This window comes from Nyctereutes procyonoides, unplaced genomic scaffold (genome assembly GCF_905146905.1).
Source record: "Nyctereutes procyonoides isolate TBG_1078 unplaced genomic scaffold, NYPRO_anot_genome, whole genome shotgun sequence".
Lineage (NCBI taxonomy): Eukaryota > Metazoa > Chordata > Mammalia > Carnivora > Canidae > Nyctereutes > Nyctereutes procyonoides.
In genome coordinates, this window is record NW_026575035.1 from 1,571,526 (window position 1) to 1,824,891 (window position 253,366).

The following is a 253,366-nucleotide window of genomic DNA, read 5'->3' on the forward strand; positions in this document are numbered from 1 at the left end:
CCAACTAAAACCAAAAACAAAAGCACAACAATCCCGTAGTGTACCAAGTGTGTATTTCAATTTACTGTATGCAATCTAACAAAAATTTGGTCATAATTTACCAGATATACATAAATGATTTAAGTAGTAAAAGAAAATTCAGTTTAAAGAGAGTTAAGTTCATATCTTGAGGAAAAGTAAAAGTACATTAAGAATGTAAAGCCAAGTCCAGTTTCTATGCAATAAGTGAACTGTAGTCTAATAAAGCAGATTTAGGTGATTTTCAGATATATATCTTTTCTCTTTAATATATATTTATATATAGACAGATCTACCAATTGTAAACTATGGTTTATTTTAAAGGAGGGGGATAAATGGGACGAAAGAAATCTTTATACTATACTTACATATTCACAAAGCAGAACATTTTACGTTTAAAATACTTTTTCATTCATAGTATCTTTGCCCAACTAACGTCTACTTTGGACCCCACCAGAATTACATTATACTCATTTGTCTAGAACACTGAGAATAAGATGTACTCTTCAGTCTTAAACAAAAATCAAACCAAACTATTCATGTCAGTTTTACAGTTATGTAGAAACTACAATAAAGTTTAGATGACAAAAGATGTATCTAACCATTGTAACTGTACTTTATATCTTTGATTTATCCAAGCAGAAACAATGTCTAACATTAAACCATTATACTACCGAAATTGGAGACGAGAAAACTTGTCTCTTAAAAAAAAAAAATAAATCAACCTTCAACTTTGATCAGATGGAGCACCAAAAGGATTATGTCTGTCAAAGTGTACTTCGCAATTTTTCCACACAAATAGCACAATTTAGTGACCTGATATAAAATAGGAAAATATACTAAATTTCTTTTTAAAAGAAAGCTGAAAATATGATATCCCTCAATCTTATATAATATACAATGTTCCTGATAAATGTCATGCATGTTAATTTTAATTGTGAATGCTGCTGTGAGTTCAACAATCAGCTAATTCATCTGTCAGGAGACTAAATAAATATAACTTCAATTTTATATCACCCCTTGTACCCTGAAGGATTTTAGTCAACAGAACAATCATAAAGCCTGTTTTATTTTGTAAGATTTTTTGCAGACTGTTGAATCATAGTGACTACCAGAAAGACTATATATGAAGATGTAGTAACTTTGAGGAATTGAAAAAATAGTTATCTATCATAATTTCAAAACACTCAATATCCCGGTAAGTATCAAACAAAAGAGAATTCACTTTTTGTGTTATTTTTAATGGTAAAAAGGGCACAGGAGTAAAAACCTGATATTTCACTTATATTGCATAACAAGCTAACCAAACTGGACATGGAGGTCAAATTACGAAACAAATCATTTTACTTATTGTTTCTATGACTTTTCTTTTGATTAGATTTCTCTTTTCAAATAGGACTGAGGTATAGTACACTGGCAAAAATAAAAAGAGGCAAACAAGAATAGTGCCAAAGTAGCAGATACTCAAAACCGAATACCATGTCAGAAGACGTCATATAATAACCATTTCAGATTAGAGCAGCAGGAGAAAGTTACTTCTAAATCATAATCATTTTAGTGGTATTTGTCAACTTCGCCACGTTAACTTTGTAACATCATTTCTTCATTTGTGAAGTAGTAAAATTCATGTCAAAAAGGAAAGGGGGAATGGAGGAAGTCAGTTAGTTCATTCCAATAAATTACCTCTCCAGTTCTTATAAACATGCCCATCAGCACAAAATTGAGAAATAATACCTAAGACTAGAGGATACTTGGTTTAAGTTATGAAGCAAATTAAAATGGAAAAATACAGAAAAGTAGAACCAATGGGGTTGAAAAGGCCCCTCACTGAAAATCTGTATTAAAAAAAATAAAATTAATAAAAATAAAAATAGAAACAAAACTCTACTAGTACAAACTAGCCTGAGTGGTTTGATGGACAGAGTAATTGGGTCAGCTGTCACTGTAGTCTTATAAATGGATTTTCTTCATTCATGTTAAAGTGGCACATGAATGTAAGCTCTTTAAGGATAGGTACTATATATTCGTAGGACCCAAATAGTTATTGTATATCCTATAAATAAAAAATATTTTTACTTTGATAACTGACTGAAGATGTGGGGACTCCATGTAATCCAACCACAAGGTTGTTTGCTGTACAGTCCTGTGCAAATATAAAAAAAAATTTTTTTGCTATAAGGCTTTTTGACCCTACAGTTTTCACAGCAACATAACTACCATCCAGCATGTACCATATTTTGCAAGCCTTCAAGTTCAACAATTCAAATTGTCGATTCATATTATGTCCAAATGCAGCATCCTTGAGGAGTATAGGTCAGTTAATCATCTAGAGACATACAAACATCTCCTGATTCATCCCATCGAGATGGATCATTCTGATCTTCTCCATCATCAACCAGCTCTTCGTCAGCTTCTCCCACTTCATTCTCCTCATATTCTTCATCCCGAGGGAAATCTGTGTCCTGTCCCTGATCTACACCTTCTTGCCCTCCTGGTTGTGATTTATCTGCACAGTCTACACAAACACCATAGCGTCGAGATCCATGTCTTATTCCAACACTGGCTGCTAACATGAAGATCTTCTTACACACCATACATTTGTATTTTTTATCCTTTTTATGCACCTAATTGAAGGGGGAGAAATCCAATATAAGGACAGTATAGACAATAATGCATTTGAACCATTCAAATTAAACCACCTGTTTAACAATGGTTGAATGTATACCCTTGGTTTTCTATATGAAGCTCAGTTCATAAATCATATTCTTTGTTTAAAACAATTTGCTTAATAATCCAAGTTCTCTAAATTTTAGGTTAACAATGTTAAAATACCTTAAACTTCACTAACATACAGTTTATCTTAAAGATCAGTTATATTTAAAGTTACTTACCAGGGAATGTCTTTTCACATGTTCTCTGCGAGTAAACAGTTTTCCACAAATATCACAGCTAAATGATCTGACTCCCGTATGAATGAGCAAATGCCTTTTTAGTGTTCGTCTGTATTTGGCTACATAGCTACAATGAGGGCATTTTAACTTGTTCATGATTAGAGATGATTCACCTTTGAAAATAAAAACACACACACACACAAAAGCAATTATATATTAAACAGAAAACTTGCTATCAAAAGTTTGTCCCTGAGAATAGGGATTGTAGGGCTACCAGTATTTTAATTTTTTTTTAAGACCCAGAACATGGAAGCTTTTAATTGTGAAAAATCATTTTAAAATTCTGCAGATGTTTAGTTGACTAATACTTGCCATTTTCCCAAGTTTCTTGTTTTGGCCAAGATTCGGGCAATAATCCATACTTGAAATCGTTTGAAGCACCTGGTATCAATCCATACTTGAAATCATTTGAAGTACCTGGTAGCAGTCCATACTTGAAATCACTTGAAGGGCCAGGCATCAAGCTATACTTGAAATCATGTGAAGTACCTAATAGAAAAGTGATTTTAATGTAATTATGGTAATAAAGATATTTCTTATTAGAATAAAACAACATAGGACATAAAATTTATTATATCTATGCAATATTATGATAGAACAGCTTACTATAAATAGCTGGCTAAAAATCTCTACATTGTAATCTAAAGCCGAGATGTCTTCATACTTTATTATCCTAATTGTAATACTCTAATTGCAGGCATCTTAAACAGAAAAACTAAAATTTAAAATACTACCAGAGGAGAGAAAAATTTGGTAAAATAAATGTCAATATTTAATAGTGCATGGAGGCCACATGACACTTTTTTTTAAGATTTTATTTATTTTGAGAGAGGACAGCACAAGCAGAGGAAAAGGGAGAAGCAGGCTGCCCACTGAGCAGAAAAGCCCGATGTGGATTTCTATCCCAGGATCCCGGGATCTTGCGACCTGAGCCAAAGGCAGACACTTAAACTGAGCCACTCAGGTGTCCCAAAACTTCTTTTTTATACTATATTTCAAATATATTCAAAACAGAACTCTCTTAATAGTTACTTTTAATTATTCTATCACTTGAGACTACCACCCTGAAGCCCAGCTTTGGAACAGGAGAGGCTCTGCACTGCCCCGAAAACAATCACATAATCTTGTCTTAAGACTAATCAGTATGGGGCACCTGGGTGGCTCAGTCGGTTAAGCAACTGCCTTCAGTTCAGGTCATGATCTTGGGGTCCTGGGATTGAGCCCCACATCTGGCTCCCTGCTGCTCAGTTGCCTGCTTCTCCCTCTGCCCCGCCACTGCTTGTTAGCTTTCTTGCTCTTAAGTAATTGAGTTTTCAATAAAAATATTAAATCTCTACCCCTACTTCATTGTTCTCATTCTTTACAGCTGATACAAAAATTCTTATGGTAAAAATAATCTATTGTACAACTCACAAAGACCACTCTTCAACCATATTTCTAAACCAAATATAAAATACTTATACCATTAGCAATTTTTTGTACAAGGAAAAAGTCTTCAAAATTCAACCCCTCTGTTAACTGCTCATTTCAAAACTTTTTGTAAATTCTTTTCAACAGTTGGGAGAAACCACCTTAAGGCAATTTCTTTTCTTCATAATTAGGGCTTAATTTTGGTCAGTGCATACATATTATATTCAGAAGCTTCTGAAAGCTTGAGTACTTCTAGCCACCCCCTGCCCATTAATTTAAGGAATTCCAATGCTATGGAGAAGTTGAATCAATGAACATCCATATTCCTTTTGTGTGCCTTTGACAAATGTTAATTTTGACACATGTACTTTCTCTGTGAACACACACTTTTTTATGTATTATTTACTCATCACTTTACCTCTCAATATAGCATTTATTTTCTAGAACCTTCTCCTACATAACCATAGTACTTTATCATATCCACGAAATTTAAAACTGTCAAACTATTATTTAACCCATACTACACAAATTCCAAACTGTTCTTCAAATGTCCCCCTCTCCCTTTTTAAAGATTTTATTTATTCATGAGTGACAGAGAGACAGAGAAAGGCAGAGAGAGAAGCAGGGTCCCTGAAGGAAGCCTGATTGGGAATTCGATCCTGGGACTCCAGGATCATGCCCTAAGCCAAAAGCAGACGCTTAACCGTGGAGCCACCCGGGTGTCCCTCATATGCCCCTTTAGTCATTTTAGAACTCAGTCATCAAGATTGACCATGCATTTTGGCAAGTATACTATGTAGGTGATATTTTGTGCTGGCTAGTGCATTACATGCAGAGGCATGGTATCTCTGCTGCTTTCATTACAAAGAAATCTTTTCCTCTTTGTTTAACTGAAGTTATCTGGGATGATAGGGAAACCATGTGAATATATTAAAACAGCCTTTTGCATTGTGGGATAGCCGATCAACAGTGGCTTAATATCCATGGATGATTTTTTAGAAGATTTTTTATTTATTCATGAGACAGACAGAGAGACAGGCAGAGAAGCAGGCTCCCTGCAGGAAGCCCAATGTGGGACTCGACCCTGGAACTCCAGGATCACTCCCTGAGCTGAAGGCAGATGCTCTGAGCCACGCAGGTGTCCCTCCATGGATGATATTGAATTACTTCCTGTGGGGTATTTTTTATTTCTGTCATTATGTATTTATTAGCTTGGCATTTTTCTCTAAAGCAAGTTTTCCCCCTTCTTTATACTTACTTTGTTCTCTGGAATATTTATGGATTCTCTGTCTCTATGGGAAGGATACTTCTCCCGAAGTACAACTGACAGAAACATCACTACTATAGAATTAACGTTTTCTTTAGATTACCATACTATTATTTTACATCAAAGTCAATTAAAATACGTTAATCAGCCAACTGGATAATTACCATTTTCATCCTACGTATATACTAGCAGGAAGCCACCAACCCTATTAACTTAATTACTTTTGGTACTTAAGAATTTGAAAAGCTCTAAATAAATGGCTCTCCTAAACAGTAAGAAACACCCATCCATTTGTATTTACCAGGTTTCCAAAGTCTTATCATAAACATAGCTACCATGGATCCAAAGTATTTTCATATAATACTCTCCCTTAAGGGAGAGAAACTGCAATAGGTCCTTAAACATGTACACAATCACTTCCCAATCTTCAAATCCTCTCAAACATACTCTTACTGTACTTTTGTAAATCCTACTATACCTACCAGCATCACCTCCATCCTGACTGGAGCCGGCTTCTGCCAATAAATTTGTATTCACATTCCTATCACAATCTGGCCCTGAGAGTAGAGCACCATCCAGATCTGAAAAGGAGATGTACAATAATCTGTTACTTGCAACCACACTATAACCATCACCAACCACTCCCTGCTTGGTAGTTTCTTATGCGGACTAAATAGAAAATTATCTATCTGCAAGTTATAATACCTACTACATGCTTAACGCGATTAAGGCACAAAATCAGACATGGTTTTCAGCCACAAGAACAAGCACACACTCGAGTAAGAACAGTGTACTGAATAGGAATAAGCTTTAAGAGGCAGGGTGAATTAGGTTACTGGCTATGTGAGCATGTGCCTCAATTTCCTCATATGCTTCCAAATAGTTCAGATTTGGTTTAAAAAAATCAAGTCAGATAATCCAAGTCAAGTGTTACAAATTACAGTGTTTAGCTCCCAATGACAGCTGCTACTGTTACTAAGCACATGTATAAAACGTTACTGTTTCTGTATTGATTCAGAAGTGAAAAAGACCAATTAAAGCTAGAATAGTAAAGGAAGATTTCAGAGAAGATTAATTCCTTAATCTTAAAATATGGAAAGGATGTAGAGGCAGCTTAAAACAAAATACATACTAATGAGATGAATGCTTTTGGTTCCATCTGTTAATTTCTTTTAAATCTGTTCCATCCCTTCTATTTCATTATCACTGCCTTAATTCAGAGGTACCCATCATTGTTCCCTTGGATTAGTGAATTACTAAAATAGTTTCTTGGTATCCTTGCTTCAAAACATAATGCTCATACTTCTGAAACATGAATCCTAAATCTTCAACAGTTCAACAGAGCTTTTAGGCTTGCCCTCAAATTCCTTAGTTTAGAATACAAGGTCCAAATATTTGGGTTTCTACTAGTGAATCTAGCATCATCTCATTGGTACTATCTACTCTCTCAAATATATGTGAAAAACATTTTTAAAATGCCACTTTCTATGGACAATCTGTCATCTCCCTGTCACTTAAGACTCATGTTTGATATTACCACCTCCACCACTCTGGCTTCCCAACACCAAGATTAAAATAATAAAGGAAAATTTTCAAAAAATTCTGTTTACATAAGCAGGTATTGAATTCAAAAAATTGGTGGGCAAATGAAATAGAATGCCACTCAGTAATGGTTCTAGTGCATAGTTTTAAGACCCCAAATCACTTAATAGACCTAGCACTTATGTTCTAAGAGACCAGATGGATTACATCATAATGGCACAATAGGAGATCCTCAAGCAGGCATAGACAGGTCATAGAGTGCTACAGATTATGGTGAGGATTTTGGCCTTTACTCTTAAAAGTAGTAAAATGATTTTTAAAATGGCGTTAAAAAAACTATTCCTGGTATCATATGAATGAATTGAAGGAGGAAAAGGAGATAGGGAGACTAGTTAGAAAGCTCTTATAGAAATTCAGTTGAGAACTGATGGTGTCCTTGACTTGGTTGATTGTAGTGGCAAATGGGAGGAAAGTAGGTTGTTTGAAGCAGAACTAATAAGTGCTTGGTAAGACTGAAAATGGGAGAGGTAGTGTTTGAAGGCAGGAGCGAAGTTTCCATCTTATACCAATGGCAGTCAGGGAACTCTGAAAGAGGACCAATTTTAGGTAGTTAAGATATTTAGTCTGACAGACCTTAAGAGGTAGTTTGGATAAGCTCTAGATACTGCCTGAGACCTGGTCTCAGCTCTGTCACATCCCAGGTGTGTGAGTCGTGAAGCACGTTATTTTGCTTCTCTAACATAGTGGTTCTCAAAGTATAGCTCCTAAATCAGCAGCATCAGCATTATCTGGCAACTTGCTAGAAACAGAAATAGTTTCAGGTCCCATCCCAACCTACTGGATCAGATACTTTGGAGGCGGGGCGCAGAAATCTGCATTTTATAACACTCTAGGTGATTCTGATGCCTACTAAATAAAGACTGAGAACTGTTTTATTGTAAAGGCAGGGAAATTATCAGGAAAAGAGCTACGCTGCTTTTAATTTATTATTATTATCCAAGAACCAAATGAGATAATAAAAGTGCTTAGCTCCTTGCTTGGTATGTAACAAGGTCTCAAAATTTTAACCTTTTTTTTTTTTTCACTTAAGCTCTGAAGTGGAGAAATCAGTACCAAAGGCTATATACATACAATGCTTAAGCTGGTGATAAAAATGAGTTTTCAAGATGTTTGGTAAATAAGGTCATGTAAGTAAACAGATGGTGACCATGAAGAAAAAACTGTGACCAATATATTGAGGAATCTTAGCATTTAATAAACTGTAAAATGATGCAGAATTTAGGAAAAAAGTATTTCAAGGAAAATTCCACCCCAACAATGCTGCCAAAAATTTAAGGTAAGGATTGAAACATGCATTACTTTCACTCAATAAATGCTGAGCACCCAGGAGGCCAATGATGAGGACAGTGCAACTGACTCTGGTAGATCAGTGGGGCAAGGAGGAAAAGTAAGAGTGGCCTGTGTTGTGAGCAGAAATGATGAATTATGATATATAATACAATCTGAGAAATTTGGTTGCAAAAGGGAAGAGTAAGAGCTTTTTTTTTTTTAAAGGTGAAAGTAAAACATTTAAACGCTGAAATGAAGAAGTCACTAAGAAAAGGAGAAGTTAAAAATACTAAAGAAATTCAATGATAATGAGTCTGGAATCCAGAAGCAAATGTTTAAGTACTTAGGAAAGACAGCAAAGACAATCAACATATAGGGAGAAGTTAAAGACAGGTACTTAATCAATGTCCTTCATCTGCCAGCATTTATTTTCTCTGTAAGGTGTAATATTAATAGACGAGGTTATTGCCTAGAATAAATGTGCTGAAAGTCAGTAAAATGAACAAATATTTCACGTGAAGAAGAGGAACAGTAAATAAACTCCTTTACCTGTTTCCTGAGAGGTGGGAGGGATACTGGTTAGGTTTTATTTTCCCAGCATTCATCCCAATGTATGACAAAACACTTTTCAAACAAGGGTTGTTAAATGTTGGTTTGAATACTCTGCCCTCTGCAACCTCTATTACTAGTTCAGTTTTAGTTAATGGTTAAAGAAGAATAACTTGTTTTCTGATATATAGTAAACACAAAAACATACCCTTAAACTGAAAATAGTTAATTGAAATTTAGTGGCTTTTTTTTTTCCTATGAAAAGCTGAATATATTTCAATAAATAATTTAAATCATTCAAACAACTGTGCTAGGTTTCCAGCTTTTTAAAAAATGTCATTATTCTGGAGTGTACAGTCTGCTCAGAGGGCACTTCTTAAAATTCTGCCAAGTGGGTTTGTAAATACAGGCAGGGTGTTTCTATTTATGTAACATTCTATAGTGATTTGTTGAGGCTTCCTCAGCTGGTTCTTAAAATAGACATTTCCTGTCTTCTACCCTACCTCTTTAAGTATTAGAATTTGTGATCTTTAATCCTACACCAAGCACAGAATACCTCAACCTGAAAGCTTAATAGATGACAAATATATTTTTCCTGTGTACAAGGTTTCTTCTGGAAAATAAAATCATAACTATGCTACAGATATCAAATCTCTTTTGAAAGATACTACGTGGTTCTTGATTTCAAAAACAAATCTCAGAATAGGTGAGCTTTTCCAGGTTGACAATAAACTTTCAGAAATAGCACACTTAACTCATGAATCAATACAGACTTGGTATCATTGTTGTACCTTATTAGAAACCAGCCAAACTGCCTAGCAACTCATTTCTTATCAGTTGATCTAAGTGGGATAGAAATGAGGCAACCAACCATTCACTTGAAAACAGAAATTAATTTTGCTTTAGTAGGAAGCGAAAGCAGTAATTCTTGGTCATCTTTTTTCCAAAATTACAGGATTAAAAAATAAACTCAACTATACTTAGTTTTTGACATTTGTGACCTTCCCATGAAAATCTGTCACTTGATTTAAACTTAGCAAAATAGAAGACCTTTTTGAAGAGCTATTAAAACAGTTTCAGGAGGTAACTATCTACACTAAAGGTATGGACCTGGCACACACAAATCAAAAACAAAAAACAAAAACAATCTGCCATACTAGAAATGAGAGTGAAGAAGTTAAAGTACATCCACCTTTAATTAACCTTCCTAGTGATAGGAAGGCTATACTTTTTTGCTAATGAACAAAAATAAACCTTACACTCTATGATAAATCAACATTCACTTTACTAATTCCTTTATTTAATAAAACCATTTCCAAAACCTCAAGTCTACCTAGATATCAGCTCTTGTTCTTTATAGTTAGTACATTGTCTATCCTTGAAAGCAATCTTCTCTTCCGGTTCATTTAAAAATATTCTGATTAACCATGTTTTGCATGTTTTAAAAAGATCTCTTTTTCATAGATTTAAAAAAAAATCAAATGAACAGTAATGAAAAGAGAATGAGGCTAAAAAAAACAGTAAAGTAAATCTCTCCTCAAAATTTATATCAACTTTTCCTCACATAAAAAAAGAATAGCAATGTTTGCCCACATCACAAAGTTGCTATGAAAAGTGACATCAGTAAATGAAAACACTAAGTAAAATGTAAAGTACAACATAAATCTAGGTGTCATCATGCTAGGTTAATCTTGGTGCTGATGGTTATATGTTTCTCTTGGACCACAGCAGGTTTGCAATGCTTCCAAGTCATCTGGTAAGATAATATAGTACAGCACCTGCTTGTTAAGTGCTAAACAAAACTAAGCTGGGAATAAAGAAGGTTTCCCTGACCATTTTATTTTGGTTCTCAAAATTGCAGAACAGAGGCAAGTGCAAGTGCAGACTGACTTAGATTTTCTTAAATGATAAATATTTTTGAGAAGAATGGAATAAAGATGACCTCAGAAATCAAGGTTTTAGAAATAACTCCACTGTACAAAAAAAAAAAAAACTCAAAGAGATTCAGTCTATCCCCACTTTCATTTTCACATAAATATATGTCAACATCAAGTTTCTTTTCTCTGAAGGCAGTTTCAGAACTTTTTCTTTTTTTATAAACAGATAATTTTTCCTCTTCATTCACTGTGATCAGGTTTTTCCATTTTTCATTGGAGTAAATTCACTTACAAATTTGTTATATAAAGCACCCTTGACAGTTCCTGTAGCACCCCAGAGACTAAACATATAGTTTCCATTCACACCCCACTGACTCAAGTGACTGCTCCATCTTAGACTACACTGTTTCTTCTTTGCACTACTCAAACAAGGGTGTTATTTCTGTTCTCGCTAGTCCTTAAAAGGTCCACCCAGATCACTCCCCACCCCAATCCATTTGTTTTTTCCCAGAGGCATATTTTAAGGGACCAAAGTTCTAGTTAAAAACCTCCCATTGCCTCAGTCTGTACAATACAATCCACAAATTTGCCATGTAAAACAAGGAGAATCACTATCTAGCCTAACCTATCTGCCAACCTCATTTCCCACCACACTTTCTATTCGTTTACCTACTTACCCTGACTTTCTTGCTACCTCAGTGAATGCCCTTCTCCCTCTCCTGGCTAACACCTACACATGATCCAATTCTTATTACTGCTTTTTCTATGTAGCTTTCTCCAACTCTTCTGAGCAGCTGGGAACCTCACGCTGCACACCCTGCCATATGTACTATTTTAACATTTGTCACTACATTGGGTATGTTTCTACCCCACAGCAATCTTATGAACAAGTTCCAGGTAAGGGACTCCTCAATCTTGACATCAATATCATCTGGCAAGATGCTTATTTTTGGGAGGACTTAAAATTTTAATTGCCAAATTCCCTATTATGATGTGGAAAGCTATTCTGGTATCCCAGAAAGTACTATTTTGTTAGAATATAACTTTACACTTTTGAGTGAAGTTAAATTTAAGACCAGCTTCCCATCCCAGAATATTAAGACTATGTCAGAAATCAAAATTTCAGTTTTGTAGATGTCTCAGGCATTGACACTGAAAGGATTTAGACAACTTGATACTCTCAGGCAGGACTCACAAAAAAGCTCTTATAACTCATCCACAAGGCTTCTTTAACACTCATCTGGCCACACAGATTCTATTTCTTCAGGGTTTTTATCTAGTAGGTCAATAAAAAATATAGTCATCTCGGGATGAATACGGCAGACAGGGGACGAAAGAACACTAAGCAGAGGAAAAGAAGGAAATAAAGATGGCAGAAAATTCCTACTACCGTCTAGTTACCTACTATCATCTTCCTAAGATTAAACATTGGAAGATTCTTAGAGATTAGTATTAACTACTAGCCCATTAACTACTGGTGTACCTTTATTTTTTAAAATGAACATCAGGCCTTCAAACTACCATTTATCATCCAATTTTACTATTTTCTAAGAAAAATGACTTAGCATTATCACTTGTAGCTCATCGTTCCTAACATTAAACCAAAAGGATGTCTGAAAGGCAGAGCAGAACAGCTGGAACACCCTAAGATTTAAAAACTCAACTAATCCAGATCCATAAATCTATCTGAAATGCTTAGAGGAAGATGTAGAATGCAGCAATTTTCAGATTTTAGAAAAGTAGTTAACTACAATACTCCCAGTGGGGTCTAGGGTAGCATCCTATAATCAGAACAGTATTTCTGCAACAAAACATGAATACTCACATTTAAAGGAATGAGTAAAAGATAAAAATAGCTGGGTTTGCTGCCAACTGAGTATCAGGTTTTGTTGCCAAAATGATTAAGAAAAAGCTCTGGGTAGTTTTTACTGGATTTCAAGATGTCAGAATTATGAAATTTTTCCCTTTTCCCATTAGAGACATTATGTGGGATACACTCAAGGCTAGTTATAGCTACAAAACTGAGTAGTAACAACACTGAGTCCAATGGCCACATCTCTTTAAACAAAGCCAAGTTCCATGGTTTTTAATCATATTTAAAATAGTTTTTTAAAGATTTTATTTTTTCATGAGAGACACATAGACAGACAGGCTGAGACAGAGGCAGAAGGGGAAGCAGGCTTCATGCAGGGAGCCTGAAGTGGGACTCGATCCTGGGACTGCAGGGTCACTCCCTGAGCTGAAGGCAGATGCTGAACCGCTGAGACACTCAGGCATCCCTTTAAAATAGCTTAGATGGTAGATTTACATGGCATGGTCAAAAATATCACTCTCAAGTGTGATAGCCAGTTTTAGCCAGTTTTCAGAACTGTAAAAACTTAATCTTTCAGAAAACATTTTAAGATTCTGCAACATCTGAAAATAATGCCAAATATCAATCCAAAACACAGAAGTGCTGGTTAGTAGATAACTCAGGAGTTCACTATAAATAGAATAATTCATTACTTCAAATATGACTTAGAATATCTTAGAGGTATTTGGCTTGTGCATTCTGTTCTCAAGGTTGTCTTCTAAATACTCAAATTATGTGCTTTCTAACCAAAGCTAAATATGTGAAGCTGAAACCTGATTTCAACTCTACTTTTATAAGAATTTGTAAGAACTAATAAAAATTTACAAATGTTATTAAAAACTGCTTTCCCCAGAAGTACATATGAAAGAAAGGAACCTTTAGATTTAAAAGAACACTAGGGCAGACTGGGTGGCTCAGTGGTTTAGTGCTGCCTTCAGCCCAGGGTGTGATCCTGGGGACCAGGGATAGCGTCCCGCATTCAGGCTCCCTGCATGGAGCCTGCTTCTCCCTCTGCCTCTCTCACTCTCGGTCTCTCATGAATAAATGAATAAAACCTGAAAAAAAAATTAAAAGAACTCTAAATTCTTTGCTAACATAAAATCACCTTGCATCTGAATGTTTGTATGACATTGAGAAAAAGTTAAATCATCTATATAGAATTATATCAGCTTTTATTAAAGATACAAAACTCAATTATATAATATACTGCTTCATTTCCTAGAAAATGTTTTTGAAGGATCCCTGGGTGGCGCAGCGGTTTGGCGCCTGCCTTGTGGCCCAGGGCGCGATCCTGGAGACCCGGGATCGAATCCCACGTCAGGCTCCCGGTGCATGGAGCCTGCTTCTCCCTCTGCCTGTGTCTCTGCCTCTCTCTCTCTCTCTCTCTGTGTGTGTGCCTATCATAAATAAATAAAAAAATTTAAAAAAAATGTTTTTGAGGAGACTGTTTACTATATTACATAGTATCAACTATATAAAACCCCACTGGAGAAATCCCTTTCAAAATTCAGTACTGGAGAAGTTTGTCATCCTCCAGAATTGGCAAATGTTTCCTCCTTTTGAGAGGCTGCTTAGTATTTTAGAGCCAATTAAAAGCTTAATTAGGGCAACCATATTAATACTCTTCAGTAGCACACTTAACTTCTTTACTGCTGTATTTTGTTTTGCTGATGTTCAGTCACTTCAAAAATGTTTGTTCAAAATGATGTACGTGTGCATAAATTAAATGTGTACACATCATGAGCAATTATTTACAATAGGTGCAACCTCCTGGTGTAAATGAAATAACAGAAAAATCTAGATTCAGAAAACCATGTTCCTTAGGATCACAGGGCATCAAAAGATCAACAATGAGATTAACGTGACTTGCTCTGATTAAAACAACAGCATGGGGCAGCCCCAGTGGCTGCAGCGGTTTAGTGCTGCCTGCAGCCCAGGGCGTGATCCTGGAGACCCTGGATCAAGTCCCATGTCAGGCTCCCTGCATGGAGCCTGCTTCTCCCTCTGCCTCTCTGTGTGTCTCTACGAGTAAATAAAGTCTTTAAAAAATAAAAAAATAAAACAACAGCATGTGTGAACACACTATAAAAATGACTTTGGTGTTATATTTACTCCTACAACTTAATTTCTAATCTCATATTTTTATATGCTTTACTTGCCTGAAATTTGTTTTCTGGTTGTGAATCAGCAAGACAAGGATTTGAAATCTTTATATTACCAGAGTAACTTCATTAATGACACCTTTTTTCCTGTTTTATTACCTAGAATTCTTTCCTGACAGTTTTAATTATTCCAGAAGCTTCAATAAAACAGTAAAAAGAACAGAAGTTTATATCTAACCTTTCCTAAATTCTACTTTCAAGTATCCTCATATATCAAAAATGATTTGAAGCAAATTACAGTAGTGAGTCAAGTAACAGCTATGCAAGTTTCTTTAAGATAAAATCCACCTAAATAAAATCCCTGATATTTGTGGGTACACCTTAACTCAATATCTTAGATCTTATCTCAACATATTACAACAATAATTCCCTACATCAGAACACGAGCTTCAACATTATGTGGCAAGAAAATATTTAGAGTCTGTGGTTTACAGACTTTAGGCTTAAGAATCTGGGGAAGTCATAGTTCTTAAAGGGATTCACAAATCTGAATATGCCAAGCATCGCTCATAAATCATATCAATAACTTTCTATGATTTAAGATATTTATAGAGTTTTAAATTCATTTAAAAGCATCTATTTCACAGTGCTTTTTCAGTATTTTCTCAATAAATGGAAACAAAGTATAACCTAATGATGGTGCAGTTCATAAAAATGGTTGAGGTTTTAAAAGGACCCATTTTTTAAAAGACTGAGGCTACCAGTTCATTATTTGCAACATTTTAACATGAGACAGTCTTAAACATGAAACCTGCTCTATTTTTACTAGCTCAATGACCTTGAGACAGGCCTTAACCTTGATAAACACAGACCCACTGTGTTCTATATTGGTCAGAATTTGCCTGCAGAGTTCCACTTAATTCTGTACACCAAAATTTCTGGGTGAAAAACATAAGTTTGACTGTGAGAAAAAAATGGTAGGGGCTTGGAATTCACTTAGCCCAGAAGAAAAAGGGACCTCGGGGCAATATTTATTATCTGTAATATCTGAATGGTTGGTTATCAGGTAGATTAGAGGTTAGGCTCAGATTATACTACTCAAAAATGGCAGAATCATGAAGGTAAAAGAATGAATTTTGGCTCGATATAAAATAACTTCCTAATAAGTATCATTCTACACTGGAATGGGCTGCTTAAAAGAGTATTTTTTAAATTATTCAAACAAAAAGGCCAACCTGAGGCTATTAAGACTACCTTTCCCAGAATTTAGTAAAAAGCACCCTGCTGGAAAACCAATTTTAAATAATCTCAATAGTCTAATTTTGAAGGGATCTATAATGACAATAGTTGTACTTTTGTACAACTATTCATAATTATTCTATAAAATAAATACTACACTCTAAAGATGAAATTGAAGACAGGACCTTAATTTTTAGATCATGGTCACATAAGTAGGTAAGTACGAGATCATTTTCAAATCATGACTCAATTTGGGTTGTCAGTGGATCTCAACCTTCACTTTCAGTGTAATCACCTACAGAGCTTATAAAAATTCCAACAATCAGGCAGTTTCTCAGAACCAATTAATTCCATCTCTACTAGAAAGACCCAAGCAGGGACGCCTGGGTGGCTCAGCAGTTGGGCATCTGTCTTTGGCTCAGGGCACGATTCTGGAATTCCCCCGGGGGTCGAGTCCCGCATCGGGCTCCCTGCAGAAGTCTGCTTCTCCCTCTGCCTGTGTCTCTGCCTCTCTGAGACATGTCTCTCTCATGAATAAATAAATAAAATCGAAAGAAAGAAAGAAAGAAAGAAAGAAAGAAAGAAAGAAAGAAAGAAAGAAAGAAAGAAAGAAAGAAAGAAAGAAAGAAAAGAAAAAGAAAAAAGAAAGAAGGGAAGGAAAGGAAGGAAAGGAAAGAAAGAAAAGAAAGAAAGACCCACCAAGCATCATGGTCTGCAATGTTCCCAAGTGATGTCAATATGCATCCAAGAAAAATTAAGACCCACTGCTCTATTCCAAGGTTTGGCAATGAAGGTTCACTAAAGCATATTCATGTTCATTTGTGTTTACTTTATGTCTGGGACGACTTTCATGCTACAATGGCAGGCAGAGTTAAGTAATTGACCGAATGACCAGCAAAGCCAAAAATATTTACTGTTTGGTCCTTTACAGTACAATTTGCTACCTCCTGGCTCTGTATTATATCCTAAACATAATATTCTTATAAGATCCCCATTTCCTGTCATTCAGTGAGGTCCGATTTAGAGGCACTGAAAAGTTGCAAAAAGTTCAACAACTGGAATACAGCACATTACTGATAAAATCAAATGTCAGTTAAGCAAGGTTCAGACACCAAAGTGATACCCATAACATAATAGAATTCTTTTATAAGATATAAGAGATAAATTGAAAGCATATAAGACTAGAAATTTATGATCTAACTAATCCTTCAATACAAACTCAGCTGAACGGGTGCTTGCTGAGTTAATAGCTAGTAATGTTATTTTTAAGGTATGCATTGGTTCAACAGTAATGCTTCTCTGAATCACTCCAATTATATGTGGCATTAAGAACTGGGCTATAAGCTGATTAGTTTTACCAATTACTACCCCCAAAACCTGCTTATGCCTTAAAATCATGTATGTGTTTATGTATTTAAAAAACCCCACAGGGTTCCCATTACACTGTTAAAAGATTAATCTCTGTAGCAGAAAAACAATGTAGCTTATTTTTGAGAATTGCTTCAAAGTCTTCTATATGAAAAGTTAAGCCAAAATAAAGTGATGCTAAGAAAACCTACCCTTAATACTTTAAAGAAACTGCCTCTGGGATTTTATTATTAAACAACAGTCAATAAGTATGAGGGAAAAGATCAGTAAATAGTATTCATCATGCAGGCATGTTGATTTCCACCTAAGTAAATCTGAAAACCAATGAACACTAAATTCAAACCTAGAAAACCAAAACATTTCACAGTACTAAGGCATTCTGCTTTTTTTGAGAACCAAAAACAATGATTCTTTTTAACGAAGTACTCCACCCCCAGATAATCATCATCATGTAAATCACTGAATAGTTAACAAGGCTTTGAGAGAGCAAAACAAATATTAAATCATAAATGACAGTGGTAGACATATACCTCAAGTATGGGGTCTGCATAGGAAAACCTCAAATCCACAGCGCTACTTCTTCAAATAAAATTTAGGAAAGGACAAGTTTCAAATCTTTCTATTTATACTCTGTAACAATGGTCCCCTACCCCGTTTTAAAAAAAAAGTCAGTCCACAGTAGAAATGTGATATGCTAAGATTTTGTACATATGCTTTTAGTTGTATTAGTGAAGGGAAAGGTCTGAGTCCCCTCTCTTAACAAATGAGAATGAAAATGAGGCAACAACAAAAAAATGAGGCAACAGTGGGACAAATTCAAAACATTTCAGCTTCTGTAATATGTATAGCAAGAATAGAGCAGTAGCTTTAAACAAATAATCCCACCATCATTTTCAAAATTCTATAAAAACACTTAAATGTTTAATTACAAAAAAAATGGAAATAAGAAATGTTAATCAGATCTCAAAAATATTCTGAAATGACAAACTGATTATGTTCCAATTAAGATTACATAATTTTATCTTTGCCAGCACTGGGCACAAAAAAAGGGATCACAGCGCCAAAGATCAGAGAAATCAAAGAATTATAAATGAAGAAGAGCCCACAGGGCCACTTAATAATGTAGGTGAAAACCTGATTAACAACACAAACTTTGAGAAACACATGCTGAGAGGAAAAAAAAAAGATATATCAAAATTATACCAGTAATTTTCTTTTTATTATGAACACTCAAATTTAATATTTGTGTATTACTTTTATGGTTTAAAAAATACTTTGAAAATATACTTCAAGATTATATGCAACCGTAATTCATAAGAATGAAAACGGAGATATATCTTTGTATATAAACCATTTACCTGGTTCTTCCTTGATGAATGATAAATCTTCTTCTGGATAGGCAACAGGTGGCTGCATCACTGAGCAATCTTCTAAATTTGTTTCATTAGGTGGTATATTATAAATAAATCTCTTTGTAGTTTGGTTTTTCCTCCTTGTTTTGCCAGTCTCTTGAATTCCCTGGGAGCCCATATTATTCCAAATAAACACTTTTGTTTGACCTTGAGATTCATTTTCAGCCAAATCAGGTGAACCATCCTGGACCCAACTACTGTCATTCATTTGGTAGTTTTCTATTTGGCCCTCGTCGACGTTACAACCATCATTTTCAATTTTTACGTTACTTGCCAAATTGGTAAGATTCCGTGTTGCCCAAAAGCTGGCAATTTTTTGATCCCGTGATGAAGATAGACCATCTCTATTAACTGGTTTTCTATTGTTATAGTCCACAACTACAGACTCTGGAGCTTCTGATTTAATGCTTATATTTAAGGCATCTTTAATGAAATTTCGGCAAGTTTGAACAACTTCACTCATCTGAAGATAGCTGGCCACTGTCATCACTTCAATGGCATTTTGGCTTGTGAGCACCAGGTTACCAGAATACAAGAAGTCCAAGATGACTGAAAAACCTTGAACTGCAGCAATATCTAAATGGGTAGTATTGTTTTGGTTAGGGCTTTCTTTGTTTGAAAAGCAATATAAAGTCTTAAAGAAACGGCTGCCTGCAACCAGGATGTTCTTATGAGCTTTAAAGATTTTCCCGCTCACCACGATGCTGACATCACAAAGAATACCTTTCTTTCTTTGTTCATTTAGTTGTCGAAGAAGTTGATAGCAATAAGAGTTCTCATTTGGCCTACTATTAAAGTCACAGTACCCCTCCTCTGATGGTATTTCTGACTCCTGTAATTGGATGGAAAACATTAATATTAAATTTTATTTTTTTAAATCCCCAAATGAAAGAAAATATCAATATAACTTTTTAAAAAGCGCTAATCAAATACACTAATTCATTAGCAATCATGTATTGAGTCTGTAGCATTCACAATCCCAAATATTGAGAAGAAAAGTGTGAAGAGCTTGGCATAAGCCACTATTATATGGAAAGTCAAGCACATCTGAATGAGGATCAGCAGGATTTCATTCCAATAACATGTTATGTATAATCCAAGGACACAAATTAAGAATTATTTAAAATTAAAATAGCAATTACTTTTTTATGAAAATAAAGTTTCAGAGGTAGAAATCAAATTAGTTTGCCTCTTTAACTGCTAGGAGATGCAGTGTTTTTTTTGTTTGTTTGTTTTTTTTGTTTTTGTTTTTGTTTTTGTTTTTTTGCAGTGGCCTTTCTGACTGAACTTAAACATGTCCAAGTTAAAATGCTGGGTATTAAAAAATAAAAAAAAAGCTGGGTATTCTTATCCTATTTAACACTACTAAAAAGGTAAATTTTAGGCACTGGCAAACATCCAATCAAGTAGTTCAGGTCAATGAAGTTAATTAAATCTAACTAAAGATAAAGTTAAGACCCTGATAGGCAGGGGGAAAAAAATACCCTGATAGGAAAATATATTTCAACTATAGGAATATCCAGCTATATAATTTCCCAATCAATTTTCAAAATGACTCATCTTTTTAGGGGCATAAATAAATATAAGGTAAAATTCTTGAGCTCAATTCCTTTCTGTGTTCTTTTTTAAAGACTATTTTTTTTTAAGATTTTATTTTTTAAAGTAATCTCTATACCCAAAGCAGGGCTTGAACTTACAACCCTGAGAACAAGAGTTACATGCTCTACCAACTGAGCCAGCTAGGCACCCTGGCACTCAAAATTCTCAGTTTATTATTTTCTTTCCTATCCATCTGACATGTATTCATCACAGTTCTGTTTAGCATCACTAAAGTTACGGTAATTCCTATAAAATAATAGCACATTTTAATAATAGCCATTAGATAATTTTTTCCAATCAAATGTGCTTAGATATTTCCAATAGAAATGACTGAAAATGCCGATCTTAAGTGTTAAAAAAATCCATATTTTCTTTGTATAAAATATTAAATGCAGGCCATTTCTGTAAAATAAAGACACACACTTCTATGACTATATGGCATGGGGAAAAACATGGAAAGGTGCATACTCGATTGTAAACATGCTGAGAGGACTGATACTCTTGGAGAGGAAAAGAGAGGAAGGGGGACTCCAAGAAAAAAAATTGAAAGGTGTTGGGAACACAGTTAAGACTGCAAAAGAATTTTCATGGAAATAATATTTTAATTGGTGGTGAGGTTCCTAAGCAATCACAAGTCCATTTAACCCCACATGGGTATGGCTAAATTACAAAAATATTAGGTTTAAGTCTGAGTACTAAACACAGGAGACCATACATACAATTTCAATTCCCTTGAAACTAAACCAAGTCACATGGTTCATTTAAGAAGGAAAATATCAGAATTCCACGTCCCTTCAGTATTCCACAGGGGTAATGGAATAGTACACAGATAACCCTGCAAACCTGGGGTATATGATCACTATTGAAGAATGCATGGTAAGTCGAGATTTTCCTTTTCGTTTCCAGCTGACCCTTGGCAATCTATTACCTTCTGAGTGCTTCAGGCCCCTAATGCCCTTACACTGTAACACTCTATTCCCTCACATTCTTGATCATACCAAAAAGCCTCATGCTCTAAATTAGCTATTTTTACATCCTACGAAATACCCCGTCTTCAAAAACTGGTAACAGCCAAGATCTGAGTCAAATAAGCAAAACAAATAATTCACATGTAAGTTCCAAATTTTTGCTTTTGAAGGTGTGAAGGAAGTGCGATTAAAAAAGACTGTTTTAACCTTAGAGCTCACATAAGCCAGTATGTTGTGAAATATCAAATGCTTTACCAATAGGGAATGAAAAATCTGTGACTATATAAAGAGCAAAAAAACAATACTAAAAACACCTACAATTAACGCTACAATATAATTTTCTATAGAAGTATCATACTGTTTACTTGATGTCCCTTTTGAGACTATTTGAATAAAACTTTTTACTAATTTGCTTATACTTGCCCCTCACTAAAGAAATATCCCAAGTTGAAGAATCTTCCATTCATGCCGGCCTGAAACTAAGCTCTGCTATGCATGCCATACCTGCTCAGCAAAAGCTCACTCGGTTCAAAGTTCCAATGTTGCAATAACAGTATAAATACTTGGAAGAAACAACAATTTTAAGCACTGATCAAAATTTGGCAGTACATCATGAAGTATTTGTGGAAGCAGTGAAATTAGCATTTATACTAATCAAGAATCCACCTGGAGTTTATACATCTGGCAGTTCAAACCTTTCAGAAGGAGACTATGTCTAACTGTAGCAGTCATTTTTAGGCTATGGTCACTGTGTTCTGCATTTTCTGGGCCCGTCCCAATTTCTGAAGTTCTCAGCCATTATCAGACCAAATGTCCTAATTCTTAAAAATAACTCAGACAAAAGCCTACCCACCAAAATATTTGCCCATTCTATTTTAACACAAACTATACAAATCAAACAAAACTATTCAACCACTATTTTTTCTATTACTGTTTTACAAGAATAATGTTCTTTGCTTTTATGAGCAACACCACCAATTTCTTTTTCACTACTGATTACAGCACTGTGCCTTGTTTCTGTAGCACCTACTAAATCCGCTCTTCACAGTGAAGGGATTCCAAGTCAAGAGTATGTGTACTCTCAGAGGGGAGTATTATTTGGGCATTTGGGTAAAACAGAGCTTAAATAAGCACACTGCATTAAAACAAACTGCTGGTATTTGCTGAACTAAATAAATTAAAATCTTATCTAAACAAAAATCTTTAAGTAGTTCCTTAAGAACTCATACCATCTCTGTCTCTGGTTCCTTCTTTAACATTCTGAATGTGCACTCTGAATATATGGATAACATGAGTTCGCTGATATGTAAAAATATACTGATGAAAATATTCAAGTGTTTCTAGAACTGGTATTTTCAGATATTGGGAAACTTTTCCATTCCTTTTCCCAAAATGGAAAACACAACTTAGCCCTGACATTAGTCTAAAGATTTTAGGAAAATGGACATTCAGACTTCAAAAATCAGACTATGTTACATCAAAGATTCTATAAATGTGAAAAGTCTTCAAGCTTTTTATTTGTGAAGATGCCCACAAGTAAAATTATAATTTTAGATCTGGAACAGACCTTAGAATGAGCTCTTCTAAAATTATTAGAATTTAAAGATATTAAATTCTTTTAATTTTAATTTTACTTCCAGAGTAAAGTATCTTTACTTTAAATTTACTTCCAGAGAAGTATCTTTAAATCCAGAGTAAAGTATCTTTACTTTAAATTTACTTCCAGAGAAGCTAAAAAAAAATAGTATTTTATTCAGAGGAAAAAGCTGCTAAGGGCTCCAATATCCTGACTTCACTCAATTATTAATAAGCATTAAGTGAATGCCTACTTTAGATAAATTCTACAACTGGGGACCCAAAATAAGTATAGTTCACAACTTGAAAATCACTAGTGGGCAAGACTCTTAAGGTACTACAGAGTGTAACAAAGTTATTAGGAGAGCAGAGAGGTTTATCTAGGAAGGCAGTGGTGGTGGGGTGCTTTTTGGAAGCAAGATCTGAGCAGAGCAGAAGGTGAAAAGTGAGAAGGGAGGATGAGCATTCTAAGTAGATAAAGCAGTATAAAAGGAAACAAGACAATCTTAGGGCATCCTCACAATTCCAGATTTATGAAAGAACTTCAAGGTGGTCCCCCCACCAAAAGCCCAAGAAATTCAAGTATACACTTAAGGAACATTTTTGGAGGCAAAGGTCTATAGCTTCCATCAGTTACCAAGAAATTCAAATTCCCCCACAAGATTAAAAACCACTATGACAGGTGCCTTACAGAGCTTTTAAAGCAGTGATCTGATTGGCTTGGAAGATGTAAGAGGTGGCTATATGACAGTAAAGTAGGGGATTAATATCAGGGAACTAAAACTAAAGATACTGTGACCAGGGGGAGGTAGTGTTAACAGTGCAACAAATTTACAAGAAACCAGGACCTTAACTAACCTAAGATGGATAACGTTAAGGGAAGGGGAGGGGGTGATGAGTCAGAACCTGGAAAAGTATCTGGAAGATAAAAATCAACAGAACTTGAACGATCTGGGACGCCTGGTGGCCCAGCAGTTGAGCATCTGTCTTTGGCTCAGGGCGTGATCCCAGGACCCAGGACCCAGGACCGAGTCCCACATTGGGCTCCTTGCAGGAGGCCTGCTTCTCCCTCTGCCTATGTCTCTGCCTCTGTCTCATGAATAAATAAATAAATAAATCTTAAAAAAAAAAAAAAAAGAACTTGAACGATCAACTAGATGTGGAGGTTGGGGAACCATAAAGTCAACCTTCAGCACCTCTAGTTTGGGAGGCCAGAAAATGCCACCAACTGGCAGAGAACCCAAGACCACCAACCAATCTTCTCCTACCCTTATGAGAAAAAGAGTTGGAGAGAGAACTTCAGTTGCAAACAGTGAGTTCATGTGTCGTCAATCCACAAAGGATAAGAAAATACTATTTAGCTAAAAAATCAACAAGTAATTAGTATTTACTTTCCCTACCCAGGATTATAGTCCTTTCAATAAAGGGATTAGCAGAAAAAAAAAAGCCATTTCCAATGCAAAACATCCAAGTGTAAACGGAAAGCATTAAAAACAATCTTTATTACTTTTGTTGCAGCAGCCCACTGGAATGCTATATTGAAAAAGTAAAAACATTCCACCTCCAAATCCAAATTTTAGGGAAAAAATGGGAAATTCTAATTCTATAGGTCCAGTGGTGGAAATCTTCAGGTGTTTTTAACCTCCAGGCTATTTTAGATTATCAAAGCTATACTTTATTACCAGCTCTCTTCTCAAAACATAACTACACAGGTATCTCTGAACAGCAACATATTTCTTCATGATCCTCCCATTTAAAACTGCTAGTTTGCCCATTTGTTTACAGAATAAAATATCATTTTAGCATGACAAAAGACCCTCCATAGTTCATTACCTATTCAAACCTGATTTTTCATCCTGCTCAACAACCAAATTAACCACTTCTCAGACATCAGTTTTTGTTTTGTTAATGCTGCTTCCAATTGAAGTGCCAGGAATGCCCTTCCTTCCCTGTTGAACACCTATTCATGTAACACAATGAAGTTCAAGAGCCAGTTATATAAGCTTCTCCCAAACTTTACAAGTAGAATTGATGACATCCTTTAGTGTTTTCACTGTAACCTGAAGATACTTCTAAAATGGTACATGTCATTTTATTGTATTTGTCTCTTCTTACCCAGACAGTCATAAGTTCTTTGAGAGCAGAAAAAATGTCTCACTTACAGGTTTCATCTCCAGTGCTTTGGATCTACCTAATGTAAGTAAATTTAAGAGGAAGAAAGAAGCCAATCCTAGATTGGCTTTGACTATAATGGATAGTCAAAGACACTACTAAGAGGTCAGAAACACGAGGGAAATGAACCAGCTCAATCAAACATAATGAAAGTTAGAACCTATATAAATATTATTACACAAAAGGCTTATTTCCTGGGCCAGAGGTTCTTTATTTGAAGTAGCCTACAACCCAGTGTGGAGTCCTAACTCGCAGGGCTTTGAACTCGACCATGAGATCTAGAGCCCAACACTTTAACTGAGCCACGAGGTGCATCTTATCTTTAATATTTTCAGACTTTCTTCCTAAATTGTTAAAAACAAAAAAAGCCCTTAAGCCTTATTTTTGTCAAATAGAAAGCTGGTAAACCACCTCACTTTTGCTTTAGTTGCTGACCAACATATTTTCACTAGTAACGTCAATCAGATCACTGATTTAAATTCAGTATTTACTTTCTAGAAAGATTAATGAAATTTATTAACAATACGTTTCAGACTTGGTAAACTGGCAAGAGGCGACAAAATGTGTGATTTACACTATGAAAATTTCACAATTGGGTAGAAAGTGATCCAAACCAAGAGACAGTGGTAACCACTGTTATTAAAGCAATTTTAAAAGTCCTGTGGGCCAAATGGCCAAATCCTCTATGAGCTAATCATTGAACTCCCCTCAATAAAGACAGTTATTACTCAAATAAAAACTCTGCATCACCCCTTACAACCTTATAAAGAACATAGGGATCTCTCTGAAATAGAATACTCAGAAAACATTCTGAGAGCATATTTTAACTCTTCCATGAGCAGTCTTGACAAGCAACACCCAATTAACAGAAGAACAATCTTTTAAGGAATGTGCTATTAATTCTTTGGTCCGATTTAATGAAAAAGAATTTTTCTTACTTTCAGAAAGCCTAAGAAAAGTAACACTTAATGATATTCTAAGATTTAGCCAGTCTCCTCTCAAAAATCATCCCTCTGAAAAAACAAAAAAACAACAAAACAAAAACTGGGGAGGAGTTGAGGGGAATAAAGGGTGTGAACTACCCTTAGCCTCAAACTGAGTTCTTGCCTGAAGAACTCCAGAACTCTCATTTTCAGGACAGGAGAAAGCTATTGTAAGGTATTCTTACAAGTGGTGAAAGAATTTGAATGGATGAGAAAGTCTCAGAATGTTCAAAAAACTAGATGGCCAAAGTCTCTGAAGGTATGAAAAGGAGAACTGGTTTATTCTCCTGAATTAGGATTGATGCCATGAGATAAAGTGGTTTCTGAACTGTCAAAATTTGTTAACGCTGAGACATATGATACCAGGCTACCAAAAATACTTGTTATCAGTAATTAATATACATAATGATAATAAACAATGGCTAGCATTTACTAAGCGCTGGCAGATATACTTCGCACATACAGGGGAAGTACAAGTTAACTCATTTGCCTGCCAAGAAAGATGATTAGGATTCAGGTCCCCCTAACCTTAAGCCCAAGAATGCTCTTACAGATTGTGTTATACTGCCTCCTGCAGGTAGTCAAAGGCTACAGGGCAAGGGGGGAAAAAAAGGCGAACTGAACTCTGCCCATATGAGTAAGTCAATTCTTGAACAGGTCACTCATATTAACAAGACAAAGAGATATGTTGGTGGTACCTGCGATAACACTAATAAGGTCAACACCCAAACTAACGTTACAAAGAATAATAGAAAAATTAGGATCAATTCAGAGTGGAAACATCCAAAATCCAATGGAGGAAACCAATATATATCCTTAGATATACAATTTCCTAAATTTACTAATTGTCCTCAGCCTAATGAAAAGAATGTCCTAAGATGGTGTGCAGATTGTACCTATAAAAAGATATTTTATCTTTTGAGGAGTCAAAGGGAAAAGGAAGGATAATTCAAAGATCAAATTTAGAAAAGATTTTACCTAGGGAATGAATCCCCTGATCCAGATGATACCGCCTAGGGGAGAAGGATACACCACACGAAATCTATCGTAAGGTTATCCAACTAATTCCCCTTCCTCTGATTTCAGGTTCACTAAGCAGCTAATTATATTTTGCATTCCCATTCAGATTGGTCTACAGGGACAGACTATGCTGATAAGAGTAACTGGCCCACTGTATATTAAGAACATTCCTTCTAATTGTCTTTTTAAAATTTTCCGAATAACCGACCTACCATTATTTAGAAAAGTACGCTTTCATTTTCACAAGTCCCCCATCTCCATCATCTCACAACATAACTTATTAACTCTTTAAAGCCTCTGACTCTGCATCCATATAATAATAATAATAATAATAAAATAAGAGAGCGGAGTAAAGAAGGTAATGTGTACTTGGCATACAGGACACAAAGCAATGTTATATTTCACTCCACGGCCCAAGCTCACAAAGCTAGTAATTGTACAAAGCTGAGATCTGAACCCGGATTTATTCCAAAACCCACTCTTTTTCCATTACAACATTCCCTATAGGCTCTAGTCTCTGTTATCATCAAGGACTCTGAGACTTAGGACAATTTACTTAACTTTTTGGGACTGTACATCTTTGAGTGACCTTCCTTGTAGGCCTTAGGCAACTAAAATTTGTGCAAAAAACTATTGCCATTCTCCACTGGGAAAAATAACCCAATGCTTTAAAGTTAACTTCAGAAAAGCTACCGTGCTTTGAGGGTTATGGGATAGTACCTAATTAACTCCAGTGTAAGTGTTCTGAACAGCAAGATTACTCCAATAAACACATAGCAGGACTAATACCTAAAAGCTGACTTTCTCAAATCAATGACTGGCTAACCAATACAAAAGAATGAATTCCATCTGCCACACAGGTTGTCTGAAAGTATTAAAATGAGAACTGCCTGACATCTATTTTGGCTTGAAAAAGAATCACCAAATTGGCAAGCCTACTATCTTTAAACTGGAAATATTAAAACAAGAAATAACAACTAGAGTACAGCTTATCTGTTTTGTAACTGAGGATTTATGCTTTTCAAGGAGTTCAGTGAACACATCCTACACCAGCCTACTACCTGATAGAACTAATAACCTCACAAACATCTGCAAAGTCTAAAATAAACTGCATGTACAGGGAACGTTTTTAAAAAAGGGATTTCAGAAAAATCTCAGCGCAAAAGATCTGGGTAGTAGAAGAAACAAGTAAAAACTCCAGTAGTTTACCAAAAGCATGCCTCTGGTAAGAAAGTTCAACAGAAAGTTCAAGGGAGAGGAATTTAGTAAAATTATTCACAAGGAGTGTTATCCAAATAGCTTCCTCTACATTTACATGCTGCTCTCATATTTCACATTATCCCGACCTGATGTAAAGAGTTTTCTGAGTTGAATGTTTTCCTGAAAGGGTTAGCGTCAAAGGTTAAGGAAATTGTTTAATTCATTCTTCAAAGAGTTGCCATATTTTGACTTCCATCAGCACGCTGAACGACTAATGAAACGTTAAGGCAGCTTTTCTAAAAATCACAGCTAATAAACATTTTTGACCGCAAAGTCAACCTTTTAGGGTTAAAGCCTTCATTCAACCTTGCTTTCTTAAACTTTTTTAAGAACGCAAATCTGATGGACAAAGAATGGAGCCAAATAAATAAATAAATAAATAAATAAAATCAGCGCTACGGCTGGAAAATTGTCATTCCATCCCCCACCCCCCAACGCAGAGGAAACTTCTGAAAACTTGTTCCCAGGCTCCCTAAACCCCCCTCCCGCCCCCCGCCCCCCGCCCCCCACGCATCAGCTCTCCGCAGTGCCACGACGGGAACGATGCCTTCACCCAAGAAAGTGGTGGGGTTTTCTAGCCGACAAACCTCTTCCCTAAAAAGATCTGGAAAAAAAAAAAGTAAGGAGCGGGATATACTGTACCTGGGCGTTGGCTTCGTGGAGTTTGTGCTCGGTAGAGACGTGGTGTCTCAGAAGCAGGGTTTTCTTGTAGTTTCGGGTCCCTCGAGAAAGCTCGTCGTGCCCCACCGGCGGAAGGTCCCCGCTGCCCCCGTCCTCCGGGGTCTTCTGGCACCAGCCGCAGGACATAAGGCCAGTATCCTTGGAATACCGCAGCCAGGGGAAATCTTTGAGCCAGGAGGTCTGGAAGGAGCACTGTAGCTTCTGCATCAGGGACTTGGGCCGCGCGAGCGGGAAGTGCTGGACAGTCTCTCCTTCGCCAGCGCCCACGCCGCTGCCCTCCGCTTCGTCCCCGCCATCGCCGCCCGACCGCCTGCTGCTGCTGCAGCTGCCGCCTTCCGCCCCGCTGCCGTCGCCCAGGCTCGCCCCCTCCTCCTCGTCCTCGGTGCTGTCGCTCAGGGACGCGCCGTCCTGCATCAGCTCCTTCCCCTCCAGCGCGTCCAGCTCCAGCTCCACGGCCGCGGGCCCTCGCCCATTGAAATGCCTCAGGGGCCACGCCGAGGTCTCGGGCCGGCCGCGGCTGCTGCCATTGTTGCCGAGACCCCCGCCGCCGCCGCCGCCTCGGAAGGCCAGAGTCCGACGGTTCCTCTCCGCTAGCAGGGGGCCCCCGGCGCCACCGCCGCCCAGCGAGGTGGGGCCGCCCGCGTCCTGGGGGAGCAGCGACTCCTTGGCTTCCTCGGCGGCGGCGGCGGCGGCGGCGGCGGCGGCGGCGGAGGCCTCCGGGTCCTGGGGCTCCAGGCCCTCCAATTCCGCTTCCTCGTCGGCCCCCCGCCCATTGAGCTGCGGAGGCGCTAGCGGCTGGGGCTGTCTCGGCTGCGGCGGCTGAGGCCAAGCCGAGGCCTCCCCGCCCGCGTTATTGTTCGTGGAGGAGCCGCCGCCGCCGCCGCCGCCGCCGCCGCTGGCGGTGACCAACCCGCCTCCTCGGAACGCCAGCGTCCTGCGGTTCATTTCACTGAACGACATGGCGCGCGCCGCCGCCGCCGCCGCCGCCGCCGCCGCCCGGTGCCCCGGCTCGCGCCCGGCCTCGGGCCGCGTCCCGCGCGCTCCCCGCCGCTCCCCCTCGGCGTCGCCCCCGCCCCCGCCCCCGGCGTTCCGGTCTCGCGCGGCCGGGCCTCGCCCTCGCCCTCGCCCTCCCGCCCGGCCGCCCGGCTCGCGCTCGCTCCCGGGGCTGCCTCACGCGTCCGCCGCCGCCGCCGCCGCCGCCGCCGCCGCCTCGTCCTCCACCCCCGCCCCCGCGGAGAGCCCCGGGCAGCGTCCCGCGCGGAGAAGGGGGCGGGCGGCGGAGAGGGCAGCCGCGAGCCGGGGGGCGCGCGGGGCCTTGGAAGTTGAGAGGCGGAGTGCGGGGGGACCCTCCGCTGCCCCCTCTCTCGAGCCGCGCGCACACACACCGACCCTGCCCCCGGCGCGCCGAGGCGTCCCGCCGCCGCCGCCGCCGGCTCCCCAGGCGCCGAGCGCGGGAGGCACGTTAGGCTGCCGGGCTCCGCCACATACCGAGCCGACAATAAAGCCGGCGGAGCGTTTCCGTCCGACCAGGCCCCGGCGGAGGTCGAATGGCAAATGAACAACGGACCGTGCGCCCACAATGCACCGGGGTAGCAGTAACCGCTGGAGGGGGAAAGGGTGGGGGCCGGGCTGGGGGAGGGGGGCTGGGCTTGGGGCTGGGCCGGGGTGGGGTGGGGGCGCCAGGGGACCGGGAAAGGGGCCGGGCCGCGCCTCCGGCCTGGGGGCGGGGGTGCGGCCGGGGCGGGGGGGAAGGAAGTCGGCCGAGGGGCGGGGGGCGGGGGGGGGGACAAAAGGCCGGGCGGGCGGCCGGGGGTCTCGGGGCGGGCGTGTGCGGCCGGGGCCGGGGCGGGCTACGCGGAGGACAAACAGCTGGCGAGTGTCAGGGTCTGGCCGCCTCCCCGCCGCCCGCACGCACCTACCCGCGCCCGGGACGCACATTTTTTCCTTCTCTCGCCACGAGTTCACCTGGGACTTTGGCACCACCCGTGCGGTGGGGAGCCGCGCTTCCAGCCTTGTCATTTGCTATAAGGGGGGGGGGCGGGGGGGCGGGGGGGGGGCGGGTGGCGGTGCCCGAGGAAGTGAACTTAATTTTGTTCCTTCACAAAGACCGGCCCGGGCGGTGCGTCTCACGCGAGGAGGTTGCGGCCCCCGACACCTCCCGGCCCGCAGCCCGGTGCGCGCGAGGCGGCACCTCCGGCCCGAGGCGATCCTCATTTCAACAGAAAATGCGCCGCCCCGAGTGTCTTATTGCTGTGATGAAATGGAAATTTAAATAAAAGGTCGAACACGTGCGTTCGCTGGGAAGTATTGACATGGGTGTTACATCACCACCAGCCAATCAGACACCCGCAGTCGTGTTTATACTTTCTACAACCACCTTGTGAGTATTACAGTATGTCATAACGTTATAAATATTAGGCCGGGTTTTCCCCGAGAGCGGGGAGGAGTCTGCCTAAGACCGACGCCGTGCGCGGCTCCCGGGGATCGTGAAGCTGAAGGCAAGGATTCGTTATTAAGCTTTTTTTGTTTTTTTTGTTTTTTTTTTATTTTTCTATTTTTTCGAACTGTTTACGTTGCATCCGGCATTTGGAATGGTTAGAAGAACAGCTGGAGCTAGGAATGAAAACTCAAAACCTCGGTCGAGTCTTCTCCCCGCCCCCCCCCGCCCCCCCCCCCCAAAATTAGGTTTTCCAGCCTAGAGCCCTTTCTCCCTCTATATTCTTGACATTTTAGTGTGCTCGATTTCGAAAATTCTAAAGGGTCTGGACTCGTTCTACTGTTTTTTTAACACGTGAAACTGAATCTTCAGTTACTTCTATTCAAGCCTATTTCAGGCTCAAAAAAAAAAAAAAAGGACGTTCTCAAACTATGGCGAGGCTCTTTGACTTTTTGAAGGAATATAGTGACGCTGAGAGTTCAATCGCAAACTAATAGGAAACATGTTCAAGATTACTCTTGAAAAAGGAAGGAAGGGAAAAAAAGAAAAAGGAAGAAAGGACATTTATATGGCAGGGTACACTTTTTACCTTAGTATATGTTAGGATGTGCATAGAAAAACTTGAAAATATGCACAGACTCTTAAACTTACAAATTGTTTATTAGAGGCTTTAATCCTCTTCATTATGTATTGATAGGAAATTATATGTTTAATAAAGAGCCTGTGTTAAACGATTTTTAGGCCCTCTAGTTTTATGATTCTGTTTCCTTGAAATTTCTGTTTTTAAAATAAAGACATTTAAAGATCTGAATATATAATGTGGAGTATGGAATATGGTATGTGTCTCAAGATTAACTTTAAATAACAGATTTCCTCAGACACATTATAAAATACCAGTAGTATTAACGTTTTTCAATGGGTGAACACATGCATTCATATTGAGACTCATACTGTCGATCCTATAGATTTATTCAATCAACTTCCTGTTAATTCACTATGATCGTAGTGTCTGTATAAGTGAACAATATTATATATCAAAAAATGTTAGTTCTATCTTAAGATGAGATGTGATTTTAATGTGAAGCACAATACTATTAACCTGCCACAAAAAGATTTTGGCTTTGAGTTATTTTTCCAGTAGTAATCATATTGTCACCTGCCTACCAGTGATCAACAGCTTGAAATTCTGATAGAGATCCTCAGATTGGTACTGTTTGTGGTTTATTGTTTTTGTGGGGTTTTTTTTTTTTAAATTTTTTTTCCTTTTTATTTTGGATTTTTAAATTTTATTTATTATATTTTATTTTTATTTTTTATTTTTATTTCTTATTTTTATTTCTTTTAGCTGTTGGAAAGTCTGAGGGAGTAGAATTGTGACACTGACTTAATTTGTACCTTGGAGAAGAAAGGATTCTGCCCGCTTGGAGGCATATAATATGTCCCTTCCATGGATATATGGAAGAATGTTGTAATAATAACTGTACTTTGTCCTTAATGCATTTTTTCAATTCCAGGCACTTTGCAAATAAATGCATTATTTATTGTATTTTAACCACTGCTGCCTCCCCCATGAAAAGAATTATTGAAGTTAATTGCTACCTAGGATTAAAGTAATGGTAAGTGAAAGTGGACTTAAGAATTTTTATTTCAACTTTACAAATTGTTTTCACTCCCAAACTATTAAATTCATAGCTTTGCTTCTTTTCATTTATATGTCTGGTACACAATAAGCACTATGTAAGTTTATGCTAGTATTATTATTTTCGCTTTCTGGTAGCAACAGAGTCTCCAGAAGTGTTTGAATCCCTCTCTAATGGTGTGAATTGTGTCCGGACTGTATTTTTCTCAGGCATACATCTTACCTCCTATTTTGTAAAATCCACCTTTGTTTTCTGTCTGGAATTATAATTTAAACTTGGACCAACTATGAATGAACACTAGATTCTAACGGTACAAATAAATGACTTAAGTTCTAGGACTGCTGAACTTCTCACAGCCAAATAGCGCTGACTGTGTGTGGGGGGGGTATGTTTATATTTTTATCATTTTTCCTGTATAGATATGTATTCAGTTGTCTTTCTCTAAACCTTAAGGAAGATGGAATCAGAAGCAAAGTAGAAGAGCAGAGAACACACAAATGTCTCAAAACAGCCCTACAAGGGAACTTTGAGTAACAGAAGGGGATCTCCTGTTCTGTAAATGGAGTTTTTAAGAATTCCCCCACCCCTTCCAGTCTCCTGCTAGCAAGCAGGGATCTGTTCTCCGCTTAGCCCCTACATTTGCTGTTGGGGCTTCTACCATATTTAAGGGGATTCCCCTTTATGCTTACCAGGGGAACCCCTCAAGAATGGGGCATTCCCCAGCCAATTTATCCCCTAATTTCACTTTAGGCTATGTAAAAGTGCTGTAGGCTACCTTGATCCTGTCCCACTATAACTGCTGTGAGGCTGAGATCCTATGCCTTGGTCAGCGGATCTTTGATAGCCAAACTTGACTGTCATTTGCTGCCTTGGTAGAGGCACGTTGCCTCTTTAAGGTTCTAGGGACAATGACCTATGATTCTGTCTGTGGGTTTGATATGTGTCATCCACCAGAATGAAGTATCTGAAAATGGTAACTGTTACTCACTCCTATAACCCCCTACCCCAATCTCAGTTGGGTAATAGTAGACAATTAGCAAATGTTTGTTGAATAATTTATCTTTCCTTGCAATTTGTTTTGGTAGGCAACTTCTTCTGTTTCTTCTTTTTTCTTTCCTTACTAAGTAAAAAGCATATTTTTAAAGGTATTGAACTAATGTTTCCATTGCATTTACATTAAAAACAATCATATATATGCAATGGAATAGTCTATCTTAAAAAAAAAAAAAAAGGAAATCTTGCCATTTGCAACAGTATGGATAAAACTTACGCAAGTCTGGTAAGTGAAATAACCCAGACACAGAAGGAAAAATACTACATGATACTAATTTTATGAGGTGTTTAGTCAAACTCCTAAAAGCAGAAAGTGGAGTAATGGTTGCCAATGGTTCAGATGGGGAGAGGGAAATGAGAGATACTAAGTCAAAGGGTACAAAGTTTCAGTTGTGCAAGGTGAATAGTGTTGGACATCTACTGTATAACATAGTGCCTATATTTAATAATACTGTACTGTAGAGAATTTTGCTAAGAAGGTAGGTCTTAAGTGTCCTTATCACAAAAAAGTAATAAAGTGAGCAGTAGGAAACTTCGGAAGGTGATGGATATGTTTATGGCATAGATTGTGGTGATGGTTTCACAAGTGTATACTTATTTCCATACTTATCAATATGTATACATTAAATGAGCAAGGTGCCTGGCTGGCTCAGTCAGAATAGCATGCCACTCTTGATCTCAGGGTTGTGAGTTCAAGCCCCACATTGGGTCTAGAGATTACTAAAAAAAATAATAATAATTAAACTTTGAAAAATAATAGAAGAAACAAAAGGTTTAAGAAATATATACGTATAGCTTTTTGTAGGTTAGTCATGCCTCAAGAAAGGGGTTTAAGCCAAAAAAGCAATGATAATCCTGTAGTTGAATATAAATAATATTATTAACACCATTTCTGTGTACCTTACAGTAAATTACAGTCTACACAACTGCCTTGTAAGTTAAATTAAGGCAAGTATTATTATCCTCATTTAACAGAAGAGGAAACTCAAGAACAAAAGTTAAGCAACTTGCTCAAGATTACGGAATGAGGCAAAAGTTGTACTTTATGTTTGAAGACAGCCTCTAGTCTAGGGCACCCTTCACTACTAAAATACACATGATACACCATATCTGCATTATTATAGGCTTACACTGAATTTTAAGCTTTTTTTCATACTTTAAACATGCTCACAGGAGAAAAAATAAGAAAAAAGATCACTCATTTCCAAAACTATCCGCTATTAGGTAAATACAGTCTTCTTTTCCTGTGCCTGGCTAAAATTGTTTTTTGGTGTTTATGAATTGGGCTTTAGCATATTTGTGCTTGTATTATTAATATGTTTTACTATGATTAAATATTTTTAGTGTAATTTTAATGGCTATGGATATACCATAATTGATTTAACCAGCCTGCTATTTTTGAACTTTCCATTTACAGGATTTTTGCCCATTATAAACAGTTTTTTATTGACTGTCCTTAAAACTAAAACTTTGTGTCTATTAGAGGATAAATCCTAAGGGAATTTCTTGCAAAAGGGAATTTCTTGTAAAATAAACATTTTAATAAAGTCATTAGTATCATTTGATTGTCCTCCAGAAATGCTCTCAAAAGTGTTAAAAAGTACCAAAAGAAAATAAAACTAGGCAAGTATTTTTATAATATTGGGCAGTGAAAGACCTAGTTCTAAGTAGAACACATAAACAGGAGCTTTAAAGAACAAGACGGACAGAATTAACTATATAAAATTATAAAACTTTTGTTTTTCAAAGACATAATAAAAAAATTTTTAGGTGTACTGGGAAAAAGAAATCTGGGCTAATATATGACAGTCAAAGGCTTAATATCCGGCAGCCTGGGTGGCTCAGTGGTTTAGCACTGCCTTCGGCCCAGGGCGTGATCCTGGAGATCTGGGATCGAGTCCCGCATCAGGCTCCCTGCATGGAGCCTGCTTCTCCCTCTGCCTGTATCTCTACCCCTCTCTATCTCTCTCTCTGTGACTCTCATGAATAAATAAATAAAATCTTAAAAAACAAAGGCTTAATATCACTAATATACAAAGTGCTCTTACAAGTCAATAGGTCAAACATATCTAGTAGAAGAAGAAAAGGTGCAAAAGATATAGAAATTTATATAAGAAGAAATACAAATGATTAGAAAGTATGGGAAGATATGCAGACTTGGTCAGTAATCAGAGGAGTGCACATAAAAATACCAGTGAATATGTAATTTTCTAATTCATTAAAGGTATAGTAAAATAAATGGGAATATAGAATAACTTATCTGGTAGGCTGTTTGGCTATATATGTACCAAAATAGAAAAAAAAAATATGTATCTTTTCACCCAGCATTTTCCTTTCTAGAAATGTATCATAGATAGGCATATTAAAATGTCTGTGCTGGGATCCCTGGGTGGCGCAGCGGTTTAGCGCCTGCCTTTGGCCCAGGGCGCGATCCTGGAGACCCGGGATCGAATCCCACGTCAGGCTCCCGGTGCATGGAGCCTGCTTCTCCCTCTGCCTGTGTCTCTGCCTCTGTCTCTCTCTCTATTATAAATAAATAAAAATTTAAAAAAATAAAAATAAAAAATAAAATGTCTGTGCAAGGATGTTCGTTATAGCACTGTTTATAAGCCTAAATAACTTGAGTTTCCATCAGTGTGGGGCACATGCTTATAATGAATTATTGACCAACCATTAAAAAGGTTAATGTGGTGTTTTATGAGCCCAAGGCTTATTGTTGAGTGAAAAAAGCTATATATTAACACATATAATAGGAATAATTAACTCATCCAATTAATATTTATTGATACTACGGTCCCTAGAATATATGCATAAGTTCATATGTGAATACTAGCAAGGAAAGTAGTTTAAAAGGATAAGTAAGGATGATCACCAGAATGGAAACAATAATTATCTCAGTAGCTGAATTTCAGTTTCTAAAAAAATTTCTTGACACACTTTCTGTACTGCTGTATATTGAGAATATAATTTATATTGGGTATGCAATCCAAAAAAAATCAATAAAGCTATTTTCATTTTGGGAGAAAAAGTTAACTTTTATAATTGATGACACGCTTTTTCCCAGGACTTCTGGGAAGGAGTATTATTCATTCCTCCCCCACCCCACCCCCCACTCTCTGTGAACCCATTTTGCCTTGCCCCTAAAAGATAAACAAAAGATTGAAGAGATAAAAACCAGTGTTTCTTTTCTTAGAAAATCCCAATCCCTTTAAAACCTGATTTTTGAAAGTCTGAAGTTTACATGCATATGTTCAGAGAAGCACCTATCTCAGTAAACCATACATTCTCACCCTGCCCTCTAATCCATTCCTACAGTGAAGCCAGTAATCTTTTCAAAATGCAAATCTGATCCTATCACCCCACCCACACTCATGCTTAAAACCCTACAAAGGTCTCAGTTATTTTCTGTTGGTCTACGTATCAAAATGCTTTCTAAATGCCTGTAATGTCGAGTAGGCCTTTCATACTCCAGCCCCATCTCATGCCTGTTTCCCCCGACCTCTTAACATTTTCCTCCCAAAGCTAGCCTTTTTCTTTCCTTCATGTTTGCTCTGATACCTGCCTGGCCTTTGTACAAACTGTTCCCTGTCAGTAATGTTTTCCCCTCCTTTCTCCTAATTAACTCACATTCATCCTTAGATCACTTCCTCAGGGCAGCTTTTCTTAATCACCCACACCCACCAATATTCAAATATCCTGTTGCAGATTCTCTCAGGCTTTTCTAATTCTCCTTTACAGCATTTGTCATAATTGCAATTTTTAAACGTGTAATTATTTGATTATTGCATGTTCCCTCAATAAACCAAAACTACAAGAGAGCAAGGACTATTTCTGGTTTTGCTCAATATTGTATTTCCATATCTAGAAACAGTGACTGTGAACATCGCAGACAATCAGTAAGGATTTGTCAAATGAATCAATATATGAATGTGTAAATTTGCAAACACTAGGTATACACAATCTTGAACTTACAGAATAAACTGATCAGAATAAACTAGTAGAAATACCGTAGATATTAAGTGTTGATAATATTTGCGTGCTGTGCAATGTAAGGCATTTCTAAAAGTATACAGTTGTAGGAAGATTGAAGTCTTTAAGAACTAAAGCTAGTAAATAAAAGTAATTCTCATTACAACTACTACACCAGGTCATTAAAAATATACACAAATGAAATGTTGCTTTATCTGTGAAGTTATGGTTTTAATAAAAAATATTTGAAACTTCAGGGGTGCTTGGCTGGCTTAGTTGGTAGAGTGTGTTACTTGATCTCATGGTTGTGAGTTCAAGCCCCACATTGAGTGTGGAGCCTACTTAAAAAAAAATTAAAAAAATAAAAAAATAATAAAAAATAAAAATTTTTTTAATTTAAAAATTAGGTGAGTAGCATTTAAAAAAAATACTTGAAAATCGGAATTTAATGGTAGCTGACCATTTTGATTGCAGTTTATGTTTTAATCACAAATAAGGGTTAGTTCACCATTCTCTGAGAAGGATGAGGTAAAAAATAAAACACCTTCTTTGTATATGTGAGTTGTACAAAAATATATGATGTTTACCATGTGAATTTTTGTATCAGCTATAAAGAATGAGAACAATGAAGTAGGGGTAGAGATTTAATATTTATCTTTATTGAAAACTCAATTACTTAAAACAACGTATACATTATCAATTTTTTTTCAAAGATTTTATTTATTCATGAGAGACACCGAGAGACAGGCAGAAACACAGGCAGAGGGAGAAGCAGACCTGCGAGGAGCCTGATGTGGGACTCCATTCCAGGACCCCAGGATCATGCCCTGAGCCAAAGGCAGACGCTCAACTACTGAGCCACCCAGAGGTCCCTATGTTATCAATTTTTATAGGAGATCCATCCCAAATAATTAGTTTATAAATACTGTTTGGTTTACAAACTCATTTCCCTGATAGGTTGATTAACTAGACTCTGATCAGTAGCCGCAGATTTTACACTAATCCACCTCTCATAAGTTTACAGATACAAACCAGCTACCTTCAGAAGGATCAGGTGAGAAAACATGGAAGGGAGAAAGATGCCAGGGCCATAAAGGTACAGTATTATGAAGAAATGTCCTATAGCAGGACATTCTACACAACTTCATGCAATAATTTCACAGGGGGCTTGAATTTCCAATAAGTTAACTTCCTCCCCCCCAGAATTTGGAGGTAATGAGGTAATGACAAGGTCAGAAAATACCACACTTTGAAGTTAATAGGCCTGGTCTGTGCTCTTCAAACTGAGGTGTGCTCAGCTCTGGAGGTCTACAAGGAATTTCTAAGAGATGTGTGAGCAGTACATAGATGTTTTTTAAAAGAATTAGTAGTCAGGCTTCCAACTTCCATATGCACTGTTTTTCCAAAACTGAGCTGCTAAAGAACCCGTCTTCCCCTGTGCAATCATCCTTTTCCCCTTTCACCAAAAAAAGGCACACCTTTCCCCCACCTCTAATCTTACTGTGTTAACATTGCCCCAGGACGGAAAAGGGGCATCAGAGACAAGTAAAATGTCCCTAATTACTTGGTAGCTACACTTTTGCAAATGGTTTTCAGCTTTAGCTTTCAACAAAACTGAAGGAGGACTTAAACCAAAGTGTCAGTTAATCATTAAAAGTAGTTTTCAACAATAGATCACTAAAGGTTTTTTACACATAACTTGGAGGGAGTTTAAAGAATTTTGTGAAGTAGCAAAAACAAAACCCCTTCTATTCCCGTCATAATTTTTTGTGAACAAATATTCTCAGCACTTCTTCAGAAGAAGAAAAAAAGGAATAGAATGACAAACCCTTTCTCAGCACAGCAAACATATTCTTACCACATTAATTAGTTGAAGAAACTTGGCTAATTAAAAAATGTATTTTCAAAAATGTTTATATCATGTTTAATATTAATATGTTTATGTTGCTTTGTTCAAATGTGCACTAGTAATTATAATGGTAACTCATTTCAGGGTATAACATTTAGGATTACAGAAATTTTTTAAATTGAATTTCAATTGATAATAGACTTCTGAGTTTAAATGTCATAAAACTGGAAATAGAATGGAAATAAAGAAATAATGTAAATTTTTCGAATGTTAATATATTTTTAAATGAATGATGGTGGGTATTAAATAAATATGGAATAAGATTCCATTGGATGGATTTTCTAAGATATTTTATTTTGTAGTGTCAATATTTATAACACGTCAGAAATGACATTCATTACAACAATTTGAACTTATAATGAAAATATTTCAGGTGCTACCTTAAAAATGTATAAAAGGGTACATAGTATTTCAGAACTATTTTGGGGAGGACACTGGCCTATTTTTCACCAGCTGATAGTGAAATGGAAAAAAAAAAACGAGAAAAATTTTCATAAAGTTAACTTTGTTCAATTTAAAAGATTATCTTAAATTATATACTTTCTCATTGTTTAGACTTAATATATGTTTTGAAATTTTGATGTTAATGGATGGTAACCTTATTTTTAATGTTCTTTTCTTTGTTTTTTCCTTAAAATGCTTTTTAAAAGTTATTTTTACTAACTCAACAAAATTCAAAACCCTGAGGGAACCACTGGTCTAATAGAATGTAAAGAGGAATGTTTATTTTATAAAACAATATTCTGGAATTACTGAGGAATGGAGATAACCAGTTTACTCCCTAGTTTAGTGAACATAGCCAACAAGCACTTTAGAGACTTTTTTTTTTTTTTTTTAGTTTTTACTGTGTACTAAATATTTATTTATTTGAGAGAGAGAGGAAGAGGGAAAGGGAGAAGCAAACAACCCACTGAGCAGGGAGCCCAACATGGGGCTCAATCCTAGGACCCTGGGGTCATGACCTGAGCTGAAGGCAGACGCTTAACCAACTGAGCCACCCAGGTGCCCCCCAAGTTGGTTTGAGATAGTGTCCAAAAATCTAATATATCTCAATTATAGTGAATGAACCCAGTTTTGGGATGCCCCAACCTGAGTTATAGATCTGAGACCATATTATTTGAGTTCAACAAATTATTTCTATTTCTCAAAATCCTAAGCTAGTGGATCTTCTGAAGACTTTATCATAAACTACAGATTACGTACCCACCAGCCTCCCAGGTCTACTGAGAACTCAGTAGTCATGATGAAAATAATTTCATAAAAGATGTAATGATAATCTAAAAACCCTTAACACAACTTACAGAAATGAAGACGAAGCCCTTGCAAGCATTCGTGATCAACCAACATAAAATTTGCCTCAAACTTGAGATATTACTCCTGCAACAAGAGCCATAAAGAATGGCCGCACCATTATGCCTCTGTTCTCAGAAGGAGTGGACCAGACAGTGTGGGTGTAGAAGGAAAATTCCATAAGCACCTTTGGATCAACTGCTCAAAGTTGTTGCACTACTTACTACTTGCAAGGGGTTAGTGGAGTCTTCTGCATGAACAAGGATAGTTGGCATGAGTGAGGTAAGTTGTTTTCCTTTTGGTGAAATGAGAATCAGTTCATTAATTTTGGCTTGATAAGTTTTTTGACTGCTCTGAGATATATTCCCCCAGGCCAGTCACAGTCAGTGTTGTACTGTGCAAAGTTACTATGCCTCACTGGTCAGTGGAACAATTAGGCTCACTGAACAAGTACAATTCAGGTCCAGGCTACTTTTTTTCTTCTGTTCAAGGAACCTAACCTAACAACCGTGGGATTCTGTTGTTGACTCTTTAAATATTTCAGGATTTTCAGGTTTGCTCAAGAGACACAAATTATCAATTTGAGATTCAGAGACTTCTTCCTGCTTATGTGCTTGATACCACATTCATTAATATATTTATGCCTACAAAGATATCCACAAATGATGGGCTTATGGTTTTACCGTAGAGGACTTCAGTTTTCATCTTGCAAAGACTTGAGAAAATTACTTTGTATCTCTAGACCCTAGTTTTCTCATGTCTAAAATGGAGCTAATAAGGACACCTGGGTGGCTCAGGGGTTGAGCATCTGTTTTTGGACCAGGGCGTGATCTTGGAGCCCTAGGATCGAGTCCCACATTGGGTTCCCTGCATGGAGCCTGCTTCTCCCTCTGCCTGTGTCTCTGCCTCTCTCTGTCTCTGTATCTCTCATGAATGAATAAATAAAATCTTAAAAAAAAATAAAAATAAAATGGAGCTAATAATAGAAAGGCAGTAACCTTATAAATGTGTTGTGAACATTTAATGAAATTCTATATGTAAAGCACTCAGCTCATTGCCTAGCAAATACAAGCCAACAAATTAATTTATGCAATTCTTCGAACACTACATGCCAGGTAGTAGAGATAGGTACCAGAGATAAAATAGTGAGCAAGAATGGACACTTCTGGGATCCCTGGGTGGCTCAGCGGTTTAGCGCCTGCCTTTGGCCCAGGGCATGATCCTGGAGTCCTGGGATTGAGTCCTGCATTGGGCTCCCTGCATGGAGCCTGCTTCTCCCTCTGCCTGTGTCTCTGCCTGCCTCTCTCTCTCTCTCTCATGAATAAATAAAATATTTTTTTTAAAAAAAGAGTAGACAGTTCTTGCTCTCATGATGCAAGAGGAAGAGGAAGTTGACCATCAATAATCACGAAAACAAATGTAAAGAAGAAAGGAGGAGAGATGAAGGAGAAAAATGTGGTTTTGGAGCTTATAATAACACTTGGCATTTTGAGAGTGATCAGAGATTTCTCTGGGAAAGTGGTATCTGAAAGATAAGTAAGAGTTAACTCAGAGAAATGGAAAAGAGAGATAGCCTTCCAGCCTGTTTAGAGGCCTGGAGAAGAATGAGGCTTGGAGGATAGAAAGCAAGCACCAGTGGATGGAGCAGTTGAGGAGAGAGCAGGAGTAAAGGTAGGCTTGTGATGAAGTGGATGTGATCCATTGAAGAGCAGTTTTAAGTTTGTTTTTTTGATAAGAACAATGGGAAACTGCTAAAGGACTTTTGAATGCGGTAGGAAAAAGGGACAGCATGAAGCACCACGATCAGATATGGATTTTCAGATCATCTTGGCTGTAGATAACGGATAAGATGAGGACTAAAGGAAATAGAGGCTATTGTAAGAGATGATGAAAACTTGGACTAGATTCATAATGGTAAAAGTGGAGAGAACTGCACAAATTTAAGAGATATTTTGAAGGGAAAGTTTATATAAGTTGGTGATGGATTGGATATGGGGATTAAAGAAGAGTAAAGTGTGGAGGATGACTCTTAAGTGTCTGACACCAATCACTAAAACAGATAACATCGAAGAGCAAAGTCTGGGGGTAAAGTTATGAATTCATGTTTGGAAATTTCATTTTGAGTCTCCTTTGAGATATTTATGAGAACATGTTAAGTACACTAGAGCTTATAGGATATATATGTATCATAAATATACATATATGCATACACACATTCACATACATTTATGTCATCTGTGGATAAGTGGTGACTTTTGCACCTGTAAAATGGACACACTAATCCTGCCTCACAGGAGTGTTGTAGGAAATTAGTTGGAGAAGATGCACATAAAGTGCCTAAGTATATGTGTCAATAATTGTGCCAGGCCAAAAGATGGAGGAAAAGGCACTAGGTCCAGTAGTAGCAAAGTGATATGGAAATGCCTAAGGAAATTATGCAGGGAGTGTCAAATGAATGGCAGCCAGAATCTAGTATGATAAACCCAAGAGTTTGCTATATACCACTCTTGAAGGTTGATCACTAGATTCTATCAGCAAGCTACCTAGGTGTTTTCTAAATGAGCAATTACTGAATCTGAAGTCTGGGAAGGCTCTTAGACTAGCTACGACATTAAAGTATTCAAAGCAAGTTTTCACGGAAATTCATGAGCATTTATTGAGGGTCACTAGTCCAATGTGGTAAGGTCAATGAAAAATTCCTGGCGCTGTAGAGAAGTTGAATACAGAAAAAAGGGAGGTGGTATGTTCTAGGAGGAGTGAAGAGTACTGAGACTTAACAAAGCACAGATCTGTAAAAGCACAGCAGGATGAAAGGAGTGAAATTCTCTTAGAATTAATAACATTTGGGGAGTGATTATAACAGGGTATGATAATGGATAGGTTAAGGGGCCAAATGATGGAAACCAAGTAAATAATGGGATCTATCAGAAAATTGTAAGCAGGGAAATGCTTGGACTTGCTTTTAGATAGAAAGGTTCACACCAAGATATAGACCAAGCATGGAATTGAAGATTGGAAGAGATAGGGTTATCAGTTATGATGCTATTGCAGTAGAACAGGTAAAAGACAGAAGCCTGATGTCCAGGGGGCATTTGGAAAGTAGTCTGGACTGGAGATACATACAGTGTATAGACTATACTATACTATATAAATATTGTGGTATACCGTAGTATATGCTATATATACTGTAGTATAATCTGTATATACTATATACACTGTAATATCTATTATACATATAATATATAGATTATATATATTATATGTATACCCCCAAACATACTTATGTTATGATTATCAGCTTATAATAGGTAATTTAAATCAATGTAAATAAAATTAATTAAGGACAAAGTGAAAAGAGAAAGAGTTTAAGAAGGACCCTCTGAAACAGCATCATTTAAGGAATAGGTGTAATAAGAGGATCCTGAGGTCTCTGATCCAATAATCCTCATTCTTAAAAGTTCTTTATGTCTAACTTAGATATTTCATGCTGTAGCCAAAGTCTGTTTCTTCTCTCCACTCTCCAGTTAAGATAGAAAGCAACTGTTCATCATCTTGTATATAACAACCCTTCCTATGCTTGAATACTGTTATTAAGAAACCTGGTAGTCTTCTCTAACTTAGGCTAAATAATTTCTAGCTCCCATATTCCCAACCCTTTAATCATCTCTGTGACTCTCTGTTGAATCCCTTCCACTTTCTCCATATCCCTCTTCGGCTTGTGTAGTCCGTTGCTGGACGTTGTGCTTTTGAGATTCACTTTGAGGATCATGGAAAAACTTTCTTAAATTTTTTATATGGTAAATTCGTGCATTCCAGTGCTATGCTTGGATTTGCTCCATGTCAAATACAGGATTTGTAGTAAGCCTGTTATTTTGGCTATTTGTGCCTAACTGGCTAAATTTTTGTATCTGTTGTTAACATTAAATCCTTGTTTATTGTAACATTTCGAAGAGATCATTCTCCATACTGTGATTGAATGAAATATGTTTATGTGCCTGGTCTCAGTTTGGGTAGGAGGTAAAAGCTTTGTACTCCCACATACTTGCATAGGATGACATAGATGAAGCACATGTTCTTTTCCATCTTCCCTTTCTTGTTTAAACTGTAGAATCAGATTAAAGTGTGAATGTGAAGGAACCTCACTTGTTCCACATATCTGTCCCCAATACTCCATTGTGAGCCCCCTCAAGGAGGAACTGAATTCTGGTTATCTTTATATTCTCACTTCACTTTTTTATCTCCAGGAAAATCACATTTGATGCCTGCCTTAAATCAAGTGTGAAAAGGGAAGGTCTTGACCAGCAATGGCAGTCAAGTTCCATCTTGCTTGTCAGCTTCAATTGACTGATAGCAATTTAATTATTGCTGATTAGAAGGATTCTGCAGCAGAGTCCTAGATCATCAAAAAATATTATGGCAAATTAGAATTGTCGAAGATTAGAAATATAAATTGTCATAGCAATTGTTTACCTTGATTGGACATGGGACATAGGAGAGGAGGCACAAGTAGCCCATATTTGCTGTTAAAAACAATATGCCTTCATTCCTATGCAATGCCTTGGTCCCAGACAAGTAATGGCCTACTTCTATGAAAAAGAAAATAGCACTTTGTTCAGTTTATAGATCATAGTGAAAACAACAGAAGATCTCAGAGGTCATGGCCCCACTTAAAAAAAAAAAAATCCACCCACTCATTTGGCCCAATTGCATAAGATCTATCTTTAGTAGCTCTTGGAAATTGTGTCAGTGCTAATCTGCATGGTTGCCACACATGATTCTAAAATGTCATTATAAGAGTTTTATTCATGGTTCTTTTCTTGAAGCTGCTCAGAAAATAGTTTTGATTTAGCTTAAAAGTAAACAAAAATTGGAGTTTTAAAGACAAATCAAGGAATTCAGCTGCTACTTTAAAAGTTCCGTAAGAAATCTTGTGGTACTATTGCTAATTGTTACTTTGATAGCATATTGTCAAAAGATATATTAATAGACAACTGAATCACTAAAAATTTGGTGATATCTCTGCTAGGCAGGCAGAGTTTGATATAAAAACTGAACTAAGAAGTAGAACAAACCTGAAGAATTATTATGTTAGAGGGTATTGTTGTGCCCCTGGAATGTAAGAGACAGTCCTGATGAGCTGTCAATATATTTAATTTTAGATATTTTGTTTGTTTGTCTTTGTTGTTTTGTGCTTCTTCACTTAATATGAGCCTCCATCTCTAAGACTCAGAAGATAACCTCAAAGATACAGAAATTAATGATGAATCAAGTAGATTGATCCAGTCATGGGGGGTATTGGATCTAAAGTCCTCAGTTAATGGTGAAGATAAACACTCTAAAAGTATAACTTCACAGTGGGTTGAGAGGGAAAAATTCTCTCTACAATCTTTCTGAGTTGCTTGACCCATTGACATGGTTTTAACTATCACTTGATAATGTCACTAAGTCTATAGCTGTACCTCAAAACTTTCTGCAGAGCTGCTGATTGGCTGCTACATCTATGCTTCAGTTACATCTCAGACTCAACAAATCTAAAATTTTTGAAGTCATTACTTCCTGTGAAGCCTACTCCTTCTCCTATGTTCTCTTTTTTACTTGGTATGGTGCTACGCTTCACAACTGTCTTTATCTCTCCCGTTTTCTGTGTGTCCCATATTCAATCAATCACCAACTTTTATGCATTTTACCTCCTAATTAGTTCTTGAAGTCTTTTGTCTTTAACTCTTCCATTTTCTGTGTGTCCCGCATTCAATTAATCACCAACTCTTAGGCATTTTACCTCCTGATTAGTTCTTGAAGCCTTTTCCTACTCCGCACCTCTGCTATCACTGTCCTAATTTTAGGCTCTCATCTCTCATTCTGAATACTACAGTATCCTTTAACTAGTCTTCTAGTCTCTGGTTTGGCCCTGTCATTATCTTACCATTTTTCTCTCCCTATTTAAACATTTCAGTGAATCATCATTGCTTGTGAGATAAAGTTCAAGCTCCTTAACATGGAATTCAATAATTCTATGATCTGGCCTCCATCTGACTTTCTGTTTTAATCTCTTATCATTTCTCTCCACTTCTTATCTTACTTTGCTCTCTAACAGTGGTGCTATTTCTATCTGGAACACCCTCCTTTCTACCATCTTTCTCATCATTTGATTAATTACTAATTATTCTTTAATAAAGCCTACCTCAGTTATCATCTCTTCCTAGAAAGTCTTTTCTACCTACCTACCTACCTACAGATAGACACACACACACACACACACACACACACACACACACCTTTTTGCCTTCATAAATACTCAGGACCCCTACCTATCATTACCCTTACCACATTATATTAACATGCAGAGGTATGAATTTCTCTTCACCACCACGCTGCTACAAAGTCTCTAAAGGAACAGCATCTCTCATATTTAGTTTTGGACTATCCATAACAGACTAACATAGTGTCTTTCACTGGCAATCTTTCTGTAGATGTTGATTGAAAAAAGTGACAGTGTATCATTATTAGTGCATGCAGTAGAACACAATTACAAGCAATAATATCAACTTGAATTTGCAACAGATTATATTGATATAAATAATATAAAATATAGTGACTAAGCAAGGATAATAACTCTTGTTTGTACTTTTAAATCCCCTGGAAATCACTGAAACCTACAATTCAAGGGATTATAGCAAATATGAATAAGTATAATTATATAAGCCAAATTATCATAAATGACTAAGTAATATATTTAAAGGTTGCTAACCAAATTAGAACTATTAAATAGGGATCCCTGGGTGGCGCAGCAGTTTGGCGCCTGCCTTTGGCTCAGGGCGCGATCCTGGAGACCCGGGATCGAATCCCATATCGGGCTCCTGGTGCATGGAGCCTGCTTCTCCCTCTGCCTGTGTCTCTGCCTCTCTCTCTCTCTCTCTCTCTGTGACTATCATAAATAAATAAATTTAAAAAAAAGAACTATTAAATAACACACTTCTAAATAAAAGTATTTTGACCAAAAAAACACTTTCCTGGAGAAGTACAAGCCCCTCCAGAAGAAGGGAAAATCTGCAAAAATGTATTACTGTTATTCAAAGCACAGGACAATTAGAATCATCAGTATTACAAAAATAAAAAGAATGACTAGTTATGCCCTATTCTTTCCTTCCTTGCTAGTCTTCAATAAAATACATCATTTGAGTTCTAAAAGTATATATTTTTCTCTCAATAATACAATTTCCATTTTGAATGAAAAATTTTAAGTTAATTATAATATTTTTATTTTCCCTAAATTATCTCCTGGGCCTCCTCCCACCCACAAAAAGGAACCAAGATTCTAAAATAAAATGAACTGGATAACAATTTGTTGTTTGTGGGAGTCTTGGAATCTAGGCCTTCCCTTGCCTGGTAACTTTCCCTGTTTATTCCCCCAGGTTAATTATTTTTCCTGCCAGCATGTTTTATGGTTGTGCATGTTTGTTAAATTGTCTACAAACTTGTGCAACAAGCTTATTGAAAAACCTTAAATCTTACAAGACAACTACGATTTTTTTTTTTAAAGACAACTATAATTTGAAGGTCAGTTAAGTTTCAGTTTTGAAACCTTTACTAATATTTTTGTTTTTAGAAAGAAAATCATGAAAATACTTCTTTGCTTATTTTGGAATACCTGGTGAATTTTAACGATTCATTCTTTGAATGTTTTGGTTATTGTGCATTCTGTTTTTACTAGACTATAAGTTATTCATATTTTGCTCACAGAAAATTATGCAAGCATATGACCGAGACTGAAATACCCATCTGCCTAATCTTCAGTTGATTAGTAGGGATGTTGGATGAACGTTAGTGCCCTCAGAGACTTCAGTAAGAGGATACTAAGAAGTCGGAGGGGCCGCAGTTTTCTGTTAGAGGTCTTTGTTGTCTCACTTAATTTTTGCTGTAGATAAATTTAGAATGAGATCATTTAATGTAAAATTTAGTTTTCATGTCTAAGGGACAATCTGAGTAAAAGGTGCCACTTTCTTGAACTCATATGAAACAAAAAGATGCTCTGTCTTAAATATGTGCAATTATGCCTCTGTGCTTCTTTCTAAAGGACCTGTGCCTACTTTCAAAAGCGTTATTATTTTTTTAATAATAAATTTATTTTTTATTGGTGTTCAATTTGCCAACATACAGAATAACACCCAGTGCTCATCCCGTCAAGTGCCCCCCTCAGTGCTCGTCACCCATTCATGCCCTCTCCCCGCCCTCCTCCCCTTCCACTACCCCTAGTTCGTTTCCCAGAGTTAGGAGTCTTTATGTTCTGTCTCCCTTTCTGATATTTCCTACCCATTTCTTCTCCCTTCCCTTCTATTCCCTTTCACTATTATTTATATTCCCCAAATGAATGAGAACATATAATGTTTGTCCTTCTCCGATTGACTCATTTCACTCAGCATAATACCCTCCAGTTCCATCCACGTTGAAGCAAATGGTGGGTATTTGTCATTTCTAATGGCTGAGTAATATTCCATTGTATACATAGACCACATCTTCTTTATCCATTCATCTTTCGATGGACACCGAGGCTCCTTCCACAGTGTGGCTATTGTGGACATTGCTGCTATAAACATTGGGGTGCAGATGTCCCAGCGTTATTTTTAACACTCATTCTCTTTCAGTTCAATAAAGTAAAAAATCTTTAGAGATTCAAGAATTTCATATAGGTTTATTTTTTAAAAATTAACTTTTACAGTCAGAATAAGAGTTCATGACTGTCAAAGGTTCTTAATAGATACGTGTTGAATGAGTAAACAAAGCAACCAGTCAATGACATGAAAAAGATGATATGCTTTAAAATTTTCAGTGTAATCTTTTAAATATGTTATTCTGGACATCTGTTGTTTTGTCAACCAAGTAATTGTTCTTCTCGGGTAGCCCCTCCCTTGATTCCTAACAGAACTGCCAGGTTCCCGTGTGACTCTGCTGGACATAGTGGTAGACACTTGAAACAAGCTGGTTCTATAAATCCCAGGATTTTTGAACTTTTGATCTAGAAAATAAGGTCAGTCGCTTTCTAATGGTTGAAATTATGAGGCATAAAGTCTGGCTGGTGTTAGTGGTAGCTTAGCAGTCTGAAATGTGGGCTCCAAATTAAAAGCTTGCTGTGGTCAAAGGTGGGACAATATGGACATCAATAAAAATAGTAAATGCAATGGATTGAAACAGTCAAATATGTTAGAATCGATGAGTTTATAACGCTACCAAGAAATACTAATTGGGTACGTTAGCTAGGGAATCAACTCATTATTTTGAATACTAGTTAATAAAGGAAAAAATTAAGGATTTACGTTGCCTTCCTTAAATTTACTGTACATTAATTAAGATAAATAGTTAATGAAGAAAATTTAAATCTATAGAACTATTCCAGCTAATAAACAGAGAAGGAATAATAGAACAGATTGTCCTCAACTGCAGGCCCCGTGATGGGCTATTTGCTATATAAAATCTATTAGCCATCCGTGGTTATTGAGCACTTGAAATGGGGCTGGTCCAAAGCAAGATGTGTTATAAGCAGTGATGTGCTGGTAAATGTTTAATTACTGGCTCTCTGAGATGGAAAAAACATGCTTTGTGATATTTGTTGTGGTGTAAATACTACCACCATAGCCAATGTTTAGCTATCAATGGGATGTCGTGAATGTAGAGTTCAGATGACAGCTTTCATGGGCCAGTGCAAGCAGGTTCTAACACATACCAGCTATGAATGGAAAAAACATAGGACTTTGAAAAATTATATGAAAGTAAGAATATAAAATATCTCAATCATTTTTAATAAGTGTTGAAATGATAATATTTTAGATATATTGAGTTAAATAAACTCTATTATTAAAATTATTTTCACTTTTTAAAAATAGGGGTACTAGAACACTTAAAATTACATCTGTGGCTCATTATATTTATCTTGGCAGTGCTACTATGGACAGTAATCATCACTAACTGCCGACATACCAGGTAGATAGGTAGATAGACAACCAGTTATTATGTGACTCCTGATGGAAGTATATAACACCACCTATGAAGCAATCTTTTCAAAGAACCAACCCTGTTACAAGATCAATTTTTTTAAATAATTACTAGGTTAATAGGAAATACTGAAGTCAGAAGAACATGTTAAATGACATCATAAGGCTGTAGTCAGTAAAGTCTATGATGTAGGATATACCGTAGGACCAAATTTCGTCAACAGATATGTACATTACAAGGGAGAGAAAGAGAAATGAAGGAGGATCTATACAATAAAAGAGACTTGAGAAACTGTCAACTGATTATAATTTGTAGACCTTACTGGAGTCTTAACTTAAACAAACATATTGTATGAAAGAAGTCCTATTATGAAATTTATGGGACAGCTGGAAATTTGAACACTGACTGGATAGTTGATGATATGAAGGTTTTGTTGTTAATAGTTTAGATGTGATGATGGCATTTTTATTATTAATTTTTTAAATCCTTATTTTTTAAGGATAAATACTATTTATAGATCAAATGTTACCATGTCTGGAATCGCTTCAAAATAATATGGGAGAAGATAAATGAGTGGGGTTATATATGAAACAAGGTTAGTCATGATTATTGTTGAAGCTTATCAGGGGTAGTATGTTTACTATTAACATGTTTAAATTTTACCATAATAGAGTTTTTTTGAATTTGTAAAATAGGTATAAATGTATTTCCATCTTTTGTATATGTTTGAGCATTGGATCTCCTACGTACAGGAAAGTGTTTGAGTACTTAGAGGTATATGAATCCTTTGTCATTTACAAGGGATGTAATAGGTATCATGTATTATTCCGCTATATATGTATTTTTAGAGCAATAATAATATTCTTGGTGACTGTCACCAAAGGTTATTTCTAAATTCCCATTTTACTTTTGTTCTTATGTTTTATGCCATATTGTCAGTTTCTATTTCAAATATAACTATTTAGGCCTTATCTAACCTAATAAAGTGTAGGCTCTTAGAGAGAGAGAGAGAGAGAGACTTAAGAGATATGGTGATCAAATGTAATGTTTGGATACCATTTGGAACTCAATGCAAATTAATCACCTGTAGGAAAAAAAAGTTATGAAACAACTAGATATTTTAATATATTAAATATATTTAATATCGACTGGACATTTGATGACTTTTATAAACGATTTTATTTATTCACGAGGAACAGAGAGGCAGAGACATAGGCAAAGGGAGAAGCAGGCTCCTCCCAGGGAGCCCAATGTGGGACTCGATCCTGGAGCTCTGGGATCATGCCCTGAGCCAAAGGCAGATGCTCGACTGCTGAGCCATCCAGGCGTCCCTGGATATTTGATGATGTTAAGAAAATGTTAATTGTTAAGTCTAGGGACACCTAGAACCAAAGTGAACATAAGTTGATGATTGTTACAGCTTGTGTGTGTCCTAGATTGTCATAGCTAGATTAGTCCATTCACAGGATTCATTGTACTAGTCTTTCTACTTTTGTGTATTTATTTAAAAAATATCCCGTAATAATAAGTTAATGGGCTCTGGCAATAGACTGCTTGGATTTGAATCCCAGCTGGGCCCTTGTTACGCTTATGACCGTGAACAACTTACTCAGAGTCATCATCCTCATCCATAAGATAGAAATGTTATTTGTATCTACCTCATAGTATGAAAATTAAAGTAATTAACATAGAAGTAGGGAAGGAGGTAGATGTGAAAAGGCACAGAGATTTGAGACAGTCCCCCACTGTCTCACTGACTTGATGTGATTGAAGTCCCGGTGTCCAATTCCCCAAGCCCATATTACTCTCTTTAGGTCCCATAAAACACTCCAGAATCCTCCTAATCAGTTCCCCTTTTTACTCAAATAGGTTTAAATTTATGTCTCTTCTCTTGCAGCTTAAACAGTGCCAGCTAATAGATAAACATATACTTTCACTCTAATACCCTATGAATTTGAAGTTTGCTGTGTGTGGGCTGGAAGCAGCCTGTCTTTGACTGGTTACTTGTTTGGAGTTGCTACTTGGGCTCCAGGATGGTAGCCTCTCAGCTTGGGTAAGGGTATTTTATATTTAGATGAGAACTTCTTTTGTTATCTGATTTGTTTGATTGAGTCTTAAGATTAACTTGACTGCTCTAAAATATTATCTATCTAGATGTTTGTCTGTTTATATATCTGTCTATATAACTGTCACCTATTTTTAAATATTTCCTTCATTCAACAAATGTTTGTTGAGGGTTTTCTGGTGCTGGGTACTCTGGTAGAAACTGGGGGAGATGGCAGAGAAGAAATCAGAAGGTCTGTACTCCACGCATCTTATACTTCAGGGAGGGTATGATTTAAGAGTACATCTGACTGCACTAGCAGAAAATCTTCCTGAGCATGGAGATAACTCTGGGTCTCACATAAAGTGAAGTTCACAGGGGCAGGCAGAGCAGGGCCAGAATTAGGTTGAAGTGAATAGAGGCACTTACTGCAGGTGTGAAATTTGAGGAACTGCCAAAGGACTTGGTAATTAAGATGAGTAATGGTTTACTGTTATTTGGGGGGAGGGGAGTGCCCTAAGGTTATTTATTGATAGAATAAGTTCAGAGAAAAATTTCAGAGCTTAATATTCAAACTTCACGGCATGTCATGATCTACAATTTCATTTAAATTAAAAGATTTAAGGTGGCTTTGACTCTTCCAGGAGTTGTATGTCTGAAATAATAATACTTTGTTTTTCAAAATTCTCTAGAGCCAGTTAACTTCCAGAGTATCATGATTTATTGGGGGACATGAAATTGAGACCATTTTTATCTCTATTTATTTTATCTACACAATAAATTACTGTAGAGATTAGCAGTATTTTATGATTGATAAATGAATATAATTTATGGGACTACTCACTAAAAATTTATTTTTACTCATTGGCATGACAAATTTTTAAAAGTTTAGATCAGGGATTTGTAACTAGGAGCAATCTGGCCCCCACCCCACTCTTCCCAAGAGGGGCAGGGTCACATACCTCCAGGATCCTCTCAAAAAAAAAAAAAAATTAACAGAGATCACTATTACTATTCTCAGCCAGTGAGTTTCAAATCTTCCTTACTCACAATGGGCTTATACAGCACATCCCCTACCTCATTCTTCAACTGCTTACTTCTGCAAATTGAATTTATGATATTCATTCCGCATACAATTCTCCTTCCAGCTGGGGTCTCAATACCACTAATTAATCCCAGTTTCTTACTCACTTTGGAAATACGGCCATTCTAGAAACCTTCATAGCTCTCATAAGCTAATACAATTAGTCATCAAATCCTATTTATTGTATCTCCTAAATATTTCTTGAACCCATCCCATTCTCCCTACCCAATGAGATACATTGCCAAGTCTCATCTGTACTGTTGTAATGACCTCACCCTTGACCCCTCTGCCCCTAGTAGTCCTTCTGCATTTAAATTGATTTCTCTCCAATTTGTTTTCCACCAAGCAGATGTAGTGATTTCTTTAAAATACAGGTCTGGTGTTGTCCTTTTCTGATTTAAAACCCTTAAATTCTTATTCATTGCTCTTTGGGTAAAGCCCCAAATCTTTAAGTCCCTGTGTGATCTCCTTCAATCCATCTCCCCACTCTCTTTTCCATGTTCTATCCAAAGTGGTTCTTTTCCAGTTTTCAAATACCATGCTGCTTTCTCCCTTAAGACATAATGATGTAACATTGAATGTAATGTTCTCCCTGTTTCAAGTGCTCAATACCTACTTACTTGCCTGACAAACTCCTATTTACTTTTCAGGTTCTAACTTAAGTGTCAGTTGCTAAGTACCCTCCAGAGTAGCTCAGGTCCCCAACTCTCAATGTAGCCTGTGTTTTCCTTCAAAGCACATATATATTATATCTACTGCCCCACCAGTTCATAAGGTTCCAAAGAACAGGAACAATTTCCCCAGTGCCAAACACAGCATCTGACTATTTGTTGCATTAATGAATAAACGAGTATCTTTAGCTGTGGTTCATTCCGTACCCTGCCCATTTCCCTAAATGACTACTGTAGGTATAAATTTTCCTTTCTCATGTGTTTTTTCATTCATTCTATAAATAATTGTTCTAGGTACCACTTTCTTTCAACTTATTTGTAGTTCTTGTTTATGTTTCTCAGGATATCGTTCATAACCAAACAATTCGTAGTTTTTTTTAATAATTTATTTTTTATTGGTGTTTAATTTGCCAACCTACAGAATAACACCCAGTGCTCATCCCGTCAAGTGCCCCCCTCAGTGCCCGCCACTCAGTCACCCCCACCCCCCGCCCTCCTCCCCTTCCACTACCCCTAATTTGTTTCCCAGAGTTAGGAGTCTTCCATGTTCTGTCTCCCTTTCTGATATTTCCTACCCATTTCTTCTCCCTTCCCCTCTATTCCCTTTCACTATTATTTATATTTCCCAAATGAATGAGACCATATAATGTTTGTCCTTCTCCAATTGACTTATTTCACTCAGCATGATACCCTCCAGTTCCATCCATGTCGAAGCAAATGGTGGGTATTTGTCATTTCTAATGGCTGAGTAATATTCCACAATTTGTAAAGTTTAAGGTTTCTACCCAAACTTGCGTGCTAGTCACTATACACCTACCACTTACTAGTTGTGGGGATTTAAGGCAAGTTAATTAGTTATATAATTAGATGGCTATCATGAGGCCTAAGTAATAGAAGGATAATAAAACAATTCATAACACCTAGTTGGAGTTCCATGAATTTTCTTTTCTGTCTGGCCTCCATGGTTAAGGAAAAGGGACTCAGTCCTTGTGCCTTCCAGGGTGTGATTCTGAATCCCTTTTCCCTAAACACTAATCAGATAGGTCTCTGGGCTGAAATTCAAAGAGATCTCTCCAGTTTTAATCCCTTATTAACGTAATGAGTAATTAAGTTTTTTGTTTGGTGAGTAAAAATTGGGCCTGAGTTCTGTAATTTAGGCTGTTATCTATGTGCTTAACAAAGGAGAAAATTATAATTTTCTACAGATCTTATTCCATCTTTCCCACAACAATCAAATACAAAATCAACTTAGTGGTAGGATATGGAGTTGATTCTTGAGCCTGGAAGCCCATCCATTAACCATTAAGCTGTTCTGCTAATGTAGGCATGAGGTGAGGAGGGCCTCTTGGCAGGACTAGAGAGAGGGGAGAGACAGGAGAAATATCCTAAAGGGAGGCTTTTTTCTGATGATTAACCTAAAGTAGCTACTCTCTATTTACCATTTTGTTCTAATTTTCCATGAAGCACTTAGCATTATCTGACATTTTTCTTGTTTACTTCTTTGTTTATTAACTGTCTCCTTCCACTAGAACGTAAGCTCCAAAAAGTAAGGAACCATGTGTGTTGTCTTTGCTATTAGAGACCTAGCACCCAGAGCAAGACATAGCATAAAGTAACACTTGGTATATATTTGTGGAATGAATAAATTGTTACTAGAAACAAGAGGCAACCAAATATAAGGGATCCCTGGGTGGTGCAGCGGTTTGGCGCCTGCCTTTGGCCCAGGGCGCGATCCTGGAGACCTCGGATCGAATCCCACGTCGGGCTCCCGGTGCATGGAGCCTGCTTCTCCCTCTGCCTATGTCTCTACCTCTCTCTCCCTCTCTCTGTGACTATCATAAATAAATTTAAAAAATTAAAAAAAAAAACAAAGTAATTTCAAAGTTTAAAGTGTGATCAAGGTAATAAAGTACCAATAACAAGGAGACATATTCTTATAGAAGGAGTAAGGAGGTTTTTGTTTTACTTTGTTTTCTTGTAGGGGGAGATATGAGTTTTAATAGTTTTAGACATGTTGAGTTGAAATTATGGGAAATCCTGAAAGGTGAAAATTTCCAACATATGGCTATTTACACTATGGGATTAATTTTTAAATTGAGATTTAAACAAAACAAAACCAAACCCTCTTCTGGTCCAGGCTCTGTCCTAGGCTGTAAGGACAAAAGATGAACAACAAGCTTTACTTTGGGAGCCCATAACTAACAGGAGGAAATAGATAACCAATTATGATATAAAATAAAAGTTTCAATAATATAATGATAGACAAAGTGAAATGGAAACACAGAGGAGGGAATATATTATAGAAGTCCAGGATGTCTTCCCAGGGTGAAAAGATGAGTATTAAGTTCTAGGAAAATAAAACTGGGAGGAAAGCCCTGAGTTTGATAGTAGTATTCATGTATAACACATGGTATATGCTCCACAAATCACTGCAGGTGACCAGTGGGCATGAAGTAAGGTACTAGTTCATTTAAAAAGAGAGAATCCATATCATTGTCTATTTTGCTGATATTAGCAACCATAGTTCTAAAGAATTTTTAGTAATATAAGAAAATGTTTTTACTTAGACTGTTTTTAAAAAGTAGAATATAAAATTATGCACACAATTGGATTCTAAAGATTTATTTATTTATTTATTTATTATTTATAAATGCTTATCCTTTTTTAATTTTTATTTATTTATGATAGTCATACAGAGAGAGAGAGAGAAGAGAGAGAGGCAGAGACACAGGCAGAGGGAGAAGCAGGCTCCATGCACCGGGAGCCCGACGTGGGATTCTATCCCGGGTCTCCAGGATCACGCCCTGGGCCAAAGGCAGGCGCCAAACCGCTGCGCCACCCAGGGATCCCCAAGATTTATTTTTTTCATTTAGAGTTTCCAAATGTCTCACAAAGGGAATATATTAATCACGCCTCTCCCCATTTATAACCAACACGTTTACCAAAGTAGCAGAAATAAAATAGGAAAACAAAGAAATGGAAGAAGGAGATATATAAGAATATTAGTCATAATTGTCTCAGAATGGTGAGGTTATGTGTGATTTTTGTTTCCTTTATACTCTTCTGAAATGTCAAGTTTTCTACAAGGAACTATAATTGAAACATGAGAAAAATAGATTCCATTTACTTGCTCATTAATTCATTTAACAAATAAGTATGTGTTTAGCGCTTATTACGTGCTTAGCACGGGCTAAAATTAGAAGCTTGGAGGTTATTTAACATAAGCAATTTGTTTGAGTTATTAGAAAGTCTCAGAGAGGGGCACCTGAGTGGCTCAGTTGGTTAAGCGACCAACTCTTGGTTTTGGCTCAGGTCATGATCCCAGCATCCTGGGATCAAGCCCCAAGTCAGGCTCCCTGCTCAGTGGGGAGTCTCCTTGTCTCCCTCTCCCTCCAACCCTACCCCTACTAGCATTCTCACTCTCTCTCAAATTAATTAATTAATTAAAAAAAACAGAACTCCAAGGACATATGACAACCTTAGGTAGATAGGTAGTAATCGGACTCAAACAGGGATCACTCTCCTCTGGTTCTGGACTTTCTTTTTTATCATCTTAACACTATGTGTAGGAAGGAGTGATTTGACCAACCACATAATCAAATAGCAGTACGTCCCTTACTGGATATCCTTCCATAATGTATCCCTTGTTACACTAACTTCACATTCTGCATTCAGAAGTTCTGTTTTGTAAATACCATTTCTCCATTCTGAAACTTTTACAGGCTGCTCTTTCCCTCTCAAATAAAGTTTGGACTTTTCTACCCTGACATTCAAGGCCTTCTTTAGTCTGGTTTTTGCATATTTTTAATATATTACATTTGGTCTGCTCATTGCTCATATACAGAAAATAACAAACTTATCATGTGTGATTTTCATGCTCCATGATTATTCTCAGCTTTCCAAATATTATTAAGTAATTTTCTCAACAGAGGTGTGTGGTCAAAGGGAAAGACAGCTAGTGGCTAATCAATGAACAGGACTGAACCTTAAACTATAGAACATAAAAGTTTAGCTTCTGTTGGGTCTCTACTTAACAGGTGTATGATCATTGGTAAATAATTTTGTCTTCTTTGAAAAGCCAATGCACATTATAGGATTATTGTTCATTTCTTCACTTGTAAATTCTCATGTAATGAGTTTTTTATTACATATTTCCTATTCACCAAGCTCTGTGTTGGGGTCTGGCCATTCATCAGAATCAGATGGGCATAGTCTCTGTGATCCTGGATGTTCAGGGAAAAGACAAAAGCACCAAGTAAACTAGTCACTACAAATTGTGACAAATATGAAGAAAACAGTAAGAGAGCAAGAAAGGGAAATTAGGAAAGAAATAGTATGATAATATTTTAGCAAAAAAATGAGGGGGAAGTAGCTTAGCTAATGGTAGGGAATAGGTTTTTTTAAGTAGAATATTATGTACAGAACCCTGAGATGGGAAAGGCTTTGTAATACTCGAAGAACTAAAAGAAGACTCTAGCCAAGAATGGAGAGGACAATGGCATGAGATATGCTGGAGATGGGCAGGGACCGGATCCTTAGGGCCTTACAGGCCATAATAAAACATATAAATGTTATTCTAAGGGTTAACAGATAGCAGGAGGGTTTTAAGCCAGGGAATGACATAACTGATTTAAATGGTCTTACTTTAAATGGAGAATGGAATGAAGAAAAATCCAGTAATTGTAACCCAAGGCAGCAATAATGAAGGCCCAGACAAAGGAGTGACAGTGAGTATAGGTAGAGAGAGAAAGAGAGAGTAGACATACTTAAGACATATTTTTGGAGGTAGAAATTGTGAAGACGTTATAGAATAATGAACTGGACAAATTAAGTAAACTACAAAATACTGTGAACATTTAGAGTTTTACCGCCACCCCTCTGGGCCTTGTGGAACTGAGAAGGCAATAAGGATTTCTTCTGCTGCCAGTGAGGCTTTCTTGTGTCTGCTCTTTGTATACATACTGGATCACGTGTCCTATCCAACTAAATCTGCTCTTCTAAAAAATTTACCTTTTTCTTAAACTCATTTATTCAAAAACTATTGAGCTCTTAGCATTAATCTAAAGGTAAAGGATTTGAATATAAGTTGATCCAAAATATGATTTACATATTGTTTTCATTCAAAGATATTCTTTAAATACAAAAGAAGCTCCTTTATCAAACTATGAGAATTGTGTGCTGGCATAAACAAAGTATGTTGATGGAGAATATAAAAACAAAGTCATAATTTGCACTAGAATTTAAAGTTGCAGAGACTCAGTATTTTTATATCTAACTAAGGAATAATGAGCTAACTGTGTAAAGATTATTAAAGATGACCATTGCATAGAAATAGGTCTTTGATTTTAGAATATTTATTTTACCAATAAAATGTAGTACTGTAAATTAATCTTAGTGAATTTCCCTACCTTAGTAAGCTCAAATATGCTTCTAGACAAACAAGTCCCCCTACCTACCAAAACAAAATGAAAGATGCTTTTTTTGTTCCAGTTTAACCTCATTGTTCTTTGAGGAGGTCCTGAATTTCAAATAGATCCAGTCATTCCAAAATAATGATAAAATCTAACCAATCTACCTACTTCAAGATCTAGCCTTTGTTTAAAGTAAATGGATTAACATTTTCATTGTTGGGATTTTCTCCAATCTAGGTTTGATAGGTTATCAGAAAAAAAAAAACAAAAAAAAACAAACAAACACCATGGCAGTCCTCCTTAGCTCATTCCCCTCACTTTATCCTCCCATTCCTAAACCCTTTTCTTTCTTATAAGATCATAGGATTCTTTTTTTTTTTTTTAACTGCAGGCAATGGTCTAATACCTCCCTTTAATCACAGTTGGAAAAGTTTTTCTTTGTTGAGAAGCTTTTGACAAATGTTTGCCTAATATTATTTTTAAGTGCAGATGTCTCTCTAAATTTTTTAACATGGAGAGCGTTAATGATTTCTGTTCTTTCCCTATCACTTTTTTTAGAGCACTTGTAGTACGAGACAGACCAAAATAAAATTTTCAAGAGTTCATGCTTCTAACCACCCCAAGGGGTGGTCACTGGTCTCCTTGTGCTTCATGCCTAAAGTTGTCTGTTTTCCTATGTAATCTTTTTCACTGCATTGGCCCCAAAGGAGAAAGTAACCTAAGTCCTTTTAACAAGTCTATACATGTTATTTGGGAATAGGAAGACTGTTTCAATGCCATGATCAGTCCTTGGCATCAATAGATTATACCTCCTTTTCTTTTTTTCCCACTTCTTCATGATCTGGTCAAGTATACATTCTCTCTCTCTGAATGTTTCCTAGACACTGAAATGTATAGCTTACATAATTTCATTATCTCGCCAATAATGGCAAATTGAAAAGCCATTATGGTAAATATTGATCTATGTTCTCTGATATGCAATGTAAAGTCATTTTATATATGTAGATATATAAAATATATTCCATTTATTCCTGTCTCTCTTCCTCCGTCTTTTTTTCCTCCGTCTCTTCTGACCAGATCTCAAGTTCATATCAGCTGTTAGCAACAAGACCATTCCTTGCACAAGGAAACACATCTACATTCTGACAAAAATGGTCTTCTAGGAATGGCAGTTTTAACCTATATCGTTGACTTTCTAAGCCTTTCCCCTTGGAAGGTGCCGGAAGTTTCACTGTCAGCATGGTGATAAAGGTAATTGAGAACTTTTGAAACTGGAGAGGCAGTTACAATGCAGCAGAGCTGGCCCAGAAGCAGCATTTCAGAGGGTAGGTTCTTTCCAGTCTGAACTGGAGAATCTGAGCAAGATACTTAGCTTATCTGGGCCTCGGCTTCCCTCTCTGTTAAATAAGAATAATACTTTATAGGTTCAAAAGTGTATCAGTGCACTTTATAAAATATGTTAATTGTTGCTATCACTCAGTTAAAAGTAAAGGCAACAACAAAATTTTAAAAGTAAAGGCAAAAATTATAAATAAAGAAATAAAAGTAGGAATTTGAAAAAAATCAAACTTTGGAGGCTCTGGTCCAACAATACCTTGTCCTAATCTGAATTTCCCACCTTTCTATCATTAACTTGCTTTGCATTCTTCCTCTAAACATATGTGTGAAATAATATATATTCTCAGTTGTGTTTTTAAAGAGCTCTACAAATACCTAGAACTCATTAGTCATTCACAATTAGAATGTTTTAATGGGAAGTTAAGGCAACTACACTGAGAACATAGAGGAGTTTTATTAAGGAATAACATAGCAATCATTAGGAAATACGACATTTTCAAGGAATAACAGAAGGAAGCAGTGAGGTCTTGGGACAGCACTGGGATCTTAGAGAATCACCAGCAGGAGAGAGAAACAGGGAGAGAAAGGTGGAGATAAGACAGACTTCACATCTTGTAGAATTTTCCTCTTTATGTAGAAAATGGGGGAAAGCTCTCTTTATTCCTCTATCCTCAGTAATTCTTCTAGGACTCAGAATTCAAGCAAGTAGTATATATATATATATATATAAGATTAACCAGGTTTTTGTGCACTTGCCTAGGAACTCAACCATCACAGTGTTTCTGAAAGAAAAAATGTATTCCAACTTCCAAAGAGCCAACCCTCAAATGCATTTTTGGAATGCAATCTGTTTGAAAGTGAAATAACCAGGCAGCCTGTGTAAGTTCTCTTTTGAAAGAGTTTGCAGTTAGAAACATATCAGCTTCTGTGAAAAACTGTTTTCTAATGGTGGCTAAATCTTTTGTAGCTATCTTATATACTTTCTGGAAGGAGATGGACTATAAATATATACATGAGGTGTATAGATTAAAACATTTAGGTAGATTTTAAGATTTTTCAAGACATAGCTGTAGAATACTTTCTCCATATTCAGACATCCTGGAGATCTTTTTTTTTTTTTTTTTTTTCCGTAGCCCTGAAATCAACTATTTACTTTAGGATATAACAGGCCTTTCTTAATTATACCTTAAGAATAATCTCATCTATAATAAATCATATCTATATGAAAAAAAGCTCGGTAAAACGTGTAATACTGTAGCCATGTCCATGGTTTATTAAACCCTCTCTGGAGTATATAGAATCACTTATACTTACAATTTAAAAATTAAAATGGTAGGTTTGGGTGAAATAATTTCCAAGGTTCAACAAGTATTTGAACTTTTTACGATCAGGAGAGTTATAACTTAGAATTTCTCCTATAGTAATTTTACTCAGATAAATGATATGAATAATGAATTATTCATTACTAAATTATTCCAGCCAACTTATTCTTTTTACACCCTAGCTTATGACTGCAACCCTAGTAAAATTCGTGTTCAAGAAAAGAGATAACATATTTTTCTTCCTAAGGGTAGTCACCCATAAGTAAGGTCCAAACCAGGACACTCTTCTCCAGAAAAATGCTAAACCAGACACTAAGCATAGAATAGGACTAACGTGGGAAATCCTGACTCTGGTGCCCAAGGCATAGTTGTGCTTTGGCTGCCCAAATTTCCCGCTCAGCACGGTGTGATCTGAGAGGAGGTAGCGTGAATTAGTGCAAAGAACTCACTGACCCAACTGATTCAGGTTCTCTGCTAGAGAACTGACACATCATCCACCAGCTCTTTAAAACAGGAAACTGGAGAAAGCTTTCCTTCACCTCCGTCTTCCAACCACTGATTAAATCTTGCTATTTTCACTTCTTACTTCCATCCACTTCTATTCACTCCACTATCACTACCTTAGTTCAGGTCATCATTGTCCATCACCTGCATGATCATGATCACAGCAGCTTCCTATTGGCTTTCCATTACATCCTGACCCCTCCAATCCATTCTTCACATCAATGCCTAACTAGTCTTTCTCAATTGATCATTCTCCTTCTTAAAATCCTTATTGGGTCCCCATTGTCCTCAGATCAATCTTTACCTTGTCCTGTAAGACTGTCCATAATTGGATACTTATCTCCAGCCTCCCCCTTCATCGCTCCCTGCCCACTCCACCTGCACACCATGCTTCAACATATTGAATTTTACCCAGTTCCTGGAATGCACCTCCCATTTAACAATATTTTGCTTAAACATTTCCTCCTCCATACTCCCCATTCTAGCCCCCCATCCCACTCCTGTGCCTGAAATTCCATCTTCATTACTTACATCTCATTTTAGAAAAGGCTCCCAGAAAGCCTACCTCCCTGTAGGCCCCTAGTCCTTCTTATGCACTACCATCACAATAATCTCTACTTCTCTCCTCAGAGCTCGTATTCAAACTGTGGGTTGCTTCTTTGTCTGAAATCCCACTGGACTGTGATCTCTGTGAGGGCCTGCACTTCAAGTTTTCCTATCCTTGACTTTCCAGCAACCTGTTTTACACAACACATCAAGAAAATCTGTTTGCTTCCAAAAATGCCAACCTGACTTTGTGCACATTCCTAATCCCCAGCTTTCAGTCCCAATTTTTATATTTTTTTGCAGATCACAGTAAATAGCTAATCATACCATCTTGACTCATTCATTTTCTCCCAGGCTCTAGGGCTTCTCCTTCAGTGGAAACGAATACCATGTACCTTATGAGTGCCTTAGGGCAAACAACATATGGAAAGGAAAATTGGCTTATTGCCATAAAAAACACAAACTCAGCAGATTTTTCTTTCCTCCTAAATTTAACTCAATGAAGAAAAGTGCTTACATCACCAAAGCTTCAGAGACCCCAGGGAAGTCACTGACAGCTGATTTCTCAATCTCTCCTCAAAGTACTGTAAAGGGCAAATGCCTCCAGTTTTAGGATCCATGCATTCACAAATTGGTGAAGGTGCTTTAAAAGCATAAAATACTATGTAGAGATTCATTAAGACATGTTTATGATCACTATATTCTTATTTCAAATGTAAGACTGTCCTTCAAACACAAAAAGATATAGAAGCATAGGCTCCCCCTCAAATGGAGGAATACCCTGGAAGCACAAAAATTCAGCTATGTGAAATAGACAATGAGGATAAGTTAGAGCAAACAATATATATAGTGATCTTCTGGAATTCAAGTATGAAGATGGCAACATCCATCCCTGGCTAAATGCATCCACTTCTCTATGAGCTCTATCTCAGGTCATACCGTTTTTAAAATCTCATGGCCAGACAACGACAAACTAGATAAAATGTTGTCATTTGGAACCAGTGTGCCCAGAGTTTAAAAGAAAAAATTTTGTCCCTTGGATCCTAATTTCAGTAACTCATTTCTTCTGTGGATATTTATTTAAGGCTGGTTGAGAAGGGTGCTGTGATGGTCCAAGCTACTATCAATACATAATTGACTAGAGCTGTTAGAATAATTGATCATATTTTAGGTAACTGTTTAGTATACTAGTATTCTTTCTGTATTTTGAAAAAATTCATTTTAGAAATTACTTGAGTATCTGGGAAACACAAGTGCTTACTTACATGCAGCATAGGTTAGCACTCACTGTATCTAGTAATTTAGATCATGAGTAGCCTACCCTGTCCACTTTTTTCCTACTGCAATTAAGAGGAAATCTCATAATGTCCCATCCTGAGTGATCTGGTCTTGCCTGTTTCTCCAGTTCCACCTCGTTCCTTGCCCAGTATGCTGTATCCACACTGGACTTATTTCAGGTCCTCAAACACTTGAGAGTCTTACTTGGCTGGACCTTTTGCACATGCTGATCAGTCTGGAATGCTATGCTCTTACCTCTTTCCTGGCTGGCTGCTTTATAGACCTTAGATATTAGTCTAAAAGTAACTTTCCTAGAAAAGCCTTCTTTGACTATCTGTTTCCTCTCTCCTATTTTTCTCTAACATAGCCCCAAGATTTTCCTTTCACAGGGCTCATACAATTTGTTATTATTTGTTTGTGTGTTGTCTCTTTCCTACTAGACTATAAACACCATGAGAACAGGAGCTGCATCTAACTTATTCATTATTGAATTCCTAGCACATGGCCTGGCACAATGCCAGGCTCTCAATATGTATTTATTGAATGAATGTATGAATACTGGATTGGAAAAATACACATGATGTTAGTTCTGTGAATTAGGCTTTACTTTGTATGGGTTTATATTTTATTAATCTCAACATATATTTAGAAGAAATATTCATATAGCATCAGTATTGAATCATACATACAAAGATATTCAGACTTAGAGTAGTAAAGATGATTTTAAAATAGTTTTGAAGAACACCAGTTCTCCAAGGATTTGTGGCCACTAGAATAGATGTGGAAGGTTTAGAAGATTGTGTTAAATCTTGCTTATACTGTGACATAGCCATCTTTTCATTCTTTCAGTTATTTTTTTTAAAGGCTTTTATTTAATTACTTGACAGAGAGAGAGAGAGAGCAAGTACAAGCAGGGGGTGGGGAGAGGGAGCAGCAGAATTCCCACCAAGCAGGGAGCCCAACACGGGGCTGGATCCCAGGACCCTGGGATCATGACCCGAGCCAAAGACGCTCAGCCGACTGAGCCACCAAGGCACCCCTCTTTCAGTCATTTGAAAGAGATCCTTGGTAAAAACGTTTTCTTCCTGAGACTTTTTAAAGCATAAATAGTGTAAATTTTCTCTCTTCAAAAAGTCCAGTAAATTCAAGTAGTTGGTTCTAATCATTTGAGTTTTTTTTCTGCACCTAACAATCACTGGTCTAATCTTTGCTTTTCTGTACTTATGTAAAAGCGTAATTTAACTTTCTTTAACTCTTACTAGATGCTGTAGAGACCAAAATGAGTTCCCTATAGTAGGCCATGGCCCAACAGGAAACATGCATAAACAGTTATTTATAATTCAGTGTAGTCAAGCGAGGGAGTTATGCTCTCAAGAACTACTTCAACCAACTTGAGGGCATCAGAGTCAGTTTCCTACAGGAAGTGGCACATGAACTAGAACTTCAAGGGTGCATAGAACTAAACTGGGAGAAGTGGAAATAAAGGGCACAGCATGCACAAAGACAAGAAGCATTGAAACAAGAAGTATTTCACTGTGTTCCAGGCATCATAAGCAGTTCAGTGTCCCTGGAGCATAAATTTTGGAGGAGTGGAAACTGTTGAGGCTCGAGAGGTAGTCAGGGCCAGATGCAGGAAAGGGAGCTTGTATCTTATTAGGGCGCTTGGACTTTATACTCTAGGCCATGGGGATCCACCAAAGGGTTTCATGGGAATTGTTAATAGTTAATCTCTCTGGGAATATATCCAAAGGAAGTAAAAACACTAACTTGGGAAGATATATGCACCCCCATGTTCGTAGCAGCATTATTTATAATAGCCAAGGCATAGAAACAGTCTAAGTATCTATCAATAGATGAATGGATACAGATGTTGTCATGTATGTATATATATCTATATAGATAAATATACGGACACACAATGGAATATTACTTAGCCATTAAAAAAAGAGAAAATCCTACCATTTGTGACAACATAGACCTTGAAGGCACTATGCTAAGTGAAGTAAGACAGAAAGACAAATACTATATACACACTTGTATGTAGAATAGAAAAAAACAAAACCCATATGAAGAGGTTAGACTTGTGGTTACAGAGGAGGAGGATGGGAGAGGAAGAAGGAATTGGAGGAAGGTGGTCAAAAGGTACAGACTTCCAGTTATAAGATAAATAGATGCAAAGGATATGATGTATAACATGATGACCACAGCCAGCACTGCTGTGTGATAGATAAGGAAGTTGTTAAAAGAATAAAACCTAAGAGTTTTCTTTTTTCTTTTTTTATACTGTATTTATATGGAAGATGGATGTTATCTGAACATATCATGGTAATCATTTCACAATGTATGTAAATCCAACCATCGTGCTTTATGCCTTAAATTTATGCAGTTATGTATATCAATTATTTCTCAATAAGACTGGGGAAAAAATAGTTAATCTCCAAGAACATGTGAATTGAAAAATTTTATGTAAATTACTTTCCATTTTTACACTACTAGCAGTTGGAAGAGACATATCATGAACAAAAACTTCAAAAGATTTACAATTGGGCACTCTTAATTGTGTTTATTCCAAACACTTTCCACATCAAAACGGATGTTTAAAATGAATAAATTTGATATTGTGAAGTAGTCCATCTTTAGTCCTGATGTTTATTAAATAGAAAGATTCAAAAATCATCCAATTATTCTTGGAAAATGTGCATGAATGTGTGGTATTTGGAACTCTATTTTAGAACCCAAATGTCATAGACATCTGGACACAAAAATTATGCAAGAGAGACCTTTAGAAATGTGTTACTAATTATTGACTCTTCCCTGCAACAACATAACTGAGCCTTTGTTATACGCACTATGTGCAGTACTGCTATAGACTGTGGCTTTTTCACATTATGGTTTATTTTCATAAGATATTCCTCATAACTAGCATCACAAAACACTCCATGGAGTTAATAATAAAGCTAGTAAGCCTCACAAACAAATGAATTATGTTAGCAGTGATGAACAGACTAAACAATAGCTTAGGAAAAATTGTATAAGGGAAGTAGAAGAAATATGATCAAGCTAGCTGAAAATATAGGCAACTAGGAAAATTCAGGGTGACTAGCTATAATGGAGAGGCCATGTGCAGTTGCAGAATCAGTAGAACTGGACTTATGACTTACCAAATATGTCTATTCATCTCTCTGTGCCCTAATTTATTATCCATAACAAAATGATAGTGCTTCGTAGTATTAAGGTCTTCTTCTATTGTAAAATATAGATTATAAGAGTTTAAAATACCATGAGTTCAGCTACTATTAAGTACCTACTATATGCACTAGGAACAGTTCTCAGTGATAGTGTCTAAGAACCAGGCAAGATCTCGGTTCTTATAGAGCTTAAATTCTAGTAAGGAGGAAAGACAAGCTCTTTTTCCTCTAGTTGGGAAAGAGCTATAAATAAAATAATTGTAGCTAGTAGCAGGAAAATAAGACAGGATCATATTCTAAAGAGGAACTGGGTGGTCTGGGGCAACATTACAGAGACAAGTAGGGAATGGCTAAGACCTAAAGAAAGAAAAGCATCCAGATTTGTGAAATCCAAGAGCCAAGACATTCCTGCTGGAAGTTCCAGTGCCAAAGACCTGGGTAGGAAACAGACTAGACTTTCTTGAGAAACACAGAGAAGCCAGTGGGGTTAGAATATAGAAATGAGTGGAAGGAGGACAAGAAAAAAGGTAAACTAAGTCATGTAGATCCTGACAGGCTATGGTAGGAAGTTTGAATTTTATTTTAAGTGCAATGGGCAGCACCAAGAGTAATTTAAGCTGGAAAGTATCATGATCTAATTTATTTAAAAATATCACGTTGGCCGCCGTGTTGGGGCTTCATTGCAGATGGCACAGTGAAAGCAAAGAAACCAATTTCAGAGGCTATTGTAAAATGCCGGGTAAGAGACAATGATGACTTAGACTAGATGAAGAGAGAGAGGCCTGAAATATATTGAGTGGTGATATATTGTTCTAAATCTTTGTATTTAAATGTCTTCAGTGTTAATGTGATATTTTAGAAGCTGGATCAGATTAACTCATACATTTTGTAACCTTGATTTAAACTCAATGAAAAATGAAGGAGGTTAGCTAGGATAAGAGTAATACCAAATAAATGTCATTTGCTCTGAAAATTTCTATACTGAATTTGGTGCCATATGTATTTGGGGACTTTCACCCAGGTTTGCAAATAAAGAAAAATGGGGAATTTAGAAAAATAAATCATATATCTTTATAATAATTTGACCAGCATGGATTCCAGTAGAATTATATATTTTTAAATATATGAATTTATTATTTTATGAAGCATTAAAGTAGATATTTTCAAAGGATGGTCTCCTTACTTTGAATAATTCCCTCTAAGCCAGTTTGGCACAATTAAACAACTGGGACTATCCTTTAAAAATATATAAAATGTACCATTTCTGTTGCAGTTTCATTACATTTGTAAAGTAATACAGAAAAATAAACTGGCCAATAACAGTAGAAAATCAAGATGTGGGGTTCCCTGGGTGGCTCAGTGGTTTGGTGCCTGCCTTTGACCCGGGGCGCTTTCCTGGAGTCCTGGGATCGAGTCCCACATCAGGCTCCCGGCATGGAGCCTGCTTCTCCCTCCTCCTGTGTCTCTGCCTCTCTCTCTCTCTCTCTCTCTCTCTCTCTCTCTCTCATAAATAAATAAATAAATAAATAAATAAATAAATAAATAAATCTTTAAAAGAAAAAGAAAAAGAAAATCAAGATGCGTTCTCAATTCTAAGAGAGCTAAGGAATAAAGGATGTTAAAATTACCTGCTTCTTATTTAAAGATATTAGCATGCTGTATCAAAATGTATAATATAAACATAGATACTTCTTAGGTTTACAAAATGTCATTTGTAGGCTGCTTACTTAAAACTTGGGAATAATTTTCCCATAGAAATAATATAACCTCCCAGGCCAGTCCAAAAAAATATGTTTAACCATTATATCACTATATAGTCAAATATTAGTGAGTGGTACCATACGTTAAGGTTACAGGAAGCATAAGGGCCTCCTTATGTAAGAGGAATATTAAGAAGAATAAAAATATTCCCATGCTTTCTCTGGATATAGGCATAACTCTGGAAAATTACCTTGCCATATAATAATTTTGGCAACTCTGCTCTGAAAATACTGGCTCTGGGCAGCCCAGGTGGCTCAGTGGTTTAGCACCGCCTTCAGCCCAGGGCCTGATCCTGGGGACAGGGGATCAAGTCGAGTACCATGTCGGACTCCCTGCATAGAGCCTGCTTCTCCCTCTGCCTGTGTTTCTGCCTCTTTCTCTCTGTCTCTCATGAATAAATAAATAAAATCTTTAAAAAAGTCCTGGCTCTTATATTACTTGCACACCTACTAGTTAGTTGAACCCTATTTTGTATACTCCTCAAATTGCTCTTTTCCCTCAAATTATCTGCCTCCTCTACTTGCCAAATTATTCTGGTTTTTCTTCAGTGTCATTTAAAAGTTAGGAAAGCAATCTGACTAAACAACATATTAATCTATAAATGACTGGTCAATAATTAAACTTCAGAACTATGTGTACCTCAAAAATGGATGCCTATTAGCCTGACTGAATTCCTAACATAAATTCAGGCATTCTGGTAAAGTAAAAGGATTTTACACAATATGGGATAGCATATATTAAAGAGAAAAAGAATGGAGCTGCATAATTTTTCCTACTTTCTTTACTTCTAGAGTCTCAGCAACATGTACAAATTCCTTGATGTATTTTTAACCAAGTTGGTCTTTATTACAGTTCTTTGAGTGGGTAATGCTAATGCCCTGTTTACAGAAGAAATTGATATATCTCTACTTTTCTCAGCCATATATCAATAATCCATCCCATTAGAACATAGCCCTGTTGAGCTTTTTCCCCCAACCAGGGCTAAGTACCAATCCTTCACTCATCTAAGAGCTTTACCCCTCCACTGAAATGGTTCTTGAAGTCTTTCACATTTTCTATAAAGTTTTCCTAGGCAGGTCAGAGAACAGAGAACAGTAATTGCATATATGGTGTCACTCCGTCTGGAGCTGAAGACACCTACATCTTTGCCTCCTGTTTGGTGAGACATAGTAGAAAGACCAGTTTTTGTGTTGGTGCTGTTACTAAGCTTAAGCAAATCATTTCCATTTTGTGTGTCTGTTTCCTTATCCAACTGGAAGACGGACATGTGTGTATAGGGAGTTGTATGGGGTATGTAATACCTGGTCATCTTCTCTACCTAATTGATGTCCAGATCAAATAAGAGGATTTATGTGAAAACTCTGAATAGATAGAAAGCACTGTATTTTAAAACACAGCTATTTGTTGAGCTCTCACTATGTCCAGGCAGTGTTCAGTACTTCTCTATGCTTTATATCATTTAATCCACAAACAAGAAGATATTAGTAACTCCATTTTACAGAGGAGGAAACGGAGGCTTAGATCAGTTAAATGCCAAAAGTCCAAAGGATGTGGTCAGATCACTATAGTCATATGGCATGTCAGTGGTAGAGCTGGGCTGTGAACCCAGGCCTGTCAGGCTCCAGTGCCTGTCTCTTCACACTGGATTATACTGCAACCCATTCTACACATGTTAAGTCAGTATGAGCTGCCTCATTTATTTTTATGAACCCTACATGCACTTATCCCTAAAACATACACTCTAAATCCGATTTATTAATTTTATGGTGACTTATTCTACCAATTTTGCTGTTCATGTGTTACATGTTAATGACTCTGTAAAATCATAGACTTCTTTAAGGTCCATTTTCTCTAGCGTTCTTTATGTAGTTCTTAACACAGATATATAAGCAATCTTTCTAAGTATTTTATGATGAGGAGGAGGAAGAATCAAGAATCTAGGTTGGGGGAGGGTGAATGAATCTATTGAAAAGGGTTCACAAAACAAATACTCCTCACAGGAACAGCTGAAAGTTTTAATATTTCTAAGTGGCCAGCTATAGTATAGTTAAGCACCAAAATATGCTAATATTGTATAAAGATAATTTTAAAAATTGTGTGTGGGTAGTGAGTTGTGAGTCACATACTGAAAGAGGCTTAGCTTTTTTTTTTTGTATTATATAAATAATTGGAATCACATTTCAGAAAAGCGTCCAAAATAGAGCAACTAGGATTAAAACTTAAAAAAAATACACTAAATAATTTCTTTTTTCTTAGAAGCTGGCATTGATTTATATCTATATAGTAGATCAAAACCAAGTATATTTTATCTCTGTTATACAGGTGTGAAACATAATGCAGATAATACACAAATTATGCCCCTCAAGGCCATGAATAATTGTGGCCAACCTTGGACAAGAAGTCAGGCATCCCAAGAGTGGAATTAAAAAAAAAAAGTGAAGTCAAGTCCTGAACTACACAGAGAATACCTGTACACACACTCTCTTCTGAGCCTCTGTGACCACGGAAAACCACGGGGGAGATGATGTGAACAGAGAGCCTCTCTTTCTAGCCTCTGGCAGTGAGTAATTCTACCCAATATAACTTTATGAAGGTCACCTCCCATCTTCTGCTTTTGAGTAGAGGCAGACAGAGAAATGTTTTGAAGGGTCAGTATGAGAAAGATTCAGCTCTTCATGTTTAATTTTGACTCTTCTTTAAAACGTCATCTTGGGACTGTAGTTGTCAAGACTATCATGTGTCAGGTATAGTCAATATCGAGGGAACTACCGTTAGGTACTTCAAGAATGCTATTGCCTAGGAACGAAAATCAAAAAGTATAAAAATACTTTATAGACAGATAAAACCTGTCTTCTATAGATGAAACAGATCGTAATTGAATCCCTGAGAAAACTGCAACCAGCCAAGTCTTAATAAGGGTGTTCGCCTTACTCCTCAATCTACCTGTAAGGTGACTGAGAGGAAGTGAAAATCATAACTTGGCCAGGACAAAAGGCCAAGTAGCGAACGTCAAGAGTAAGAGGGGTGAGTTCTGAGGTCACTGTTTACTATGCACTGTCTAAACAAAACAAAATAAAACAAGTCAAAATTGTTAGCAGACTGCAAGAATCTAGGCAGTGGGAAAGACCAAACCATCTCCCCAAACAGACAGTAGGTAGTGTTTCTCCTACACTGGTCAGGAAAAAGTCATTTACCCTACCAGACACAGGGTGTCCAGGTCCTGGAGAATAATTGTACTCTGTTACAGTGAAGTCAGGGATATTTCATCTGACTTTTTTTTTTTTCTTTTGGTCTGGAAGAAATGTCTTATAAGACTGGCCAGTTTCCCTTTGCTGTGAGTCCACACTCAACAAGTGGCACTCTGATTTCTAATTTTACCTCCTGTTTAAGGCAGGAGTACATAGGAATAGCAGGGTATCTAAACATGTCTATATCTTTTATTGTTAATACATTTGCATTTTGTTTTACATCTCAAGCTTTTATGGCCATTGAGAGTCATAGCTATACCTAATAATTTAGTCAATTCACGTTCATTTTCAAAGTCAAATTTCTTAGACACAGCTAGACGTATCTGGATTAAAATCTAAAACACGTGATCAGAGCAGAATAAGGCAAGTAAGTTGGTCAGCTAGCTTTTCTCTATGATTACTTTATGCTATAACTCCAACAATAGGAAGATTTTTGTGGTAAATGAAACAATCTTTTGTACTTCATCACTGAAGACAAAGAATGAGCAAATGCTATAGGTGACAGAGGCAATAAAGCTGTTTCAACTCCAGGCATCCATCTGGCTTTTGAAAACATTTGCATGTGGGGTGCCTGGGTGGCTCAGACAGTTAAGTGTCTGCCTTCAGCTCAGGTCATGATCCCAGGATCCTGGGATGGAACCCTGCATTGCGGGGGAGGGTCTCTGCTCATCAGGGAGCTTGCTTCTCCCTCTTCCTCTGCTTGCCACTCTGCCTACTTGGGCTTTGTCTCTCTGTCAAATAAATAAAGTCTTTTTTTAAAAAATTGCATGAGAGTTAAAAAATCTTCAAGTTATCTGCATTCCCAATATCATTTAACATAGCTAAAGACTATTATACAATACTGAAGGATTCAATCAATCTTTAAATTATGTGTCCTATTTCATGTTAGACATTTTGTACACTGTCTGGAAATCCAAACTGAACAAGGCATACAAAAAATAAAATGATCAGTGATAAATTGTGAAACCATGTACAAGGTGTAGTGATGGCAAGAGAAAGAGAAGTCCCTGCTCTTGGGGCTAAGAAAGCTCCCCTTGAGCTAGGTTTTGAAAGAAATGCAATGTACTGCTCTCTTAGCCTAGGAGGAGAAAGGGAATTCCAGGTAGAGGAAATAGCTGGGAACCAAAGCCTGGAAATTATGAAACAGATTGGTTTGCACAGCACATTGCTGGAATATTGTTTAAGCAATGGGAAGAGGTAGAAGGCATGCCTGTTAATGACTTGTCCAAGAGGGGGTTGGAGGGGTTGTTTGTTGATACTGAAAATAGGGAAACAGCATGACATTAAGAAAAGTATAGTTGTCATGACAAAAAGGCAAAGGTGAGCAGGAGAGAAGGAGAGCAACAAAAAGAGTGTAGGTCCTGAATTGAGGCAGTTGTAATGAGACTAAAAAAGAAAAGGCAGGTTTGAGAATGGTTTGGCAGCTAGAATCGGTAGGGCTTGGTGACAGATTGTATTTGGGGGCGAGAGAGGGAGGAACTAGCATAACTCCCAAATTACTGGCTTTGGAACATAGGGATCTTTTATTATATCTTTCTCTAAACCATTATACATTATTCATTGTGAGATTGAAGATGTGCCTTAGTCGGAAACATCATTCATTTCCGACTAAGGGAATCCCTAGATTAGAAATCAACCCCACCTACTCCCATCTATGCTTTCCCTGTCCATTTTGTGCTTTTCTCAGGAAACTATGAGATCTGGCTCCAGGGGAATAAAACAAAAACAAAAACAATATGTATAACTAAAACAGCCCTATTGTCCTAGAGAAAGAAATACGAAAGCCAGAAGATACAATTAAACACATTTGGAATGCTTAGAACTAAGTGTCCATGGCTTTATCACAGACTGTAGCTGTACTCTGTGTGTACAGCTCTGCCTGGGTTTCATTAAGCATAGAAACTGGCTTTCAATAGCAAAAATGTAAAACCTTGTTCAAGTTACAGGATAACCAGAGACTTGTGCTTGAAAATTTAGATATATATTAACAAAATTCCATCTTGACTTTTTCTATTGTATAAAAATAATAAAGCAAATATATAATATTCTAAATATGTATTGCATTCTCATATTAAGGATGTTTGAGGGTTAAAAGGTTTACAGGGATATCATTTCTCAGATTTTGCTCAGAGTGTCATATTGCTTCATATCTTGTCTCTGTGTGGCCATTAGGGAGGCATTCTAGTGTCATGGTTGGTAAACTAAGCCCTGGAGTTAGATTGCCCCAATTCAAACACTGGGTCTGTCACTTATGCCTTTGCGCACTTCATCAGTTGCCTCTATTATCTTCTCTCTCTCTCTCTCTCTCTCTCTCTCACACACACACACACACACACACACACACACACACACACACACACACACAAAACTAATAATATCAACATGATCCCTGGGTAGAGCCCAGTTCCAATAGAAATACTAGACTGGATTTGACTTCAAGAAATATATGATCTAATTCAGTAGTTCTCAAGCTTTATTGGGCATTTGAATTACCTGGAGGGCTTGTTAAGACAGATTGCTGGACTCATCCCCAACATTTTCTAATTTAGTAGATCTGGGATGGGGATCAAAAGTTTGCATTTCTAGCAAATTCCAGGTGATGGTCTGGGGCCCATATTTTGAGAAATACTGATCTAATTGAAAAGAGAATTCTTTAGAAAAAAAGAAGAAAGTCATAATAGTACTTAGAAAACATGAATATACAGTTTGTCATGATACTGTTTAGGAAGCTAGACTATAGATACTGGGAAATCCAATGGCTGATGAACCATTCGTTTAAGTGAGAATCACTAACTTTGTTTTAGTAGTAGGATGACCTTGAGTTTCGACCACTGTAGGAATTCATTCACATAATTAGAGTGTGCATTAGCCCCCAACTCAGAGAAACCAATTAATTCAACTCACCTTTTCCAGTATTTCAGGGTTTTATGCTTGAACCTGAACCAGACCAAAGTATGAACCACTAACTGGATATACCAGACTAATTTGTTGAACTTCATAAATTAAATCCCAGATACCCTTAAACCTTTCCCTCAATTCTGAACCAAATGAAAGAGATTTGTTTGTTTAACAAAAAAAAAAAAAAAAAAAAAGTAAGCTGGTTCAAATTAGAAACAAAACTTTTAGTTTTTTAAAAACAATTGAAATCAAAGAGTATATTTCCTAACACACCAATTCATTAAAAGTGAAATGAAACAAAACAAAATGTTGTTTAAGGTACTCCTATACTACATAATAGGTAGTTGCCTGAAATGCTAAAATAGTAAATCCTGCTAAGAGTCTGGGTCCCAGCAAGAAAGAGCATTCCACTCACAGGGTTCAAATCAAAACACTTTAATGAAAGACTCCTTACAGTGATGTGGGAAGGGATTTAAGGAAACAAAAGAGGGATGGAGTATCAGAAGCCTGGCAACAGCAGAAAATCATGACCAAGGGGTCTAAGAGGCTGAAGAAGAACATGGCCTTTACTCAGCCCAGTGAAAAGAGGAGGCATAGAAAAGAAGCTGTCAGGCTGGAGATTTAGGCCTGGAGAATGCCTCCCCTCCCACCTCTGTGTACCCCAACATACACAAAATAGAGTTGCTAAATCAAGAAGGAAATGGAGAAGAAATACCTCAGCCTTTCCCTCTTCCCAGTCTCTGATCACTTCCTGATGCCTCCCCCTGTCTGAACTGAAAATCTGGTGTCAGTGGAGTCCAGTGGAGCCCCGGTGACTGATCTGCAGGGGTCTGCTTTCTGACAGGGCAGGGCAAGTGGTGGAGGGCAAATGGAGATTGACCAGCACAATCTCTCTTTTTACTAAGTTAATGCTAGACGTTAGATGAAGTATTAGTAACTGAGTTAATGTATGTAAAATTCTTAGAAAAGTCCCTGGCAATAAAGAAGCACCATACTCTCAAAGTTAGCTATTATTGTTGCTACAGGCTGCCACTGTTTTGTGGATAAGGAAACGAAGGCTCATGGTCTTTAAGCAACTTCTCGTTGGTTAGCACTAGGGACAGAGCCCATGCTCAAATCCAGGTTTTCAGATTCTAATTTTGTATAAATTCTGCTATGAAAAATGACTACCGTAACATACAAGGTAATGTGTTGCATGCATAATTAATTGTATAATTTCTTGCAGAAAAAAAAGCATCTTTACTCTCTGGACCTGACTAAAGAAATCTGAAACCAGATTAACACCTTATATAAGAAAATAAAATAAAATGAACTTTATTTCAAAGATATTTCTGCACATATACTAATAGTTGAAGTAATAGTAATGATGATATTAGTAGTAATAGTAATAGCTGTTAAAATTTTTGAATGTTTATTTTATGTCTGGTACTATTTCATGTCTTATACTAATATAACCATGGTATAGTTTTTTTAGTTTTTTATATTGACACACAGTGTTACTCTAGTTTCAGGTGTATTATTCTATGCTCACCACAAGTAGAGCTATCATCTGTCACCATACAATGCTATTACAATACTACGGACTATATTCCCTATTCTGTACCTTTTATCCTTGTGACCTATTCATTCCATAACTGGAAGCCTGTATATCTCACTTCCTTTTACCCATTTTGCCCATTCCCCTCCCCCCATGTCACCCATTTTTGATTTCCTGTTTTTCTTTCTTTATTTTTTTTTCAACTTGGAAATCATCCACTTGGAGGATTTTGCAATTGGTGAGTTAAATATGTTTTATCTGAGTCTGCTGGCCCTTGACTGACCATTTAAGGTTTTATAAAATCATTTTAAATGTAAAAAAAAAAAACAAAACCCTCCCAGATAACAATATATTTTTTTCCCTATAACGGTTGGGAAACTTGTTTATCCCATTATCTTGCCATGATACAACATTAGCCCTAAGGTCAGAGGCATGAGTTGGCCATGCATTCAGTATTTGATTACATGAAATAAGACATCTTGAAAATAAACATGGCTAGCTTATTTGTGTCAAGTCAGCTCTTTTGGCAACAGATTTTAAACAATGAGATAACCATTTACCCTTAGGTCTTTGCATTTTAGATTTTTGGAGTTTCAATTCATAGAAGGTATAATCAGCAAGCTGAAAAGTAATATGTACATTTTCAGTCAGCTAAAGAAACAAACAATTTTTTTTTCCCCTGTGGGGATGTTTTCTACCCTGTCACACTATCTGTCAATTTTTCTCTGATGATGGAGCAGTTATCAGACAAGGGCACTCTAACCAGTGCCTCATCATGAAATTTCAGTTCTTTCTTGGCAGTCAAGTTTCAGAGTTGTCACTAAGAGTCTGTGTAGCAGTAGCATTAGAGAGATGGCTCTATTTTGAAAATCAACCGCATGAAAGAAAACAATCTTAGATGTATGCCCTGTGCTTCACTTCCTGTTTTGTCATCTACTTACAGCACGGGTTGGCCCAAAAGAAATTACTTAGTTATAGTATAAGCCGAACCATATGAAAATCCAATATTTGGCCAATAAATGATTGCTAAATGCCAATTTGATATCAGATGGCAGTGTCTTATGTTTGTCCTAATAGTTCTGATACTGATTGAAGCAGTCCATGCCCATGGAACAGTGACATTTCATTTGCAGCCTCTTATAAAATTCACACTGTTGGTAAACATATTGTCTTTGCACATTCAACAAATGAGGGTCACTTTTAATTTGTTCCCCTGAAATCTTTTGTTGAGGATTTCAGGCAAATATGAACATCCAAGAAATCTGTGCAATGGAGATTTTAAGGTGTCTCTAAAGGGTTTATATGTGTAAAGTGTCTGACCAAATTCCTGGCATATGATAGGTGCTCAGAATAATTGAGTCATTAGGTCTATCTAATGGTAATATAGTAGCATACTGTGTGATGTGGTCTTTACTTGTGACACGATGCTGTTACACGCATGATTTTACTTAGGGTCAATTTTCCCTAAAAACCTATTACTAAGACAGTCAACTGACACATCAGATCATGTTCCAAGTTTAAAGGGTAGTATTCCATTATTATATAAATACTCTTCCAGTTAGCAGAGAAGATGAAAAGAAAAAAGATTTTTTTTAAGCATTTGTATAAACTGGATATTAGAAAATGTTATAGTTTATTTTTTCTGGTGAGATTGGTAGGTGATTTCTTACCAGTGTCTGTCTTTTAGTGAACTTGGGGAAATGAAATATGTGATTAACAAAACATCAGTATTTATAAGGAGTTTTGGAGAGCAAGATACTGATTAAATAATTAAAGCGTTAGGGATCCCTGGGTGGCGCAGCGGTTTGGCGCCTGCCTTTGGCCCAGGGCGCGATCCTGGAGACCTGGAGACCCGGGATCCCACGTCCCGGTCATGGAGCCTGCTTCTCCCTCTGCCTGTGTCTCTGCCTCTCTCTCTCTCTCTCTCTCTCTCTCTCTCTGACTATCATAAATAAATAAAAATTAAAAAAAATAATAATTATAGCATTATACTCCAATTCTCACTTATTGTTTGTACCCAAATTCTTATAATATGACAGGTTTACTCAAACTTACCCTGTAAGTTATTTTCTCTTTGATGTTACTATCACTGCTTTTAAATACAGAGGAAAATGTGTGATGCAACAGGCGGATGGGTAGATGAGTCAGCTGGCCGTGACAGCTGTACACATGGTCCACAGGTGTGTGTTTGGTTTTGGTATACTTTATAGGCAGAAGTTTTTAAAGGGTCCCACACCACTTTACAAATCTATTTTTTTCTGCAGTTCTTTTGTACCAACCACATCTAGAGAACAGGCCCTAAATTTTAGAAGTTTTAACCTCCAGAGGAGAGGAAGTTGGTTGATTTCCTCAGCAGTTTGGAGCCAAGTCAGATCCCAGGATTTTGCAGGTGCAGATTTACAATGCAGATTAAATTTCAGCAGGTCTGCGGCCTGCAGCACTGCTTATTTAATAAATTCATAGGACGTCCTGATGCTGTTGCTCAATGGACCACACTTTACTTTGAGTAGCAAAGACATTTCTACTTTTTTAACCTGCTGGTATCTTAGAAGTAATGAAACCAAGCTCAAGCTCACCACCTTCCTCCCAAAACCAGACAGTCTTCCTCTTGAGCTCTTATTAATTTGTACCACTATTGATTCTCCACCAAACCTCAGAGTAATGTGAGGCTCCTTATTATGCCTCCCACTATCACATCCAAGTCAGTTTGGAAGTTCTGATTCTCCCCCCATGTGTATGAACCCCTTTCCTTACTTTTCATCCTGCTGCTGCTACCTGGACCAGACTCTAGGACATCTCATTCCTAACTGCTCTGTCAGCGCCTCCCATCTCTACTCCATCAACCCAGCTCCATGCACAACTGCCATTCTAAAAGCAGTGCTTATTTATAATAATATTCTGCTGATAACACACCTGGAATAAAGTCTAGAATACCTTTTTTGGAACATCAAGGCCCATGCTCCTGCCCTTCTTTTTCCATGCTGATCTCTATGTACATTCTTTTACATCAACCTTAGGGCTTACCTGAATACCTTTGGTGCTTTCAGCTCTCCTGACTGTCCCAAGTTTCTGTGTGACTCTGAGAGTCATATAAATGCTACAAAATGTCATAAGTATCTAAAATAGCCTAGAGTGAACAGCTTTGTGACACAGGTGGCATTTCATTGGGCCTTGAGGGTAATAAGGATTTCTACAGAGATTATTAACTGTTTCTTCCTACATTTCTTTATTATTGGACTTATGTAATGGACACTCATCATTTAAGAAAAGAAATTCACTAAGTTTAAATTTTCAATGAATAATAACAACAAAAGAGCATCCCTTGGGCCTCTGTTCCCATTGCACAATTCACAACCAAGCAGGTATCCCATTGCAACTATTTTTCTTGTTTCTGTTTTACACCAAGCTTCTCCCCAGGAGGGAGTGTGCCTTGTTCATCTCTGTATCTCCACCATTGAGTGTAGTGTGTGGTACAAGGTAGGCATTTAATCAGGAGGATCAAGGTTTAGAGCCTGAAGTTTAAACAATATAAGAGCCCCTCTTTAAGAAATAAAATTGAAATTTTTCTCTAAATTTTCAAAAACATAAGATCTTGAGAAATATATTGCTAGGGCCCCTTATAGAATCTCAGAAGGGTGGCATGCAAATGTCGGGTTGGGGGGGGGGGTAGATTCCAAAGCTTAAACTACTTTAGCTCCATAGTATAGCCACCTCTGCTGCATTATTTTTTTTCTGTTGTCATTGTTAGGTTAGTATTATTATTTTAATGAAAGAAAGATTGAGTGTTAATTCTAAAATAGAATATGAAAGGATTCATGGGTGCCAGGCAAAGATCATGGTCAGGAGTACAGAATCTGCCTCCACGATGGGACCTCTTCAGTGGTACTTGCCTAGCCATTCATGTCTGAGTTCCCTGTAGCAATGACAGTAGTTGAAAAGCACTTAAGCTGCCAGACCATAAAAGTCCCAGCGACACCCCATTTCTTCACATTGACATACTTGATGTAACACCAGTAGTAACCTCTTTGAAACACTCCAGCAGTGCCTTTGGGGTAAAATCCCACATCAGAATCCAGGTTGGCCGTTCTCCTAGTTTGACCTCCATGTGCTTCTTCTCCTTCACTGATGTGAATGACACCATCTTGGAGTCCTGGGTGTCCACTATCAGACTGAGTGAATCTTGTTGATTCATTTGTCATTTTCACATACGTGATCCTCTCTGAACATGGGGCATCTGACATACATCTGAGGGTGTTCCACTTTTAGGAAACTAACTTCCTTTAGGTTACATGCTGCAAGGGCACTTGCATTTCTTGTACTTAGTAGGAATTTCAGAGACCTCCTGGGATCATCTTTAACAGCACAGACTTTACTAACAAATGTTGCAGTGAAACCAGCAGTTTTCAAACTCTGTTTGTATTTTGAAATGAAAACATTGCCTTTATAACACCACCATTCTCTAAGTCTTTCAAAATGTGTTCCAAATATTTCCTTCTAATTGGAAACTTCCCTATGAAATCATAGAGTTTGAATTCAGTTTATATTCTTTTTGATGCTTTTCAAGGGCACATTCCTTATAGCTAGTTTTACAAGAGGGAACACTTCTTGTAAAAATATGAGAGAACTTTGTAGTTTCGTGTAATTAAAAATATATATGTGTGTGTGTGTGTGTGTATACATGAAGTACATTTTGTATATATGTATTTTATTTTTAAGTATTTCAGAAAAAGTTACTGAGATTCATTAATATTTGCTATTTGTGTGAACAGGAGTGGCTGAAAGGTACATTGGCCAGCATCTCCTTATCTAAAGTTGGTTCCCCTACCCCAGCTACGCTGTTGTCACCCTGTTTGTTGCATTCATAGCACTTACACCAAACTGTTACTCTCTGGCTAATATCTTTGTTTATTGTTTATCTAGGCACCTCTTAGATAATGTGTAAATACTCTTCAATGTCGACTGTTCTTTAATGACACTACTGGTGCAAAGACTGTCCCATTTCCCACCAGGTTTTTAGATTCCAGGTCTGCAAAATTCTGTTTGAGAAAAGAACTGCTCCCCCTGGTTGATTTGTGTATGCTTCTTGCATCAGCTCCAAAGGGTAAATTTACGAGAACCTTTCAGCCCCCTCTTCCTCTCAGCTGCCAGCTGACTCCTTCCCTTGCCCTTCTACTACCTCCTACTTAACACTTTAGTTCTGCCCTCCAAATAAATCAGCCTGATAGTCCTTGAGTGCCTTTGTTCACTTCCTTTCCCCTGGATTGCTTTTCCCCCCAATCCTTGCCCAGCCCATGTGGAGGAAAAATTTTCCTTTTTAGTAGCCAATTATCTTGGACAGACCTCTCTGAACCTCAGTTTATTCATCTGTAAAATGTAGATATTAAGAGTACCACCATAGGTGGTATCTCATAGTAGGACTTCAGTAAATGACAGCCATCATCATCGCTGTTGTTTTTATTATTAATTTCTTTCAGGCTTCATTTCTTTGGGTTATCTTCAGTAATTGTTTATAATTACTGATAATTTGAAAATAACTTTAGAATCATTTGTATGTTTTCCTTTTTTTTTTTTTTTTTTAAGATTTTATTTGCTTATTTGAGAGAGAGAGAGCACAAGCCAGGGGAGCAGCAGGGAAAGGGAGAAACAGGCTACCTGCTGAGCAAGGAACCTGATGCAGAACTTCCATTTTATGAACCTGGGATCATAACCTGAGCTGAAGGCAGATGTTTAACTGACTGAACCACCTAGATGTCCCTGTATGTTTTACTCTTTAGTTACATTTAAACTCTTTGAAAGGACATCTACTGTTACTGCTTTATGTACACTGCTATGTGCATTTGTGCTGTGTATCTAAAAGCAGTGGTTGTCTGCAGTGGGATTAATCCATAGCACTTGAGGAGTGTCCTAAAAAAAGTACAAAATGTATCTTCTGCTTATTTGTGGGTATTCTGCTCTTGCTGTCTGTATAATATAAGTGCCTCTTCTAGATTTGAGGCCTTCTAGAAGCTTTCCCCAGTAAAGATAATAAGGGGAGAAACTTTTTACATCTCTATCTTCTATAAGAATTTCCCTCAATTTTTAAGTTATTTAACATTTTTTAATTTCATATTGTGCCTAGAGTTTCAAGATTTAATGCAAGATTTAATGACCCTACAAGATGGCCTTCAGAGAACTAAACTGGAAACAGCAAATCTGTAGAGTGGGTGATAGGATTAACCCACCCTAGGAGATGATATATGAAGTGGAAAGGATTAGGAATAGTCAGATTTTTATCAAGGAGGGAGCAGGGTAGAGGAGTCATGAAAGCTGTTACCTAATCCATTATACTACACCCTAACAAAGAATATGTTAATTGAGAACTGGCAGGAGGTGATATTACGAAATCCTAAAGAAAGGAAAAGCCATTAAGTAAGATTTGGGGCAAAATTAATCAAATATTCTTTTGGAAGAAGCTAGTCAAGAGATACTGAACTGACTACACAGGAATCATCTTTCTTTTTTTTTCTTTTCTTTCCTTTCTTTTCTGTTCTGTTCTGTTCTTTCTGGGGTGGAGCCTGATACAGGGTTCTATCTCAGCACCCTGAGATCATAACCTGAACCAAAATCAAGCATCTGATGCTTAACCCACTGAGCCACCCAGGCACCCCGACCACACAGGAATTATGGACATACTCTGTAGGTGGGTGAGGATGGGTTTGAAATTTGCATGGTCTGCATAAACTAACTCCTGAGACCACTCATCTCTCTTGGCTTCCTAAGCAACCTTCTGAAGATTTATTCAGCCTCCTAACACCTCTACCCACTGATAACTGGAATGCTCTCTAGAAAATTTCCTTCCTTCATTGGAAATTTGCACTCTTAATTTAACCATAAGTTCCTTGCAGGGACAGATCCAGAATTTGTGAGGGACAGATCCAGAATTGTAAACATTTCTGGAAATAGGAGGGGCTCTCTTTGAGAAAAATAATACAAAATGTCAAATAATGAAACTGCTTCCAGGGTGTTGAAAGGGACGAGCACAGGCAAGTGGGCCTGAAGCTTTACCTTCATCAGCATCACAGTGAAGCCACTGGAGTTGGATCAGTGCGGGTTCTGAGAGACCATCTGCTCTGGGTGCACCATCCTGCAAAGCTGAGGGCCAGACCCAGGGAGCCCCTCAGCAGCAGCCTCTCTTTCCCATAGACTTTATCATTTTAATAATAAAAATTACAACAAAGGAATCAAACTCCCACTGTTTCTTAAAAGGATTTTGGCACTTTAACTTTTTATGACCCCTTCTACCTATATTATCATCCTGTTTGAAGATACAGAAATTCTCATTTCTTTTTTTTTTTTTTAAGATTTTATTTATTCATGAGAGACACAGAGAGAGAGAGAGGCAGAGACACAGGCAGAGAGAGAAGCAGGCTCCATGGAGGGAGCCCGACGTGGGACTCGATCCCAGGTCTCTAGGATCAGGCCCTGGGCTGAAGGCGGCACTAAACCACTGAGCCACCCTGGGCTGCCCAAAATTCTCTTTTCTTAACTCTTCCCAGATTCTGTCCAGTTTTCTGTATTCCAAATAGACAGCAACATTACTACATAAAGTACAAAAGAGAAATCTATGCAGATATAACAGTGCCCAAAACAAGATTTAAATGTCTATGGACCAGAAAGAGGAAAACTTAGAGCAGTGGGCATGATGGGAGCCATAGTTTATATTAAGATACATGTCTAGAAAGCAGGACATCACAGACACAGCCCAACCCAGAGACTAGGAATTGAGCCATGTTCAATTTGGTCCAAAAGCTATTAGGTGGGATGGAGTAAGGTCGTGCATGGTGTGGGTGCATGAGTAGATTCATGGTGGCCCAGGTGGGGTGTCAGAGCAAGGTGAGTCCATGTGAAGCCCATGTGTAGTGTGTCCATGTGAAGGAGCTGTCTGGTATGGGGTGGTGGTGAAGAGGACATTCTCATGGATGGCGGTAGTTGTGTTAGCTACAAAGGAAACATTACATTGATTGATCAAGTAAGAAAATACTAAGGATAATGGTGTTGGGCTGGCATTGAAGATTTGGATGTGAACTCATGGTTTTCAATGGACAGATGAGAGAGAAAGAAAGGAGAGGTATTCAAATACATATATTCCTAGTTTTGTCCAGTGAAAGGGACAAATGGCATCCCAATGGCATTGAGAATATCTAGCATTCAGATCTTAGTTGACTTCAGTACTGAGGGAAAGAAACTACAAGTTGAGCTCAGAACCTCTTCTAAAACCTGAAATAAAAAGTGCTCAAAGAATGATGGGGACAAAAAAAAAAAAAAAAAAAAAAAAAGAATGATGGGGACACAGAGACCATCTTGAAGGGGCTCCTACTGGAAAAATGTGGGGTAATTTCAGCAAGAAAATGAATAATAGTACCAGACTATAATGTATTCAATAAAATAGGAAACCATGAGTTCAAACAGATATAAAAAGATAGTAAATAAGTTAATAGTTTGATTAGTGATACATAATCTCAAAACCTCCTCACAAAATATTTATTAAAAGTAATTTCACAGTGCAGAAGCCAGCCAGACAGGAACTTTTTTTTTTTTTAAGATTTCACTCATTCATTCATTCATTCATTCGAGACACAGAGAGAGAGGCAGATACAAAGGTAGAGGGAGAAGCAGGTTCCCTGCAGAGTGTCTGATGTGGGACTTGATTCCAGGACCCCAGAAACATGACCTGAGCCAAAGGCAGACCGTCAGCCACTGAGCCACTCAGAAGTCCCAACCAGACAGGAACTTAAACAAGTGATTGAAGTTAATGTCACCAGTAGTGGTACAAATACAAATCTGATGGCACTTGGATAGGATAAAATGAGAATGCATCACTGCTTCTGTGATATTCCTGCCTGAGATGTATAACAGGAACCTAATCATGACGAAGCATCAGACAAATCCAAACTGAAGAACGTTATGCAAAATAAATGGCCTATGAATATTGCAAGTGTCATACTTACATAGTCAAGGAAAGACCAAGAACTGTTCCTGATCGAACAAAACTAAGGAGACATGATAACTAAAGGCGTTACCTGTTTTGCAATATCTGGATTTAGGACTGCCTCTTTTTCTTACAAAATGCATGCTCTAGGATAATTGGAGGAACTTGAATAGAACCTAAGAATCATATTAAAGTATCAATATTAATTTCCTGATTTAAATGGTTATATCTCCTATATATAGGAGAATGTTTTTGTTAATAGGAAATACACACAAAAGTGTGGGAGAATAATGGAGCATAATGTCAGCCAGTTACTCTCAAACAGGTAAGCAAAAATAGTTTTTTATATTGAAGGTATACATTTTCTCTGAGTTTGAGATTGTATGTATATTTATGTACTTCTTTGCTTTCGTGTGTCTAGTGTTTTGAATATCCATGTCCAGCCAAGTCCCCCCCAAATAGATTTCAGTAGGAACTATCAGCTGTGAGCAGTGACCTTGGGAAAAGTGATTATTTTTGCCATGCTACAATGAGAAGAACTTGTTTTTCTTTTTAATGACAATGCGTAAAATGCTCAAGATGCTTAATGAGATGGATATCTTTGACAGGTCACCATGCCCCAGCCATACAGACTCAGCACTGCTACCCTAGGTAAAGGCCATTCTGCAGTATTTTCCAGAAGCAGGCATGCAAATGATGGTAGGATGAGGGACACCAGTGATGCCTTCTTCCTCTGTAACTTTGTCACTTTGCATATCATGTGATCAGAAGAGCTAATGATTTTAATGATTTAATATCAATCCTAGCAGGTCCTCTTTTGTTTGATTCTGCTTTTATTCAACATATTTTTATTGTGCACCACCCCACTATGTTACAGGTCCTATAGTAATCTTAGAAATACAAAAGTGAAAAAAACGCCCTCAACAGTTTCCACTGGGAACAAAGGAGGGAGTAAGATGAGGAAGCAAATATTTACTATCTAAAGAAGGAGTGGGACACATGGGGGGAAACTGATGGTCTCTGAGGAAGGCTTCACAAAGGAAAGTATTATGAGTTTGGAGTTAAGGAGTAAGGTTACTTCAAATTTTACCAAATGTTTAGAAATTTCAGTTATATTTAGATGACTTTTTTGTATTTGGACAAAAAAAAAACTAGAAGGAAAAATGGGGGAAGGAAGGGAATAGGAAAGAAACAGCAGTTTTAAGGAAAATACCTAAAGAGTGAAAATATTGTCTACATAGCTTCAACTACACGATGCTACTAAATAAATCCTTTTATTTATTTATTTTTTTTTTAAATAAATCCTTTTAAAACTACATTTGGTGGGGGGACAGCTACATGGCTCAGTCGGTTGGACATCCAACTCTTGTTTCAGCTCAGGATGTGATCTCAGGGTCATGAGACTGAGCCCCCTGCATTGGGCTCTGCCCTGACCTCTTCACTGCAGGGTGCTCTTTAAAATAAAATAAAATTTATAAGTCCATTTTTCAAGAGGTAAAGAAGTAGATAAAATAGTGAGTTGTCATGAAACAAATAGATATATATTTTTAGAGCTTTATCTTGTGTTCTCAGGTACCTGTTATGATCTTTGTGTTTTAGTTTTATTTCATTTTACTTTTTTTTTTCTTTAGCTCAAATCATTCTCCACAGGGTTCTCATTCCCGATTGCTCTGTAACTGCCCACTCCATCTCAGAGGTAATATTCAATGCCACTCTGAAGACTCCCGGCACTTGACTCATTTCTAAAGTTTCTTTTTAGTTTTAAATCTCCCAAAGCTGTAACTCAGTTGCCAGCCTGTGGAAATGGATCATTTGACACTTTTGAAACTTTCTCAGTGATTTCCTAGGGACTTAGCTGTCCTACAGCTGATGTCTTCTGTGTCTGATCCCTTTGGGAATGCAGTGGACTTAGGGGGCTCTTGGACTCTCCAGTAGTTGAACTATCCTTTTTAGTTTCACCAGAAACATTCTGGACTTTATCACTTCCTTTCCTTCTGGCCTGATATTTGAAAGCCACATTGGAGTTAACTAAGGGCCAGATGTCTAATGCTTTTCTAACAATCAAGTCACTGTGAACCAATGATGTAAAAACAGTCCTAAGCTATAATAATTCCCAGCTACACAGCTTGGTACTCCTCATTTTTAGTATTGTGACTATAATAAATGTAGGTAAGTATTGTATCTTCCTTATGTTATCATCATTTTTTCTTTTCTTTTTTTACTTTTTTACATTTGCTTTAGAATTGTACTTCACTTTCTTTGAATTGTTTCCTATCTTTGGGGGCCAGGATCTTGTTTAGATCTTAAATTATTATTCATGGCTCTGAAGACTTTTCTGGATAAAAGTCATTTTATCTCACCAGAGAAAAACACTGTCCCCTCCACATGAAATGGAGTAAGCCCTCGGTATTCAGAAATTTAACATTTTTTGTAAAAATGCCTCAGAGGACTGTGCAGAAAGCATATAATTTTGCAGGAATGGAGTTTAATCTCAGGCACAGGGTAGGAAGAAGACACGTGTAGTGAGAAAAAAGATATGGCATGTGTGAGATGGTGCACTTCTGGGATGCCTGGGGAAATAGTAAGCAAACCTGACCTTGCTATCTTCCTTATTCCTTTCTCATTCTAGGTAAAGATGGAGAGGGGGTGGAGTCCCCAGCACAGCGCCAAGTTTGTAGATGTTTGGGGTGGTGAGGATAGGCTAGCATGAAGGCTTAGCACCAGATTCCACTCACAAGGAGATAGGGAGAATGCAGTGCCCAGGCTCCACTCATAATTTGGCATTGTTCTTGTTTTTGTATCATTGTGGCCAAGAGAAGTAAAGAATATTAATAAATTTTTAAGTGTGCATTATTCAGATTGACATCATTATTACACATAGTATAATGGTTCTTACAAATTTGGGGATTTGGGAAGCTCTCTGGGAAAATCCTTCCAAAAGTCAAAAGTCTAGATTCTAGAGTCCACATCAAACCCAGTTATCTTCCTGTCCATTGGCACTGCCCCCAGTAACCCAATGACCCAAGTTATCATGGCAGTCACCTCATAACCAGTCTCCCTGCATCCACTTTAACTGCTCCTGCCCTCAATTCCAGTCCATTCTCTTCAGAGATACTTGTTTTTTAATTGAAATTTTTATTGAGATAATTGTAGACTCACATGCAGTTGTAAGAAATAATACAGAGATCCTTTTGCCCAGTTTCATGCAATGGTAACATCTTGCAAAATTATAGTACAATATTACAACGAGGATATTGACATGATATAATCCTCTAACCTTATTCAGATTTCCCCAGTTTTACTTGTATTCACTTGTGTGTGTGATGTGTGTATATCTGTAATTCTATATAATTTTATCTTACATATGTCCACCATCACAGTCAAGATAGGGAAGAGTTCCATCATGCGGATCCTTCTTGTTGCCCTTTTATTAACCACACCCGCCTCCCTTCTTCCCTCTATCCTTCTTCCCTAACTCTGGGCAACCACTAATCTACTCTTTATTCCTAAAATTTTTTCATTTCAAGAATATTAACTCAAGGAGAATCATATGACATGTAACATTTGGCCTTTTTTACACAGTATAATTCTCTGGAGATTCATCCAAGTTTTTGTGTGTGTCAGTCACTTATTCTTCTTCACTGTTGAGTAGTATTCCATGGTATGATGGATGTACCCCAGTTTGTTTAACCAACGAACCATCCATTGAAAGACATCGGAACTGTTTCTGGTTTGGAACTATTAGAGATGAAGCTGCTATGAACATTCATGCATAGGTTTTGTGTCAGCATAAGTTTTCATTTCTCTAAAATAAATGCCCAAGACTAAAATTGCTGTCTTGTGATTGCAAGTATTATTCTTTAAGAAGCTGCCAAACTGTTTCCCAGAGTGGCTATACCATTTTACATACCCTTCAACAGTGTATGAGTGATCCAGTTTCTCCATATCCTCATCAGCATTTAGTGTTGTCACTATTTTTTATTTTAGCCTTTGTGACAGATGTGTAGTAACACCCACTTGTGGTTTTAATTTACATCTCCCTGATGGATAATGATTTTGAACATCTTCTAAGTTCTTATGTGAAGTCATCAGCTTCTGCGCAGTGTCCCAGCCTCTCTTCCTACAATTCAACCTGTACTTTCTAGGTGACAAAACATCAGGACATGAGGCTGCAGGCTCTGGATTATGTGGGCTTTGTGTGTCAAGTGCTAAAGGAGCTTTGAAGGGTCTGGAGAACCTCATGACCATATCTGTACTTTGATTGTCGCACTGAGGAGGACAGTCAGGAAGACTGTGAGCCAGGAAGCTATTACAGGGAGAGGCATGAACTCAGGCAATGGCAAGGGAGAGAGGAAGAGGAGGTAGTTTTGACTGATAAAGGATAACTTGTTTCAATAGAACTCAATGACCAAGTGTAGAGGGACAAGGACAGGATGGGCAGGGAGACCGGAGTGCAGGAAAGGGCAGGAAAGACATCTGGCTTGGCTCCCTCGACTCTCTGGTGCTACTGCTCACCAAAACAGACCATTGAGGAAGAGGTGCCATTTTATGTGGAAAGATGTTAGGTGTGAGGTGCCTTACAGGGCAGCCAATGGAGAATTCTGATAAGTAGGTACATGTCTAAGTCTGGGTCTCAGATTGCACATAATTTAAAAAACAGTTTTTGGGGTGGGGTGGGGGTGGTGCCTGGCTGGTACAGCATGTGACTCTTGATCTCAGGGTCATGAGTTCAAACTCCACTTTGGGTGTGGCGCCTTCTTACAATAAAAATTTAAGTAAGTAAATGAATAATAAAATATAATTTACCATACACAAATCACTTTTAGAAGTGATTGTTTCACCTTGGAAAATTGAAAATGTTGAGACACCCAAGCTACTTTTGCTGTAGGCTTATGTTGGAAATTATGACCATCACAGATCACTTTGCTTCCTTTGTTCAGGGCTATGGAAGAACAGTAAAGCTGGAAAATACTGATACTATAATCCCATAAGATCTAGGGAGACCAGAATACAGGACTAATTTTTTCAATGGAAACAGAACTAAAATGAACTGTAGAATTCTCCTAGAGCAAGTGGGGTAATTTCAATTTAACCCTAGTGCACAGGACTTGGTAACTGATATTGTAACCTGGAGCATGAGAGTTCATTGGCATTGACATGACCCACAGTTTTACTGAGCAAACAATATGTGAAAAGTGGCCCACCACAGAACACACATGGGCTACTATTTGGTATGTGTAAGGAGGAGAACCAGGAGAGGATTCATGGAAGCCTAGACCACCACAGAAAACCTGAAGCTAACTGGGAGTTTGCATCTGCTCCTAGGCCACCAGGGCAAAGAGCTGTGAGGAATAAAGCTGTCCTTTTTGGCAAAGAATACACTGTATCTTGTAAAGTCTCAGTGACAGGGATGCAAACAGCAGCTGGACTTGCCGGTAGTGCCATTCAGCCAGGAAATACACAAAATCCAAAATGATTTCCATAGGTTGATCAGTTACACTTAACATTAGAATTGATTAATTTTTAAAAACCACACCACGAATAACAACAGCAAAACAAACAAAACCCTGCAAGTACAGATGAGAAAGATGTGGTCAAGTAGAAGCACATGTAAAAAAGACTGAAGAGTTTTGATAATCTCAGTATGAGTCAGCCGTGTACAGTGAGGGTGCTGAAAAAGTTAACATGGATTTGAGCTACATTCAGAGTATTGAGGATTCGGGGGGGGGGGCAGTTCTTTCCCACAGTATGTTGATAAAAGTGGGATTCTGTGTTTAAATTACATACATGGAACATTTAGTAAATGCTCGCTATCAATCAGGTTATGGGCTAAATGTTTCACATGATCCTCTTAATTCCACACAACAAGCCTTTGGTCATGTCCTGTTACTGTCTCCCTCCCATCCAGCGCATGTAGATAAGGGCATCATCCCTCCATGGCATTGGACCTATATGTAATCTGGCTAGGGGCAGGTCTAACTCTTAGCTGGGAGATTACCAAAAGCTTGCTATTGGAAAACAGCAGGCCAGTCTTTGGCCATACCACCCTGAATGCTTCAGATGTCATCTGAAAGACAGCAGGCCTGAAGGACACCAGGAGCTGGGTTGAGAGGATCTAGGGAATCTAGCACATGAGAAACTGCTGGAAGAACAAACATTGTTCAAAAAAAAGAGAGAAAGAAATAGTTGAAGCACGTGAGTCAGAGAAGAGGAGTGAGATCACGCAGCACAGCCCCAGGAGGCAAAATAGAAGCAGCTAGGTAAAAGAACACGGAGGTGAATCGGTCTACTTAAAGATAATTTTTCTGTATAAAATAACCATGGATATCTAAAAATGGAACTGAGTGCCCACCTCTTCAGGGACTCTAGCAGGAAGAAAATGACCATCTAACAGGAAGAGGCCTCTGGACCCTCAATACAAAAGTACCTAGTGGTGTGAAATTGCCCTTTTCCCACTGCTTGCACAGAGCCCAGTTTTTTAAACAGTGAAAATATGTCTACATGACAATATTCTATAATCTGGTGCTTTATCTGATGAAGAGAAAAGCCCAGGTCAGGTCTTAAACAGCAGGAAATACTAGTAGTAGTTGAGTATTGGAAAATTTAGTGATGGCAGAGAAAATGGAGAGCAAAGTATAATTTCTTTTCAGAAGAAAACAGGAAGTTAACTGATTTATAGCATCAAAATGAAGATCTTCTATCTCCTTTGTTGCTTTGATAAAAATGCTTTGATAAAGATATAATAAATGTATGACGTTGTAAAACAGTTTCTTAAAAGCAAAGTTAAGTAAGGGACTTCTACCAGCTTCTTCTAAAATAATTTAGCAGAGCCTTCACTTAATGATATATTAGGATAACATATAATGTCACACAGATTCTACAGATGGCCTTTGGCTCTCTTTGCCGTACTAATCCCAGAGCAAACAAAAACCTCATGATTAGCGGTAGTATTTCCACTTCTCAGCAAACTTTCTTGAAAGAATAGATATTGATAAGAACAGCACTTAACCATTTTACTGCCCATTGTAAATTAACAAAAGTAAATTAGCAATTAAAACTCAGAATTATTCATTGCAAGATTGGCAAGCATTCTTTTTCTAGTGGTGGGGTTCTTTTTTTCTTATCCTAGAAGTCTGATGGCAGCCAGGTAGTATTATTCTATCAATGTAAACTAATAATGAAATTAATCTTTCATATATTCTTTCATGTATATTTGTTTAGAAGTCAGAACAATTCTGTTATAAAGTTTTTTGTGATTCCAAGTTCAGGCTCAAAGCAAGGATAACCTTGCACTTAAATATGAGAAGAATGAGAATTTGGTTTGTAACTAGTCTGGTTCCATTTCTTTTTATTAGACCTCAGCAGTCTCTTCCTCACTGGCTTCTGTTATTGTGTGCTCAACACCCCACCCTCCACAAAGCAGAGAGGGATATCTGCCTAATTGACCAAGGATTGTCATTTCTCTTTGGATAAAATCCAGACTCCATCCCAAGGTTTAAGGCTGTGAATCTCAGCTCATGCCACTTTTCCTTTGATCATCATGCCCCAACCACACAGTTTTTTCAAGTCCTTGATAGTGCCTTCCTCTCTCCTACCCTACAGCCTTTAAATTTTCAGTTTCCTTTCACTCAAAGGAACCCCCGTGGCCAAAGCCACCAGCCACTGCTTCTATCCCAATTACCCGTTTATTTCCTTCACAACATTTTTTTATATAAATTTATTTATTTATTTTAGAGAGTGAGAGCTCAAGGGGAGAGGCAGAGGGAGAGGGAATCTCTAGCAGACTCTCTGTTGAGTGAGGAGCCTGACATGGGGCTCAATCCCATGACCCTGAGGTCACGACTTGAACCAAAATCAAGAGTTGGATGTCCAACAGACTGAACCACTCAGGCGCCCCTCCTTCACACCATTTAGAGCAACTTATAAATGCCTGTATTTGTTTGTTGGGTTGTTTTTATCTGACCCCAACTAGAGAGGTAAGCAGGACTCATATTGCATGAAGGTCATGTTGAGAAGAGACTTGACCCCAAAAGAAATGCAGAATCAGTGAAAAGTTTTAAACAAGAGAGAGAGAGAAGAATGAAATTATATTTGCAGTGGCTCTGGAGCAGAACAATTTGAAGAGTGAAGTTTGGAGGGTAACAAGGGAGGGAGCCCCATCAGGGTACTGTTGGGGTAGCGTAAGCTGGGAATGGTTAACATGAACTAGGGTGGAAAGAGGTACGGGTTTAAGAGATAGTTAGCATATTGCATCAACAGACTAGAGATTTTATGTAGAGAGAAAGGAAGAAGGAGAAATCCAGATGATAAAAAAAAAAAAAAAAAAGAAATCCAGATGATACCAGGTTTCTGGTTTGGGCAACTAAGTGGATGTTGCCTTTCCTGCCATGGGAACAGAGAATGAGGAGCACTCTTAGGAGTCAGTAGTCAGTAAAGTCTTCGTGGGATATACTGAGAGTGAGGAGAGAAGTGAGGGGGTAGCCCATTGAGAGTCAGAATCCCCCCGAAAATATACAGCTCAGAGATATACATATTCTATTTATATCTTTTAAAATATATAAACTAATATTTTTTATTAGTTGTAATGTCAACAAATGGCAGCCAAAAGAATATTATGCTAAGAGTATTAATACTTAGATCTAAGTTCATTGGGGATGTAAGAAAGCATAGTGGTTAAGAAGTATGCTCTGTTGTCAAAGTCAGTAAGAGTCCCAGCTCTGCACTACTTATCCATGTACCCTGTGAAAGTTGCTCTGCCTTTTGGGGTATCAGTTTCTTTATCTGTCAAAGGCTATTCTTTGACCTACTCTTGGTGTTATGCAGAATAAATGCAACAATCTCTGCAAGATGTTTAGCACATGCAAAGTGCTGCGTAATGTTAATTATCCTCAATATCACCATTACCCTTTACTTCAAAAACATCTTCCTGTACTTTATTTATAGGAGAGGAAGAAATTACTAGCCCACTCCATTATCTAAGGGTTATTATTGTCTTTCAAGGTGATTCCAGCTCAGATACATAACATGATGTCATAGAGGGCTAATTTAACTCCATTCTGGGTTGTTTTTTTTGTTTTGTTTTGTTTGTTTTTTATGATAGTCACACAGAGAGAGAGTCAGAGACATAGGCAGAGGGAGAAGCAGGCTCCATGCACCGGGAGCCCAACGTGGGATTCGATCCCAGGTCTCCAGGATCGCGTCCTGGGCCAAAGGCAGGCGCTAAACCGCTGTGCCACCCAGGGATCCCTGGGTTTTGTTGTTTTTTTTTAATAATATTTTTTGATAAAACTTGGGAGCAGAACTATAGACATTCTGACTAAATTTACACAGATGTCCACAAAAGGCTATAGTTACTTCACAAGGCAAAATCACCGGAAGATACTTGAATGATGTTCCTAGCTCTAAGTATACAAACTTGAGTCACAACTGAGACACAATCAAAATGAAAAATGTAGTAATAGAAAGATTAGACATCTGTTTGTGACCGTGTTTGAAGGCTTTTTTCTAATAGATTTGCGGTACTGCATGAATGGAGGAGATAACCTGCACTAGATGACATGACTACACAATTGGAATATTCTGCATCAAAGCGAATAAACTGTACAAACATTTATTCAGGCAACAGATGATACTGTTCTGAGAAAAGCTTCCCATTTTGTAGCTTTGCGCTATTGGAACACTATGAGTTATAATTAACTACTGATGTTCTTGTTAGTTCATTACTCACTCTATGTGGTGTTCTACCCTTCTCTCTCTCTCTTTTTTCCCCCTCTCTTTTCTTTTTTTTATATACTGTTTTAGATATAAACCATACTTTTCTTCTCCTGGGCAAGAAAATAAAAAACTACATAGCAGGAAGGAATGAGTATTTGATTAAGAAGACAAGTAACAGATTTAAAAATTAATGTTCTTATCAATTTTGTTCCTAACATTTTTCTGACACTTGGTAGAAATTTGAAGGTGCACATATATGACTGTCAGGAAATAGTTTTTTAACTATCATTTCCATTTGTTTAAGCAAGAAGAGTGGTTATCCAGTAAGTGGCAGCAAACAGCTTATAGATTCATCTCTTCTGATTTCCTAACTCTCAGATTCTTATGAATGAAGCAGAATCATTGATCGAGCAAACGGAAATAAACTTGAAAGTAGAGGATGCACATTATGACTCTCCTAAGAAGCAAATATGAATCTGTCACTGCCTCTTTTCCAAGAAGTTTTTCAGGGCAATAGAGTGTACTGATGCATGAGCCCTCCAATGACAGCATAAAGCATTTTATGCATGACTTAATTCTTTTTTCAGACATAAAGAACAGATCCTGATGATTTTCTGTGATCAATTTAAATTCATAACACTGCATCACCAACATTTAGGAACTGCAGAGTACTTGTTTAAAGGATAAGGAAAAGTGCAAAATGCTGTATGATTGTCATGGTCACTCCATGTCTCAGATTTTTTAGAATAGTCCTAATTGCAAAGATTCTCTCTTGTTATCCTTTAATTTACCCCCCCCCCCTTTTTTTTATCAGACTGTGCATTCCGGTTTGGAAAATATGTCTTTAAAAAGTCCACTGTTGTTCTTAGGTAGATTTAATATTTTTCCAGGACCAAGAACTTGTTTTTAAAATATTACATAAATTTTTTGAAATTATATAAAGCAAAGTAAATTGCATTCTTACAAATTATGGGAAAGCAGCCTGAATAGCTTGGCTCTTGGCATAGACTGATTACTTTAGCAATTTTCATGTTATTGCAGTGGTATTAATACACTGGGATTTTATGAATGCCAATTCCACAAGCACAACATGTAGGCACATGGAAGTATTTTTTTAAAGATTTTATTTATCTGAGAAAGAGAGAGAAAGATCAAGGGGAGAGGCAGAGAGAGAATCGTAAGCAGACTCTGAGCTGAGTGCAGAACCCGACACAAGGCTCAGTATCCCAACCCTAAGATCATGACCTGAGCTGAAACCAAGAGTTGGACACCCAACTGACTGAGCCACCCAGGTGCTCCAGAAGTACTTTGTAAGGACATCTAAGAAGTACCCTTTTAGTTTAATTCAATTCTTGTTGCTGTTTCTTAGAATCTGAAAGAAAATTTTAAGTTCTAGAATGTACATGATACAAAGTTGCTAATCAGAAAATATATTTAGACTACTCTTCATTCTAATGGCCACAAGATGCCCTGGAAAAATGCCTTTAAACCAGAGAGGGTCACAATTTTTATGATAATTTTAATTTAAAATTCCTATATTGCTGAAAACTGAGTTGGATTAAAAGTGAACCTCCAGATAGCCTCTGTAGAAATGCAAGCTATGAAACAATTTGAAAAGTGTATCAATTTCAAAATGCTTTTAAGTGAATTTTGAAAAGAGGTGGTTTAACATACAGAAATGCTACTTCCTTATTTACATTAAACTTACCAAAGAATTCAAAGCTTGTTAAGTATATTCTGCATAGACAGTCAATATGGTATGCTTTGCAAGTAATGTTGTTTGCGGATATTGTTTTAAGGATCATCCATTGTGTTTTTTAATTATTGTTCAAAACTAATACTTACTTGTCATTAAGTACTTTGCATCATCATTTGTCTGACACCTGCAACCTAACTCACTTTCCTACTTATTCTGTGTAAACTGGCTTACACAAAATGTCTCCATTCCATTCATCCTTTTTATGCTCTCAAGACTGAGGGCTTATTAGGATGACATGGTTTGTAAACTGAAGAGGTCGAAGCTGCCAGATGATGGGCTGGAATGTTGTTCCCTTACCAGAACTTTTCCTTCCCTTCAAGGCAAGGGGAAGATCCAGAGACATTTTCAGTGATTTTGTAAAGTTTCATCCTTATTTAGCTCAACAAAAATACAATACTCATAATGGTAAAGTGGAAAGACCAGGGATTTTATAGTCCTACAAATCAGGGTTTGAGCTCCTGTTCTGTTACTTACTGCTTATGAACTATATTCAAGGTAACTCTGAGACTCAGTAGTGACATCTATAAATGGGGACAATACTAAGCTCATGCAATTTTTCTTTTTTTCAAGATTTATTTATTTATTCATGAAGACACAGACTGAGAGAGAGAGGCAGAGACATAGGCAGAGGGAGAAGCAGGCTCCTCACAGGGAGCCTGATGCAGGACTCGATCCCAGATCCCAGGGTAGCGACCTGAGCTGAAGGCAGGCTCCCAACCACTGAGCCACCCAGGTGTCCCCAAGCTTTAGTACCTGGCTCATAGTAGGCTCTGGATAATGTTAGCTAATTTGTTTTAAAAAATTATTATAAGCAGATGAAATACAACATAAAAGGGAATATTGAAGTAAGGCATCTTTTGTGCCCACACAGTATGTTACAATTGGAAAAGTATGGGATTTAGTGGCCAACCTGTCTTCATCAGATTTCCCAATCAACTGAGCATCATTTTTCTGATCTGTGAAAATAAGGGTGATTATTACTGCCTCATAGAGTTATTGTAGTTTAGTTAGTAGTATAGTTAGCCCAAGGTGTCTATATAATAGATCTTAGTTCCCTTTTTCTTCCTTATCCTTTAATACTCTTTTTATAGCATATTTTCTGCCCACTCCTTTTTGGACAGAGACCAACATATAATTTAATATCACTCTCATAATGTTTGCAGAATAAGAGAGTGGAAATCAAACTTGAACCAATTTAGATTCTTGCTTATATTTCCAGTAGGAGAAATATATTTATATTGACAGTAACATATCTATATTACCTGTGGGTCTACACTCCTAGGCAGATGAACTGAGGACTGTAATTTGAATGAGTCAAAGATGCCCATAAGCTCCATAATTTCTGATTTGCAGCTATTCTGATTTGCTGATTGCAGCTCATTCATTCAACTTATATTTACTAACTGCCTACTATGTACAGGCATTGTACTAAGGGCTAGTTATGCAACTATGAATAGAACAGTATTTACCAAGAGAGGCATATGAGACAAATTATTATAGCAATTATTATAGCAATATATATATATATTTATATATATATTACATTTACTTATTTAAGAACCATTTGTTGAGTTCCTATGGAATATTGGGCACCCTTCTAGTGCCTTGGATACAACAGGAAAGAAGAGAGATCTAGTCCTTGAAAATCCATCAAGTTTATAATTTATTGGGGAAGACACATGATTACTCAAGTGGTAGCAATAAAGGGTTCTAATAGTGGAAGTATGGAGATCTATGAGGGAACTTAAGCTAGTGTATAATCAAGCAGACCTTCTGAAGGAAGTAATGCTTAAGCTGAGAACTGGAAGACAGATAGCAGTGAGGCAGATAAAGAAAGAGGGATGGAGAAAGAAAGTTCCAGGTAGAGGTAATAGTGCATGGGGAAGGCCCAGGGGCCATTAAGGAGTTTGGCATATCTAAGGACCTGACAAAAGTCAGATTTGACTAGACAGAGAATGTGAAAGAAGGGTTAGATACAGGTATTATGAAAGCACAGAAGATGCACTTAGCTATGCCCACAATGTTGGCGAAGGATGCCAAGAAGGGAGAGAATTAGAACTGAAGCATCCTTACCAGAAGAACAAAGGAAGGTGTGGGCATGTCTCAGAGAGGGGTATTAAATGCCCAAAGATGAGAATGAGACCATCACATTCTGGAACTGTAGCTCACAATTGTTGTTTAAATGAGCATGGATAGTGTGGAAAGTGATGGGAAAAGACAGAGAGGGGTCAAATCATTAGGGACTTTGTTTTAGGGAAGTTGGACAGGATGCTATAAACTAGGATGGGGTTCCAGAGGATAATTTTAAGGAGAGAGACAGATGTGCAGAGAATTGTGTGCCTGGGAATGTAATAAGAAGGGTGAGTTGCAGGGTAGGCCAGACCAGATATAAGACCAAATGGGAGGTTAGTGCCATCATTCAGGCAGGATATAATGATGGTATAAGAAGATGGGGAAGTGGCAGGCTGGGGGTAATATTCAGATTGTTTATGTAATGTTAGCAGATCTTGATCACTGATTGTATGAAGAGATGATAAGCAGGTGAGATCAGGCATGGCTTTAATCATGACACCAATGAAGAGATAACTGTGGAAGGAAGGTGATTTTGGAGAAAAGATAGATTTTTGCAGTTAAGGAGATAGTGAACTAAGGTGTCCATGGGACATCCAAGTGTGAACAGTCTGCAGTCAGAGGTATATGTTGGTCTGGAACTCAGAAGTCTGGATGTGGATTTGGGTGTCAGTGACAGTAAGTGACTGTCTTTTACCCTCTCTCTCTCAAATAAAATCTTTTTTAAAAAAAAATGTTCATAATTAGTAGCCCTTCTTTTTTTTCCAACTGGTTGAGGAGAGCTGCTGATCTGATCCAAAGAGAGCATGGATTGAAGAAAGCAACAGAAATGTAGAATGACTAATGCAAAGGGAAAATGGAGAGGAAATTGCCTAAAGGTCAGTTTTAAATGATTGAAATTAGATCTGTATTCTTCTTTTTTTTTTTTAAGATTTATTGATTTATTGATTTGAGAGAGAGCAAGCACAAGGAGAGGGAAGAAGGAGAGGGAGAGGGAGAAGCAGCCTCCCCACTGAGCACAGAGCCCAATGCGGAGCTCCATCTCAGGACCCCAGGATCATTCTCTCAGCTGAAAGCAGACCCTTAACAAATTGAGCCAGCCATGTGGCCTCTTGTTATTTTTAATGGTGGTACAAGCAGACAACGTTCTTAAGCAGACAGTGGGACAGAGTGGTTAGAAATCTGGGCTGCACATGATTTTTCTGGACAACAATACAAATTGGGAAGCATAGCATTATTTACAGAAGTACCATGCAACGCATCCCATAGGTTAGTAGCTGTTGTGCCACCACAGAGGATGCAGTGCTTACTGAGCTGTAGGTAGACAATAATTATATAAACTCTGCGATGTTTATTGTCAGGATGCCCTGGGAGCTCTAAAAGACTCACAGGTTTGCAAATGTAATAAGGTTAGACCCCTCCAGAGAGCCATCACACAGTAACTTGGAAGGGCACACATATTTTCAAAATTAATTTTTAGGTCAGAGCAAGAGATAATGGGCGTGACCTAAAGTGTTAATACGGCAGGAATTGCCTGTGTCTGTTTTAAGGACATCATCTAACCCATCCAACCAGGCTCCTTCAATAATTAATTCTATTCCTGGGAGAGACTTGAAAATCCTGGTGAATGTGTATGGCTACTCCAGCCTAGAGAGGTTGGTTTACTCAGTGACAGGATTTATTGGATTTTAAAATGTTTTCCTTTTTGTGATTTTTCTGACCCAGAAATATGCTTTTTATTTTAGCAGCTCTCAAAACAGCTGAATAAATGGCAGTCTCCAAACAATCACCGTTAACTGTAAATCAAAATGTTATGTTTCCTCAGTTATGCTAAGATTCTTCAGTTTGTTTTCCTTCTATCACCAATGAAGTATAATCCACCACCAGAATGATGATTAAAGGCATTCTACCAAAAATATTTACTCCTTCCTGTGGCAAACACTTGTCATCTCCAACTTAAGTTGAACAGCCCTTGCTTAAGTGTCATTATGCTTGCTTCATGAAATACAGGCATCTGGAATTTATTCTCTTATTCTCTTTCTAATTATAGCTTAATTTATTAACTACACATTTTTAAAACGGTTATTCTTAGTAGCTTTCACCATTACAAAATATAGTAGAAGTATTCATTTCAAAATAATATTGTTTTACTCTTCTGAGGGGCAGATATCACACTTATTTATATAAAATCTTTCTACATATACACAAGTGTATAATTTTTAAAGTTATGTTTTCTAAAATCACCTCCCTACCCCAGCATCCCCCCATCTCAATTAAAAAAAAAAAAATCTCACCCTCATGGCAGTCTCTGCTACATGGCAGACCTTGTGATGACCTTTAGAACTGGAAGTGACCTTGGAGATAGTTTTTTTTTTTTTTGACCTTGAAGATAATTAGTTCAATGGTCGTCAACTTTGCAGCATATGAGAATCTCCTTAGGGTGCCTGTTTGAAGAGTGGGTTTGGAGACTCCAGTCCCAGAAATTCTGATTCAGTAGCTCTAGCGGTAGAGCCTAGGAATGTATATATATTTTTTAAAAAGCACCTCAAATAGTTTTGACCCCATAGACTACACATTTAAAAACCCTAATTAGGGGATCCCTGGGTGGCACAGCGGTTTGGTGCCTGCCTTTGGCCCAGGGCGCAATCCTGGAGACCCGGGATCGAATCCCACGTTGGGCTCCCGGTGCATGGAGCCTGCTTCTCCCTCTGCCTGTGTCTCTGCCTCTCTCTCTCTCTCTCTCTCTCTCTCTCTCTGTGACTATCATAAATAAATGAAAATTTATTTAAAAAAATAAATAAAATAAATAAAAACCTTAATTGTTCTAAACTCTTCTTTTTAAAAATTTATTTATTTATTTATTTATTTATTTGTTTGTTTATTTATTTATTTGAGAGAGGCACATGCATGAGCAAGAGTGTCAGGGGAGGGACAGAGGGAGAGGAAGAAACAGGCTCCCTGCTGAGCAGGGAGCCCTGCAAGGGGCTCAATCTCAGGACCCCAGATCATGACCTGAGCCAAAGGCAAACACTTAACCAACTGAGCCACCCAGGCACCTCTCCTCCTAATTCTTCTATAGGTAAGGATGCTGAGGGTAGAAGATAAGGCTTGCCCATGATCTTTGGTGATCTGATTAATATAATTTATCATCAAAGTGTTTCCACAGCTGTTCTTGACATCCCTCTACTTATATTCTAAAAGAACAGGAATCAGAACTTAGTTGCCTTCTTATGAAGTTTCCATTCTTGCCTTAAGGGGTGAGGGTGGGGTTGGAAATTTTGAAAAAATGCTATTGCTCTACAAAGTAATCAAATGTTGGCATCATCAAAAAGCAACAACCATATGGGGCACCTAAGTGAGTTAGTTGGTTAAGCATCTGCCTTCAGTTCAATTCATGATCTCGGGATCCTGGGATCCAGCCCTACATCAGGCTCCCTGCTCAGTGGGGAGTCTGTTTCTCCCTTTCCCTTTGCCCCTCCTCCTGCTCTTGCATGAGCTCATTCTCTCTGTCTCTTTCTCTCTCAAATAAATAAATAAAATATTTTTTTTAACAAAGCAACATCTTGGGGATCCCTGGGTGGCCCAGCGGTTTGGCGCCTGCCTTTGGCCCAGGGCGCAATACTGGAGTCCCAGGATCGAGTCCCACGTCGGGCTCCCGGCATGGAGCCTGCTTCTCCCCCCTCCTTTGTCTCTGCCTCTCTCTCTCTCTCTCTCTATCATAAATAAATAAATAAATCTTTAAAAAAAATAAAAAAATTAAAAAGCAACATCTTAAATGTATAATGTATAATGCTTTTATGTGGCCCTTTAACAATATTTGTGGACAGAGGGTAGACACTGCATGAATGAATTAGTACATGTGAATAAATGAATGAGTAAGCCAATGAGTTCTGCCCAAAAACAGGATGGAAAAGGTTCAGGTAGAGGGTTGACTGTCTCAGGGTACCTGAAAAGTCCCTATTTTACTTCCTAATAGTCAAAACCTCTGTCGGGTGGCAGGAGAATTCATCTCTAGAAAAGGAAAAGCTTCCTTAGTGAGTACAATTCTATTATCTTATTAGCTTTCTCTTTTATTATTTGTAAATAGTTGAAAAGTACTTGCAGATTTCAGTAGTTAAGGTATAGTATTGGGTTATAATTTAAAGGTTTTATTTAGGTTATGTTTAGAAAAGAGTTTCTCTTCCTTTTTTTTTTTTTCTTACCTTCTGTGGGAGGTGGAGAAGGTATCACTGTGGGAGTTTTTCACTCTTTTTAACTAGTTGACTTTTGCTGATGAAGAGGTTACTTCAGTTTGTTTGGCTTTTTGATCTATCGTGTTATTCATCTTTAGTTTTGCTTCTAGTCAAAATGGAAAGCAATTGTAGTTTGTCTTCCTTTAATGCTGGGAGATGACAGGAAGCTGGGTTTTATTTGTTTTTCTCTTTGAAGTGATACAGCTGAGTGAGCAGACGTAAGTGTTTCATTTTAACCAGCAATTTTGCTTAACCTCTTAGAAATAGCTACTTCATTGAGAACTGATGGCCTGCTGGGCTTGGCTTCTGCAAAAATTATCAGAGGAGAACATGGAAAGGTAATAGGTGGTTCCAGAAAATACTGGAGGAAGCACACCAGTGACCAGAAATCCAGTTTGATTACATAGTTATAAAACAAAGCAGACCTAATCAGACCATGCTCTGTGGGCCATATGGGCACAAGGCCTCCTCCCTATGGTCTTTAATCCTAATTTACATTCTCTACAACCAAAAATGAAAGAGACGACATGAACAAAAATAAAATAACTCCTCAGAGACTTTGTGAAGACTGCTCCAGGCAACAGCATATCTATTAAAAGCTACAGCCTCTATGGCATTGAGAACCAAGAGCAGCACCAGGATTGAGTGGGGCAGAAGAGAGTACTCTCCAAATGGAGAGTCCAAGCCAGAATTGATCACAATCAGCATTTTTATGTAAAATCTTCACATTTTTTATGTTGACTCTTTCTTCCCCCACCTCCAAGGCTCCTGGACTGCAAGTCTACATTTCTAAAGCCAAAGCCTTTGCCTCCTGGAGTCTAGAGTCTATACTCCATTTTGTAAATAAATTCTGGGTCTCTCCCAGATTTCCATATCAGTCTATGGAATACACTTAAGAAAATATTTCTGATATAAGAATTGTACTTAATTTTCTATAAAACAAGATATAGAAGGGATCTCTTGGGAATAGAGTGGTGGAGGGAGGGGAAGCAAAGTCCTTGTTTGTGTATTATCCTAAGCTTAACAACAAAGGAACTCAAACATTTCCATTTACAATATTGATATTAAAAATGGGTATTAGGAAAGATACCTTCTTTCTCCACCTTAGTAAACTTTCTAAAATGCAGTCCTTAGGGCACTATCCTACTTGTTGCCTGTCAGTAGTTGTCTGTCTATAACTCCCTGTTGCTCTACAAAGCTAAATCTGACCTCTTTAGCACAGCGTTCGAGGTCCTTTTGTGTACAAGTATCTTTCCAGTCTCATCTTCGCTATTCTTGTTTGCACTTATCTAATTGAGCTAATACTTATGTATAATGAAATGCATAAGACTTAAGTGTACAAAGAGTTCTGAAAAATGTAGATACTTGTGTAACCAACCTCTCCCTGTCAAGGTAGAGAACATTCCTTTTTTTTTTTTTTTTTTGTATATTTTTTAATTGGAGTTCAATTTGCCAACATATAGTATAACACCCAGTGCTCATCCTGTCAATTGCCCCCCTCAGTGCCTGTCACCTAGTCACACCGTCCCTCCACCCACCTCCTCTTCCACTACCCCTTGTTCATTTCCCAGAGTTGGGAGTCTCTCATGTTGTGTCACCCTCTCTGATATTTCCCACTCATTTTCTCTCCTTTCCCCTATAACCCCTTTCACTATTTCTTATAGGTAGAGAACATTCCATCACCTCACAAGTTTCCTTTGTGTTGCCTTCTGGTTGATGCCCACTACTCTAATTCTCTGATTTGTATCTCCATAGATTACCTTTGCCTCTTCTTGCATTTCCTGTAAGTGCAGTCATACCCTGTATACTTAATTGTACCTGACTTCCATTTTCTTCTGTGTATCAATTGTTCATTTTTCTAAATTGGGAAGAAGTACATATCACATTGTATAAATGTATCACAAGTTGTTTATCCTTTCTTCTTTAGATGGGCCTTGGTTGTTTCCATGTTTTGGCTATCATGGATACAGCTGCTAGGGACATTCTCATGCAAGTCTTTTAGTGGGCATTTGTTTTTACTCCAATTGGGTAAACAAACACCTAGGAGTAGAATATCTAGGGTTCTTTTGTGAGGAATTACCAAGTAGTTTTTCAAAATGTTTGCACCATTTCAATGCCCATCCACAATGGGTGAGATTTCCAGTTATTCTACATCCTCACCAGTACTTGGTTTCAGTTTTTAAAATTTTACCCTACGGGATATAATGGAATCTGTTTGTGGTTTTATTTTGCCTTTCTCTGATGACTAATAATGTTGAACATCTTTTCATTTGCTTTTTGATGATTTGTAATCTTCTGTGAAGTGCCTGTTCCAGTTTTGAGTGTTTATTGGGTTGTCTTTTTATTGGTTATTATTGGTTTATAATTCTTTATATGTTCTGGATACAAGACTCTTGATAGTCTTGTGTTGGTTGCCGTTTGATTAACTAATGGTATTTTATGATGAGCAAAATTTCAAACTTTAAATTTTTTTATAAAGTTAATCCATTTCCTTTTATGTTGAGTCCTTTCTTGGCAATTTTCTTTAAAAATATGCCTACTGAAGTTTGCTAAATATTTTCCTATATTTTCTTCTGGAAACTCTCTATAGTTTGAGCTTTTAGTCCAAGACTCATCTTGAATTAATTTCAGTATATAGTGTGACATAGGGACCATACTTCAATTTTTTACAAATTTATTTTTACAAATAAATTTACAAATAAATTTTTACAAATTTATTCAGTTATCCCCAGCATAATTTGTTGAGAAGATATTATTCTCCCATTGAAAAAGTACATTTATAAAAATCTTTTGATCATGTAAGTGTGGGTCTGTTTCTGGACTCTGTTCTGTTTCACTGATCTATGAAACTATCCTTGTCTGTGCCAATACCACATTACTGCCATATATTGTAATCTTATATTAAGTATTGAAGTACAATTATGTGAGTCCTCCAACATTGTTCTTTGCTCTCAAGATTATTTTGGCTATTTTAGATCTTTGGCGTATCCATTTAAACTGTAGAACAATTTTACAATAACAACAACTGTCAATTTTACAATAAAGCCTTTTCTTTTGGGTTTGTGACTAGGAATGCATGGAGTCTAAAGATCAGTTTGGGGAGAATTGACATTTTAAACCATACTGAATCATTCAATTCAACAATAATATTTATCTTTCCATGTATTTAGTTAACTTCTCTCAGCAATGTTTTATAGTTTTCATTGTATAAGTCTTGTCCATAGTTGCTAAATTTATCCTTAAGTATTTAATATACTTTGATGCTATTATACAAGTTAATGCTACTATAAACAAAATTTTAAATATTTTCAATTTCCAATTGTCCCCATAGTACATAGAAATAAATTGATTTTTGTTTATTGACCACGTATCGTACAACCTTGCTAAATTTATTTATCCTAATACCTTTTCATAAACTCCTTAGGATTTTTTATGTGCATGATTATGTTACATATGAATAAAGACAGATTTTTTTCTTTCATTTCTATCTATATGTTTTTTATTTCTTTTTCTTGTATTATTTTACTGACTAGGATATCTTATGTAATATTGAATAAAAGTGGTAAAATTGAACATTCTTCTTTGCTTTGTTCTCCATCTTAACGGGAAAGAATTCAGTGTTTCAATAATTATAACAGCTATAGATGCCCTTTATCAGACTCAGGAAATTGCTTTCTATTAGTTTGCTAAGAATTTTTATCGAATAAATGTTAGAGTTTGTAAAACACTTTCTACATCTATTGAGATATGCATATAGTTTTTCTCCTTTATTCTGCTAACATAGTAGATTATATTGATTTTTTTAAATGCATACTCCTGGAGCAAACCCAACTGGGTCATGATATTTTTAGATGTGATTTGTTTATTTTTTCTTAAGAATAGTTGCATCTGCATTCATGGGGAATATTCACTTGTCATTTTCTTTTCTTGTGAAGTCTTTGACTTTATAGATGAATACTGGCCTCAGAAACAGAGTTGAAAGCATTCCTTCAATTCTCTATGTTGAGTTTGTGGTTTGGGATGGGTTTTTTACCAAATGTTTAATAAAATTAACCAGAAATTGGGCACCTAGGTGGCTCTGTCGGTTAAGCATCTACCTTCAGCTCAAGATCCCAAGGTCCTGGGATTGAGCCCCATGTTAGGCTCCCTGCTGAGAGAAGAATCTGCTTCTTCCTCTCCCTCTCTACAGGCCCCCTCCCCCGCCCCACCCTCCAGCTTGTGCCCTCTCTCACACTCAAATAAATAAATAACATCTTTAAGAAAAAGAACTAACCAGAGATCATTGGGACCTGGAGTAGTCTTTTGGGGGGAGAGTGTTCTTTTGACATTTTTTTTTCTTTACAAAAATTTTATTGCAATTCATGTGGGAAGGTTTTTAATAATATATTGAATATCTTAGATATATAATTGTACTGCTTTTTAAAATTTCTCCTTGTAAAAAACTAAAAAATAAAATTTCTCCTTGTATCAGTTTTTATAAATTGTGCTTTTAAATAAATTTTCCCTTTTATATAAATTGTTAATTTTTTGGAACTGCAGTGATATTCCCTCTTTTACATCTGATATTAGCAATTTGTATTTTCTTTCTTTTTTCTTGGTCAAACTTCCTATTAATTTTTTCAAAGAATCAACTTTGGCTTTGGTAATATTCTCTATTTTTGGTTACCTTTTTTAAGATTTCTGCTTTAATATCAATAGATTATTTCCTTTTTTCTGTCTTTAATTTCCTTTGGTTTCCCTTGTTTCTTAATATAGAAACTTAGATCACTGATTTAAAACTTTAATTATCTTCTTTTTTTTTCTTTTAATTTTATTTATTTATTCATCAGAGACACAGAGAGAGGCAGAGATATAGGCAGAGGGAGAAGCAGGCTCCTCACAGGGAACCAGATGTGGCACTCTGTCTCTGGACCAGAATCATGCTCTGAATCAAAGGCAGATGCTCAACTGCTGAGCCACCCAGGCGTCCCTAAAACTTTTATCTTCTAATGTAAGCATTTCAAGCTACAAATTTTGTTCTAAACGCTGTTTTAACTATATAACACATTTTGTTACTTTGTGTTTTAATCATTTAGTTTAGAATAACTTTCAACATTCTTTGTGATTTCTTTTTTGAGCCAGGTGTTATTTAGAAGTGTGCTGTTTAATTTCCACATATTTGGAACTCTCTTAGATTTCTTGTCATTACTGATTTCTAACTAGCTTTGGGGTGAGGAATGTATGTAAGATTTCAGTCTTTTGAAATTGATACTTATTTCATGGCCTAATATATGGTCTGTTTTGGTGCATATTCCATGTATGTGTATTCCCCATACAGAACACACACATGTTCTGTGGTTGTTGGAGGTAGTGGTCTATAAATGTCAGTCAGGTTAAGGTGGTTGATAGTGTTCATAAGATTTTCCATATCCTTTCAAATATTTTTGTTTATTCTATCAATTACTAAGAGGGTGGTGGTAACATCTCCAACTGTCATTGTTTGTTTCTTCTTTTAATTTATATATACTGAAGGTTTATCATTAGTTGATCCATACTTACGATTGTTATGTCTTCTTGCTAAATTGATCCTTTTATCATTTTGAAATGTCCTTCCTAATTTCTAGTGTTACTCCTTATGGTCTACTCTGTTTGGCATAATATAACCATACCAATTCTTATGCTCACAATTTTTTTTCCCCTAGCCTTTGACTTTCAACATGTCTGTGCTTTTAGACTTAAAGTGTATCTTCTATGAACAGTAGATGGTTGAGTCTTGCTTTTTAACCCAGTCTATAAATATATTCCTGTTAATTGGAAGGTTTAGTCTGCTTACAAAAATTTAATTATTGATAAGGTTGAGTTTAGGTTTTCAATTTTGCTACTTGTCTCTATCTGTCCCATCTGTTCTTTATATCCCTGTTCCACCTTTCCTGTCTTCTTTTGTGTTCATCAAATCATTTTTCAATATTTCATTTTCATTTTTCTGTTGGCTTAGCTATCTGTGCATTTTTTTCAGTTGTTGGATTACAAGACACATTTTTACCTTATTAGAATCTACTTTGAATTAACATAGTACTACTTCATGTAAAATATAAGCTTCTTGAAACAGTACAGTACCATTTACATTTATCTTTGCACTAGTTTGAATCTATATATACATTATAAATCCCACAGAATGGCATTATAATCTCTGCTTTAAAACAATAATGTCTTTTAAGGAAATTAAGAGAAGAAAATATATATGATATTTTCATTTGCCCACATAGTTCATATTTTTAGTGCTCTCAATTTTTTACTGAGATCTAGATTTTCTCCTGATAACATTTTATTCAAGCTTGAAGAATTTCCCCTAGCATTTCTTATAATGAAATCTGAATTTGAGTGGTATTTATACATGGATGTGGGGGCTTCTTTCCTCTACAGCTTCCTCATCTTTGAGATAATCTCTACAATTTCCAAATACTCTAGCACCTTGGAATTCTGTCTGCTGATATCTTAAGCCAAGTAGACTTGGGAAATATCCTAATAGAAATGCCATGTAAACTTGAGTCTCACATAAGAGGTCCCATCTTTGAATGGTTTAATCCTTTTCAGGGTCTTCCTGCTTTTCGTTGCTCTCCAAAGTCTTCAGATAGTTGGTTTTAATATTCTGTGGAGAGTTTATAAATGTTATCTGTGGGAAGGCTAGTTTAATACAAGCTACTCTGCCACGAGAGGAACTTACTATTCACTTATTACTCTATAGTGGGGATCAGCAAACCTTTTTTCTTTTTTTGTAAAAGGCAGACTAATAAATATTTTAGGCTCTGTAACCCAAGAGGCAAAATTGAAGATATTATGTATGTATTTATAGAGACATAAATGTCCACAAAATTTTATTAATGAAATTTAAAATGTAGTAATAATTAAGTATAATTTTGTCTACTAATGAGAAGAATGGAATTGGGGGGTAATAACATTTTGCTTGATTGGGGCTCAATATTAACATTCTCTATAATTAAAATTGATTGCAGTTTTTCACCTGTTGATGCTACTCTGTAATGAGATTTTATGGATTTTATCTTTGAAATGTCTTTTTACAGAGATAGATACTGCCAAATACTGTTATTAATCCATTAGCATACAATTTTAACTGAACATATTTATTGCTTAGAAGGCATTTACAGAATTCTCTTAGATTCTTTTCTTAATAGTTGCCTTTCGACATGCCGTTACATTGCAAATTAATCACTTCTAATTGAAAGTTAGGTAGAAGCTCCTCAATTGCACAGTTAAATTGATTTTGAAATATGGAAATTTCCTTTGGATCTTGCATTGAGATGCAAAGAACGCTGCTGGTTTTAGAACTTGGAAGATATACCTTATGCAAATTTCTGTAGAAATGGAGATCTTCCTTCTTGTTTCATTTTTTATAACATAGGAAGTATATAAAGCAACTTGACATTTTTCATGATTTAAGCAACATTGTCTTCAAAGTAACTCTTCCACAGTGTAAGTTTCACGTAAGAGAACGGTTTTAACTAGTAATTTTGGTTCAATTTATTAATAAATATTATCAGATTCAAAGCAAATCTATTACAAAGCCACTTGGTGTTCAATAATAGTAGTTGAGGGTGGTTCTCATTCAGAAAAAAAAATTAGTCTTGTCCCTAAGCTTTAAAAAAATCACAATAAAACTTTACTGTTAAGATGTTGAACTGTTGTGTAATTAAGTTAGGATGTTTAGCTTCTATTTCTGACAAAAATTCATGAAACTGACAACTGTTAAGTCCTTGAAAGCAAATGAAGTTCACTACTGACATTACTGTTTCAATGACACACAACAGATTCACAAACTTTCTTCAAAATAGCTGCCAATGAACAATACAATGAACAACCTTACCATTTTACAAACTTTGTCATTCTTTCCAACTAAGCCTTTTTATGCTGCACACATATTTGTATGACCGTCAGCTGTAACACATCATGGTAGATTCCACTTCAGGTTGTACTGAATTAGCATTTTCTCAACTACTATCTTGCCTCTTCTTTTCTGTGTATACTTTTCATAGAGGCTAATTCTTCAGTCACTTCAAACTTTACCTAGCTCCTTGAATAACCAATCATTAGGAATATGAGTAACATCTGTCAACTCATCAAAAGCCAAGGGAAACAATTCAAAATCATTTGCCTTATCTTTAAATTGGTTATTGACCTTCCTCTCCATGTCTTCAATTCCATAAGCAACTGCTCTCACAGAAAGGCTAATAGTCTTAAACATGGTTTGTTTGTGTTTTTTTGTATGTATATATTTCTTCAAATGCTGGAATCAAGCACAATTTAATTAACCTGTATTGGTAAATGGCTTTCTGCTTGAGTAACAAATCACTTGGGAAGTTATTTTGATTGCAGCCTCATTTTCATTTTTTGCAGATATTTTGCTGTGATGAGATATTCTGTTTTAAATTAAAATTATCAATTTTTTTCTGTTACTTTCCTATGAGTTGGAATGCTGAGAGGTTTAGCCTGGTGACATCAATGTATATTATATTCTTTTAGCACAACTATTGTGTGGTCCCATAATAGATGCAGTGTTTTGCCACATAGTAACAAAATAATCCACATTCCACTTTGCTTTAAAACATAACATTTGAAACCTACTTTTCTATTTCTTGTTTTGACATGATAGGTATGCACTGGTAATAAACTTAAATGTTTTGGTATAATGATGTGTGTGGCACTCAAAAAGCTACAGAGTCAAAATTGCATCCTTGTTATTTACTGTACACTAAGCAGCAGTGAGAAGCAGTGAGAATGCCATGTACATTCTCTGTTTGAAGTACTCAGCTCTGCGGCTGTGGTGCAAAGGCAACCATATACAATATACAAACAAATGAATGTGTCTATGTTCCAAAAACACTTTATTTTTGAATATGGAAATTTGAATCTCATATAGTTCTTATGTATCACAAACTATTCTTCTTTTAATGGTCTTTGAAACACTTCAAAGTGTTGTAAAACTCAGTTTTAGTTCACAGGCCATTTGGTATATTTGGTCTGTGGGTCATATTTTGCCAACCACTGTTCTATAATAATCCTGAATCATTTAGTCTTCCTTATCCTTTTCCGCATTATTCCCTACCTCCGTGCCTTTGCACATACTGTATCTTTCCCACTGGAATGCTCCTCATCTCTATATCTTACTTGTGTCATTTTCTAAGACACTGGTGAATTATCATCTGCTAGATTTTTTTATATTGTTCGATAGCTGTACTTTTTGTGATTTTGCTATTGCAGAGCTAAGTCCAGAAAGAATGTATAAAAGAGTAAAAATCTGTTACTTCACTCTTACCTAAATCACTTACAAACAACCAGTTGTTTTGTTTTGCTTTTAAGTAATTAACTAGAAATTGTCCTGAGAGGGTGTGTGAGGTTTTCAGGATCAGAGGAAAAGTCCAGAAAAATATAGTTTACACCAAAAGATTGTGATGAGGGTTAAATAAGATAGAGAATGAACATTCTAATCATAAAGAAGGCTGGTAATAAAACTAGGTTTCTTCTCTCTTTTTTCCTCTGAAAATGTTTGATTTTTAGAGCAAACTGGTAAAAGCATGTGTGTACTACCACACATAAAATTTAGCTTCTGGGCAGGAAATCTACATAGATTTTCTTATACCAGTATCATCTTTATCTACTAGTTAGATCTCTTTGTGATTGCGCTTCTATTTCTGTGAATAATGTATAATTTTCAAAAAAAAAATTTTTAAGATTTTATTTATTCATGAGAGAAAGAGAGAGAAAGAGAGGCAGAGACACAGGCAGAGGGAGAAGCAGGCTCTATGCAGGGTGCCCAATGTGGGACTCGATCCCGGGTCTCCAGGATCACACCCCGGGCCAAAGGCAGCGCCAAACCACTGCGCCATCGGGGCTGCCCTAATATTCAAAATTATTTATTGGAATGTTTTAAACACATGTAGAAAGAAAAGAAGGAACATTTCCTTTAAGACCCTCTTTGTGTTATAAACCAATTTTGTCACAGATTTATGGCAGGCTGTAAAATATTGAGGTTTGCAAAGAACGTTGTTCAAGTTTTTGTTGTATTGTAAGAAGCTGGCTCTTGGACTGTCAACAGATCTTACAGCTCTCATGCTGTAGGATGAAGAACCAGGAAATTAAAAGGACCATGATTATTATTATGCCATGGGGCACTAAAAGCAATCTCATAGTATCTATGAGAGGAAGGAGGATTTTTTTGGCCAAAAACATAAAACAACAAAAAAAGCACCTCACATCCTCATAAAGAGAACAAGACTGAATTCTAGCTGGAGTAATAAAATTAAATTAGGTCAAGGGGCACTTTCCTCCTAAAGCCTTCTCTGATCTCACCTCACCCATCTCCCTGCCAGAACATTGCCACCTCTCTGTGCCTCCACCATTACCATATACGTGGCTTGGGCAGACTACATTCAAAACATGACTACTCTCCTCTGCATTTCTTTTTTTACATTCCTGCCTCCCATTACTGCAGCAAGCCACAACTGGGTTTGAATCACAACTTCACCGCCTAACTCTCTAATAACTGGAGCCATGTCTTACTTCTAACTCTTTGTGTACCCAGCAACTAGTGTAGGTGTAATAAATATCCGTGGAAGAGAGAAATAAAGGACTGGATGGATGAGATGAAAAAATAGGGGAAGACAGCTAAATGGAATCTCTTATGCTGATGGGCAGACCGTGTGTCTTCCACAGCACTTCTTACTATCGCAGCTGCCACCACACACACCCAGGTTCTAAACAATGTGTATTGCCAAGTTCTCACTGGAGAAAGGAAAATTCAATGTTCAGTTATGACAACTGACAATCCATGTTAGATAAAGTGTATTGTGAGGTGCCTGGGTGGCTCAGTTGGTTAAGTGTCTGCCTTTGGCTCAGGTCATGATCCCCTCATTCAGCTCCCTGTTCAGCAGAGAGTCTGCTTCTCCCTCTGCCCCTCAACCCCTCCTCATGCTCTCTCTTTCTCTCTCGCTCAGATAAATAAAATCTTTTAAGTGTATTGTGAGGGAAGGCACCAGTCTAGACAGAGGGAGTTGTGTGTGTGTCTGTGTATGTTTTCATGACAGGTTCTCCACTGATTTTATAAACAAAGGAAAAAAAGATCAAGAACAATAGGGAGGGATAGACTGGAATCATAGTAAAAGAAGGGCACTTACAACTATTGTTAAACATTGTGTTAAAAAAGGCAAATCTCCAGGTCACCTGGGTGGCTTATTTGGTTAAATGTCCAACTCTTGATCTCAGCCCAGATCTTGATCTCAGAATTATGGGTTCAAGCCCTGTGTTGCGTCCCACGCTGGGCATGGAGCCTACTTTTAAACAATAAATACATCAAACTTCCAGTAAGCCTCAATTTCCATAGATACAGTCACCCAAAATGGTATTTGGATCGCTAGGTGGCCATAGAAATTGTTTTCCCCCTACTTAATCAGCTTGGAATTTCTTCTTCCTCCCCTTCCTGTTATCTGCAGCTACCTGCACATGGTCAAAATTATTTGCCTCACCTGAATGCCTAGACAGTCAGATCTATGATGGCAAGATCAAAGTATCAAAGGAAAAGGGAAGTTGGAAGAATGGCTTCTTGTGACACCCTCTTGCCCCTTTTGCTACCTCTCTGAATTCTGCTTTGGTGTCCTAGTCAGTATCTAGCCTTTATACCTATGCTTCTTAAAGTGTGATCTTCATTGGACCATCTACATCAGGATCACCAGGGGAAGCTTATAAAAAAGGTAGATCTTTGAGCTATGCTTGTGGAATCAGAATCTCCAAAGTTAGGGCCTTGGGAACTATGTAAGTTTTTTTAGCTGTTTGTATGGCTTCTTAATTATTTTATTTTTTGAGGAAATAGTATATTCATGTGATTCAAAACTCAAAAAATGTACAAAGATATATGGTAAAAATTATTTGTATTAATCCTGTTTCCTGCCTTCCCAGTTTTCCAATTTCTCTATTACAGACAACTACAGATTTATGTATTTCATTTATTGACATTTCTTGGGAATCTTTTTATATTAGGACAAAGGAGTCTTTACATTCTTTTTTACAATGGCCTATTTTTCCATTGAATGGACATACCGTAACATATATGGTTTTTACTGTATTTATTTGTACCAAAATTTATCATTTATCTTTTTTGTTTGTGTTATTTACATGCCATACAGACCTTAAAAATTATTTTATGAAATCAAATAATCCATCTTTTCTCTTATTTTCTCTAGAGTTTCAGTTATATTTAGCAAGATGTTAGGCATTTTCCTTGGCACTTTCACATATTATGTTATTTTCAAAGTGTTTTGCTGTATAATTCCAGATGGAAAATTCAACAGGATAAAATAACTACCTCCCCATCAAGTGTTTTAAATGTTCATAGCATTGCTGTGTCAATTTAAAGCTCTATAGGAATAGAAGTTCACCTATGTTAGTAATTTTATGGTTCTCTCTCTGTTTTTTAACACTTAAATATTTTCTTCTGTGTTTTAATAAGCCCTCTGGATGATTCTTACATACATCAAAGTTAGAAAACCACTTCTTCACCAGATCTCTTATCTATCTCCTCATCTCACCTCAGAAAGTTTCATTAAGCCTCAAAGATCCACTTTTATCACCACTGTGGTCTCTATATTTTCCTGTAAGAAGACTTAGTACGGTGTTAGGGAAAGCCCATTTCTTATGGTCTTACTGGCAGTGTCACTTAGACAGGGACATTGCTTGTCTCAGGAACTGAACTGAGATAACTGAATGTGTTCAAAACATCTTCACTACTCATGGTTTTGGTAGGTATTTTGACCTCTAAGAATTTCATTTCCTCATCTGTAAGACAGGAGACAACATTGCCTGTCTCAAGATTGCAGTGAAAGTTAAACAATACTATGATCTAAAGTGCACAGTAGAGGGCTTGATACACAGTGAGCAGTCAGTAAATGGCAGTTGGTATGAACAAGGTAGGCCAGAAGTTGTGAGGCTGTCTTGTGTCCCACACTGTACCAAGGGAGGAGATAAACACAGTTGGAAATAACAGGTGGTAACAGTGGAAAGGAAACAGGCTGGCCAATCCCTAGGGCTCAGAGAAGAAAGGAAAGAGGGCTTTTGAGAGCTGGCTAAAGACCCGGAATGTCCTCAGAGTTTTATGTTGGCAAGAGGCCTCAGCCTCCCACAGCTGCTCACCTACCAACTCTTTGGAATTTTAGATTTCGGGCACGAGATGATTTATATGGTTGCTTGAGAGCAGTGAATAAATGAAGGGAAAAAGTATCCATAAAAAGACCAATTTAGTAAAACTTCTGGTTTTTCTTTCTTTGTTGGTGGTACCCTGCCAAGACCTCCATCCAAACTTGGCTCACGGCTCCTCTGCTCTGCGACCCACAGCTCACTAGGGAGGTCACAAGCTGGTTATTATCCCATAGCCACACTGCTTATCAAGCTTTGCCCTTGTCTTCTTCAGTGTGAATGCTTGGGCTCTTCACTATGCAATGAAAATAAACAGCTATGTAAATGGTCTCCTGGCTACTTGATCCAAACCAATAAGGAAAACCTGCTTTACAAGCTTCCACTGAAACTTCTAGTAGAATAAGCAACTGATAATTCTACACCAAATGTCTGGCTTTTAGCCAGGACTAACAACTGTTCCCTTTTTGCAAGCCACATTCTGGTGACCATGGAGAGTCAAAATAGACATTTTGATTCTAGAACGTTTTTTAAAGAAGGTGAAATCACAGTGCCATTATGCAAGCTAACTATAGGTTTAGGATGAAGAAAAAGTTAGCTTAAAAACTTTAAATTGGTTGACTGCAAATCATTCACCAAAATATTACTGTTTTTCAAATTGTTGGCACTCGTTGCTATTAGAATAGGGTTGCCACATTTAGTAAATAAAAATAAAGGGTGCCCAGTTAAAGTTGAATTTCAGATAAACAACAAATAGTTTTTACATAAGTATGTCCTATGTAATATTAAATATTTATGATATTTAGAACATGAGACATACTTATGCTAAAAAACTATTTGTTGTTTATCTGAAATTCAAATTTCACTAGTTGTTTTGTATTTTATCTGGCAACTTCAATTTCGATGTATTTTCTTTATGATGCCAAGAAATATGAGAAGGGCAGGGTAACATTTTAAAATTCTGATGAGATAGTTGAACTCCTTTGCTAGGTCAAAGAATGATAATGACCTTTTCTTTTTTGCCATTTGTCTTTTATTAAAATTAATTTTATATTTTCCACCAAGCTCTGGAGTTAGAGTTTTTATTATCCTTTTAAAATATGTGTGAGGGAAAGAATTAATATGTATTGAGTCCTTGATAGATGCCAAGCATTTTTCTAGGCACTTCAGATATTATATTACTTTAAATAATTTTCCTGTATAATTTTAGTTTGAGAGTACTCCACAGAATAAAATTATTGTCATCTGGATGGATCTTTATAATATATAGAGTGGCTAAGTCCATTTAAGTCAATAAAAATTTATTGAACCCAAGATGAGTTGTATACTGTACTATACAATAGCCCTAAGAAGGATATTTATTTATTCATTTATCTTTAGGAAAAAAATAGTCTTCATCTTAAACACTAATGCCTTTTTTAGCAGCAGAACATATTAATTCTAACTTGAGAGGAAAATATAAATGAACTATTAACAAATTTGCTAATTATTCTTGCTTGTAGATATAATTATTTATTCAACTAACATTCATTGAGTGGATATAAGTGCCAGGCCAAGAAGCTGAGGCTATAGTCTCTGAACACATATCACTTACAGTCTGGTGGGGGAGACAGACAGTATGACCTTGGTTGCAGAGAGCTTCCTAGAGTGTGAACAGTACGCATTCTAAAAAAGTTCCCCACAGGCAGACAGTCAACTGTGTGAGAGCACCTCAAAGACTCTGTACACTCAGCACGTGAATTCAGATGACCCACTTGGCACCGTCTGGAAATCCTACAGAGTTACAATAGGAAGCACGTTAATAGACTTCTCTAAGAGTTAATGTAAATATAATTTACAGGAATTGCCTTAGTGACTGACGTCAGACTACGTAACACGGGTACACATTGTATTCATTGGACTGGCAATGTCCCATTGGTAGATGAGATCTACTTTAGTGTGATTTCAGTCCTGTTTTTCAAATAGTCTGGCACAGGCAGACAGAACATCCCATGGTAATAGGTAGAATGTAATAGGTTTTCTGTTTTTTTATTTTGTTTTGTTTTGTTTTGTTTTTATGAAGGAATCTCATGGGCGTTCTTGTGATAACTGTGCTAGTTTGCTATGACATGCTTGACAACAAAGTACACATTTTCTAAAGATGCAAATTTCACATATTCATTTGTGTGACTACTCACATATATACCACCTACAAATAATCACAAATCTTTTCAAAGATTAAAGAACCAGGAGCTACCTCACAACTGTAAGTGCTTGGTAAGATGCAGGGTATCTTAAACTGAGAGTTGAACTGATAACAGTGGCTGGTGTTCATGTTCTTAAGGTCTTATGTCCTATGAGTATTTGAGATACTAAGTTAGACAGGTTGATGCCAGGCATGCAAAGAAACTTGGCCACAGCAACTTCTTGCAAGATACATCTATGAAGGCAAGGGAAACAAAAGCAAAAATGAATTATTGGGACCTAATCAAGATAAAAAGCTTCTGCACAGCAAAAGAAACAGTCAACAAAACTAAAAGACAACCTACAGAATGGGAGAAGGTATTTGCAAATGACCTATCAGATAAAGGGCTAGTATTCAAGATCTATAAAGAACTTATTAAACTCAACACCCAAGAAACAAACAATCCAATCATGAAATGGGCAAAAGACATGAACGGAAATTTCACAGAGGAAGACATAGACATGGCCAAAAAGCAAATGAGAAAATGCTCCGCATCACTGGCCATCAGGAAAATACAAATCAAAACCACAATGAGATACCACTTCAAGTGAGAATGGGGAAAATTAACAAGACAGGAAACAACCAATGTTGGAGAGGATGTGGAGAAAGGGAAACCCTCTTGCCCTGTTGGTGGGAATGTGAACTGGTGCAACCACTCTGGAAACCTGTGTGGAGGTTTCTCAAAGAGTTAAAAATAGAACTGCTCTATGACCCAGCAATTGCACTGCTGGGGATATGCCCCAAAGATACAGATACAGTGAAACGGCAGGACACCTGCACCCCAGTGTTTATAGCAGCAATGTCCACAATAGCCCAACTGTGGAAGGAGCCTTGGTGCCCATCGAAAGATGAGTAGATAAAGAAGATGTGGTCTATATATACAATGGAATATTCCTCAGCCTTTAGAAATGATGAATACCCACCATTTTCTTCGACATGGGTAGAACTGGAAGGTATTATGCTGAGTGAAGTAAGTCAATCGGAGAAGCACAAACATTATATGGTCTCATTCATTTGGGGAATACAAAAAGGGAAAGGGAATAAAAGAGAAAGGAGAGAAAAGGAGTGTAAAATATCAGTGAGGGAGACAAAACATGAGAGACTCCTAACTCTGGGAAACGAACTAGGGTTGGTGGAAGGAGAGGTGGGTGAGTGGTTCGGGTGATGGGGTGACGGGCACTGAAGGGGGCACTTGACGGGATGAGCACTGGGTACTATGCTATATGTTGGGTAAATTGAACTCCAATTTAAAAAAATAAAGAAAATAAAGCATTGAGACAACCCTCCAGTTTCTTTTAAACTTAAAAAAGAAATTAACTTCAGATGATTGAGTTAAATGTTTGGAGACATCAGTTTTTTAGATTCTGTAACTACTTAAGTCTTCCTTTTGGCACACTCTTTAAAGACACAATATAAGAGTATTTGAATATATCATTGAGGATATTCAAATTTCAATCAGTCTGAGTGTTCATGTGGCTAAAGCCTCCAGTGAGTTCACTCATGATATTCAGTGCCAGTGCCTTCAGTTCTCTTTCATTTCAGTTGAGGTGTGGGTGACCTGGAACAAATTCCAGGGTTTGGGTTACCCAGGACTACCTCCAATGTGTTTAGAGAGAGGAAGCCTGGTTAACTGACAGTCTTAAGGGCAAGAAGTCATCAAAGGGCAGCATGCAGAACAAGATGTTAGTGTGTGGGAGAAGAATTCCTACTAGTTCTGCTTTGATGATAAGCAAGTGTGAGATGAGTTATAAACACAGGGCTATTCCCTTTTATCCATTGGGTGCCCTTCCATCTTTCCTGAATACATGCAGTGAATTTTGTCCTGATTTGCCATAACTCAGTGTCTAGTTAGAATAAACCTTACTATTTATTTCCTCATTCTGATTGTATTTGCAGCTCTAATTCTAATACCAGTCAACTTTTTGGAAATCATCAACTTAGGACTAATTAAAAGCAAAATAATTACCAGACATCCTGCCACAGTGGAATTTGCTTTTTTTCAGTAATCTATACAGAGTCTCAATTTAATTTTTTACAAAATAATTAATCTAGTTGACTAATCTTTTCTGTCCCTGTTTAATTTAACTCAACAAATGTTTATCAAAGGCTTGCTTTGCGATCTGACAGCAATGTTCAAATAGGTAAGGATTACAGTCTTAGAATTTTGTAGCTTGAGCCAGGAATAACTTTATAAATCACCTGGCCCATGTTCCTCAGTTTACTTACATAGAAAGTAAGTTTTAGGATCAGGCCACCTACTTTAAATTACAAGTTACCATTTATTCTCTTTCAAAGTGCTATGTGTACTTTAAATGAAAGTTTGAGTTCATTCCAATCCATCTTTCCAAGGGAATGAGAGAGGGGATTTAGGACTAGAAATCACAGTATTGTCCTTTTTCTTCCTTGCTGGGAAAGAAAGGCACAGCTCCCACCTCCTCAGAGGATGTGGAAAGGCAGTAAACCAGCTTCTCTCCTATAGTTGCAGATGAGCTCATGCATCTCTTGGCTGCCTCTGCTCTTCTACCAAACCTTGTCTTTACCAATGCCTTATGTGGCTCACCTGCCAGGATTGTAGATGTTTTCATTACTGAAAAACAGATGGAATCCAAGGGCTTTACAGGAACAGATAAGAGCAGCATTCCCAATTGCACATTTTTCTAAGACATTCAGTTCCAGGTATATATTCCAAAGCAAAATTGTTTTTGTTTTTTTTTTTTTTATCCATGATCATTCATGATCTCATCATTGGCTGCAATAGGAACAAAGGAATATTTTACCATTCAATCTTGAGAAATACATACATATAAATTATCCTTTTAAATCATATAGGTAAACAAAATTTGAAAGGGTAGAGATCCTTATGTTGTGAGTGGTTATCTGTGAATGTTAAGTTTATGGGTGACTTTTCTTTGAGATCTTGCTTATTTCTGTGATTATTTTCAATGAATAAATAACCAGGAGAAAAATTTTAAAATCATACTTCTTATGATTATGAAATTATGTTCATAATTTCTTAAAATTATGATGCTCTTGTCAAGAGCATATAGATGTGGTCGTAAGGGTAACTATATTCTCACCTGAAACTAATATACACTGTATGATAAACTAATTGGAATTTAAGTTAAAATTTGGAATAAATAAGCTCTCAAATGAATAATTTCAACACATCAACTTATATGTAAATCTGAATTTAACTTTAAATATAAATTTAAGAAATGGCATTATAATAAAAAATTAGAACAATTAAATTCTTTGTGCAGTGTTTATACTATTGCAGAGACAAAACAAGAAAACTGAATGGTTAAAAAGAATTAAAGACCTTGGAATACTATGAATCAAACAAATGTCTAGGGATGCCTGGGTGGCCCAGCGGTTAAACATCTGCCTTCCAGCTCCGGGCATGATCCTGGAGTCCTAGGATTGGGTCCCACCTTGCACCCCCTACATGGAGTCTGCTTCTCCCTCTGCTTATGTCTCTGCCTCTCTCTCTCTCTCTGTCTCTCATGAATAAATAAAATCTTTAAAAAAACAAACAAATGTCTAATGCCAGGGATTGGTTAAATTCAATGCAAGACTATAAGCCTATAAAGAAGGACGTTGTATATTTGCATATATTACATGAGAAAATGTCCATCATAAATGTTACATAAGGGGCGCCTGGGTGGCTCAGTTGGTTGAGCGGTTGCCTTCAACTTAGGTCATCATCTCAGGGTCCTGGGATGAAGCTCCAATTCATTGGGCTTCCTAATAGGCAGGGAGACTGCTTCTTCTTCTCCCTCTGCCATTTCCCCTGCTTATGCTCATGCTCATGCTCTCTCTCTGTCTCTAATAAATAAATAAAATCTTTTAAAAAATTAATGTTACAGAACTTTATATATAGTATGAACCCATTTATGTTAGGGAGCACTGAAAGGACATATTAAACTCTTAGAAGTATTTTGTTTTATTCTGAGGGTGGAATTAACAAGAAAAATTTAACTTTCCTACTTTTATACTATGTTAGTTTGCTAGCACTGCTATAACAAAATACCACAGATTGGGTGCCTTAAACAATGGAGATTTCTCACAATTCTAAAGGTTAGAAGTTCAAGGACAAAGGTGTCAGGAAGTTTGATTTCTTTTGAGTCCTCTCTCCTTGCTTTGCAGGTGACCACCTTCTCCCTGTCCTCACACAAGAATCCCTAGGTCTATGGGTTATCTCCTAATCTCTTCTTATAAAGACATCAGTCAGGTTGAATTAGGGCCTTTCCTAAAGGCCTTATTTAACTTAATAATCTCTTTAAAGACTTTATGTCCAAATGCAGTCACCTGAGGTACTAAGGTTAGGACTTCAATGTATGAATTTGGGGAGTGAGGAGTAGCAGCACAAGTCAGCCCACAGCATATACTTTAGTATTTTCTTAATTTTTCCTCCTGTAAATGTTTATTAATTTTACAACCAGTAAACAACCATAAATATTCAACTTTGGAAAACACTATTCAAGTGAATAATAAATACTGTGTATTTCTGTCTTCCAGAAGGAAATGGTACCTGCATGATATTTCTTATGTATGCTAGTATTTTCTAATGGCTGGGCTTGGGATTTCATTATTCATTTAATTTTATAATCATTACTATTTTATATTTTCTTTAAACATGGGTTGTTCAAGATTCTATTTTTTCTAAATATAAAATTCCAGTATAACTATGGACGTTAAACATAGATAAAATAGTATTAGCTAAATGATCTTATATAAAGAATATGACTTCTTACCCTTGAGTTCATAAAGTCATCATGATGATGATAAATTCACATCTACACTAGGATTATTTTGAACAAATCTGTTTCAGTGCCATTGATGAGTATGAAAAAGAGAGGTAAAATATTTAAGTTTGATTATTAGACCTGTAAATCACAGTCCTTCCTAAGTTTTATTAGTGATGCATTTTGTTGTCTAATATACATGCGTTATATTGCATTTGCTGTATTATGATATATAAATAAGAAAACTATTTTAGTAACTGGAAAAAGAAAAACATAATTTCTTTTAAAATCCTAGGAAAGTTTGTAGTAATAGAGTTTGAATATTAAATTTTTCTATATATAATCTCAATTTCCTACCTAATAAGCTAAGGATTTATGTATGTATTTATACAAATTCAGCCCTATATACTATATGAGAAAAGATCAAGCTGTAGGTTTCATTTCTAATGTGCTTGCAGTCAAGTTGATGAGGGACAGATAACAAAAATGAAAGGGTGACTAGTACAAGGTCGTAGGTAAGTAATGGTAAATTATGATTGGTGTTGTAGGTCTAAGAAAACATAAAATTATTGTGGATTTGGATAATCGAAGGAGGTACTGGAAAGGAGCTGTGACTAGATCCAGGCCTTGAAGGATTGGCAATAAAGAGACAGAAGGAAGAAGGAGGTAGGACCTTCCAGACAAGATGATAATATGGAGATGAGGGCAGGGATAACAGTAATGAGAATGATGCATTTTGAGAACAATTAGTACATTGTTGAGTGAGAGAGGATGAGAATATGATATAAAAAACAAAGCTGAATAAATAGGTTCATGCTAAGTTACAGAGACCTGTAGAAGCAAGGGAGAGAAGTTTGGAACTGACCTCATTAGACAACTAGAGCCAGTTTTTATTTCCAAGGAGGGGAAAGATGTCAAACGGAGATTAGAGAGACCCCAACCCCCACCCCACCCCACAGAAGTATGTAAAGTCATCCAGAGGAAGGAAATTTTTCAGAGAAGACAACCAGGTTGCATTTGCTTAAGGTAAGTAGAGAAGGATAGTTGTAAGAGATATTTCAAAGGGAGAAATGACCGTGATGTAATACAAAAGAAAATACTTATTTGACCCAGCTTGTTCCCCAAACTCTGTAGCACCCCAGAGATGGAGACATAAATTCCCTCCTGATCCCAGTTTCCAGAACCCATTCTAATCTCAGAAATTAAATATCTCTTAGCCTCTAGACTAACACTCAGTGGTTCAGATCAGTCTCTCATAGGACCCAAGTTTGATTACTATAGTTCTTAAAAATTGAGCTTTTGACTTGATCCCTTATTAATTTCCTTTTTTAGAATCTTTTAATTACTCTAGTTCCCTTTTGGGATTGGGTCTTGCCTTGTTCTTGTCAGTTCCCCTTCCAAGAATTAATATGTTTTCCTTGAAATTAAAATACAAAAACAAAAAAACCTGAAGGAAAAAAAAACAAAACCCAAGCCAAAATAGTAATGTGATTATCTGAATAGTAAGATTACTCCTACTTTTCATTTTGCTTTTCTCCATTATATAAGCTTGCTTGATGAAACATGCGGTTTATTTTTAATGCAAAGATAAACAAAAGAAAAACATTTACACTTAAGTATTAAAGGGAAAAATAATTGGTTAATATGAGTTATTGCTTACAATACCAAAGTTGATGGTATTGTCATGATAAGGAACACATCTTGTCATAGGAAATAAAAAAAAAGAAACTCATTTCCTGCTTATGGGTGAAGAGGGTGAGGAATTGCTTCATTCTTACAAATTCAGAGAAATCATCTGCCTTCTCAGTTCTCATTCTAACATTGAAATAGTGTTTTCTACATAAGCTTAGCCACAAGGGGCCGTGGGATAAGGCTGTGTGCCCTGAGGAGACAGGCTGGTTTCAGTCATTAACTTGCTGGCATATAATACCCAGTTCTTTTTAGGCAGTACAAAACCTCTTTGACCTGATCTGACAACTATTTCCTGATGGTTACATCTAGGCCAGACACAGAATAGAAATTTGACCTGAGAAGTCTTCCTTTTAAGAACTGATCTAAAAATACTTTTCTCTTCTGGTTTTGGAGGATGTTTCTCTCTAATGATGAGAACTCTGATGACATATCAGGGTCTTCACAGCTGAACCTTCACAGCTGAACTACCCACCGCAGGGGAGTCAACTTAGAGTATACAGGTGCCACATTAGCCCCCATCCCAACTGAACCCTACATCCTCTCAGGGAGTATGGTACCACCATTAGGCAGTGATGTGGTAACTCTTGGGTAGAGGAAGGCAGTCTCTTTTCCCCCAGAAGAGCTCCAGTCAAAAAGGGTTCCTCATCATTTAATCCAGCAAGTCTCAACCATAGCCATACCTCAAAATCACTGAGCAGGTAAAAATATATCACTATCTAAGCTCCACCCATTTTAATTAAATCAGAATCTCTGGGAGTATGGCCCAACCATCAGGGTTGGTTTTTGTTGTTGTTGTTGTTGTTGTTGTTGTTGTTGTTAAACACCGCATGGTTGAGAATCACCAGTGTAGGAAGTCAAGATCTTTCAAGGAACAAAACAGAATCAATGCAGTAACTCTTATCTGATATTGCATCTAGAAAACCCCAGTGTTCAGGAGAATCCTGGCAGAGTTACAACTCCCTGGAAGCTCACCTTGTATGCCATCAGACTTGCTTGCCCTGGCACCATAACTCTTGCTGCCTATTATATTCATGAATGACACTAGCCTATGTGACCTTGAGCCTATAGCTCTACAACTAAAATTTATGCTAACCTACTTGCCCCTGCCTGTGGCTAGATGCAAGTGCACAGACACACCCTTCCACCTGGGTTCTACAGGAAAGCATTAAATGCTACTGTGTTTGATTTTTCCCCAAATACAGACTCTTCCTTTCTACAACTTTATCTTTGGGATCTGATGTGTTTTGTATATAATTATATCCTGTCATGTCTGTTCACCCTAAAACCATTGCTCCATGGAGATCTTTGTTCTACTTTACTGGCTCCAAAATGAATCTAACCTATCTGGGCAGTTAGCCATTATCATCACTTGCTCACCTTTAAAATCACCAATACTAGTGTCACTATGACACAATATTAGAAAAGTATAAATTTTTTTAAATTTTTTTATTTATTTATGATAGTCACAGAGGGAGAGAGAGAGAGGCAGAGACACAGGCAGAGGGAGAAGCAGGCTCCATGCACCGGGAGCCCGACGTGGGATTCGATCCCGGGTCTCCAGGATCGCGCCCTGGGCCAAAGGCAGGCACCAAACCGCTGCGCCACCCAGGGATCCCGAAAAGTATAAAATTTTAAAAATCTTTGTAGAATTCATTTAAATTGTCAACTTCTTTAAAGCAAATTCTTAATTAACTCTACCCATTGAAATTTTTTGCCTTATCTCTGAAAAATGCCAACAGTTCTCTATAAAATTTCAGACAGTAAATAAAGACAGAAAATTTCTGTATTAAAAAAAAATCTCAATCTCTGTGGATTCGGTTTCCCCATTTTTAAAATGATGGGATTAGGGGCACCTAGGTGGCTCAGTCAGTCAAGCATCCAACTCTTGATTTTGGCTCAGGGCATGATGTCAGGGTCCTGGGATTAAGCCCCACGTCAGGGTCTGTGCTCAGCAGAGTTTGCCTGTCTCTTCTCTCCCTTCTTCCCCCTTTGCCCCTCCTCCTCTGCCCCTCCCTGGCCCCCCATGCATTCATGAATTCTCTCTCTCTAAAACTAATCAATCTTAAAAAAGATAAAGTAAAATTGAGGGGATTGGACAAGATAATCAAGTCCCATCTAATTCTCTGACTTTATGATCCATTTTTACAACTTATTTGTCCTCTAACCCACAGGAAACAATCCTGAACAATACATACCAGGTATTATTCTTAACAAAACATATTTACCCATAAGATATGATGTATTTTTTAATAAAGTAAAAACAAGCATTGTTTCTTTCTAATAAAATCAAAAGAGTTGTTTCAAGTCCTAGTTCTACTAAGTTATGTGACTTTGGGCATGGTGCCAAGGTGGCTTAGTTTCCACATTTGTTCTTGTTAAAACCACTACCATTTACCTCAAAAAGTGTTGTAAATATTGACGCACTTATGAATGAAATAGGGATTTATTTTCTATTAAGTGGTTGTAAGGAACAAATGAGACAAAATGACCAAAACTTCTGAAAAGCTTTTTAAAAAAAACTTTAAAATCTTTACCAATGTAAGATCTTTGTAACACATCTTAATTTACATATGTGTGACCTAATATAGGCACTTTCACATTCCATGTCTTTCTGAAATTGGAAGCTGGCTAAATAAAGTGATAATTTTTCAATGCAATCAATTCTTAAAAAACACACTTCAACTGGATTCTAACAGTATTTCACTCTGAGGAGTAATTTAGAGTGTCTGAAGTATGCTCACTCAAATTATCTAATTTTCATAAACAAATTTTCCCATTTTTTGCATGTGAAAACTGAGACCAAGTGTGGTTTTTCACTATGCCAGAATAGTTTTCTAAGTGTTCCATGTTTATGTGCTTATTACTAAGATCTCAAAAGAGATATGCAGTTTGTTTTTTGTTTTGTTTTTTGGTGTTTTTTTTTTTTTTTAGTTCTAATCTAGAAGCTCAGAATCATGCATCTGATTTTAAAGTGGATTATATTACTACATATTTTGTCCACACCCATGGCTTTTGTAAACTACATTATGATTGTGCTTAAGAAACGTGCCATAAAACCCCATAGGCTTTTCTTCCTGTTGGGGAAGTAGGCCTCGATGCATGCCAAACTGGAAAATCATGTTATAACCATCCATACCAACTTGTCTGAAATCTAACTTGAGAAAAGGCTAATTGTAAATATCTCCAAAGGAATTTGGTCCTGAAAGAATGTGAAAAAATGGGCATGAACAGCTGGCCATGCCCCTTTAGGAAGGCACTCCGTGGCTAGTATCTATGTGGAGAGACCAGGAAGAGTCATAAGGCCCCAGGGAGTTTCCAGGGGTGATGACAGACCATCTCCTCCTCTTCCCACAAGATACAAGTGGGGATTTCTTCCATTGCTGAATAGTCCTGAGGACTTCCCCAGGCTCCTTAAGAGAAGGTACCAAAATGGAACTCCCCACTGCTGGGGACTCCTGAGGTTCTCTTTACATTGGAGTTCTTAACCCACACTGCATTTGAGAAACACTGGGGGACTTTATAAACTATATCCCTGGACTCCATCCCAGATCAGTGAAATCACCCGGCTGGAGATGAGTGGTAGGGTCCAGGCTTAGGTTGTTTTAGAACCTTCTAGGTGAGGTTCATGTATAGTAGAAGTAGAGAACCACTGCTTTAGGCTGTCTGCCTGGTCACCACAAGGGCCCCTGCACCCCCACTCTCATGATCAGAAAAATTGGAGCATATGAAGATTTGGGGTTTGGCACTCGTTTTTCTTTCCTATCCTTCAATAGCCCTTCTCCATCCTCTTCTCATACCCAATGCTTTTAGGTTTCTATTTCTTTCTGCCTCTCTCCTGTATCTCCTCTCCTATAGACATCAACTCACAAGAAATTATCAGGAACCCATTTATATTAAAATATATAAAACTGATAACCTTAAGTGACCATTCTATCAGTGGCACTGTTCCATTATTCATGTATACTATAGATAGAATACAGTTAAGGGAATAAGGCTTTAATATGCCATGGACAGTTGGACAGTGGGCTTTGGTGGAGCACCCCATACCACATCCTCTACTACACCCATGCTTCGGAAAAGTAGCATCTGTTTAGTCAGAAGATGCCTGCTCCCTTTGCCCTACTGGTCAGGACTCTGAGGGCTTCATTTGACACAACTGTATCTTAGTTGGATGCTCTTGGGAGCAAACTGTACATAAAATTAAAGAAGGGGAAAAAATTAAAGAAGGGGAAACAAAAACAAAAGTATGCATTGACTTCCAGAGATATTCTATATGACTTGAAAAGTGATCAGAAAGCAGAAAAATTCTGTTGTGCCAAGGACCAGCTCTCCTTTCCCTGAAAAAGGAATATTTTTGCCCTGAGCAAACATAAGGAGATGGGATATGATTCTAATGTAAGAAATCAAATAAGTGTTTAGCTGTATCCTACTTATCTGTGTGATAAACAGTCAAAACTAAACTGTATGTATCTTGTGTGGTTTGAATTGAAGCCAATAGATCAGCGAGAGTATGAAGGATGAGTCATTTCATGCTTTCATGATGTTTCACTGGAGAATGGGCACTGCTGCCCAAATGATGCAGCTTTAAAACAAACAGCAAAAGCCCCTTGGTCATCACAACCTCTTTACATCAAAACTAGTACTGTGTTTACATCCTCTGGGAAAGTCACCACAGAACAAATAGAGACTTTCACGCATACAGCATAGCACTTATCAGAAGAAACCAAAAAGTCTGTCCTTTCAGAGTAGCTGGCTTCAAATATTTATTTATTAAATGAAGCTGTTTGAGCCCAGATTGCTTATTAAATATCAACTCCAGGATTTGAAATGTGACAAGCTAAATTAGTTATAAATGATATACGAGTAACGTGGGAGACTTAGCTATGTTGCTGACTCGCCCAAATGTTCTGAACCAAATTTCTGTTAGTAATGTGTTGTCAGAGAAAGTGAGGGGAAAAGAGATACAGCAGAGAAATCTATATTCTGTCCTAAAACCTTGTGTGTGACTGATGAATGGCTGCATGGTCAAGGATGAGAAGAGAACAAACAATTGATACAAATACATTAAATTCACAGAAACTCTTCAGGACCTGACTATGAAACAGAAGCAGCACCAGCCAAGACATTTTTAGATGGCCCTTTTGTGGTAAAAATAATTTGAGGTTATTCTATTCTTAGAAGTTTGGAAGGAATCTGTTGACATATGGCTCTAACAAATTACAAACACCCCCAAATTTTTGTTAGGAAAACATACTGCCAACTGTGAAACGTGTGGCTCATTACTATTTGGGAAATGCTTCTGTAATAATTTTATAATAATAATAGCAATACTTTTAACTTCTGACTGTTTTATTAATACTATTTACCATATCCTGTTGGCTAACTTCACATTAGAGGTTTCAAATTTATAATAATAATAATAATAATAATAATAATAATAATAATGACATCTAACATTCATTGAATGCTGTCCATGTGCCCAGAATTGGGTCAGGGGCTTTGTGTATATTATGTCATAAAATTGTCATTGTTTCCATTTTGCCTATGAGGAAAGAGACTCTGAGAAGTGACTTACCCAATCATGGCCACTATGCATAGGCTGCATATTTCAGTTCCAGCTTTGTCTATTTTGCATATCTTTGCTCTTAACCACTACACTAGATTGTTTCCTCATAGAAATTCATCAGCAAACTAAGAAAATAGGGTCTAACTAAGCTATATCTTGGAAAATATAGACATATCCAGTTGGGTATGACTGAAATATTTCTCTAGCAGTTTAGACCACTTGGTAGCATTTTTTTTTTAATTTTGTGGGAGACAGAATAAAACAAGAAAATATACAGTATGTTATGGGAGAAAATCTTTGCAACTTTGAGGCAAGCAAGGATTTCTTGAGATACAGAAAGCTCAAATAATAAAGAAAAAAAGTTGATAGTTGAACTGCACCAAAGAATTTTAAATGTTTTTTCTTCAGGAGACACCAGCATGAAAATGAAAGCAATCTGTGCACTGGGAGAAAATGTATATAGTGCAAATACCTGACAAAGGACATGTGTCCAGAATATATAGAGAATTCTTACAACTCAATAAGAAACAATAACCCAATTAAAATCATGGGCAAATGATTTGAACTGATACTTTACCAAAGAAGATATATGGATGGCTGATAAGCAAATGAAGAGACACTTAACACTATTAGTCATAGAGAAATGCAAATTTAAACCACAAGGAGATACCACTACCCACCTACTACTATAGCTAAAATTAAAAAGGCTGAAAATATCAAGTGTTACCAAGGATGTAAGAGCAACTAGAATGCTCATACGTTACTGGTGAGAATGTAAAATGGTACAATAACTTTGGAAAATGGTTTGGCAGTTTCTTACAAAGTTAAGTATATACTTACCATATGACCCAGCAATTGTAGGGTTTTACCCAAGAGAAATGTGAACATACCCATGCAAAGTTTTATAGATTTTATTTTATTTTAAAGATTTTTTATTTATTTATTCATGGCAGACACAGAGAAAGAGAGAGGCAGAGACACAGGCAGAGGGAGAAGCAGGCTCCATGCAGGGAGCCTGACGTGGGACTCGATCCCAAGTCTCCAGGATCATACCCCGGGCTGAAGGCGGCGCTGAACCACTGTGCCACCAGGGCTGCCCACCATGCAAAGTTTTATACAGAAACATTCTAGAATGTTTATTCAGCTTATAAGAGTCTCGACTTGGAAACAAATCAAATGGCCATAAACTGATGAATTAATAAATAAGTTGTGGTACATCCTTAAAATAGAATATACCAAGAAATAAAAATGAACCACTGATACATGCAATAATATGGATAAATCTCAAAAAAATATGCTGAATGAGAGATACCAGACACAAAGAGTATATACTATAACAATTCCATCTATATGAAATTCTAGGAAAGGCAAATATAATCTACAGTGATCTGCATGATCTATCTTTCTTCTCTACTGGATCTTTCCCATTAGAATAAAACATGTTGTTCTTTCTCCCACACCCAACCCAGCATTAAAGAGCACATCAGCTGTTGCCTGGAGCCAGGGTTGGGGAGATAAATTTACTGCAAAGAAAGGGGCAAAAGGAAACTTTTGACCTGATAGAAATGTTCTATATCTTCATTGTGGTAGTAGTTACATGTATATAAGTTTGTCAAACCCATCAAAAGGCACACTTAAAATGAGTGTTTTGAATTGTATGTAAACTATAGGTCTGTATGTGTGTGCGCGCTTATTAAGTTAAATGTTAGCAAATGGTAGAAACAAAGTAAGGAAGAAGGATAAGGAATGCATGGGAATGTGGTTTGATGTCATTTTTAAGTAGGTAGAAGCAGGAAGTCCAATTAGGAGGTTATTGCAATAATCTAGGAGAGAGATGATGATGTAGTTAGACCATAATGGCAGCAGTAGAGATAGTGAAAAGTGACCAAATTTGGGTAGATGTTGAAGACAGAGACATAGGAGTCACTCATGAATTGTATTTGGGGTGTGAGTAAAAGAGAGGAGTCAGGCACTAGTCCAAGTTATTAAGCCTGAGCAACTGTGAGGATAACATTGAGATGGGGCAAACCTTATGGGGGAGTTTTTAGGGAAAGACCAGGAATTCAATTAGGACATGTTAAATTTGAGATATATGTTAGACATCCAAGTAGAGATATTGAGTAGGCAGATATGAATCTAGAGTTCAGAGGAAAATTCTAGACTGAACGTACAAGTTTAGAAGTCATTGCCATACCTATGGTTTTTACAACACCAGACTGGATGAATTCACCAAGAGAGTAGAGAGAGAAAAGAAAAGAGTTCCAAGGACTGAGCGTGTAGCACTTCAATGTCCAGAAGCCAAGGAGAGGAAGAGAAATCAGCATAGAGAGAGAAGGACAATGAGCAAGGAGGAAAACCAGAGTGTGCGTTTTTTTTCCTTAGAAGACTGTTGGGGAGGAGGTGTTTTTATTTTTTTTTAAGTTTTTTATTTATTCATTTGAGAGAACACGAGCAGGGGGAGGGAGAGGGTTAGAGTTTGAAAAGGGAAAAGCAGACTCTCTACTGAGCGGGATGCCCACCTTGGGGCTCAATCCCAGGACCCGGGGATCATGACCTGAACCAAAGGCAGATACTTAACTGTCTGAGCCACCAGGCACCCCTGGGAAAAGTGTTTTTAAAAAAAGGGAGTGAATACCTGTGCTAAATCCTGCTGACAGATCAAGTAAATTGAGGACTGAGCTCACCATTGGATTTGGCAATGTGGTGGTCAACAGTAACTTTAACAAGTTTGGTGGAGTAAGGGAGGGGAAAGCCTCATTGGAGAGAATTAAACCAAGTGTGTGAGGGAAGTAATTGGAGACAGCAGTGTAGAAAACATTTTTAAAAGACTCTTGTTATAATGAGGGCAGTGAAATGGCCCAGGAACCAAAGGGAAAAGGAGGGATAAGAGAGGATTTGGGAGACAAAAAAGAAATAACAGGATTGATGCTGATGAGCATGACCCAAGAGAGAGGGAGAATTAGTGATGCGGGAAAGGGGAGGGGTAACTACCAGTACAATGTCTTTGAGTTGGCAAGAGGCGATGGGAGTGTAGCAGACAGGCCATAATTTGAGAAACATAAAACAGGAAAGGACCCTCAATCAGACTTCCAATGACACATTCGTTGTGATTCTCTGGGTGCTCCCAGTGCAGCTCTGGCTCGATATCTTCCAGATGTGGACCATAAAGGAGAAACCTCCCCTTGTTCAACTGAATGTCTGGCCTCTCACCCCACTATGACCCTGGATCTCCATGCCACAAATCCTATTGCCAAGTTTCTGAATGTTGCAAACACCCTTCTCCAATTTATGGGATGTGACTTTTCCTTAAAAGTCACAAATACACTTCTTTTTCTCCTAATTCTGACATTTTCATATTTGATGGATGTTGAATTATTCTCCCAAATAGTTTCTGGCAGGATAAAACCAAGTGAGCTTATTTTAGCTCTCCGTTGTTTTTCCTGTGGCATTTTCTCTTATGCCAACCCAGCTAAGGAATGAGGCATGGTGGTGAGTGGCTGCTGTGGAGCTAGCAGACTGTGTTCCTAATCCAGGAGGTAGGTCAGGGAGCAGTCCTGTGGAGTCCACAAGAACCACAAAGTTAAAAAAAAATACTTTGTAAACAAAGCCACTAAAAAAACAAGGGTTACATAAAGGCTCTGACCAGCCAGTTATATCATCTGAGATGGAGTACAAGAATTTTTAGCAAAAAAGCCCAAGGTATATGTTGTAGGATGCAGCCTTAATACCCTTGCCTAATCAGTTCAACCACTGTAGTAGTTATGCCTTGACTGCCAGGAGCATAAATATTTTGAAAGTCTTTGCCATTTTTATTATTTTAAGAGTGGGTTTCTAGTTTCCATGTGATAGAATTGAAGTACATGCTGCTATAATTACCTTCATATCTCTGGTTACTCTGCAGGGAAAAATATGGTTATGTGAATTCATTCAGAAACTTTAACAACAGCCTTCTATGTGTTAGGCATTGCGCTGGCCAGTAGGGATTTTAAAATGATGAAGGCGTGCTTTCTGCTTCTAGGGATCTCACTGTCTAGTTGGGTAGACAAATGAGAAGTAAGTATGTGGTAAATGCAATGAAAGTGATCAGTAGGGTAGTAGACCTATCCATAGCCCACATGGAGGGTCTGTGCAGGCTGAGAGGCTGCTAGAAGTTTCATAGATGATGGAAACACCAGAAACCAAAGAGATGACAAGGAGATGAATGGGAAACCAAAGATGTTCAACATTTCTGAACCATAGAGTAGGAAATTGGAATGAGTTGAGACTTACAGCTGGAGAGGTAGGCAAAGGTAAATAGGGGCCAGCCTTGAATGCCACATGAAGGCATCAAGTAGGTGGTGAACATCTACGGAAGCTTTAGCAGGAGAGTGGCATGATCAAATCTTTCTTAATTAATTAAGTAGGCTCTACACCCAACATGGGGCTAGCCAGGTGCCCCTCAAATCTTTATCTTAAATTTCTGGTGAAGGAATTTTAGGAGAAAGTGTAAGTTGGATTGTCCAAGAGGCAGACCTGAACCAAGGACTTGAGTTCAAATAATTTTTTTTTAAGGAAATGATCCCACAAGAAACTAGTAAGGAAATAGAAGAAACAGGATAAGGAGAGGCAAGAAGCCAAGCAGAAGAGCCGTTTCAAGTTAAGTCTCAGACAGCCTGATCCTGTGAGGAGCTCTGGAATATAAATTACACTACAGTTTGCCCCACCTTAAGGCAATGAGCTGGTTTTTGTGCACCCACGCCAGTCAGTTGTCCTCTACTGTCCACCCTGGGGGAAATGAAGATTCTTGGGTAGTTCCTGTTTTCCCTATCAGCTAGCAGTTTCATTGCCAAAGGACAGTCCTCTTTCACTTACAGTACTGGCAAAGCATGCAAAAGCTGGGGGATGTAAAAAACTTGAGCTGCTGAAAGAGATGGAAGCAATTTGAACGAAGCACCCAGAGTATCCACAGGGGAACTAAATTGGAATAATTTGTTTGTTTTAGAAATAATTTTTTTTAACAAATAAGTAATTTGTTCAATAGGTAGCTACAGCTCCTACCCCATTCCTTAATCTTACCCCATCTCCGACTGTCATTTCACTTCTAAATGAGTGATGGTATCATCAGCATCCTTGGACTAACTGAAGGGATAAAGGACAAAGTGATAAATGGGGATGAAGTAAGGGTAATGAGAGCACACATTAACAACTGGTAATGAAAAACAATTATTCTTTTTTTTAAGATTTTGTTTATTTATTTGAGAGAGAGAGAGAGAGAGCAAGAGAGAGCAGCAGAACCCTGAAATCCTGACCTGAGCTGAAGGCAGATGCTTAACCAACTGAGCCACTCAGATGCCCTGAAAAACAATGATTCTTTTAAAACATCTCCAACTTGCTTTTCCAAGTAAAAGAATATATAGAAAAATGACATTTATGTGGCTTGAGATGGGACACTAATTAAGAAGGTGCTGCCATATGAGGGTGAGGAATGAAAAGGGGCAAGAACTCCTCTTGGGCTCATCAGACCCATCCCTTGGGAAGGGCAGCCAGGTGGGCTCTCCCCTTGGAACATTATGCCTTTTATTTTACACATAATGGCTGTGTCTCCAGATTAGGGGTGCTTGGGACTGGCTGACTTCCCACAGTTAATAATTACATATTGTTAGAGCTTCTGCTCATTAAATCTTGAATCGTCTAGTCACTATCTAAAGAAACAAGGCCCTTTAAACACTGTCAACTATGTTGATTTAGCTGTGATTCATTTAGCATTTAGCCTTACATTGGTCCCAAATCATAATCTGAGATAAATATTAAGAGCAAATCTAGATCACTGGCTCTCAAAAGGGGTGAGGGAGTACAATTTTGCCCCTCAGGGAGCATTTGGAAATATTTGGAGATCCCCAATATTTGGGTTGTGCCCAGCAGGGGACTGTTCAGAGAGTGCTGTTAAGTATCTAGTGGGTAGAGGCAAGAGATGCTGGTAAGCATTGCACAATGCACATGACAGTCTCCCTCAACAAATAATTATCCGGCCTCAAACGTAAAACATAACAAGGTTATAAAACCCTGATTTAGATAGGTTTGTTGCAGTTGGGAAACAATGCAACAAGAATAAAAACCAAAGAAGGAGAGAATATTGGAGAATGTCAAACTTGGAGTCAAGTAATGGTATCTTTGCTCCTCTAACCTCTCTGCTTGGCACCTCATCCTGTGTAACCTGGGCCGTTCGTCCATCAGAGTCATCTCAGAAGCCCATCTCCTCAAACATATCCCTTCCCTCCTTTGTATCCCTTTTGCTCTGTGGTGTATCTGTTAGGACATCACCTTACTTTGCCTTATGTTAGTTTCTCCTTTGAAACTTGTCTCATTTCCCTCTCCATGATAGGAAGTCACACAGGGTCTCCAAGTTTGACATCCCCAATATTCCCTCCTTTTTTGTTGTTTTTGTTGTTGTTGCTTGTTTGAATCAAGTCAAAATGGATTAAATTTAATGACTTGCTCAGTTTATATCTAGCAATGGGATGAGTCAGAGTAGACAATGATGTTTACTCTTAGTCTTCTGGTCTGTCGTTTTCAGTCTTCTCCCTGGAGTGTTTCAGTGAACTCAGGGGAATTAGATGATCCTTATCCATTTCCCTTTAGTTCTACCGCCAGTTCCCTAATAAGAAGTGGCCCCGACTGTGAAATTCTTTGGAAAACAAGTCCAGAACTTTAGTGAGTAAATGGTCAGTTAGGCATAAATACTGAAAGAGAGAATACTCCAAGCCTTATAATATTTAGATGGATGTTTTAAGATGGTGTGGTAGGCAGAATTATGGCCTTCTAATGATGTCTGTGTCTAATTCCTGGAACATGTAAATATGTTACATTACATGGCAAAGAGGAGTGAAGTAGCACATGGATTTAAGATTGCTAATCTGCTGACTTTGCAGTGGTTGATGAGCTTGGATTATGGGGGGGTGGGGAGTAGTATAATCACAGGGGCCCTTAAATGTGAAAGGGGGAAACAGAAGAGTCAGTATCTGATGTGAGACCCACCATTGCTAACTTTGAAGATGGAAGAAGGGACCATGCATCAAAAGCAAAGAGAGGGGACACCTGGGTGGCTCAGCAGTTGAGCATCTGCCTCTGGCTCGGGGCATGATCCTGGATTCCCAGGATCGGGTCCCACATCAGGCCCCTTGCATGGAGCCTTCTTCTACTCCCTCTACCTGTGTCTCTGCCTCTCTTTCTGTGTCTCTCATGAATAAAGAAATATAAAATCTTAAAAAAAAAAAAAAAAAGCAAAGAGAGTAAGCCACTAAAAGCTGCAAAAGGAAATCTGTACCTCCCTAGAGCATCCAAATGAAATCCATTCCTGCCAATTTTTTTACTTTGGCCCATTGACACCCATTTCAGAATTCTGACCTCCAAAACCATAAGATAATAACATGTTGTTTTAGGCCACCCAATGTATGGTAATTTGTTACAGCAGCAATAGGAGACTAATACAGCTGGACACTTAAGATTGTTGTCTATACAAATTGAGTGACAATTTTACAGCAATTTATTTTTTAAAAAATTGCATCTTGGGATCCCTGGGTGGCGCAGCGGTTTGGCGCCTGCCTTTGGCCCAGGGTGCGATCCAGGAGACCCTGGATCGAATCCCACGTCAGGTTCCCGGTGCATGGAGCCTGCTTCTCCCTCTGCCTGTGTCTCTGCCTCTCTCTCTCTCTCTGTGTGACTATCATAAATAAATGTAAAAAAAAAAAAAATTAAAAAAAATTGCATCTTACCATATAATTTTCTAAAGTTTCTTCCCAATCACAAAATGTTCCTGACACAAGAGGGGAAGAAAATTAGAAAAATTTAAACTGACACAATTAAAGACAAGCCTGAATCTTGTCAAGACTTTAATGACTGAAGAAACATGCTGGCAAGATGGCCTCATTTTCCAGGCTTTGTTTCTTGAGACTTCCAGATACCTCACATTCAGAAAAAGAGTAGGAATAAAAAAGATCGAGAGCTAAAAAAGAAAAACCAACTTTAAAATACTGTGCTTCCGGAGTACCTGGGTGGTTCAGTGGTTGAGCATCTGCCTTTGGCTTGGGTCATGATCCTCATCTTGAGCCCCTTGTCGGGCTCCCTGCTCAATGGGGAGCCTGCTTCTTCCTCATGTTTGCTGCTCCCCCTACTTGTGCGCACTCATACTGTCAGATAAATAAATAAAACTTTTTTAAAAACTTAAAAAAATAAACAGTGAATAGATGTTTAAAGAGTATCCTATCTCTGTTTGGTACTGGTGTTTGTGATGTGTGTGTGATAAGATTCATCTACAAGGGGCAGCCCGGATGGCTCAGTGATTTAGCACCACTTTCGGTCCAGGGCGTGATCCTGGAGACCTAGGATCGAGTCCCACATCGGGCTCCCTGCATGGAGCCTGCTGCTCTTTCTGCCTCTCTCTCTCTCTCTCTCTCTCTGTGTGTGTGTGTGTGTGTGTGTGTGTGTGTGTGTCTTTCGTGAATAAATAAATAAAATCTTTAAAAAAAGATTAAAAAAAAGATTCATCTACAGGGATATTTAAGATCATTTATCCCTAAACTATTAGGGTTTTGGAGTAATCTCTGACTTTTAGGAGCCTAAGAATATTAACTTATCTCCTTACTTTTATTGTAACCACAGTCTTAGAAGTGAAGAGCTGTTTGGTTGCCATGCCAGAATCGAGTTGCATTTTAAATAGCCAGAACTTTTAAATGATTCTGAATCACTTAGTATTACAGTGTTGACATGTTATAGTATATGGAAAATATAAACAGACTAGCTTTCAAAAAAGAGATACCCCACACTAATTCTGGTAGTGCTCTGTTATAAAACGTGTATATTTTATGATGAGTCTGGAGTGGAGAAGTTAGAATTAGAATGCAGTATTTTAGGTCTAAGATCTTAGTTCCCCTTCTTACCATGTAGTCAAAATTAAATGAGAAGACTCTAAGTTAGTAAAAAGTGTGCTGTTCAGTTTTTCTGGTGCTTGAATAGAATTGAGAAAGGTATTATATAGGAGTTTTCAAAGAAGAACCAAAAAGAACCCAATAGAACCACTGGTGGTTCTATTCCTTTTAAAGGATTGAAAATAGTATAAAAAAGTGAAGCTAAACTTTTAAGTTTTCAACAGAAAGGTATACATCTCAGTTCTATAAAAACAATCAACAGGGTTTGAATATAGGCATTTAACTGTAGGTGAGAATAACTGACAGAGGTTCAAGCCCTCCTCCTGCTTCTCTAAGAAAAGTCAGCTACATCAGGGAAGTGAGGGAAACCAGCAGGAATACAGATGTTCAAAGAACCCTTTTCCTCCCCCGCCCCCACCTCCGTGGCAGTTCCGGGGGGTGGCTGGGGGCAGGGAGAGAAGGGAGATGGACTCTAGTTCCCTACAACCTCCCTTTCCCCAAAGTCATCTTCCAAAACAAAACAAACCTGCAAGCCCAAACTCTGTCCCATCAATGCAACTTCCGAACGAGCCGTCCAGTCCGCTTTGCTAGCTCCACCGGCGTCCCTCAGCCCTCCTGTATACTTGGAGTCCTGACTGCTTCTCACTCAAGGACACAGTGAGGGGCAATTTGGTAGGCATGGCCCCGTGTTCTTGTGACACCTCATTTACACCTTGTAATAAAGAGTCATCTCTCTGACCTTGATAGATTTTTTTTTCCAGAAAAGTGAATTATTTATATCTTCTTATAGCCACATATGCTGCCCAGAAGTCACCCATTTATCTGACATGTTTTATTAAGGATACCAGATGTTCCTGCAGTAAGTTTTAGGTATCACACCCCTGACAAACAGAGTCTAAAGGAGAACCAGACCTTCAAGTGAATGTATACAGAAACTTCGTAAGCCTCTAAGAATGGAAAATGTATTTGCTGAGACATTAGCATACGGAGGCTGAGAATTGCCCATTTCTAACTCCTCACGTGTAAATAATAATTGATTCACATACCTTCTCTTCCCTGCCCACACCTCCCCATCCTCCCTGCATCCACTCCCCGAATACTCCCCCCCCCCCAACTCAGGAGTTAATGAAAGCTATTAAAACTTGGAGTTTTACTGTCTATGTATCTGTTAAGTCAGGCTTTTTTGGACAATAGTTTACTTTGATTCTCCTGTTGTCTACACAGGCCAAGGTAATTAGTCATTAGCAATTATGTGCTGCTAATTACCGCTAGTGCGAAGTGCCTGGGAGACGCCAACACAGGGTGTTAATAGCAATTTGTTTTGTGGATTGGAGTGGTGGTTTGATTCCATTTCCTATTATATCCTCAGTACAGTGTATCTTAAGTGGCGTTGTAGATTGGAAGTGGCATTAAAGTTTCAGCAGAAGACATCCTTCCCTCTTGGACATTTTCATGCTAAAACAGCCCACTTGTCAAAACTCTTAGCTATCAGGGTGACAGATGTTACATGATACACAACTAGGTAGAAAGCTGGCATCTGACATCTTTTAGCTGTGCGGGCACACACGTCAATATGCCATAAAATGCAGACACTTCCCCACAGAATCTGGATAAACACTTCTTACTGCGCCTTTGCTGTATCAATTTGGAACAGATGGGTTGCTGTTTTTCTGATGTATTATGACAAGCAGCAGCAACTACTAATCATAGCACCAAGAACTGTTGGTGTCTAATGCTGTTCTTTTTCAATGTCACCCATTAAGTGACATTCTTTGCTCCTGAACAGAGAATAAAATTTTTCATTTTTAAAAAAGAGAGAAAAGGGACCCCTGGGTGGCTCAGTGGTTAAGCATCTGCCTTTGGCTCAGATCATGATCCCTAGGTCCTGGGATGGAGTACTGTATTGGGGTCTCCATGGGGAGCCTGCTTCTCCCTCTGCCTAAAAAAATAAAAATACAAATAAAGAGGAAAAGGATTAATTGATAGTTCTCAGGGAGAATGTGAGAGCCTTTAAGACTAGGGTTTTCCTCTTCTTTTCTCATGCTTTCAGATCTTGGTCTGCACACCAATTTTGTGTGTACTGAATTTTGTACATTTTCCTAGGCGCCAAACTTTGAAACCAGGTACCTAGACAGCACGTTAAGGAGGCAGAGCCAGGGGATAAGGGTTGGTGTAGCCAGTGCCCATTAGGACCTGAAGCTCCCATCAGCACAATCAATCTTTAGAGTCATTCATCCTCTCAGCACAGGGGCTATGGTTGGTCCCCTGGTTCCATCTATGTGCTGCCACTGAAGGACCTGCAGATTTGTTTTAACCTGGTTTTATTTCTCTTTTTTTCCCAAGATTTTATTCATTTATTCATGAGAGACTAAGAGAGAGAAGCAGAGACATAGACGGAGGGAGAAGCAGGCTCCTCATGGGAAGCCTAATGCAGGACTCGATCCCAGGACCTAGGGATCATGATCTGAGCCAAAGGCAGATGCTCAACGACTGAGCCACCCAGGCATCCCAACCTGGTTTTATTTCTATACAAGAACACCAGGCAGTACACTGACTGAGATCTCCTGTGTGTACCCCCACAGCCCAACCTCATGTGGTGGTCCTGCGTCATACATGCCATCTAGGCATCCCTGGCACCTCAAACCAAGCATATCAAATCACCAGAGTCTCTTCATCTGATTGGGTAGCAGAGGGTGGTTTGGGGAAACAGGGTCCCAGAAAAAGGAATCAAAGTTAGCCTAGAATGTCCCCGTGAACTCCCCAAAGCAGCCTTGCCTCTCCTTGGTACAGACTCTACTTTCACGGCGTGGGGGCTGCCCTCACTCCCCATCTGACTGCCGTGCTTCATGGGGCTGCACAGGTTTGTTTGCTTTTGAAAGAGAGTGTAACATGACTTCGTTTCTTTAGTGACAGCTACACTGCCTACAAGCTGGCTGATGTCTACGGAATTCACAGAGTGTGAAGCGGGCCTCTGTGGGTCCGAAGGGGAGAAGAAAAACCACAGAGTGATTTATTGCCTCGAAGGCCCTATTCACAGATAATGGAGAGGAAGAAGCCTGTTCCAGATCCAGAAGGGGTGGCCTCTTGTCTCGCATCTAGGTAGTGGGAAGCAAAGGCAGTTTAGCCAGTAATTCCACGACATTAAGATTCCTTACTTATATCTAAAATGCAAAAGTTCCACCTGGAATTCAGAAATCGTGTCCTGATAAAAGATGCAAAATTAAGTACAGTAGTTAATGGTGTGGAATTTGGAGTCAAACATTCATGCTCCAGCTGGCTCTGACAGTTGCTTGCTGTATGACCTTGGAAAAATTACTTAAATTTGGTTTCCTCATCTATAAACTGAGGATAACAGAATCCCATTTTACAGGGGCATTGTAAGAATTAAATGAAATGTTGTATATGAAATGCTCTGTGTCTGACACAGAAGAAATGCTGCACAAACCAACATATAATTATCGTTTAGATTAATAAAGCAGGGAAAGGGGAAGAAATGGTGAAGGCAGGAAAAAGTATGATTTATAAAAAAAAAAAAAAGTATGGTTTATAGAGGCACCTAAGTGGCTCAGTCGGTTGGTGGGCATCGTGGACTCTTGGGTTCAGCTCCAGTCATGGTCTCAGGTAATGGAGATCAGCCCTGTGTCCCTCGGACCACTTTGCTCAGAGGCTGCTTAGGATTCTTTCCCTCTCTCTCTCCCTCCCCCTGCTCACTCATTCTTGCTCACTCGTGTGTGTGCACTCTCTCTCAAACAAATAAATAAAATCTATTCTTTTAAGTATGATTTATATATGACCATGGTTACCTATAAAGATTTTTCCCTAAAGTAATTACATTATCTTGAAGATTCAGTAAATTCTATCTATCCCAAAAGGGGACTTAGAATTCCTTTGCATTCCTATCTGTGGGATGCAATCTGACATTTACTGCCACTTTATCGATTCAAGTTTGCAGAGACTTTTATCTATTCCAATGAATTTTGCCTAGAAGCAGGCTCCACTGTCTCCAGCTAATGCCTTAGGACGGCCTCCCAGAAGTAATATCGTGACAGGGGTGAGTGACAAAGGAGTTATTTCTCTTCCTCATTTTTTTTCTTCTTATTTTTAAGAGGTGACATAGCTATCTAGTAAAGCAGCCAGATATAAATATAAGTAATACTTGTAAATTTAAATAAATATTAAAGAACCCCATTCACAATTTCTTAAATGCAATAAAATTTAACTTTGGTTTCATCTCCATGCTTAAAGAGAACACTTCTTTTTGCTCACCATAAATCTTCACCTCTGGATATTAAAGGGTCAGCAATTTTATTCTGATAAATACCCAGTAATACCACATAGCCCAGAAAATAGTCCTCACAGCAGCTTCCTTAAGTGAAGGAAAGGAAACATTTGATAATCAGATATTTTAGGGTCCAAGATTCAAATTTTATCCTCAGTACAAGCCTTTTCAATTTCACAAAGAAACAAAAAGCCTTCCAAAAAAAATACATAAATGTCAGAGGAAATTTAGTTAAAAATCCCTTGATTTTATTCAATTAGGTTTTGGTTTTTTTTGTTTTTGTTTTTTCTGTTCACACCTAAAAGACAAGAAGTAACCTTAATAATGCACTCTCTGTTTTAGAATATGGGGTAGCAGTTTTGTTTTTCCCAGTGTCTCCCCTGCTCTTACAGTTTTCTGATTCCTCATTCTATTTAAAAAGATGAGAGATTTTTTAAAAACAAAAACAAACCAACCAACTAAATAGTGTTTCTTAATATGATGGGAGCGGGTCTTATTTTATTTTCTAATGAAACCTCTTTCTGCCTCACTGCAGGCAGCCCTCTACTTTTATATACATTTCTGTAAATGTGTTTGAAGATTAGATATGTGAATATGAAAAATCAGATTTACGTGTTGTAATAGGCTGACTGGTGGCCCCCAAAGACACCCACATCCTAATCCCCAGGACCTACAAATGTGTTACTTTACATGACATCAAGTATTTTGCAGCTTAAAATTACATATGATTAAATTAAGGCATTTGAGCTACAGAGATTATACTGGATCATTCAGGTGGGCCCAATGTAACAAAGGTCCTTATGAGAAGGAGGCAGGATATCAGAGAGGAGAGGAGATGCTATATTGCTGCTGACTTTCAAAATGGAGCGAGGGGCCCCTAGATGCTGGGAAAAGCAAGGCTCTCCCCCAGAGCCTCTAGAAGAAATGCAGTCCAGCAGACTCCTTTTGGGCTTCTGACCTGCAGAAGTGTAAGCTAATCTATTTGTCATATTTCAACCATTACATATGTGGTAATATGTTATGGTAGCAATAGAAAATTAATATATATGCTATATGAGGATTTGGGATCCCAGAGGAATAAAATACATTATAAAATCTCTTAGAGTTCCCATTGTTGCTGCTGCTTTCAAGTACTGAAAGATTCTGAACAGGTTAGACTCTTCCCAGGTCCCAGGATGGGAGATGGCAGGGTAAAAGAAACCAGTCAGGCTGTCTCCTGTCATCCCAGGGCTTTAGGAAGTTAAGCTAGGTATTGCCAAATCTGCCTCCAGTTCTCTCTCCTCTCTGCCCACTTGTGCCCACTCGTGCCCACTGCCTCTCACTCTGCCACATTTAGATCACAAACAGTTGTGATCACTAACCAGCCTCATACTGATGGCCGGGGATATGGGCATGAAAGGAGTCCCTCTTCCTCTGACACCCAGCCAAGTGGTGCTCTGGTCTACCAGAGAATGCATACAATGCATACAACTACCAGCTGAGCTACCCCTGGCGGATTTTCAAGCAAACCTGCCTTTGCTCCATGCCTAACCTTGAGAATAAGGAGGGAGGGTAAGGTAGGACAAGGGGATGATACCTACTACCCTGGACGTTTTCCTTGTGTAAGCCAGCAAGCTTGAGGGCCCTCGGCCTGCTTTAGAGGCTTGGCAAGCAGAATGTAGCGCAGGTTGGGGGCACAGGCGGGACCTGTCAAAGGTTTTAAACAAAGATGCAGGGATCCCTGGGTGGCGCAGCGGTTTGGCGCCTGCCTTTGGCCCAGGGCGCGATCCTGAAGACCCAGGATCGAATCCCACGTCGGGCTCCCGGTGCATGGAGCCTGCTTCTCCCTCTGCCTATGTCTCTGCCTCTCTCTCTCTCTCATTCTGTGTGACTATCATAAATAAATAAAAATTAAAAAAAAAAATAAAATAAATGGTTTCTCTTTAAAAAAAAAATAAATAAATAAACAAAGATGCATACTTGTTTCCACATTCACCCCAAATTTCTGCTCAAGGAGTAATAGAAAGTGATCCAAAAGAACCAATTCGGAAAGTCTAAGGAATAAAGGCATAATTCATTTGATGTGGTTTGGAGACACTCCGGTCTGCCTCATAGCTGAAACTTAATCGCAAATATGGCCCTTGTCACTTTAAATATAGAGATTAAATTTTATAGTATTTTGTAAAGATCAGGATGCCTGGGTGGCTCAGTGGTTGAGCTGTGCTTTTGGCTCAGGGCATGATCCTGGGGTTCAGGGATTGAGTCCCGCATCAGGCTCTCTGAGAGGAGCCTACTTCTCCAGCTCTGCCTATGTCTCTGCCTCTCTCTGTGTATCTCTCATGAATAAATAAAAAATATTTAATAATAATAATATTTTATAAAGATGGGGCATTAGTGTAGATAGGTCACATTCAAACTGGAATCAAATCCTTTTCCCCTCCTAAATTTAATGATCTAGTAAGTTAGTCTCACAATCAAACTTATTCTATTGGCCTGAAATCTTTGTGTTAATGGGCTGCTGACTTTAGTACTAATGAATTAACCCTTTAAACTATGCAAAGTGGTTTTATTACCTATTTTAGACTCTTTAAATTGCATTTTTAAGGGCTCAGATTTTTTTTTTCAATTGGACAAGGAGAGGATTCCATATATTGAGACAAAACTTGGTTTCATGAAAGACAGAAGAAGATAATAGAAAGAGCCCTGATTTTATCATCAGGAGACCTCAATTCTCTTTGCTCTGCAGCTTCTTAGACACCGGCCAAACCATTTAACCTCTCTGAGGCTCTGTCCCTATTCATAAACTAAAATAATCATAGTGTCTATCTCTTGGGGTTGTTCTGAGGAGTAAATGAAATACACTATGTGAAATGTCTAGCATAATGCCTAGTACATGGGATGTACTCAATAAATATTAGTAATTCTTGATATTTTATTTTTATCACTATTATCTTTTTTTCCTCTCTCTTACTGAGCTGTTTGGAAGCCAAATGAGGTCACTTCTTCCAAACATTTATTGAGTTTTTGCTATGTGCCAAGTATTACAATAGATGCAGAACACAGATGTGAGTGCCTTCAAGGAACTTGCACAGAAAAGGCACAATTTGATACCTATTAGGTACCATAGGAAAATCAACAGAAATAGAAGACAAGTTTATAGACAAGTCAACAACCTAGTTAACAATAGTTAAGCACATGAAACAGCTAGCCAACTCAATGTGTATAATTGGCATCATCTGTGTGGAAAGTCAGCCGAGGGAGGGATCAATGGGTAAAGATGTGTTGTTCACCCTTGGTGATGGCAAGAGATAGAGTGTGATGATCAATATTTATGGCTGAAGATGAGACACTGAGAGAATCATTTGCTATGATTCTACCCTTCTAGAAAGCACCAAGCAAGTGAACTTCAAAAGCTTACTTAACCCTGCTTTGTGCCCATTCTTCCAAATTCTATTTTTCACTGACAAGCTTCTTCTTCTTTTATTTTTTTTTAAGATTTTATTTTGAAGTAATCTCTACACCCAGTGTAGGGCTCAAATTTATAACCCCAAGGTCAAGAGTCCCATGCTCTACCCATTGAGCCAGCCAGATGGCCCCAGACTTTTCTTATAAAAAATAACTTGTGCTCATTGTAGAAAACTCAAAAACATAAAAACAAAATAAAAATCATATATAATTCAATACTACAGAAATAAGCACTAGGAATAATTTGTAATTTTTTCAGGGAATTTCTAGAAAAGTTAAACTTTTACCTATGAACCTGAGATGTCTGCCAAAGTTACCCTTCACTCTGAGCTTATAGAGTAGGTTGGCTCAAGGCGCCTCCCTCATCTCCCTGGAGTTGCAGTTCATGCTCTAAGATTGCTTCAAGTTCCCCCCGGGGGTTACAGTCTCTTAAACTGGCTCCCAGTTCTGATTCTACCGAATTTAATCTTAAATCCACCTTCTCAAGCTGTTCTTTTTTTCTTTATTCCCCAGTCTAAAGGTGGAACTCTACCCCTATAGTTCGATTTTTCTTGAAACTGTCACACAAGACATTCCTATATTTAGCAGATTTTACCAAATGAGAAAATGGAAAAAGTTTATATTGAATATATGAGACTTACAGTTGAATATTAATATCCCTTTCCTAAAATCTTTTAATTCTAATTCACCAAGGAGTATTTTTTACCACCTCTCTGTAGGATCCAGCCTCTATCTTCAATGTTATTTAAAATTGTTTTGTCAAATGATACCAAGAGTGCATTGGGATTTTGATTGGAGTTGATTGGAGTTGTATATTAATTTATGGATGATTGATACATTTAAAGTAGTGGACATCTTATATCCTTCTACTTAGCCCTTTTTAGTCCCTCTGTTTCAGTTGTAAACTGGATTTTTTTTTTAATTAACTGATGGCCATGTGTATGTACTTTAATTAATCACTTTATCAGGTATTGTATTAGCCTTAATAGTTTTGTTTTATTTTTAGTTTTAATAGTTTTTTTTATTTAAATCTTTGAGGCACCACAGGTAGAAGGTAATATAATTTATAAACAGTGTGTGTGTTTTGCTAACTTATTTTCAATTTTTATACCTCTTTCTCTTGCACTTGTGCATTGCATTAGGAATTTCAAATTAACGTGAAAAATAGCAATGATAGTGGGCATCATGGTCTTGCATCCAAAAATTTTAAAGGCTACTGTATAGTAGCAGCCTCCAGGTTCTCACCCCGCTTCTACCACCAGGCTTCCTTCAAAGACATGCCTCCCTCCACCCTCTAACCAGAAATACAAAACTTAAGTTGCACTGTCCAGCCACTTCGTCAGCAGTTCTGATCACCTTTCACCTCTTTGCAGTATTTGATGATTGAGGACTCTTTCTTCAAATTCTCTCCTTCCTGGGTTTCCATGACACCACATCATCTTGGTTTTATTCTTTTCTCTCTTTTTTCACATACTCATCTGTTCTTTCCCCTTCTTCTCTTCCTTCTTTTTTCCTTCTTTTTTTCTTTTTTCTTCTCTTCCTTCTGTCTTTCTCCTGCAACAGCATTTGTTTTCTTCTTTCTCCTCCTCTCTAACCTCTTTACCTTAGGGAACAGTTCTTTCTCATGCACCGACAGCTCCAGCTCTTGACCTCTCACCTGAATGTGAATCCTGCCTGCCCATAACTGACTATTGTCTGAATGCCTCTACTAAGAGATTCTGCAGGATATGCTGATTTGTGTCCAAAATTAAACTTCTGATTGTTCCTCAAGTCCACTCCATCTTCTAGTTTCCCATTTCCCACACAAACACCAAGAAGATTGTATCTTAAAATTACTTTGGACTTATTTTACCTACATTTATACTCATTCCTAACTCCAGACCTTGGAGCTTGCTGCTTTCTCTACCTAGAATACTTTACTCCCTTCTATTTGCCAAATTTTATTCATCCTAAAAGGTTTAGGTTCCACCTACTTGTCTCAAGTGGCTGGCCATGACTACTCGTCCACATCAATGTCCTCCTTTCCGCATTTCCCTAGCAATGGCCAGTTCCACTTGTGGTGGCCATGGACACCCCTAGGAAGTGATAGGCCTGAATTCAAAGCCAGGTCTGTCTGATTCTAGGGTCAGTGCTCCTAACTACTAGGTCTTGTCCACTGATGTGTTTTAATAGCTGACTGAAACAATCTCCTAATAAATAGAAATAAATTTCAGATAAAACACTAGCCCTTCACTAAAAATTTAATATAGTAGAGGAAATGCATATGATGTATTATTTGCTCTTGGTATTATTTTAATTGTTTTTGCAAGATGATGATACCATTGAATGATACCACCATTGAGAGGTGGAGTTACTAGTGATATTTATGGAAGCCTGTTCTGGACAGTCCTCATTCTTTGCTCATGTACTTCCCTCCATGGATCAGCCTTCGCTGGTTCCTCTTTGCCTAGCTAATTCCTACTCCTCCTTAAGTAGCAGCCAATACTTCACTTTTAAAGAAAGCCTTTTATGTCCCTCTTGACCCTCCCCCACATCACAACTGATTGATCTAGAAGAGAGTTTCTCAATCTCAGCACTATTTACATTTTGTACTGGATAGTTCTTTGTTGTGGGAGGAGGGGCTGTCCTATATGTTGTAGGATGTTTAGCAGCATTCCTTGTGTCCAGCCACTAGATACCAATAGCACTCTCTCCACCCCCACCAGTCATAACAATAGAAAATATCTCCAGACATTGCCAAATATCCCTTGAGGGGCAAAACTGCCTACAGTTGAGAATCACCAGTCTAAGATGGGCATGTGACCCAAAGTGGGTTGATTTGAGTTCTTCCCTGAGGATTTTTAGATTGTAATTGAAAAAGAGGATCCAGTCCTCTCTGAGTCAGGTCCTAGGTTGATGTGAGGCTTCGAGTTGATGGAGGCCTTGCTTCTTGACCTCTCACCTGAATGTGAATGTGGAGAGATCTGGTTTGTGGTAGGGATAATAAAGCCTATATGTGGAAAAAATATACAAGACTCCTGGGGATATTCTAGTGCTTGATTCCAGTTGGTACCGAGTTCTTGCTATAGCTCTGTCCTCAGAGCATCGTTATTCCAACCTTCTTTCCCTAAGCCAGTAAATATTAATACTTTTGTCTAATCAATTTTTGAATTGGGTTCATAACCCTTATAACCATAGGATTATAATACTCCTCTTTTGTGCTCCCTCAACAGTGTGCACTATATTTACTTACCTGTTTCTATGACTAGACTATAATCTCCTTGGGGACATGAATTTCTCATTCACTGTTAAGTCCCAGCACCCAATAGGCAACTTGGCACATGGTAGATAAGCAATAAATATTTGTGGAATAAATTTAATTAATAAATAAATGGGTGAATGAACGAATGAAGCAGGATATGTTATGTTATTCTCCGGTCTCTCTTACTTCACTGCTTCCCATCCTTTATACCTCCAGAGGAGCTAAGCATGGGCCCCTTGCATACTTCTTCTTTTTTTCTGAACACTGTTCAGGAACCACAGTGTTCAAAAAATCACAAGGACTAGTTACCATGGCCTCAAGGGCAATGCATGACTAGATGAATTCCTCTGGCAGTAAGGAAATAAGATGGAGCCAAATCCACCAGAGAAGAATCTGTGATGCAAGAGGCAGCACATGACAAGAGACAATCCTCTGGCAGTATGGCCTGAGATCTGTCTGAGCCAGCCAGGAAGGAATCCCAGTCATTATCAGAATCTAATGTAACTGTAAAATATGACCTAATTAAGAGGTGTGTCAGCAACAGATTGAGAGTGTTCCCTCATACTTCTTTTAGAGCAATAAACAGAAATAACAACTACATTCTAATGTAAGGGTAAAAATAGTAACCACCTTTTAAAATTATTTCAAATTAATTGATGCACTCTCACTGAGGACTCTCCCTGGAAAGTAGCATGCACCAAATAAGTGGCCGCTATTGGTATTATTGATTGGATTTTGATTCCCAAAGTAGGTTTTCTCATTTTGGAAATCTTTTTTCTTGGGACGCCTGGTTGGCTCAGTGGTTGAGTTGTCTGCCTTTGGCTCAGGGCATGATTCTGGGGTGTTGGTATAAGTTCCACATCGGACTCCCTGCAGGGAGCCTGCTTCTCTGTGTGTGTGTGTCTCTCATGAAGAAATAAATAAAATCTTAAACAAAAGAAAGGAAATATTTTTTCTTTTTCACAGGTGAAAGTCTCTCCACAGAAAGTCTTGGGAGGGAAATGATTTTTTTTCTCCTAAATCTTCAATTAATTTACACTTTATTTTTCAAAAGCATTTTATAAAATCCTCATACTTTCAATTATTATAGTCTAATGAGTGAAAGGCATTTTTCAAATGTCTTACTGTAAATAAATCTTATGTTAATAGCCAGAAGTAAAGGATCCCTGAAAAATAAGTTTCTCCAAAAAATTTTTATTCTATACCTGTGTCAGGCAAATTTATTGCCCTCGTGCAGCACACAGATGAGCAGCTGGAAAGGCACTGAAAATTTCTGCAGATATAATGGTAATACTGAGAGGGAGCACAAACTGTCTCCTAAGGGTCCAGAGGGTTGGTTCACAAAGCCTTTTTTGAGAATGGGTTATTTACACTGAAAGCTAAAGAATAGGGTAACTGTGTTGAGCGTTGGGTTGGGAAGGTCTGGAGAATTGTGAGAGATGACAGAGAAAGAACAGAGCAGTAGGGGCCTGAACATTAAGCTAAGATATTCCAGGCAAAGTCCCAAGGTAAGAAGGAGTGGGACATTTCCATTTCTGGAATAGAAAGCCTGAGGGACAGAATGACATGCAATGAACCTTTACAACACAGCAGAAGGAAGATCACACACAACCTTGTGGCTCTTAAGGACTCAAGCTTTTATCCTAAGACCAATGGGAATTCACTGAAGAGTGTAAGGGGAGAAGAGACATAATCACATGTGCTTTAGTGGCAGGGTAAAAGATTGTCACAGAATACAAATGAAAGATGATGATACCTTGGACTTAGCAGCATTCTGTGGTGGTGACAGTGACAACTTAGGTAAGTAAATGGATTGAAGAAGTGTGTAGGAGATAGACTGGGAAAGTCCTGATGGTTAATAAATTGGAAGAGGGAGCATGGTAAGGAAGAGGTAGGTAAAGGATAAATCAATGACTTAACCAACTGAGTGGATGGTGGTGGCCTTTACTAAAACAGAGAACACTTGAGAAAGTAAATATTTGGAAGTAGGAAGACAATGAGTTCCGTTTTAGAAAACATTGAGCTCTGCATGCCTATTATGAAAAAGCCTATAGACGTATTCATTTGACCACTAGATAGATAGGAAGTTCTGGGAAAAGCCTTTGCCAGAAAAATGGATTTGAGAATCACCAGCATGAAGATGGAAATGGGAACCCCAGCATCTTATGAGATCCCCTAAGGAGAGTTTTTAAAGTTTTTAAAGCAAAGGAACTCAGGATAGAGTCCTTAGGAACTCCCAAATTACATGAAGAACAGTGGAGAAAGAGCCATCAGAGGAAACCGAGAAAGGGCAACCAAAGTAGGTGGGCACCAGGAGACTGTAACGTCACAAAACCAGCAGAAGAGAAGGTGTCACAAAGGGGTGATCAGTTGCCTCAAACATACTAAGGAGTTGAGAATTAAGTCTAGATTTAAGAACATGTTAGATTTAGCAACATGGAACTCTTTATCAACCTTAATAAGAATATACTCAGACAAGCAGAGGCAATAATCTCTTAGGGAGAAGGTGAAAGACCTCTTGAAGCCAGAGTAGTTGTTTTTGTAGCAGGCTATGATTTATCTCTAGAGTGAACCAAAACGTCACTGTGGGAGCTGTGACTACAAGAAACCTACTGACGGGAAATGGAAGCATGTGGACAATTTATGTAGTGGTACTGCAGGCAAATTTTATATATTTCTTTTTTTTTAATTTTACATATTTTTAAAAGATTTTTTAAAGATTTATTTATTTATGATAGACAGAGAGAGAGAGAGAGAGAGAGAGAGAGGCAGAGGGAGAGAGAAGCAGGCTCCAAGCCGAGAACCCGACTTGGGACTCGATCCCGGGGCTCCAGGATCGCACCCTGGGCCAAAGGCAGGCGCCAAACCACTGAGCCACCCAGGGATCCCTTAATTTTACATATTTGAGAGAGAGCATGCACATGAGCAGGAGGAGGGGCAGAGGGAGGAGCAGACTCCCAGAGAGCCCAATGTGGGGCTTGATTCCAGGACCCTGAGATCATGACCTGAGCTGAAGGCAGACATTTAACTGCCTAAGCCACCCAGGTGCCCTATGTATTTCTTTTATTGTACTATTTGTGTAATACTTTATAAAAATTTCTGTGGATATACCTTGGGGGAAAATAGTATTCCTGGAGAAAAAGAGAATGTGGACATTTGGGAGGTGAGGAATGCAGAGGACGAAATAGGTCATTAGAAATAGAGCTCTTTGGCCATGTCTGATATAAGGGATAGAGCATCAGAGCAGTGCTACATGGGAACCTGCAGTTGGGGAAGGCGTGAAAGTGTTTAATATTGATGTGAAGAAGCTGCAGAGGGCAAGAGTAGAGTCCCAGGGAGAAGAGAAGACCTGGAGAGTGCAAAGTTCCAATAAAGAGTAGGATGCTTCAAAACAGACAGGAGGGCCAGGGAGAAGAGGAAGGCTGTTGTCATGGTAGTTTGGCGACAGGAAGTTGATAGTGATCTAGTCAAACCACCCTAGTTTCCCTGGGAGGCTGACAGTGAGAATAAGAGGGGACAGCAGGTGGTTAAAGGAGGTGAAGAGAGTAGACAAGGGCTGGAATATGTTTCAAAGAGCTTTTTATTAAAGTAAGCATGGTTTGGGTCTTAGGAGCTTGTAGTCTTGTCTGTTCCTACACTTAGCGATTAAGTACCTACTCAGGAGCTTTGACATGGTTTACATTATACTCTAGAGATCAATTAAGAAAATGATACTAGTCTCAGAAAATGCATGATTGCAGTGGAATATACAAAACATTAATTACCGTTAACATATCTTTTGATTCGTTATATATATATGATTACATTTTGACACTTGAAGTTATATTTTTAAAACTTCACATTGGCTTGCCACAGTTGTATGTTGGGCCTATGTAAGAACGTTCTTTTCATCAAAGTGAATTTAAGTGGATTTTGCCCCTGTCCTTTTGCAGTATTTTATTAGTTTTCTGCCATTTTCTAACCCGTGTCATAGTACATTGTTGTATATCCAATCCTTAAGTGGTTTCTACTCTCCTACCCTTCTGAATAAACTGCCCACACTAATACCACTTTCTTCTCTTAACTCACTAATTTCCCTTTTATTTAACAGCAATAACTAGTATATATTGGGTGACATAAATGCATTTTTCATGACTTTCATAATCACTGAAAGATGAGCAAAAAAATGGGCTACTCTCCCAGTGAGGGGATGTGACCTCAGCTAGGGTAACAGAGGTGTGTCTGGCTTTAACAGAACCTGATACTTAAACCCAATTGCCTCTCCTCTAAAAAAAAAAAAATCAACTGAAGGGGAAATTATATTACAAAATGACCTTTTCGGAGTGCCAGGGTGGCTCAGTCAGTTGAACGTTTGCTTCTGGCTCCAGTCATGATCCCAGAGCCTTGGAATTGAGCCCCGCATCAGGCTCCCTAGTCAGCAGGGAGTCTGCTTCTCCCTTTCCCTCTGCTTTCTGCTCTGTCTCTTTCTGCTCGTTCTCTCTCTCTCTCTCTCTCTCTCTCTCTGTCAAATAAATAAAGTCTTAAAAAATTTTTTTAAACCCAAAATAAACTTTCATTATGAAGATCTTTAATAATTATTGATAACAGCTCTTCCACAGGAGGCCTGCATGCCACCACTGGGGCCACCGCCATGTCTCTAGTGATCCCTGAGAAGTTCTAGCACATTTTGTGAGTAATCAACACCAATATGGATGGGCGGCAGAAAATGGGCTTTGCCATCACAAAAATTAAGGGCGTGGGGCGAAGATATGCTCATGTGGTGTTGAGAAAAGCAGACATCTAGCTCACCAAGAGAGCCGGAGAGCTCACTGAGGATGAAGTGGAACGTGTGATCACCATTATGCAGAGTCCATGCCAGTATAAGATCCCAGGCTGGTTTTTGAACAGACAAAAGGATGTGAAGGATGGAAAGTACAGCTAGGTCCTGGCCAATGGTCTGGACAACAAACTTCGTGAAAACCTGGAGAGACTGAAGAAGATTCGAGCCCACAGGGGGCTGCACCACTTCTGGGGACTTCATGTCCAAGGCCAGCACACCAAGACCACAGAGTGCTGTGTTTGCACCATGGGTGTATCCAAGAAGAAATAAGGCTATAGGCCTTGTCTGTTAATAAATCATTTATACACCTAAAAAAAAAAAAATTATAGATGACATTTATGTGCCTGGTACTTTACTCTCAATTCTCATAGGCATTAGCTCATGTGACCATTCTACCATCTTGTGAGATAATTACATTTATTAAGCTATTTTTAAAAAATTATTTTTATTTATTATTTATTTGACAGAGTGTGCATACAATCAGGGGGAGCAGCAGAGGGAAAGGGAGAAGCAGACTCCCCACTGAGCAGAAAGCCTTATATAAGGCTTGATTCCAGGAATTTGGGATCATGACATGAGCCAAAGGCAGGCACTTTAACCAACTGAGCCACCCAGGTGCCCCAGGAGACCCAGATTCTAAGCCTACTTCTATCTATCACTAGCTGAGTCACAATCCTTAGACAAATCACTTAAATTCTAGGCCTTGTTTTTCCACATCTATTAAAAAAAAAGTAGAATTTTGCCATTCTTAATGTCCTCTTTATTTCTAAACTTTTACCCTTCAAGTTATTAATAATATTTCTATGTGTCATGTCAGGAATACATCAATTACATAAATTGGATGTATTGCTGAGGACCTAAAGCTAAAATCAAAAATTGTTTCCAATTGTTCTGATAGAGCACCAGCCTTATAATTCCTATCACTTGTCCTAAAAGAAAGAAACTGGGTTAACTGACCTATTTCAAGTAATAGGATTGGAGCAATTATTAATACGTAGCACTTGAAGTGATAACCCAGAAAACAAACAAACATTTCTGGAGCAAGCATTCTAGCAGGACATTCTGGGGGACCCAAAGAGATAGTCTTGTCCTTAATAATAAACTCATGGACAATTGAGGGAACAAGATCAAACCCATGAAAATAAATTGCTGATCGAAGTATAGAGTTGGAAAGGCCCTTTCACCTCATCTAGTCACAGATTCACAGAATGGGAGAGCTGGAAAGGATCTTTCATCTTCCGATGAGCCCACCTCTTCCCCTTCCTGTACCACCCCTCATTTGTGGCTGAGAAGACCAGGGGCAGAAGGGTAAGATCACCTGTCCACAGCCAAGCAGTGAGTTAATGAAAGAGCAGGGATTAGCCATTCAAGAGCCACAGTAGGTCAGTTTAATTGGAGTGGAGAACTCAGGCCAAAGAATGGTTGCCGATTGGGTTGTGTTATGGAGGCCTTACTGTATCATACCTGCACACTGAGAAGACCCAAAAAGGTCTTCGTGGTGGAGAAGGGTTCACTGAACAGTGTAGACATTATTGCATTGGAAAAGAGCCATTAACAATTACATTAAGCACGTCTCTGTGAGCTGATGTGGAGCAATCAGCATGCACTGTTTTTTTTAAAAAAAGCAAGGTGTATAACAGTGTGTGTGTGTGTGTGCACACGTGTGTGTAAATGCATAAAAACTCTCTGGACAGATAAGTAAAAACATGCTTATTGTGTTTGCAGGGAAGGAAATTGGACGTCTGAAGTACAGGTGTAGGAGTTGGATATAGTTTTCATTGTATGTTCTTTTGAACATTTTTATTTTGGGATCTTTTCCCTATATTACATAAAATTATCACTTTTTAAGAAGGTATTTTTGTCTGGTCTGAAAAGCTCTTTTTTTTTTAATTAGATAATTTTCTTTTTTTTTTTTGCGATAGATATTACCTTTTGGTAAAGTAGTTGTCTGACTACAGAGCGTTAAGATCAAGGTTAATTGTACTGTTACTGCCTCATTCATATTCAAAAATGTTAGAAAGGGTGTGATATGCTGACATTAAAAGTTCACTTCTTTTCCCCTGTGCTCACTCTCCAAGCAATGACTACAGTTGTTGAAAGGGTGCCAGATACTGTCACACACAACTCAGATGGGAATCTAAACGTAGCCATATCCTCCCACAGCTGGCTGAGGACTTAGTGTGTGCTATAAATAGCAAGGACAAGTACAATCAATCCTGCTTTCAAAATGCAGTTCATGAGATATTTGTAGAAAAGTGAACTTGATAACATATTGGAATCTTTCGTAATGGAATTGAACTAGTTGTCTAGTTTTAAGAACACAGTTGAACCCAGAGCTCATCCAAATCTACTTCGCAAGCCCAGTTTTAGCAGGCTTAGACAGAGTCTACAAACCTGTGGTTCTGTTCCTCCAGAGAAAGACCTTCCCAGCTGTTTTGGTTATGGAGGAGCATCTGCTCCCTCTGAGATAATGGTTTCAGGGCTTTTGTGAATGCATCCTCAGCCTCATAATTGCATATTTTGGCTAGCTTTAGATTTTCTAGAAAGTAAAAAAGCACCTACCCAGTGGATTTATTTTTTTTTAATATTTATTTATTTATTTATTTATTTATTTATTTACCCAGTGGATTTAGCAGAGGTAGCAGCAGTGACCTGCTCCTCTAGAAATTCTGCCCAGTGACTTGCCATTTGGGAAATTTTCCTGGGATGCTTTGTAAACCAGAGTCAGATCCTGATGCTTACAGGTTCAAACTGATCATAAGGAACAAGTTTCAGATTGGCTCTACCTTGACTCCAGTTGCTTTCAAACACGGTGGTGGTTTCAGAACGACCTAAGGAATTTTAGGGAAAAGTGGGTACCTGGGTCTTCCCTGTCTCTAATCTCCTGAGCTGTGAGGAACCCCAAGGAGAGTAGGGCAGTGGAGAGGATGGGGGAATAGTGTTGTGGGGTATAAGAGCATACTGAAGAGTGGAGCAGGGACCTGCTCTTTTATGGCCTCCAGGCCATCGTGTGGATTTTGATCTTTAGTCTAAGAGCAGAAGGGAAACCATTGGAGTCTTAAGGAGAAGGATTGCTCAGATTTATGCTTGCTTGTTTTAATCCACCTGGCCATAGTACAGGGACTTGGTAGAGGGGACTAAGTAGATGGATGTAGCCCATTTGGAAAATCCAGGCATTCCCAATAGTGCATGAGTGTTCCTTTTACACCACATCCTCACTAACACCTGTTGTTTCTTGTGTTGTTGATTTTAGCCATTCTGACTGGTGTGAGGCAATATCTCATTGTAGCTTTGATTTGTATTTCCTTGATGGTAAGTGGGGATGATGGACATCCTTTCGTGTGTCTATTGGCTATCTGATTGACTCCTTTGGAGAAATGTCTGTTTACATCTTCTGCCCTTTTTTTAATTGGATTATTTGTTTTGGGGGTGTTGGATTTTATAAGTTCTTTACAGATTTTGGATACTAGCCCTTTATTGGATATGTCATTTGCAAGTAACTTCTCTCATTCATGGTTGCTTTTAAGTTCTGTTGATGGTTTCCTTCACTGTGCAGAAGCTTTTTATTTTGATGAAGTCCCAATAGTTTATTTTTACTTTTGTTTCCCTTGCCTCAGGAGATGTGTCCAGAAAAGAGTTGCTATAGCCAATGTCTGAGAAATTACTGCCTGTGTGCTCTTCTAGGATTTTTATGGTTTCAGGTCATAACATTTAGGTCTTTAATTCATTTTGAATTTGTTTTTGCATGTGGTGTAAGAAACTGGTCCAGTTTCATTCTTTTGCATGTGGCTGTCCAGTTTTCCCAACACCATTTGTTGAAGACATTGTTTTTTTCCCATTGGATATTCTTTCCTGCTTTGTTGAAGATTAATTGACCATATAGTGGTGGGTTTATTCTGGGTTTTCTATTCTGTTGCATTGATCTATGTGTCTGTTTTTGTGACAGTACCATACTATTTTGATGACTACAAAAGGAGGGGTATGGGAGGATGGGTTAAATAGGTGATGGGGATTAAGGAATGCACTTGTCAGGATGAGCACCAGGTGATGTATGAAAATATATATGATGATGATGAATCACTATATTGTACACCTGAAACTAATATAACACTGTATGTTAACTAACTGAAATGAAAATAAAACCTTTAAAAAATCCAACCAACGTGGCCTAGGAAAGAAGCAATAGAGTTAAAGAGGAGCAGATAGTTGGAGAGGTATCTAGAAGGTAGAACCAGTTCAGAGACAGTGGTGATTGAATATAAGAAGGAGGAAAAAGGGAGGAATTGAGAATAGTTCTCAGATTCCTAGGATTCTGACAAAGACAGGAAGTTCTATGTCTGACTAGTCCTTCCTGGCCTGGCCGTGCACTGGTGCTGGCTGAACTTGCCCGGGGGCCTGGCTGAAGGCCACTCCTGGCAGTGTTTCATGAATCAATGGTTCACCAACCTGTTGTGTCCTCAAGGGCTGAGTGCCCACATAACCACAACCCTGGCTCCAAAGAATAATACAGTCACCGAATCTTTTGTGCCTTTTTTAAGCTAGAGAATGCAGTTTACAAGTGTTAGAAAGACATTTAATATTTAGAGACTCAATCACCAAGTGATATTTGGGGAAGTTTGTACTACATAGAAATAAAATTGAAAGTACAAAATTTCTAGAAATTTTTTTCAAATGGTTAAAAAAATAAAAGCTATTCAGAATTCTATCTTAATTCAGTTGTTTTACCTTTAGGTGTGTGTAGGTATGTGTGTCAGACAGTTTTTAAAATATGGTTGATCTTTCATATTTTTTTCTTCATTAATCCCTGAGAAGCAACATAATATCACCATGATGTGTACAGTTAAGAAAATAATTCTGTCTTGATAGAGTAAGTTTGATTTTTAAGGTGCAAATCAATAGTCAACAATTAGTTGAGTCTAGACAGATTGGTACTGGCCTCTCTTCTCTTGATTCCATGGCTGAAAAAAAAAGGTTCTAAGAGATTTAGCAGCTCAGTGATGATCTTTTATAGTAAGAGTGAAGAGACCAAATCCCAGAGACTCCCCTTTGAGCTCCTACTTATTCTCACCCAGTGTTGGATAAATGCACATGTGCCCTCTCAACCAAGCCACGAAGAGATCATTCCCTTTGCAGAGGAGACTGTTTCATAAAAGAACTTAACAGCAGGCATTTCGAGTCCTCCATCTTACCTCTCTTTGTTGAAATAGCTTATACCAGTAAACTGCGGCTAATGAGGTGGTTTATCTGGTTTTATTGTCCTTAATTTTATTACCTGCCCAATATAATCTTGGCCCAAGCTTTCCCTGCTTAGAGGCATGGTAAAACCTTTATGTCTAGGAAAGCCCCACCCAAGAGGAGATTTTGCTTTCTTGAGTGTGGGCTCTGAGCCAGGCCTGTAGGCTGAGGTGCTGGTTTCTGTAACAGACTAATTTAGAAACTAAACCATTCTGTAATCTTATTTTCTGGCCCAGGTGGAGGTAGAAACAATCCAGAGAACAAAGATTAAGTGAATAAGCCAAAAGAAAGAGGCAAAGATCTATTTCTCCATCCCCCAAGGTTATCAGAATCTCCGTTTTAGATTTTACTTTTGCCTTAGCATTCAACCCCTGAGAAGGGTTCACAATCAGAAGGAGACATCAGTCATCTTAGAGTCATGGCTGGGGGCTGAGCTCAAGCGAAGCCTGTCACAGAAGTCAAATAAAGCAATTGGGTTAAGAACAGTGAGGTGGGAAAAGACACAAGCAGGTAGAAAATGGAGGAAGTGAAGTCTAATTTTCAGTGAGGAAGTCCAGAGCATTCCCTCCTCTCCTTCATCTGGCACCAGGCCCAACCTTGATGTCCTGCTGTTCCCCTTCTCTGAGGGGATCTCTCTCCAACACCACCACCCCCCCACTTTCCCCTGACTTCTGGGGAGCAGGTTTGTCCACAGGGACCCCAAGTCCCTTCTTACTCCTCATACCCACAGACTGAGCTTTCATATGCAGCTGCGGTTACCACTTTAAGGAGCCTGGTGTTCCTGAACCCACTGCCTTTTGAACCCTTATAGAACATTCTTCCCGATACCTTTTATTTAAACACATGTAATAAAACACTTTTGGGTGCTAGCCTCTTATGTCAATTTGATTTGACTCTTGTCACTCTTTCCCAACTACTCATGGGAAATTTGTTTTCTCTTCCTTCTTTGCTACCCTCAGCCACACCCCTGCTCTCTGGGGCTGGTTTGACCACAGCCGGCCACAGGCCAAGAAAACATGGGTGGGCGGGTGCCAGTCTCTGGCTGCTAGAAGCTGCTGAGGATAAGATGGGGGAGTTCCAGGGGTGGAGAGCCAAGGACGGTGCAGCCCACAAACTTTCTCAAAAAGCTGAAGGGAGGTTTTTTGTTTTTTGTTTTTTGTTTTTAATTGTGTCAAGAATAATATGAAGTACTCATTCTGAATAAGAACAATATAGGTTGCTCTTGGAAAACTAATGCTAATAACCAATTAATAGTATCTAATTTCATTTGCTGTTTGTTTCCAAAGGATATGCATATATATACTTTATAAGCACAAGATTTTGGCGGGAAGGGCAAACAATTGTTTACAGTGATTACTTCTGAAGAAAGGATCAGGAGGGCACCTTTTTATTTTACATGCTTTTGTACTCTGTTTTTTTTTTTTTTTTTTACTCTAACGCATGTATTGTCACTATAATAAGCAAGTTTAAATATTTTTTAAAAGAAATGTTCAGGGATCCCTGGGTGGCGCAGCGGTTTGGCGCCTGCCTTTGGCCCAGGGTGTGATCCTGGAGACCTGGGATCGAATCCCACGTCAGGCTTCCGGTGCATGGAGCCTGCTTCTCCCTCTGCCTGTGTCTCTGCCTCTCTCTCTCTCTGTGACTATCATAAATAAATAAAAAAATAAAATAAAATAAAAGAAATGTTCATTTTCTGTCCCTTAGTGATTTGCTGAAAACCATTAATAAGATACTAAGTGGAAGTTGAGGCTGAAATATAATACCATTTTAAAAAATGTCTTTAAGGATTTATTTATTTGGGGTACCTGGGTGGCTCAGCTGGTTAAGTGCCTGCCTTCAGCTCAGGTCATGATCCTGGGATGGAGCCCTGCATCTGTCTCCCTGCTCAGCGGAGAGCCTGCTTCCCTCTCCCACTGCCTGCTGCTCCTTCTGCTTGTGCTCTCTTTCTTTCTGTCAAATAAATTCTAAAAATCTTTTTTTAAAAAAAAGATTTATTTATTTTAAGGGGGAAGGGGCAGAAAGAGAGAAGGAGTCTCAAGCAGACTCCACACTGAGCACATAGCCTGTTGGGGAGCTCAGTACTACAACCCCCAAGATCATGACCTGAGCTGAACTAAGAATTGGGTGCTTAACCAACTGTACCACCCAGGCACCCCTGATGCCACTTTGAACACTTTGCATTGCTGTTATCATTGCTTTAGGTAATTAATACTTAATCAAGATCAAATAAGGTAGTACTTTACAATCCTCAGTTTATGAATGAGGAAAATAGGCTCAGAGAGGTTATATAATATTCACAAGGTCACTCTTGGGAACTGACCATTTCAGAAGGGCAAGCTAAATAAACATATGTCTTGTCTGCCAACAGAATCCCCATATCCTAGCAAAGTGCCTGGTACATGCAAGCGGCATAAATATGTTTATTGAATAAATTAATGTCTAATACAAAGTTTATGCCATTAGCTAATACATCAAATTCCCCTCCAAAGTTATACTCATGTAGGCAAAAGGCACTTTATCAGCATAGTCACAGCTTCAGGCGCAGGTTCTGAATCAGAATTGTATAAAAAAAGACCCAAAATTTAAGATAGCCCTTACCTCCTAGCACTGTACTCAGGTTTGTTCTCTAAAACTTTTGCTCTATACTCCCCACCTACTCAAGCAATAAAAGACATTTTTGTTTTTCCTATTTACTACCCTGGTATTTCTTTCATTCATTCCCTCATGAAATATTTATTGAGTACCTACCACCTGCAGGGAATTGTAGATAGAGCAGTGAAAAACACATTTAAGGAGCTGAAGGAGTTTCAGCACCACTAGATTGACTTTACAAGAAACATTTGTTTAACATTTTATTATTTATTTATGAGAGATACAGAGAAAGAGAGAGAGGCAGAGACAGAGGCAGAGAGAGAAGCAGGCTCCTCACAGAGAGCCCTATGTGGAACTCGATGCTAGAACTCCAGGATCACCTGAGCCAAAGGCAGACGCTTAACTGCTGGTCCCACAAGAAATGTTAAAGGGACTTCTCTAAGCTAAGATGAAAGGATACTATTTAGTAAAAGGAAAACATATGAAAATATTAATCTCACTGTAGGAGATCCCTGGGTGGCTCAGTGGTTTAGCACCTGCCTTCGGCCCAGAGTGTGATCCTGGAGTCCTGGGATTGAGTCCCACATCAGGCTTCCTGCGTGGAGCCTGCTTCTTCTCTGCCTGTGTCTCTGCCTCTCTCTCTGTGTCTCTCATGAATAAATAAATAAAATCTTAAAAAAAAAATCTCCCTGTAAAGGTCAATATATAGTTAAATTCAGAATGCTCTAATGTTGTAGTGATGGTGGACAAATAACTTATAAATTTAGTATGAAAATAGCAAAGCATTAAAAATAACTATAATTATATAGCTATAATAATTTGTTAACAGATACAAAAGATAAAAAGAGATTGTGACATCAAAAACATAAAGGGGAGAGTAGAAATGTAATGCTTTAGTATGTGTTCTAAGTTAAGTTGTTATCAGCTTAAAACAGACTATTTTAAGATGTTTTATGTAAGCCTCCTGGTATCCACAAAGCAAAAATGTATAGTAGATACATAAAAGATAAAGAGAATGGAATCTAAGCATGCCACTATAGAAAGTTATGAATTTGCAATGAGAGGAAGACAGAAACAAAGGAATTATAAAACAGTCAAAAACAATGAAAACATGGTAATAAGTCCATAACTACCAATTATAATTTTAAGCGTAAATGGGCTAAATTCTCCAATCAAAAGACATAGAAAGGCTCAATGGGTTAAAAACAAAAACAAAAAACAAGATCCAACTATATGCTGCCTATAAAAGACTCACCAGCTTTAAGGACACATATAGACTGAAAATAAAGGGTTGGAAAAAGATATTCCATGCAAATGGAAGCCAAAAGAAAGCAGAAGTGACTGACTTATATCAGACAAAATAGATTTTAAGCCAGAAACTGTAATAAGAGACAAAAAAGATCATTATATAACAATAAAGGGATTAATCTGGCAAGAGGAACAGACTCAAAGGGAGAAATAGCAATATAATCGTGGGGAACTTTACTACTCCATTTGAACGAAGGATATATCATCCACACAGAAAATTAACAAGAAAAAAATGGACTTATACTACATGTAGACTATTTGAATTTAACGGACATTTACAGAACATTCTATCCAATAGCAGCAGAATATATATTCTTCTAAAGCATACATGGAACATTCTCCATGATAGATCAAATGTTAGGCAAAAATACAAGTCTTAATACATTTACAAAGACCGAGATCAGATCAAGCATCTTTTCTGACCACAATGGTATGAAACTAGAAACACAATTATAAGAAGAAAACTGGGAAATTTACAAATATGTGGAAATTAAACAGCATACTACTGAACAGCCAATGGGTCAACAAAGAAATCAAAAGAGAAAACAAGGGGCACCTGACTGACTCAGTCGGAAAAGTATGTGACTCTTGATCTCAGGGTCATGAGTTTGAACCCCATGCTGGGGGTAGAGATTACTTAAATAAACAAGAAAGTTTTTAAAAAGAAATTTAAAAAGGGCCCCCTTGGTGGTTCAGTGGTTGAGTGTCTGCCTTTGGCTCAGGTTGTGATCCCGGGGTCCTGGGATGGAGTTCCACATCAGGCTCCTTGCAAGGAGCCTGCTTCTTCCTCTGCTTATTTCTGCCTCTCTGTGTCTCTCATGAATAAATAAATAAAATCTTAAAAAAAAATTTTTAAAATAACTTGAGATAAAATAAAATGTAAATATACAAAACTTACCTAATAAAACAGACCCCTAAAAGAGGGATATTCATAGCAGCAAATGCCTAGATTATTAAAAAAAAAAAAAAAAAAAAGTCTCAGGGCACCTGGCTGGCTCCATAGAGCATGTGACTCTTGATCTTAGGGTTATAATTTCAAGCCCCACATTTGGTATAGAGATTCCTCTAAAAAACAAAAATAATAGTAATAAAAGATCTCAAATCAGCAACCTAACCTTATACTTTAAGGAACTAGAAAAAGAATAAACTAAGCGCAAAGTTAGTAGAAAGAAGGAAATGAAAATACTTTCATTTCTCTTTGGATCATATAAATCTTTTATCTTTTACTAACAAAAAAAAAAGGAAGTAAATGAAAGTTAAAAAGACAATAGAAAAGTTCAATAAAACTAAGAACTGTGGGTTTGTTTGAAAAGACAAACTTTGTCCAGATTTACTAAGAAAAAAAGAGGACTCAAAATCAGAAATGAAAAAGACATTACAACTGATAGCACACAAATGCAATGCATCATAAGAGACTACTATGAACAACTGACACCAACAAATTAGACAACCTGGAAAAAATGGATACATTTCTAGAAACACATAGCCTACCAAGGCAGTCAGGAAGAAATAGAAAATATGAACGGACCAATTACTAGTAAGGACATTGAGTCGGTAATCAAAAATCTCCCAATAAACAAAAGTCCAAACAGACGACTTCAATGGTAAACTCCTCTAAACACAGAAAAATTAATACCAATTCTTCTCAACAAAAAATTAAAGAGGAGAGGCATGTGGCTGGCTCAGTTAAGTGGAACATAGGACCCTTAATCTTGGGGTTGTGAGTTTGAGGCACATATTGGGTATTAGAGATTACTTTAAAAAATAAAATATTTACAAAAACATTTACAGAGGTAGGAACACTTCCTAATTCACCTTAAGAGGCCAGCATTACCCTAAATATGAAAACCAGAAAAGAACGTTCCAAGAAAAGTAAATTGTGGGCCAATATCCCTGATGAATATGGATGCAAAAATCTTCAACAAAATATTAGCACACTGAATTCAACAATACATTAAAAGAATCATATACCATAATCAAATGGGATTTATTCCAGGCATGCAAGAATGGTTCAATATCCACAATCAATGTGATACATCACATTAACAAAATGAAGGTTAAAAATCTCTAATCATCTCAATAGATGCAGAAAAAGCATGTGATGAAATTCAATATCCATTAATGATTAAAAAAAAACAAAAGCCCACAACCCTTCAACTGGGTAAGAGGGAAAATACCTTAACATAATAAAGGCCATGTATGACAAGCCCACAGGGAAACTCAGACTCAATGGTGAAAAGCTAAAAGCCTTTCCTCTAAAATCAGTAACAAGATGAGAATGCCCATTCTTGCCACTTATATTCAGCATGATGCTGGAAATTCTAGCACAGCAATTAGGCAAGAAAAATATAACATACTCAAATTTGAAAGGAAGAAGTAAACTATTTGCGCTATATTATATAGAGAAAACTCTAAAAACTCCACCAAAGCTCTGTTAGGGATCTAATCAACTAATTCAGGTATAGAATACAAAATCAAGACATAAAAATCAGTTATATTTCTATACACTAGGTATGAACTATTGGAAGAAGAAATTAAGATAATAATCCCATTTACAACAGCATCAAAAGGAATAAAATTTAACCAAGGAAGTGAATGACCTGTACAGTGAAAGCCATAAGACATTGATGAAAGGAATTGAAAAAGATACAAATAAATGGAGATATTCCATGCTCATGGATTGGAAGAGACCTCTGTACTCCCATGTTCATTGCAATATTTACAGTAGCCAAGATATAGAAATGACCTAAGTATCTGTCAGAAGGTGGCTGGATAAATAAAATCACACACACACACAGAGGATTATTTTTCAGCCATGAGAAAGAAGGAAATCCTGCCATTTGCAACAAATGGATGGTTCTTAAGAGCATTATGCTAAGTGACATAAATCAGAGGACAAATAGTACATCTCATCCCTTACATGTATAATATTTTTTTAAAAAAAGTCAAACTCGGGATCCCTGGGTGGCGCAGCGGTTTGGCGCCTGCCTTTGGCCCAGGGCGCGATCCTGGAGACCCGGGATCGAATCCCACATCGGGCTCCCTGTGCATGGAGTCTGCTTCTCCCTCTGCCTGTGTCTCTGCGCCTCTCTCTCTCTCTCTCTCTCTCTCTCTCTCTCTCTGACTATCATAAATAAATAAATAAAAAATTTAAAAAAATAAAAATAAAAATAAAAAATAAAAAAAGTCAAACTCATAGAACCAAAGTAGAAAAGTAATTGCCAGCATCTGAAGGGTGGTGGAAATAGGATGGAATCGGTAAAAAGATACAAATTTTCAGCTATAAGATGAATAAGATCTGAGACTCTGTAGTTGATATCATTGTATTGTGTAATCGAAATTTGCTAATAAAATAGAACTTAAATATTCTCATAAAAGAAAAAAAGTGAGGTGGGTGCCTGGCTGGGTTAGTCAAAATAACATGTGACTCCTGATCTCCGGGTTGTGAGTTTGAGCCCCATGTTGAGTGTGAAGATAAATAAATAAAAACTTAGAAAAAAAGTGAGATGATAGATGTGTTAGTTAAGTAGATGAAAGAATCCTTTCAAAACGTATACATATGTATCAAATCACCATAATGTACACTTTAAATATCTTACAATTTTATGTCAATTACGTCTCAATAAAGTTGAAAATTTATAAATAAAGTATCAAAATAAAAGAGACAATAACATAAGTTGACAAGAATATGAAGATGAGGAGCTATATTGTTCTGCCTTCTTGTCGGTGAGAATGTAAAATGGTGCATCCACTTTGAAAAATCATGGCAGTTTCTTAAAATGGCGCACAGTATTTTACCATATGACCCAGCATTTCTATCCCTAGGCATCCAACCAAGAGAAATGAAAGCACTGATCACACAAAGACTCACACAGGAATGTTCTCAGCAGCATTATTCATCATAACCAAAAAGTGGAAACAATCCAAATGTCTAATCAGCCTGTGAAGAGGTGAGCAAAATATGGTATGGTCACACAATGAAATACTGTTCAGCAGTGCAAAAATGCAAGACCTGTACTTGCTGCAACATAGATGAACTTCAAAAACACTGCAAAGTGAGAGAAATCAGTTACAAAAGATCATATATTATGGAATCCCACTTAGATGAAATGTCCAGAATGGCCAAATCTATAGAAAGTAGATCAGTGGTTGCCCGGGGCTTGCGGTAGAAATGGAAAATGAGATCTTACCAGGGTGATGGCCAAGTTCTAAAATCAGATCATGGTGATAGTTGTACCACCAGGTATGTTAATAATAAAAGATAATTTTTTAATAAAAGTTAATTGTGTATTTAAAACTGGTGAGTATTATGGTATGTTATGTAACTCAATAAAATTATTTTTAAAATATTTTATTTGTGAGAGTAGGAGAGAGGGGGTGAGGGAGTGTGAGCAGGGAGAGGAGCAGAGGGAGAGGGAGAGGGAGAAGCAGGCTCTCCGCTGAGTAGGAAGCCTGATGCGGGCTCGATTCCAGGACCTTGGGATCATGACCTGAGCCGAAGGCAGGCACTTAACCCACTGAGTTGCCCAGGCACCGCCCCACCCCCACCCCCACCCCTGCTTCAATAAAATTATTAAGAAAAAAAGATTTGGAGACTTTTGGTCAATATATCATGGTGAGTTCCCTCTATAGAAACCAACTCCACCATATAAGAGCAAATTAAGACAAAAAGTTCAAAGCAAAAAGTTACTAGAAAAAAACTTTTTAAACTCCTTATAGAATCCTATAATAATTTTTTAAAGATTTACTAAGTAGATCTCTGTAAGAATTTCGAGATTTGGTTTTTAAGTTTCCATTCAGTCATCATGAGCCAGATAAATGAAGAAAATTTCCAGTCGAATTTCCAACTATATTTTCTTGATAGAGAGGAAGGGAGGGATGGGATCCCAGTGAAGGAACAGTGTTTACCTTCTGAAATGTGTTCCTTCTCTCTGCATGGGACGCCTTTGCCCTTTTGACAGACCTCTGATCTGCTCTTCTATCCCTCTCCCTAACTTAGTTCAACGGGTCTCACCCTTGGTTGGATTTTCTCTGTCCTGTGTCCCCCATCTTTCTACACATAGACCAGCTTGCTCCTCCCCGGTTAATTTGCCTTTGTTCTCTGGTTCCTTTTTTCTGTGCCTCCTTGCCTCTTCTAGTCCTTCTTTCTAGTCCTCCTTGCAAAGTGAAGAAATAGAGATAAATATCCTAGTCCATTCCTTGGAGTCCTGTGTAGTTCTTCTGGCCGGTGGAAGGTGCTGGAATGTGACCAGCACATTCCAGTCAACCTGAACCCAGTTAGGGAAGAATGAGGCCTTGCACAATTAGGGAGAGTGTTTTATGGCCTGTTATTGTTACTCTTACATTGTCAGACTTTTCAAAGAAACAGAGGATTAATTATTGACAAAGTTGAGATGAAACTTTCACTAAAATACTTCACACTTAGGGGGAAAAGGAGACCCAGAAACCAAGCATTTCGAGGAATTAAAAAAAAAAGTATCTCCCTTTTTAATTTTTCTCAAACACTCTAAAATTGAAAGACAAGCTGTGTGTGAGAGAGAACTATTAAAACTTTTCAAAGTGTACTGTAACTTTGTATCCTTTTTTCTAGCTATAAATATATAAATGAATAATAAATTTATTCTAACATCTGATCATTTTTTTGCAGCCTATAGAGGAACTTTCATGAATAATCATAAATTTCCTTCACTTCCAGTGTGCTGTGTGAAAAGAACATTCCATAAGAGAGAGATTATAATCATTTGGTGATAATTACACAAAACTCTGAGTCATTAGACTCTATTAATTGTCTGAAATATAACTAGAAGAAAAATAAACATCGGGAGGAAATCTAGCATGACTACAATTAAGTTTAATTATGATCCCTCAAGTCTATAGGGAAAAAAAAATCTCAAAGTCAGTGTTTCAAAATTGATTTAATTAACTTTTAAGTAACTTTTTAGTAATGTTTAAATAGCTTTTTAGTTATTTAACCAGCTAGTAATCTTTGTTCTTTATATAGCTGGATATGACTCCAAAACTTTTACCCCATGTTTTCTGATACCATTTTTTTTTTAAATCCATGGTGTTCATGCAGTTAACATTTGATAGGAATCCACTCAAGTAGAACACTTCCACAGGAGCCAGCTGCTCTGACCATCATGTCCAGGCAAATGGCTGCTAAATCCACCCAAAGGCCAAGGCCTTGGATCCTTTCTCAGCAACTTCTGAGTCATCACCTGCCTTCCGTCACCTTGAGCTGCACACACCCACAACCCAGATTCTCAGTTCTTCCTGCCCTAGGTAAACACACCCATCCCCCGATTTGGGGTCCTTTCCAAATCTGAAACAATCTACGTGATCCCACCCTTCCTGTTCTCCAGGCCACCAACAATATCAACTCAAGTCCTGTGTGCCTCCCTTCTGAAATGGCTCACATCCTTCCCCCCCTGCCCATCCTTCCTTTGCATTTCATCTCTGCACTACCTGATATGTGTCCCCCCGGTGGCTTCCCACCGAGGATTCCCACTGGTTATCTGACCTCCAGGCTCCCTTCACCTCAGTCTACCAGGCACTCTGAGACCAGAACACTCTCTCACAAGCTCACACACCATCTCACTCTTGGCCTTCAAATAGCCCATGAGGCTCTTTTGCCTGGTGGACAAGTTAACCTCCTGTGCCTGGCATCCAAGAAGTTCTGGGCTCCAGATACATCGCTGTTCCAGGGTTCACTCTCATGGATCTACTACAGCATGTTCTACTTCTGTCAGAGTGGACCACACACCATGTCCCGAAAAAGTCTGTGTATACCCACACCTTGTTTTTGCCTTCCCTACTGGGCATAGGCCTTTGTCAAGCATCTCTATCTGCTGGCTTTGACCTGCTTTGAACACCCCTCCCCAGGAAGCATTCCAGAAGAGTTTGCCTTCGGCAGGGAATGATTTCCAGCCTCGCCTTCATTCTTTTAGCAATGAGCTTAAACTTCTCTTAGCATGGCCTTTTATTTTTAGAGCCATACCTTTCCCCCCTGAACAGACTGAGAATCCCACAAGGGCAAGCAAAATGTTTTCTTCCTCTTTTGACATAATAGATGACAAAATACAGTGGAAAGAATATGGGTTTAGAGCCAGTGGAGTATGAGTTTGAATCTTAATTCCACTACTTACTAGTTGAATTTTCTTGAGGAATTTATTTACCTACTCTGAGCTTGTTTTCTCATCTGTAAAATGGGGATGCTAAGTAATACTAGTATTAGCCTTAAGTGAGAATAAATGGGTACCATCTACATTCAAGATACATCCTTCAAAAAGCGTTTGCTTTACCACTTCCCTTTGTATGTCAGTGTCTACATTATGCTTTATACATAGTAAGTGCTCAGGTATAATAAACACAAAAGGATTTTGATATGTGTCTGACTTGGGTTCGTAGCCTTAACAGCTCCACTCTCCCCGCAAATGCGGCTCTTGGCGCACCATCTGAACGGCCAAACTTGTATTCCTGTAGGTCTGCCCTAGTGGTTTTCAAAGTCCCCCAGAGTTTCTCATTTATGTAGTCTAGGGTGAGGCCGATTAAAAGCTCCCTAAGTAAAAAAAAAAAAAAAAAAGAAAAAGAAAAAAAGAAAGCTCCCTAAGTAATTTTACTATGTAACTAGAGTGGAGCATGACTGGCAATCCCTCAACTTGATGATTTGAGGGGGAAAAAAAATCTGCCTGATTTTGGTTTCAGTTTCATTTTAGTTCCTTTTTATCCATTGGCCTCACTATAATGAAACCCTCCTCGGGGTGCCTGGGTGGCATGGTTGGATAAGTGTCTGCCTTTGGCTCAGGTCAGGATCTTGGGGTCCTGGGATCAAGTCCCACATCAGGCCCCCAGCCCAGCAGTGAGTCTGCTTCTCTCTCTCACTCTTCCTCTGTGCTCACTCTCTCTTGAATAAGTAAAATTTTAAAAGAAAGGAAGGAAGGAAGGAAGGAAGGAAGGAAGGAAGGAAGGAAGGAAGGAAAGAAAGAAAAAAGAAAGAAAAAAAGAAAGGAAAGAAAGAAAGAAAGAAAGAAAGAAAGAAAGAAAGAAAGAAAGAAAGAAAGAGAAAAGAAGGAAGGAAGGAAGGAAGGAAGGAAGGAAGGAAGGAAGGAAGGAAGGAAGGAAGGAAAGAAGGAAGGAAAGAAAAGAAAAGAGAAAAGAAAAGAAAAGAAAAGAAAAGAAAAGAAAAGAAAAGAAAAGAAAAGAGAAAGAGACACTCCTTAAGGTACTTCCCAGGCCCCACCTGAGCCTAGGCTGGGAACTATGCTCTGGGAAATAAGATAATGAGAAACATATATCAAAAACACAGGGATCCCTGGGTGGCGCAGCGGTTTGGTGCCTGCCTTTGGCCCAGGGCGTGATCCTGGAGACCCGGGATCAAATCCCACGTCGGGCTCCCAGTGCATGGAGCCTGCTTCTCCCTTTGCCTATGTCTCTGCCTCTCTCTCTCTCTGTGTGTGACTATCATAAATAAATAAAAAATTTAAAAAAATATATTTAAAAAAAAACACAGAGGCTATCAATGAAGAAGCAATGTGTTCATATTTATCAATGTATTTTTTTAATTTTTTTTTTATTTATTTATGATAGGCACACAGTGAGAGAGAGAGAGAGAGAGAGAGAGAGAGAGAGAGAGGGGCAGAGACACAGGCAGAGGGAGAAGCAGGCTCCATGCACCGGGAGCCCGACGTGGGATTCAATCCGGGGTCTCCAGGATCGCGCCCTGGGCCAAAGGCAGGCGCCAAACTGTTGCGCCACCCAGGGATCCCTATCAATGTATTTTTTAAGATTTATTTTTGGAGACAGAATGCAGGAGGAGGGGCAGAGGGGGAGAGAGAGGGACAAGCAGACTCCTTGCTGAGCGTGGAGCCAGAAGTGGGGCTCCGTTCACAATCCTGAGATCACGACCTGAGCCGAAATCAAGAGTTGGTTGTTTAACCAACTGTGCCACCCAGGCACCCCTGTTAATGTATTTTAATACAGACCTCACAGCTATTATCTTGCAGCCACTGAAGTAATACCTGCCACTAAGTTGACTGCGATGGATGATATATATTGATCTGTGTGTCCCTTTCTCTATACTCACTCAGTTTTCCTGTTTTGTTTTGTTTTTTTTTTTTTTAAGATTTTATTTATTTATTCATGAGAGACACAGAAGGAGAGAGAGGCAGAGACACAGGCAGAGGGAGAAGCAGGCTCCATGCAGGGAGCCCGACGTGGGACTCAATCCCGGGTCTCCAGGATCACCCCCGGGCCGAAGGCAGGTGCTAAACCACCAAGCTACCAGGGCTCCCTCAGTTTTCCTGTTGTATTGGTCAGGATTTGGATGGAAAGAAGGGGAGAAGAGGGACAAAAAAATGTATCAAGCTACTTTTGAACCTCAGAGTACAGGAGAATCACCTAGAGCCTTTGCCGAGGACCTAGTAGTGAACACTGGAAATATCTGAGTTCAGGAGAGTAGTTAGACCAAGAGTCAAAGTGATAGTTGAAATTATGGGGTAGGTGTGGATCTCCAAGAGATTAACGAAAAAGCGGCTGATAGAAGATAGAGAATAGAAAGGTTCTATAAACAAAGTACTAGAAGAAGAAGAAAAAAAAAGAGTTGTGTCCTTGAAGCCATGGAAAGGAATTCCCAGATAAGTGGTCAGTGGTGCTGAAAATGTAGATTCCTGGGTCCCACTCCCAGAGATTCAGATTCAGTCAATTTGAGGCAGAGCCCTGAAATTTACACTTCCCACAATGTACGTGAATTTGATGTAGATCCATTTTGAGCAGCACTGGTATGCCTTGTTTTGTAAATAAGTGAAACCTCCCCCAAAACAAAATGCTTAACGTAAGTTCATTTGATATCCAATTTCTCTTATATATTTCTAATATTGACTTTTTTAAAAAAAGATTTTAAGTATTCATGAGAGACACAGAGAAAGAGGCAGAGACACAGGCAGAGGGAGAAGCAGGCTCCCTGTGGGGAGCCCAATGCGGAACTCGATCCCAGGACCCCAGGATCACGACCTGAGCCAAAGGCAGACACTAAACCACTGAGCCACTCAGGCATCCCTAATATTGACTTTAGCATGTGGGAGACGACAAATTATCTTTCATTGCCCCAAAACATGGCTCACATTAGAAGAAACATTAACCAAATTAATTCAAATTAACATCAGGATAACTTGAACTTCCCTTCCTCTCATTACACCTACAAAATCCAGAACTGCTCCATCAGCCCAAAAGGAGTCTATTCCAGTAGGGATGGGAAAAGGTAATTTTCTTTGATGGTATACAGGATTTAGAAGTATAGTAAACAAAGCACAGATGTGACACATGTTGTAGTACTGACTGACTTCCTTTGCACTATTATGAATAAAGTCTAGGGCGTACCTGGGTGGCTCAGTCAGTTAAACATCTGACTCTCGATTTTGGCTCAGGTCATGGGATCAAGCCCCACCTTGGGCTCATGGGGGAATCTTCTGGAGATTCTCTCCCGCTGCCCCTCAACACTGTGCGTATGCCTGCAGACTGCCCCTCAAATAAACAAGTCTTTTTGTTTTTAAATGTCTGAGATGGTAAATACCATAGCAAAAGGGTGATCAGGAACATAGTTTCATTCATTTATTCATTCATTCTTACCTCTATTCAACAAATATTTATTCAGTACCTATTATATGTCAGGTACTGTTAGGAGATTTGAGTATGAATAAAATAAAGTTCCTGCTGGTATAATAGCACTACAATGGCAATCACATAACAATATATAAATGTGTCAGATAAGTTTATCCAATGTTATATGTCAAATACATTTCAATTTTAAAAATAAGTGAGTAAAGTTCCTGCTCTCAGGGGGTTTGCACTCCAAATAAGTCAGCACTTCCTACAAATTCTTATTGAATGCATTTAGTGTTTAGGACACGGAGCCAGACATTGGATTAGAAGGATTAGGTGAGATGCTCCATTTGGAAGTGATGACAGCCAAGTACTCGGAAGAAACTCATGTATTAGGCACTCTGCTAGGGTTTTCAGGTACGGGGATTAACATGAGCTTGTCCTGACACCCTGGAATTGGATAAACAACTAATTCTAATGTGGAGATATACATTGAGGGAGCATGGGCTGGTGAGAGATGAAGCTGGAAAAATACACTGGGACCAAACTGTGAAGACATTGAATGCCATGGCCGGGGGCTCAGACTTCACTTTATTGGTTGTGCAGCCTTAGAAGGTCTTGGAGTAAAAAAGTGGCATGATCAGACTTGTGCTCTGGAAGTTAGCTGGAGACAGGCCAGTTAAGAAGCTATTATAATAGTCTAGGCAACTGATAATGAAAGCCAAAGCTAGGATTGTGACAGTGAAGATGAAATGAGAAGTCAAATTCAAGCCTTCCAGAATCAGAAATGGCAAGATACATAAGAGGAAGGATGTAGGGGGGAGAGGGAGGAGGAATTGAAACTCATAAGACCTAGCTTGAGTGATTGTGTACATGGGGAGCCTATTAAACAAGCTAGAAAATAGGGGAGGAGAGTTCAGTTTGAGGCATGGGAATGAGGGTTGAAATAATGACCTGTTCCAGTTGGCTAGCTGTGAAAGGTCTAGTTGGAGGATTTATGAGCAGTTGAAAATACAGGTCAGGAGTTCAGGAGCAAAGTTGAAGCTGGACATGGAGATAGCAAGAGATAGGTGAGATTATGGGAAGAAAATAGATATCCAAGGGCTAAGTTAAAAAAAAAACCAATGAGGGGCTCCTGGATAGCTCAGTCAGTTAAGCATCTGCCTTCAGCTCCAGGCATGATGCCAGGGTCCTGGGATGGAGCCCCACGTTGGGCTCCCTCGCCTGGTGGGGAGCCCTGCTTCTCCCTCTGCCTCTGCCCCTCCTCCGCTTGTGCTCTCTCCATCTCTTACTCTCTCTATCTCGAATAAATATAATCTTAAAAAAAAATAAAACAATGAGAGAGAGCAGAGAGGGGGTCTGTGGGTAGCTCAGCAGTTTAGCGCTTGCCTTCGCCCCAGAGCATGATCCTGGAGTTCCCAGATGGAGTTCCACATGGGGCTCCCCACAGGGTGCCTGCTTCTCTGCTTCTCTCAAATAAATAAATAAATAAATAAATAAATAAATAAATAAATAAATAATCTTTAAAAAAAAAAGCCTATGAGAATATAGAAGAGGGGTCCCTCACCCAGCCAGGGCATCCTAGAGGGAGCAACATCTTAGCTGAACATGGAGGAGAACAAGTTAAATAGAAAAAAGGGAAGGTGGAGAGTTCTCAACTCTGGAGATGAGAGAAGGCCAGTGTTTTCTGTGAACTGGGGAACTGTAATGCAGCCAGAGGAATGGGAATAGGGTGAGTCTGGGATGTGAACAGAGGACAGACAACACAGGGATCTGACTCATAATAGTTATAGACTCATAAATAGCAAACACACAATGCCATGTGCACTTAATATATTTTGAGAATTTGAGTTGCATTAGCGAATCTTTACAATAATCCTGGGATGTAAGTACTACTAGAATTGACATTTATCTAATGGCCATGGTGGTTCATTGACAGGTTTTGAGCAAGGAATCGGTGAGAGCAGGGTGTCCCTCCAGGAAATATGGAAGTCCTCATCATTGCTCTCCCCAGCCAGCCTCTCCCTTGACCTTCTTTACCTCAGCTCTGGTACCACTGTCCCCCCAGTCAATAGGCTAGAAACTGGGGAACCCACCTGCACTACCCACTTCTAAACACTTACTAAGCCTTGCCAATTTTGCCCCCAGTTCTTTCTGCTCATTTTCACCTCCTGGATTCAGAGCCTCCTGTCTCTCACGTAGACTCTGCTACAACGTCCTCACTGGCTCCTGGCCTCCTCAAGGTCTATTCCCTTTCTTTAAATCTGCTCTCTCTAAAATGCAAACGTGACCACACAAGGCCCCTACTTTAAACATACCACGCCTTCCCTGGCCCAGGAGTGCAGCGCAGTCAGGACACTCCCATTGTTAGAGTGGCTCACTTCCAAGACAATGACACACCATGCAGGTGACATGTTGACACCTGAAGTGTAACCAGCACTCACCACCTACCAGGCTCTGCTCTCAGCCCTTTCCCCAAGTTAACTCAATCCTCACAATAATTGTCCATGTCAAAGCTGGGGAAACGGAGTCAAGGGAAAATTAAAGAACTTGTCCAAGGACACAGAGTCAATAGGAACTGGGATAGGCCCCTGACTCCAGGGTGTATGCCCTGAACCTCCACCTTAATGTGGGGAGAAGAGAGAAAAGCAGGCCTAATGAGTTGTGGGAGGAGAAAAAATTAAATAAAGCCTAATAAAACTTTGAGCTGATTCTGCTCTGACAGCTGCTGCATCTTCCTCCCCCACCTGAAGGACACGTGTTCAAAGTCTGGCTCCTCCACGTGGCCCTCGAGGAGCCCTCTGAGTCCTCTCTGTCCTCAGCTGGCTCTGCGGCCTTCCAGTTCCACGGCCTGTGTCTAGCACCCAGCCGTCGGCCTGAGTGCACTCGGTGGGGTGGCTCCCCCTTCCTGCCTTCCTCTACTTCTCCTCCAGGCTGGCAGCCCACTGCCTAGCCCAGTGGCCAGATCAAGATCGTACCACCAAAATCACGTGGCAGATAGACCACGGACTTGGCCTCCTCATACAACCCACCTTCGATATTTTCCCCCTCTATTCAGTTTTACAATCTTATACCAATATCAACACTCAGGTTTTTTGAGGGTTTTTTTTTTTTTCATTGAAATTGACAGAGACAAGGTCTAAACGAGTTGTATTCATTTAGCAAGTCTATTTTCTATCTTTTTTAAAAAAATATTTACTTATTCATGAGAGATACAGAAATAGGCAGAGACATAGGCAGAGGGAGACGCAGGCTCTCTGCTGAGCAGGGAGCCTGATGCAGGACTCGATCCCAGGGCCCTGAGATCATGACCTGAGCCAAAGGCAGTCGCTCAACCACTGAGCCGCCCAGATGCCCCCAGCAAGGCTTTTTTCAAGTCCTTCTATATGGTAGGTACTCTGCTAGGTGCTGGAACAAATAAATGCCATAGACTGGTAGACCATAGACATAAAAGTTGGCTCCCTTTCATGGCCACGCTAACACGGGACCCCAGGGAAACACTGGTGCTGCCCAGCCATTTCCACAGCACGCAGGGCACACTTGGTTCACTACACAACACACAAGATTATAATTATCTGTCTACCTGTCTGTCCTCACTCTAGACCAGATCTCCTGAAAGCTGGGACGTGCTCTTTTCTCCTTATATCCCAAAGCCTAAAGTGATTACCTGTAGGATGGAAATGAATTGGAGGACTTTCCAGCAATAGGGCACTCAAGTGCTATTAGATGCACAAGTGCTCCCGTGAGCTAACTGTGGGCCCAGGACTCCCGCCCTCATGCTTTCCTCACATGAGCTCATGTAATCGTCACGAGCGGATAAGGCAGGAACCAGTTCTAGTTCCACTTCCCAAAGGAGGAACAAGGAGATGAGAGGTAAGTGACTTGGCCTAAGACAGTCTTCCATGCGGAACACCGTGTCTTCCTCAGGTTCCGCTGTTGGCCTCATTTTCGCCTTCATTTAGCCTTAACCTGCCCCTCTCTAATCCTACCAAACTCTCCAAATGTAACCCTCTGGCACGTCTTGTGCTTGTTTGGAGAAATGTTTCCAAGCATGTTGTCATTAGAATCTTCTACTCCCAGCAGAAGTCAGAACAGGAGAGTAAATTTCTATTTTATGCTCATACAACCAGGTTTAAAAGGAGACCTGTCTGTGTACATACTATGGACATGTGTGGGGAGGGGTCAGGAAAAGACATATTTTTCAAGCAAAATCAAATTTCTCTCATGTAGCCAGTTCATTTTGGAAGCATTTAAATTCCGGTCACAAAAAAAAAAAAAAAAAGCTTTTGTTTCTTGAGCTATTTTGTTCTTCCTCGTTAAAGGAAGAAACTCTTCCCCACACCACCCCCCACACCCCAACTGGATTTAGATAAGCCTAGAGCCAAAACCACTCAGTAGATTGCAGAACAATTGGCCTTCAGGTGGGGCCTAATGAAAGACTTGAATTCTTAGGGGTCACCTGAGTGTCTTTTGCAGCACCTCCCTCTGTTCTCCCTGGGGGGGGGGGGTTGTTTCTCTTGCTCTCTCTCTCTCCCTCTCCTCTCTCTCCCCCACCCTCATTTATCTATGTAAAGTTACTTCAGAGACTACTTGCTGACTCCCCCCCACAGATATCCAGCCCGCAGGGCCCACCCCTCCCAGCCTCCCCCTCAGCACCCAGGATGTGTGCCCATTGGGCCTGTCACTGGGCCAGAAACTGAAGACCCAGGTGGGGCAGGGCCTGACGGGCAACTCTGCTGCCTTTTTCTGGGAAATCCCAGGTGTCCTCACCGGCCTCCCTCTACCCAGTCCTCCAGCAATAAGCAGCAAAGCAAGCCAACTTTCTCCAGCCTTGGACTTTGCTCCCAGGTGTCCCGCCCCCAGTTCCTCTCTGCCCCTTTAAATGCTTTCCTTCTGGGCCTGCGAGTACCAAAGCATACCTTACATTCCATTTCCATACCCTACTTTAAAGATACTCTAAAACATAAAGTTGCAACAAACTTTTCATTTACTAAAAACCCAATATTTTCCTTTCTTTAAAAAAAGATTTTTATTTATTTATTCATGAGAGAGACACACACAGAGAGAGGCAGAGATACAGGCAGAGAGAGCAGGATCCATGCAGGGAGCCCAACGCAGGACTCAATCCCGGGACTTGATCCTGGGGACTCCAGGATCATGCCCTGGGTTGAAGGCAGGCGCTCAACTGCTGAGCCCCCGGGCATCCCCAAACCTAATATTTTCCAAAGACAAGCACCAGTAACTTTGTTAGTTTTAACTTGAAATGTCATAGCATATATATGTTTTGTTTAAATTTGTTCACTCACCTCATATTTTTATTGAGCATCTATTATATGTCTGTCTGGTATGGTGTTACGCACTATAACAGGCTTTTTGTTTCAAGGAGTGGGAGGCTCCCCAGGGAGACAGACGAGTGCCAACACGAAAGTCCCCAGTGTGAGATTTGGGGTGGGTTGGCATAAGGGTGAAGGCAGCCTAGGAAGGGCTTCCGAGGTGCACTCTCCCGGAAAACGCTGAATTGCACTGGGGCTTCAGCTTCCAGTGTTTCTTCCTGGGACATTTCTTATTCCATGGATTCACTTGCTCGCTTGCTCACTCATCACTCACTCCCTCAAGTCTCCCCTTCAGCAGATGTTCTTGGAGCCCCGCCTGTGCGCAGGCCCTGTTCTAGGAGCCGGGGAAATGGTGGTAACAGGATGGGGCTGACATTCTCATGGCGCAGGAGTCAGGAGGTGGAAATGGAAACAAGCGAGGACAAAATGAGCTCAGATAGTGCTAAGTGCTAAGAAGATGTAAGAGGGCAGTAGCTGGAGAGCACCTGGAAGTAATGGGGGAATCTTTCTTCAGAAAGTAGGGACAGGATATGGGTCTGAGACCAAAGGACACACAAGTCCCCTGTACAGAAGCAGGCTGAAAAGCGAGGCTGAGCAGAAGCCTGAAGATGGCAATGAACCCCGCACAATGGAGAAGGAAGACCAGGGCTCTGGGGCCCAGGGGGGACAGGCATGGGAGGGGTGAGGCCCCAGATGGGATGGGTCAGGTCGCAGGGGCCTGATAGGGACAAGTTAATACTAATGGTGACAACTTTGGGGGTGTGTGTGCAAAGCTGGACATTTTCGGTTCATTTTTTGGTAAACAGATTATCAAGCTTACTCTGTACGAGGCTCCTAACTACTTTGTAACATGTCCACCCGATAAAGCCTGACCACCACCCTGGGAGGTGGGTAATCCGATCCATTTTGGGCAGGAGAAACTGAGGCCTCAGCTGCTGAAGTAGCTTGTCCAAGGTGACTCGGCTGACAGTCAAGCCTCGGGACTTGAAATGGGCAGCAATGGGCCTCGGGGGGTCGTCACACTGGACTAGTGTCCCAGGCTTCACAGTGGCCTGAAGATCCATTATTAAATGGGGTCTCTCTAAAAACAGAAGGGGAAAAAAAATCCCTGCCCCCTTTTGCCTACAACAAAAGTTTTTCAAATTCTCAGAAAGCACTCCTTTGTCCAAGAGTCAGGGAGACTCTTAAAATCATTCACACATTCTTTCAATAGGTTTATCCCGAGAGGCAAACAAGGGTTGAGGCCGCCTTGCCCGAGGCCTGGGCACGTGCTCCCCGCTAGTGTTTGGTTTTGTTTTAAATGCCGGTCAGTCAAATGCTCCGAAGACTAGAAGCCTTTCTTTGTCCTACTTGGGGACTTTTTTAGAAATGTAACTTTTGGCCTAGTATCTGTGTCCTTTGAAATTCTGATTCACCCTCACAGCGCCTCATCAGTATTCATGGTTCTCCTGAAGAAATGCACTTGTCCCCGTCGGAGCTGATCCGCCGAACAGATCTGCGGAGCGCTTAGCCCCCGGGCCTGGGGCCTCGGTGCTGCTCCCCGGGCGGCGGGTTTGAAACGCTGGCGGCGAGGGGGGCGGGGGGAGAGGCGGGGGGGCGGGGGGCCAGGAGGGTCAGCCCCGGTGGCTCAGCCGTTGAGCGCCGCCTTCAGCCCAGGGCGTGACCCTGGAGACCGGGGATCGAGTCCCGAGTCGGGCTCCCTGCATGGAGCCTGCTTCTCCCTCTGCCTGTGTCTCTGCCTCTCTCTCTGTCTCTGTGTGTCTCATGAATAAATAAAATCTTTTTTTAAAAAATGCAGGCAGGGGTAGGGGGGTGCACCTGGGTGGCTCAGGGGCTGAGCGTCTGCCTTCTGCTCAGGATGTGATCCTGGAACCTGGGTTCGAGTCCCGCACCTGGCTCCTTGCGCGGGGCCTGCTTCTCCCTCCACCTATGTCTCTGCCTCCCTCTGTGTGTCTCCCACGGATACCATCTTTTAAAAAGTAAAATACATCAAATGCAGGCAGGTCCTGACCCAGAAGGTCCGCCCTCCCCATGGGATGGGTTTGGGGGCAGCGGGTGGGGGACGCCCGGCCCGGGCCCTCCGACCTGGGCGCGGCGGGGCGAGGCGCAGGGGAAGATCCGCGCGGGTTCAGGGAGACTCGCTGCGGGGCTTTGCGGCCGGCCCGCGTCCACGCGGCCGGGGGAGCCCCCGCATTCCGCGCGGCTGGGCTGGCGGCTCTGCAGCGCCTTCCCCGCAGCGGGACCTGGGGCTGGCCGCAAGCTCCGCGGCTGCGGGGCTCCGAGGGCCCCCTTGTGGGTGCAGAGGCCGCTCACCCAGCCGGGGCGCCCCCCCCCCCGCCCCCAGGCCTAGCTCCTGCCCCGGGGATGCCGGCCTGCAACCCCTCCAGATCTCAGGGCACCTCCGCTCCCCAGGGGCGTCGCCAAGGGAGCCCGCCCAAAGCCCCAAATGAAATACAGACTCGACTTGAAAAGAAAGGCTGCCCTTTGTATAAGCTGCAGGGGCTACTCATTCCTTAAATGATCAATTGGGACAATCAGGCCTTAAAGCAAGAAATGACTGTCGCCAGTCTCCCGCGTGAGCTGGTCTATGCTCTTACCCGTATTTGACTCGAGTCCCGGGTTCCACTGGTGGCACAGTAAACGTTTTTATTTTATAGGCTACAAAATTTAAGCAGCATAAATCAACCGTCACGGCAGAGGCATGTTCCTCTGTTATGCTGTGCTGCGCATTGGAAGTTTTTGGAAATTAAATGATTTTATCTTCCTCTCCTTCCCTCCCCCGCCAACCCCCCCAAACCCAGTAGCTTGTGAGCAGCCTCCGCAGAGGGCCTCCCGGGAGAGTCCCTCTCACCAGTGTCCAAGCAGCCGGCAGCTGGCTCCCTGACCCCAGTCTTTCTGTCCCCACTGGAGACAAACCCTCCTCAGTATACCTTCCTTCCAGCCCTGTGCCCGCCCAGAAGCCTCCAGCACCTCCTTCGATGCCAACCAAATAAGCCCCAAACTCTGAAGCCTGCGGCTGAGGATCCCTTTCCTGGCCTTTTCTCCTGTGCTGGGTGACTTAACCTCTCTGAGCCTGCGTTATTCACTTAAAAACTGTGGCTCCTGATGCCAACCTGTCAAATGTGTGTTTTAAGGATTGCAGGGGACCTAAGGAAAGACCACCCCACAGGCAGTCGGGCACATGGTGAGTTCTCAGAAAATGCAATAAAATGCAGTTTCTCTTTCCACCTCTTGAACAGACACTCCGCTCCCCACCACCCCCACCCCGGCCAGCCACCCATTAGATTATTCCTAAATCGACTGAGCACTTTCCTGACTTTGCCCACTTGCTGGGGTCTGCAGTGGTGCTCAGCCTTCCATCCCCACACTGTATGGGCGTCCTTTCTTTGCTTGCCACCTTCCCTTTATTTGTGTGATTGTCCCATCAATGTCCATCTCCTCCGTTACACTGAAAATTCTGTAAAGGGCAGTGGGCACAGTTGTCCTTGTGGACCGTGTCACCTCACTGGTGCACGGCCTGATGCACACAGTACATTTCGGAGGCTACAAGCCCAGTCTGACATATCATTACTTCCTAATGTTTTCCATTTTCCCCCCACCCAACTCAGCTGCTGGTCTGTTTTAACACAACTCACAGGGTCTCATTCAACAGTTACTTATGAAATATTACTACCCTCCTACAGTGGCATCACATGTTTTCAGTGTGAACCTCTGTGGCTTATAAGGATCCAAGAAGAAGAGAAAGAATGAAAGGAAAATAACAAGATAATGTTCTTAGGCAATGAAGCAAGCAAATCACCCCCCCCCCCCCCCCCCCCCCCGGCTGATTGGAGTGATAATGAGTAACTTTAAGGATCCCAGAGCCAGGAAGGTGAGGAGGCGTTTTATCTCCAAGAAATTACAGAATTAACTGCCCCCTCCCAAAAGCCAATGCTGAGTTAGTTGATCATAAATGCAACCACAGACTATTTTTAGACACTGATTTAAGTATTTTCAGGGGTCATTGTGACTTGGCATACTTTCTTCAAAACCTAACTACTACCAACCCCATAAAATTAAATTCCACTAAATTATAAGCACTTGGAGGCAAAATCAGGGTCTTTTAAATCTTGGTATGGTCATAAGTCATAAAGATGGAACAATTTAGAAATCAATGTATCTTCTGTGATAATCAGCCAACACTCTCTTGTAGAGAATGCTCTTTGGCTATGTATCAAAGCATACTGAATTAATATACATTTGTCAAAAATTGGTACTATTTAGTCTCATCAATGAATTTGAAATTTCAAACACGGACTTGTAAAGACTCCATTGTGCTGTAAGTATGCTATATTTTGCCAAGTGCTGATAACATTTTTGGCATAGTTTCAGTTCTTAGTGGAATTATATATTTATTACCTAAATTACATAAGCTATCCATGCTTACTGTAAAAAAAAAATAAAGGTACAGACTTACACAAAAAGAAGAAAAAATCAAATAAGATTCAATTACCCAAAGATAAAGGTTATTAATATTTTGGTTTGTAATTATCCATACTTTAAAAAAGTCTGTGTGTGTGTGTGTGTTCTCTCTTAATGAATACTTTAAAATTACATTGATGGTTATAAAAATGAATCAGAGAATGTTAGCAATGAGCGACTGTAGCCTAAGCCCTTCATTTGACAGTTGCAGAAACTGCAAGATTCTTTCCTGAGGGTATAACATGGCTGGACTATAATTATAGCAGCTTTGAAAATATGAGGCCTTTGAGTCCCAGAATATAATTCATGTTTTTGCTTGTTTAAATCACAGTGGCACAGGACTCCACAGACACTTACTATGTTCTGGAACAACAACAAAAAAATATACAACAGGACAGAAAGGAGGAAATTAGATCAATGAAGGTTCATGACAGTCAGATGCCCTTATCAGATTGATAATGAAGTCACTTACTTGTACTAGAAAAGTGCTTTCAACCAAGAATCAGAAAACTACATTGCAATGCCCACCCTATTAGTGACAAGACTTGTGACTTTGGTAATCTCTCTGTGCCTATTTCCTCATCTGTAAAATGGGAAGTATCCCATTTTCCATTCCTATTTTCTATAAACCAAATGAAACACAGAATGTGAAAGTATTTTTAAATGTAAAGTGTCATGCAAAGTAAGGTGTTGTTGAAAGGGAGCAGAGGAGCACTAAATGCATAGACTCGTGGTCTAACAAATCATAAATCTGTCTTCCCAGAGGCTACAAAGCTCTTCCCTGGTATCCCTCTCAATTTGAATTGATGCTGTGTGTGTGTGTGTGTGTGTGTGTGTGTGTGTGTGTGTGTGTGAGAGAGAGAGAGAGAGAGAGAGAGAGAGATTGGGGGGGAGGGAGATTTTATGTCACTATATTCATATTTCCTTCACATAGTTATCACATTGCATTGTCATTCTTGGCTTCTATTTCTGTTTTTCCCACTAGATAGTAAACTCTAGAATGATGAGGAGGTTTGGGTGCCCAGCTCCCCATCTCCATCAGCCCTCCCTGAGACCATTTTCCTCCACTCCTTCACTCAGACTTTGCTAACCAGATTACCTCCCTTGAGCCCTTCCCACACCTATACTTCACCCCCTCAAGAAGTTTTAGGAGCACCATTAACCCTCTTGGTTTTTATATTTCCAGCATCTAAAATAATGCCTAGCAGCGAACACTGTAGACAGTGAAAGTTGGTTAAGGGATGAATGAAAGAGACCTCACTTATTGGATCAGTCTTTAAGAATGCTCTCTTCCTGTCAATCTAGTCCTCTTTCTATTTAAATCTTTGAAATCTGATCACGGACAGTTTTGGTTTGATTGTTCAGGAAGGGCCATGACTTGCAATAACTTGTGATTTGCTGAAGAAAGAATGAAAATGAGGTGCAGGACTGGGCCGGGGTCAGGCCCTTACCTCCTGGGCTAGCCAGCCCAACCCCTCACCTCCTCAGCATGACTTTGTTTTCACAGATTCTGCCTCTGATGTGTTCAGGGAAGCTCAGAATCTACCTCTTCTGACTCCTAAGTCCAAGTTCTTTCTTCTTATAGCTCTCAAAAGGATCAGTATTTTCAAAGCATTTTGTTATTTCATTTGACTGCCACAAGCCAGTGAAAGTGGGTACTATTATCATCCCCTCTACCAATAAGGAAAGAGGCTATAATTTGCTGAAGGTCACCAGGCTAATAAGTGACAGAGAGGACCCTAGAAATCAAGTTCATTGCCTCCAAATAAATGTTCATTTCTCTGTACCATAATTTAATAATGTTGGACCAAGAAACCACCAATACATTTTTTAACTATATGAAGAAACAACAAAAGTTAGTGGAAGGATGGGGCAAAGGAGGCACTGGGATCAGTTATGTGTATAAAAATCATTCTGTATGGAAACACTTTAGAGACTTAATGAATATTATTTGCTGATGGTATTTATAAGCCTTTGGAGGGCATGCAATTATATCTTATAGTCTCAGAGTTTAACACAATGCTCTCCATAGTAGAGCTCAGAAAAAGTCTGTTTGAATATGCCTGGAGAACACTGGATGAGTTTATTGGGTAACTCTTTCCCGCCATGGCAGGTAGTTGAGAGTAGGCCTTGTTAGGAGAGGTCTGTATGATCTGGTGAGTGGTGCAGGGAGGCTAAAGGGTGGGATGCAGTTCTCTGAAGCACAGAGTGACACATCCTGGAGACCTCATCCCTGGGAGATACCCCGGGGCAGTGGAATCCAAACCGAGGTGGTCCCCAAGTCCAGGAAGGCAGCATGGGCAAAGAAAAAGCCCTCCGGCCTCTCAGGCTAGGGCCTGGCTCTCCTTCCAGCTGATTTCTTTGGATTTTAGTTTCCTCATCTGAAAAATGTTAAGATCCCTTACAGCTCCACTTAATAGAAAAATATTAACTAAAAATAGTACAGATGGCATGCAATCTACAGCTAAAGTCATTTGACAGGTGATTTTGTAAGTTAGCATTTTGGTACAGTTTACAGGCTCTAGAGACAGACAGGGTGTGGATCCCAGCTCAGCTACTTACTGTGTGTATGATGTTAGACAAATTACATAGCCCCTCGGGGCTTCAGATTCCTCTTCTGTAAAGGATAATAATTCCTACTTCATAAGGTTATTAGAACAATTAAACAACTTTCAATGTGCTTAGACCAGTGATGACATATATGATAGACTGTTAGCTATTGTCGCTGGCATCAGACCTGTTGTAGTTTCATTATCTATTAAGGATTAGAAAAATACAAGAGTAAGAACCTGCGGTAAGTCAACTTTTTAATTAGTTTGAAGCCACAGAAGCTAATGGACATGTCTGAAGTGTTGATCGAGGGCACGGGAAAGATGGGAAGTGATAGGAGAAAAGACCAAATGCCTGACCATTGCTACAGACAGTAACCAGAGTCAGGAAATATTTATCAGAAACGCAAGAATAAATATGAACAAGTAGCTCTTTAAATAGTGTAATTTCAAAATACTGGCAAGGATAGGAAAAAGAAAATGACTTTTATTTGGAACAGAATACACTCTCCAAAAATAGACCCTCACTTATATGGTCAATTAATTTTCAACAAAGGTGCCAAGTTAGATAATTCAATAGAGAAAAGAGTCTTTTCAATAATAAGTACTGGAACTACTCGATATTCTGTATGGAAAAAAATTAACCTTGACCCTCACTTTATACCTTACAAATATTAACTCAAAATGGATCATAGGCCTTAATGTAAAAGCTAAAACTAATTCTACTTTTAGAAGAAAATGGTTGTGACATTAGATTAGGCAAAGACTACTTAAACAGGATACAAAAGCACCAATTCTAAAAGAAAAAAATGATAAATGAACTTCATCAAGCCTAAAAATTATTGCTTTTAAGGAAAAGCCACAAGACTGGATATATTTTTGCAAAACATATATCTGACCCAATTTATGAAAGACACAACTCAATAAGACAAAGAACGTAATTTTTTAAAATTGGTCAAAGATTTGAACAATAACTTCACAGAAGTTACATGAATACAAACATGAAAAGATGTTCAACATCTCGTCAGCAGAGAAAAGCAAAGTAAAATCATGAGGAGATATTTTGAAGGGATGTTATTAGAAACATAAAACTTTAGAACTGCTATAAAGCTATACAGTGGCATCATTCTTTAAATTTGGGTCTTTGCATACAATGAGGTAAATATATTATTCGAATGATATTCATTAGATTTTCTTGAATACCTTTCCTCAAAATATATATAAATATATTTCAAATATATATGTCATTTATAAACCTGCTTTTCTTTTTTTCTTTTTTTTTTCATCTGAAGTTTTTCTTTAATAGGTTTGCTGAGGTATAATTCACATACAATAAATTTCACCAGTATTTTTTCTTTTTTTTAAAAAAAGATTCTATTCATTTATTCATGAGAGACACAGAGAGAGGCAGAGACATAGGCAGAGGGAGAAGCAGGTTCCCTGTGGGGAACCCAATGCAGGACTCGATCCCAGGACCCCAGGATCATGACCTGAGCCAAAGGCAGACGCTCAACCACTGAGCCACCCAGGTGCCCCACCCTGCTATTTTTAAAATTAGTTTTCACTCCTAAGTTTTTAGTGGGAAAAAAAATCAATGAAATACAAACCCACAGGAACAGCTAAAATTTAAAGATTGGCAATAGCTAATGTTGGCAAGAATGTGCAGCTACTGGAACTCAAACATTGCTCGTAGAATGTAAAAGGATACAGTCACTGTGGAAAATATTACAGCAGTGCTTTATAAAGTTAAATACATGCATATGAGCCAGCAATCCTACTCCTAGGTAACTACTGAAAAGAAATGAAAACATATGTCCACCAAAAAACCATATACATGACTGTTCATACAGCATTATTCCTAATAGCCAAAAATTAGGAACAACCCATGTGTCCAGAAATGGGACAATGGAGAAACAAACTGGAATCTCCATAAAGTAAAACATTATGCAGCAATAAAAAAGGAATGAACCATGACCCTGTGAACACCTTGGATGCATCTGAAAAATGCTGAATGAAAAAAGCATAACACAAAAGGGCACATACTGTAGGATTTTACTTGCACAAAGTCTAAAACAGGTGAATTTAACCTATGGTAGAAATATTTGAAATATCAGTTGCTTCTGCAGGGATGGTTAGGAGAAAAAAAAATCCCAAGAGACAGAGGTCAAAAAGTGTCTAAAGAAGCTCACTGTTCCCTTCTTCCTTTACCTTACATTTTAATGGCTTAGTTGCCATTCAGGTAGTTTCTTCAAGTATCTCTTGTCCTTGTCTCAGCAGATTTCACCTCCTACACTGGCATTTTGATCTTAGGGAGTTGACAGTTTGATGAATAAGGAAGGTAAAGAATTCATTAGAGAGACACAATCTGGAATAATATGTCTCGCTAACCTTCCAAATGTGTCCCAGGGGTCAGAAATCCAACTGGTCACTGTTTTAGAAAAAGTACTAATAAACTAGTACTATAATAACATCAGCAGACCTCAAAGAGATCCTGAAAGCTAGGATAAAATATATGACATATAATACCATTTTTTAAAAGATTTTATTTATGCATAAATGACATAGAGAAGCAGAGACCCAGGCAGAGGGTGAAGCAGGCTCCCCATGGGGAGCCTTGATGTGGGACTTGATCCCAGGACCCTGGGTCATGACCTGAGCCAAAGACAGACGCTCAACCACTGAGTCCACCCAGGGGTCCCACGTATGATACCATTTATGCAAATTTTAAAAGCATACAGACAACGCTGCATTTCGATTGTAGGCATGTATACTAGCAAAAGTATAAACCTACAGACAGGAAGTGTATGTACTAACTTCAGTACGATGGCTACTTCTGGGAAGAGAGAAGAAGCCTAGAGAATAGTACGAAGGGGATATTAGTTACATCTAAGTCTACTTACCACCTATCCATATTAGATATCTGAAACAAATAAGGAATGTCATTGAAATATGTTAAGTTTGGGTTGGAGGGGATATTCCCTAACAGTACTCTCTCGACTCCTCCATGTGTTTGAAAGTTTTCATAGTCAACCCCAATAGGAAGAGTGAGACAGACGCCAGTCTTGTGGGCCTGGCCTCCCTGCTCTGCTTCTGGTAGCATCTCTCCCAGCTCTTCATGCCTTGAGGTATTTAACAGAAAAAAAGAAAACAATGTCCCACCACGAGCCTTCTTAGTAGCATCTTTGTGAAGGCAAGTCTCCTTTCTCCCCTAGCAAGTGTTCACAAGAAAATCTATTGATAAACATGTCTTCCTTTTTTTCTGAATATCAACTTCTATCAACCTATATAATTCCTAGGAGATGGAGCTCTAGCCCGGTACAGTTCAATTCAAACTGGTCATGTCTGAATCACTTCATTCTTTGGAACTTGAGCAGAGCCTTATAGGTCCCTTCCAACCTGGAGTTTCTAAGATTGATTCTTTTTTTCAGAAGATCTTTCAACTTATGAGATGCTTTTCTCCTCAACCACCAATACAACAATGCCATCGCTGACACCTTTAGCTTTGGATTTTGTTTTTAGTTTTTAATAATGCAGTCAGCAACATAACCGTTGGATGCTACTCTTGTTGCAAACAAAACGACGATAAAAAATAAACCATTTAGGGACGCCTGGGTGGCTCAGCGGATGAGCATCTGCCTTTGGCTCAGAGCGTGATCCTGGAGGCCTAGGATCGTGTCCCACATCGGGCTCCCTGCATGGAGCCTGCTTCTCCCTCTGCCTGTGTCTCTGCCTCTCTCTGTCTGTGTCTGTCATGAATAAATAAATAAAATCTTAAAAAAAAAATAAACCATTTAGGGGTGCTGGTGGCTCAGTCGTTTAAGCATCTGCCTTTGACTCCGGTCACAGTCCCGGGGTCCTGGGATTGAGTCCCGCATCGGGGCTCCCTGTTCAGTGGGGAGCTTGCTTCTCCCTCTCCCTCTGCCACTGCTCATGCTCTCTTTCTCTTTGTCAAACAAACAAACAAATAAATAAATAAATATTTTTAAAAACCCATTTATCTGGAAGCAGCATCTAGAATTTTCAAGGTCTCCCTTAATTATCAGTGAGTGAGGAGATGGCTTTATCCAGGACACTGGGATGATTAGAGAAAGCACAATGTGCTATTACCAAAGAAGAGGTCAGGTTCCAAGATGGATATTAGCTTCCAACCAAATCCACTACCAGTGTTAGCATTCATTGGTGATGGTTCAGCTGATACGAGTGTCCACATTAAATATGTGACTTGCATAGCCACCTGAGCCTCTATTTATATATTTTTTCCGGACACATATCACGTTTCAGTTTATTACTAAAATAAACTTATCATTTACTTATGATTTTGCTTGTCTGCCTCTCTGTTCCAGAATACATCTCCAAGAGAGCAAGGATCTCAGTCTGCACCATTCACTGATGTACACAGCAAAGATCCAACCCGGGTGTCTATGGCACAGCTGGTGTTCAACGACTAGCTGCTGAATAAATGAATGAATTTCTGCATCTCATAATCCCTCTCTGCCAAATTATGGTCTTAATTGATAAAATGAATATAACCTCTCTTTATTGAAAGCTTACTACATGCCACGCCCTGCCCTGGGCACTTTATACCTCTTTTAATGTCTCAATGGCCTCCTGTGGACAATGTTTTTGTCCTACTTTGCAAATCAGAGGAAACCGAGACTTGGGCTAAGTGAACTGCCTAAACTCACACAACTGCCAAGATGCAGAGCAAGGATGAATTCTAGTCTGCAGAACTGCCAAGCTGGCTCTCAAACACCAGCTTGCATGCCCACTATGTAGGAGGGCTCTGTGGACAACACCAGGCAAGAACAGATTTTCCTGCACTCCAAGTCAGGGCTAGTAACCTCCCGGTGTCCAGTCATCCCATTGACCTTTACCAGCTCTCCTTCCTTCGTTGCACATGGCATGCTCACAGGAAGAAAAATGGGGCTCCCCTCCTAGGTCCACCCGTGTCCCCACTTCCACCGCCTGGCACGGGCCTTGTCACAGCGTCCTGCTGGTTCACATGGTGTTGATTTGTCAGACACACTCCCTTCTTGAAGTCCAGATGAAATCATGGCCTTCTTAGAAGCATGGTTTAGGGGGGAAAGCTCGAGCTTTGGAATCACATGGTCCTGGATTCAAATGCTATTTGTGTATTTGTTACCTGTGGGACATTTAAATGCTATTTGATCCTTCTGGGCTTGGTTTTTTCCACTGGTTAAACGGAAATACTGATGCCTTGAGAAGTTAAAAACGATTCTTACGCTAACCATGCCCCTTCTCTTTCACAAGGAGACGCAAGGGACAAGCCAGCATTCTTTTTCCCTGTCAGGAGGTGGAAGTATAAAGAAATGGCACTTAAGATTTCCACAGCAATTTGCCTCATCTTGTTTGGGCCCTGCTTTGTGGGGGATGGGACTCAGGATGAGGAGAAAGGAATTGGAGTCTTCTCTCTTCAAGCTCCTTCTGCCCTGAGGTGTGAACTTCCGGTGTGAGTGGTGCAGACAGTAGTGAGGGGAGAAGAGGGAAGGAAAACTTGGGGAGACTCACCCAGATTGGGAGTTGCCACAAAACAACCAGAAGGGGGTTCTCTTTTTCTTATTGATTCATAGAGCTATTTATATATTCTGGAATAGTTATTCTTTTATCTGTTATAAGCATGTAAATACCTGCCATTAAATCTTTTCATTTTTTTCTTGGCATTATTTGTTGTTTAGTTGTGTAATTACTTATTGTTTTCCAAGTTAAGAAAAGGCAAGTAAAGTCCAGCGTTAGCTTAAGAAAAAAACCTGGGTAAGTGGGCTTTTAACTGGTAAATGAGTGTCTAGTAGGCTATTCCTTTGTAGCTATTCTTTTTTATGTTTTGTGATATTTCACAAACAAAAAAATTTAAAAAAAAAAAAAAACCCTTTGGCCCTCGTTCCCCTCAGCACCAGGCCTAAAAAAGCTAGCTACACAAACCCCTTTTGTTTTCCCAATCTTAAACTTACTTTATTGAAGGCTATCGAACACAGGATAAGAAAACATCTAAAAACGACTTTGGAATTCTGGGGACATTCTTGGTGGAGACACCCAATCACAGGAACCGCCCCAGGCCAAGTTGTGAAAGAAGCTATGTGTCTCTGGGCGCCTCCATTCCTGAACCCCCACCCTGTCCTTTCAACATCTCCTCCCCCCAGGCACCTGGCAGCCTCCTTGGATTCCCAAAGTCACCTCTACCTGCACGAGACACACATTCTTAGTCGCACAAAAGGAAGATTTGCTTAAAAGTGGACTCAGCCCCAGAAGTGTTTACATTTTGAAACCCTTTAGAGAGTGGGCAGGAAAAGTCAAAGGGAACAGCCAAGATTCCTCAGTGGGTCTCTCAACAGCCATCACAGGAGGCCTCGGGAGACCTCTCCAGAAGGGCCAACTGGGCTCCAGGAGTGGAGAGACCCTGTCTTGTTCAACATGGGAGCCCAACGGCAAGCTGGCCCCCCTGAGGGAAGCAAACAAAGAGAGGTCGAATGAAGCCAGCGACTTCCTGTCAGTTTAGTTCTGTGCCAGGCACCCAGGCAAGCATGTGGGATGCGGCCATGAGGAGAACACGGGGACCCTTCTCCTCAGGGAGCTTCCATTCTACGTCCGTGTTGATGAGGGAAGGGGGATGAGCGCCTTGAGAAGGTGCATAAATAAAATAAGCAAACGGATATCATCTGTGACAATAAATACCTTGGAGATAAACAGAGCAGGAAAGGGGCCCAGCAGGGCGGCGGGGAGGGGCTGTTGTACTTTGACGTAGGAAGGTCACCGCGTCATCAGAGCAAAGAAGGTGGACGTGAGGCTTTGTAGAGAAAACAGAACAGCGAGTGGGTGCATCCCCTCAGCCCTCCGACGTTCCCGGTCTTTGAAGGCCGGAACCTCTCAGGTTCTGAGGAGACACTCTGCTGTGTCCTGCTTCAGTAGTTTGCATACACTGTTCCCTCTCCCTGCCACCCACCCGCCTGCCTTCTGCCTGGCCAATTCCTGCCCGTCCTCCAAGACCCATATCAGATGCCACGTCCCCTCCGAAACCTTCCTCAGAGCCTCCAGGCGCTTGTCGTTGCCACTTCCTTTGCACTCCCATGCTCACGTCCTACTAGAAGCTCTCAGTACTTGTCCTGGGGCTGCACACGTGTGTCGCAGAGCCCTGGCCACCAGGGCTAAGCGGTTACTATCATCATCGCCGGGAGACGTATAAGGAAACAGGTTCTAACAGGTTGAGTAGCTTGGCCCCGGTCACCAGCCGGCTTGGACGGCAGGACGTGAAAGTCAACAACCCGCCAACCCGCGCTCCAAAGCGAGGCCCTCCCCGCAGTGCCGGGAGCCTCGCCCTGCATTCGTGTCAGAATTCGCTGCTCTTCCTCGATTCACTTGAGGACAGACACCATTGCTGTTTGAACGGGGGAGGGCTTAGTCTGGGGAGCATTAGGTAAATCTTTGTTCAGTGAATAGAGGGGTGAATCAGTCACCAACAGTTCAGGCATTCGTGTGGAATGTATTTTGGAGCTGGGGCCTTCCTGTGCCACCTAATGCTACCCTAGAGGTGACTGCGTGCTCGGCCTGACCCCACCAGAACCAAGCTGTGCTGGGGCTGGGATTCCTTGGGTGTTTGGCTATAGCCTCCTTTACGGGGTCCTTTGGGCTCTCCGAGGTAAAGTGGTTTGCAAAGCTCGGGGAGCATAGGTCGGTGATGGAGCAGCAGGGTGTGTGGGTGGCAGCACAACCCTTGGGCCCAAAGGCCCCTGAGCACCCCAGACCCAGGTACTCAGCCACTCTCTCCTCTGCTTCCTGATTGTCCCTGGGTTTCTGTCCCAAACACATAGGCAATCTTGGGACCCCAGGTCTCTAGGCAGGACGTGAGGAAAAGATGGTTTCTCCCAATCTTTCTGGAAAGGTGGAAAGTATGGTTTTCTGTTGGCTGGTCCCTAAGAAAATAAAAGAGATGCTATGTCCATACTCCAACAGGGGAGAAAAGGAAAGGAAGAAGGTCTAAGGGTGACCAAGAGCAAGCGACTAGGTGTTCTTGATGAAGGCGACTTGCTCATGGAGGATTCGTCCCGGTTCCTGGTGGGCGACTCTGAGATGTCTAGTGACTCAGTCCCCTGGGTCTAGGGGAGGAAGATGCTTTTGCTTCTGGAAATTGGAGATTTTTTTCTTCCAAATCAGGGTAAGGAAATATTTCTGTCAGATATTTTCGCTTCTAAGGGGCTCTCCATAGTCAACATCTCAACGTTAAACTCTAGGTTGCTTATTGTCACTGCTCTACCCCCCTCATTCACTCATTCAACAGTATTGAGCATAAGTATGTGTGTATGCCTCAGACGTCGAGAAACCATGGCCAGTCTTCAGAGAGGCTCCAGCCCAGACTGGGAGATGGTCGGTGAGCGTGGAAGCAGGCTTGGGTGCCATGATAGTTGTCTGTCAGGCCTCACAGCACCCGAAACAGGGGAGACAGGCTCCAAAGATGAGTTGTGGGCGAGCAAAGACTTGGAACCATTTGAGCCATTTTTCTTTGCTGGGGGCATTGGGTGGGAGAAGAATCCTGGCCTGTTTTAAACGGCATTATTTTATTGTTTAAACTTGAAAGCAATTCATGATGTCTTTAAGGGGGATGGAAGGGCTGAGGCAAGAGCCCTGAAGGGCTCATTTCCACAGAGGCCTGGCACCCCCCTTCTGGGGTGGATAAAATTTCAGGTCCATGAGGAGTGGGGAGAAGTGGGGACACCCCACCCCGCACCCCCACCCCCACCCCAGTAGAGGGTGCCTCCCTGTAAAGCAGAAGTGTCGCGTTAGATATTCTCTCCGAGGTTAAATCTGAGTGCTCTCATTTTGCAACTCAGCCCTATCACCCATTTTCATCTCTACGTGCTTTTATGGTATGTTATCTTGAAAGTTGAGGGTTTGGGATCAGAGAGCAGGGAGTCAGTAAAGGTAGGGTGGGGGTGAGTCAGGGAGGCTGATGATGAGGGAGCACTGTGGGGTGAGGTGGGGTGAGAAAGGAAAAACATTTGAAAGGGGGGCTCCTCCCCACTGGTGACCAGCGTTTCATCCCTGGAGATGATGACGGATAACCAGCATCCCCAAGCTATTCGTGTAACGCTGTGGCCCCACGAGGAGTCCCAGGCTTCATGTATCAACCTTGAGTGTGGGCCAGCCCGTGTGTGCTTTCACATAATGCCTGCACTGAGTTTTGAAGCAGATGCCTTCACACTGTACCCTGAAAGTATAGATAAGTAGAGTAAAAACAATTAACCTTTGTTTAGAGTCCTGCGACTTATAAAGCAGTTCATTAGCTCATCCCACCCTGGGCATGGCCTTCTGAGCTGGGCAGTGCCACTCCCTACATCTTCTTGGAGAGGAGAGTGAGACCCACATGGAGTTAGAACAATTATCCCCGGTTCTCTGCCTGGTTGCTGCCAGACATAAACAGCGGGACGCAAATATCAAGGAAGAAAATGAAGGGAGAGTGAAGAATCCACTCCTTTTGGTGCAGGTGGGCCAGCAAGGCCCATGGTACCCACTTACCCCAACCTGCAAAATGAGAGGGTCACCCCAAATGTCTGGTGCAGTGAGTACATATCGTTCCCTGCTCTGCGGCTACCCTCTTCTCAAGATCTGAAGACTATGAGGAGAATAGATTTTCTGGCCATGACTGTTCCCTTTAATTCTGCTTAGAGCCAGCTCTGCAAGACACAAACCCCCTCTGCGGCAGTTGGAACTGGCAGGCTTTGCCAGCATAACAGTTATTTTTATTTATTTATTTATTTATTTATTTATTTATTTATTTATTTATTTATTAAGATTTTATTTATTTATTCATGAGAGACACAGAGAGAAAGGCAGAGACCCAGGCAGAGGGAGATGCAGGCTCCTTGTGGGGAGCCCAATCTGGGACTTGATCCCAGGACCCTAGGATCACGCCCTGAGCCAAAGGCAGACACTCAACTGCTGAGTCACCCAGGCACCCCTGTAACAGTTATTTTAAAGAGCAGTCTCCCCCACCTAGCTCCCTGCAGGGAGGGGTGTGACTCAGCAGACACCCCAGGTGGAGCATGGGGTGAGGAGGGCACCACAGTGTGGTTCAGGGTTTGTCTCAGGTCCCAAGGCCCTTCCACCCAGGAGTAGTGAACTGAGGCTTCATCTGTGGCCTTGTGCCCTTTCGTGGCCCCAAAGGGGCTTCCACCCAGACCTCAGGCTTGGACAGGATCCTAACTATAAAAATATAACAATTTAAAAATAGAAAAATAAATATAAACTTTCTCTCTTTCTCTAAGAAACACGAGTCTATTATATAGAGTCTCTATTATAGCCTCTTTCTCAAAGAATTTTTGGAGTTTACACCCTCCCAATTGTACTACAAGGTAAATTCAAGGTGAAGTCTCAGAGCCTAATGTGTTGCTTGTTGCTCAGAAAGTTTTTATTGACCAAGGGACCCTCCCCATCCCCAACCACACACACTAAGGCTGAAAAGAAGTTCAGGGAGGTGAAGCAAGGAAGACTAGACTCTTCTCCAATATCTGCAAGTGGGGATTTTGGAGTCTGATGAAGGCTGCTATGGTTGGGGTATACCAGGACCCATTCACCCTCCCTCTCTTCCCCTCCCTCCCCTCCCTCCCTAGGTTCCCCTCCCTTCCCCTCCTCCCTCCCTCCCACTCTTCTCTTTCTCTCTCTCCCTCCCTCTTTCTCTCTCTCTCTCCCTCTCCCTCTTTCCTTCCCTCCCTCCCTCCCTCTTTCTTTCTTAATTGGGAAAATATGAGCACATGTGGTAAACTGAGAGGGACTAGCAAAAAGGGACAGATGCTATTTATACTTGTCATATTTCATCAAACCCAATATGCTATCAATTTGAAAAAGAATATTTTATATATCACTAAGAAGGAAAAGATGTTGCCACATTACGACATCCCGTCCTGATTTCAGAGATGTTAAAGTGGGGAATATGTGCAATATATTCAATGCTTTAAAAGCACTACTATGTCTCTCTGAAAGTCAAGCACGTCGTCATTAACAACGTATTAGCTAGTATTCATTTAACAAACCCTGATTTAATGTTACTGTGTACCAGGCACTGTTCTTAGTATCTTATAAATAATAATTAAAGTTAATTATTGAAATCCTTGAAAGAAACCTGTGAGATAAGTACTGTTATCACGCCCACTTAACAAATCAGGAGACTGAGGCATTGAGAGCTTAAGAAATTTTCTCAAAGTCCATAAGTAGCAGATCTAAACTTCAAACTCCGGTCATTGCCCTTGGGGTCTGTCTCTTCTCACCACTAAAGTATGTGTTGACCTACAGTAAATGTTGGGTGAATAAATGAACGAGTGAGTCAGTGAATGAATGACAAAAAGAATCAACACTGGATTTCAAGCCCAAGACTTAGCATGAATGTCTCCCTCTGTCCCCTCCTCCTCCTAGGAAAAGGGTCAACCGATCTTCCTTAAGTTCAAGGTCTTAGCACATGGATTAAGTTCTAAAGGAGGTGAGAAAACAAGAGGAGGGAGTGGGATATGGTGTACGGGAGGGAAAGAAAAGTTGCAAAATAGTCATGCTGACTATTTTGTACTTGTAACTGTGCCATCCCCCTAACCGGAGCCTAATGATTTATCAGTAAGATCATCTGGGCTGTGACGAAGGATGGTATTCTGGGAGAGAGTGCCACCTATTGAATGACCATCACCACAGCTGGAGAATTTCATCCAGGCCACCCCAGACATTGGGAGAGAAGACAAAACAGCTGCAGAAATGGACCTAAGTCAAGAAAGCCAATCTCCCAACAAACGACCTTGAACCTAAAGCTAAGGTCTCTTCCAGCCCATGCAGATGGTAATACGCTGGAAAGCCTTCTTTGTAAGAGGTTAAAGAATCTGGGACAGACCTGTTTGGCCCAAACGATGAGGATTCTGCTGAATTCCATGGCTTGAGTCGTACAGTGTTGAGTCCAGGCCATTTCTGAGCCACAGGCTGCTACAGTGAGCATAGAGGTAAACCTAAACTCTTGAGAAGGAAAAATACCAATGATTGAGTCTCTACGATGTGCTTTACAAAAGCGTGAATTTCACCTTTGTTCATACGGTAAATATTTACTAAGCAGTTACTAGGTGCCGAGCACTGTCCCTAGACATAGGGAAAATAGCACTGAACTTACACCAGGGCAGGAGGAGCAATGGACAGAATATAAACAAGGGCTATTGTCTTTCAGGCAGTAATAAATGTTGTCAACAAAATAAAACCAGCAAATGGGGTAAGAGTGGTCACATCACTTTAAACTCCCAATGATCTTGTAGGATAATATAACTATTCCCGTTCCACAGGCTCCTAGAGGCAAAGTTTTAGTTCAAGTTCAGCTCAACTCAGGTGTGAACACACGAGGGAGCCACGGAGCTGGCAACAATTTCATTCTCTGCCTTTCTGAATCTAAAACTGTCTGGGGGAGGGAGGGTACCCCGGTGGCTCAGTCGGTTAGGCGTCATGATCTCGGGGACCTGGGATGGAGCCCTGCATCTGGCTCTCTGCTCAGTGGGGAGCCTCCTTCTCCCTCTCCCTCTGTCAAATAAATACAATCTTTGGGAAAAAAAATGAAAAGAAAACTGCCTCTCACCACCACCCAAGGCTGTGCGGGAAGAGTCAAGATGGACCGGCAAGATACAACGTCAACGTTGGCGTGTTGTATCAGTGATCACCTCTGGTTTGTCCTAAGAGTTGTTTGCAATACCGAAGCGTCTCTAGCAGGGCGCACAGGTACACACACATGTGGGTGTTTACACGGATGCCCAGCAGCTGACAGCCCTTGCTCATCCAGAGCACCCTTCAGAGGGGAGAAGACATCAAAGGGCCTTCATTGGCCTTACCCTCCGCCACAGTCGGTCAGCCAGGGAGGCTTGGACTGACCTCGTACACCCCCAAGAAGTGTGTATAACTTTCCTCTGACACAAACCTCATCATGGAAGAGGATATGTGGGCTTCCTTGTGCTTGCACGGTCAAGTGTCATTTCCAAGAAGCTGGGAAGAGGAGCCCTGGAGCGCGTTCCACAGTATGGTTGCTGCCAAGGCGTCTGGAGGACGGAGAATCTTGGGTTCCCTCCCCGGAGCAAGAAGCGGCCCTGTGTGTGTGGGGTCGGAAGGATGTAGCCATCTCCTCTGAATGGCCGAGGCAGGGTCTTCACATTGTCAGGGCCCCTGTCAGCCCTCGGAAGCCGGAAGGGACATGTGTTTCCTCACCTCCTGCGGCTCCTGTCCTCTGAGGGCGGGTGGCCTTGCAGGCTGCTGGGGACAGAGCGCCTGAAACCCCTTCAATTCACATTAAGCCTTCACAAATGTATATGGTGGTTTCTGACCCAGAGAGGACTCCGCACCCTACAGTTGGGCTGGGTCAGGAGAGAAGTGTTTGGCTTGACAGGCCCAGCTGCCAGTGACTTAAAAAGCTGACTCTCTCGGGCTCACAGATAACAAGTAGGAAATGCACGGTTGATAGACAGGCCCTGGGCGCACGGCTGTCCTTGTGCACAACAGGGTGACCCGTACAGCCCCGGCCGACCGCTGCCTCCGTCTGCCCCGCCTCCCGTTTGTTACCCTGCGGGCTGCTTTCCTTCCACAAACTGAGATGTGATTTAATGTATTTTTATTGAATCTGAAAATGGCTACAAGCATTTTGGAGAACTAACTCATTAGAAAATGTAAAATAACCAGAGCAGACCTCTAAAGTGCTTTTTAAAAATTATGACATGGGCTGATGGTGCCAACGCTTCACTCTGTCAGCCTCAGCCTTCTCTGGATCATTCGGGTTTATCCGTTTGTGTCCTGCTGTCATCCTTGAGGAAATAGATCCATAAACAATATCAAGGCAAAACCGAGTTAAAGCCTGAAAGAACACTGGGCTCCCCTGATAAGATCTGCGCTGTGCAAAGCTGGGTAGATTGTGCTTTTGCACAATTTTCCCTCTCTCTGGCCCTATGAATCCTCGACCCCGGGACCCAGAGTTGCCTCCTGTTCTTAAACAATCTTTTTATCACTGGGTTTTGCATCGGATGCAGTAAGCAGTCTAGAATGCCCCCAAATGTAACCCCTAAGAAAGGGCACTTTATTTCTCTCTCGTATGGTCCTCTAACTGCCCTGACACTGAGAATGTTTCCAAGTGACCGTAGCTTTTATTTTTTCCTGTCATTCTGTTATCCTGGGTCTTTTTTTTTTAAACTTTTTTTTAAAATTTTTTTATTTATTTATGATAGTCACAGAGAGAGAGAGAGGCAGAGACACAGGCAGAGGGAGAAGCAGGCTCCATGCACCGGGAGCCCGATGTGGGATTCGATCCAGGGTCTCCAGGATCGCGCCCTGGGCCAAAGGCAGGCGCCAAACCGCTGCGCCACCCAGGGATCCCTATCCTGGGTCTTTTAATGTAGATCTCGTGGTAACGTGGCACCTTGTTATCTCAATGTCTTGATCTATAGAAATGTATTGATGATGACGATGAAGATATGTTTCCCCTGAGACATTTCATTTATGCAGCCAGCATTTCGTGGAGAACTGGCAGTACTTGGCCAGGAGTGGTTCAAAAATCTGTGGTAAATAGGCCAGGTGAACAAGACTGGGAAAAGGACAGTCTGAGGAAGGCTTGGAGGCATGCCAAATTCAGAGTAATGCAAGCACTCTTTTGCATTTTGAACAGAGGGAGCGATTTGAGGAAGGTCTTGGAGGCATGTCAAGTTGGAGAAATGCAAGCCCTGTAATTCAGTGAGGCATGGATGGAAGGTACACCTGAGGAACGGTAAGAAGTGAGGTGAGGGGACCTGGGACGGAGGTTAATTCCCTCTCGTACAGCAGTAGGACAACAGAAGATCTGTTGCCTTTGATTACTAATCAGAAGTCCTGTTGGACTGATTCATTTACCTTGGAGATTTATTTATTTATTTATTTATTTATTTATTTATTTATTTATTTAAAAGATTTTATTTATTTATTCATGAGAAACACAGAGAGACAGAGAGAGAGAAGCAGAGACACAGGCAGAGGGAGAAGCAGGCTCCATGCAGGGAGCCCCACGTGGGACTCGATCCCGGGTCTCCAGGATCACACCCTGGGCTGAAGGTGGTGGTAAACCGCTGAGCCACCCAGGTGCCCCTACCTTGGCGTTTTAGACACGTGCATGCTTGCACACACACACACATATTCACACACACACACACACACACACACACACACACACACACCTACGTTTCCCTACATCTCTTTACATTTGGGAGGTGAGTTAAAAGTTTAATCTTTAAAAATTTTACTTTTATTTTTAGTTTTTTGACATACAAAAAGTGTACAGAATGAATGTATATAACTCGATGAGGTTGGACACAAGTGTATACTCGTGAAATCATCACCACACTCTCTGCCATTAACCTTGCTTTCACCCAAAAATTTCCTTCTGCCCTCTTATTTATTATTATTGGTTGTATTTTATACTCCTTATTTCTGATCAAAAAATAACATGCCTTCTCATCACTAGGAATGTGATTATGGCACGTGGAAAGACTGATATTATACTTGGAACCACTTGATATATTCATATATTCATAAACTCTGTACATTTTCGGTTCTACACTTTGGCTTATAGGCTCTCTTTCAAAATTATCTTTCCATCCTAAATAGTGGAATATATAAAGCATAAAAATATATATGTATACATCTGAGTTGATGCTTAGATTATTCGGTATAAGTAGCTATGTGGATTTCGGGGAATTTTGAGAAATTTGAAAAACTAGATGTGCAATAAAATAGACATTTAATTAGCTTCTAATTAGAGAAACCAACGGACAATAGCCTGTAAAAATTGTTCATTGTTCAAATCCCCAATGTGCGAAGCTGCGGTTTACATGCCAGCCCCTTGCACAGCAGTGGTTCTGAGTAATCTCCCTCTAACTGGTGCCCGTGGCTCTCCATCTGTCGATACATTACTGTCTGAATTTCTATAGGGAAGGCATATTTTTAAAATCCTTTCTTCCCTTTTGCATTTCACTGTGATTTTCTACTGAAGTGATGTTAATTTCAGCCCAGCAAACTGTTGCCCCCAGCCTGTTAGGAATGGGGGGGCACTTCTGCAGGTCCTTTTTCTGATTATCATAAATTATGAGGTGATATGGACAAGGTCTAGTCAGATCAGTATGACCAAGACAGCTAGGGAGGGAACAAAATGGGGATTTTTTGGTTTTTATGTTTTAAATTTTATTTATTTATTTGACAGAGAGAGAGAGAGCATGCAAGTAGGTGAAGCAGCAGGCAGAGGGAAGAGAGAGAAGCAAGCTCCCCCTGAACAGGAAGCCCAATGCAGGGCTTGATCCTAGGAACTTGGATCATGACCTGAGCTGAAGGCAGATGCTTACCTGACGGAGCCACCCAGGTGCCCTTCAAATGTTTTTTTTTTTTTTTAATGGAATAAAGGATAAGCTAGGCATCTTAATTTCCAGACTGCATAAGGAATCCACCAAAAAGAAAAAAAAATCAGTGAAAATAATACAGATCACATTACTTTCTCATCAATGAGAGTATCTCACAATGACCAACATTTTTTTTTTTAAAGATTTTATTTATTTATTAGAGACAGAGAGAGAGAGAGGCAGAGACACAGGCAGAGGGAGAAGCAGGCTCCATGCAGGGAGCCTGACGTGGGACTTGATCCTGGGTCTCCAGGATCACACCCTGGGCCAAAGGCAGGCGCTAAACCACTAAGCCACTGGGGCTGCCCAATGACCAACATTTTGGTGAAAGTTCGGAGATAAGCAAAGCCGACATGGAGTTTGGGTTACTGATAAGCAAATAAAGACAAGAGGTACCAAATCCAAATGCTTATAGCACAAGTAAGCAAAGGAAGAGCTGAAAGAAATCGAACTATAATCTGAAGGATTCTAGCTTCCAAGAGAAAAGAATATTTTTAACAAGGATAGAAAATTGTGGCAGGGGGCGCCTGGGTGGCTAAGCTGTGAGTATCTGCCTTCAGCTCAGAGCCTGATCCCAGAGTTCCAGGATGGAATCCCGTATGGGGCTCCCTGGAGGGAGCCTGCTTCTCCCTCTGCCTTCTCTCTGTGTCTTTCATGAATAAATAAATAAAATCTTAAAAAAGAAAGAAGAAAAGAAAGAAAGAAAGAAAGAAAGAAAGAAAGAAAGAAAGAAAGAAAGAAAGAAAGAAAGAAGAAGGAAGGAAGGAAGGAAGGAAGGAAGGAAGGAAGGAAGGAAGGAAGGAAGAAAGAAAGAAAGAAGGAAGGAAGGAAGGAAGGAAGGAAGGAAGGAAGAAAGAAAGAAAGAAAGAAAGAAAGAAAGAAAGAAAGAAAGAAAGAAAGAAAAAAATCGTGGCAGGTGTAGGAAAATTGAAAATGGAAAATCTATAATTGAAATAACCACCACTCACATAAAGCAAAGCAATAGTTTCTTGACATGGGCAGGGGAAAAGATAATCATAAAAATAAGAATAGAAATTTTTATATACCCATATTTAAATTTAAAGTACACTTTTTACAGGTACCTGGATGGCTCAGTCGGTTAAGAGTCCAACTCTTGATTTCAGCTTAGCTCATGATCTCAGGGTTGTGAGATTGAGTCTCATGTGGGGGTCCCTGCTGGGCATGGAGCTTGCTTAAGATTCTCTCTCCTTCTCCCTCTGCACCCCCCCCCACTGCCCATGCAGGCTCTCTCTCTAAAATAATAATAATAATAATAATAATAATAATAATAATAATAATAATAAAGTACACATTTCAGAAATCAAATCTCAGTCCAGTCTTTTAGGGTTTATTAGACAGGATGTACATGCATATATACAAAGAATTGGTGTTTAATGGATACGCAATCGCCCTATTTCATTCCCTTCATCTGACTCCCACAGTCTTTTTCTTTTTTTTAAGATCTTATTTATTTATTCATGAGAGATACACAGAGAGGCAGAGACACAGGCAGAGAGAGAAGCAGGCTCCATACAGGGAGCCTGATGTGGGACCCGATCCCGGGACCCCAGGGTCACCCCCTGAGCAGAAGGCAGATGCACCTAACTGCTGAGCCACCCAGGCGTCCCTCCCACAACGTCTTTTACCCCTGCTTATAACAGGCACGATCCTTGGAGGGTATCCAAGTGTAATCCTGTGATCAGATGCTGTGTAACGCTGGTTTTTAATGCCAGGTCGGTTCTTTCTCTCACTCTCTTCTCCAGCATTTTGCTTTCCTCCCCCTCTCACCCACTCATTTTACAGAACATAAATTATAATCTGGGGGAGATCACACAGTTAATACACGTCAGAGTCAGTTTTCGATCCCAAAACTTGTTGCTTCTTTTTTTTTTTTTTTAATTTCAGTATATGCATCACACCTGCACTTTTTGCCACCACCCCTCAACATGGGGCTCCTCTCAAGGTACAAATACCTGGTTGGGTGCAGGTCCACCTTGTATACCGCACAATCCAGGCTCCAATCACAGCATAGTTTTTCAGAATGTCTCCCCTTGCCCAAGCTGTGCAGTGTCAACTCACTTGGTCATGCATAGTGGCCTGGATTAGGCCCCCTCCTTTGAGCCCCCCGTGGGGTCCTGTACACAGTCATGGCACTGACTGCATTATGCTGTAGGATATTAACGAGTGTAATGTATTGTATTTGATGTGTATGTGTCATCTGTATGTCCTGCTTCCCCTACTTGGGGCAGAAATGATGTCATTCCACCCAGTGTCCCATCCTCCCTGATTACTAGGAACTCCAGGCTTCCTCAGCCTTGTCAGAGGCCCTTGTGGGCTATGACCCTGAGTGCCTTGGGTGCACATGTGTGTAGAGAGGGGTAGCCCTGGCTACTCTCACCTTACTGCTGAGGCCAGAACTGAGACTGGATGGCCCCTTACACTGATGCTGAGGGCTCCAGAGGATGGAGCCCTCAAGGTACTGCCGCCGCCACCATCACTACTGAAGCCAGAGGCCTGATGTGGCTGATGAAGTCTGACAAGTGTGGGGAGAGGCTGCTGGGGCGGAGCTTCCTGCCCAGTGGCAATAGCCACCACTCACACAAAGCAAAGCAGTATTTTCTTGACGTGGGCAGGTGGCACGCTACTTCCCTCAGTGTCTCACCCAGCCAAGTTGGCTAGCGATCCTGGCATTACAGCATTTTCAACGCAGCTCTCAGGAGGTACATGGGGAAGGGGATGTAGGTCCCATGGACAGCTGCAGATCCAACCCCCCCCCAATCCTTTTCTGATCCCAACTCCTGGGTGCAGAGCCCACCATACTACCTATCCCTGTCACCCCACCCAGGGGCGTCCTACCAGGCCCGTTTTCTCCATCAAACAAAGTTTAAGGAATCTGAAGTAAAAAGGAAAGGGGTCAAGCTCTTGGTCCCATTCTTCCCCAGCTAAAATGTCATCCCTCCTCTTCACACTGGCCTCAGTGCACAGATGACCCAGAGGAAATTCAGGAGCATTTACCATATCAGCATCATTTCCCTCCTGGTTTCTCTACATTTCTGTAATATACTGTTTAAAGTCTATAATTTCCTTTTTGAGTCAACATCTTTTGGTCATGTTGGGGGAAAAACGAGAAACTATAGTATGAGGCTTCAGGTCACTGAAGATGCTGGGATTGAGGTGGCCAGCCTGCGGTCCTGGGGGCGCCTGGGATCTCGAGAGCGGTCTGGGCAGGCTTTAGAATAAGTGATAGAAAACAAACTGCTGTTTAAAAATTGTAGTAAAGGGGTGCCTGGATGGCTCAGCAGTTTGGTGCCTGCCTTTGGCCCAGAGCATGATCCTGGAGTCCTAGGATTGAGTCCCACATCAGGCTCCCTGCATGGAGCTTGCTTCTCCCTCTGCCTATTGTCTCTGCCTCTCTCTGTGTCTCTCATGAATAAATAAATAAAATCTTAAAAAAAATTTGAAGTAAAGCTGAAATTACGTGGAATATTCTATGTTCCTGAAATGGCCTAAAATGACATGAAAATGCAGACACGTATGAGGATATTAATCTGCCAGGAACAGAGGGGTGTGATTTTTTTTTAATTTTTTATTTATTTGTGAGAGAGAGAGAGAGAGAGAGAGAGAGAGGCAGAGACATAGGCAGAGGGAGAAGCAGGCTCCATGCACAGGGAGCCCGACGTGGGATTCAATCCCGGGTCTCCAGGATCGCGCCCTGGGCCAAAGGCAGGCGCCAAACCGCTGCGCCACCCAGGGATCCCCAGGGGTGTGATTTGTAATAGTATGTGTGACAAAATGTAGGGAGAGCACTTATTTCAGTTGCTGGATGATTCCTTTTAAATCCTGAGTCCTCCAGCAGCTCCTCCTCTGGTTGCTCCCCACCCCCCTTGTTCAGCTACTACAGAGCAATCGGGAGCCTGTTAATTCGCACTCTGTCTCAGGTGGGTTAATACTGTTGCCTTGCATCCTGATGCAGACCAGGGTGTGTCAATTTATACTGTTCTTTCAAGGTCATGTTTTTGCTTTTGCTTAAAGATTCTGAGAAACCGGGATGCCTGGGTGGCTCAGAGGTTGAGCATCTATCTTCGGCTCAGGTCCTGATCCTGGAGACCCGGGATCGAGTCCCATGTCAGGCTCCCTGCATGGAGCCTGCTTCTCCCTCTACCTCTCTCTCTCTCTCCTCTCTGTGTAAAAGGAAGGTAGATGAAGGCCAGGGTGCTGAGGGCCTTGAATGCCAAGCAAAAAAGTGTGGAATTTATCCAAAGGGCCAAAGTTTACCATGAGTATGTGGTCACACCAGTATGCCCCACAGTGGGTTATAAGTGAGTGGAGGTAGTGACCCACTTCAGGGAGGTTGGGGTGCCTGGACATCCCAGAGTCCCAATACACTTATTCCTGTCCCTATACAGATATCATAGTCTACGTTTGCCATGGCTTGGAAATGTTTGGCTGTCATGGCCCTAAGACAATGCAACGCTGAAGATATTTGGGCACTCGTGTGATATTTTGAGTTATGATCTTATTTTTCTCCCCAACAGAACTATAAACTTCTCCAAAACAGGAACTCTGTCGTCTTTCTACTGTTGTCTCCACTCTGCTGCATGGGGAGAAATTCTTGGTTATTTGGTTACATGAATATTATGGCTTTGAGATACCAGACATCGCTAGGGGCGCCTGGGTGGCTCAATTGCTTAAGTGTCCAACTCCTTTTTAAACATTTATTTGACAGAAAGAGAGAGAACACAAGCAGGGTGGGGTGGGGTGGACAGTAGAGGGAGAGGGAGAAGCAGACTCCCCACTGAGCAGGGAGCCCAACGTGGGGCTCGATCCCAGGACCCTGGGATCATGAGCTGAGCCGAAGGCAGATGCTTAACGACCGAGCCACCCAGGTGTCCCAAGTGTCCAACTCAGGTCTTGATCTCAGAGTTATGAGTTCAACTCCTTTTTTTTTAAGATTTTATTTATTTACTCATGAGAGACACAGAGAGAGGCAGAGACACAGGCAGAGGGAGAAGCAGGCTCCCTGCTGGGAGCCCGATGTGGGACTTGATCCCACAACCTCGGGATCACGACCTGAGCCAAAGGCAGATGCTCAACCACTGAGCCACCCAGGTGCCCCAAGTTCAATTCCTATGTTGAAAATAGTAAGTAAATAAACCAAACATGACTACTCTGCTTACTTCCGGGAAGGCCTAGAAATCATACAGCCTAGAAATCATACAACTCCAAGTAGGACTAACTCAAAGTGGTGGGTCAGAAAAAAATGCTTCCAGGGAGTGTGAAAGCATGCTGGTGGTCATGTTCAGAACGGCCAAGAAAGAAAAGATCAGATGGTCTCAAGAGGTGAGTAATATAGAAGAACACTTCTCTGGGTTAAGACTTGGGCTTTTGTTCTTCAAGAATCAAGCCTGATTACTTTGCCTGTTAGAAACCTCCTGACCATAATTCTAATACATAGTGTCAGGGGAACAAAAACTTCCCCCTTAATATTTCTTTATTCTTAGGTGGGGGCGGATTATGAAGTTCCACTTGCAGGTGAAGGAATAGGACCCCCACACACACACATTCCTTCTAAATGTTAAACATGAAGTTACCGTCTGGCCCAGTAATTCCATTGCTAGGTGTCTACCCAAGCAGAATTGAACCATACAACCAGATAAAAAAATATGTGAATATTCATAGCAGCATGATGTATAATATAGCTAAAAAGTGGAAACAACCCAAATGTCCATAAACTGGCACATGGATAAGATACCGTACATCCAGACAGTGGGACATGATTCAGCAGTAGAGAGGACTTCCAGCTACAGCTTGAAACCGTGTTGGTGAACCAAGTCATTCAGAAGAGACCATATCTCGTATGACTCCATTTCTATGAAATGTGTAGAGCAGTCAGATTTATGGACGGGAAGTAGATTGATGGTTGCCTAGGGCTGAGGGGTGTGGGGGAAATGGGGCAGGCAAATGGTAATGCGCGAGGAATTTCCTTTGAGATGATGAAAGTGTTCTAGAAATCAGATTATGGAGGGGCGCCTGGGTGGCTCCGTCGGTTAAGCATCTATCTTTGGCTCAGCTCATGATCCTGAGGTCCTGGGATGGAGCCCCCCACGTCAGGCTCCCTGCTCAGCACGGAGTCTGCTTCTCCCTCCCCCTCTGCCCCTCCCCTCCACTGGTGTGCTCTCTTTCTCAAATAAATAAAATCTTAAAAAAAAAAAAAAAAGGAAGATCAGATTACAGGACAGTTGCACAGCTCTGTGACTATATCAAAGGCATGGAAAACAAGTTAAGATGGTGCCACAAATGAAAGGATCCGACCACCGGGAAGGAAGAGCTGCTCCTGCTCAGCAGGCAGGGGGGCTCCCTGTATTTCTCCCAAGGAGAATCCTGGTAGGGCAGGTGAAGGAGGGCGCAGGCGGAAAGGGCTGACACTAACCTTAAGGAGGAGGACAATGAACACTAGGCTAGTTAGTGGGGGGAAAAGGGGGGTGAATAGAGTAAATGAGTGCTTGCCAGGGAAGGACAGGGGTCTGGCAACACACTGCAACCGCCTCCCCCCTCCTTTCCTCCCCTCCCCACCTCTCCTCCCCTCTGGCTATATACACTGCAACCAGCTCTCCTCCCCTCCCTTCCCCTCCTTTCCTCTCCTCTCCCCTCCCCTCCCTTCCTCTGGCAACACACTGCAACCAGCTCTCCTCCCCTCCCTCCCCTGCCCTCCCCTCCCCTCTCCCCTCCCCTCCCCTGCCTTTCTCTGGCAACTGACTGCAACCAGCTCTCCTCCCCTCCCCTCTCTTCCCCACATCCCCTCCCCTCCCCTCCCCTCTCGGGGTCTTGGTGGGCTGCCTAGCAGCCCAGAGCTCCTCCTGGCGTGGACACCTGCTACACCGCCGCCCTCTCTCCTTGAAAGGCAGGTGCAAAGCCCTCGCCTGAGGATCGGGTTTTCTGAATTGGGATTTGCAGGTGTGGGGACGGGGTTTGGGCGCAGGGTTGCGCCCTCGAGCAGTAGAGGGCGCCGTGGGCACGTGAAGCCGGGCCGCGGGCGCGGGCCGAGGGAGGGTGGCGGCGGTCCGCAGGGCGCCGCCGACCCCGGGTTTTGGAGCACAATTGCCGGTTCTTGGATGATAACCTGAGCACGGGCCACTGCAGCAAAAGGCAAGCAAACTCCTGCAGCAGCGTCCGTCCCCAGAGGGATGATTCATTGAGCCGGTCTGGACATTGCTTTCACCCGCTATTTATTGGGCTCCCACCGCGCCGAGGGCTTTGGATCCGCTTACAACACACCGGGGAGACCTGAGCGCTGCGCTCGCAGGTTTAAAAACCTGAGAACCGTATTCTCCACATCCGCACTCCTCGCTGGGACTCAGAATCCAGGAGAATTCCGCTCAAGGAGGCGGTGTCGTCAGGAAACACCTGATAGAAAAGGAGGGAGGGGAGCCTGGGTGCTTCAGGCCTTCAGTGCCTGCAGTTGGCTCAGGTCATGACCCCAGGGTCCTGGGATCGAGCCCCACTAAGGCCTCCCTCTGCTGGAGAGCCTGCTTCTGCTGCTCCTCCCCTTCATGCTCTCTGTCCCTCCTCTGTCTCTGTCTCTTAGATAGATGATAGATAATAAATAAATAAATTAATTAATTAATTAATTTTTAAACAAGAAAGAAAAGAAAAGGGAAGGGGGGAAATTGTTGTCTTTTTCATCTCACTTCCCTGCCAGCTAAAGGGCATGCAAGCATAATAGCCAAATTTATTTAGTGCCCACCGTGTGACAGGCATTGTTCTAAAAGCTTTAGAACCACGATTGGACAGTGTGGTCTGTGGGCCAGCCTCAGATTGTTATAGGTGCAGAATCAACGGGCACCCCAGAATCCACATTTTAAAGAGATTTTTTAAAAAGATTGTATTTATTTATTCGACAGAGAGAGAGCACACAAGGCAGAGGGAGAAGCAGGCTTCTAGTTGAGAGCCCAAAGTGGCACCCAATCCCAGGACCCTGGGGTCGTGACCTGAGCTGAAGGCAGCCGGTTAATCGCTTAATCGACTGAGCCACCCAGGTGCCCCCAAGGTTGGGATTTTTAACTCAGGCAAAGTAATTTCCATGCTCATGCTCTGAATCATATTGCTTAACTTTTTTTTTTCTTCTTTATCGTCTCCCCTGAAATGCATAAAATGGACATAATAACTTTTCTACCTTATGGTCATCTTGATTAAATAGATACTTTATAAATACAATTGAGACACTTTAGTTAAAAGAACTTTTTATGGGTTAGTTATACAAAGTGAAGTATAAGCATTCTTTTCTTGGGAGTGCTTTTTAACCACAAGTACTTTATATCCTAAGTCTGTGTTTTAGGTCTACCTCACATACCTGTAACACACCAGGCACACTTCCACCCCCGGGGCCTTTGCACATGCTCCACGTATCTGCACGCCACCTCTCTCACCACCTTCAAGTCTTTGTCTAAATACTATATTCTAAATACTATATTCTCTAAATGCTGTATTCTCGGGGGATCCCTGGGTGGCTCAGCAGTTTATTGCGCCTGCCTTTGGCCCAGGGTGTGATCCTGGAGTCCCAGAATCGAGTCCCACGTCGGGCTCCCTGCATGGGTCCTGCTTCTCCCTCTGCCTGTGTCTCCACCTCTCTCTCTCTCTCCTCTCTCTCTCTCTGTCTCTCATGAATAAATAAATAAAATCTTTAAAAATAATAAATAAGTACTATATTCTCTAGAAGCCTTTCTTGACTACCTGAAGTTATAACTGAGTCTTGTAAAAAATGATTCCGAAAGGAAAGTTTTCCTAAAACTGAAGCAAAAGAGAAGGCTTTTAAAGCCAAGAAAGCTACGCAGAAAGAAGTCAACAGCCAAAAGAAGAGAAAGATCTAGACATCTTCCACCTTCTAGTGGCCCAGAACACTGCAACTCTGAAGGCAAGTCATGTACCTTCAGAAGAGTGCTCTGGGAAGAGTAAGCCCAACCACCACGCCCCCATCGGCGGCCCTTCACTTCTGAGTAGGTCATGAAGAAATGGAGAGCGACAACACACAGTGCTCACTGTGGTCGTCAAGGGCACATCCAGACAGCTGTGAAGAGACTCTCCTACCTTGATGTGCCCAAAGTCGACACCCCGACGAGGCAAGAAGGCAAACCCTATACTAGACCTACCATGATGCTTTCAATGCTGCCAGCGAAACTGAGATCATTTGAATGGAGCCCAGCTCATTGGTTTTATTTTTTTTTATTTTTATTTTTTAAAGACTTTATTTATTTATTCATGAGAGACACAGAGAAAGAGAGAGGCAGAGACACAGGCAGAGGGAGAAGCAGGCCCCATGCAGGAAGCCCGACGTGGGACTCGATCCCAGGTCCCCAGGATCAGCCCTGGGCTGAAGGCGGTGCTAAACCCCTGAGCCACCTGGGCTGCCCATGGTTTTAAATATATTTCCATTTTCTGTGACCGAAGAAAAAATTACAACCGTGCCCCCCACAACACACACACACACACACACACACACACACACACACACACACACACACCTTATTCCTCTTCTCTGCTTTGTTCTTCTTGGTAGCACTTTTTATAGCTTAATAAATATTATTTTTATGTGCTTCTTATTTCTTTTTTCCCATTAGAATATAAATTCCCATAAGTACAGAGTTTTTTGCTCGTTTTGCTCACTGTGTACCCCCTCCCTACTCCCTCTCTTAGAAAATTACCTGGAACAATGTAAGTGCTTTATATTTATTGAATGAATGAATAAGTGCATGGTTCCAACCTGACTGCTGTTCCAAATTTCTTAAGATGTTGGGCCATGTTTTACTTTACAGATTTATCTCAAAATTCTAGTAGCATGATTGGCAAAATAAATATTTATAGAAATGGAATTATTGTATTGACAGCATATTTATAGAAGTTTATACTGCATGTTTAGGTCAACAGCATCCTTTTTTCTGTTGCTTGGAAAAGATCAAATAAAAAAAATTTGTGGATATTACACCACAAGTCATAAGAGCAGCCCGCTCAGCTATAAGAGGATAATTATATATTGTGTATGTCACATCTATAGTTTTGAGAATTTCATACTCGATAGGCAATTTTTATTTGATATGTAAAAATTTTAATAAGCTAGTAAAGGTATTACTTTTTACTCTTTTTAAGATTGATTTTATTTTTTTAATTTTAACTTTTTAAAATATTTTGTTTATTTATTTATGAGAGAGGCAGAGACACAGGCAGAGGGAGAAGCAGGCTCCATGCAGGAGCCCAATATGGGACTCCTCATACTCTGAGCCAAAGGCAGACGCTCAACCGCTGAGCCACCCAGGTGTCCCTATTTTATTTATTTATTTGAAAGAGAGAGAGCAAGAACATACAGGGGGGAAGAAACAGAGGGAGAGGATCTCAAGCAGACTCCACACTGAGCACAGAGCCTCACATGGGGCTTGATCCCACAACCCTGAGATCATGACCTGAGCTGAAACCAAGAGTTGGACACTCAACCAACTGAGGCACCCAGGCACCCCAAGGTAGCATTTTTTACTTAATGCTATTGAGTACTTTAAGAAGTTTCTCTGTGTGTCAAAGTTATAAAACTGTTATTTGATGTAGTAGTTGCTACGGTAACCATCTTAATGAGCAATTAATCATGTGAAATCAGTGGAACTTATCCATGTGTAACATTTCAACTCCAGTGGTTCAGAAAAAGACACATCATTATTTTCATGTTTTAAAATGAAATTCAAATTTTAGTCACATGGAAGGGTCAAATATGTCAAATCTCATTTCTTAATACGATATCTGATTTGCATTTTAGGTCTTATTGGGGTTTCTCGGGCACTCTAAAAAATACTTTTCTCTTTACCTTATGAATTTCAAACCAATAAAGAAAGAGATATCGAAGTCTGGCAGATAGAGATAAAATTATCCATCCTGTGATTGGCAAAACTGAATCAAGGACAATAGCTTGAGTTTTTGGTCACAATCCAGTCCATTACAAGCCAAGATCATGGGATGACTTAACCTGGGAGAGATTCTGAAAACTCACTCAGAATCACCCCCCCTTTGAGTGCATGTGCCTTGAGCTCTAATAGCAGGGAGGGAGGAATGGGCCTTTTAAAAAGCAGCTATACCTGAAGTCACTATATTTACCATAAGATAGAAGTGGAAAAATGAACCAAAATACAACCATTTTACAGCCACCTGGAAGAATTAAAAATGGAGCCATGCTAAGTCAGATCTTCACAGTCACAAACACAGAAGCCCCTCTTCATCATCTGGGGAGGATCAAGTAAAGGACAAGGAGGCAGGCAGATGTTCTCTTCTCATTATATTTTTTTACGTAAATTTATTAAAGTGGGATATATGTCAGTGTACCCTATATGCAGAAAAATACACAAATAAGTTCAATAAGTCTTAACAAAATAAACACACCCATGTGACCAGCACCCAGAGCTTAAAAAGAGAAGAACAATATCCATTATTCCAGAAGTCCTTCGTATGCCTACTGATCCACAGGCAACTTAATTGCATGATAAAACAAAGTTCAAAACTCCTTAAGGGACTACAACAAAATCCATCATACCAACTACAAAAATTCAACGACTAGGAGCCAATCAAAAATTATCATTCATAAAAAGAAGCAGGAAATATGATCCATGACCAGTAGATGAATCAAGGGAAAGAGATCCAGAAATGACAGACAAGCAGACACTGAGATGGAAATCAGCATGCGGATGTTTAATAGAGTGGACTTGGGATCCACACGGAGGAGGGCAGTGAAGGAAACCGACTTGGGCCAAGGGGGAGCTAGGCTGGGATGCACTCACCCCAGAGGCTTCAGTCAACAGCAGAGGGAGCTCTGAAGCCGGGCCAACTTTAAAAAAAAAAAAATTATTTAAATTCAATTTGCCAACTATAGTATAACACCCAGTGCTCATCTCATCATGTTCCTCCTTAATGCCCGTCACCCATCCCCCCAACCAACCTCCCCTTCTGCAACACTTTGTTTTCCAGAGTTAAGTGCCTCTCATGGTTTGTCTCCCTCTCTGATTTCTTCCCAGTTTTCCCTCCCTTCCCCTATGATCCTCTGCACTGTTTCTTAAATTCCACATGAGTGAAACCAAATGATAATTGTTTTTCTTCTATTGGCTTTATTTCACTAAGCATAGTACCCTCCAGTTCCATCCATGTGTGTGTTAATGATATGTAGTCATCCTTTCGGATGGCTGAGTCACATTCTATACCACATCTTCTTTATCCATTCATCTGTTGAACGACATCATTGGGCCAGCTTTTTTAATTGTCTGGAGTTGGGCAGAGGGGGTCAGGCCTTTATGGACCTGTATTGACCAGTCATTGGTTGACGACTGCCACTGGAAAATGGTGTAACCATGGGTAAGGAGGCGCTCTTTATCAAGGACAATTCCTAGACAGAGTTGACTGCTGAAAACTCTGGGTCACTATACCTTTCAACAATTGAGAGTCCTTTTATCTAGGAGGAATATCTCTATGTATATGGCAACATCCATTACATGGGCTAAGTTAGATTACTGGGGGTGGGGGAGGGCAGAATGGTTCCCCACCAAGAGTCTTGTCAGGGCAGAGCTCTCTTCTCTTAAATCTTTCTGCTTGGAGGAAAAATCTGTTCTTGGTGATGTCTTATGTAGGGAGAGAAGAGGCCAAGAGCCTAACTGAAGTGCTGCCAACAAAATGAGTATTTCTTAGGTAAGCAAATCTTGGAGAAGTGTCTGAACACAGCCAGGGGAAGCCTCGCCAACACTGTGTGAAAACCCTATGAAGAGCTATCGCTCTGGCTATAGAAACTGAAGCCTAGAAAAAAGTGTTTTCCCTTTTTTTTCCCCTCTGTCTTTTTCCCCCTTAACCTCTGGCCCCTTTCCACCTCCTTTCCATATGTTATTTTCATTTCTCCACTTATAATTCATTTTTTTGTACCAGCTTCATCGAGATATAATTTACACACCATACAATTTGCCCACCCATTTAACATGAACAATTTAACGTTTTAAAAAATTATATTCATAAAGTTGGACAAAAAATGCTGCAGCCAATTTTAGAATATTTCCATCATCCCCCAAACAAACCCTTTGCCCTTTAGTTCTATCATTAGCCAATCTTCCCATTTCTCCAAGCCCTAGGCAAATACTAATCTATTCCTTATTTCTACAAATTTGCTTATTACAGACATTTCATATAAATGGAATCATATAATATATGGTCTTTTGTGACTGGCTTCTTTTTCTTATTAGCGCTTGGCATAATGTTCTCAGGGTTCATTCAAACTATAGTATGTATCAGGCCTTCCTTTCTTTTTATGGCCAAGTGATACTCCATTATTTGGATATACCACATTTTGTGTATCCATTTATCAGTTAATGGGTATTGGGATTGTTTCACTGTTTTGCTGTTATGAATAATGCTGCTATGAATATTTGTATACAAGTTTTTGTGTGGATGTGTATTTTCATTTCTCTAGGAGTGGAATTGCTGGATCATACAATAACTCTATGTTAAACTTCTTGAGGAATTGCCAAACTGTTTTCTAAAGTATCTTGGTAAAGATACTTTATATTCCCGCCAGCTGTGTATGACGGGTTTGATTTCTCCATATCCTCACCCACACTTGTTATTATCTGTCTTTTTAAAAGGATTTTATTTATTTATTTGAGAGAGAGAAACGTGCACATGCATGCAAGTGGGGAAGGGGCAGAGAGGGAGGGAGAGAAGGAGAATCTCAAGCACACTCAGGGCTGAGTGCAGTCCAATGCAGGGTTCAGTCTCACAACCCCAGGATCTTGACCTGAGCCAAACTAAGAATTGGACACTCAACCAACTGAGCCATCCAGATGCCCCCTATCTGTCTTTTTGATTACAGACATCCTAGTGGGTATTAAATGGCAATTTTTCATGGGTTTGATTTGTATTTTCCTGATGACTAATGACATCAAGCACCTTTTCAGGTCCTTATTGGCCATCTTTATATCATCTTTGGAGAACTGTCTATTCAGATATTTTGCCCATTTTAAAAATTGGGTTGTTTTTTTATTATTGAGTTATAAGAAGTTTTAAAAATATGTATATTCTAGATACAATTTCCTTATCTGATATGTAATTTGCAGAAATCTTCTCCCATTTTGTGTATTGTCTTTTCACTTTCTTCATTTGTCCTTTGAAGCACAAAAGTTTTTAATTTTAAAGAAGTCCTGTTTATCTTTTCTTTTCTTTTTCTTTTTTATATTTTTATTTTATGCTTTTTTATTTTTATTTTTTATTTATTTTTATTTTATGCTTTTTTATATTTTTATTTTATGCTTTTTAAATATTTCTTATGTTTTTATTTTATGCTTTTAGTGTCACATCTAAGAAACCATTGCCAATAAGTGGGAAATATCAGAAAGGGAGACAGAACATGAAAGACTCCTAACTCTGGGAAACGAACTAAGGGAGGTGGGGGTGACTGGGTGATGGGCACTTGAGGTGGGCACTTGACGGGATGAACACTGGGTGTTATTCTATATGTTGGCAAATTGAACACCAATAAAAAATAAATTTATAAAAAAAAATAAAAAGAAACCATTGCCAAATCCAAGGTCATGAAGATTTACTCTTATGTTTCCTTCTAAGAATGTTGTAGTTTCAGCTTGTATGTTTAGATCTTTGATCCATTTTTAGTGAAATTTTGTATATGGTATGAGGTAGATATTTAACTTCATTCTTTTGCATGTGGATATCTTCTTGTCTTAACCTCACTTGTTGAAAAGACTATCTTTTGCCCATTGAGTAGGCTTAGCACACTTGATAAAAAAATCAATTAAATATAGATACAGGGGCTTATTTCTGGACTCTCAATTATATCCCGTTAAGCTATATATCTATCCCTATGCCATTATCACACTGTCTTGATTACCATTACTTTTAGTTTTGAAATTGGGAAGTATAGGGGTCCTCTAACTTTGTTCCTTTTCAAGATTGCTTTATAATTCTTTTTTATGTTTGAAACATGCTATTCTGTTCTATATACCAGGAAATATGTGAAGGGAATAAGTCAGGACTGGTCAGCCAGGAGAAAGATACACTTAGAGAAGAATTAACAATGTATACTGAAGATTGTGATAGGACAATTAAAGATGCTAATAAAAACATAACAGAGAAACTTAGCCAAATCTTGGAATTATGAAAGATGGACTGAAGAGCAGAGGTTCAGACTGAGAGCTGGGCAGGAGGAGGAGATAGCCAGAAAAAAGAGACAATATGCTGCATGTCAAGTCATTTCAAGGAATGGCTTTTGTGAATCCTGGGACCAGGGTATAGCTGTAAGAGGAGAACAAAGTTCAGGAAACCTTTAGGAGAGCGCAAGAGTAGAGCAGTATAAAATGAGTCTAGAGCAGGAGGCAAAGTAAGACCTACTTTTATCTCAAGGACAGGAGGAGTCTTTGTGGGCTTTGAAAGAATGTTGGGAGGGGATTGGTTTAAATGTGAAAGGACCACTGGCTGGCGGTAGGTAGAAGGGGCAACATAAAGAAAGGAAAATCAGTTAGGGGGCTTTGGAAGTGAAAGATGATATGATCCAGACTACAATGGTGCAGGGTGTGGGGGTGGGGGATTGGGAGGTGGAAAAGAAAGTAGAAAGTGTGACACAGAGTCTACAGGACTCAGTGATTGCTCATATGTGACAGATAAAGGAATAATGGAGAGACAGGAATCAAAAGTGGCTCCTAAATTGTCAAATTATGGAACTTATGTATACCCTGAGTATCCTGTAAATACTACGTAAAAGTTAACTCCAATTAAAAAAATAATATGGGAAAGTGGAATGTTTCCTTGAGAATAGAAATCCCTAACAAAGTTAAGTTGCCTGTAATTTGTGTGGTTTCTAAGTATTGGGGTTTTGTTTTGTTTTTTTTAAAGACCACTCTGGGAGCACTTAGGTGGTTCAATCAGTTGAGCACTTTAGCGTCTGACTCTTCATTTCAACTCAGGTCATGATCTCATGGGTCAAAAGTCTGCTTAAGATTCTTTCTCTCCCTCTCCCTCCCCCTCTATGCCTCCCCTTGCTTGGGTATGTATATGCCCACTCTTGCATGCTCTCTCTTATATAAATAAATCAATAAAATCTTAAAAATAATAAAAAGACCACTCTGAGTGATTCTTATTTTTCAAAAAAAAAGCAGGTGCAGCCAAGTGAGAGGTTGTGACTGTAGGAGCTCCTGGGTCCCTAGATAGTGTACCCCACAACAGATAAAACAACTTCTCTCCAACTACTCTTGCCTCCTTCCTGGATTACCAGGACATTACCAAGTGGTCTTCTAGCTTCCAGCCTTGTCTTTCCCAACGGTCTCCTCTATCACTGCAGTGAAACTAGAATGATTTTTCTTTCTTTTTTTAAAATTATTTTTATTTTTTTTTAGAATGATTTTTCAAACAGGTACATCTCAGCTTGTCACCTCCTTTGCATAAGACTTTTCAGTGGCTCCCATTGCCGTTAGGACAAAGTTCAGATCTTTGACATAGTTTTATGTCTCTGTACAATCTGGCTCCTGCCTAATTGCCCTCTTGCCATTTCCTCCTTTACACTCTAAGCTCTAGCCTCACTGAATTGTCCTCCGTTCCTTCAATGTTCTGTGCTCTCTTTCTCACCTCTTGGCTTTCTTTCACATCTTCTTTCTTTGCCTTGCTACTATGCCTACTTATCTTTCAGGTCTTGCCTTAGACGTCACTTCCTTGGGAAAACCTTCTCCTCTTCCATTTTGAATCTGGGTTAGGGATCTTCCCTTGTTCAGAGGTCTTTAATGTCTCATGTTAATTACCTGATGGGACCCAGCTCTCTTTTGGCCTGGCTTGGTCCATGAATAAATTGTAGACTATCATTAAACATGAATGGACTGAGTTTTCTTCAAGTACTCTACAAGTATATTGGTTTTCTCAACTGTTGAGTGATAATCAGCTGGTACCTGCTGTATAGCTATGTACTAGTAAGTATCTGCTCTCCAGTGACTTGATTTTGCCAAGAGACAATGAACCTGAAGAGGATTTTGTGAAGGTTGAGGAGATGAATAGGGTGTTAGGTCTTACCAGAATGCCAACTCATATCCACTGGACAGAAGAATGGGCAGACAATCTCTAGAGCTCTAATTCGTATTTATAGCCTGGGCAATTTTTAAAGCAACTGTATCCAAACCTCCTTGTCAATAACAAGGAATTGTTTTTACTAAACCACTCATACAACACCCTGCACTAAGTACTGCTGCTTCCTGGCATTTCTTTCACCATAAAATCCCTGAAAAATGACTCCAAGATAGATTAATGAAGAGACCTGTTAACGTGAAATCATTACTTATAAGCCAGTTAAAGGTGAAACAACCAGTTATGGCAAGCAATAAAAGTTGAGAAAGCTGATAGCAAGAACAACTGAGCTCTAATGTTCCTTTCTGGTAATAATTACCCAGCAAGCCAGTTATCTTTTTGGGTTACTTGGTCTTCAAGATAGTATTTGTAATGGAAGAACACCTGTATTTCTGGTTTCTTTAGAAGATGACATGTATCCAGCTTCTCCAAAACTCATTATCAATCGGTATACAACTGGTTTAAAAAATAAGGAAGTGGGAGAAAGGGAAGGAGAGGGAAAACACATAACTCACCGAAAGTCAGGACCTCCTCAAGAAGCTCTCTTCTTTGATCCCAAAACTCATGGTACTTGTGCAACTCTAGTTCCATATAATCATCAACTAACAGTGTTCTAACTGGAGTGCATGCTGTTTCCTCAAACCCAAAAGCAGAGACCAAAAAAATGCAAACCTTAAATTATCCAATAATATTTGTTTCCCAGGTGATGATGAATGGTATAGCAATATTTATGATAGAACATCCATACTTAACAAGATCTCATTGCTCCCTTGTAAGGCTGCACACACACACACACACACACACACAATTTCTCTTTGAGAGTCAAACTCTGGACTGGGCTAGGCAGAGAGCTAGAAAGGATGAACAGATCCTACAGGGATAACTCATCATTAGGATAGGAGGAAAAAGGATTAATGGGCTGGCTTCTGTGCTATGGTCTGGAGGGGAAAGGGGACTATTATCGGTCTGGGTTTGCAACAAACTGGTAGCAATCTTGAGCCTTAAGGAATAGATTATTCAAGTGCATCTAAAAGGTGATTTCAGCGTGGAGAATCTTTTTTGTTTGTTTGGTTTTTGTTTTTTAAAAGATTTATCTATTTGAGAGAGAAAGAGAGCAGGGGGCAAGGGCAGAGAAAGAGAGGGAAACCCAAGCAAACTCTGTACTGAGCGAGACTCCAATGCAGGGCTCCATCTCACCATCCTGAAATGATGACCTGAACCGAAACCAAGAGTCAGACGCTCAACCAACTGAGCCGCCCGGGCCCCTCAGGGTGGATAATCTTTAACAGAGGTTGCAATGGAAAGAAGGGACTGTCGTGTTGGGTGAAAAAGAATTAGCAGAAATAACATCATCAGCAACCAGTGCTGGACAAGAGTCTGAGCCACATCCTTGAGGCTGTCTGTGTTATAGTGAGCAGCTATACAACTCAAGCTTGAACAGTAGCAACAAAGGCACATGGGTTGAAGGACAATGAGCTTTTGGGGGCAGCCATTGTGATGTGGCCTGGATCAAGAGTACTTGCCTGAGTTTCAGTGAATTTGCTGGGTATTTCCATATATGCCGAGACAATCTGGTGAAAGGCTGAACTCTTAAAACTTTTCTTTTTTCTTTTTTTATTTATTTATGATAGTCACACAGAGAGAGAGAGAGAGAGAGAGAGAGAGAGGCAGAGACACAGGCAGAGGGAGAAGCAGGCTCCATGCTCCGGGAGCCCGACGTGGGACTCGATCCCGGGTCTCCAGGATCGCGCCCTGGGCCAAAGGCAGGCGCCAAACCGCTGCACCACCGAGGGATCCCCCAGGCTGAACTCTTAAACGCAGAACTTCCTAAACTTTTTCACATCTTGGCACACATTAAGTAACACATTTAGATAAACTTAAGATGCTACTCAATGCCAGAGACGGCCATCTTGGGAGCTCAGGCTGATTCAGATCCCGCTCAATGACCCTGAGGGCAGAGGAACTCCATATTGAGGTTAACCCATTTGGGGTACACTAGCGTAATTCTTGCTTAAATGCACCCAGTAAATTATCTGTGGGGAGACAATTATAAAACATTAGAAACATTGAGTGCGGCCTAGATCCAAAAATTTGTTTAGACCTGTCTTCTGAAACTCAACTTACCCTGGAAATCATCCTATTTTCTTAAATAATGGGCAAAAAATTTTAACAGTGCAGCATCAGCTATGTCCCCATATCTCAAGAGTTTTCTAGATCTAGTGGAACCATGGCTAATGATTAGAAAGTGAGAAGGAGTCTCTTCTTAAAAGTTGCCCTCTAGACCATTCTAAACAGCCAGATACAGAATCGACCAGATAAAAAGAACCATCGCCAGAAGAACCATGAGCTCATTAAGTATCTTTGAACAATAACCTTCACTTTTACCAGCTTCTCCTTGGCCCCTAGAATAAGAAAAGAGAGCTGGAAACACCTATCATTTAAAAGAATCTTCCTATGATTTTGTAGGGAAGGGAGGGGATTCATTGTGGTAATAAAAGGGTAAAAGCAGTTGGTTTAGAAGTGGTGCCAATAATTTGGCTGCATACTTCTCTACTTCCATCCTTTGTGCCACTTCATTTCAGAATCTCCAAAAAGTTCACCACCATTTGCTTCCTGAGCAAGTGCTTCCTGAGCAGGGTCAAAACGCACATCATGAACTGAGCAGTCCCCCAACATGCCATCACCACCTTCTGTCTTGTGGCTTAGCATTGACAATTTGCCTCAAATTCAACTGGAGTCCATGGGTTTTGTGGCAAACAATTTTTTAATATAAATACTAGATGGTATAGTATGTTAACACTTTTTAAGGAAATCCAATATGTTATCTTCACAATGGAATTTATGGTTCTGGAGAGACTTAACCCTTGAGTTTATTGTCTCTTCAGAGGAAATTCTTTTGAGAGAATCTTATTAACTGCACCAGGGGACTTGTTTTCATGGGAGGCCAAGGGAGCAGGTGGCTGAGCAGCTGGGAGAAAGAGGTTTCTTGTTTACATTGTGAACCCTCCATGGTTCACACGCCCTCAGGCCCTGGTTCTGGCCAAATAGTTCAAAGATGAATCATCAAAAAGGAATATAGGAAAAATAAAGAGGAAAATGGAGCAATATAAAGAAGGGGACAGAAATTAAATAGATAAAACCAATAATATCTAAAATGGGACCTCTAAGAGACTAAAAAGACCATAGATCATATGGTTAGAGCTAATATTTCCAAATTCAGTTTTAAGAATTAAAACATGAAATATTTTGGCAGAAAATTTTCTAATATCTTATAAAATTAAGCTCCTCATATCTTTTGACCAAGAAAAATACTTATTAGAATTTATCCTCCATTAAGTCCCATAAGTGTATAAAGATAAATAAACAAGGATATCCAAAGTATTACAATTTTTAAAAAGATGTTATTTTTGAGTAATCTCTACACCCAACATGGGACTCGAACTCTGAGATCAAGTTGCAAGTTCCACCGACTGAGCCAGCCAGGCATCCTGAAAGTATTATATTTAAAAAATAAAAAATAGGAGCAGCCTGGGTGGCTCAGTGGTTGAGCGCCCCCTTCAGCCCGGGGCCTGATCCTGGAGTTCCACATCAGGCTCCCTGCATGGAGCCTGCTTCTCCCTCTGCCTGTGTCTCTGCTTTTCCTCTCTCTGTTTTTCTCTCTCTCTCTAACAAATAAATAAAATCTTAAAAAAAATAAAATAAAATAAAAATAAAAATAAAAAAAAATAAGGAGTAGCTGAGTGGCTCAGTTGGTTAAGGTCTGCCTTAGGCTCAGGTCATGATCCTGGGGTCCTGGAATCAACCCCCACACTGAGCTCCCTGCTTCTCCCTCTGCCTCTGCCTGCAGCTTCCCCTGCTTGTGCTTGAGCTCTGTCTCTCTCTTCCTCTCTCTCTCTTTCTGTGTGTCAGATAAATAAATAAAATCTTAAAAATAAATAAATAAAAGAAAAATTAGATACACCTAATTCCTATAAGATTTATTGAGCACCAATTAAGTTCCTTGCTAATGCTCACATCTTTATCCATGCCTAATATCCCACCCCTTCTTACATTTCAAGGACTTTGCTCCTGCAAAGTCACCAATATTTTCCTCTCAGTTGGACCAATCCCATTCTTATAAAACATGATGTCGTCGTCACCATTTAAAAAACAGAGAACCCAAACTCTTCCTCTACTTAATTGCTTTCCAATTGCTCCATCTCTCTGCTTAGCTTGAAAGTGTTTTCTCTCCCAGATATTTCTATTTCCCCACCTTTCCTTTTCTCTTTAACACTCAAATTTCTTTCTTTCTTTTTTATTTTTTAAGATTTTATTTATTCATGAGAGACAGAGAGAGAGAGAGAGAGAGGCAGAGACACAGAAAGAGAGAGAAGCAGGGAGCCCAACGTGGGACTCAATCCCAGGTCTCCAAGATCAGGCCCTGGGCTGAAGGTGGCACTAAACCTCTGAGCCACCTGGGCTGCCCTCAGTGGGATTTCATTCAAGTTTCTATCTCCATCACTCTCTGTAGGTCAAGGTCTCCATTGGCCTCCATCTTTGCAAATCCTATAACAATTCTTAGTTCTCATCTTAGTCCTCTCCTATCATAAGAGTTTGACAGAGTAGACCTTCATGAGACACAGTCCTGTTATTTCTAATGACTACTCCTTCTTCGCCACTTTCCTGCTCTTTTTCTCTCCTAAATGTTAGAAGTCTGTAAGCAAGGGCTCTCATCAAGGCCCTCTCCTCTTCTGTATTTGTATGCTCTTCCAAAATGACCTCACTCAGTCCTATGGCTTTAAATAATATCCATATGTTGATGACTTCTACATCTGTATCTCCAAATCCAATAATCCTCTCATCTCCCCTGGGAGAACTCAATCACCTATGCAACATCTCTACTTGGATGTCTGATAGGTCACATTTTGTCTCAGCATATCCAAATCAGAGTTCTCCATTTTTCCCACTTCTTTCTCAAAACTCATCAGTGTTATCCCCAGTCATCCAAATGTTAAAGATGATACCTGGCAAAAGGCCAGAGTCGCTCATTTCTTTCTCCCTTACCGTCACCCTTCCTCCCATTCAAGCCATCATCAAATCCCATGAGTTCAACACTTACTACAAAACCTTACTATATTCCCAGAACTTCAGTGAGTTATAGCTTCTCTCAGGAATAGATTGCTCTCTGGGCACCCTGCTTTTGTTCTTATTCCCCTGTAATCCATTAGCTACTTAGCAGTCACAGTGATTTTGTAACATCCTAGATATGTTCATATCACATCCCTGCTTAAAACTTTGTAGGGCTTTCTGTTGTTCCTAGAATAAATTATAAACCTCTTACCTAGTGATCTCTCATACCAGCCACTGTTCCTCCTTCCTGCTAGCTCCTTTCCAAACCCCACTGGGCTTCTCTGGGCTCCTTGAACAAGCCAAGTTTGCTCCCATCCCTGATACTTAGCACCAGCTCTACCCTTTAACTGGAACGTTCTTCCCCAGATCATCATGCAGTCTGACTTTCCTATTATTTAGTTATCTGCTCCAGTTCAAATTCTTGAGGAGATTCCTTTGTGACCAATGAAAACAAAACTTCTCCCGTTATCTATACCCTCTTACTGGATTTTATCTTCTCGTGGCACTTACTACTTATTTATTCACTTGTTTGCTTTTTTTAAAAAAAGATTTTATGTATTTATTCATGATAGGCATACAGAGAGAGGAAGAGGGAGAAGCAGGATCCCAGGATCAGGACCTGAGCTGAAGGCAGATGCTCAACCACTGAGCCACCCAGTTGCGCACTTGTTTGCTTTCTTAATCCCTCTTTTACTCGTGTATGTTAAGGTTGGAACATCATCTTTTTCAATGAGGCCTCTCTAGAGCATAGAACAAAGCCTGCTACATAGTAGGTGTTAGTATTTTTTGCTTTTTATCTTTTAAAATTTTATTTATTTGAGACAGTGTGAGAGAGCATAAGCATGGGGGAGAGGCAAAGGGAGAGGGAGAAGCAGACTCCTTGCTGAGCAAGGGAGCCCAGTACGGTGCTTGATACCAGGACCCCAGGATTGTGACCTGAGCTGAGGGCAGATGCTTAACCAACTGGATCATCCAGGCCACCCAATAGGTGTTAGTATTTTTTGAATAAATGCTGGAAATTTTTTCACATTTTATATTTAACTGAATGAAGGAAATAGCAAGCTTCAAAATAATATGTACAGTCAAGTTCCAATAATATTAAAACTAGTAAATATCTTAGTATATGTTTATATTTGTATGATACATAAGATTTGAAGGAATCCTTTGGAAAAATTTCAAGATGTTTACTTTTATTGGGGTGCCTGGCGGCTCAGTCAGTAGAGCATGTGGTTCTTGATTTCAGGGTTGCAAGTTGGATATAGAGATTACTTAAAAAATAAAATTTTAAACAAAGATGTGTCTTTTTATTTAGATATAACTGATATATAACATTGTGTAAGTTTAAGGTATATAATCTGTTGATCTGATACATTTATATATTGCAGAATGACCAATACCGCTGTCATGTTAGCTAACACCTTTGTCACATCACAGAATTATCATTTCTTTTTTGTGAAGAGAACATTTAAGGCTGAGTCTCTTAGCAACTTGGAAGTATATAACACAGCATTATTGATTGTAATCTCTATGTTGTGCATTAAGTTTGGAGAACTTACTCATCTTCTAATTGCAAGTTTGTAGCCTTCAACCAAGATCTTCCCAATTCTTCTACCCACCCCCCATGTGCCTGGCAACCACCATTTACTCTACAAGTTCAACTTTTTAAGATTCCACATATAAGTAATATCATAGGATAGTTGCCTTTCTCTGGTTGACATTTTTTTTCTCACAGTCTTTGATCAGGTCTTTATTCAAAATTAGCTATCCAAAATGATTTGACTTTTATGGAATAAACAAATCTAAGTTTTTAGGCAGCAGGCTTCTTCTCTTCCGTGGTGTTTCTTTTCTGCAGGTTTCTTGTCAGCTGCTGGTTTCTTGGTAGCTGCAGCCTTTTTTCCTACCAAAGGTTTCTTCTGCTTTTTCACATCAACAGCCTTCTTTCCTTTCTTCCCTACCACAGGCTTCTTGCCTGGAACCCCCTTCTCATCTGATTTGGCTTCGAAGTCTGCCGCCACCTTATCCATCCAGAGTTTGTGATTCTTGGCCTGGTGAAGAATGGTGTTCCAGCGCATGGTCTTTGCATACGAGTTTAGCTTCAACATGATTCTTAGGTTCTTCAGTGGCATCACTTAACATAATGCCCTCAAGGTCATGTTGTCACAGATGGCAGGATTTCTTTGTTTCTCATGGTTGCCTAATATAATGTATATAATTATATATATATAATTATATACATTATATATATAAATATATCTATATATAAAATCCGGTATGTGGTGTATATATAAAATACAATGTGTGATATATATATATCTCCATTGATTGACAGTTCATCCATTGATGGACATTTAGGTTGTTTTCATATCTTGGCAAGAATGAGCAAGAGAGAGAACATGAGCAGGGGGAGGGGAGCAGAGGGAGAGGGAGAAGCAGACTCCCCACTGAGCAGGGAGCCTGATGCTGGGCTTGCTCTAGGGACTCTGGAATCATGACCTGAGCCGAAGGCAGTGGCTTAACCAGCTGAGCTACCCGGACGCCCCTCCCATGACATATTCTTAAATGAAAAAAAGGGAAAGTTTTAAAATAGTGTGTAAAGTCCATGTCTCTTACTATTAATGTCAATAAAATATCTTTACATATATATCTATACATATACCCAGATCTAGAGAAATATACATCAATTATTAACAATGGTTACCCCCCCCCCCCAAAAAAAAAAACAACAATGATTAACCCTGCTGATGGGATTTGGGGAAGTTTGCTTTCTACATTACGTATCTAAGCACAGTTTTACACTAACCACGAACTTGAATCTGAAAAAAAAGATATATTAAAAATAAAGTCATATAAAGTAGAAATATTTAGAATGATAAAGATGCTGAAAGTCAATTAGGGAAAAGATTAAAACATAGAAGTTAAGTGATATAAACTTATGTTGAAATTAAAATGCATGGGTAAAATGTCAGACTCATGGGTGGAGACAAAAGGAATGAAAAAGAGGAGGACTAGGCCAGGTAATGGCTCTCCTGGGGTAGAGGGGGAGCCTCTGAGCACAGCTAGGCTTGCCCAAGCCCTGTGTAAAGGAAGCACAAAACCCAGAGCCTAGTGCTTCTCTAACATAACCTGCATCAGAAGCATATGCCCCTCTTGACTCTGAGGGTGAGAAAAAGGTTCCACAGCTCCAACTTCATGCATATTTGGGCAGGCAGAGGGCCTAACATTAGCCTGTTTCCAGTACCCTTGTGCTGCTACTGGATGCCAAGGCCCACGTTGGTCTCATTCCTTCCTGTGCCCAAGGTCCCTAACTCAGGGGCTGGCACGTGATATGCCACTGGGAAGTGCTGGCTGCTGCTATTGGAAGCTGTGAAGCCAAGATAACTGCTGAGCAAGATGTACCAGCCACACAGAGCCCAGCCTGGGAGTCCATGTGACTCACCTGGGGAGCCTTGAAAGCCCTACCCCCAGAAATCCTGGCTAAACTGATCTTGGGTAGTATTGAGGTATCAGCATTTCTGAGTATGTTTTAGCTCTTTATTTGACATCATTTTAAATGTACAGAGAAGCTAGAAAAATTGTATAAAAAGCACTATATACCCTTCTCCAGGATTTGCCCATTGTGAGGACACTTGGGTGGCTCAGAGGTTGAGCGTCTGCCTTTGGGTCAGGTCCTGATCCCAGGGTTCTGGGATCGAGCCCATATGGGGATCCTCACAGGGAGTGTGCTTCTCCCTCTGCCTGTGTCTCTGCCTCTTTCTGTGTATCTCTCATGGATAAATAAATAAAATCTTAAAAAAAAAAGAAAATTAATGATTCAAAGTGCCTCCTGATCCTCAGACCCTCATTCAAATTCTGAATATTGTCCCCGTAATTTTCATTATAGGTCCAGGATCCGGCCACAGGTCACGTGTTGGGTTTAGTTACGACATCTTTTCCGCTTCCTTCAGTAAGCAATTACTTTGCAGACCTTCTTTGTCTTTAGTTAACCTGTTGTTTTTTGGGGTGCCTGGGTGGCTCAGTTGGTAAAGCATGTGACTCTTGATCTCAAGGTTGTGAGTTTGGGCCTTATGTTGACAACAGAGGTTACTTATAAATAAATAAATCTAAAATCCATCATTTTTTTAAAGAATGCAGGTTAGTAATCATTTAATTATCCACTGGTTTGGGTGAGTCTAATATATCTTCATGATTTACACACATCTTTAAGCATACCATAGAAGTGGGATGCCTGGGTGGCTCAGCCGTTGAGTATCTCAGGGTGTGATGCCGTGGTTGGGTATCGAGTCCTGCATCGGCTCCTTGCAAGAAGCCTGCTTCTCCCTCTGCCTGTGTCTCTGCCTTTCTCTCTGTGTCTCTCATGAGTAAATAAACAAAATCTTAAAAAAAAAAAAACCACATAGAATTGATACTATGTTTTCCTCATTGCATTATATGGGGGGCACATGGTTTGCCTCAGGGGAACAGGAGGAGGAGAGAGAGATTCTCAAACTGAGCATGGAGCTGTATGTGGGGCTTGATCCCATGACCCAAAGATCATGACCTGAGCTGAAACCAAGAGTTGGGTGCTCAGCTGAAGGCAACTTTTTTTTTTTTTAAGTAGGCTCTGTGCCCAATGTGGAGCCCAACACGGAACTTGAACTCACAACCCCAGATTAAGAGTTGGATCCTCAACTGACTGAGCCACTAGGCACCCTGATTTGTCTCATTATTGATAATGACATTTGTCACTTGGTGACATTTGTCACCACATTTGTCAGTGTGGTGTTTGCCAAGTTTCTCCACTATAAAGTTAACTAATGAATACTTTGTGTTCACTGATTAGTAAGTACTTAATAGATACTTTGTAGGGATATATTTTAAAACTTTTACTATAAGGTAGAACTTTCCTTTCTCCTTATTCATTTATTAAGGTTCTATTTATTCATTTAAGAGAGAGAGAGAGAGCAAAAGTGGAGGCGAGAGGCAGAGGGAGAGGGAGAAGCAGACTCCCCACTGTTCAGGGAGCCTGATGCTGGGCTTGATCACAGGACTGGGAGATCATGACCTGAGCCGAAGGCACACGCTTTACCATCTGAGCCACCCAGTTGCCCATCTCCCCATTTATTTATATTGTGATGTTTTCATGTACCCCTATTTAGTCTGAAATTCAATCTGAACTATTTTTATTTGATGTTCAAATTGTTTCAGAGTTTGCCAGTGGGAGCCCCTTTCAGCTGACTCCTGTTTCCTTCGTTAGCTCTTCCTTACTTTGGCAAAACGAGATCACTCCACGCTCAACTTATATTTACTTTGTCCCAGATTTACATGTCCCAGCAAGACATCTCCCCAAGGAGCACTAGTTCCTTTTATTGGAGGAGGATATTTAGAAACCAGGATCTGGATACTAAGTATGCTCGTTGCTACCAGGATGTCATTCTACCGAGAGACCCTCTAAGAGGAGCTTGAGTAGCAATCTGTTTTACTGCTATATTTCTTCATTTTGCTCATGGACACCCCCAAGATAGCTCTCTGTATCACATATTTTCTATTTGCCCCACCATAGTTTACCTCTGCCCTGCCCTCTGCCCAGGAGGCTGAATGGTATGGACTATAATGATGCATTCTTGGGTCTTCCGTCGCTGTGGTTGGGTTTAGCCAATGAGGAGTCCCAGTAAGAAAAGAGAAGAGGAAATGAAAGGCAGGGTATTTATTCCCTTGCCTTCCTCACTGCAAGATCTCCTGGAGTTGGCTCTGTCCCTCCACAAAAAGTCCTCATTTTTCTCTGGGATACTAACTCTACACAGTCATCTCCTAAGTGTTTCTGGCAATTGTTCCCTTACCCCTTCAGGTGGTGAACCCCAGCTCCTAAATTCATACCTTTTTAAATAAGTCTGTGTTCAAATGGCCATCTGTTTCTTGTTGGGGTTCTGACTCATATCTTTTGGGTAAAAATATGGATGTTCCTAAATTGCTCTCCCTCTTTTCCAGTGATCCAGAAAAACAAGACTCGTAAAGCTGCAACTCTGGTACTAAAGCCTTCCTTTTACCGGGCAGTGGTTGGCAAACTTTTCCCATAGGGCCAGAGAGTAAATACTTTAAGCACTGAGTTTCTTTTCCAGCCACTCCATTCTGCCATAATATCACGAAAGCAGCCACACACAACAGGTAAACAAGGAACTGGATATTCAACTCCAGACATTCAAATAATGCTCCTACTGGGTTATCATTCAGTAACGTGGTTGCTGTAGGAGTTCGTCAGATAGTCTTCACAAAGTCTGCAAACACACTATTAGTAAACTCCATTTTACAGATTTGGAAACTGAAAAACATTGAGATTATAGCTTGCCATAAATCTCATAATTATGCAGTGGGGTAGTAGCAGTAATCCTCCGGTACCAAACTCTTTGTTCCCCTTATCATGCAAAGTTTCTTTGAGCAAGGTATTGTAGAGGCAATATTATTTTAGGGGATAATAGGTTAGTGAGATTTTTTTTTCTTAAGATTTTATTTATTTATTCATGAGATACACAGAGAGAGGGAGAGAGAGGCAGAGACACAGGCAGAGGGAGAAGCAGGCTCCATGCAGGGAGCCCAACGTGGGACTCGATCCCGGGACTCCAGGATCATGTCCTGGGCTGAAGGCAGGCACTAAACCGCTGAGCTACCCAGGGATCCCCCAGTGAGTGAGATTTTTAAGGCTAACAAGATTTGAAGGTTTACTGGAGATCATATCATGTATTTGTAGGCCTGATTCTAGACAGGCTTTCTTGCTATGAGATTGCATATTTTATGACAGTAAGACTCTAGGAAAGACAAGAAAAAGGAAAAAAGAATGACATTTGAGTTCTCCCCTAATGGGGTTCTTCTGATACCACGGAACTGCTAAATCAACCCATTTTGAAGATTTTATTTATTTATTCAGGAGAGGCACAGACATAGGCAGAGAGAGAAGCAGGCTCCATGCAGGAAACCTGATGTGGGACTCGATCCCAGGCCTCCAGGATCACACCCCAGGCTGAAGGCAGGCACTAAACCACTGAGCCATCCAGGGATCCCCTAAATCAATCCATTTTGAAAGCTGTATCACCTTTAAACTAGTTAATTGTTAAACGGTTCTAGTTATTGTTAACCAGTTTGAGTTGGGCTTTCTGTCTTGCAACTGAAAATACCCTAATAAATAGCCAAGGTTGCCTGCTGTTTATTGATTGAGAAGCCAAGAGAGAATTTTAGCAACCCCAAAGCTATTGAATGCATAATACCACAGATGTATGCTTATTTTCTCCCAATTTTGCTTTCTGCGATGTTGTGAGCTTTTCAGGAATAGGTCAATGTGTTTTTGCATAGTCAGAAAAATTTGTTAAATATTTTTAATTACCCAAATATTTTTTAGCTTGTCATAGACAACATAGGTTGTCTGAAAACTGTTCAAAACACAGAGTCAAAGGAGGTTATATAAAATTGGGCATTTTATCATCACTTTTTTTTTTTTTAACTAATGGCTATTGTTTCAATGGTGAAATGCTAACTCTGTTATTTACAAAATTAACTTGGGCAGGGGACAGTTGACAAGGTTTTTAGTTTGCAAGCAAAGCATGACAATTCTGCGGCAAGAATACTGTTAACTGTTGCTTTCCAATAAGAAAAATGTGGGCACTTCAGGAAGAAAATATTCCAAATATTTTTCATACTTTGTCTAGTCTCTGAAGTTCTCTTTGTTCTGTTGGAATGCCTAAGTCAATGAATTCAGTATTGATTTATTTCAAAGGCCCTAGGGTTTGAGGCTTTGAGGGACAATGAAAAGAATGAAAGAAAGATTTTTCATAGACTGTATTAAGCCTCCAGGCGTAGAAAATGTACAAGTGAAAAGCACATCAGAGACATCTTTGTTCCTTGTTAAAACATAGGAATAACTCTATGGCCAGGGTGGAAAGGTATACTACTGATTAATGACAAGATTTATAATTTATCCAGGATTTCTTATTTTTTTTAAGATTTTATTTTTAAGTAGTCTCTACACCCAATGTGGGGCTCAAACTACCAACTCTAAGATCAAGAGTTTCAGGCTGCACCAACTGAACCAGCCTGGCAACTCATAACTAGGATTTCTTAATTCCACCAAGTAAACCTAGACTCTAATATTGTGACCATATCTGTTTTTCATTGTGTCCTGACTTCAGATTGCACACTTTTCTGGCTCAAATTGCACAGGTCCTAGCTTGTGCATACTGGGCATTCAGTAAATAGTTCATGACTGACTGGCTGGCTTAATTAATGAGAGAGTGCTTACTCTAACTTAAGCATCCTTTTGATAAAATTATTACTTCCATGCTACCAAATTAGACATGTTAAATATTTTGAGTCTATGTTTTCAATTACAAAAGAGTAGGGTAGTAAAAAGTAATAAATTCCAAGAGTGCTTGTTGCTGTCATTTAACATTCTACTGGAAATAATTTATCACCTTACCATCAAGAAAAATTTTAACATTTGTTGAGTTCTTATTGCATGCCTGGCAATGAGCTATATTCTTTATCTGAAAGCAGCCCAAGTGTCCATCGACTAAGAAACGGATAAAGAAGATGTGGGGTGTGTGTATATATATGCACATACCTATATGTAGAGAAATATTACTTGGCCGTAAAAAAGAATGAGATCTTGCCATTTGCAACAACACAGATGAACCTAGAGGCTATACTGCTGAGTGAAATAGATCAGAGAAAGATAAATACCATATAATCTCACACATATGTAGAATTTAAGAAACAAAACAAATGAACAAAGAAAAAAAAAAGACAAACCAAAAACGGACTCTTAACTGTAGAGAACAGATGGTTACTAGAGGGGAGGTGTGGGGGGATGGATGACATAGGTGAAGAGGATTAAGAGTTAACTTCTCGTGATGAGCACTGAGTAATGTGTATAATTGCTGAGTCACTATATTTTACACCTGAAACTAATGTAACACGGTGTGTTAACTACACTGGAATTTTAAAAAAAGAAAGAAAGAAAACAGAGGCCATGTTTAGTACTCTGAAAATCATATTAAAAATAAAAATGAGGGGATCCCCTGGGTGGCTCAGTGGTTTAGCACCTCCTTTGGCCCAGGGTGTGATCCTGGAGTCCCAGGATGGAATCCCACATCAGGCTCCCGGCATGCGGCCTGCTTCTCCCTCCACCTGTGTCTCTGCCCCCGCCCTTTCTATGTCTATCATGAATAAATAAATAAAATCTTTAAGAAAAAGAGAAAAATAAAGTAAAAATAAAAAGAGCTAGCTTTTAGATAGTTTCCCCTAGTTGTCTCCATTTAACTTGCTTCCAATTCAATTCTCAAAGTCCTATTTCTATTTCCCCTTCATGATCTGGACTCAGCTCTCCTAAACTGAACAATCTTTCAATGTCCATTTTTACATCATTAAATTATTAGAAGTCTCTAATGTACTTGGTTTCCTGGTATTTCCCTCTATATCACTATTTCTTATTCATCCTATAATCTTTGGTTCAAGTGTCATCTTCAGGAAGTTTTTGTGTATTATCCTCCCCTACCTTCTTTCTTTTCTTTTCTTTTTTTAATTAAAAATTTTGGCACCTAGGTGGCTCCGTGATTGAGAGTCTGCCTCTGGCTCAAGTCATGATCCCGGGGTCCTGGGATCAAGTCCCACATCAGGCTCCCCTTAAATTTTTTAAAAACATTTTATTTATTTGTTTGACACAGAAAGAGAGAGAGCACAAGCAGAGGGAGCAGCAGGCTCTCCACTGAGCAGGGAGCCTGATAAGGGGCTCAATTCCTGGGATCATGACCTGAGCTGAAGGCAGACACTTAACTGACTGAGCCACCCAAGCACCCCTTCCCTCTACCCTCTTAAAAACATAATCCTTTTACAAAGAGATTATTTATCAAGTGACAGTATTCCTTCTAGTCTTTTACTATAACAAATATTTGGAGTTCGTTCAAAAACATTTCAATTATAATAGTTCAATTTGTGTGCTTTTCAGTTATAACAACTTTTCAGGAACACATTTTTTTTTTGTACGTGAGAAAAGAACTGTAAGTTATTGCTTTATTAATGATATGTTTATATTTGAAAGAGAGATATAATTACTTGAACTTAAAAATAAATATTCCAGGGCAACCTGGGTGGCTCAGCGGTTTAGCACCGCCTTCAGCCCAGAGCGTGATCCTGGAGACCCGGGATCAAGTCCCATGTCCGGCTCCCTGCAGGGATCCTGCTTCTCCCTCTGCCTGTGTCTCTGCTTCTCTCTCTCTCTCTGTGTGTTTCTCATGAATAAATAAATAAAATCTTAAAAAAAAATTCTGTATTTGTTTAAACCATAACTATAAAAATTTAACTATAAATGTAAGGTTTTTTAGTATGGAAATTAAATAAATTCTCTTATACCTATCACCCAGCTTCAGAACATTTTCTAATCAACATTTTCTAATCTGCAAATATTTTGAAGTATTAGTAGTAAAAGGATGCCCATATAATTTATTATTCAAACCAGGATACTTTTGAGAGACTGAGAAGGGGTGTTATTAATAATTCCAGGACAACAGGCATAAACCAAATCTGTACTGGGGAAACCAGGGCATGTAATTAACTACCCTAGAACAAATTCACTTTTGTAATATTTAAGGTATTTAAAAATATACCCGGATGTAAGAAAATAGAAGACAGTTCTGACATGAAAGGAGACACACATCTCCTGTTAAATAGTTTTCTTTACTTATCTTTGTTCTGGACTCTTTGTATCACCTTAAAATTCCTGTGTTGAAGCCCTAACTCTCAATGTGATGATATTTAGAAGTAGGGCCTTGGGGAGGTAATTAGGTCATGTGGGTGAAGCCTCACAATGGGATTTGTGTCTTATAAGAAGAGATACAGATCTCTCTCTCTCTCTCTCTCTCTCTCTCTCTCTCTCTCTCTCTCTCTCTCTTTTCTCTCTCTCTCCATGCCATATGAGGATCAGTGGGAAGATGGCCTTTTATGAACCAGGAAGTAGGCCCTCAACAAGGAACCGAATGCTCTGGCACCTTCATCTTATGAGTTTCCAGCCCTAGAACTGTGAGAATTAAATGTCTGTTGTTTAAGCCACTTAGTCTATGATGTTTTGTTATGGCAGCCTGAGCAGACGAAGACAATCATGTTGAATAGAATTTGTATGGGCTTTTACTACTCTGAGGCAGAATTAAATCAAACATGTATTTTAAGAGCATGTATCTGGCAATAAATCTATTACTATAATCTAGCAGCAATGGAGTAATACTAACTGGCACAGCAGTTAAAGTGCTTGGGAGGAGAAAAACCTAAATGTGTGGCTGATGCCTGCCGACTGCTAGCTGAACACATTCCTCAGCCTCTCAGAGGCCCCTTTTCTTCCTTCACCCCATAAAATGGAGATAATAATAGAACATATTTCACAGGGTGTTCATGTGGACGAATGGGTAATGTGGGTAAAACACATTGTGAAGATTCAATGATGAGTATCTTTGTCTGCTTTCATCTCCTTGTCCTGTTGAAGCTCTTCCACAGCGCAGGGACTGGCACCGTACACACGCCTGTGTTGGTGACTTTACAGGGAAGCTGGAGCGAAAGAGCCAAGGCTGCTCCATGGCCAAGACATTCAGCGGAGACACTCACCATGTACCAAGGACAGTGCGATGACAGGTCATTTATTGTCCCTAGTCAGAGGATGTTCAAAGTGTCATAACTTGAGCATTAAAAAAAAATTGCAACCTTATTTGCAATCAAAGACTGGTGAGATCTGAATGTATCAAAAGTAAATAAGGCTGGGGCACCTGGGTGACTCAGTCAGTTGAGTGTCTGCCTTTGGCAGGGGTCAAGATCCCAGGGTCCTGGAATCCAGCCCCACTGCGGCTCCCTCTCCCTCTGCTCCCTCCCCCTGTTCTCTCTCTCTCTCTCTCTCTCTCTCTCTCTCTCTGCTGTGCTCTCTCTCTCAAATCAATGAATAAAATCTTTAAAAAATTAAGTAAAAATAAAAGTAAAATAGGAGTACTATTCACCTCAGAGAATTGCTATGAGAATTCAAGTATAAGGTGCAGCACAGTTTGGCCTGATTCACTGCAAGCCTCAAAATGGTGGTTAACTTACAAATTTACTTCTCCTGGAAAAACTCCTGAGAAGGCACAGTGAATGGAGAAAAGTCACACCAGAGGCAAATCTTCACTGCCTCACATCAGCCCATGGAGGCTTCTTCCTGAGTGGCCAACACCTTATTTAATTAGCTCAGAGGATTAGGTTAATACTTAAATTTAGGGCAGCGCCGCCTGCAGCCCAGGGCGTGATCCTGGAGACCCTGGATCCAGTCCCACGTCAGGCTCTCTGTATGATGCCTGCTTCTCCCTCTGCCTGTGTCTCTGCCTTTCTCTCTCTTTGTCTCTATGAATAAATAAATAAAAGTCTTAAAAAAAAAAAAGAGAGATCACTGATCCCTCTCTTTAAAAAAAAAAAACAACTTAATTTAAAAGATCCATTCCAGGGGCACCTGGCTGGCTTAGTCAGTGGAGCGTGTGACTCTTGGTCTTGGGGTTATGAGTTCAAGCCCCATGTTGGGTGTAGAGATTACTTTAAAAATAAAATCTTAAAACATAAATAAATAAAAGATCCATTCTTGGCCAAATCTCAACAGACAGGAATAACAAAAATGTTTTTAAAGAAAATTTATTTTATGAGGTGTCTTGATTATTAGATTTCCACAGTTTATGAGTTTTGTTAGTAAAAAAAAATCTCTTCGTGAAATAGCTACCACATGTTTCATTTCTGCAGTGACACATGAGAAAAATGATAACATTTTGATCTTTACTCATTGCGTTAATGGTACATAAGAGAAGAGTGCTTCACAAACCTGTAAGTGCTGCTATCCAGTCGCTAGTATAGACACAAATAAAGATAAATCTTCACAAAGGAAATTAAGTGAAGCCAGCAGGCCATTAGCTAATCCTTCTGGAACACTTTATTGTGGTCCTATAGAGAAAGGACTGGAAGATGGACCCTTAAGATCTGGCAACAGGCAAGAGGTAATTATCCAAAGGAAAGCTGTTTGCTATGTCACTCCTCTGTTTTTTCAGTAGATAATATATTACTATTGGATTACATGAAGAGCAAAGCAAAAATTTTTTTACCAGATACAAACACCTTAACAGAATTATGAATATAGAATTGTGGTGCAAGAGGTACATATAGAAGAAGCTTCATGTTGGCATTGGAGTCAGGGCACTGATTGTGTACAAAGCCATGAACATGGACAAACTGGGGAAGAAAAGCAGCAGAGAGAGAGAGGGAGAGAGAGAGAGAGAGAGAAGCTTCAGAGTCAACCAGATAAACAAATAGTGGCCTCATTGTAGGTACTGCCCAGGATAGAGTACTTTCTCCTTTTCACACATGGCTCTCCTGACCCCGTCCACCCCCTGACATGCGGTGTTTTCCCAAATCCCCACCACCAACCCCCCGGAAGCCACCAGCCACCGACATTGACAGGAACTCATGGCGCTTCCGGAGGGTCAGCTCCTCTCCTGGGCATAGGGTTCACTTTCCTGATCCCTGAATGACACAAGGTCTCAGAGCCCCAGGTCCTAGAGACATGTTTTCATCCACATCTTGCATGTACTTCGTGCACTTTGGAGTATCACATGTGCAATCTGAACATTCCTGAAACTGCTGAGGGAGCCGAGATTCCAGTTGTTCTCAGAGGTCAGAGGCCACTCAGCCAGCTCAGCACCTGACCGGCGGCCCCAGCAAGGCAGAGGCCTTTCTTGCCTCTCTTCCTCCTCCTCTCGCTTCCTCCCAACCCTCCTTTCAGCCTCTGCTTCCAAGAATATTCTCATCCTAACTCGAGCTGCGGGGAGCAGCCTGAGAGAGACAGTTAGCTGGTGTTAGCAGTGACAAACTGCCCTAGGACCCGGTCACCTACAAATGTCTCATTTTGGCTCCTTCTAAATTAAAACAAACAAACACAAAATATTCAACAGAGGATTGGAATTGTGATCCCATCCTTCACACCCATGGAAATGGGCAGTTACTGCTGTGCTGTGGGATTTCCTTCTGCTCCTTCTCCACCCCTCACCCCACCCCTACTATGTCCTTCTTCCTTTCCTCTCCCCTTTCCCTTTCTCTTCTCTGCTTCTTTCCTTTTCCTGAGGCCCTGCAATTGCTGAAATCTCAAATGCCCGTGTCTCTTCCTTTCCAGGTTTCCTCCACACAAGATATAAATAGCATCAGCATTTTCCTCAGAAAGCAAGCTGCTTTCAAATCTGGCAAAAGCAGGCAATGAAAAGAGGTAATGTTTAAAGGAACTAGCATACTCATTATTGGGGGACTTGCTTATATGTCCCTCTAAATTCCCATCTTAGTGAAATGGTTCTCATCAATCTTTAGTGAGGAAAACTTGGTTTGAGCAGAACTCCTATTCCCAGTAGGGATTATTGCTTGAATTCCTGTAAGTAGGCAGAAACTCCAAACTTTAAAAATGTAAAACAAAGTTTTGGGACCCCTGGGTAGCTCAGCGGTTGAGTGTCTGCCTCTGACTCAGGTTGTGATCCTGGGGTCCTGGGATGAGTGCCTCATCAGGCTCCTGCAGGGAGCCTGCTTCTCCTCTGCCTGTGTCTCGGCCTCTCTCTGTGTCTCTCAGGAATAAAATCTTAAAAAAAAAAAAAAAAAAGGCAAGCAAAGTTTCAACCTCAATCAGTATTTTCATGAGCAAATGGTAATCAAGATAGAGTAAGTGGAGCAAGTCAACAACTCCATTGCAAAAGACTCACAAAAGAATTCCGTGTTACAGAATATGCTAATTATCCTTCCCAGTGTGGGCAGCAAGGCCCACCTGGGCTTCAGTCTGACACGTATATTTTTGTACTTTTTTACTGTTGGTCTTGGAAATGCCCTCGAGGACAACATGCTCTGGGTCTTTGTTTAATTCTCTGTAACAACTGGTACATTTCCAGCTAGGTCCTAAATTTTTCTTGAAGGTGATCAGTAGGGTGGTAGACAATAAATATGGCTCCTGGGCTCAAGACAATGCACAAAATCAACTCACATCTGATCCTTATTTAGCAAATGTCGCAACCACGCCCAAAACGAAACACACTCACACAAACCAAATGGCCTCATTGCTTCTGGGTAGACAGTAAGGGGGGAGATTGCTGTCAAGACTCAGAACCTGGGTTCTGGTTATGAAGTCCCCCTTCCCTCGTTTGTTCCACAGGCATGTATGGTAGACAGAACGATGACTTCTCCAAGAGAAGTTTCCTAATCCCAAAATCCTGTATGTTACCCTACACAGCAAACAGGGCTTTGTGGTTGTGACTAAGGATCTTAAGAGGGGGAGATTATTCAGGTGGGTGTGATGTAATCACCAGGGTCCTTACACAGGAAAGAGAGAGGCAGGAAAGTGAGAGAAGTGGCAGCAGAAGCAGAGGTCCGGTTGATGCAGGGGCCTTGAGCCAAGGAGAGTGAGTATTCTCTAGAAGCTGGAAAAGGTATGGCATGGATCGTCCACTAGTCTCCTGGAGGGACACAGCCCCTGCAGACCCGTTTGAACTTCCGATCTTCAGAACCATGAGAGAATACATTTGTGTTGCTTTAAGCCACTGAAATGCTGGTTGTTACCATAATAACAGTAAACTAATAAGGTACATTAATACCTTCCTTAATCCTTGTGCAAGGATTAAATGAAAAGACAAGATTAAACGTGAAGACTCAACACAGTGCCTAGTATATAGGAAGGGTGGAAAAAAATGCCATTACCAGTCTATAAAGCATCACCCGAAACCATGTTGGATTTTTCCAGAGCTCCCTGCAAAATGTAAGGAAAACAGACAAAGTATCTAAAAGCAGAGAGAAGAAGCTAGAATTTATTGATCTAAGTTGGCATTTTACACAATGGAAAACCCACAAGCCTGGGAGGTAGGGCCTCCCTAAACTCAGAGAGGTTGAGTCAACTGCCCACTGTCACACAGCTAGTAAGATGTTGAATCCAGATTCAAATCCCAGTCTGTCTGAATTAAAAGCCCTGAAATTTTTCACATTCTTTTAGACTTTATAATAGAAAAAAAAAAAGTGGCATTTCTACCTTGAAACACTTGTTTGGGTTAAGAAGACATCTTAATATGCCTTCATTTTCGAATAATTATTTACTACTCATTTGTGTGGAATCGTATCCCAAGTTCATGATACAACAGTATGGTGATTGCTGCTTTGCGGTCCCTGCGGGGTTGTAGTAATAATAATTCACTTACTATATGTGTAAAAGACTTTTACAACTTAAAAAGCACTTTAAAAGATATGTGTAAAAAAAATATGTGTAGATCCTTTCAGGAGTCTCATGATTCCAAAAGGCAAGTTTTATTATTTCCTTTTGATAAGAACTCTGAGCATGACAAGCTGCTTTGCCCAAGGCACATGTCTACATGTCATAGAAATCTGTCTCCTGATTGAAAATTTCATGCCACGTCCATTACACTGGTTTTTGGGAGTGTCCTTCCCATCACGGTCTGAAAAATGATTTGCACACTACTTCCATCAGACCGCCTCAGCTGTGGTCAGCTGGCAAGCATGCATTTAGGCAATGAGTCCGGAAACTGTGTGCTGAGCTCTGGAGTTATTTTGAGGTCAAAAGCCAGATCTTTCTATGCTGCACATTAAGCTTCCACAGAGGGAATTGGAGATTACTTCTGTGAAGTTTCGAGTAAAGTTTTACTGGAGGTCATTGTATTTTATAACCTGCTTGAAACTCTGTATTCTGTGTAATAGCTGTAAATTTTTCACATAATCATGGCAGGCTCTTCTGGTTTATTTTTAGTTCCAACGATGTAAAAAGAAAACAATGAATATTTCTCTTTGAAGTTCTCCTGTGCGAATATAGTAGTCTCTCTTCTCTCTCCAAGTTTGGCAACCTGATTCATTTGTTTCCAGGAGTTTTTCTTTATACAATATAAATTCATTCCCATGGACTTGAGATAATTACACTTTAGACAATTCCCTTCCTTTGTAATTATTTACAGTTCCCTTTCCTTTTCGCAAGATGAACATAATGAGTCAAATAAATACATTTAATACTCCCGTCATTTTCACAGAAGTTTACAGGCTGTTCTAAAATACAGAAAAATTGTTCAGGGGACTCCTAACTGTGCATTCACTTATTTATGATTGTAAGTATTATTGTATGGTCCCATTGATGTTTCTTGTATGTTTAAATCTTCATTTAAAAGAAACTATTTTGAGGAGCACCTGTGTGGTCCAGTTGATTAAGCAGCCGACTCGGGATTTTGGGATCAGGTCATGATCTCAGGGTCCTGAAATTGAGTCCTCCATGACTCTGTGCTCAGTACAGAGTCTGCTTGAGATTCCTCTGCCCGCCCCCCCCCACTCATTCTCTCTCTCTTTCTCTCTTTCAAATAAATAAAATCTTAAAAAAAAACTATTTTGAAATTCAAAATTCATTTCATTGTGTGTTTGGGTTTATTTTGAAAAACAGACACGTTTCCAGTCTCCTCCTCCCCTCCTACTTATATGTTGTGCATTCATTAAAACTAACTTCTCAACAATTTTCTTTTTAGAAGTTTTGGATAAATTAATGATTAAAATAGTAGAATAAGACATGACTGTTTACTACATATATACACACATTTCATTTATTATGTTAAAGATTCATTTATTTGAGGGGCAAAAAGAAGAGGGGAGAGAAATCCCATGTAGACTCCACTCTGAGTGCAGAGTCCGATGTGGGGCTCGGTTCCATGACCCTGAGATCTCGAGCTGAGGTGAAACCAAGAGTTGGAGGCTCAACTAACTGGCCCTACATACACATTGTAGCTGGTCATAGTCATAATATGCTATTAGTGAAGCATTTTATAAACAAGCCACTGTATTTCATTCATTCTAAGATATTTTTTCAGTTTTACCATTATTGAAGTTTCGACATGTCTTACAATCTTGTGGTAAGAAAGCATAGTGAGTTAGCAGTGTTTTTTCTCTCTGGGCTGAATGACATAATTAAGGCTAAATCTTTAATTTGGTAGCATCTTAAATTCAATTAAATACAATATATACCAACATTATTCTACATGCTTGCAGATTCCCTTGTCCATTCCTCTAAGCAATCCCACAATATAGGCAAATTATTCTCCACATTTCACAGAAGAAGAAATAGATTAAGGAACCTGCTCCCCATTGTTTATCAGCTATACCATAGTCTGTGGCATGCTGGTAATTAGCTCTCATAGGATTGGGGGCAGGGAGCTTTGATTTGTAGCATTTACTAATTTCCATAGCATTAAAACTCTCATATGGTCAACTTCAAGCTACCAAGATGAACATAGAATTAGGAAGATCTGGACAAAATTGGCTTTATGAGATGTGAGCGGGCTCAGGTGTACCACTTATATTATGTGTTCTTCCTGGGTAACCTTAACCAAATCCATGTCTTTAATAACACTCATACACCAAATACCACAATATCCAACTCTTCATTTGTCGTCTCCATTGATGCCCTGCTGGCTCCTCTAGTCCGGTAGATAAATTGTACCTTTCTTATTACTGACAATCTCCTTGAGAATCATTATTGGATACAGGAGAAGGAAATCTAGAATTTTGATAGCATGGTAGTAAGAACTGTGAAAGGCACCAGACTTTATCCTGCTTACAAGCTAGCAAATTAGCCTGCCACAGGTTTGTGGATGTTGTTAACAGTATTCCTGGATCAGAGACCAAAGGCTTTATATTATTCACAGAGAAAGAGTAGCCATGGCACTGACATTTCTTCTTCAGCAGTGGCAGCAGTCTGAGTCCAGATTTCCACCACATGATGTAGAGGCCTGAAAGGACAGTGGGTACCATTACAGGAGAAGGAACCTGAGTTGGTGGCCCTGAGTTCAAATCTTATAGGGCAGTAACCTTACCTGACTTTTGCCTTCAAGGAAACACTATCTATCTTACAAGGCTGTAAACAAACCTGCCCTTTGCTTGAGAGGAAACTCTCTCTGTCTTCCAAGAGTGCTCACAATACAATTATCTTTGACAGGACAGTCTGGAACAAGATGTGCAGAAACATGAGAGACTCATGGAGAAGTTTCCGATGAGTATGCCACTCTGTCAGCCACTCTAATTAATCTGACTTACAGAGGTAAGGGCTGAATCCATTTAATTATTTATTTTTTGAAGATTTTATTTTTTTATTATTTATTTCTTTATTATTTATTTATTTTAGAGAGAGAGAGAGAGAACAGGGGAAGGGGCAGAGGGAGAGGGAAAAGGAGAGAAATAGAGTTCCTGTTGATCTTGGAGCCTCACAGGGAGCCTGACACGGAGCTTGATACAGGGCTTGAACTCACAACCTTGAGATCATGACCTAAGCCAAAATTAAGAGTTGGACGCTTAACCAATGGAGCCACTCCAGGTGCCCCAATGAAGATTTTATTTTAAGTAACCTCTACACCCAACATGGGGCTCGAACTTGTAACCCTGAGATCAAGAGTGGCACGCTCTACTGACTGAGCCAGCCAGTCACCCCCTGAACCTATTTAATCTATCTCGCACAGCATTTAATTAAGGCTACTGTCCACAGCATTCCAGTTGTAGCAGAGTAGGGCCAGACTGCAGTAGCGACCACAATCATACCCCTAGGATCCTGGATACAACTAGCTGAACAAATTCCAAAAGCCATCAGAGTCTTACATAGCTTTCTGGCTTTCTCCTTTAGTTTCTATATTGACTTTTCCACTTGGCCTGAGGTATTAATACAGGTAGTATTAAAGGGTTTTTGGTTTTTTTTTTAAACATTTTATTTATTTATTCATGAGAGACGCACACAGAGAGAGGGGCAGAGACACAGGCAGAGGGAGAAGCAGGCTCCCTGCAAGGAGCCCAATGTGGGATTTGATCCTGGATCCTTGGATCACGCCCTGAGCCGAAGGCAGATGCTCAACTGCTGAGCCACCGAGGAGTCCTAAGGTACAGTATTAGACACTACACAGACTCTGCCTTGATCTGCAAAGAAGACATCTAGGGCGATTCATCTATGACAACCCTGGCCAGACAACTGAAGACAATCTGAATGCCTTCCAGGGTCAAGGTAATGTCAGTGATCACTTCAGCTAGAGTCAAGGACAAATTTTGAGTCACCTTTTCTAACTGGAGGACCTGCATCATAGGGACCACATCCATAATAAGTCAGTTGATCCTCTGGAATTTTCCAGAAGTAACCAAGCCTCATTTTGGAGAGAACTCTGCTGTTGTCTGAGGGCTACACGATCTACTTATGGTGTTTCCTTAGATACTTAAAGGTCTCTTATGGTTAACCCTAATGTGCAAGTCAACAATTTTTTTAAAGAGAGGCAAGTGAACCCCTAGTTTCCATACAGGAAGCATAGTTCCAGGAGTAAACATGGTGCCCCCGGAAAGCAGGTGTTGTGTATAACTGTTAAGATCCCTAAATGGGACCACCAGCAGTCAGGGAGCACAGGTTGATAGGGCAGCCAGTGTGGCCTCCCAACTGTCTGGTGGGTTTCAGGGTTCCCAGTTCAGTCTGAGTAATTGAGGGTAGGCATTTTTGGAGGGTCTGCCTAAGAACAGTCTGTCCGGCCTGTTCAGTTTGTTCATATAACCAGTCGAGTGGCATTCTTCTGCCCCACTGAATGACAGAGTGATGACCATAGAAGTGGAGAAGACATCCAGAGATGTTGACAGGGCTTTTTTATTTTTATTTTTCCCTAGGAGGTATAGAGACAAGCCATCTCCTGCTATTTTCAACAGACTTCTTGGCAGGATTAACGGGAGTGGTGCCTAAATAGTGGTTAGAGCTCATCAGTTAAATTTAAGACACTTGCAAAAATTTGGAAGAGGTTTTGTGAAGAAGGCTCCAGGTGCAGTTCTCAAATATAAAGATCATTAACATCCTTCCTCTTCTGAGCCCCTTGGATCTTACAATGTTCCCCCCACTCCAAAAATCAGTGTACTCCATTCTAGTAGCTACAAATTTGCCTTTATTAGATCATCCTCTAGTTGTATTTAGACCTCTCATCTAGAAGGGGCAGATGCAAGGACAAGAGTATTTTGTTTTTGGAGCAATTTTAGGTTTATAGCAAAATTGAGAAGAAGGTACAGAGATTTCTCATATATCTTTTACTCCCACATAACCATAGCCTTCCTCATTACAAGTAAATTTTTTTTTTTTACAAGTAAATTTTTTTAAAAGATTTTATGGGATCCCTGGGTGGCTCAGCGGTTTAGCACCTGTCTTTGGCCAAGGGCGCGATCCTGGAGTCCTGCGATCAAGTGCCGCGTCAGGCTCCCTGGATGGAGCCTGCTTCTCCCTCCTCCTGTGTCTCTGCCTCCCTCTCATAAATAAATAAATACATAAATCTTAAAAAAAAATAAAAAGATTTTATTTACTTACTCATGAGAGACACACAGAAAGAGAGAGATATATAGACAGAGGGAGAAGCAGGCTCCCTATGGGGAGCCAGATGAGGGACTCGATCCCAGGACCTCAGGATCACGCCCTGAGCCAAAGGCAGATGCTCAACCACTGAGCCACCCAGGTGCCCAACAAGTAAATTTTTCAAAATGTACAGACACACTATGTCCCTACCCTGCCCCACATATCTAATGTAGGGGGACATGACGAGCAGTGTACTCAGACAAGTGGTCATTAGCCTTATGGTCTAAGCCGTGCCAATCCAAAGAGATAGCTGCCACTTTTTTGTGTGTAAAGTTAAGACACTACTAAGGCCAGTCTGGCTGCATTCTGAATACACGTTTTGCATGTCATCAGTGAGGCTTGTCCTTCCTACACTGTTAGTCATTGAGTCCATGTTGATCCTCCTCAGAATGAGAAGATACCATGGGAAGAGTCCCAAGGCCTTGATAGATCAGGCATTCAGTTTCTATAGGAGCCAAATAATTGCTTCCAGTTGCTTCTAGTCAGAGGGGCAACAACTCCATAACCAAAGTGGTACCTCTACAAAGAGGCTGCCTCCCTTTGTCAAAGGCTCCCATGGGTGAAATCTTCAAAGAAACTTATGGCAGAAAGTTGTTATTAAAGTTGTGGGGTTCCAAGGGAACTAGTATGTCTGGCTTTTCTCTACCAAGATAATCCCCTCTGAACTTTATGATCATTTGTATTATAAGCATGAGGAATATCCATACCAATTATATAGCATCACTGGAAAACACAACAGTACATTGAGTAGCCCAAAGGGTGCTACCCAGAAGATCACTTTAGCTTCTTTTCCCTACCTTGAGCCATGCCAAGAGCTCATTAGCTTAATCAGGACTCAATTATCCCCAAATTCTGCTTCACTCCTATTATTTCCAGTTATGTGAACCTGTAATTACCTTTTTTACTTAAACTCTCTCGAGGACTGTGGCTCTCCCTGTGTTTCCCTCCCCACCCAGCTCCCATGATGTAATTGGATAAACACACAGAATTCAATATGGCTTAAAAAAAAATAAAAGGAAGATTAAGTGGTCTATGGCTTTTCTTAAATAGCCAAAATCAATAAAGTGAGATGACTTTCTGTTAACATTCGGGGATTTACATGTCTACCTTCCATTAGCATGAAGTACTCTTTCCTGCCAATATCCATTTTTGCACATTTTAAAAGATGTTTATTTCATATTCACAGTCAGTCTTTTACATAGCTAAGAATATAACATGGTCTTACATAGCTAAGAATAATATTTTCTTAGGCAATTAAGTACTAATTACCGCATTTTAAATCAACATTTCTCCAAGACTTGTTTTTGATTTCCTCGGTTTCCTGACCCTCCCCCAGTATATGTATCTAGTTTACTAGCACAGTTCAAGCATTTCTGTCTTTCTGCTGGAATATGACCACTTTTTCAAAGTTGTGGCGTCATACGCCTTCAGTTATTTGACTAATCAGGGAGCGAGAACTGCCCTTAGGAACGCTTTGGGTTGAGAGAGTTGGCCAATAAAACAGGCCCCCATTAAGAATTTCAGATAAATAATGAATAATTTCTTTTAGTATAACATGTTGCTAGTATTGCAGGGGATATACTAAAAATTATTTGTTGCTTATCTGAAATTCAAATTGAACTGAGTGTCCCATCTTACCTTGCAACTCTAGACCCAAGCTACTGGGGACTCCTTCACTGGGCCCTGGGCTTTAGAAACTCCCCACCAGTGCCTCACCTCAGGGTGAGGAGTCCTTGGTGTCAAGTAGACATACTTACCTGCAGCTCCAAAATCTCCCACCAGGGCCTTTGGCCTTTTCCCCAAGAGAGTCCTTTTAAGTACAACCCTAGTCCAGAGGGGTGACCTGGGGTGGCTGACAGGAAAGTGTGGATAGGGAAGAGATATGTAGCTAAGCTGCTCATACAGAGAAGCATGCCAGGTCTACATGGACATAGGACAGAGCCCTAGGTGAAGAGACCCAGAAGAGAAAGCCAGGGCCTCCGTTTATACCCTTGCTCTAGGCCCCACAAATGTGAAGAGTGGGTCTGCAGATAGCATCTGACCATGCATACATTTTGTGTGCTTTCTGCTGGCTATCTGATGGGTAATGGGTACAACGAGGGCAGAGTATAGAGCTTTCTAGTTATAACGTAGAGCTACTATTTCTATCCTTTCCAGTACTTTCATTTGCTTCAATTCATCTGCTGTTTCCTTGTATAAATTCCACCAATGAATGGGTATTTGAAAAAAACTTGAAAAAAAAAATCCATGTCACCATTAACAACAACAACACTACAAAGTAAATCTAGTGTCTTTCTCCTGTACTGAGTGAGCCTTTTAAGGGATGATTCAGCTAAATGCACCCAGGTGCTCTGTTTAAGTGCTAGCTACTCTCCAGAGATTCCTCAGAGTGCTAAAACATAAGCTCTGTTTATATCGGAGGTAACACAGTGTGAGTTGCAAGTGCAGATTCTGTTTGTCAGGGAAAAAATTAGGTAGAACGAAGACACAAGAGAGAAACAGGCTTCTGTGGAAATATCGTGTACTAGGTTGTTTATGGTGTGAACAATGCTTATTTAACCTCATACAGAAAATTAAGTTAATATTTGCCTAAGGTTTAGGATTGCATGACCCTACCAGGCCAGATAGGGATTTTTAAATGGCACATTGAATCAGCTAGGATTGCTTTTGGCTCCATATAACAAGAACCCAGCTATAATGGCTTACAAAAAAGTCAGGCATCTGTTTTATTCCTGCAAGAAGCAGGAATGCCACTGCAGACCCAGGTTCTCTCTGCCTTTCTACTCTGCCATCCTTGCCAGTGGTTCTCTTCCTCATGCCTGCAAGATGGCTGCTGCCCTTCTAGGCAGGAAGGGGGAGGGTGAGAGCAAAATAAAATTGCCAAGTCTGTTTTCTTTTAGAATGATTTCTCGAAGGTGAACTTTGCTCCTATCTCCTTGGTCATTTATGTGTCAGAGAGCCATGCCCAGCCGCAAGGGAGCCTGAAGTGACCAGTGTTTCAGCTGGACACACTGTTATCCCAAACACTATTTGGGTTCTTGTAGGAAGGAAAATGGGAAAACTGGATACTGGGTAGGCTATTAGCCATCCCTGCCATAGATATGAATGTGCTTATAAATTCTTCAAAAAAAAAAAAAAAAACCTAGGGATTTTTTTCCCCTTAACATAGAATTACAGTGATCTAGCAAATTAAATAGCCAGCACAAATTTCAAGTGCTATTTATGTGTCCACAAGTTAGTCTATAGGTTGAGAGATTCTCTCTCCAGATTTTTATCTCTGTACAAAAGACCTAAACAGCAGTTAGTCAAAAATTCTTTACTACATTACAGAATTTTCTGCCAATCCCAAAATTGACTTCACTGTTACCTTCTAAAACTCATTTTTAAAAAGCCTATCGTGGGCAGCCCCAGTGGCCCAGTGGTTTAGCGCGGCCTTCAGCCCAGGGTGTGATCCTGGGGACCCAGGATCCAGTCCCATGTGGGGCTCCCTGCATGGAGCCTGCTTCTCCCTCTGCCTGTCTCTCTCTCTCTCTGTCTCTCATGAATAAATAAATAAAAGCTAAAAAAATAAAATAAAATAAAAAGCCTATCGTTGTACATCTGTTACAAACACTAGGTTGTTGGTAGATACAATATAGCTTGTTTTAAAATTTAAACCTGAAAACTATACTTAAAATGTTTACTAAATGCATGGTATAATTAAAGGGATGAGGAGGTGACCAAAATGGTCCTTGACTGTCTAGCCTACGAACTACTAGGTTCTAACTCGGTAGGACTGTGAAACACCTGGAGCTATGGCTGCAGCAGGCTGCCAGGAGAGTGCACCGGAGGGAAGGCCCAGCGCCCTAGGAGCTGGAGAAATCAAACAGGAGAGCCCTCCCCTGGTTGGGGTACCCGGAATACGCTTCAGGGAGGAGACGCTGCACATATAGGCCGGAAGGAGCCACACTTCACTTACGGTGCGATGTCACCGAGACAGAAAACCTGGAGTCCTTCCAGGTGACTACGGCTGATTTTGGAAGCACATTAACAAAAGCCTGGTGCATGCGGAGTACTATACACTGCTGAGGTGGAGGTCAAGCCAGAGTCTCCA

General features: G+C 39.5%; 1 protein-coding gene, 1 long non-coding RNA gene and 1 pseudogene across 4 annotated transcripts; 2 read left to right on the forward strand and 1 right to left on the reverse strand.

The window, feature by feature from the left end:
- Positions 1 to 256: 256 nt before the first annotated feature.
- On the reverse strand, positions 257 to 30,189 carry ZBTB10 (zinc finger and BTB domain containing 10). 2 transcript variants are annotated; one of them, XM_055318420.1, is made up of 6 exons: positions 29,136 to 30,189; positions 18,863 to 19,748; positions 6,129 to 6,227; positions 3,387 to 3,458; positions 2,910 to 3,082; positions 257 to 2,642 (listed from the first exon to the last, which is right to left on the reverse strand). In XM_055318420.1, exons 1-6 carry the CDS (start codon positions 30,132 to 30,134, stop codon positions 2,337 to 2,339), a joined length of 2,535 nt encoding a protein of 844 aa, XP_055174395.1. In that variant the 5' UTR covers positions 30,135 to 30,189; the 3' UTR covers positions 257 to 2,336. The 2 variants fall into 2 exon arrangements, with proteins under 2 accessions (XP_055174395.1, XP_055174394.1); XM_055318419.1 differs by having other exon boundaries at positions 3,282 to 3,458; positions 29,136 to 30,187.
- A 2,852-nt stretch (positions 30,190 to 33,041) lies between these two features.
- On the forward strand, positions 33,042 to 194,772 carry LOC129505325 (uncharacterized). Of its 2 annotated transcripts, none has more exons than XR_008663507.1 (3): positions 33,042 to 33,227; positions 41,486 to 41,754; positions 193,539 to 194,772. It is a non-coding gene; the product is annotated as an uncharacterized LOC129505325 (long non-coding RNA). The 2 variants fall into 2 exon arrangements; XR_008663508.1 differs by lacking the exon at positions 193,539 to 194,772 and adding an exon at positions 53,357 to 53,500.
- On the forward strand, positions 156,933 to 157,391 carry LOC129505324 (40S ribosomal protein S18-like; annotated as a pseudogene).
- Positions 194,773 to 253,366: the final 58,594 nt, after the last annotated feature.

Bases quoted from the DNA above. Each gene is read 5' to 3' on its own strand.
- ZBTB10 (XM_055318419.1), bottom strand. From the start codon at position 30,134: ATGTCGTTCAGTGAAATGAACCGCAGGACGCTGGCGTTCCGAGGAGGC. The intron at 3,459-6,128 runs GTAGGTATAGTA...CTTTTCTATTAG, and splicing joins TCAGGATGGAGGTGATGCTG to GTACTTCACATGATTTCAAG. The intron at 2,643-2,909 runs GTAAGTAACTTT...CCCTTCAATTAG, and splicing joins ATGTGAAAAGACATTCCCTG to GTGCATAAAAAGGATAAAAA.